Consider the following 288,358-nt stretch of genomic DNA (forward strand, 5'->3'; position numbering starts at 1 on the left):
AAAGAGGAGGTGGTACATGTGTACAATGGAATATTGTTCAGCCAGGGAAGGGAATGGGTTCTTACCATCTGCGGTGGTCTGGATGGACCTGGAGGGTGTTGTGTTGAGTAGAGTATGTCGGACAGAGAAAGACAGATGTAATGTGATTTCACTTATATGTGGAACCTAAGAACAAAATAAACAAATAAAACAGAAACACATTCAGAGAACATTTTGATGGTTGCCAGATGCCAGGGGAGTTTAGAGTGTGTGGGTGAAAAACGGGAAAGAATTAAAAAGTACAGATTGGTTGTTACACAGTAGTCATGGGATTAGGGCATACAGCACAGGAATATAGTCAATAATATCATAATAACTATGTATGCTGTTAGATGGATACTAGATTTATTGGGGTGATGGATGGGAGGGGTTGGGGGCAGGGTGAAAAAGGTGAAGGGATTAAGAAATACAAATTGATAGTTAACAAAATAGTCATGGGGATGTAAAGCATAGAGAATATAGTCAATAACATGGTAAAAACTGTGTAGTGACAGGTTGTATTGTCAATAATATTGTGATAGCATGGTACAGTGTCAGATGATTGCTGGACTTACTGTGGTGATCACTTCTTTAGGTGTACAGACATTAAATAACTATGGTGTAAACCTGAAACTGATGTAATGTATGTTAGCTGTATTTTTTAATAAAAATCTTTTTAGAAAAGACACAGTTGTATTCACTGTTAATGACTTAACTTGATTAGCGTAAAATTATATTCATTATACTCTGTTTTAAGAGATAGAAAATAATATGCTTAAGAAAGCCTATCATCAAAAATACTGAACAGACAATTTTGGCCATTTAAAGACAGAAGTTACATGTTATTTCATATGCAACTTTGATTCTCCTGAGAACTCATGTAAATAAGATGAGATGATGTGGTTGTAAATAGATATTTCTAGTCCTAGCAAACAGATTCTTTTAACCTAGTAGTAATTTCCAATCTTACTTTTTAAAAAAAAAATAAGACTGTGTTCCTATTGACAATATTATGGCAAACTTGCCAGTCCTTGTCTACTGATTACAAATATGATTGTTTTATATGCAAGTGACAGGAGACCAGTTCAAATTGCTTTAAGGAAAGAAGAGGGAGGGCGAGGGAGGGAACATATGTTTAACGTAGCTTTTGTGGGTCGGCCTATGACCCACTGGTAACTGAACTTTGGAGCTATAACCTGGTCTGTTAGGATTTGCCTGCATTAAAAAAATGAATCATTGACAAGACTTTGTAAATTCTGCATACCGTACAATTCTTCTAACTTCTTTCCACCAGAAGGCAATGAGCAGGACTGTAGTTGTAAGCCACTTGTACTATAGCTTAGATCTGAACCCTACTTCCCAAACATCAGGTGCCTGCATTTGAGGGCGGGAGACATGCAGTATAAAGAACTTCTTTTTCTAACCACTCATAGAAAAGGTACAATAATGTGAACATAGAAAACATAAATTACTGTTTCAATTCAGGAATATTTTAATGGCAATAGTTTCCTTAACCAGGACTTTATATTTTCACAGGAAATGAAAACCTAAGCTAATTTATTAAATAATTTTTAATGCAATGGTTTCTACCTACAGAATAAACAAGTATAAGCATATTTACCTTAGGAAGATAGAAGAACTGGTTATCAACTCTATATAAATTTCTGTGTACTTCAGAATTTCCCAAACTATGTTCTTTGGAACCATTAACAGATGTTTTACACACACAATAAGATTGGGGAACATTATAGACTATTCCCAGTCCTAAAAAGTCTCATTCACAGTCGCATCTTTCCGAATGTATGTCTTACAGTAGGGATACCTGTTCAAATTTATTTAACCCAGCATTTCCCAAAGTTAACTTCCTCAGGATTAACTGCAGCATTTCCCCTCCTAGCTCTACTTCCAGTCCCCCCTTCCCCAAAGCAACGTTTGGTGGAACTAGTCCCATAAAGCGAAGTTTGAGAAACACTATTTGGTGGTTTCTATCTACACAGATTTGCTGTCTGAACAACATGTAAGGAATTCTGAGTGACAATCACACCCATTTGAATATAACATCAATTGACTCCATAATGAGAAATTTAAAATGCAAATTGTTCAAAAGCAAACTGCCATTACCATTTAGATGTGTTGCTGAGATTTACTTGGACTTGGGTACTGTCACATTACTTTCCAGAGTATCTGGTACAGTTAATAGGCTTCAAAGGTCTCTCAGTATTGGGCACACACCTGAGTGGCCGTCTAAATTTTATACATGAATAAGACTGATGATTTTAATATGACAAAGGCACTCTGAACTCTTTTTTGGCACATGCCTCTCGGAAACACTGGGAATGGAGTAGAAGTGTCTTCATTTGTATTCTGCACAAGGTGATCTTACGGATGGGAGTCATGCCAGGGGCAGTGTGGGCATGACGCCGTGGTGTTGGGCTTCAAACGTGGCAGCACAGAACGGAGAGATGATCACCACCTCTCTCCAAAGCTAATGAAAGTCTAACTCACAACAGTTCTCTTAAATGCTCTTTTCTCCTGCTACTTGCCGATGCATTAAATGTCGACATACACAGAAACATAAAAACTGGAGTTCCTTTCTGTGGGCTGGATTATGGAGAGTAACTCCTCAGTTATCGGTTCTAAAGACGTCATCGAATTACGTGTAACTGAAAATAAAAACCTGAAAACACTTCAATATTGATAGGAAAGTGCACACATAGGGTATAGTCAAGACACCAGTCTTTAGATATGTAATATCAGTGTATGTCATAAAGGAATAATAGGTTTAATTCTCCAGGGAATATAATAGAGATTTCATATCTGGCAAGGCTTATTTACTGGAAATAATATAGCACAGTAATTCTCATGGCACAGGCATACATGCAGAGTACACAAGTTTAACACAATTTAAATATCTATTAGGTCACTTGCACTGAAGATTTTTAAAATGTGATAAATTTAGTTTATTATTAATTCTCTAAAATATTCTAATGCTGGGTCCTAGAGACAGCCATGTTCTCTCCTCTAAAGTAGCCTGTGGCTTCTGTCACCTTGCTCATTCACACAAATATTAGTGCTATGCTAACAGGCAGTGCTGCTCAGAACATGCACTGTTGATGCTTGCAAAGATTTTAGGGGCTCCAGGCAGTGTGGTCTATTTTAATAATGAAGATGATCATGATAATAATCTAAAAACACTTACCATGTACTGAGTGCTGCCAAGCAAAAATCTATTGTTTAAATTGAATGGTCTGCACAAGACCACCATGTGGTGGTAGCTTTTATTACTATCTCCAACGAACAGAAAGGAAATTGAGGCACAGAGAGGCTAAGTAACCTGCTCAAAATCACACAGCTGAAAGGGGGAGAGAGAAGATTCAAACACAGGAAGTCTAGCTGAGGATCCATGCTGATGCTCAGGTAATAATGCCATAACATAGAATTACATGGAGGAGTCACTAGGGATTCAGGATCCTTAGTTAAGACACATGCCAGGACAGAAATCTGGGCTAAGGTCCTACTCCCCACCTCCTGAGATGAACAGCTCCAACTTTCAACTTACCTGCTTTCAACGTCCCCAGAAAATTCTCTCATTCAGATAGAATATCTTTCTACTTTTACATGTTTTTAAGATATCACATAATCACATTTCTATGGGAAATATAAATAATTCAAATGACTCTGAAAAAGGGTTCGATTATTGTATACTACACTTTAAGAAAAAAAAAATCAAACTTAAGAAAAAGCTGGCAATCAGATCAGAGCATTATAGGGAGTTTCTTGCTCATTTTCTCCAGAGGTTAAACTAGAATATTTTTTTAAGGGGGCAGAAGTTTAAGGTCTAGCTAGGGAATAAAGACATGTTTTGTCTGACACTTCCAAAGTCAAATCCAGCATTTATCAAATGATTCTTAAGTGCTGTATTTAAAATAAAAAAATAAAAAAGCCAGGAACCGGCAGCCTGGGTATATTAAGATTAAGCTTTCATTATTATAAATTTGTATTTTAAAAACCCAATATCTTTTTTGTAAATATGCACGGGTTTCTCTGATAATTTCTCTTCTTGTAAAACCACTTCACTGAAACATTTTAAATAAAACTTCTATATCTAAAATGAATTCTTGGCATTTGGGAGTTTAAAATCTCCCCCAAATTCAGAAGGGAAAAGAAGCTGCATAATTATAGTTCATCTGAATGCAATTCATAGAGTAATCAAAAATGTTTAAAACCAAAAAGTAGTATCTTAGAATGGCATTTAAAACAAACACAAAAAAAGTACTTACCGACATTTTAAAATTTTTCACGCAATTTGTTATTCACTAAATCTGAAAAAAATGAGCACTACCATTTTTGAAAAGGCGAACAATATTCAAAATTGGCATTAACTAATTAAACACAATTGGCCACCGCTACGTGAAAAACCAAATGCTTTAATGAGGCTATCAAGAACAGTTCAATTATATATTTGGATACATTAATATTGATCCATAATATACAGTGCTATGGACCATACAGAAGTTAACTGGGGCATCCAACAGCAGATGACTACATTACAGTACCAAGCGTCCGCAAGAGACAGTCATTTGTAGTTTTTTCTTCAAGAAATAGGGTTTTTTAATACACTGCTGTCAACATCAACTTTCCCCCAGTGCATTTAAAAAATATTGATAAGTGCATTCCTTTGTGCTTTATTGTGTATCTTTTAACTTCCTCTGTGTTTTATTTGTTCTTATTGCTTTATTATTTAAAAACAACCTGAAAGAACTCTGTCATTCTGTGCATGACGAAGTTGGTTGTATGGTTTTTGGCAAAGTCAGAAGGTTTGGGATTTCCATGACCTGACCCAGAGGCAGGTGGACGAGTTTGGCATGCTAGTCACCCCCGATGGAGGTCCGCCCCTGAGTCACAATTCCACACCCAGAGACGGGGAAGTGGTGTGGATCATTCATCATAAACGGAGAGCCGGAACCACTGCCTTGTGGCTTAACTCGTCCCTAAAACGAATCCACACTCTATTTGGCAGAAAAGAAATAAATAAAACCACCCCGGAAGTTGCAGCATTCTCCTGGGCTTATTCACCTGCCACTCCCAGAAATTGTCTCTTAAGAAGAAGGGGAAAGGGAAGCAGTGAATGGTGAGCTCAGGAGATGTGAGATCCAGGGCAGTGGAACAAGATGCCATGCTTTCTCTCAACAAACCTTCCTGTCAGGGTGCTTAGCCCTGGCTGTGGGTTAGTCAACCTTGCTGTTTTTAAGAACCCTCCAAATCAGCTAAAGGAAACTAGCATCATACCATTGCAATCTTTGACTTTTGCGCCCAGTTCCCCTCCCCCCATATAAATATGAAGAGAAAAATAGACAATGCTATGATTGTATCAGTGAACACTATGGTACAATTAGCTGTTCATGCAGATTTGCATCACTATTCTAGGAAAAGAGCTATACAATTAAGGAGGTTGAAAGAATGGGAACCAATTTCCCTACCCCCTTAAGTAATAAAGCTATAAAACTGATAGCATCATCAATGTTTCCAAGGATTCTCATTGCCCAGCGTGCATGGGAACTACGCAGCTGATTATTGTCACGTAAGCCATCCACACATACACTTGTATCCTCTCTGAACCCTCCAACACCCACCACCAATTCACATTTGACACTTAAACTTATTTTCTTTTTTTTAAAAAACCCTCCTGAATAAGGTTTCCTGATGAAAGAAGTTGGCACTCTGTCACTAAAATATATTGAATATTAAAAATAGCTGAAGGAAAATTGGAAGCTCTTCTATTGTCTACATAGGCACCATGCTACGGTACATGTCCCCTTGACTACAGACCCCATCTTGAAACGTCCTCCCATGTTACAGTTCAGTGAGTGCTCGCCCCAAAAGAGACTACTGCTGTATTTAAGGCACTTCATTCTGAATGGATAGGCGTCATATCACTTGCTATTCAATTGTGGGCTGCTACTGCGAAATTCCATTCAACAGTCTGGCTCTTGACACCGCATATTATTTGTATAAAACATCTAGGCCTGATAGAATACATGTCACACTACTGTTATTGCATAGGACTACACAAGTAGATAACGCACGGAAACTAACTTTACAACATTGCTGCTTTTTAAAACATTGTTATCAAGTAACAGTAATTTGCCAATACAGTATTTCTCTCTTTAAAAAAATTCAGCAAGTTTGCTGAAATAAACCTCAATTTAAATGACCATAATGGGCGTATTAATGCTATGGTTATCAGTCTCCAAGAATATTGCTATTTTTATATCACTAAAAATAAATATGTAAGTTTATTCTCCCTAGAAAGCAGGTTTTAACCTATTAATACTACACCTTAAATGTGTGGAAAAACAGTTCTGAGTGAGGCTGTAATATACAAAATATTTGCAAAGCTCTCTTTAAACACAAGACCTTGCATAAAAGTTTTCTTTCATGTGTGTACAAAGAATGCAGAAAACCACCAGTGAGTTGTAAAAATATTGAAAACTTGCCACTTTAAGATGCATATTCTTACAAATTAATACAAACATACTGAAAAGAAGATGATAATAAAGAATCTGTACAAATCAAATGAACAGTAAAACATAATTTAAAAATAAAAATAGTGAAGCCAATTAGAAATGTGCCCAGTTCGGTTTTCTTATCAAAAAGCAAAACTGAAGGAAAAAAAAGTAAAACTTTCAGTACTCCTCAATGTTTTACTTTGAGAGGACATTAGTTTTCGTTTCAAAATAAAATAGATCTTATGAAAAACTGAATCATACTCATTGATGAGGAAAATAATAACAGCACAGAGTGAACCATTAGACCCCGTGTTTCAGAGTCCTGGCCTGTCTCCCTTCAGTTTCAGTTGCACCCAAGTAAAATATCAGTTATGTTTACTAATAAGACAATTGTCATGAAAATGGTTATATATTTTTTTCTTTTACGGAATACAGTATTTCTTTAAACAGTTTGCAGTATAAAGACTGAATACTGCTAGAAGGGTATTGTATCTTTAAGACAGTACCAATGAACACATTTACAAAATGGAAAAAATTTTGTGTGGATTTTCTTTTCTTTCCTCTCTCTGCCTTTCTGTGTCTTTCTTTTCTTTCTTCCTTTCATTTTTTTTGGTTGCTTTACATTCTTTTGATTAAACTTTACATTTAGTTTCCCAGGAAGTCACAGGGGGTGACTCAAACCATGTTTCCCCTGAATAAGAATGGACAGAAATTTCTCTGATGCAAAATCCTCTTGCTCAGAAAGCTAACGTCCGGGGTGAATTCAGTTCACAGATACTGTACACTTATTGTACAATACTTTGGAGGCATTTGTAGTTGTAAAATAGAATATACAAGTCTGTTTCACAAAATTCTAAAAATAAAATATATCCTGGGCTATTGATAAATCATGAAAAAAATTTCATATTAAAGGAAAATTATCAAGAAAACCCCTTCAGGTCAATTATGAAATCTACTAGTCGGGGAAGAAGCAGTCTGTGAGAATGCAGAGCAGGGGCTGTGCTAACAAGTGTGCTCAGTCTCCTCCATGCTCATACTGCTCCTTCGGCTGCTTGTTTTGGAAGCTCCAGGGGACACTGACGACAGAAGGGGATCAGTGACGCCAACAGGAGAAAGAGTATCATCCATCAGGATGTCTTCCAGTTTTGATCCCATTTTCGTGGGGACGCGGTAGGCTTGGCCGCTCTCGGTGCCGGGTCCGAGGTTGTTGCTGAAGGTGATGGTGCCATCTGTGAGATCCAGGGTTGTTGTACAAGTCAGGTCTGCGTGATGCGGAAGGAGGTCTTGATTGCAGTTCTCAAGAGATGGTTCTTGCTTAATGATCCGATTTACCAAATCTGGAGAGCAGAGGCCCGTGGATGGAATAAGGGAAAGTCCGTGCGCTCGAGCCTGCATTTCAAGTTCCTAAAAGAAAAGTCAAATTCAGCAAACAGATGGAGCACAGAGGATTTCAGGGCAGTGAAAATACTGTACATGACACTAAAAGGATGGGTACACATCATTATGCACTTGTCCAAACTCGTGGGATGTTCACCACTAAGATTGAACCCTGACGGAAGCAGCGTCTTTGGATGAGAATGCTATATCAAAGCATGTTCATTAATCGTAACAAAGGTGCAGTCAGGAGGGGGATGGAGATAGCGGGCTGTGTGGGGCGGGGCTGGGAAGTACATGGGAGAGCTCAGTACCTTCTGCTCAAGGTTGCTGTAAACCTAAAATTGTTCTGAAAAAAAATAAAGTCTATTAAAAATCACACACTTAGAGGGAAAACAATAAACATTAAAATAAAATTGTTTGCTCTTTTAAATGATAAATGCCATATTTCTTAGAGTGTAAGTACCACTGGTAGTAAATGAGATGATTTTTGGGTGGTATATGGATTTTACTATGTATTAAATATAGAGACAATCTCTCATAGATGTTAGCGTTCACAATGAGGATAAGTTAGAAAATATAAAATAAAATTTCAAAAAGTGAGGTGATTAAAGGAAAATATTTGGTAAATAATGTCATTCCATGGTCCCCAAACTGTGCACTGAGGTTTCCACGGGGGCTGCATGAACTCACAGGGCACTGGGATATTTTAAAATTTCAAGAGAAATGGCGATACTACTGTGAGAACTGTCAAACTCAAGAGAGTGGACGGTTTCAGCCTTATATTCATTTCCATCGCACTGTATCATCACAAAGCTGGATTTGGACTTGTTGTGAGAAAAAGAAGTCCTGCATGAAAATTAACGTGGAAAACGGGATGGTAGTCCAACGTGATTCCAACACAGTCCCATTAGTAAGTACTGTGGTTATTTACAAATACTATACAAATGCTATTTCTTTTTCAATTTATGTGTTTTGCATTTTCAAATGGTTCCTCAGTTGTTGGGACCTAACAGAAATGGTCTAAGGGAGCAGTGAAAAAATAACTAAGACACTAAGGGCACCACGAACTAAGAAAGTTTAGGTAGTCACGGCAAAAGTTGTGAAGGTCCTATACAAGTAACTGAAGTTTGAGAAGCAGCATTTAGCCCATCTCACCACGAGAAATGAAATTTTTTTTTAAATTCCACCAAAACGTTTTACACTTTCTTTACATTTCATATGTTGAAATCCTAAGCTCCAGGACCTCAGAATGTGACTGTATTTGGAGAGACTGTCTTTAAAGAGGTAATTAAGTTAGGGTGGGCCCTAATCCAATATCCAACAGGACTGCTGTCCTTAGAAGCAGAGGCGATTAGAACGCAGAGGTGCATAAGACCATGTGAAAAGCCAGGGAGAAGGTGGTCATCCACAAGCCAAGAAGAGTGGTTGCAGGAGAAACCAACCCTGTCTATACCTTGATGTTGGATTTCCAGCCTTCAGAGAACTGTGAGGAAATAATTTCTGTGGTTCAAGCCTCTTGGTCTGTGATGTTTGTTATGGCAGCTCATGCTGCCTCATTCAATTTCTGTGTCAGAGACTTGGTCACCTCACAAGGTCTTTCCTTCCCTTCCTGAATATCCCGGGCCCCTCGAAAAATGAACCAGAGACTCTAACTGACTCTCCAATAAGCATCCTACCTCCACGCCAATGTCGTCCTTTCTATGTTTGTGATACAATAATATGCTAACAACAGAACATAAATTTGAAACAAGTCACCTTCGCTCATCAGAGAGGGAAAAGTGCTCTGCAACATGAGATGGCCTCTCAAACCTTGCCCATGAGCCCAGAGACATATGTTCCAGAAAAGTCACGTTCAGCCTACATTAAAGATTGTTTGACCCGCAAGATCTTTCTCTGGATGCAATACAATAAGAGACGGGAGCCTGAGGGTCACCCAAGTCTCTGCGCATTCCTTTGTGCATCTCCAGAAACCCAGGTCTCTCCAGGCATCATTTTAAAGCCCTGGGCAGTTTCATTAAACAGTAATTCCAATGATATTAAGGCTTCACGCTCGCTCTTCTGTGAAAATTTTTGCATGCATCACTTAGAATGGAAATGAAAGCAAGCCCTTACGTCCAAGCTGAAAGCATGCTCTCTTGTAAATCTGCACCAACATGCTAATAAGAACAGCACTCCACACGTGTAGTTTGTCTTTAAAAAAAAAAGTTAGACAAAGAGAGGTAAACATCTTACTCTAATCTTTTGTTATATAATTAAAAATATTTATCAGCTGACTAAAGCATCACTTAGATTCTAAATAATGTGGTGCATCTCATCCGGAGAGCCCAGGTTCTCGGCACTGCAGAGCCTTCGTAATCAACAATGTTTTCCATGATATGCAAAAGTTCTAAAGGCTGTCACTGCAAGAAACCCAAGACATTGTCACTCTGGAATTTCCAATTCACACATTTCACACTATTCCTATTTCACAGAAATAGACATATTTGGAAACTTAAAACAAAAGCTAGCCTCTCTTTCAAAACAATTAATATCTTAATATTTGTATAAGGAAATAATACATTAGTACAAGCTTGTTTTATGACTGTGTACACTAAGTTCAATAGACTGAAGCCCTGTGTCTGCTTCCTGGAGATGGAACATGGAACAAACAACAAAAGCCAAACAAGGGGGAAAGAAGGGAAGGAGGATTTTCAACTTACAGTTTCCCCTACTTCACCACTGAGATTCTAAAATGCACACCCGAGAGGAGAACGATCTTCGCCTCCCTGCCCCATGGCAGAAAATCGCAGCAGTGCAATGAGAGCTGTGACATCTGTAAGTGTCAACTGTGTTGTGGGGCATGAAAAAGATCGGACACCATTATTACCACAGGATTACTCTGTTAAGTAAGTTCAGTGTCCGGGGCTGACACCACTAGATGAAACATGCTGGTCTCTAAAGCATCATGCTTTGCACTGCCTTCCATAAACAGATGCACTGGAAATCTGAAACACAACCAGGGCTCTATGGCAAAATCTGGTAAGAGGTGTGTCCATCTAGTGCAGAAGAAGGTACAGCGCCACTGACTCTTACTGGTAGGCTACATTCAAAGTCAGCGAGTCAATTAAAATTACTCTTGCAAACTCCTTTGGTCATTAGCAGAGTCAGGATTTCCTTTCTCTTCAGGACAGTTTCAGAGGCAGTTGTCTTTACATCAGCATAAGAGCCTGAGTGCCTAAGAAAAGCACCAGGAGCTGACACTAAAGAGGGATTCCCCCATGCCATGCTTACACTGGTATGTACACCCCCAGATGAAATGACAGATGAATTCTACATATTATTAAATTAGTATTTCTCCCTGTAAGAATATATAAATTAAAGCTACAGATGGCCATAACTCCACTCTCTGTACTATTTCTTACATTTATATCTTGATGATAAGATCCTTTGGGTGTCCCCAGTTCCCTATAAACAAGGGCTTTGACCATGGACTGCACCGGATACCCCAATATTAAGGCATCTACAGTCAATTCTCATTATTCACAGTAATTATTGCTATGAACTCAATGTTTGTGTCTCTCAAAATTCACATGCTGAAACTTAATTCCCCAGTGTGATGGTGTTTGGAGATTGGGCTTTGGGAGGTGATGAGGTCACGAGGGTCGTGCCCTCATGATGGGAGGAGTGCCCTAAAGCACCCCAGAGAGCTCCCCCGCCCCTCCCGCCATGCGAGGCTACAGCAAGAACATGGCTGTTTCTCAACTCAGAAGCAGGCCCTGACCACCCACTGAACGTACCAGTGCATTGGTCTTGGACTTCCCAGCCTCCAGAACTAGGATGAATAATGCTTGGCGCGTAAGCCAGCAGTCTGTGGTGTTTTTGTAGTAGCAGCACAAATGGAATAAGATGGTTATGCTCTCCCAAGTGCCTGAATCCTGAGTGAGGGAAGCTGAAGCACTGCTCCTAGGGGACATACAGGGGTAGGCTTCTGCAGCCTTTGGTCACATTTTCATACATAACCTTGTTTCATGTGTGTTTCTGTTTAAAGACACCTTATTTAATACATAATGCTGATTTATAAACGTAGAAGTCACAGCCAATAGCACCACCATTCAGGTCTGAACGACACTTATCTCCATAAGACACATCACAGCCTTCTCCTGCTTCAACACGTGGGCACTCTGCTTAGAGGCCGCTTTAAACAGCAACATCCCCACAAAAAACACAAAAGTGTGAGAAACATGGCACTAACCTGACTGCAGAAAGGACACTCATCCTTTTTATAGCGTGAACTGAAACAAGAAGGCAGAGCCTCACTAGTTCCGCCTTACCTGAGAAAAGTGTCAGGCTCGCCCAGTGTGCCGCTCTGCACGTGACGACAGGGGCCATGAAAGGGCCACACAGTGACCTGGGGTGACAAGCAGATGCTTGCGAGCAGGCGAATCCGACAGGGAACTCACGGATAGTGAGTACTGACTGCATCAGGGTCCCGTCGGCCTACTCCCTCGAGGCTCATTATACCCTTTCTTGTCCCCCTCGAGTCAGTAACGTGTAGTACATTTCACACAGCGTGTACCTGTATTCTGAGCAACAAGTGCCGGTTGGCGTGTTCCAGCTTCTTCTGCCGGTTTTCAAGCTCCTTTGCACGCTGCTGCTCTCGCTGTAGCTTCCGGATGTAGTCCACAGATGCTTTCAAAATGGTGCCCTTGTTCCAGCGCATGTCTCTGAAAAGAAAATGGAAGGAAACAGACTTTTGTATGGTTTGAGGCTCAATGAAAGTTCCACATTCAGAGCATTCGGCTTCTAAAGACGTGATAACAATTATTAGTTGATAAGAGCCATCACTAACTGAATTCTTGCCACATGCTGGACGCTGTCCCCATGTGTCTTATGTACGATCTTACTTAACCCAGACAAGGCCCCCAGAAAGGAGGATGTAGCGCACGAGTTGAAATAGAGACTGTTGACTGAAATTGCCCCATGTCACAGAGCTTAGTCTAAGTCTCTGATCGCAAAGTCAATAGTCCTAACACTATATTAAATAGTTATAGCTTTCTACGAGTATAAAAATGCACCCCGACAGACAGACAGAAAAAGCTGTGGTAAAAAACTTCCGTGAGATCGCCTTACTTGATAGTATGTGGTCTAGAACTGGCATCCTTTGATTTTAGCATGACTTGTCATGGGCAGGTTATCTAACTTCTCTCTGTCTTCATTTCCTCATTTATAAAATGATGGTAAGTACACTTAGAGGAGCAGCCTCATAGATATGTTATTGGAATCAAAGGAGGTACGTTATATAAATATGCTGTGAAAAGTTTAAAATGCAATTCAAATGGAACAAACACTGTGTTAAAGGGCTGAATATAATTACAATTGCTATCTTTAAGTAACATTTACTATGTGCCAGGTACTTTTACAAGTATTTTATAGCTCATTTAATCATATCAACCTCAGTGGATAGGCATTAATATTATCCTCATTTTACAGATTTGAAAACTAAGGCACAGAGAGGGTAAGTAATTTGCCCAAAGTAACACAGCTGGGAAGTGGCAGCTCCAGGAAGCCTCAATTATCTGGCTCCGGACTCCATGCCCTAAACCACTATACAAGTTTTCCTCTTATGTGACTGAGTCCTCAAAACAACTAAACTCGGCAGGAATATGAATATGCTAAAACACCCCCCCCCCCCCCCCCCGTTTTTAACAGATGAGAAAAGTGAAGCATAAGAACCAAAGTATCTTCCACAAGGTCCGACATCTAGTAAGGGACTGTTCTGGAATTCAAAACCAAGCAGCCTGAGCTCAGTGCCTCTCAATTTTGAATCACTATAGCTTTAATGTATTTATACGTGAGAAAATTAAAAATGCCATTAAAATGTAGGTAAAAGTGAGTTGAAATATTTAGAGCACTCCAGAAAAATAATTAATGTAATTATAATTACATAAGTGATACATAAGTGATACATAAGTTATAGCCTTTAAATTAATCTGAGCCCTTTTACAGACAATATTCACGATGACAATGACCATGATAATGATGAGAAGAAAAACAATTTAATGTATGGAAAACCTCCTAACCCATCACCTATAGTTGCTAAAAGCAGAGGCAAGTATCAGGAGGGACCTGTGAATGGAGGGCCATTAAAAAAAAGCCACCAAGTAATTGATCCTCATATGGGTTAGATGAAGAATAAAAGAGAAGTTCTCCCACGAGAGGCAGAGTTACAGCCCCAGGAGAATTCCTGGGGGTTGATCGCTGGGGTCTGAGGCCAAAGAAGGCAACCCAGGAGGTGTCCTGAGACACTCAGACTGAGCACAGAGTCAACCTGCTTAATGTCCAGGGCAGAGAGCAAAGAAACAGAAAGGTCAGCAGCCATAGAGAAAGTAGCTATAATGAAAGACGCCTTAGGGAAACCAGGAAGGTGAGACACCAGTTACTGAAACGTGCATACAGCTACTCAGTTTTTAAGAAGTGACTATTTCAACCAATTATCTTGGGTTTTGTTTCCTTGGGAGACCCAACCAATTAGTTACGCTGCTGGGCTTAAAAGAAGGGTTTTTAAACATTTTTTTTTTTTTTGTAATGAGAAGTGAATACAGATCTCTAATATATACATCAACAAAAGCAGATCTGCTCTAGGGAAGGAGAAAGTATGAGGCTGAGACCTTGATTAGCTAGTCTGTGTCTCTATAGCAGCCCCAGAGTCTGTTCCAGAAACCTGGTATGGGAAAACCCCCATAATAGATTATAGTCCATTTTACCTTAAAACAATGCCCACAATTAAAGATCACTATCAGTTCAGATTATAAACACATCAGTATTCTAATACAATGGAGAAAGAAGATATGCAAATACAGGCTTTCACTTCAGCCCCGTAATTTCATAATATGTTGCTAAAGATATTCACATGCTACAGTTTAAAAGAATATGCTAAAAAGTGAGAGCTGATAAAGAACAGGAAAATGGGAATTCAATTTCAACTATCATGCAAGACTGACTATAGGAAATGAAGGTCACAGCCCCTAAGTAGGATAAATTTGTGCTGCAGAACTGAGAATTTGAATGTTTTGAGTTTCAAAATGGCTTTCCTTGAAAAACCTGGGAAAGCAAAATGTTGATGATGGAAATTGTGCTTGAACATTAATCAGAACCACTTTACAATGGGCAATGGTTTTATTTTATTTTGTCACAAATTCCCTGACAATAATGTGAAGAGCAAATTTAATAAGCCTTGCATGAATAATGCTTGATTTCATCTTTACATTTTATTAGGTAGCTAAAAGGTCATATTCACAGGCTAATTTCATAGAATGCCTGTGGGAGCCATTAAAGTGTATAGATCCTCTAGCCCCTTAACTTCAAATGGGCCAATTTCTAATGGATAAAAATTATGTATTTGTTGTCCTATTTGCTGATGTTGCTAGCAGGAAAATTATCTTTACAGCTGTTATCTCTGAAAAGGGATGAGGGAAGGGACTGAAGCTGAAATCCCAAATTGTCTGACCTGTACTTAGAAGAGGATTAAAAATTACTTGTTTTCTAGATGGGTAAAACATACAAAGAGTATGCAAAAAACAATTGACCGATATCGTTAAACGTGAAGTCTCCAGTATCAGCTCTCAGAGCCTAGAAATGTTGTACAAGTTGAAGAATAGTCAACGAACCTTGCTTTAACAGCTACTGAAATCTCTGTCCTGCATAAACTGTTAAAATAGTTTTCCTTTAGCAGCTCGGTATTTATTTGCCAAGGATTCTCAGATTTCAGAAAGCTACTTCCTCACACCCAAAGCTAAGTATCTCACGTCTAATCGTCCTTTTATACAATTCAGTCTACTTCTCTCAAAATTTTAGTTTGATGAGACTAACCAAACGAAAGGTGTAAGTATTTAGGAATGAAACCAAAGGGAGAAGGGGGACTTCTTTATGCTAGTTTTTATAACTGTGCACTTTTGCAACATATGAAAAAACATTAAGGTACAAAAAATATACGATGCACACGCAATTGTACTCACGGATCATTTGACTTGGGAATCAAAGTACCTAGTTCTTTAATGCGGTCATTTATGTTAAATCTTCGTCTTCGTTCAACTTCAAGAAAAGAGCACAGAAAGGACTATTAGTAAGAGTGCCATGTTCGCAGTAACGTGTCTCATTAAAGGCATGCATGTATCAACTTCACCGACAGAACCATGTACACCTGAACCTGTATTTCCGTTTTCACCATGGTTTTGGTACTGAGATTAAATCACTTTTAAAAATGAGCTACCTTCTATCATTTACAAAGCTCTGACATATACAGTTTCTCACTCGATCCTGTAACAACCCTGAAGTTAGAATTATTATCGTCAGTTACAAATGACAAAATCACTTTGGAGATATTAAGGACCTGAACAGGACACGTGGCAATAAGTGGAGAACGCCCGAACTGAACACTGACCCTGCGACCGGGGTGGCCGACTTCCTGCAAAGGGCCAGGTAGTGAATACTTCCGGCTCTGCGGGCTACATTGAGGCAAAAACTGAGGCTATCGTGTAAGTACTTACATAACAAGAAAGAAAACAGATTTCCACAAATTATTTATTGACAAAAGTAAAAATGTGATAATACTAACCAGGTACAATTTTTTTTTTGCCGAGCAAGTCTACTAACAAGAAGCACTGGATGCCAGAATTTGGATTTTATATAATTTCCACATATTCCAAAATACTATTCCTGTTTTGATTTTTCTAACCTTTTAAAAATGTAAAAAACATCCTTAGTCCACAGGCCATACAAAAATGCCTGCGCTAGCCCAGCGCTGCACAATAGAATCATAATGCAAGTTACATATGTAATTAAAAATTTTCTAGGAGCCATGTTAAAAAAGTAAGAAGGGAGGTGAAATTAACTTTAGTATTTTACTAAACCCAATGTATCCAAAATATTATCATTTCAACATATAATCAATATAAAACTTTATAAATTTGATATTTCCATTCTTTTCTTTGCACTAAATGTTTGAAATCCAGTGTGCACTTAACACGTACAGCACGTCACAGTTTGGACAAGCCACGTTCCAAGTGCCCAACAGGCAGATGTGACCAGTGGCTACAGGGCTAGAAAACACACCCAAGAAATCAAGTGCAGCGTCTTTAGCTACACCACGCATCCTAACAGCATTCCCCTCTTATAAATTCAGTTGCGTGTTCAACTAAGTTATCATCTTTTTGGAGGGTAGGGAGATAGTAAAGCATATGAGTTAATAAATGTTTCTAATTTGCCTGTAGCCTGGCAAATAAATTCTAAATAATGTAAGGTCTAGTAAACTGAATTAAAAATGTTAACATTTTACTTTAAACATATTATATCCTATACATATTTTTTATTATTATTAGGTTATTTTGTATAAACTAACACATACTTCTATTTGACCCACTTAGATAAATAATATTATTCACTATTTTTCCAATTTATATTGCATTTTTAAGCTGAGTGATTATTTCTATGATGAAATCATTTATATATATTACTGTCTTATTACACTTCTATAAAACAGAAATAGTACGTGATACTCAATGGTTCTGAAGAAGGAATCGTTGGACCTCTGATTTTCTATCTAAACTCCTCTAAACCTCTGAACATGACATGTTTTCTTTCTTTTTCCAAGCATATAATAAAATCTGTTGGTTCTACCTTCAAATATTTCCAGAATCTGTCCACGTCCAACTCCACTGCTACCTGACATAAGCCACCATGACTTCTTGCCTGGATTATTGCAACCCTATTAACTGGTATCTGTATTTCACCCTTGTCCACCACTCCCTACCCACTTTGGGCTATCTAGAACACAGCAGGCACAGGGATCCTGCTAAAACATCACTCAGAGCATGCCAATCCTTTGCTGAAAATCCAGCAATCACTTCCCATTTCACCCGGACAAAGTCAAGTCCTCAGGGCATTCTTCAAGCATCCCTCTGACCTCCTTTTCCACTCCTCTGCCACTCTGACCACATCTTCATGACTCACCTGGTTCCCCCTTCACCCCATAACTTCTTGCTATTCCTCAAACAAATCTGACACATTCCCCACTTTGAGACTTCATACTGCTGTTACCCAGTGTCCAGACACTCTCCCCAAAATACCCAAATGGCTCTGCCGTCACCTCCCTGAGGTAGGGATTCAAACTGACCTATGAGCCTCCCCTGCCCATCCTGTTTAAATCTGAACCAGCCCCTCCCATGCCTATCCCGGCACTCTATCCCCTGGGCTACACTTTGTCTCCTCATAGAGCTTTCTACCATCTAATATCTGCATACTTCATGCATGTATATATGCATATGTGTTTGTTTATCGATGCATTCCAAGCATCCATGTGAGCCTAGCACATAGTAGGCCCTCAGTAACTACGTATTAAATAAAGAATGATAGTTACAGTAGAATACTATTAAAAATGATTCTGCATCTCTATTTTCTTACTTAACAGCATATTGTTGACAATGCTCACTGTCAACATTTAGATGTACATTTTATTTTTAATTCAGTGCCTTCCCTCCCCAATTATTTTTACTATACAAATGATATAAGCTTGCAAAAAATTTCAGAGCATATAAAAGTGTAAAGGAAAAGGTAAAAGCCACCTCTTTGCACCACTGAATACCTATATGCCAAGGAAATTGATAATGATAAAGGTGATTCCTGGGTCTTCTCCACCCCCTACACACACACACACACACACACACACACACACACACACACACACGCATCCCTATACAGTATGTGCATTTTACGTAATGGGATAGTATACATGTTATTCTGTCACTTGCTCTTGTCACTCCGTACTATATTGTAGATATCATCTAAGTCAGGGGAAACAGACCAACCCTCTTCTTAAGAGCCACTGAGTATCCCTTAATGGAGGTACCATAATTTATTTATAAATCCTCTACTAATGAATAGACTATTTCCAAGTTCTTGCTCTTTTTCAATGGTATAAGAAATATTTTTGCCAAGGCTTGCACATACATTTTATTCCTAACATGACACTTATCCTATGCTAAAACACCAACTTAATGTATTTGTTTGCTCATCTATTCCGTCTACCCAACTTAAATGTAAGCTTACAGGGATGGGAAACTGGTCTGTCTGATTCACTTCTATTGAAAAATGCCTTGCATGTAATGGGGGCACCATGAATAGTTATGAGTGAATAAATGAATGTGCTCTTTTGCACATTTTGGCAAGTACTCTTACAAGATAAATTCCTAGAAGAAGAAGAGCTATGCCAACGGGCAATCTAACTTTGAGTATTGATATCTAATGGTTAGATGAGGTTTTAGGATTGTTTCGCAGCCTTCAGAGTTTGAGCTAATCATGTTTGCACTTTACTGGCAACCATGAACTTGAGAGGTTCGGTGCATAAGTAAAGGGGAATACTGTTTTTGACAAGATTTAGATAACATCTAATTATCTCATTTCTAAGTTATTTTAAAAAGATAAAATATCGAAGAGTAAAATTACTTGGAAGCTAGAGGAAACCTTAGAAATATGAATTCAAACCTTTTGGTTAAGAAATGAGGAAAGCTTCTCACAACTGATATGGGAACTGGGAAGGGCAGTATCTATTCAAAGAAAAAATTCACCCCTTCTGGGACCCAGCAACTCCATTTCTTAGTACATAACCTGGAGAAATGAATTTGCCTACACACAGAGGCATATACACAAATGTTCACTGTGGCACTATTTATAATGGAAGAACTGGAACCAAAATAAATACTTAGCAGTAGGTGGATTACTAAACATCACACAGTCACATTGTGGAATATTATGCAACAGTTTTTAAAAAGTAGATAGATATAGATTCATAACAGCAAAAGGTCTTCAGCATATACTGTTGAGCAAAAAAGCAAGCAGCAACAAATATGGACAATATGACACTGTTCGTGTTAAATCATACACAAAACAATGCTTTTCATTCTCTGTGTGCTTGTATATGTGTGTGTATTCTTAAATACATGAAAAGAGGTTGGGAAGACCAACAGCAAATTGAAAAAAAAAAAAGATCATTCCTATGGTTGGGGAGAACTTTTGCCTTATTCTATCATTTTTATAAGGACAAAATATTTATACATAAATTATATTCTTAAAAATCAATTTAGGAAAAAGAGGACAGGAGGCCATGAGATGAGAAATTCATACACACACGTAAACTATTTCCTACTTTCAAGCCCATCCTTTTATTTTAACTGTGCAGCCTTTGTTACTTCTTTATAAAACAAAAATCTTAACTTTTTATAGGAATAGCTTAAAGATTTGATCAAGATTAAATTAAATACATAAAAAATAATCGTAAATGTTAAAAGATCGTTTTCTTTTTAAGTCACAGGTAAAGTCAGAAATTTGGGAAGCTACCTCACCCACTGACTGACGCCCTCTAGATGTTTCATTACTTTTTCTTTCAAATCTCACTGGAGAAGGTGGCCCCATAATTTCCTTTTGTTAATAAGTTTCAGTGTGAGCAACATTTATAATTGGGTAGTTGGGGGATCAAGTCCCTCACACACACACATACACACATGTACACAAAACCACTACTATAAACAAGGAAAATAAAGAGTCTTCAGGATACTGAAAACAAATTCAATTTGATCTGAGATAAAACATGGGAAATATACCTTGATTTCTGTGAAAAACAATTTTCTTCCACAAAATGTACCTTTAACAGCTATATAAATCAATGTCCCTCTAGAATTTCTGGAAAATTTTTGATTTACGGGGAAGCATCAACTCTGATATCAAATCCCACTAACATAAAGCGAACTTACTCAGGTTGTGATTGTCCTTTTTTTGCCTCTCTTTAGCCAATGCTCTTGCTTCAGACTCTGTGGGGAAAATACACGCTGTGCACGTGAATGAAGTAATTAGAAACTGGAACTGTTCAAGGCACACAATAATGTAAACCACAAAACATCTCATTTGCTAAACATATGGAAGCTTATCTGACTTGACTCTAAATAAAATGAGGGTTTTTTAACTTATGGCTTTTAAAAAGTTTGCATTTTTTTCAATAGCAATACATATCAAATAAATGCAAAAACTTGGCTTCTACAAAATGGTAAAAGAAGAGTAACAAGTATGACTGACACACTGTAAACATACAGATATTAACAAGAAAAAATAACTAGGAAATTATAGAAATTTGCTGTTGATAATCTATTATCAAGAGTCATATTTTTTTTTCAGGCAATAGAACTTTTCAATCTTTCTTTGATGCCTTTGTAACACACTGACATGGAAACTTATGGCCAGTGAAACAAATAACATGTGTATATATACTTATTATATGTGTACTAATACCTATATTTATACATACACATAATTCGGAAGCTAAATTATTTCAGTTGGGAAGGTCAACCCAAATCATTTTCTGTTTCCTCCCTCCCATAGAAGCATGGCAGGTAGCTTTTGTTTACACACCCTCCAATCCAGTATCTTCATTTTTGTGTTTGTTTCCTTTTGTTTTTCGTGTTCAGCTTGCCAGTCCCACCCCATGGTGCTCTGCCTGTCAGCCTCAACTCACCAATGTGGACCAGCTCTGGCCAGGCTACCCAGTAAGCCTGGCCGTCTAGGGGGCTGTCACCACACCCTCTCCACTGAGGCAGGACCCTCGGCCCAAGAAAGAGGGTTCTTGTGGAGGTTGGTACTCCCCTTCAGCCTCAGGGCACCCTTTAGTATTGTCTTCTCTTAGTAGCTAATTGCCTGTACATGCTTAAGGAATACTTGTTCTAAATCTTCTCCGTTTGGATCACTGTGTGGTTTCTGCTTCTTGACCAGACCCTAAGGCAGGTGGGAAAACCGGACTAAAAAAGACAGTTCACCACCCCGCCCTGCAGGTCAGATATGCTGACTCCGAGGCCTCTCCTCTTCTGGCTGTGTCACGCTGCCAGTGGGCAGAGCCTCAATTCCTGTCCATTTTCTCCTTTCCTGGCGTTTCACCCGTGTTCTACCTTGATGGGTCACTTCCTAAGATACCAGTGACTCTAGAAGTATATTGTCCATTAGATCTGCCACTTTTTTTTAATTTAATAAACTTGTATCCCCTTCACCTATTTCTTCTACTCTCAATCCCTGCCTCTGTTGTTTTCTTTGTTTCTGAAGAAAAAAAAATCAGGCACATAATTCAAACCTCTACTTTGCACTCAAGTAGGTAAGAATTGTATTCCTGTCACTCTAGCCATATTTTGTTATGATTTAATGTAGATCTCATTTAGCAGTATTTTCTAAGACTTTCTAAGACTTCTTATTTGTTGGCTTTTGATGGTTTCTATGTATTCATTAATTATGTTTTTTAACTCAAATCAATGATTTATTACAATGTCTTTCTCCTGACACAATTTTCTGAGGAATATTTTTAAGACACCCTTGAACAGGACACAAATGGTTTTGCACTAAATGTATATTCGATATCTCAGTCTGTTCACCCACTCCTGCAGGTTGCAATGACCAAATGATCAAAGGGGATGATGTGAGGACCGTAACATTCAGCATGGTAGGATGCCAGTTCTAACATAGCTTCAGCATGTTTTAATGGCCAAATGCCTTCCTTAAAGCACTCAACAAAATTGTGAAATAGGTCATTTCACACTTGCCTCAAGAAAAAAAACAATACCCATTGCTCCATTTTATAATTTATTTTTTACTCTGTGTAATAAATCTTTTGTACCTGAGATTGCAAAAATACAAGAGGTGTCTGAAGATGCAAGAAATATTATATTCTTACCCTGTCACAACTGTGGGCTTGAATATTTGTCAAAGAAAAATTCAGACCAGTACTCTCAGACTCAAATGCCTCTAGGGGCTTGGCCAGTAACATGAACACCAGACTGGGGGGAGACATTTCACAACTGAAAGTGTTGCCTGCTGCCCTCACTCCAAAGGGGACAACAGTCTAGACACCATGATGGGCATCTTGAGGAATGGTGTCAGAGTAATGGCGGCCTGATTCCCGGTATCTCAAGAAATACTGGAAAGCGGCATGTTCAAGTATAAATCCTCCATCTTAAAATACTGCTCAGTGTTTTAACCACTGCAGAGCCCTATGTCTGTGAGTTGGAAATAGCCTGGAGGTCACTGTTTTGGAAACTTTGCTTATTAGAAAATTAACAGAAAATCCTCATTAAGCGGCACATTTTGCTAGGTATTTACCTGTGAGCTCCCTTTTGATGTTGGGAAGGTTGGCTGGACAGGAGTTGCTGATTGTGAGGCCTGGGGGTGGCAGTCCTTGATTGCCATAAAGGTCAATCAAGTTTCCAGAGACAGGTAACTGGAGAGACAAAAACAATAATGGAAATGAGTTGTTGAGCAATTCCTAAGTGATTCAGCTAAAACCCATATCCTATTCCAGACTTTATTTAAAGGAAATGGTTTGATGTAAAAAGTCATTTGTTAAAATCAGAAAACATGAGACGTTTACCTTTTCATTCATTCAGACACGTTCTTCTTCGCTAGTTTCTTTTGCAAGAGGACAGGATGTGAAATCTCACACCCACACATAGTTATTAGTATAGCTACAGGTTTATTCTGAGTGTGGACACGATGGATAACATGGTAAACTCATTACCTAGCACATCTAGTAGCATATAATGTTCAGTAAATGTTGGTTATTACTGTAAAGTAGGGTTTTATATAGCATGACGTTTCCACCAAATCAGGTGTTTCATCAAAGGCAATTTTCTTCTTCCCTCTCTTCCTCTCTCTTCCTTTTATAAAGAAAAGCAATGAAAGGTGTTTTCTCATTGGAAAAGAAGTGGTTTCCTATTGCTAAAGGAAAGCTATTTTCCTTGAAACTGAAATCTTTCACAAAGCCACAAGAGGGAGCCCACTGACTTTAATAAAAGAATAAAAATGTACACACACAAACAAGGAAAAAGAAGTATTTAACTTTCTCAAACTAGCTTAGGAGTTGTTCTCTCTAGTTCTGAATTGAATATTTTAAAGTAGTGAAATTATTTTTATCGTATATGTTTTCCTGTAACTAGTTCATGGCAGGAGTTTGTAGACCTAAGAGGTCCAAGACATTTTTTCTTCCCACTCCTTGAAATAAAGTCCTAAATATTAACTACGGGGACACAGTTAAGTGGCCATACTACTTCTGCCATAGAAACTTCCCATTTTTAGCTTAATTCAATTCCTATAACTATTATTAGGTTGGTACAAAAGTCATAGCGGTTTTTACAATCATTAACCTTTTAAACCGCAATGACTTTTGCACCAATCTAATATTACCAGGTATGACTTTGCATCATTTAGCCCTTCCCTTTCTCGACTCACACTCTGAATTGTCTACATCTGAGAAATGTAATTTAGATAGTATTTAAATGTGATAAAAATGTTGAATGACCAAGAGGAGTAAAGACTGTACTTCAATTCTACGTTTCATTCTCTCAAGTAGCCACCAACATGCAGATGAAAATACCCCACAAAATAAAGATAGAATCAAATGTGTTTCCTGTCATCGGTAGCCTATCTACTCCTATCATGGCTTCTAAATAACTACTCTGAACCCCTAGCTGAAGAGATGGGAAGGGCTGTACACAGAATGGGATTCTTCCTGACAGGTTAACATGACACTTGCTCTGCCACGACTGGGTTGGGGGCAGGGAGGACGGATGGATCAGCAGGCACATCTGTCTCTTTTCCACTCAGTCTTCTTCTCCTTTTTGCAGGTGGGATTAATAGTATGTAAAATGAAATACACGTATCCTGCGGCACAAACGCAGATAGACAATGAATGCATTGTGCTATAACTTAAACTGTATTTCCAGGCCCTCTAGCAAAGAAACTGACAGTAAAGTGACTTTGATTAGTGGCTGTCATTTCATTAAGCTGTTTTATTTGAAACAGGTTCACCCTCTTAGGGTCAACTCTGCCTTGTGTGTGTTCAGTTTTATTCTTGTCCCACTTAACACAGCAGAGTGAAAGGTGCCGAAATGTCTCAAAACAGCACTGTAAGGAGAGAGTTGAAATTATCAAGGTGCTGTGACATGTCATAACCCCTCTAGAGTCCAAAGATTTATTCTCCTATTTTTCTGAACTTTCAGATTTTGGGAGAACTACTGGGTATTAATAAACCAAGAATGTGACTTCAAAGTTCAATACAAGCTAAAAAGATTATTCCCATAGATCTAGAAATACAAAGCCTATCGTGTTTTAAAATGCAAATTGTGGGCAAAACATGCAATTGTATTATTATGATTTGTTAAGGAAACATAACAGGCAAGTGACATGCACAGCTAGCTTTAAGAGAAACATCCTGTAAGTCATCAGTGGGTCTGCATTGGACAGACATCTACTGGTAGGTTCCTCCAGGGTGAGAACGTATTTTCTAACCATGTTCTAAAGGAAGATGATATGTGTACATATACTTAATAAATGTAGACTCAGAGAGAGAGAGAGAGAGAGAGAGAGAGAGAGAGAGAGAGAGAGAGAGAGAGAGAGAGAGAGAGAGAGAGAGAGAGAGAGAGAGAGAGAGAGAGAGGGAGGGAGAGGATATCAAAAACTGGGAATGAGACAGAGACAGACACAGGGTGGGGTAGAAACAGGAAGAGAGAGCCACACGTAGGCAGAGAGTACAAGAGGTGGAAAGATAGATGGACAAGCAGGTGGGGTAGGGTGGGTGAGACAGAGAGGAAGACTGGCGGAGACCCAGAGAGAAATGGATTGGGGGAAGGCTGAAAACTTAAGAGAAGATGGCTGTGACTGGAATGAACTGACAGTGCCCACCAAGAAGGGAGAGGACTTCATCTCTGTCACAAGATGCTTTACCCACTGAGGTCAGACATCATAACTTCCAGTCAAAAACGCGTCTTAAACATATAACCCTTTATCTACTTCTCTAAAAAAATGTCCAGCTTTGGCTGCTTTTCCAATCGTCGCCCGTCACGAATTGGCAGCATAAAGCCTGCCGTAATATTTTTCTGAAGAAAACTGAATTTTGTGGGTCTTACTCTGGGCCAGGCATAAAACTAGAAGGCACTTTGTGTATTCTATGTCACTGATTTTACAGAAAGAAAAGCCATGATTCTAGCTGTCGGAACAGAAATTATTGGTAGGAGGTTCATGTCTCGTGTTCAAAGCAGTATTTGGGGGCAGTATCAACCTGCTGATGTTAACCAATTAAAAACTGTACGTTTCAATCAATTTCCAACTGGATCAGAGCAATTAAAAACCCAGTGCTCACTAACCAAGTATGGACACTCACATTTACAAAATGACAGTGCAGTGATTTAGACCCTGGGCTTAAGAGTCAGAGACCTGCGTTAAAACCTGGCTGTCACTGACCTGCTGTGTGGCACGAACCTCTCTGGGATGTGGTGTCCCCCTTTGAAAAGTGGCAATCATATCACTCTCTCACTCACGGTTTTTGTTAGAACCAAATGAAATACTATAAGTGAAACAGTGCCTCCTACTTATGCAGCAGGAAGCTGTGTGCTTAGTAATATTATAATTGTCTATGAAGTACTCTATTCCCTCCCAAGTCCACAGTTTGGACAGCCCAGCTCATTTTCACTTTGATCCCCAAAACCACCTGCCATGTTACCAAGTGTCCCGCAAACTATGACCCCAATTTTACTAGACTGCCACGCAAACCGGAATACAGAAATCAGGGGATCTGCAGGGCCAAAGTGATCACACAGTATCCTAAATTCTCCACAGGGGGATTCTGTCCCTCCAGAAGACATTCGTCAATGTCTAGAGACATTTTTGGTTATCACAACTGGTAGGCAAGAGGGGGCTGCTCTTGGCACCCAGGGGGTAGAGGCCAGGGATCCTACAGTGGAAAGGACGCCCCCCACAGCACAGAGTTATCTATCTCAAATGTTAATAGCACCAAGGCCAAGAGACCCTGCCCTAAATGGTGGCTCACGTTCTTTCTATTAGTGGCCATTGTTTGTTGAGGCCACTAAAAGGAAGGTTGGTTAAAATAATATGCTTTCTAATTAAAAGTTCATCTCTTAGCCATGCATATTTAAGAATTCTTTGGTTCCCCTGCTGGGTTAGAAAATTCCCCCATAAACAAGTTTACATCATGATTAGATCAAAATAACACCTTTGGAGCTAAAGAAGAAGAAGAGGCATCTTCTGTGAACAGATACGTTGCATCTTTGCTGGGTTTTTATCCAGCACATTAACCTGATGGACAAGATTTCACCCCAGAATACAAGCTACACTGTGGACAGATGGAAGCCACAGTCTAGTCAGGACAAATAAAGAAAAGGCAGACACATGTGGGTGTGCACCCCAAACTTGGTCTGAATTGAGTTTTTCAGCATTATGCTCCACCAAAATGAATATTTTTCCAAGTAAACGATCATTGTAAAGTGTTATTATTTTTTTTTCCTTTGGATGATCCCCTTCTCTGAATATCAATTGGGTACTGTTAGCACAAGGAAACTAGGACTTTTATTCTTTGTTTGTGATGCTACAAGAGGGCCCTTGTACTCCCAGAATAGTTATTTCTAGACTCTAATTCCCTTAGGATAGTTTCCTCTCAAAGTGTTCCTTCCACTTTTTTTTTAAAGTTAATGTGAAACAAAGCATTTCAAAGAATCAAATAAAAATGAAAAATGCCTAACATGAAAAACATTGTTTAAATTTTACTGTGGAAAAAATTTTAAATGTTAGTAAGTTGTAATAGCTTTGTTATATAACTTTGACAACCAAAACCCAAATTTATCAGAATGAGAGCTAGCAACTAACATTTAGTGAGAGCTTATCAGGGATAGGGCTGTTCTAAATGCTTTTTTATAGATTAACTCTTAAAATCCTCACATGGATTCTATTGTTTAGGTGCTATTATCGGCCCATTTTCCAGACTAGAAAAGTGAGGCAGAAAGGTCAAATAATTCACTCAAGAGGTTGTGTTGAATTCAGATGTGTGGCTCAGAGTCTGTGTTCTAACCCCTATGTTATGCTATCTTTCCTCTAATGGCAACATGCTGAAATCGTTTTGTCGCAGGAAGGCTCCAAGGGGGCAGCGTTTAGCCTTTTTCAGGTGGGAATACAGAAGAGAGATTAACACCGGAACAGTCAGTGAATTCTGGGGGCGGCTACCGGTTACTCCTCCTCTCCTGGCGGGGAATTAATTCACCTGTGCACAGAGGATCTTTCCTGTCCGGGAACTTGCCAGAGATGGCCTCCCTGCTCCTGAATTTCCCTTCTCCATTCACGATCCCCAGTGGTCTCCTCTTCCCAGACTGAGGAGCCGCCTGAGAACAGGAAGCACACCTCACTCAACAGCACCCACAGCTCCTTGCCCAGTGCTGGTCACAGACTAGGCATTTAAGAAATGCTACATCAATCTTAAATGTAGTTCAGGAGCCATCAGATAATGGAGAAATACGAAGTCCACGCTCATGCAGACTGACTGAGGAGACACAGGTATTGGTCTCAAGGAGAGAAGCACACGGGGTCATGACAACTCTCTCCAGATGGGCTGTCATGGGGAAAAGTTCTCCATGAGGCAAACTGGACGCAGGTCTGGAATTCGGAGACTCATTGTGAGGAGTATCTGGGTTATTAAGTATGATGTTATTCTAACACAGATCTGGACACATTACAGGCGCTCAATGAATACCACCTGAATAAGATACTATCACAATTATTTGATTATTTGATATTAAATTACACTTAATAATTTAGATACTGTTGATACAACTTACATTTCCAGTGCTAAATGCTACAGGTACTTTATGGGATGATCATGTGAGTTAGGTCCTACCATCAGTCCCATTTCACAGACAGGGAAAAAACTAAGTAACATGCAAGGTCACACCATAAATAGCCAACTTAGGATTTGAACCCAGGTCTGATCATAAATCTCCACTTCCTAACCACTGTGCTTTACAGTTTCTCTTCTGAGTTAGTGCATATCATTGGAGGCTTTCAAGATGCTAGATGTCTGATTTTTTTGTGGAGAATACAGAGGATATATACAAAAGGAGCTTAATGCAACTAGTAGTAGTTGGCTCAGATGACTTCAAAGGTCTTCACCATTGGAGAAAAACAAAACCAATGATTTAAAAACAAAACAAAACAAAACAAAACAAAACAAACAAACAAAAGTATCAACTCTATAGTGCTCCTGAGCGTGTGCAGGCATCCACTAGACATCACTGGAAAAATGACCACCCTCATCAGCGAAGTTCTTTCGGGATGCCTGGGCCATCGCTCCTTAACGCTGCTAGGGCCCTGAAAACATTGTAAATATACCCATGTCTTTGGTACGTTTATAAATTCCCTGAGGCATGCTCCCCTAAGCGTTTTGCTCACGTTTGTCCTAGGATTCTGACTGCCGACAAGAGCAGTCTGCCTCGGGGAGGCACAAAGTTGGAAGCAGAAGTGTTCCACGGACGCCAACCAAGAGCTCAAAGAGGGTGGGAGAGTTTGGCATGGAAACATTTGTCAGGATGGCAGAACATTTAGTTCTTTCAAAACCAGGGGATGAATTTAAATGGGTAGAAAGTTGACAAAAACTAAAGATCCTAGAAGAGGAGGTTTTGGGGTTTCAAGAGGAGTTCTTAAGTAAGTGAAGTTAAAGAACTGGATCAAGATGGAAAAGAAAAGAAAATGCTAACTATAAAAATTTAATTTAAATAATTAAGGATTATCATGTTCCCTGGCTGAGAGAATTTATTATAGGAATTTAGGCTTTAAAAATTTTTTATTGTGGTTAAGAAAAACATATAAAATTTACCATCTTAACCAAGTTTGTGTTAAGTATATTCACACTGTTGTGAGACAGATCTCCAACTCTTCCATCTTGCAAATCTGAAACTCCGTACCCATTAAACAACTACTTCCCTTCACCCTGTGGAGGTTAGTCTTTTAAATACTAGTTATTAAAGAATATGATCATCTCAGGGCATTGCTCTCATAGAAAACAAAAGATTGGCTAGACTTTCAAAGACCTCCCGAGGAGTCCTGACTCTGACACATCCAAACCATGTAATCTTGGGAAAGATGACCTAACCTTTCCTAATCCTAAAACTGAGGGCAATATACCACCCAATGTGAGTCACAAAATTACTGCAAAGACTAAAGAAAATCTGCAATAAGACTTCAGCAAAAACGGTAACATAAGACACAAATGTAAGGAGTGAAATAAATAAACAATCCAAGCAAGGCCCAAATTATAGAGAAGTAACATATAAGAGCAAATGTTTCTACTGGTTTGTTAACTAAAATTGGAATAAAATTTGCTGTTGAAGAAGTGTTACCTTGATTGTCCCCCTATCGCCTGTGAATAGTAAGGTAATGTCTTCAAAAATTGCAGTGAGTTTTCAGGGTAACTAGAACATTACCTACCACTACACAGTATGACCTATAGTATTTCCTCTGGCAGCAGTGTACTAAGTGGGCATTAGTTGTCAGAGGGAATTGGAAGGCCTAATATCCTATTGAAAGTAGACTGAATTCCCAGGAATGTAGGACTATAAACTCATGAGAAATTCTTAATGTCTGATGTCCAAGTCACTCATTTGTGATCCTGAGATAATTACCTATTTGATTATTAATAAATTTCTCAATGAGTTGCTTGCAAAGAGAAACTAAAAGTTCAGGAAAAGGGAGAGAATACTGGAAATAGCTCAAGATTTTCTTTAAAAAAAAAAGAAAGTCGTCAATACCGTATTTGCCATTTGCAAGGCAGGGTCCATCAAGCTCAGGATTTCTTCATTATAACTTGATTCTAGGCTAATGATGTCATCAATAACATCATCCATCTGCAGGGAAAAGGTCAATGGAAGAGAGACAGATATAAGCAAAAACTGTGCAAAGCAACCCAAAAAGAGATCCAGGGTCTTTTCTTACCATAGCAATAGTGCTCCTTAGTTAGTCTAAGAAGTAACTGTCCTGTTACTCCCCAAATATGAACGTCATTGAAGACTGTTAACACTAACAGGTGATAAAATGACATTTACAACCAGTGCTTAGTGAGTGGTCCGCAAGCGCCAGGCACTGTGCTCAGGGCTTCTCATGGGCTAAGTCATTCACCTTGGACAATAACCCCAACAGGGCAGTTACTGTTATTGTACCTATTTTCCAGGTGAGATAAGGAGAAGGAACTAGCCCAAAGTCACATATCGAAGAAGATTGAGAGCCACAATTTGAACCCAGGTTCTCAACTGCTGTGGTAAACTGCCTGCCCTTGACAGGAAAGATAAACCAGGAAACCACTTCTTGAACGACAGCTGTCACTTCCTTTTATCTGAAGACTGTATCTCGTACCCTTCCTGGACTCTCCTGAAAGCAGGAAAACACAGGTGGTAACGCAGCCCTTTGCTCCCCTGGAGGTGTGTTCGGCACAGCAGCTCTTAGGCCACCGACAGCGCTGCACTGATCTTACAGTGACCTGCAAAGTAAGCTTCTCCTCCAGACGCCCGTGGGCTTGGTACTTGCCAAGCCTTACACTAGGAGCTGACGATCCCACTAGATCAATTTTATTCCTAAAGTACCAAAACATTAGTTTTGATAATGAACAACGGTGCCTACGTGTGCATTGCAGCAGCTGCAAAGACAAGTATGTGAAAACATTTCTTTGTAAACATCTCATGTACTAGAGCTAGTTGTGTGTGTGTGTGTGTGTGTGTGTGCGCGCGCATGTGTGTGTGTCACACACGCATGAATCTTAGAGTGCTTCATAAGCACACAATGGAATCTCAAAACTCAAGAGGCATGCTCCTTTGTGTCTTTTTTTTTGCCACTTCCAATTAACGAGGACAGGCCCTAACTTCACAGGGCTTGTTGGAACCCTCATTCTCCCACTTCCTGTATTAGAGGCAAAGCCCCCAAACTTTAAGAGCTTCAGTGGGCCAACCTGCAAAATGGGCTTAATAATACTCATTGCCTTATTGGATTCTTGTGAGATTTTAGGAGAACCATAAAGTGCTTACCATGCCAGGAATATAATAAACATTAAAAAACTGAGCATTATTATGTGGCCCTTGAGAAGAATAACTGGAGGTCAGTTTTGAATAACCGTTGGCACGTTGTTTATTAAGTTCCACTTCTAGGCTTACCAGTTTTGTTTTGTATTTAAAAGATAATTTTCTAATAGAGCTGGTGAACAGGCAAATGGGCCAAGGGACAATTTATGAACAATCTTTCTCTGTAATTTGGGTGTTTTTTTTAGTGAAGTAAGGTTAGTGGCCTTGGTGTGATAGGATTTTAAAATAACTTTTTTTATGAAAAAAGTAATGCAAGTTGATATTGGAAAATATAGGGGAAAATTGTGTGGCTTATTATTCTCTTATACATCTACACACATATTTTAAATATATAAATATGTTAATAAATTAATGCAGCATAATTTATATATCCATTAAATAGGATGTCATAGAACTACATTTAATTAGTTGGGAAAACATCTATGAAATATGATTAAATTAATCAAATTTCAGAATGCATGTTTCATGAGACCCCATTTTATAAGACAATATATAGGTTATACATGTACCTTGGGTTTACTAATTGCCTATCAAAGCTGCTACCCTATACATTTGCATAACATACATGATGATGGCATCTAAATGAAGTACACCGTTTTAATTTTGTTAAAATTTACGTATTTTAAGCACTATCTAATGACTTAAAGCAACTTAAGGAAAAACGCCATTTTAAGTGAATTTCCCTAGTAATTATTTAATCGTGAGACACTATGGAGACAATGACTTTCTATCTTTAAAAAACAATTGTCGATGGGGGGAGGACCCTTAGTCCTCAGGAAGGTGTGATGAGCACAAACACAGCTTCTCATTACATGTAGTACGTCCTTGGCCAGCGACTCTCTGTACCTGCATGCACGACGCTCGGGAGTGTGTGTTCATGGCTGGGCATTCGCTCTCCGCCCTGTTTTGTTCTTCAAACTTATAAAATCCCTGCAAAAACACAAGCAAAATCAGCCCAGGACTTGGATTTGCAAATAATTTTTCAGTGACATGTTCACACGAGGCTGACGGTGCAGCAACAAGATGAACTGAGTTTTCAAACAAAGTGGAATCTGACCGAAAAGTGAAATAATGAAGGAAGGACTTCCACCAAGTCAGCCTGATAGATGACAAATAGGGACAAATAAGACAGTTAGTTTGGGCACAGGGGGAAGGAAGACTTCATCCCTTTAGAAATGAAAGTCAACCAAACTTCAGAAAAGTCACCTCTGAAATCGCCTACACAATTTAGAGTACAGTAAAACTCCATTAAAATAGGCTCATCATCTCAGATTTGGAAATCACAGGCATTAAATCACAACTCTCCTCTCAGATATTTTTATGCATCAATATTTGATGCTTGAGGTGCTTTTTGTCTTGTCTCCAATCCAGCCTTAACAAAAATTTCAAGCTAATTAGCAGTACATCTCTTTTAAACCTTGTGCCTTTCTTCTCATGTCTAATAACTAAAAATTAGTTTATAAATTAAAGATTTATTGGGCAGCAGCAATTTTATTATAAAACTGAATGTATCCAGCAAGTAAACCTTTGCTTTTCTATTAAATTCTCATGTACTTTATTTTTCAAATCCATCCATGCACATTCTGTATTTTGTTTTAACTCTGAGAGAAGTAACAATATTCCAGACAGTCACAACAAGTGGAACTTCTAAACTGCCTGTCCCACACCTTTTCTATTTTTGTTTTTCCTTTCCCACCTTCCCTCCTCCTCTCTCTGCATTTTCACTGCTTTGTAAATGGGAAGGTATTGAAGAGAACACTCAGCTGACACAGAGGAACAGATCGGGAGGGAACGTGTGCTCGCCTCCACATTCCACTCAGAGCGGGCTAGGTCTTCCGTCGTGCGCATAACCCAATCACCCAGTGACACCGAGGAGAGGGAGGCTGAAGGGGGCCCGCCATGCTGGAGCATCTGGGACACAGGCCGGTGGATGTGGTGGCGCGGACAGACCCGAGTCCACAACAAGTGCAGGAATAACACCCGACAGACAGTCATCTCGTGTAAGAAAACAGGAGGGGAGGAGACATGAATTACCTCTTTGTCACAGTTGGAGTTAAGTGTGAGCATGGCCATGGGGCTGTTGGGTGCGCTGCTCCCCGGCACTGGAGGCATGACATGATCGCCAGGCTGGTTTGGACATGGCAAGCTCAGGACTTGGTTGGCATGTTTATTGGCTAAAGTGGTAGAAAGGTACTGCTTTACCTGCTGCCTCTGGGCTTGTTGTATGTGGTACTTGGTGGGGTTTTCGAGGTGGGTCTGCACCTGAACATAGCCACGGAGGGAAGAGAAGACAGCGCTGTTATTTGTGAGTTTCGGACGCTCATCTCCAGGCACAAGCATGAGACTCACCAGCCCAACAGAACAGACGACGAAGCCCCTGTCACGTACCAGGCACCGTGCTGATGGGTTTTGATACTACTGAAGTTTAAAGTCTCTTAGGATTGGCCTAATCCTTTGCCCCATTTTATTTCCCTGCTAATTAGCAGTACATCTCTTTTAAACCTTGTGCCCTTCTTCTCATGTCTAATAACTAAAAATTTTGTAAAAGTTTCCCCAACACACCTGAAAGGGTTTATTAAGATCCAAACCATAATCTAGAAGAAGAAGCATAACTCAATTTATTTCACTTTCTTTGGCAAACAGAACAGCTTTCTGTTTGAAAAACAAAACTCCTTAAGAAATAACTGTAAAATGGTTGTAGAAAATAAACAGAAACATTTTGATGATTAAATCCACTAGTTATGGATTAATTCCTCCCAACTTTCGTTTGGACATGATTATTCAACATTTTAATTATGATCTTGAACTCAACCTAAAAAGCAATACTACATTAAAGAGTTTCTTTCAAAAGCAGAAGACTTATATGTATGTGTTTTTAAACATAAGAACGTTAAGCTACTAGGATATTTTTTCCTCCTTCCTTATTCCTTATAAACATTAATACAGAATTAGAAATGCTTTTTAAAAAAATCAATGATACTCAACTTAAAGTCAATTCTCCTTGATAATCACAATTTAACCTTATGAGCTATGCACAGGAGCTGATGAGAGCACAGCCACACACTAGGGGAAAAAATCCTCCTAATATTTACTTTGTTCAAAACTACATTGAATTACTTCTTATGGTATCAAACAATAAACAGCAATAAACTAGTAGAATTGTATTTACTGAAAACAGTGTGTCTATTACAATAGCATGAAAAGGTGAATGACTCGATTCATTGCATTGTATTTCAGAGACTAAGTAGGAATAAGAATAAAGCTCACCTGATAGTGATTATATTCTAGCATTTCCAGCATAACAACGTTTTAGGTGGCCCCAATCCAAGGAGAAACGGTAGACTATTCAGTCCCTCTACTTTCTGTAATTCCGACTCGAAGACTGGCATAGAGAAGGCACTATAAACAAAGTATCCCGAGACACCACCGGAAACTTTATCACAGCAGCCCTGCTTATAATAACCTAAGCTAATTAGCTATGCATGTAAAAAACCCATTCACACAAGGGGCTTTTTTTTTCTCTTTCTGGAAGCCCTATGAGTTTGGACTTAAATATTGATACCAATTTCCCCCCTGGCTTGACGTCACGCTTTTTTTCAGAAATATAAAAGAACCTTTTTAAGTGATGAGCTATCAAAGTCAAACTCACTGTCAGATCAAGGCCAATTCACTATTCATCTTTAGTTCCAGTAGTATTAATAGACAATGCTATTTCTCTTTCAGCAATAGGCTACGAGCTAATGCCCCCTTTAGAGAAGACGCTGCCTAAAAACTGCTGTTACGCATGAGACTTGTCTAAGGGACAACTTGGCCACTTCTGACTGCAGGGACTGTCTTTTTCATGGAGGAGTCTCTGTGCGGCACTGGGCACGTGCAGCGGCTCCATCTTGCAGCCTGGCCTCAGTGCGCAGCTCATCCTTAGCTGGACAGACACGTTTAACTTTCCTGCCGACCATGCAGCAGGAAGAGGGCAGCTATCCTAGATAACATGGGGGAAAGGTGCACGTGCATGCAGCCACGCAACTGGATGCCTATTCACGTGGAGGTACATTTAAGTGGAGTAAAGGTCTCCCCTACATAACCCGCAAATTAGAAAGAAAATTTACACTGAAGATCTTAATTCTTGGGGCTAAAGAATGAGAGTTATCGGATACACAACTGATGCATTTATATATTTACTCATCTATTCATTCTATTATTTACTGTTATTATGTGCTAAACACTGTGCAAGGCATAGGCATTATGAAGAAACTGATATCATTTCCACCTTTATGAAGCTTATAGTCTTGGGCGCGGCAAAGGAAGAAAAACAGCAAACAAAGACACATCTATTAGGTTGGTGCAAAAGTAATTGTGGTTTAGAAGGTTAAAAATAATGGCAAAAACCGCAATTACTTTTGCACCCACCTAATAAAATTAGGATAATGGTTAACATTCACTGCTGAAATGGGAGCTATTTTAAGCATAAAAATCTGAAATTCAATAATTCTGTCCCAATGCCCAGGATAATGAAGTACGTTAGGCTGACAGTCTCAAATTGTTCGAAATGACTGATCTAACATACATGCAGAGGTTCACAGAGACATTTTAAGTTTCATAAAGGGTCCAGACACAGTAAGAACGAGGACAACAGACATTACTAAAATAAACATAAAACCAGGGCAGTGAGTGTAAAGTGCTTATTTCACTATTACACTTTAAAAAGAAAAGGCTGCACATTTAAAAATAAATGTTAATTCACTGGCAGATCCTTCTTCTTTAATGAATCAGAATTTTATGCTTTAGTAAGGAAAGAAGCCACTTTACTACACCCATCTGGGGGTCATCAGAGAGGGATGTATTTTGCCCTCAGACTGCCAGTGTCCTCTCAGTTTTCAATTAACTTGAGAAGACATTCGCCATAAATACTGTGCAGTAGACAGAACATTCCAGCTGTTTCCCAACCAAACACCTGAATCACGTAACATAAATGAGGTTCACAAATACGGGGATAATAAGGAATGGTGAGATCTCTGGCAAACAAGAGAGCGCATTTCTCATCTAAAAGCAACAGCTGGCAAAAGCTATAGCTGACTGCGGTGATGTGGAATATCAGGCCAATATAGCTAGGTCTCCATTTTGCCAATTTTTAGCTGGCAATCTGACCCTCTTTTTTAAGTAAAATCTCCCAGATTAAAAAAAAAGAAAACGACACAGATTGTTTGATTTTTCACACTGTACAAGACAAATCAAACCCATCTGTGGGCTGGATTCAGCCCACAAGCCACTAGAATATGACCTCTGCTTTACACTGTTCATGAGGAGAATCTTCATATCTACATTCCCTGGGGGGTGGCCACGGTACTGAGAAGAAGTCAGTTCCTCTTCTGAGAAACAAGTGTCAAAATCCAGGCATTTCCTGAGGCATCTCCGAGAGATGGCGTGTCTGACAGCACAGTGAGCAGAAGAGTTAAGAATGCGAAAACTGGGTTTGAATTCTGGTTTTGCCACTTACTCTGCATGTGGCTTTCTGCACGTCCTTTGCTTTTTCAGGTTTCGTTTCCTCATGTGCTCAGTGGGGGTAAGAATAGAAGCTGCCTCACAGAGATGCTTTCAGCACCAAATGAAGTCACACCTCTGAGTCACTGACTTAGCGATGTATCTGAAACAGCAGTTCTCAAACATTTTTGTCTTAGCACCCTTTTTAACTCTTCAAATTGATTGTGTTTATGTGGGTTATACCTATCAATGTTTAGCATATTAGGCATTAAAACTGAGAAATTTTTAAAACACAAGGTTACACACTAACAGGTATTCCACTGGCCATCAGAACCATGACATTTTAACACATCCTGCAGCATTGGTCAAACTCTTCTGTATAATCGTAAGATGAGCATGGAAAAGGAACCAGCTGTCTTGGTATTATTATGAAAACAGTTTTGACGTGGTAGAACCGCTGCAAGGACCCTGAAGCCCCAGGGCCCTCTGACCACACTCTGAGAACACGGACTGTGACCTAGAACAGAGAGTACTCTTCTCACCACTCCATCCAGCCCAGTCATTCGCCACTTGGATGAGGGAAGCAGGACCACAGAGCTCATCCATCACTCACAGCCTCTGTGCACCCTGTTTCCTTCATCTGGAGATGCTGGAGGAAGACGCTACCCTACCCTAACGTCCTCACAGTGTTGCTAGGATGCTCTCTAGTCCCTTAACTGTTTTAAAAGCCATATAAATAAAAACTTCCATCTTCAACAATTCTAGACCATAGCTTTTTAGTGACTTCCTTTCATTAATTTTTAAATAGCCAGCAAATAAGGATGCAAATAAAAACATGGTGGCATTAAATATCTGTATGACTTCCTGATAATTTTTGCATGGTTCCAAATTAAGAAATTCAGACAGCAAAAGCTGGGTGTCGCTCAGCACTTGAAGCACAGACCACAAAATAAACTTAGAATACTTCATCCAAATTTTGTATTTCATTGACCAAATTTGTATGTCACATAAAGAATGATTGCTATCTGGTTAAAGAGCAAAAAACCAAAGGCTTTGAAACTTCTCTTCCCAGTTGCTGTGTTGTTACGCGCCCTTGACTCGGCCACGACTCCTAGCCGCTCTGTGGATGAGCCACGTCCACCGCGTCTGGTCCTCACAGCCTGCACGGCTCCCGCAGACTCAGCCCATAGCTTCCTTCATGGAGTCTGTCCATCTCACATTTGGTCTTCCTCTTTTACTCTGTGCCTTCTTTTTCCCCAGCATTATTGTCTTTTCCAAAGAACCCCACCTTCTCAGGATGTGCCCCAATTAGGACAGCTGCAGTTTTATCATTTTTGCCTCCAGCGATGTTTCAGGCTACTATCTTTTTCTCTTTTTCCTTTCCTCATTCAGATCTTGAATTGATAGCAAGAGAATTGGAATGGATCACCTTCTAACTGTCACACTTTCGCTTTGCCACTTCCCCTGTGACACGGACAGGTTATTTTCCATCAGTTTCATTCTGAAGAGGTCCCAGAGCACATTTGCAGGGGGCCTGCAAATACCACCATCTTGGCTGACAAATAATTCACTGCAGGGAAAAAAATCGCCATCTGATGTCCACTGTTCTTCTATTCACTCTATTAATTGTAAACCAGAATATAAAGAAAACTGAAAATTGTCATAATTTATTTTATTTTTTAACAAATCAACAAAGCGTTCATATTTCTCATTTTATGTTTACACAGAATGTGATTTTTTGCGCAATAAATTTAAGAAAAATTAAAGGAATTATAATTCAGTCAATTGCTACCCACTACCACCCACCCATCACCATTATTTTCATACTTTCATACTGTTTTTTAAGTGACAGTTCATAGAGAAGGTCAATGTGATCCACATTCCCTAAAAAGAAATAATAAAACAGAGAAAGCTAGCTTCCTTAAATAACTTGGACAAAGTCTTGTCCAGGTCACATCTGCTAGTTGCCAAGGCCGTTTATAGTCCCCCAATTCTAATGAACCCCAAAAGAAAACTCAAGCTCAGAACACAGTATTCTCAGACACTCAGTGATGGTTTCTGTACAGTCTATACAAAGGAATCCTTAACAAACAATACAGACAACAACAAGGATGTGAATCCTGACCTGAGAGAGAGGAACCAAATCAGGTACAAATCAAAAGCAAAAAGAAAGAGTACTTAAATAAAGGAAAGTTGGACGTGACTGCGGCTGATCAATCTTTTCCCCATCACATGGGGTCTGTGACCCACCAAGGTCCCCTCCTGATTTTTGTAAGGCCTGTAAAGTAAGAATAGATTTTACATCTTTAAATGGTTGGAAAAGATCAAAAGAAGAATGACATTTCATGATACTTGAAAATTACATGAAATCTAGGTTTCAGTGTCCATAAATAAAGTCATCTTGGAACATAGCCACAGACACTCATTTGCATATTGTCCTGGCTGCACATTTCGCAGGCCCTGCACTCTGAGGATCCCATCAGTCACCATGCACAGGTATGTCATAGTAGACAGAAAACGTTTTAAGTGATAGAAAAACAGAATTGGCATTCATTCATTCATTCATTCAAAACTGTCCACCGTGTACCAGATGCTTAGCATTTTGTATTCACTCCTAGCTTAGGTCAATTCAAAATAAAACTAAGAAATCACTTGGGTGACCATATAAAATATTCTTGAAAACCTCTTCACACAGTTTTTCAGGCTACAAAGGCAGAGGTAAATATTATAGTTGCAACAGAGCCCACAAGGCCATGAAAGCCTAAAACATCCACTCTCGGGATTTTTTCAGAAACTACAGATCCCTGCTCTGTTAGAATTCAGCTTTTCTATTACAGAGAAGTTTTAGCAAGGTTTAAAGGAAAGAATGAGGTGATTCTTCTAAAAAGGAAATAGTATATGTGTGTATAACTTTGTGTAGCTGTTTTTCCAAATATCATCTAAATTGGACAAGCAGCCACGTAAGAACCCAGGGTACGCTTAAATATTCCCTATTTTAAAGACAAAGAAACAGAAACTTTGAAAAGAAAGTTAAGACTTGCCAGCATTAGTAATCAAACCGAGGTCTCCATCATTCTGTCCCCGGCAGCAAATGAGGCCAACACCTGCATGGCTGATGAATATTAACGTAGCGCTTTAACTGAGTCAAGAGGGAAAGATGAAACTGTATAAATCCAGAGGTGTATTCACATACCCTGTGTGTGCACACGGAAACATATATGAAGCATGTCCCATTTGTACTGGTCTGTATACTTTTATACCACTTCCTGTCACATTACTTTGTAGGATCCTGAGGCTTCTGAATTCAGAGAATTGAGTTGTAAATGTGTATGAAAAGAAAGGATAGCAAATATATTTTTTGAAATTTTGATGTGGTAGTAGAATAAACTAGACCAAAACTACCTAGACAGTCTTTTATCCTTAGCTAATAACCTAGAAAACTGTGTGCTTACCACAAACCACAAGGACGGATGGCTTGGGATCGATACTTACTGGAGCGATACTTACTGTAGGAGCCTCAGGACAAAGGTATTATCGTAAGGAAACTCCTCCTATATGTATTCTTCTCTCTCTCAGACCAAAATACGCCAAAGGTCTGAGTATTAAAAAAAATCAAGTTTTTACCTTAGCCAAAGAGAACTACGAGAAATTTAAGAGTTGTCGCCATCTGCCTGCAGAGCATTTATAATCCAGGGAGCGGCGGGCAACACGCCACTTTCAGAATAAAATTCCTAGGAGAGAAACCACAAGACCTAATAAACTTAATCCATTACTCACTTTTGGGGGAAAAGAACACACATTTTATAGATCCTGCACTCTGAGGATCCCATCAGTCACATGCCCAAGTATGTCATAGTAGACAGCAAGATTTTGTAAATGACAGAAAAACAGAATTAGCATTCATTCATTCATTCATTCAAAACTGTCTACCGTGTACCAGATGCTTTGCATTTTGTATTCACTCCTAGCTTAGGTCAATTCAAAATAAAACTAAGAAATCACTTGGGTGACCATATAAAATATTCTTGAAAACCTCTTCACGCAGTTTTTAAAAAATCATATGATAACTGAATACAGAAGCAACATAAAAGACATCTGATTTTGATAGTTTCAACCTCTTATTTTGAGTCATTGACTGAGAGTATACCCAGAGCTCTCTTTCCGTATACACAAAGAACTAGATACAGGATTGGACACAAAGAGTAACGTGTGGATAAATCAGCTGGGAGCTTGTTAAATGCAGTGGGACTCCACAGGTCTGGTGTGGGGCCCAAGATCCTGCATTTCTAATAAGCAGCCTAGGGGAGCCCCAGGGACCACACCACACCTCGACGGCAAGGCTTGAACGTTCTCACCTGGACTTCTGCTGCCATGAAAAGAGTGACATGTGTACCACTCTTTCAACAAATACTGCTTGAGTACCCACAAGATGCCAGGCAACTCTCCTGGTATTTATTCCACAGGCTGTAAAGCGAAGGCTTCACTGAGAAGGCGACATTTAAGCATAGATGTGGATTTGGGGAGGAGACGAGCCAGGCACATTAGTGGGACGAGCATCCCAGCAAGTGCAAAAGTCCCCAGGTGTGAACAAGCCTTGCATGCTCAGGGAATAGCAAGGAGTCTCTTAACAAACGTTCTTTACTTGGCTTCTAATTTACCTCACTGGCCTGGTTTTCCTCTAAACCTCTTTCGTCATTTCTTCTCTATCTCTTTTGCTAGTTTCCCCCTCTTCACCCCTCTCAAATGTCAGATGTCTCAACGCTCAGAGCTTGCTCTTCTCTATCTGCGCACTCAGCCCTGGTGACCTACACTTGTCTCAGGGAGTCATGCCCCGTCCAGGTGTCTCTGAACTCCACATTCATCGTACTGCCTGCTCCATAGCACCATTTGCAGGACTGCGGACATCTCACACTTAACATGTTCAGCATCGGCTCCAAATTGGCTCCTCCCACGGTCTTCTCCAGCTTAGTAGATTAGGGTGAAACATGAAATTGCCCTTCTTTTTGTTGGTCCTAAAAATGATCTCCATATGGTTCAACCAAGTTGCTCATTTCAGGAAGCCTGGTCATCTCTAACACCTTTCTTTCCTACACACCCTATATCTGATCCATCAAGAAGTATTGGCTCCCTCTTTGGAATATATCCAGAATTTAACAAATTTTCACCATCTCTATTGTCACCATCTGATGCAAGACACCATTTCTCACTTGGATTACTGAAAGTCCCTTGACTCTTCCTTCTGTGTCTCTCTTTGCCCTCCTGCATTCTATTTTCCATACACTGACAAGAGTAATCCTCGTAAAACATGGCAGGGCATGTCACTCCTCTACCAAAAGATGCTCTGTATGGTTCCCTATATGTCTCTGAGATAAAACAAAGTAGTCATAATGGCCTCCAAGTCTATGAACCACGCTACCCATGGTGCTTGGTAGAAATGCACATTCTCAGGCCCCACCCCAGAGCTACCAACTCAGAAGCTCTGGGTGTGGGGACCAGCAATCTGTTTTAACAAGCTTGCCAATGTTTGCAGACCCCCTGCCTGCTTTGCCTCCTTCCCTCGGATCATGACCTCTGTGACCTCATCTTCCACAACTACCTGAAGAATTTATTGGAAATCCCGCCCCATGCCCTCCCATACCCTGCTCTGCTTTGTCCAGACCATGACCTGGCACATAATAGGCACTCAGCAATATTTGTGGATCAATGAATGAATGGAACCAGTGTGGTTGAAGCGCACGGAGATGGGAGAGCAGAAGCCAGGAACAAGGGGTCCGATCGTGAGGGCCCTTGCAGGGGTTGGAGGCTAGGGCTCTGACAGCCTCTGGAAATGTCTCGAGTTAGTGGAAATGGGACAGTCCCTCACTCTTCTGACTAATTCAAAACGTTCTGGCAGAACTATGTCTCCAGGCCAAGCAGTGATCCACAGTCTGACTCCCTCCTCCGAGACACAAAACTTGCTTTTCTCTTAGCGTTTGCACAAAGATGGTCAGTTCTTACAGCGCTCACCTATGAGGCTTTGGGGATACAGGGCCTGAGGATCTGGGATACAGGGCCGGGGCCTGTGGATGTCCCTCCTCCTCTCAGCTGCAGACCCTTTGATAGGTCACAGTTAAAGCAGAGGTCCCCAAGCAGGTAGATACTGGGGACAGACTACAGGTATGGCTTATTGGCCTACCCAGTGTTTAGTTAAAAATTGGAAGTTTTCACACCCAATTTGGATTTCTGATTTCTCTGGATAAATCAGAAGATGTAGGAGCACTGACCTGCATTCCCAGGGGCTGTGTGGATAGAGGCAGGCAGCTTCCCTCTTTTGAGGGGCCACTCGCTCTCCACTGGCCAGTGCCCACCACTCCTTAGTCTGACACTGACCATCAGTCAGCCTCATCCTTATCTGCCTGACTCTCAAAGGCATTTGAATGAGAAACCCTACTTTATCCTTTCACATCCCACATTCCTGGAGGCCGCTCCAAGTCTGATGGGAAGGTATGGTCTATGTGATTTAGAAAGAGCCTCATTAAATGGACAATCTCATATGATGTGGGTGAGAAAATAAATAAGCTGATGTAAACTTTTAAAAGACACATCCCCGGGCCCTCAGCAATCACATGTCTAAGAACTTCTCTAAGGAAACCATCACATATTGGTGTGAAGGTTTAAGTACCAGGATGTCATCAGAGCACATCTATAATGGGAATGGTGAAATTACTACCCTTGGGCCCTCTGCCTGGTTTGGTAAATAAAGCTTTCAGGGGATAGGGCCATGCCCATTCATTGAAAGGAGCCTGTGACTGCTTTCAAGCTGTAACAGTGCTAGCGTAGGGTTGAGTAATAGACCGTATGTTCCCCAGAGCCTAAAATATTTACTATCTGGCCCTTTACAGAAAGCATACCAACCATTATCTCGACTGATCTTGGTGCCAGGTACTTGTGCGTGTGTGTGTGCGTGTGCGTGTGTGTGTGGTCTGCCCTGTGTACTGTAGGATGTTTAGTGTCATCCTTAGCCTCTGCCCAGTAGATGCCAGTGACACTTTCCCCCCAACCCCAGTTGTGACAACAAAAAATGTCTCCAGACCTTCCAAATGGCCTGTGGGGGACAAAATTCTCAGTTGAGAAACACTGCATATAGACGGATACAATGCAGTCATTAAAATCCATATTTTATAAAATGGCTCCATGAGGGGAAAGTCCACAATTAAGTAAGAGCACAAAGCAGGTTAGAAACACTGCCTACACAATGATCTCAAACTGGCTTAAAACGTGTATGCATAGACAGAAAAAAAACAATTACAAATCATTCAGCAAAGTCTTAATAGTGATGAAATTATAAGTGATTGTTACTTTATTGGTTCTTTTCAATATTTTCTATAATATACATGAGAGAAATTTGGTAGTTTTAAAAAAAATCTATAAATTCCACAAAAATTAAATTCTGTGGATCTGGACACATAAAAATATATTCAGGCAGAATTCTTCTAATGAAAATTTAGCAAACAAACCCATGAAGTTGTTATATAGTGATGAAATTTGCCTTGCTTCAATTTTTTCTTTAAATACTTGATCAGATTAAGAGGACCCTATTATTTGACATTTTTAGTCTAACATTCAAGCCCAGACAGTTTGCGTTTGTATAATATTTGACAAATTTTTATGGTTTTGTAAAGGGCTGTGATTACGTGGTTCAATGGTGCCCTTATAATAGCCCATTGTAAGGACTGTCCAGTTCCCCCTCACCACCCCTCCTAATGGGAGTAGTGAGTATAGCATTCCCCGTGCTAGAACTTTTCCATGTGCCCTAGTTTAGCACTGCCTCAGAATTGCAGACGCCTTGTTTTAGCATTTCCCCCCGAAAATGCCTCCATTGTTTGCAGTTTATCAGGTATTAGAGATGATTATGGCACAGCCAGCAGAACTCCTTTTCATAAGGACTGACACTGCGAAAACACTGGCAGTGGTCAAGTTTGTCGGAGATGAAAACATTGCCCTGGGCCTAAGCAAAAGGTCAGTCAGAAATGAGAGCTGAATACTGCTGGCTTGAAGGTCAAGTCCACAGGAGCTGAAAACTGGCAGGAAGCAGCCGCTTCAGAATAACACAGACTTCAGGATCCAAATCACGAGACTGAGGGGGTCTCCTGGCTTTTGAGGAAGCGCATTGTCTTGGGCAATTCCTAAGACTTGTACAGCGTGTGTGAGGACAAAATTCCAGTTTCGAATTAACTCCCTGACAATAAGAGCAGCAGCTCGAGAGCGCTTTCTGACTGCTAGGTGCTGTGCTGAGAGCTTCACAGTTAGGCAGACAGTACGTACGTACGCCATTGAACAATCCATTCGTTCATGCAGCTGCCACTGACAGAGCCACTGTGGACAGGCAGCAGCTAAAGCAAAGTTCCCGATCCCACGAAAACCGTATTTCAGTTGGGGAAGTAGAGACAGACGTGATGGAAACAAATCAACAAAAGAAAGAAGAATTGCATAAGTAACACCAGTGCAGTGCAGAAAATAAGGCAAAATAAACCACTGGGAGAGAGGAAGGCTATGCGTGGTGGTGACATTGCAGTGGAACCTAAATGATACGAACAAAGAGACCAGCTGTGCTGAGAGCCAGAGGAGCTTAAATCCTGAGGTGGGAGCAGCTTGGCGCGTTGGAGGAACAGGAGGACGGCAGAACCATCATGCCAGCAGGGCCGCAGCAGTGACCAGGTCAGAGCATAATCGAGAGAGGCAGTCGGCGCAGATGGGATTAGGGAGCTTGGTAGGCTCTGCAAGGAATCTGGTTTTTCTTCTCTGATACAAGAAGCCTGTGGGAGGTTTCAAGCAGAAGAGTGACGTGATCTGGTGAACGTTTGTAAAACATCAGTCTTGGGCCACTGTGGATGGGAGGTGAGGTGAACACAGGAAACACACTCGGGAGGCTCCCGTCGGCACCTATATGAGCTGATGAGGCCCTGCACGCAAACAGGAAGAAGCGGCGGGCCTGACATAGATACATGCCACTCGGCGCTGTCTCCGCCTTCTTCTTGGCTTGCATCAAGTCTAATAACATACGCGTGCAAGGAATTACTGAAACAACGCTCTGAACTGTCTCATACCACCATCAACCAGTTATTATAAATCATGCCCATGGTTATAAAGATCCCATGTATACCTGCTTGGGGCGTACAAGCCAAGTACATGCCCACTGTCAGAGGGTAGTGGGGTGGGTGGTCTAAGTTATTGTTAATGGGCATTGTTATGGGTATTGTTAATATCTGGAATTTCAGAGAGATCCAAGGTCAAATCCTAAGCAAGTTCTTTGAATGCTTTGAAAAACTTCAGGTTTTTTTTTTTTTTTTAATTTGCAAAACGGAATCACGGATTCTACCTACCTGGTAGTTGCACAGCTTGTTGGTTAGTTTAAGTGATCAAAATGCATAAAAAGTTCTCAGTACATCGCACTTGCTCAATAAGTACATAAATAATGTTACCTATAATTGTTGGTCCTTGAAATTTTGCTTTCAACTAGATCAGTGTTAGACCATTTAGCTCATCCATCTCAATAAAACATAAAGCCACCTTGCAGGTGTGAAGAGTGCAAAGGGGAGGGGGGAACATTAGGCCTCTTTCAGTCATCTTTTTCTTTTTTTCTTTTTAGTTGACTCAAATATCACGGACAGATGGTAAGGGTAAGAGTAAGGGGGAAGAAACAAGAATCTCAGAGCACGGAGCATATGCTGGCTGGAGTATCACACAGAAAGCTTTTGTGAAATCTTTTCTCTCTCCCACTTCAAAACGATCCAGCTCCATCACTGATTCTTAAACTGGGGTTTAAGGCAACTATAACTTCTGAAAATTGTATGCAAACTTTTGACTATATTTTTCTAGGAAGAGTTCTAATTACTAAAATATTTACAGATGAAATTATGTCTAGGATTTGCAAATGAGAGGAAGGTACATACGTGAAACAAGATGAGCCATGGATTGATAATTCCTGGAGTTGATGGGAGTCCATGAGGGACTCTGCTTTTATGCAACTTTGAAACAACCTATACACATTCATACAGAGCACAAACATTTATATATTAATGAACACAAGTATTCATCATATACATCCATTTTCTATCTTCTTTTTTCTATAAAAAGAAAAGTCTTACAGTAGCATACTTACTAAGCAAGCACTTGGTCGATCTATCAACCCAACACAAGTATGAAATGGCTGCTTTTCTGCTTGCTATTCTGGACCTTTGCCTGAACCTTTCTTCCAAAAGAGCTGACTTTATGTTCCATGAACTGATCATGGCTTCACTGTGCTGCACCCTTCCTCTGCGCAATTCTCAGAGAAACATTTTATTAACAAAGGAAGTTGGATCTGCCTATGGGGTGTTCCCACTAATCAAATCAGGAGTGTGTATTTTATCCAAAAGGAAACATCCTTTTACTTGTGCAGAGGGTCTAAAACTAAATCCATACTGACCTTTTCAGATCAAAGTCAGAACTACCTCTTTCAAACCAAAATGGCCAATGATCTACATATATGTCATATAAAAAATAATTAACTGAAGCTTATGCTTATAAAGATATTTAGGAGTTTTGGTTTTCCTCATTAAAAAACATATCTCATTTGCAAAAAAATGATTCATCAGACTCTACAAAGAAAATTCTCAGAGGGATTCAAAATTTACTGCAAATTTATAAAAATTTATGATGGCAAAATAAATAAATAAATAAATAAAAATAAAAATAAATAAATTTATGATGGTAAGACACACCTATACAAAACCAATATATGTAGTTAGGATAGTCCCATTTGGATTTCTCTGTGTGACAAAAATAATGGATAAAAGATGTGGAGAGGAAAAGGAAAAAAACACTTCTTTTGAAAACAGAGGTGGGAATTTTGAAATAGGTAAGAAAATGGGAATATATTAGGATTTCTCATAATGAGAAAGAATTTAAAAAGTAAAAATGAAGTAATTACTAAGCACTTACTATGTGCTAGGTAGTTTTTCTAAAAGTTTTCAATGAGTTCGCTCATTTACTCTACAACCCTTTGAGGTAGGAGCTATTGCTATTCCCATTTTAGAGATGAGAAAACTGAGACTCATTCCCAACTACCATAATAAACACTGCCATGTTATGAGTTATCTGTAGAATTCATATTTCATCATATTATTTCTGGTTTTGAAATTGTACAGAGAGCTTTTGTAATAACTGTTTCCTCCGGGTACTTTTTTTCACACTTGCATTATAAATAAGCCTCTCTTTAATATATAATCCTCACCTGGGAAACACGGGGCTTACAGCAAAGCTCTACCTGATTCCTAAGTGAACAGAAGTAGGCACTCCGACCAGCAATGAGGCCATGAAGACAGGAGTTGCAACAGAGAAAGTCAAGGTGAACATTTGTTATGGGAAAACGCCTCAGGAGTGAGTAATTGAAGGGCCGATGCTTTTTCATTCTTTAGTTTGGTGGTGGTGGGGGGGTAATGTACGGGAGGAGGGATCAGCAGGCATTTTGTATATGACATGCAGAATTCCACACTCAAAAGGAATTTCTGTTAACCAAAAGCATCTAAATATCATGGGATTTTTAAAGGAAAGGTTAAACAATCGTACGATACAGTAATGTCTTTTGTAAGAAAGAAAATGGGCCACTACATCACTGAAATGCCAGTCACGGTATGTCTAATTGTAAAAAAATATCAAAATAGTTAGAAAAGTATCTAGACTACTCTTGTTAAAAGGCCCATTGCACTATATGGTTTGGATAAAAACAAAACTAAAGGCAATAGTTTAGTCAGTTCACAAAAGTCTATATATTATGTGTAGGACGTAGGAAGAGGGACCCTACCATGAAAGAAATACCACATTCCTCTCCTCACAGAGCTTACAATTGGAGGGTTAGTGTGGGGGGACTGAGGGAAGGGAAACCCACACACAAATTTACATTTAAGGTGCTCCCACCATTTAAGACAGTGGTTCTCAACCATAGGCGATTTTGCCCTTTGAAGAACATTTGGGAATGTCTGGAGACACTTCTGGTTGTCATGACTAGGGGTACTCAGGGGCGGTGGTGGCTGCTGCTGGCATGTAGAGGGCAGACACCAGTGATGATACTAAACATCCTCCAGTGCACAGGACAGAGATGGCCCCAGAGTCAACAGCGGAGAAGCCCTATACTGAGAGATGTGTGCCGATTCGTCACCCCACACCTCTTAGGGGAGATTTCAGAAAGGGGCACAAAAACAATGAAGCCACAGGAATGGCACAGATGCTTCATCAACTATTAACGTGCTTTCCCTTGTCTCTGAGCTTCATAGTTGGTCAACAGTTACTTCATGTCTTGTCCTGACATGCAAAGCATAGCTTTTCAGAAAAAGGAGGAAATGTTATCATCACTGTGACTAGCTTAATTCAAAACCCAAGACTTCACATCACCTTGAGTTCTGGACAGCAATTGGGCAGGACAAAGTATGCTGCTAAATTGAGAATTATTAATTCAACACAATAATGATAAACTGTGCTCCGAACTACACAGAATGAAAGCAAACAATTGTAATGATTTACAAATCACACTGGGAACCCACTTTGATGTTCCTGAACATCAACTCTGAGTGCACTGGCCATATCAGGGAGTGTCACTTAGAAGTCCCTTCTGTCTGATGAAATACTAAATAAAGGAATATTACTGCACTTGCAAACAAAGCCTGAGTTTCTAAGTCTTAGTTCTACAATGTTTCACATAAATCCTCTTCCCTCTCCCAGACTATTAATAAGAAGGCAACAAACAGTTTTTCATCTATTAATTTCCTATATTTTAAAAAAGGAATTATTTTTTTGATATGTTTAAAGAACTTTGCAAACTCATTAGTTTATAATTTTGTATATGACACGCAGACGTTTATTTTCTAACAGCTTTTAAAAGTATAAACAGAAGTATAGCAAATGCTGATAATTATTAAAACTGAATGATGGGGAGAAGGAAACTCACTGTGTTATCCTTCCTACTTTAGTATCTATTAGAAATTTTTCATAACAAAGAGTTTTTAAAAAAGAAAAAAGTGCAAATAGTTCCTAAACACACACACACACACACACACACACACACACACACAGGAATACTACTCAGACATAAAAAATGAAATTTTGCCATTTGTGACAGTATGGATGGAACTTGAGGATATTATGCTAAGTGAAATAAGTCAAATGGACAAAGACAAACACAATATGATTTCACCCAGGTGAAATCTAAAACAAAGACGCAAACACAACAAACTCATATATTGGTGATTACCAGAGAAGGGGGTTTAGGAGTGGGCAAAATGTTTGAAGGGGGTTGACTATATGGTGAAGATGGTAATTTAGACTTCTGGTGGTAATCAATTTGTATTGTATACAGATGACAAATTATAATGTACACCTGAAGCTTATATAATGCTATATACCAACTTTACCTCAATAAAAAAAAAGAGGAGCCAGGAGTACGTTTAAATCAATTAAAGAAAGGTATAATTAAGTATACCGATTTTTCTTATTAGAGAATAGAGAGTTTAATAATATTTCTCTCTGGATTCTTAATTGCCAAATCCAATGTCCAGGTGCCAAAGCTTTAAATATGAACGTGTTCATCACATTATTTTTTATAATTATAAAACTAAATCCACCATCTCCAACATTGGAATAATGGCAAAGTATATTCATTCAAATATTATGCCCCTATTAGAAATGACATATGTAGGGAGTATATAGCAGCATAGAAAGAGACATGAAAATTGAAAGTGAGATACAGATGTAAGAGTATAAAAGCTATGAATTCAGGGGCACAAAAACATATTAATTGAAAAAAGACTAAGAAAATTGTATTTTAAAAGTTTTGTATCAAAACAATGGAATATGATAATATTCATCTTTCCACCTTCTAAATTTTCTGATATGATTATTATAATAAGAATTTACCAATTTTTTTGACTGATGAGTTAGCCTCCTACTAGAGGAGAAAGAAAATGTAGGCATTTCTTTACCAGCCTCCCTTGCAGCTCAGCAGTAAATGAGCACATGACTTAGGAGCCACCAATCAGATGTGCTCCTTCTGGACTCAAGTGCTGGAGATAAGCAGCAGGTGGCACTGGGGATGATTACCTTACAGGAAGATTGAGTTCCTGGTGTTGCCGGGGCAACAGAGCAGGTTTCAGAGGTTAGAGTTCTCTGGTTTGAGTACTGCTCCTGACTGTATTGCTCCAACTAAGCCTGCTTTTTTTCACCTACTTAGCAACTCTGCAGGTAACCCAATATTCTGGCAATAAATATCCTTTCTTCTAAAATCAACCAGAGTTGCTTACTGTTGCTAGCTATTAAAAACTCCGATATAAGCCTACAGTTTGATTACTTTTATAAATACATATATTGGTGTGTTATACTTAAATATATATGAATATATGTTTAAATATATATGAATACTTAAATATATATGAATATATGTTTACATACTTAAATATATATGAATATATGTTTACATACTTAAATATATATGAATATGTGTTTACATATCAATATATTTATTTACATACACATATAAAGGGTGATTACCATTAAGTTTTATGTATTAGGAATGTTTAACACAAACAAAAGCTATATGGTATGATTCATCGTTATTATGCCTGATTATGATGTACACTTCTTATGTTTAAAGGAAATGAATTCTATGAAATGGAAAAACCTCAACTGAATGGATTCTCTTAGATTTCTTCCCATTGGAAGCAACTGAAATGAATTGCTAGCATTTTTCTCTGGACTATATTAAATGTAATCATGTGGAAGCAGGTAGTATGTCTATTTAACTTTGGAGAAAAAAGTGACTGATGATGTTTAACATCTATGTTTATATCTATATATTTCACAGTGACTGACCCACAGGACACAAGAGTTGTTTGTTATATACTTGTAAAGATGAATGCTAACTTGAAGATATTTACATTTCATTAGAACCTACTAAACAAGGATTTATATCTCCTCGTACGCTTAGTAAAATATACTACTCATAGCAGGCGTTCAATAAATATCTGTTCAAATACTGAATTTATATAAACTGCCTGAACTGCTCATTATTTTTGCAGGTTAACCCCACTAGAGGAAGTCAAGCCCAGAGTTCCTCTTCTTAGTCTCCTGTTTTAATAACGAGCAAACTATTACAACGCACCTCTGGGCAGAACTACCCAGCCCTTAGGAATCGCCCTTCTTCATGTACTTAGCCGACACTGAGCAGTGATGGCATCTACCCACTGCTACAGGGGCAGGTGACTGCCACTACTGCCACCTCAGAAGTGGATGGAGTATCCCTAAGTCAGAGAAAGTAACAATTTGTGCAAAAACAGACAATAAATACACAAGTTCATTTGATGGAGAGTTTTCACTGCATGACCCAATTCAATATTTTCTTCTGAAATACAAAATTATTCTTTGAAAACAAAACTGTTCTATTCTAGTAGCAAGCATTGATGAGTATGAATTGTATGTGTGTGTGTGTGTGTGTGTAATAAAGGAGGAGAGGAGAGCAATCTTAACAGAAACAATGGAGAAGGCCATGAAAACAACTTTTCCCAAGGATAGGCATTTTGTTAATTCACATTTTAAAAAGAGACAGAATTCCCCTTCTCATTTAAAGTGCCATAATATATTGTGTCACACTTAATAAAAAGTGCAATATCAAATCCATACTGCGTTCACGAAAGCCAGTTACAGCTTTATGTTGTCCTGAATATGGAAAGGTTGAGTAGGCACCAGCACCAAAACAATTCAAGGGCCTTTGTTTTATTATGCTCTTAACACGTTTGTTAGGATGATATAAAATCACTGGCTTAGTTTACACACTGATGACACCCGTGGAACTGCCCGGCTCTAGCCTCCTATTCAATGAGCTGTGCTATTATTTACATCTAAAAAGAGTCGACTGCCTTATCATAAATGAGATGCAGTCCATCACTGCACATGATGATCAAGTATCTCAAGGGCTTAAATCTGAGTCACCTTCATGCAAACTCAACTATGCACTATTGTCACTGCTCCATTACCCTAGCCTTTTCTTTGGAACCATAGAAAAACCTTACATTACAAATGCAGGGCAAATGAAAGCGCTCAAGGAAGAATTCAACCCTAAAGAAAATAATGGCACACAACATGAAATGTAACACATGACACGGTCCCTTCACATACACAGACAGAAGTGTCATTCAATCAGCAGTACCACGATGGTGTCCATTAAACAAGGATAAAGCTCATTAAAAAAAAATCTTAAAATAAAGACAAATATAAATGTAGACCACAAAGCCCCATTTCATGCTTCTATGTCTACTCTCTGGAATTAATCAGTTTTAGAGTTTATGTGCATTTTCTGCATTTCTATATTGCTAGGCTAATTCAAATAGAATTAAAAAATTATAATCAGATATCCACAATACATGCATTTAAAACAAACATCTGGTGATGTGATGCACATTTCTGCAGTTTGCTTTAATAATAATATAAACTTTCCAGGTCACAATACGTAGATCTCTCTATTTTAAAAAGCAGCCACGTTGTGTTCCATTCTATTAATAGAAAATTAAAACCATTCGAAGACTGAAGGCCTAAGTGGTGATCCCACTAAGGTGATCCCACTTTTCACTATAAGACATGCAGAATTACATAGCCTTGCATTCGTGCACATATTGCACTGTTACGTGAGCTTTTTGAGGGGTGGAGTCTTTACAGTAGAAGACAGTTGGGCAAAGACAGTGCCTGATAGGTGCTGCCCAATTCCCTGCAAAAGGTTATTCCTCTTCTATTCCCAACAACAGGAGACCCCATGTACCCTCACCGTCTCCAATACTGACTCCAACAGGAATGAGAAACTTTTTAACAATTTTTGTGGGCAGCTAAAAGAATTAGCGTCACACGTTCTTTGGGAAATAGTATGAAGCTTGACTTCAAAGAAATCATAAGTGACATTCCTGCCCTAGAGATAATTTCAGTGGAAAGGAAAATGGCAACGCAGAAGACAACTAAAACATATCTAAGCCAGTACTCGAGGAAGACAGCCAAGCAGAGGCAGTGAGGACAAGCTTCTGTGACACACACTTTGGCAGTCTCTTAGGTTGGGACGTGCCTCACTCCTTTTTTTTCCCTCTTAAAATAAAGTCCTCCCACCTTTGAAATTAAAAAAAAAAATTATTGAGATAAAATTGACACTAGTTTCAGGTTCACAAGGTAATGATTCGATATCTATATATGCTGTGGAATGATCACCACAGTAAGCGTAGTTAACACCCAGCTCCACACATAGCTACAAGTTATTTTTTATTTAAAATTCGTGCCCCCTGGAATGAAACAAGTTACAATGTTACCTTTTGCTTTGGGTTAAATACTGGAAATCACAGTAAGTCCCTGAGGTGCCCCGTCCTGTCCTGTCCCCTGTCCCCTCGCTCCCTCACCAGCACTTGCTGTGTGTCTGTCCAGTCCGTGTCTTCATGCATCTGCAACACAGCACCCAGAAAGTCCCCGTGCTATTTTGTGTCATTTTCTTCAGAAAACTAAACTTCGATCATATGTATATATGTCCGAGCCAAGCTGCTTTGGTTCTATATTACATTTCTGAATCTGTCCACAATGATACATACACATCTAATTCATTTATTTTTTTGATGTTATGATGTTACATGCAATCCATTGGCTTATTGACATTTAGGTTGACTGCAATTTGTTATAAATACAGTTAATGCTGCAGTGCATGTCTCTTTTGGGGTTTCTTTAGAACATAAGGCTTGAAATGGAATTGCTAGATGGTAGGTTCCACATATTGAAAACTTCATTAAATACTGTTGCCAAATTGTTCCCAACGTGTTGATATGCTTGAGGGTTCTCATTTTCCTGTTCTGTCCAAACATAGCATTATCAGACTTCTAACTTTTGTCTCTCTGTATGTACAATAACATCTGATTATTGCTTTGATTTGCAGTTCCTCTGCTTAGAAATCAGACTGAGCTTTTGTGAAATCTGTCTATATTCTTTACTCTTCCTCTTATAGCATTGTTTTCTTAATGGTTTTCAGTTGTTCTTCCATTTTTATTTGTCCCATTTGCACTTGTGCATTAATCGATTTTCCAAAGTAAAATTTAAAAAGTTTTAAAAAACAAAGGACACATAGAATGTTTAATAAATGATTTTAAACAAAATTATGTTTAATCATCTCATTAGTGAACTAATCCATAAACATTATAATAAAATTGTGACTCTATAAAATCTCGCTTTTGAACATTGGAAAATCAGCTTTTTCTTTTTTTAATGAGACCTTTTGTATATAAATAGATTCAGTATTTAAACACAGTCACTAACTATGATATTCAAATTTAATACAGAAGATTAAAACCTTATATGCTGACTAAGAATTACTTCTGTGGTACTCAATTTACCTTTCACGTTAAAAGTCATACACTCATAATATTAATGTCCCAACATTTATAATACCATTTCCTGAAAGTGTGGTTATAAACTTAACAGAATTTAGCAGCTGGTAAAGGAAATCACCATATCCTATAACACTAAGCATCAATGATATATTTTCTAAGGATTCATTCCAGATTAAACAAATTTTATCACATAAATAATCTACTCACACTGACGATATAAGTATCAAGTGCGACAATTCATGTAAAGCACTTGGTACTGTGTCCAGCATATGTTAGGTAGCTAATAATTAAAACCTGCTGCTTTTACTGTGTACATGTGTCACAGAGGTAGAAAGGGAGTGTACTGACAGCTGCTATTATAAATCATACCCAACAGTCTACTGGTTGACAGCCTCCACTCCAGACCCACTCTCTACTTGGGTATCATATAAAATAAGTAAACAAAAAGCTGCCAACTGTCCTTCTGGACAGACATGCAATCCATTGCAGAATCTATCAGGGCAAACTCAGTCTTGTGACAAGCACTCTGAAGTCACTGCCTAAATGCCAACTAATTATATTATTAAAGACCATGTATAAACTAAGACAGAAAACAGTAAAGACTAAATAAATGAACTTGTACATAACTCATTCCTCTGCTATTTAGGAAAATTCTGAAATGCCTCACCTGAATTATTTTCAGACAGACACCTAGTAGACTGCCAAATCATGGCATTTATTAACCAGAGTGATAAAACAAAGTTTCAGTTTTACCTCTCTAAAGACTGACGTCACATACATAACTATTAACCGTTAAATTTCACTAAAAAAAAAAAATAAAACAAATTGGAGGGCAAACATCACCTGACTTGAAGACTTACTAGAATGCTCCAATCATTAAGATTGTTTGGAATCGGTGTCAAAATAGATCAGTGCAACGGAACAGAGAATACAGAAATAGACCTCCATAGACATGATCAACTGATTTTTGATGAAGGTGCAAAGGCAATGTAATGGAGAAAGGACAGTCTTTTTAACAAATGATGTTGGAACAACTGAATATCCATATATAAAAGGATGAACTTCAACCCTTATCTTACAACATATACAAAAATTAACTCAATGTGAATCATGAAACCTAAAACTATAAAACTTCTAGAATAAAACATAGGAGGAATCTTTATAATCTTCGATTAGGCAGAGTTCTTAGATATGATATCAAAAGCCTGGTTAATAAAGGAATAAATTGGGCTTTACCAAAATTGAAAACTTCTCTTCAACAGACACTATTAATAGAATGAAAAGACAAACCACAAACTGGGAGAAAATATTTGCAAAGCATATATCTGATAAAGGACTTCTAGATCCAGAACAAATAAAGAATTTTCAAACTACAGTAAAACAAATAGTCCCATCAAAAAATGGGCAAGCAACTTGCACAGACAGTTCACTAAGAGAAAGTCTATAGATAGCAAATAGGTACATGATCAGATGCCCTATCTCATGAGATATTAGGGCGATGTAAATTAAAACCAAATGAGATAGCATCATACACCTATCAGTATACATACCTATTGGAAAATTTTAAAAGACTAACCATTCCACATATTGGAGAGGATGTAAGAAAATGTGGTTCTCATACATTGCTGCTGATAATATAAAATGGTACAACCACTTTGGGAAAAAGTTTGGTAGTTTCTTAAAAAGTTAAAGTATGCCTACTATATGAGTCAGCTGGACCACTCCCAGGTATTCACGCAAAAGAACGAATTTACTTATACAAAGACCTGTACACAAATGTGTACAGCGGCTTTATTTGTCATATGCCAAGACTGGAAACCCCAGATGTACAACAATAGGTGACTGGATAAGCAAACTGTGCTAAACCCACGGAAAGGAATACCACTTAGCAATACAAGGGAATGAGCTGTTCATCCATGCCACAACACTACTGAATCTCAAGTTAATTATGCTTGAGTTAAAGAAGCCAGACCCCTCCCCCCAAATACTACATACTGTATAAGTCCTCCTTATTACACCCTAGAGAATGTACACTAACATCTAATGACAGAAATCAAATCAGTGTTTGCCTAGGATGAGAGGAGAAGGGCTGAGCTGGGTGGGAAGGAGGGATGACAAAGAAACACAGGAAACTTTGGGAGGTGAAGGATATGTCCATTCTCTTGATTGTGGTGGGCATTTCACAGGTGTATAACATACCAAGTTTTATCAAATTATACACTTTCACAGAATGTGCAGTTTATCATACACCAATTATGCCTCAATAAAGCTGTTTTAAAAATTAACAATTAGCCATTATTGAAACTACCATTAATGTTCTGCACACACACACACACACACACACACACACACACACACACACGTATTCTTACCAGTCTGCGAGGCAGGTATTATTTACTCCTGTTTTACAAAAGAGTGAAGAGAGGAAAATATCACTTGTAGACTGAGATTTCTTTCTGTCTCAATTAACTCTGCATCATACTGACTACTTAATACAGCTAGGGACTGTCCTAAAAGCCAGGATGTGGTCCTTGTGTCATGTTCCTTACAGCACATAAGGGTAAATGTAAATAATGGCAGTAGAAAGGATAAACTGGCATATGCAGTTAGTGGAATACAAGCAAAATTCTAGGACGGAGGTGGGTGGAGAGTGGAGCAGAGGGAGGGAGAGGGGAGAAGAGGAAACCTCAAGGAACATCTCACGTGGGAGGCAGTGTCTAAGCTGGACCTTACAGGTTGGACCAAGTTTGGCCAAAGATGGATGGACATACAAGGAGACTAGGATAAGACATAATGAGCAAATTCTCTGCATTTGTGTTGCTATTTTTTCATGCTGGTCAGTGCCTGATCTGGGCAAACACGCAAAATCTAAAAACGATCAAGCATCTTATTTCTTCTCTCAGACTTCGGTATGCTTACACGGTGGGGCTGCTAAAGGGCCACGCAGCGTCGTTTTGTAACTGTCACTGATGTTTTGTCTCTTGTTCACTACAGTTTCCCCAGGACCTAGTACCCAATTAGGCACACAGTACTGAATAAATATTTGTGAAATGCATGAATGAATAAAAATTTCATAGAGGACAAATGGAGACAATAGTTAATGAACAATCACGGGCAACACTGCTTCATCCCAATCATGGCAAGCTGTCTAGAGTTTTTATTAAAAATTTATAGTAATAACAGCAGCCCTTAACGTTAACGTGCCACTAACTTCCTTCTTTGCATGCATAGGCATTAGCTCATGTCTCCAACAACCTTACGTCATTATTACTGCCTTTCTGCCAATCGGAAATAAGGCTCTCAAAGTTAAGTAACTTTGCTGCCAAGATCACACATGTAGCACGTAGGAGTGGCAGAATCAGAACCGGGCAATGTCATTCCAGCACCTCTTGCTCACTCAGTCCTGAAGCACCTCCCACACCACGGTAGAGTTAGGAGCTATGACTTCCAGAAGGGAGGTGAGTTTCTGAAATCCAGCTCCAGTGGAAATGAGAAAGGGTCATTGAGCTTCAATTAGGGAAAACTCAATAGCAACCCCGCAGTGACCAGTGACTGAAAGAAGAAGAAAGCCCCTCAATGATAAGGCTGCGGCTTGACACAGTTAATAAAATAAGCTGCCTTTAGAGAAGATGAGCCCAGCTGCCTCACCATCCAGGAGTTGGTCAGGGTCAGAAGCAAGTCTCAGGTCACAGATTAGAGTTCAATCAATAAGCAACAGACAAATCACACCCATGACTTGAAATCACTGATCTATGTTCTAAACCAGACTTTGCATCAGAAACCACTAGGGAGGTTTTCTGTTTGTTTGTTTTTTGTTTTAAATAAAGATTGACAGGGCACTTTCACACTCTAAGTCAGGGTCCAGCTATCTTTATTTTTAAAAGCTTGCCAGGGTATCCCAATGATCAGCTAGTTTGCAAATCACTATTCTCAACTACAAACTAGATCCACATCATAGAGAACAACTGTTTTTATGATACACACTGAATTTTCAACTCTATGGTTTCATAATAATTGAAACTAAAACCCATAAATTGTGGTCAACTTAAAAGGGAAATCTAGTTCCTAGAGTCTTTGAAGACTCAAGAGACCACAGCTTATAAACTCCAAAAACAAAATTGGAAATGATGAAACATGATAGAAAATATCATTACTGCATTATTTTAATTATTCTGTATTTTTGCAAAACAGAGTAACTTGTTTTAAAATTCAAAAACAAATTATTTGATGGGGGGGGCGTGGCTTTAAAAAAATAAAGTATATATTAAAATGTTCCAGAGTCAATTCCAACTAAATATCATGTACTGCCAGTAACCACGTCAAAAGGCATCATCTCTAATAACAAAGAACTGAATGTGTTACCATTTCAGTATTCCAAAGTTTATGAGTGTAACTAAAGATTGCACAATAATTAAAAGTAGTATTTTGGTCAGAAGATCAAACTAGCGTCATATATTTAAAAAAAAAAAAAAGGAAGCCTCGAGCTGGTTTTCAAAGGGTCTATTTTATAGCAGAATAACCTATCTGTTTAATCTTTCAATTGGAGGAAAATATAAATCATCCACACAAGCCCACTGGACAGCTCGGTCACTCAAAATAAGAATCAAGGGGTGAATAGTGAGTCGTGAATTAAACTTCAATGGCATTGAGTATTTATTAAGCCCATACTATGTCCCTGCACTCTTCTAAGTGCTAAGGCCCCAGCAGATCCATGTTCTCATGAAGTTAAAACTGAGCCTTAAAATAAATATGTTAAGTGTGGGATAGTTATGAATTTATATAAATGGAAAGAAGAGAAGGAAGCACGAGACACGATTCATCACTGCAGAAACACAAGAAAAACTAAAGAAAAAAACAACCACACAACACGAATGTATTTCTTCCTGGTAAGTATCATGACTGACGTAAAGAGCTCTCCGTTCCACTGACGGCCACCACTGCATTTTCATCTTCACCGAACACGGGGGACACGATCTAGAAGGATGGTTCCACTCCACTTCCAGCTGGAGTGGGGCTACATCTCAATTTCCAATGCACAGCCAATTATACTATTACCAGACTGGGCCAGGGCTCCACCTGCGTCTACTCTCCCCATGCAGGCACAGAGTGGAGAGCTCTGAGTTTCTAACGCATGAACTTGCCAGGCTGACGAAACATGCTGAGAAACATGGGTCAGTTAACTGCCTATACTCCATGAGCTCTTACTGACACAAGGATGGGAGGCTCCACTCAGCATACACCATACCTTGTAAGCTCCAAGTACTGCCCGAGATTTTCTGCAGATCTCTGGATTAGATAGGTGGTGACATGTTAAATGCCTGTTTTCAGAATTTACTATAAAATTAATTGGCTTCTTATTCCAGTTACACTGTGTGCCAAGTGTGGAGCTACTCAGGATAGGACCAGCTGCCTGCCCTGTCTCAAACTGGCCATGGGCTATTGAGAGAAAATAATTAAGCAATAATTAGCCTCCATGGGTTCGCACACTTCATTCTAAATGTACTCTGAAAAAGACATTCTTAAAGAAATATGAAGTATGGGGGTCTGGAGAGGAGTGGAGGACGAGCAAAATCCTAGAGTCAGCGGCATACTGGAAAAAAACTGGGGTTCTTAAATTGAAAAGACTGTACTCAAACCCATGAAATCTATCTAAACATTGGCAAAATGGAAACAGTAGAAGTTGTTATAAAAACAACATAATTTTTTTTAAAAAAGAGCCAAACCAGTTGCATTATTAATAACATACTACTCATATTAAGAAGAATCCAAATGAAGCTAAATACTACTAATGCTAACATAGATAGAGGTAAAGTCTTACTAAAGATATACTGGATTTTTAAAAATCACATTGGTCTGTATCACTGCTAATGTGGTCAGAGAGAAATGCCTTTTATCTAGCCGGTCTAGGAGCACACTGCTTGCAATTACAGCCCGAACCCCGAGTCACAGGTATATAAAGGAGCAACTTTCATGCAAAGAGCTCAGTGTACTTCACACATATCTCATTCAATCCTCACGTTTGTTTTTTGTTTTGTTTTCCTTTTTTAATTGAAACAATTTTTCTGGGGAGATTTAAAAAGGGGGGCTTCTGGTTCTTAACATTTTAAGTCCACTTTTCCTCTCTAGTTACTACTTTTCCAGACAAATTCTTCTAATTGTAGTAGGTAACAGATTCAGGCCTTTCACAAAGTACTGTCTCTATAGTAGGCATCGTAAATCACTTTTTACTCCACCCATCTAGCACATTTTCCCTTATCGAGCCCTTCCCCATCCTCATTTGTCTTCATTATGTTCAACTTTTGTTCCTGACGAAATTATCCTGTCAAATACATAACTTCTTTGTATATTCACCTAAACTGCTGTTTCCTGATCGACGCATGCTCCCATCTATCCTTGTCTTATCCTCTTCCATAAGCTTTTGTCAACTCTAGCTGGAAAAGAAGGTCACTGGTTTGCCCAGCGTTACCAGTGTCATCTCCTGAGTCAATCAGCATGAGCACAGACAACAAAGATGTAGGAAGTGTTTGGGAAAATAGCACCAGGAAGGATGAGAAGAAATTCAGGTAATCCCACCACACATTTTATGCAGCACTAAGTAAGGAGACACTCCTATAAAAAGGAGGAGGGGTTAGAAAGGAGACCACAGGCAAGAACAAGATGGGAAGTATCATCACCACTTTTTAATTCTGTAGATAAAGGTTATCATTGATGCAAAACCAAACCAGCTGCAATAGGGCTGGTGAGGTGAGCGTTCCCTGGGAGCAGAGGGGCCAGCCACCAGCTGAGATAACAAGGGTGGCACAGAAAGCCACAGTTCCTGCCTCAGGAAGCACTAGGGTCTGCTACCACTTTCTCTGAAAATCCACCACTGTCCTTCCCTCCCTCCATGGAGCAATAATCAGTCCCCCTAATATACCCAGACTTTGGGGGAATCACACAGCTTGGTCACTCTTAGGCCTTCTTGACTCATCAAATCCAAGAACAGGAGAGTGCAAAAGTAGGGGGTTTGTACAAATGGCTTTTAAAGAGGAAGATGTCTGAAAACACATGTCGCTTTGCAATCATGTCCCCAGGTGGACCCCAAGGACAGACACCATCCAGAGGGAACCCAAGCTGAAAGCCAGCGACCCTGAAAATCATTCCTGTCAGAAGGTGCCTGTGTTTGTTTCTCTTCTGCCTGAAGTTGGCTGATCCAGAAATTCAGGTCTCCTAAGATAAACAGCACATAGAGTTAAGGAGGACGTTGTTCTCCTGAGGAGAATTTTGTCCAGGTGACTTCAAGAGAAATTTCCACGCGGTCTGCCAGGCAGGCGCAGCTTGTGTGTCACCAGTGATTCCCTGAGAGCTTTGGGCACCCACGCTCCATGATGGAATGACATTCCCGAGTTGAGACTCCTTCTCAGGACCGTCTGCCTGCGTGGGTCCAGAGAGGTCTAACAGGGTCACACTCTCCACACAGAGCAGATTCACTTCATACCACTTACGTCTGGTTTCTGGTCAGTCCTTCTGTGACTTTCCCCGGCTCTAGGGATAAAGATTTATCTAGGGATAAATCCTTAATAGGCTCCTGGCCCTGGCCTTGCCCACTTTTCCACTTGTGCTGCACAATCCTCACCCTCCCTCTCTGCACTGTCCACCCAGATTTCATGTTTTGTTTCCTGGAGCTGCGGAGCCCTCTGGCACCACAGGGCCTGGCCTCATGCTGCTCTTCATACTCTGGATTGTTCTCTCACCACTGACAGCTCCACAGTCACTGAGAGAATCCTTCTCTGCCCACTCTTCCCTCTCCCTTGCTGTACATTCCCACAGAACTTTCTTTCTTTCCTTCACAGTATTACCTTAGTTTTTAGTTGTCCATTCACCTTTTGGGGTGGTGCTGGGGAGACGGACTAGGTGTCCACCTCTCCCACTTAACAGCAGCCCCTGGAGTCTGGTTGTGCTCAACACTGGTTTCCGAATACACAGATGCCCAATAACTGTCTGTTGAATAAATGAATATATACTTGTTTCCATTTTCTCTCTGCTCATTCATTCACCAAGTTGGCAGCTCCACGTTTCCCCCTCCACTCTCCCAAATCTACTCTTTCAAAGGTCACAGTGACCTCCCAATAGAAAAATCCAATGACACTTCTCAGCCCTTCACATACATATGTGTCATATCTAACACTGATCAGCTGTTCTTCCACCTCAAAACTTTTCTGCCACACCAGGTTCTTCAAGTTCTGTTCCCAGTTTTTATATCTCTTGATAGGTTCTCCATACTCTGCCCTTCCCTCTACTGGTGTGTTTCAGAGTTCTTCTCAAGATCCATATCTTTTCTCACAACACTCTGTCTGGTGACCTCATACTTTCCCAGGATTAAAACACTAGACTACTAAGTCCCAAACGTGTAGCTCAAGCTCAGACTTGGATCTAGAAGCCGATGAATTCCCCTATCCTGATCGCAAGAGCCCTGCCCATTTCTCCAGCACAGCCAGCATTCTCTTCGTTCTTTTCCTGCTCTTTGCTGCCACAGGACCTTTGCACATGCGGTTCCCTCAACCTGAAATACTCTTCCCATGTCCCTTTGCCAAATTAAAGTCTTTCACTCTTCAGACCTCAGAACAAATACAGGAAAGCCTTCTCTGACTCTTTCCATCAAATCCACCCATCACCAGCTCTCATAAACCCTGTGCCCCTCTCTTTTCTGGTACCTGTCAACATTGCAACCACACATTCATTCCTGTGATTATCTGATTAACATCTGTCTTCACAAGGGCACATAAAAATTCTCAAACCAAGAGCAATATCTTGCATTTTGTTGATACTCAATAAATATTTGTTTTATATATTAACTCCTACTCGACATCTTTATAATAAATACAGAATAACTGTGAATAGCACAGGCTGTGAATCAAGTAGATTTGACTTTGCTAGTTTGTTCATTCATTCACATTCAATAAGAGTTTATTTATGAAGGCTTACTATATATTGGACACAATGTAAAATGCTCAGGATCAGAGGCAAAGAAAAGAGATATGATCCCAGCTCTTAAAGATTTGAAGCCTAGGTGTACCAATTATTAACCCTGTGCATAGGCCTGTGATCAGCAAACGTTTTCTGTGAAGATCCAGAGAGTGACAATTTTCTGCTTTGCAGGCAGAGCGGGCTCTGTTGCACAGCTCCACCCTGCACCCGTAGTGGGAAGGCAGCCACAGGGAAATGAATGAGCATGGCTGTATTCCAATACAACTTTACAGAAACAGATAGCGGGGAGGATTTGGCCTGCAGACACTGTTTGCCAAACCCTGGCCCAGAGCAATTTCTCAATCCCTGATATATTCAGTTTTCTTTATGTAAAATATGTAATATTATGTTTTCTTCCTTCTCCTTTCTCTCCAGCAAGGTTCCATTTACTTTACCCCTTAACTTTTTTTGACCAGTTCTTTCTTTGTATGCCTCTTAAGACTCCTGGAATCAATGCTTTCATCATTTATTCCCCAAATGATTTTGAGAGCCTCCCAGTCTCCAATCACATTCCTCTATAACCCATCCCTCCATCTCCACCAGTCCAGCAGCGTGGACCTGACGATGTCACTCCTTTTCTAAAATAAAAATAAATGATCAAACACATAGAAACAAACACATGTCGTCCGCGGCTCCCCAACACTCACTTCATCAGACCCGAGCTCCTCAGCAGCGCATACAAGCCCCTTAACCCCTGGCTCTGCCCACCCACCTAGCCTCACCTCCCAACACTCTCAACCCCGTCCTCTACCATCTTGCATCTCACTGCTTCCCACCACAACCAAGAATGTGTAGTGTGGATCGGCTCCTCTCCTCGCCATGCCCTGTCATCCCTGTGCTCCTGCCCGGATCTTGTTCTTCGAGATCCCACGCAGCACTAACCACTCCAGGACAACTTCTCTCACCTGCTAAGGCTGCACTGGCAGTGCCCTGTGTGCCCTCCACGCTAGCCCACAAGGTGGGACGGCTGCCTGCATTGCCGGAGAGGTGAGTGTCCTGTTAAGTGTTTATGGAGTGTTCTTCTTCTCGTCCTTCCAGACCCCACTCACAGGCGCCCCTCGGAGCTGCACTGCATCCTTTAGACCAAGGCTGTCCAAACTTCTTTGAACCTTTTTTCTCCAAGGGCCATATGCGGTAAAATACACAAACAGCCGGGCCACTCCCTCGAGATGAAGTACGTATTGCCTCACCTGGTTTATTTAAGTAAACTAAATATATTTTTGGAATTTGCTGCGGGCCAATTAACAATGGATTGCGGGCCGCAGTTGGCTCGCCGGCCGCAGTTTTGACACCCCTGGCTTAGAGAATTAATTCATCAATCACCACAACTCTGAAGTTGGTTCACGTGTTTCTGCTCTTATTTTATCCATATAGTCCTGATGGTATGTTCTGCAAACTCATGCACTCTATGTAACACCAGGACATATAGGACAAGGGAAGATTAAGGGCAGAGCCCTCAAAACCTATGGACCTTTGTAACTAGAGCATAAAAAAAACCATCAGTAAAGCCTAATTCAACACCAGCTGGCGCAATTTCTACTGCTATTTGCAGCTGGCTTCACACACACTTTTAAACCGAGACTCCTGCTTCTTCCCTTCAAAATGTAAACTGTGGGTGGTACTTCTAATGTAGATCGTTTCTTTAAAAATTAAAATCTGAGCCTGGATCTGGCTTCCGTTATGGGGGCACTGTGTCAGTACAGAGAGCAATGTGTGTGCTGCTTCCTCTGTATTCCCAGCTCTCCAGGGAGGGGGCATGGTGGAAAAGCTAGTAGTTCTTCAAGCTCGGATTCCACTAAACCTGAAGGAGGAGCGATGCTTTGTAGACATTCGGCTTATATTAGTTAAAGTCTCTCTATGGCTAAGGCTTTCTCTTCAAACACAATATAAATATGAGATAAAGCTTGCCTCTGACTGTTTCAACCATTACCATGAGACGGAAAATGAACCAAAAGGAATCCCATGTTACTGTAGCATGAGTTCTTTACCAATAACATCTAAGGTATCCACATTAAACAAACACTGCAACAGAACAGGGCATACTGACACTGTGCCCATTTTACAGATAAAGAAAATAAGGTTTAGACTAGAGACTAAGTCACCTGCCCAAATTACCTAGAGAGCTAGGATTCAAAGCAGCTGTGTAATTCCAGATTTGTGCATTTCAGGAAGAAAGAAAGGAAGGAGAGAGGTTAATTAACATCTGTAAAGGTGACCTCCAAGAGGGAAAAAAGGAAAAACTGAAAGATGACTAAACAGGAAAGATTTTGAGAGAAGACTAGTAAACACACACACACACACACACACACACACACACTTTTAAGAAGAGAATTAAACTCTGTATTAATATGTAAACCAAAGGAAAATGAACAAAATACATATAGGAGTGAATCGCATTTTGAAATTCCCCTTTTCCTGTCCCCTTATTAACTGATCAATCATAAACATTTGTATTCTCGACTGGTTTTCTGCTTAACAAAGGAAAGAAAATAAAAGCTGCAAAGTATTCTGAGGCCACAAATCATATCAGAAATTTCATGCTAGAGATTTAGTCAACCTGAGAATTAAATATTTAATATGGATTTTAAGACGTTTGTGTAAATAAACTCGTGGCAGTTTTGTCAACTCCACTGTCATCTATTACTAAAAGTCTGCTTGGTCTCTGCTTAAAAGACCTTCAGGAAAGTATTAGAAATGCAGTAAGTGACAGCCAGTATTAATATTACTGGCTGTCACTTACTGCATTTATAATATACTAATAATATTATATTAATATTATTAATAATAGTATTAATATTTGTAATATTACTGATATAATAAGATAACTAGGGTATATGATATAATATATAAAATAATATATAAACAAAACATTTAGACAAAATAAAAGAATATCTAAATAATAATAAAAGAGGTTTTCCAGCTCACCTTTTGCCACCTTGAAGGAGAACCTGTTCACTTAAACTACAGGAGAACCATATGCATTATACACACCAAGGTTCTTTATCATGACATCTGTTCTGTGTATTTAAAACAAAACTAATGTTATTTCAAGGGCTTTTAAAGTCCTTTGTTGTCTTCATCTTATCACGAATAAAACTTCAGTGATCTGTAACTAAGAACATCTCCAGGAAAAAGGAGACAGTTCACTGAATGTTCGAGTTAGGGGGTGATGGGGAGGCTTACGCCCAGACAAGCGACTCCTCAAGGTCGTGCTGCAGGTCCAGGCACAGACACTACACCTGGCCGGTACTGACTTAATGTAGCGAACATTTCAAGATCTAATGAAGGGAGTAGCCTCTGGTCTTATCTCAAGGACATACATATCACAAAACTAAGGCGAATGGTTTAAGAGCAAAATGAAGGGCAGCGAGCTGTTAGTACTGACTACAGAACACTCATGGTGACATGTTCCTAAAAGGAAAGGTGAAAATTTTATTTCAGTTACAAGATAGGGAAGAGGGAACAGCAGGATCTTAGACTAGAAAAAAGGAGGACATATATATAAGGAAGAAGTCGGGCAATTGCAGCACATGTGAGTCTAAACACTTAAAGACTAGATAAAAATAATTATGCAATTTGATCAGAGACAAAAACTCTAAACACAGATATTGGTTTCCATCAGTTGACTGGCTCTATAAAGTGGGCCCTGGGGCTCAGGGATGAGAGGCTATGATTAATGCATTTTGAATCTCTACTTGCCTAAAAATAATAATGTTTTCAAAAGTGAACAGCTAATAAAATCATATATTGTCACTTGGGTTTAACCAGAGTTCCAGAAACAAAATTGTTGATTTCTCAGCTTATAAGTAAAAATTTAATTGCAGAATCAGGGAGAATTTTGACAGCCTGACACCTATTAATTTTTCTTGAAAATGTAACCCCAATTTTTAACACTTTCCCCAGAATTTTCTATAAGAAAGATTTAACAGTTGCCTAATTTGGCTTTCAATCATCAAAACAACTTCTAAGAATTTTAAGTAATGGGTATAATTTAGGGGGAAGTTAAAAACTGTGGCCAAGCATCCCACTCATTCTGCCACAAAAAACATCACTGTTAAGGGAACCTACATTTTTATTAAATCTTACTTTATTTACTCTTTATTAAATTTATTGGGGTAGCAATGGTTAGTAAAATTATATAGGGTTCAAGTATACCCGTCTACAATACATCATCTATAAATCGCATTGTGTGTTCACCACCCAGTCAGTTCTCCTTCCATCACCATCTTCTATCCTCTTCTACCACGCCCCTCCCCCCTTACCCTCTGGTAACTAAACTATTGTCTGTGTATGCGAGTTTTGTTTCTTTATCTGTTTGTCTTGTTCCTTTGTTGCTTTCAGTTTTATAACCCACATAATCAGTGAAATCATATGGTTCTTGACTTTTTCTGTCTGACTTATTTTGCTTAGCATAATAGTCTCAAGATCCATGTTGTCATATATGTGGTACATATATATATACAATGGAATATTACTCGGCCATAAGAAACGATGAAATACTGCCATTTGCGACAACATAGCCAGGTGATTTTTAAGAATAAAATTCCTTGCTGCTAAAATGTAACTCAAAAGTTATCAGTTAAAAAATCCTGACACTACATCCCATATACCTCCAGGAAAATTAAAGCCAGATCGTATGTAGAATCAATGTTTCTGTCCTTTTGCCACAGTATTCATGGTTTGGTCATTTCTCAAGAACCTGTTATGGGGCTCAATCACTGTAGACTTGGTGTGTGGCTCTGGTGGAAACACTGGTGACAGTGAGCAGCATTAGTAAGCACCATGCCAGTGCTAAGTACTTTGCCAGCACCTTGTCACCATTTCTCAGAGTGACCCTCTGAGCTAGGGGCTTTTATCATCCCTGCTATGCAGACAAGGGAACTGAAGTGGAAGGATTTGCACATCTAACTCCAGAGCCATGTCCTTATACATGTATGCTGCAACCAGAGAGCAGGGGTAGCCAAAATCAGACGCCTTTGATAGAATGAATTGTAATCAAAAAATGGAAACCCAAACAGAAAAGCAAAGCAGACCTAGGAAAAAAAGTTCATGATCCGTGCCGAAGTTTACAAGGGGCATCTTAGAGTTATTTCTGATTTTTTCCTCTCACTGGGAGGGAGGTAAGAAGATAACCTGTGTCTTCTGGTGGAAGAAAAGTACACTTCACGCCTCCTATGTGAGCCATGCTTCTTCTAACGCTGGACTGAGGCCTGCACGCTGGGTGCAGATTAAGTACTCTAGCATCAGACAGAGCTGGTCTTTCCATGAAGCTTCCAAAAAGGAGCGTTTGTTTTAATTCAACCAGGAGGCAAGCTGGTCACTAGATATACTGCCTTAGGGCAGAAAAGTATAATACTGAAAAAGAAAACAGAAAGAAAAACACTTTCTGTTGATATCAATGCTGCAGTGAAAGAGGCAAAGCCAAGGCCATGGCCACGTCTGAAAAGACCTTTAGTGCCAGAGACCGACCTTCCAGGGCCTGTGCCTGTGAAATCACAGATGTCAGCATCCTTCCTGCTCTGCTAGGCCATTTGGGGTGACCATTTAACTACATCCAAGGGGACAAAAAAGAGAGTAGATTCTGAATCTACAATTTAAATAATATCTGATAGTTAAAAATGTTTCCTAAACAGAAGTAGCTCTTAACCTTTTTTAAATGTCAAATATTTGAAGGCCTTACTCGTTATGCTCTCCTAAGTGTTATGCTCTCAGTTCTCGTAAAGAAAATGTCTAAAAATAATTTTTAAAAATAAATCTATGGCTTAGGTGTCAATTTGTACTATCTTCATCACAGAAGCATCTACATTTATTTGAAAAGAGAGGTACATATACAAGGTCGGACGATTAGTTCGTGGACTCATCCTAGAAAAAGTGCTACATACCCCATTGCTGAATATCACTGCAGTCACCTTTGAAGTCCTCCCCTTGGGAAGCTGTGCACCGACTCCAGCACCTAGTCCACCCTTCAAAGCAATTTTGGAACTCTTTTTCTGGAATGGCCATCAGAGCTGTCGTCATATTACCCTTGATGTCCTGAATGTCATCAAAATGTCTTCCTTTCAATATTTCCTTTCTCTTTGGGTAAAGAAAGAAGTCATTGGGGCCAGATCAGGTGAGTAGGGAGGGTGTTCCAATACAGTCATTTGCTTATTGGCTAAAAACTCCCTCACAGACAGTGCCCTGTGAGCTGGTGCATTGTCGTGACATAAGAGACGTAAATTGTTGGCGAAAAGTTCAGGTCGTCTAACTTTTTCACACAGCCTTTCAGCACTTCCAAATAGTAAACTTGCTTAACTGTTTGTCTAGTTGGTACAAATTCATAATGAATAATCCCTCTGATATCAAAAAAGGTTAGCGACATTGTAGTATCAAGTTCGTGAACTTAATTGTCACACCTCTTGTGGTATATATGTAAGAGAGGTATATATTCAATTTACAAATATATTTGTGGACAAATGGATTCACTGACCTCTTAGAGCTCCTCCAAAGAAACAATGGTTTCTGCAGCTGAGAGTGGGAACCACTGTGTAATTTTAGAGTTTCTTGTGATTTACTTGCAACTCATCTCCCCAAGATTTGACAGGATTAATCTATTTTTATGAACTTTGCATAAGTATATGCATATAATGGAACGTACGCCATGAACAAAAGACTCTAAAGAGGTAGTGGATGTTCTGCAACTTCCACTGATCGATTTTACATGAAGGCACAATTTCCTTTCCTCCTCCCCTTTCTCAGAATGCTCACCTGTTGTACCACTGTTGGAGATGTACCTTAACTCTTTCCATGTTTACTGTAGGACTAAGAAGCCCTAAAGTAAAGAATCGTGGGTTACTTTATATGCACTAACATTTCCCAATTTTTCTTATGCTTCTTACAAATTAACTTCCAGGTCTCTATGGCAGTGATTCTCAAACACAAGCATGCATTAGAATCAATCCAGATGCCGCCTATAATACAGATTAATGGGCACCTTCCCCAGAGTTTTGGCTCCGTAGGCTTGGGACGGATGCAGGAAACTGGCATTTCTAAACGACCACACTTTGAGAGGAACTAAGCACAGAATACTTTTCCAAGAAAACATCATGTAGGGGGTAGTTCCTCGTACCTTAGCTTCATCTCAAACTGAATGAGGATTACACATCAAAATTCACTGTCTTTTCTGAATGTTCTTGTTTTGTTCCTATCTATGAAATATTGGTGGTCCCCTAATGTCAATAAAAATGGGTACAATGATACATACTCTTAACATTGTATTATGAATTCTATCAAGATTATGCCAAGTAATGAGTTGAAAAAAATTCCTGCTCTTATGTGATTTGAAGATAAACCTGGACAGCTACTAGGAAAATTGAAATCAACTTTACAATGGCCTATATGTTGATTAACCTAATTATTTTAAGATGATAAAATCATAAATATTGAGAAAATATGTAATTCCAAACTAAGGAAACAGTGAAATCTGACAATATAGTGATTTATCGTTCAGGAAGTCATGGAATGGTTAATATTTTTGCTTAGTTTTCTTGCTTGTTGTAACTGAACAGAACACAGTTTTATCGGTTCTTAGTATTATATGAAGGTCACATTAAATCTCTCCAACACAGTTTACTAATTCCAATATAATAAACTCATTGTTTGCACTAGGAAATGACAAGCTACCTAAAAAATATAAATTATAATTTAAGTACATTATTTCTCGTTTAATAAATGGTCAAAAACTAGTATCAAGACAGAAAATTTGGGTGCCTGGTGACTACGAAGAGGAGGAATACCGGTTTCATTATCAACTGTGTTGCAAATTCCTAAACATACTCTTCAGGTTAACTGAGAAAAAAACTGCCTTTGAGACATTAGCGCGGACAAAGATAAACCTATCTAAACGCCACTAAAAAACTAGTTTTCAATACCTAACATGTAAATTCCGCCGCTACTGAATGTACGAGTATAGTTAAACAACAACGTAGGATTAGCTAATCTCCTTTTCCTTGAATGTCCTTTTTGCATCAAGAACAATGATTATATATTCCCAGCTATTAGACACGTTCCACACGCTGGACTGAAAAGAAACCGCACTGACAGTATGAGTAAGACGTGTGACTAACAAGTGAAGTACTGTTACCAGGCTCAGGCCTCAAAGGAAGGCTGCTGGCAGAGATGGGTCCAGATGCCACATCATCAAGGATGGCTCTTCACTGTGCTCTCCTGCCTGAGACTATTTCTGATAGGAAATATCAACCACACATGCATGAGTCATGTCAGTGAACCTAGGTTCCAAAGGACTGTGAGAAAGAAAATAACGACTAAATGTGGGGGGTTTTTGTTGTTGTTGTTGTTGTTTGGTGGGAAGAAGGCAGCAAGAAAACAACAGTGTTGAGTAGGTATAATGGGAGCAAATAAAGACAGCAATTTGCAGATGATAATTACTATGTACAGGTGATGAATAATTAGAAATTATTATATTATTATCAATACCAATAAAGAGAATCACTTAGTGAGCACTGTCCACCCAGCACTGTGCCAAACACTTTTGATCTGTGCTAACACAGACACCACGGGTCACGTACAGCCTACTTGATTAAGTCTGATGGAAATGGGGCCAATGGGACTGAGGAACTGAATTTTTTATTTCACTTAAATCTAAATTTAAAGACATACGTGATGTAATTATTGGAAATCTTTTAAATATATTTGAAACAACTTGAATATATAAAGCTACTTTTTCTACTGTAAATTCCATAAATCTAAACATGGAGTAATTCTGATGAAAATTTAGCATCTGAATTGAGATACGCTTGTAGGTGTAAAATACACACCCAATTTTGAAGACTTATTATGAAAAACTAATATAAAAACTTACTATGAAAAGTGAAAAAGAAATTAAAAAACCTTGTTAATTTTTATATTGATTACATGTTGAAATGATATATTGGATATGCTGAGTTAAAAGAAATATATTTTTAATTGATTTGCCTTGCTTCTTTTTGCTGTTTTAATGGGACTACTAGAAAATTTAAATCTACTTATGTGTCTCACATTCTATCTCTATTGGGTGGGGCTGTGGTAGGTGAATTATCTCATTTAACCCTCACAAATCCTCTCCAGAGTACTCTTATGTCCACTTCATAAATGAGGACACCTGAGGCCCAGAGAGAACAGGAAACGTGCCCAAGGTCACCCAGTTAAGTACTGGAGCCAGCCTAATACTAGATTTTCAGCAGGGACACTGATTATGGTGGTACCTCAAAGCATAATGAAGCACATCAGTTGGCATTAATGGCAATTTGGCATCCAAACAAATTTACTACAGTGTTTGGATACCAAGGCTACAAGGCTGAAGTCATAAGGTTCTCATAAATTCAATCTGTTAAGATTAACCTGGCTGTCATAAAGATCACCAAACACTTAACAATGCAGGAGGACCAAAGGCCATTACTACAGCCTGTCTGACCAGATGAAGGACTCAAATTAAATTCCATCAAACCACACTGAACCAACACACTTCGACAAGCACCTCACATCCAAGAGGCTGGAACTTTTTTTTCTAATTTGCTCCTCCTTTCTCTTCACCAAGATAAAAAAAAAAAAAACCCAGAATATGCTGAATGGGGTAAAAGAAAACAAGACAAAGTTAATTGAGGACTATAGATGGCCTTGCAGAATTTGTAAAAACAGAAAAACAAGTGGGTACGTTTCCATCGCTGCACAATATTGCTTTGTTTAAGAGCCAAGTCTCAGTCTTGAAACGTGTTGGTAATAAATCAGCAGGCATTATTTTAAATCAACTGGCTTTATGAAATAAGCCAAGAGTTGAAAGAGGCAGCACTAATTACCAGCATTCCTTGATGAATTACTTAGCGGCGTGTGCTAAGTCCCCGTGGGTCTGCGTCCTGATCCCCAATTTTATCCCATACTTATTTCCCAGGAGGTAGAAAGAACATGTGGCTAATTAAGGCACCGATCTCCACAGATAGAAGTACTCAAGGTAACATTTCCTTCAAAAAAAAAAAAAAAAAGGTTCTTTGCCTGGTACTTATTAATCTAATTTTTACTACTTCACTAGAAAAACAGAGCTAATCTTGTCACCTTTATGCAGTCTGAACTACCTCGCAGTGTTCAGAAAAAATGTTACATATTTGTAATTTAGCCAATAAGAATTTCTTAAGCCTTTTCCTAACCAGCAGGAATGTCTCTGGTTTGTCGCTTCTAATTAAGTCTCAACAAAATTTCTCGCTTCTAAATTTTAATTATATAAAACACAGGGCCAACAGGGGAGATTACGACAAAGCGATGCCTGGTGGTAAGGTAATAGAAATCTCAATTTTGCTTTCATGTTAGGCCTCTTAACTAGTTTTAAAAATGATTCACAACCTGGTGATTCAAATCTTTTTATTCATTTTTAATTTTCAGGACTCTTACACCTTGCTGTCTTTCCTGTAGGAAACATCATAAGAGTTACACAATGTGTATAAATAAGTCTAGCAAACTCGGCTAGCAAGAGTTGTGGTGAAGAGAACTTTGCTAAGACTCCTCAATAAAATTCATTAAAGACACTCACTTTAATTACACTAAGCATATGCTCTCCTAGTAAAATAATAATAATAACAATAATAATAATGCCTTTCACTACCACTACCTCTAATGCCAAAACTCATTCCAGAGGTAACTAGTAGAAACACTTTGGTATAGATTCATCTAGGCTCTTTGCTAGGACATTCTCTATGTGTTAAAAGAGTGATCAAAACACTATTTCCTTAGGACCATTCTCTACTTTAATAGCCTCTTACTTCATCTGCTTCATATGATCCAATTTTGTTTGATTCACCTCATTTTCACAAAGTTATAAATCAATACGCAAAAACACTTAACTATAAACAAGGTCTGGAAGACTTGAGTATTGTCAGGAGCTAAATTTTCCTTAAAGTTCAGGCTAATACTCAAAGAAATCAATAAAAAGAGACATATTCAGGGCAAAAGCCAATATTCTGGTACTGATTGCAGCTATAACCTTGCACAAAGCCACTGTACTAATTTACATATTTTTCAACACAGATCCCACCCACTTATTTTAGCAGGGCAATGTTAAAATTAGATTTTGCTTGCGCATGCCCCAAATCTCTATTCAAGATCACACCAATGAGGAAATCCATCAGTGGTCTTTCAAATCTAAGTCCTTCCTTTAATTGTTGATGTTAAGTAAGCAGTATCAGTGAGGAAGATCTAAAACCTATTCATACAGTAACATAGGACTTATTAAGCTGATATTATTTACTTAAAGCAAATAGAAAAACAACCAGAACTGATGTTCCAGTTTTAAGTACTAAAATGTAGCAGAAGCTCTAATAGTACAGGGGGACAGGAAAAGAGAAACTATAAATGCAACCATAATTTCAGGAGAAAGTTCATATTAAAAGACATGCATGAGTCTATCAAATTGAATATTTCAAAAAAATCACTTAATACAAATGTACTATCAATATATAGAGAACTATAAAGCATATGAATTGTGATACCCTGGGCCAACAGGGTCTTTACAACATAAGTGATCTTGAGTTAGTCTTTGGATGCTGTTTCAGAACTTTCACTGTAGTGCTTTTTGACCGATAAAGATGACTATAACTAAACCATAAATTACCACTGTGGTCTATGTGGCCGGGTGGAGTTTTTTATAGTGTAAGAACACATTTAGATCTTTCATCAGACATATGGAGACTCGTAGAAACACATTAATTATTCAATATGGAGAGCCCTTACTCATTCCAAATGCTTAAACGCCATTTATCCTTCTGTTAAACCTGTGAGATGCCTCTGCGGTTTCTCTTGTCTTCCCACTTTGCTCTAACATTCTATTACTGGTGATTCTTTAGAAGTGTTTAGAGTCCATCCTTGAACTCAGTAGAAAACATAGAGGCAGCAGGGTTTATGGTTCTAAGCAGATAGGGTAGGATGTGGAGCCTGTGAGAACAGGAGCTGGGGGACACTCGATGCCTGTTTCCCCATCGGAAGATGGGGCTTATCCTACCTATCTCATAGAGTTAGCTAGAGGGGTGACGAGATAAAGGATACGACGTGTTCAGCCTACCGCCCAACACATCCACTAATTAATGTGATGCAGCCATCGCCTTTCCCCCTCCACGTTGCTTTAGTTAGTACCATATTTTTGCCAGTAATTCCTAGAAAAGTTTTAAGATATGGCCTGTAATAAACATTTGCGACAGGCCCAGGCTACGATGTCAGATGAGAGACTGAACATTACTACTCCCTTCTAGAGTTTCTCAGGTCATCCACTCTAGGAGCGGTACAACCACCCATATTAAGAAATCTGGACTATGGAGTGCAGTTGAGTGGGTTCCAATCCTGACGGCACGCCTTGTTTGGGCGACCTCTGGTGAGCTTTATAACCTCTCCACCTCAGCTCCCACAGCTGTGACATGGGGATGGTAATGACGACTGCCAGTGCTAGACATAGCAACGAGGACTGCTGCTCTCACAGTTCTCCGAGGGACACACACCACCCGGAATGTGGTACTCACAGCCGTAAGGGCCTTCTTAAGTGTTCTCTGAACACAACACAGACACAAGCTGAGAAGTTGCCGAGGATTCTACAGGAATGTTTCTCAACATTTTCGTAGTCTCCCCCAAGGAGCCTTTTTAGACATTTTTTTCCTCATTTCCTCTCCCTCATCCCCATCCCCATGAAGTTTTAACAGGCACATATACAGTGTATCTATTCATGTACTACGGCCCATTAGAGAACCACAGACCATTGCATCATCTAAGACTTCTGTGCTTCAAGAACCACTTTTCCCCCCTTGGGGGACAGTATCACTCTGCAAATGCATGCTCGACACGTCTCAGCACATTAAAAAGAAGAGCCAGATTTTTAAAAAGGCCCACTCTAATTTTCAGTCCTCACTCCTAGGCCCCAGACCTTAGTAGTCTCCGTTAGATGCTATCCTAACCCCCAGGAGTATGGAATTATGGGAACTGTGTGAATGAAAGGTGAGCATACAGATCAGAATGGCTCCTTTTAACAGCAGAAAAAGACCTGAGCTGAGCGGATGGCTCCTCAGTGACTGCTAAATGCTTCACTGAAAAGATGATGAAGACCCTCACGCCTACAGAGAAGGGGTGCCCCCTAGACCTGCATGCTGCAGATGCCCCCAGGCCACAGCTGGCCTTATCCGCAAACTGAGGAAATCAAGCCGCCCAGATTTGCCTGTACCCTTTGGCTACACACAAATGTCCCCATGGTCATCATGGAGGAAATCATTTCCATTTTGTGCCAATATCACCAAGTGAACATGTGATTAGAGCTGATGTTTCAGTGTTTTCAGAAAAGTGAAATTAATTCATAGGCTCAGCTGTGTCAAGGTTGAATATTTTGTTTTAGATAGTTGCTCTCCGTGGACCAGGCCTGACAATCTAAGCAAAGATGGATTTCTTCAGCCAGCAGCTCATTACTAGTTTCTAGTCACTAAAAGCAGTGTAGACAGAAAACTACATCTTACAATGAATCAACACACATTCCTGAGATTTCGGCACTACTTGGCCTGGGTGAAGTTTGGTTTTCCTGATGTAAGGCAACTCTACAGAGCACCATTCGCGCCAGCCCTGACATTACTAAACCTTTCTCCCCCCAGGGGTTCACAAAGCAGCACGGGATGCAAATGGGCCCACGCAAACCGGTGCCCACTTGGAACACCGGATGATCCAACTGCTTTCAAAACACAGAGGAAGAAGCCCCCATTGTGCAGGGTGAAGCAATATTCTCAAAAGTAGAGACAACTCAGAAAGAGAAGAAACTCTATTTCTTTTGCTCTATTTGCATATGTGAACAAAGAGAAAGATAGGGTTTATGTCTACCTGACCAAAACTGCCTAACATCTTTATTTCTTCAGAGCTCGCTCCCACAAAAGGCAATCATAAGGTTGGAAAGCAGCCAAGGTTAGTAAGGCTGCACCCTAAACTGTTAACAGCAGCTCCCTCCAGGGAGCCCCATGGAGGGAAGAGAAGAAAGAGAGGAGAGAGTTTTCTGTTGCACTTTTCTTCTGCACTATTAAAATCTGTTCCAAGTTAACAAGTAGTGTCTGTCTGTAAATGTTTTAAAAAATCAATAAAAATGAGTTTAGAAAAGGAAGAAAATTAGCTTATGTTTGACATTGAACACATCAAAGTGACACTACTAGGAGACTGAACAACGCTGAAAGGAAATGAGGTCTGTCTCAGGGAGAATAAAGAGCTGTTTGTGAAACCTGGAAAGTGAGTCCCTTTCCCCCCTGGAGAAGGATGTGGCCTTCCATACACAGAGTTTGAGCCAAAAACAAAAGGACACCAAAGTTTACAAACAGTCCTGAAATGGAGGCTCACAGAATGTTTGTGTAAGTCATACTAACTGGTAACAAAAACATATGATGCCCACAGGTGAACGTGAATAAATATATGACGGCCCGTGGACTATGGTATTAGAAGAATTCTCAGAGGTCCCTTCTTACGGGGTCATCACCTCTGGCGAAAGCTTCCTCTAACTAAGAGCACAGAGGCACGGCGATCTGAGACTGCTGCGTCTGCCCCCTCTCCTTGCAGCCACCATGACGCTGATCAGGCCGTGTATTCCTGGCTAAATAAATCAAGAGCAGAATCTAAACGCACTGTTGGGGGTGGGAGTAGTTCCTTTTACTGATCTACAACCCACTGACCCATCTGTAACTCCACACACACTTTCACAAGTTTATTGATTATACCTAAAGAATAAGCAACACCTTCAAAATTCTACACCAGGAAGACATGACAACTTATAGAGAAAGGCCAGCAATTCAGTCATCCAAGCTTGGCACACCAGCCAAATCTCAAGGAATGTTAGGTGTAGGACAGGGTGACAAGAAGAATGTCCATCCTGACTCCCCAGAATAACTATCCATATGGAACACCACATTAGGAGATAACCACCAAATAAATGCCCAAGTAAATTCAGTTTACAATGTAGAGACCCTGACAAAATGCTTTTCCGTGTTTGATGAACACCAAGCATCATTTCTAATTCGGCAGCAATCTGCTCAACTCCTTGGATTGTCTGAGATGATTTGGAAAAAAGGAAAAATTCAAAAATAAATTCTTTCAAAGTACTGAAAATATCCTAAAGTTTAAAAATCTTTTTTTTTTTTTAACTCATACAACCTTCCTTTTCAGCAGACCAGAAAATTTCAGTGTACAATCTATTCCAGAGTGACCCCTTGGCTTTCAATTTTTAAATCCTAAGGTGAAGGAAGGGAGGGCAATAGAGAAGGAAAGCCTTGACAATTCCCGACAAATTTCTAAACAGAGAAACGTTTGCAAACTATAAACTAGTATTTCAAGCTATAAACTATCGAAGTCTATGTTGTGGGAAGGAGCGGGGAGAGAAGTTTTGATGAACTTGCAAGTCCAAGGTTTGAGTGACCAGGTGCTCCTATAATCCACCAGTGTCAGAGGGGACAACACAAAGACATGCCTGGTAAGGGTGTGGCGACGACACAGTGGCTGGGAAAAGCTGCTTCTTTAGCTGTGAGACCTGACATGTATCTACAAGGTCCATCCCTGATTCCCCCGCTTTTGTTTGAAAGAAGGTAGATCAGATTTCAAACCTCAGGTTTATAGGACTCCGATGTCAACAAACCCACCTGTACAATAAACTGCTTCCACTAATGGTTCTTCACTTTTTTTGTTAATTCATAATTTGAAACACAAGGTGTGTTCACTATTGCAAAAGAATTGCATTATGCACCCCAAGTACTGGTTAATTTATGATAAAGAAGCGTCCTTAAATTATAACACCCAATTGAGTGTTATATAATTATAACACCCAAAAGAGTGCTCTTCTTAATCCCAGAGGAGCTCTCTAATACCTAAATATATAGCCATAAGAGTAACCATCCCTGGTCACCCAACATGGAAATCCATAATAGGAATAAAGCCATGAATTAATTAAATCAGTATAGAAACCAGAGGCTGATCTTGAAAACGTTCACAAATTTACAGACTGAACGATGACAATGGCGGAATAAGTAATGCACATCTCCAACCTCTAATACTAATTCCAAAGACTAGACTTAAGTTTCCCTGAAGCTGTGAACAATTTTTTAAACATGCTTTATAAAGCTTCATATTTTTTAAGCACAACTGTGCTGAAAAAAAAAACCACAAAAAGGAATTAACCTACAAATACTAATTTAGCTTTTCAAATCAGTCATTCAACCCACGGATAAGCATAATGTCGGTGTGCCGAGCTCATGTGTGTGATTTTCTATCCAGCTCTTGCAGACCAGGAGGCGATGATGAGACTTAAGCAGGGTGCTCTACCCCCGGCCAGTATGTCTGACTGTACACACCCACCTCCACTGAGAAGCAGGGGTGCTCCGCTCTGGCTACTTAAATCTTTGAACATTAAATGAAGAATTTACTCAGGCTATACTATGAGGAAATATTTACTCAACGCAATCTGTATCATAATGTACTCAATTAGTATACTCGATAGTACTCATTCTTTAAACATGTAAATTCATGTCCAAGATTAACTGTTTTTTTGCTATTAACCATTTGCTTTATAAAATTATGCTTATGATTTAAAAACGATTAAAGGGAAAAGAAAAGAAGACATTTCTCTTACTTACCTTTCTATAATAATAATATAAGAGGTAAACTATTTTTATAAAGTACCCAATCTTTAAGTCTCTGAAGCAATCACTTATATGACACTCTCCTTAAATGTGTTATTTGAATTTCTTAGAATGTCATATGAAATCATATATTTTCATTTATAAGGTCTTTCACTTAAGGATACTAAAATTTGTCTAAATAGCTATCAAACCCATCCTCATTGCTATGCCAATAATTCTTTTTCTTTATTTATATGACACATTTCACTATTTTATATAGCTAAAGTATAAATGCACACCTTAGAGATAAACTATATTCAACATGAAATATAAATTTATCAATTGCTCATTTGTAGTTGGATTAAGTCCCCCAGTTCTAAATTTGTGTGTGTGTGTGTGTGTGCGCGCGCGCACGCGCGCGCGCTTTAATTTCGGACATTTTTCTGGCATATCTAAAATGAGAATTGCAGCTCAAGCCAGTATTACCAGGACACAGTAACACATGTGGAAAAATGGGAACATTATTCAAGCCATTTAGTACAGATTTTTATTTTAATCATTTTCAAAATAACATTTTAAGTGCTAAAAACATTTAGAAATGATGTCCATTTTTAAGATGATATGGCAATATTTCAATACATTTGCATTTGGGTAATTGTCCCACCATGAGATGGCTATAACTGCCTTAATAGAATGCTGATTTCAATTAATATACTTTAACACAGCATCAAATATTACCTTTGAATTGGACATAAACCATTACTAGCACAAACCCATGTCTTTACTCCTAAAATCTGTCCTTCAGAATTAAAAAGTTGACTATTACAGTGAATAAAACAGACATTTCTCCACATTTTATTATTTAATTCACATAACTTTAAATAATCTAAAGTATAGACAAAACAATTATGATTCCTGTGAATAGCAGACAATTTGTCTTAAATCTTAAATCTATAAAAACTTAGTGATTGTCAGTCTTCACCCAAGCAGAACAGAAAGATTTAATATATAATCTCTGGAAACTTGCCTTTACTTGGGGGTGTGGGGAAGAATGGGAATAAAATATCAATTAACTGTGGCAATATCCAGAACTTCAATCACATCAGAGTAAAATTTTATGCTACACTATTCAAATCCTTTTTACCCTAACAGAATGCCAATGGGTTTTTCCTTGAAAGCGGTTCATTATTTCATCACTACATTTAAAATAGTCTTTGCAAATGAAAAACAACTTATTTTAAATTTGTTTTTAAAAACTCTCTTTCCTACTTCTGGTAAGGATCATACATGGCTACCAATTATAAAATATCATCCCCTCTATTTGCTTTCATAGTAACCACTTGAAATAGTGGGAGATGTTGTTTTAAACTCATGAATGAATGCAAAGATCGACAACTAATCACCGGTGTGTAAAGTTCACATTGTTTAATGAAAAGTAACACTCGGGACTCTTCAGAATGAATCAATTAGGTGAATGGGTTTAAAAAAAATTTTTTTAAGTATGGAAAGTTCCCTTCCTTTCCTTTTAACTTTCCTTGAATCAGTCATATTTAAGAATTGGAATGTTTATCTTTAAATAAGAAATGCACCCCAATGTGATGTGAAGGACACATGTGAGATGGAATTCTATTCTGAGACTTGTTACAATTTTCCCTCTAATTAGGAAGCTATATGTCCCTGAGAGAATGACGCTAACAAGCTCCTGCAGTTTCTTCTATTCCAGCAAGAAATCAGAAACCCAAAGCAGACAACTCTTCAGTTAAAGACAACTCTCTCCAGTTATTAAAGCGTAGAAAACTCTTCTACAGTTTTATATCTGAAGAGACTTTCTAACAATCAGATTCTACAGGCAAGATTACTTAATAAAGAGGAAAACTAAAGAATGGCCATGGAGTGTATTGGGGGACAACGTGTATAGGTTATTAGAAGAGGCTCATTTTAGATACTAACTTGTACATTTTGAAAGTTTCCCAAAGAAAGAGGGAAAGATATGTTACCATACAACAGACACCTGTTTCTAGTTGTGACTCTCCTGGCACCCCAGCGTTCTTCCCCATTTAGTTACGGTCACTGTTAAATTTACTGAGAGTTTGCATCTGTCTTAAAACCCAAAGCGTGGAGGAACCCACGGTATTGGCACTGCCAGGTCGCTAAAACCAAATACACATTCAGAGAAATAAAACACCTAGAACATGGAACAGGTTCTGGAAGAGGGCTTGGCCCAACCAGCAAGAGTGACACTCACTTACCTTAAGGACTTCCATGGGCACCTGCGTGGCAGAGGGAAGGGTGCTGGGCACACTGACGTTTATGGCCGGCGTCTGACTCACGGGCACTCTCTGTTGCATAAACTGGGCCGCCTGCAGCTTCTGCTGCTGCTCCCTGCGCTCCTGCTCCTGCATCTGTTCACGCATGAGTTGCTGGCGTAGCAAGATGCGTGATGTCATACTGGAGGAGCTTATCGGAGGCTTGGAGGCCCCAGGACGCTCCTCGGAACTGCTGTGGGAAAACCACAAAAACGCACATTCAGTCCTAACAAGACCCTTCACTTGCATTTTGGGATATCCTAAACTGCAGCGAACTATGAAATGAGCCTGTGCAAATATAATCAAGTTGCAGAATAGTATTCCACGTAATTGAAAATCAAGAGGTGACAGGATTGAAGTCATTACTAGTTGAATTAGAATAAATCAGCTTGATTACATCTAAGCATTTTTATCACACGGCTTTTTTGTGTGTGACATTTTATAATACATCTTACTCATCACCACCAAATATGGCGCTTCCACACAAAGTACCAAGAAGCAATGCATCGTAATGGCACCCATATTTCCACACTGAAAAATGACTGCTTGATTTGCTTTTTGATAACTGAGTTTAACCCAATGCCTACTTCTATGTTATCCAAATTCCTTGTCTAAAGATGTCTAAAATGTTTACTAACACAGAAGGACACTTTAGAGAAAAGGTGAATTTTGTCACGCGAAATTTTTCTAAGATCTGGGAAGTAAAAATTATTAATGAAAGAAACAGTTGGACCAGAATGTTACCACTGAACTAGACCTTAGACTTTGGAAAGTGGGCAGAAGACAAGAGGATCTGACAACCCAGTTCTTCTCCACCGGGTTTTCTTTGTACCATCGTTTCTTCCGATTCGTGTTGCTATGCCCTCTCCCACATGCACACTGCACGTTCCCCATAAAGCCTACTTCTAATGATTCAGGGACTTACTCTCCCCTAAATTATTTAAAATGCTTAAACACTAGTCATAAGTTAAGAAAAAGAGACCTCGTTTTCCTAACTACAGTTTTGGTTGCTAATCTTGCCAGCTCTACATCAACAAGTTGCTACGCTTCTCTTTACCTTGGTTACCAGATCCAGACAGAGGGATAACAATAGTTTTTTGCCCAATTACCCATTTACCAAAGTGGGAGGTGTTTTTAAAATTTCTGCTGCATCACTATATTTTAAAGCCCTAGCTCACAGGGATTTTGTGAGGATTAAATAAAATAATAAAAGAATTCACATAAATCCCTAGTACAGTGAGCACCGGGTATAACTACTGCCACACTAAACAGGTACTGTTGCTATTATTATTTGGAAAATAATTGTTTTTTTCTTATGTCTAGCAATAATATTTTCTAAAAAATATTTTTAGAGCACACAGTACAAAACATTAGCACCTGTAAACAGAAAGAAAGAAAAGTGCCATTTGAAAACATATTCACGCCCATTTAAGTGACTCTTAAAGGGAGGTACCTTTAGCTTCCTTTTCTGAGTATAAATCCCAGCATTTTTACCTTCTAACAAAAGGCAAAATAAAGCCTTTAAATCATTGACCATCCTCACGATCTCCTTTAATATAGAAACTGTCAAAGTCTGCAGGTAAGAAAACATACTAAAGAATGAAAAAATGTTTATGTTTCACCCTCACACAGTTGCAGAAAATTACATAATAAAACCTATGCTAGCAGTTTACATATTACTCACCACAGGAAACTGTTTCAGTAAATTATGATAGGTTCGTAAAATTTAATACTATGCAGCCATTAGAAATGGTACAGAAATATATTTATTGTTCTGAATAAAGACTATATAATGCAATAAGCTTAGAAAACCCAGCGCAAAATAGTATTCAAGGTATGATCCAATTTAAAAAAATGTTCACTACATGAAAAAGTATAATAGAATGTTACTCTGAGCCATTGCTAGTATATATTATTACAATCCTTTAACAAAACAACTTAACAATATCATCAACTGTGAAACTATTCATACAATTTGATCCAAAAATTTCACTGGTGGACAACTTTCCTAGGAAAAGAATTCAAAATGTAGAAAACCTGACATCATTAAAAAGCTATTTTCAAATTGCAAAATATTCTGAACTACCTAAATTTGCTCCCTACTATGAGAATGGTTAAGGCAATTATGAGGGGAGATGTTGGTTAAAGGGTACAAACTTTTTGTTACAAGATGAATACGTTCTGGGGATCTAACGGACAGCATGTGACTACACAACTAACACTGCATTATATGCTTGAAATGCGCTAAGAGACATCTTCAGTTGTTCTCACTACAAGAAGGAAAAGAAACGGAACTATGAGGTGATGGACATGTTATTTAGCTTGATTGTAATCATTTCACAATATTTACGTGTATCAAATCATTAGGTTATATACCTTAAATATATACAATTTTTGCCAATTACACCTCAACAAAGCTTTACGCCTCAATAAATAATTTTTTATTTATTAAAAATAAAACTATTTAAAAGATTTAAGCATAAAATGGGTTAAAAAGTAAATCATAATCTATGAATAATATGTGAATGTGATAATATACATTTTTTAATTTCACAACTACAGAGCAAAGTGAGAAATGCATGTAATGAGTAAATTTTAAAAGTAGTATTTAAAAACGCATTTACATTCTAATTTAAAGTAAGTAAAGTGTGTGAGTGCTTACAAACACACACACGACTAGCAGGGAATGTATAAAGATGATTATAGTGCCAGGGTGGGAGTGGAATTATAGGTAAATTTCTTTTTTAGTTTTTTTCCCCGTAAACTAAATAAAGCCATAATGATTCCCACCCCCACCCCCCCAAGAATACATGCCACTAATTTAAGAATATGAAGAAATGACCTGAGTGATCAAAGTCACCCTTTGGCTAGAAGAAAGGAGACTGGACTCCATCACAGGCGTATTCTGACATAGGATGGGAAAGTAGTGACAATACCCAGCACATGGATTCTCTTGGAAGTGTTCAGCATCCCTGAAGAATTAAACCCTCTTTCCTTTATAATTGCTTACAGACACACACAGATTGAACAATATTGATACCCTGTTATGATTTTAGTATCTTGTACTCATCCACACCATAAAAATATCTGGCCATTACTCAAAATAATCTATTCACATGGTAAAGCTCTAAAACAGCATCAAAAGAAAATGTACTTTCCTACTTTGAGTATGTGTTCAAAACTAAAACGTCCTTTCCAAAACCAGAAAAAAAGGGTGGGGGCAGAGGGATCATTTAAAAATAAATAAATAAATAAATAAAAGGTCCAAGTATTCAAAGCCTGTCAGGTTAAAACATTCCCAGAGAGGCTGATCCTTTTGATAAAAACAGGAGCAAACCTTTGTGCTGTAGCAAATGCAGCTGTGGAATAATCGCACTAATTAGCTGCTCAAGACAAGCCATTGGCTGTGATACTTGGGGAAAAATCCTTTCAATTAACAGTAAAACATTCTCCAGACATCTTACAATTAAAATGACTAGTTATCAACCACATTAAGGCATGAGACTTTAAAGTCAACAACAATATCATTTAAAGCATTTACTGAAATATCCCATCAGGAAAAAAATACATATTTATACAGTAGACCCATACAAACAAATGGAAATCCCACTAAAGAAAACCTAGCAGTGCTCACTAATTGACATTATTAATAAATCCCCCCCCCAAAAAAAAAAGTGCAAAGGAAGACTGCAGTCACTTCATTACACATACTCCGTGGGGGATATTTCTATGGCATTATAACTCCCAGTTCTCAGGTTTACTTTCAATCTTTTAAACATTCCTTTCTCTTAGAAATAATTGAATCTGCAATTATTACCTTATAGACAAACATGAAGATATATACACTTACAACTGTTATCAAGATAAATGAGCATAACGTTTTAAACTCAAAATTGAGGTTTATGTGAACATTACAGGTGGCCATAAAGCTTATTTTTAAAATGGGGACCTGATCCTGAAGTCACTAATGGTAAGCGAGGAGGCTGTCCAAATGTATTTAATTTTAAAAGCTAACTGAACTCATCCAGGATCCAGGAAACTCGATCTGCATTAGATAATCCTAATTCCATGAGTCTGATTCCTTTTAATCAGATATTGTAAAGGTCATTTATTCAACAAATAGTTATTGAGTGTTTCCTCTCAGCCAGGTGCTGGGAATACCTGGATTCTAATGTCATAGAGTTTAAAGCCACGGTCATATAATTTTTATGAGATGTCTTAAAATTAAGTCAATTATCTAGATTATATGATTTATCTAGTTCCATGTAGGAAGATATACAGCTCGCAGTAAGAAATCACCCTTCGAAAGCCAACCTCAGAAGAGGCAGATGCCTTTACTGGGACACCAGACACAACTGCCTGAGAAATGGGAATCACTCAACAGTGCCTCCAGAAGAATGGCTATTAATTGGGCTCAAATTCCCGCTCAGTCACTGCTGAGCACAGTGACCTGAAACAAGCCACGCTACCTCCCTGAGCCTCTCCAGAAGCTGCCCGAAAGGTACTGCGTTGACTGAGTTAATGTTAGAAGTTAAAGGGCTCAATCCAGCTGCTGGACTGTGGACACCATGTAGCCACCACACGTGACCTGAGTTCCTACCTCGATGGCTGAATTGATATTTTTAACCTTCAAAGCTTCTCCCTTTTCTGTGATGGTATAGGTAAGTGGACGTGTGCTCCAAATTATCTGGTATGTTCCTCAATTCAAATAGTTAATCCCACCGCCCTCGCTCACCACTTAAGTGTATCAGAAACTCCACTAAACCCACTGCCCCAGCACCCAGACAATGTTGGCCGGAGCACGGCTCACCTTTGACAGTGATGCCAAACTTCTGCACTGCCCTCACGGAGCAGTCGCTCGCTGGTCTCCACATCAGGGTCACACAGGATCGGAAACCGGGTATAGGGTGAAACTTAGTCTCTAGGCTGAAGGAGCTAGTAAACTTTTTCTTGCATTTCCTCTCTTCATTTCCTCAGGCAGAACCCAGCTCTGCCATTTACTCACCTGTAACTATGACCATCACCTCTGACCTTGAATTTTCCTTATTTATAAAGTGTTTACTATAACACATCTGACTGTCCAGTATTGTGATAAGGACTAAAATTTGTAATAGATGTAAAAAGCTAAGCACGATAAGTGGAACATAGTCCAATAAACTGGAACAGAGTTAAAAAATGAGTAGTTAAAAAATAATATTAAACTATGAATATGCTACTTCTTTCCTGAGCAAGGAAGCAGTTTTGTGTTGTCTATATGCAAGTTTGGACCATAGCCGAGCCACCTTTTAAGGTTTCGGCAACCCCTCTATAATTCAGAAAACTTGACAAAGTTTTTCAGGAGTGGAAAGAGATCATTTATCCTGCAATTATTTCATGAGCCATAAAGTAAAAATCCTAGCATTTTTTTCTCCAGGAAAAATTACTCTTCATTATAATCATTCAGTTGATAGAGCTCAAAGCCTACCATTTGCTGACAGAGGGTACAATGTAATTCTATCCAGGAAGGCACAATGGTTGATGTCCACTGTGTCCCCAGTGGAGACACAGAAAGACACAATGTTATTCACTAAGTACAGGTGTGAGAGCGATGTCATGGTTAGGTTAAGCTACAGGGGATTCCAGATACAAAAGGCTGGCTGCCACAAAATCAGTGGAGTCCGCTATCTAAACTCAAAATGCCTAGTCTCCACCCCTGGAAATTGATTTCAGTTGAGGTAAGTCCCAGGAATTAATATGTCTACAAGAATTCTGCAGTTGATTCTCATGCCTGGCCAAATTTGGAAACTAACAGGCAAACACCCAAGATCACCCACTTGTTTAGTAGGAGCTGGTACATGAGCCCACATCTCTGATTCTTAGACCAGAACACTTTCTTCCATGTCTGAGGAAATTCACATTCCCTTCCTTGCCTCTAGTGAGCTTGCCAAGAATTCTGAAGAGTCTTTCCAAAAGGGAAACCAACGTGTGGAATGGAATGGAATGGAGAGGACTACTCAGCTCTGCCCAATGGGCTATGAACTCAGAGACAAAAATGTCAGTGCAGAAATTGTCGATGGATCTTTATGGTACATCACAACTGCTTCACCATGAGTAAAAGAGACATGTAGGCTGAATTTATAGAAATGTATGTTCTGTCAGCTGTCTTTTAAAAGTGGCTCCAAGTGCCCAAATCACTGAAGAGTTGGTAAATGGATACACGAGATCTGCCAATTAAGTTTGCAAGCTCATCTTAGAAAACGTGCTATAACACATACCTCATTGCTGAATACCATTATGGTCACCTTCAAAGTACTCCCCTTGGGAAACTATGCACTGACACCAGCACCTAGTCCTTCAAAGCAATTTTGGAACTCTTTTTCTGGAATGGCCATCATAGCTGTGGTCCTATTACCCTGGATGTCCTAAATGTCATCAAAATGTCTTCCTTTCAATATTTCCTTTATCTTTGGGTAAAGAAAGAAATCATTGGGGGCCAGATCAATTCCAATACAGTTATTTGCTTACTGGCTAAAAACTCCCTCACAGACAGTGCCATGTATTGTCGTGATGCAAGATCCATGGATTGTTGGTAAAAAGTTCAGGTCATCTAACTTTTTCACGCAGCCTTTTCAGCACTTCCAAATAGTAAACTTGGTTAATGTTTGTCTAGTTGGTACAAATTCATAATGAATAATCCCTCTGACATCAAAAAAGGTCAGCTCATCATTTTGACTCTTGATTTGGACTGACGGAACTTTTTGGTCGTGGAGAATTGGCTGACTTCCATTGTGCACTTTGATGCTTCGTTTCAGGGTCATATTCGTACACCCTTGTTTCATCACCAGTGATAACATGGCCCGAAACATCGTCTTTTCTCTCCAAAAGGTCTTGGCAAACTTTGACTCTACTTTGCTTTTGTTCATCGCTGAGCTCCTTTGTGACCATTTTTGCACACACCTTTCTCATGCCAAGGTTTCCAGCTGAGATTTTCCTGTTTCTCTATTGATGTTTATTTGGTCTGGTATGCTTCTCATAGTCAGCCAACGATTTTGACACACAAATCAATGAATTTTTGCAATGTTTTCATCAGTTCTGCTTGTTACTGGCTGCCCTGACCTCCCCTCATCAGTGACTCATTTTCTCCCTTCAGAAAAACGTTTAATCCATTTGTACACTGACGTTTTCTTCATGGCATTAGCCCCATAAACTTGGACTAACATGTCCCTGATTTCAGTTCCACTCTTGCCAAGTTTAACAAGAAATTTAATGTTTGTTTGTTGCTCCAACTCAAGCTCAAGCATTCTCGTGACAGCACACAAAAACAACAGTATTGAATGCCACTCAGCTAGACACCGCCACACATCAACACGAACACAGCTGTGAGACACTGATAGACCAAGGTTTTGAAACCTTGCTGAGCTGTTTGTACAGTGCTGCCAATGTAAGCGTATGGTGGCAAGTTCGCGGACTTAATTGTCAGACGTAGTGTTTTTTTTAAATGATACTAACATTTCTGAGTGATCAGCACTTCCATTATCTTAATCTTCCAGTTCTTCCAAAGTATTCACTTTGTAAATGTAATGATGACAATATATACTTTATCCATCATTTTTGTTTTTTATTTTTGTACATGTTGTATAATGTAATATAATATCAGTACAGTGGCACATTTATACAATTTATAAATAAAATAAAAATATGTTGAGAATTTGCTTGAAAAAAAATTCTTTACCAAAAATATTTAAGAGATCTTTGTAATATATGAACAGTGTTCTTCTAGGCAATTCTCCACATCAGATACTTTTTTAAGTTGGTTATTATCAGCACTCCCAGAGAGTTTCACACATTTGTACATTCCAACTATGGGGAATGCCCATCTCTCACTAAAAGATATTTTCAACCAAGGGCACGAGAATGTCGTTTCCTCATTTTATGACCATAACTGATCTCCATTTTCCACAGATGCAACTCTACGTAGGTACATGCCTAACACTCAATTCCCTTCAAGAAATTGTCTCTCAGACTCAGACCATCAAAAGGTTATAAAGCAGATGAAGCGGGGGTGCTCCACACTCAAGCTTTCTGTCTTTCATATCAAGCTTCCTTTCACTAGGCCACACTCTAGAATTCTTGTTTACTATGGAATCCCATTCACACCCAGCAGCCGTGTTTTTAACAGCTTGGAAAAATTCTTCCCCGATAAGGTGTACATAATTGATACGGCATGGTATGATACCCCATATAGAATATTTTAAAAGGAAGAATTTTTTTATCCAAAACTCTGACAATCTAATGACAGAATTCAGACATCAGCGAGAAAGTAACTGGAAAGGTCTTTTTAAAGACAGAAAGTCCTACTATCCTTACTCAAATAACTGCCCCAGGCATAAGGTATACTCTGTCTACTTGTCTAGGCATCCTAACAGGTCAGACGATTCAAAGACTGCCATCACTTAATAATTACTGCATATCTAGAAATATCTACCAAATGTGCAATACTGTGTGGAAATGAAGACAAAAGTATGAACGATGGCCTCAGGAGCAGTGAGTGGACGCACTCGTCATGGAGTAGGAGGCGTAGTGATGATTTATGGCGGTCACGTTATTTACACTTGCCCAGGACCCTGCCCCACTTCTTTGGTCAAGCACCCTGATTTTACATTGAACAACCAGCACCCTCACTTGCAGTTCATGAGGTTATGTTGGTGCTACCACCGCATTTCCCTGAAAATCAGACCCAGAATGACCGTCAGCTCTAACGCGTCTTTGGGAGCAAAAGTCATTTAAGACTGGGTCTTATATAAGACCCGGATTATACTACATTATATTGTGTTGTGTTGTGTTGTATTATATTATATATTACACCCGGTCTCACACTAAAATAAGACTGGGTCTTACATTAAATTTTGCTCCAAAAGACACATTAGAGCTGATGGTCCAGCTAGGTCTTATTTTTGGGGAAACACGGTAACTCCAGACACAGAAACACACCCAGGCTTACCAATCAGCACGTGCATGAAATGGGCTTGGCTCCAAGGTGGACCAATAAGTCAGTCCTATGCCTTTAACAAGAACTACTGGGGTAAAATAACTCTCTTTATACTAAGATTTGGAAAGTTGGTAAAATGTAAAATATAAATCTGGAACTTCCTGGGTCTGTTGGAAAAAATATATATAAAAAGCCAAACTAGATGCAACAGTAATGTGAGTTAAAAGAGAGAACAGAGAACTGAAAAGAAGGAAGAACAAAGAGCCAATGATTGGAGACAGTGAGCATCTGAATAAAACCAACCCTGAACCGTTTATAACACTGGATATGGATTTGCAAGGGCCCATCAATCTCCATTTTTGCTTAAGCCAGTTTGATGTGCTCTGGTATACCACAGCTGGTTTTGTGACATTTTAGAAACTATCAGCTATTCTGGAAAAAAAAAAATTATCAAAGTTTCAGCCTAAGAGCTTCAACTCAACCAATCTAGTATCCATTCCCCCGTTTTCTTCTTGTTTTGGCTGGTACACTGCCACCTACAACATTCCCAGCTTTCCAGGAGTTAGACTGACTTCATGCCTAAGTTTTGCCAATGAGATTTAAGCAGATATGTCATGTGGTTCTTCCAGGAATTCTCCTTAAAGATATATACCATTGTTTGAACCATCTGCCATCATGTCCCCTGAATTTGGCTGTAATGGCTGGAGCTCCAGCAGCCATTTTGGGCCATGAGGATGGTATCCGAAACATAAGGATGAAGCTGGAATACACCGGGTCCTTCATGACCTGGTGGAACCAGGTTCATGAGGACAGGGGTTTTTATGTTTTATTCACATATAGATTACCCAGCACCTACAAGAATATAGTAGGATGAGATAAATATCTCTTCAATGGGTAAATTTGGTACGTTTATCCTAATAAATATCCCTCCTCAGAAAATCAAATAACACGAGAACCTCAGTGTTGAAAGAACTTTAATCAAGCCATTTGCTTAAATCATCCAGTGACACAGAACACATTTTTCCAAGGAGAGCAGAACTCTAGAGACTTACTATATTTTCTTAATTCTAAACGAACTTTCCCTCCACATTTTAAGACTTTCCACATCAGAACAGATCTTATAATCAATGTATATATTTCATAGAGTTTTCCAAAAAGTGGCCTTAATCAATAGTGAATTAGACACACGGAAATACATTTCATAGATAAATACTGTAGTATTGAAGCATACGTGGCCCCTCAAAAGCTGAAAGTAGTTATAGTCTGGATAATTCAGAAATCTAGGCATTGGAGAAACCCATCAATAAAAAGGCAGGTGAAGAAACATCAGTTCTTCAGCATCTTAAATGAAAATGCACAGAACATAACAGAGAGATGTTTAAGCCCTAGAGCCAGAATACCTAGGGTGAAATCCTGGCTCCATCGTTTTTCAGCTATATGACTTGAGCAGGATTTTCAACCTACCCAAACCTCCATTTTCTCATCTGCAAAATGGAGGTAGCAAAAAATGCGTTTGTCACAGAGCAATTATGAGAATTAAATGTATTAATACAGGTAAGATACTTAGAATGGTGGCCATGTAGACAATAAGTTAAAAAGTTAGGCAATGAATGTTTCTCGACTGTGTTTTAAATCCTGCACTGGCGCGTTAGCACCTCAAAATTGGTGAACACTGGTAAGTTATTTTCTAGGAAGCCAAAACTTTTAGAATGGTGCCTTCGACTGCAGTGTTTCTTTGCTTTCCTAGAGGACAGTACAAAAGAGACAATTAATTCACAGTGTGTGCCTTCCTTAAAAGAACAGGCACAAAGAAGTTCATAGGCAATGACAGCTCAGTGAACAAGTTTTGTCACAGATATGTGCTACGAATTTCATTCTGAGTTTTTAAAAGAAGCACATTCCTATGGCAAGTAGTTTAGTCATCCAGAACATAGAATTCAAAATAATGAAGCAAAAGTAGTGGAAATTAAGAATTAATTTGTCCTTATTAATTAATTGTCACCACTGTCCTTATACTGCATCAGAATGGTATGCTTTAGCTATGCATGACATCCATCAATTAGTTTAAAATTAATTATTTTAAAAATGATTAAGTTATAGAGGACATTCTTGTAGGGTATGAATCCTAAGGAGCAACTATCATCTCCCTATTATCTGATTTGCAAAGCAGAAATTTATAACATTTCTACCACAATAACATTTTAAATACATAATTATATATATTTTGTCCATAAAAATGCTCTATCATTTTAGAGAGATAATTATACTGTTTTAATGAAATACAGATTTAAAAAATCTATAAAAGCAAACTCAGTACTGCAAAAATAGCACAGGAAATTAGAAATCATTTTAAAAGCATCTCTAAGACCTTTTAAAGATGTATCTACTGAACATTAAGAATTTTAACTACACTTAAATTCGTGGGAATTTTTTTTTTTTTTTTTTTTTAAGAATCACATTCTCAAAATAGTTCTGCTACATTTAGTATTTTTCCATTATTCTTGTCGTCTTTAAACACACCTTCACAAGCTGCTGAACATAATGCTTTTCTGGCTTAATCAGAACCTCTCTCATGACCCAGGAACATTCAGTAAATAATTATTAAGCTCCAGAGGTGGCTTTTGCATAAGTTGATTTGCTTGAATGCCTATTCACTTAGGGACACAGCTTTTAGCATTGTTTTCAAATCTTATCATCTAACATTGAAAGTAAATGTTAAAGGAAGTGGGGTGAGCTGTCATCCATTTAGTATTTCTCCATTTTAGTATTTCTTTGAAACTGACAATTTCAAACTTGTTCTATGTTTATATGCTGGGCAGATGATTCTGATGTTTGGACATTTTGTTTTCCTCTCAAAGAGAAAAAAATCAATATACAGAAATGCCAAAGAGACACTTATTAATGTTACTGCCACTACTCCACAGTCAGAAAAAACCAGGAGAAAGCCACCATCCACAGTGTCTGGAATGGGACAGTTCTGACAAACGTTACGACTAAGCACACTCTTTCTCCTGAAGAAAATCCTTTTCTAATTCATAACAAAGCTGGACTGCAGTCTACCTTGTAATCATAAATCAAGCTCTGTTCTCAGATTTTTCAAGCAGTCATTTTTTTGGCATTATTAATTTAAGACCAACATTCAATTTTCAACTAAAAGGTAAAGCTAAGGGGCTAGCATTTCAATTCCCTCCACACATTAGTTGTTCTCCTGTCATCTCCACCTCCGAGAGGTTACAGCTCAGACTGATTAAAGCCACAGTCATAGAGGAACAGTTCCAATATTTTTAACTCCCAATAAAACCTCCCTTTCGCTGTCCTCCCCCTTAAAAGAAATTTAAAAAAAAAAAAATCCCTCCTGTTAAGTGGTCCCGGGCTTATTTCCAGAAGAAAACTTCACTTACAGATACAAGCTTTCAAAGGCACAGGGCATGAACATCTGAACTCTCAGCGCCTCCATCTTTTTTCCTTTAAGGTGTCTGCAAGCCCTTGGCGAAGACTGAAAGTCAAAGTTAGTTCTGGCACTGGCCGTGTCGCCAGGGGTGGCTCCTGATAAGGCCCTGGAAACTCCAATCCAAACACAGCTCCTGCTAGAAAGGTGCCTGGTGTCTGTCTGCAACAGCAGACCTGTTTAATCCAGTACCTACTGTACCTGCAGGACAAAAATGCTGCCTCACACTGCAAAGGGGGCTCCACAAGGACCCGGCAGGGCCAGAAACCAACCAGCAGCAGGCGGGCCCCTCCGGATGCTTCCTTAGCCCTCCCAAGTGCAGGTGCGGGAGGCTTAGCAGCCTCGCATTCCTAGAACTTGCAAGGAGAGGTAATTTCACATACCGGTGAATTTTTAACACCTAATAGAGTCCCAGAATCAAGGAGGGTGGTGGGGTTGCTCGTGCCCCTTCTTGGTTGGGGAGATCTCGGGCATCAGTTCATCACACACGTCTAGCTGCTCTGCATCCGTTTATAGGCATTTTTGGAACTGGAGCTTGATAAAGGAACATGCTGTCCTGCTGACAGGCTAGAGATCCGGCAGCATCCCTCACCCCAGACCTCCAGAATCTAAGGAGTGCTGCCCTTGCCTAGTCCCGGGGGGAGCCAGGCAGGCTGCTTCTATTTGAGGGTACCACCTTTTAGGACACACACATCATTAGGCCATAAATCAGTGCGTTCTTAGACTGCCATCCAATTAAATTCTGAACGCACTGGTATACAAGCAGAAAAAACAACAACAAAAATACGTGTTTTTAAAAGGCTCTTTAACTTACAACATGACAACATCAATATTATCAAATATTGATGCACTTCCTATATTCTCAGCCCACTGAAGAGGTCCTGCAGTTATGAAAATATGTCTTTCTCTCTGCATACAATTCAAAGCTCAGAACAAAGACATCTGACACTGACCAGCTGTGTACCCTGGGGAAGTTACTTTACCTCCCTGTGCCCAAGAGTTTGTCTCCCAATAAACAGTTGGAAAACAATGTGACCTCTATAAGCTACAGTCAGACTCAAATTCCAGAATATAATGAGATAATCTTTTTTCAGCTTCCCTTTAATAATAGGAAACATTCAGCCAGGAGTCTCATACAAGCTATTTCTGTCTCTTTTTATTCTTTGTTCATTTTTCATTCATTCATTCTTTCGTTTAATATGTATTTAGGGAACACCCAAGCACTGCGTCAATTCTTGGAGTTTACAGCTTAGTGTAAGAAATATGTTAAATAATCACACAAATACGTGACAATACATGTGACACCTACTACAGGAAGCTGGGACAGCTTCAAATGTAAGGGTCAGGAAAGGCTTCCTGTAAGGCAGCGTGCTCTGGGCTGAGAGCTGAGTGGGGATAGCAGTTAGGAGGCTCGAAGGGGGGGCATGGAAGAAGTCTTCTGAGCAGTGGCAACAGCGTTTGCAAAATTGTTGGGTGGGAAGTTAGAAGAAAGAGCCACTGTGGCTGGAGGACAGAGAGAGCAGGAAAAGCGTGGTGCCCATGAGATCAAGGCAGCAACCAGGGCCAGACCAGGCAGGATCTGGGAAAAGCAGTTGATTTTGATTCAACATAAGCAGGAACTATGGAGAGGTTCTAAGCAGGGGTGATTTGAGTTTTGAGAAGGGTCCCTCTCACTGCCACCTTAAGAACCAACTGGAGAATGGGCAAGATTGGCTACTGCAAAGTCTTGGTGGGAGGCACTGATAGCTCTTGGGTGGAGGCAGGGAGGAGAGAAGGGATGAGAGAAACGTGGGCCAATGACTGGTTAAAGTAAAGACCGTAGTGAAAAGAGTGGAGGTGGAGTGGGGAATCCAGGTCCCTGATACAACAATTGCATTTACTAACAGTTACGGGCACTTCCTACACGCCAGGTATCGTGCTGGGCATTGCGGTCAAAAGATGACAAGGCTACACTATCGGCCGTACCAACCTACCCCAGCTCTCCTTCCTGCCTCTAGCGCAGTATGACATAAAAATTAACCCAATACTTTAATAATAATAAAAAATTAACAACACAGTTTCTGGTGTCAACTTATCCAGGCTGAAATCCCATCACTTACTAATTCTATGACTTTGTGCAAATTACTAAACTTTCTATTCCCTAGTTTCTTCACTCGAAAAAGGGTAAATGCTAAGTAGCTACCCCACAGTTCATTGTCAGAAATGAAGGCGATGTATATGTATTGTGTTTGGCACACTCTCCGACACATAGTAAAGCTCTCAATTAAAAAACAGCTCTTATGATTAAGGTTGTGGTTGGGCCGGTTATCCTGGATTCACACTGACCAGAAATAGAGAAAGTGGAAGCTCAAGGAAAATAGAAAGGGCAAGAAATGATCGTATCAGGACCTTTACAGGATTATTTTTAAAAAGCCAGAGCAGGACTCTCTCCACCTTGGGCACTATTTATAACTGCATTACATTACAAGGTACCCAGCTATGTTTCAGAAATGAAACCCTGATTTATTAAATGCTCACACACAGGAAAAATCTGTGCTCTCCATGGGCTCTCAAGTGTTGAGCATGAAACCAATGGTATCAATTCCAGCCACTACAGGGAGAGACACAACATGGTCCCAAATTCTCCTGTGGCAAGTTCAGACAGTGACGTTGCCCGGCTTTTTTTATGCTAAACAATCCACCACCCCAAGAAAGCTATCTACTGACCATAAATGTGTAAACAAAATTATGTTTCAGGGGCATGTGTTCAACTTCTGAATGGTATTTTAGACCGTTCTGTACTACCCAGTGCTCTTCAAGAATCTTCTCGGACACAGCACTGGGATACCCACCAGCAAATGGGCCAAAGCTTGACTTAAATGTGTACTTCTGCCACCATTTAGAAAATTCATGAACTATTACATCCTTTTCCCCAATACTGAAATACCGGTCCTCAAGTAGTCACCCAATTATTCAACAAATGTCTTCTGAGCAGCAGGAACCATATCTGTCTGGTTTAGCACCGCATGCCTAGAACCTCATGGAATAAACAGTCCACTGTTGACGTTCAATAAATGTCTTTAAAATGAATTCATCTACAATGTGTGAGCAACTCTTTCGTGCACATTTGTTCTATCCAGATGAATATCCTAAGTGCATATACAAATATATGTGCACATGTATATACACATACACACCCCCCTATATAAATACACAAACCCTAAATTTAAACACAAACTAAGACATGACAGTGGAGGAAAAGGAAAAATCATGTTTTATAAAATGAAACACTGAATGCAAAGTACAAATATTACTTGTACTCTAATGAATTTCAAATCTGAATTACTCCTCTGTGCCCCAAATTCCAGCAAATCAGCTAGAATCACCAGAATTCTCACTGACCTTGTCTATGACCTTGACTAAAATGGAACTTAAAACTGTCAACCATCCAAGAGAGAGCCAACTTGTTCTTTGGATACTAAATTTGGGCCTTGGGATCTTTTTGGAAGGAAAACTTCAATCTCTATGTTGAATGGGTTAGAGGAGAGATAAGAGGTGTTACTTGTTATCAACCTGTCCAAAACTCAGCTGAAGAAAAGTAGAACCACTGCTTTATCACAGTCAGAATTCGACGTAGTTTATTTGAGTCTCAAATGTTTTATTGCCCCCAAAGCACACAATTTTCTTATATCTTTTCTTTCGATAGTCACTGCTCTTTTCAGTAAGCTCACACTTTCGCTCACCAGCCTGATGACAGTTAACATCTGAGGGCTTATGAGGTGCCCAGTGCTACACGGACCCAGGAACTGGCTCCTATACCATCGAGGAAGCTTCTACCCAGTCTTCACACGTTTGTTGTGATCCCAGCCAATGACTCCCAAACCTGTACTGCTATCAGAAGCACCTGGGGACACACCACCTACTCAAAATCATCTCAGGAGATTTAAAAGCATAAATGTCATGGATCTTTCCCAAAACAACAACTGCGTGAAACTCTCCAGGGATATGGTTTGGAAATCTGTTTTTTTAACTATTCTCATAAAAGTCTAATGCAAAGGCAGGCTGGGAACTAGTAATATATATTACAATGTGTATAATTACATATTATATATCTTAAATTAAAATTATCTCCCTAAGAGTGCCAGGAAAACACCCAAGAATGTAAGTTCCCGTTATCTGTTGAATGAAGAAATCTTTACTTATACAATTTACAATTTAATTATTTAAAGCAGTCACTTGCAATTTCTATAGATATGTTTTTAATGTTCATTGAAAGACTTATTATGAGGTAATTAAAAGAGTTCCATGAAAATGGTTATAAAATTCAGGGTACTCTTTAGAGTAACAAACGCATCCCCTTTTCTCCCCACATGCCATTAAGCTGACGTTCTGGGGGAAAAAAGAGTAAGATGCCACCGAAAGGCCCTGCAACACAAACACTTATTGATTCACCCACCATGTAAGACACACTGTTTTCAGTGCTGTGCTAAAGACAAAAGTGAAGATGCAAGAAGGTCAGCTTTTCAGGGGCTAACACCAGAAAACCCCCAAACTCACACACACGCCCACCACCTGTGGTCACTGGGAGGACAGAATGCCTGCTCCAAGGGGCCCTTACCACAGCCAGCTCCTCTCACCTTCACGTGAGGGCTTACAGATTTTACATTTCTTTCCCAGGGACATCTTCCCTGCCCATCATACCTCAGGTAGAAAGACCCACTTCTGTTTTTTGTTCTCTCAGCAAATGTTTGTTCCTTTCTTTTATAGGACTAAATCCAATTTGTAATCATTTTATTTGCTCAAGAGTCTTTTATCCTTGAGAACGGGATCCTTTGTATTTATTTTATTCTCAGTGCCTGGCATATAGCAAGTGTTCAATAAATATTTACTTGATGGATGGAAGGAAGGAAGGAAGGAAGGAAGGAAGGAAGGAAGGAAGGAAGGAAGGAAGGAAAGAAAGAAAGAAGGAAAGAAGGAAGGAAGACAAAATGACAAGAGCTCAGGTAAGGAAATATAATTTGAGGGTGGAATTTAATTAATTAAAAAGTCATCATTAACTAGGAAGGAAGGCAAAAATAGACAAACAGCTGTGTATTCCTTGTTTGGAAGGTTTTAGTTGCTAAACACTACTCACTTTCCATAAAGTATTGGGATGCAAAGTTACAAGGATTTCGTCCACCAGTTCTAATTTGAAACCCTCACGGCTTGACTGAAGTAAAGTTTTAATGACTACTTATCTGCAGAAATAACTGTTCAGTACCACTCAATCACCTTTATCTCTTCCATCCTGTTTCTATTTTTTTTCTGCTACCAAGAACAGATCTCCCAGTAACAATGATGGTACAGCATCTTCTGACAGACTGCTTACTGTACCTGGTGCACAAAGACATGAAGGCTGAAAAAGAAAGTGCACAGGAGACCAAGACAACCCCAGGTAAACTTAGGCTCATGATGGGATTACTAAAAAACTGTTCAGATACTTATACAAACAACCAGAGGGGAAAAAACAATGCTTTTTTAAACTGTTTAGAAAAATCTATCCTGAGAAAATATAACCTACAAAGAGGCATTTAAAATTCCATCTAAAGTAAATTTTTAAGCAATTGAAGGGAGAAATGTATGAAATACTAGCTTGGCCTTTTGTTTAATATAATAATCAATACAACAGATTAATTTCTATCTTGAGCTCTCTGATATTCCTCTCTTATGGTTCACTTCAAAAACACTTGTTACATCATTAAAATCAAAGGAGATTCAGATGCTGTTTCTTTATTATCCATAAATGGCACCTAGGTATTTGCAATAAGCAGACCACAATCTCCAATATAAACCAAGTTCGTGACACAACACAAAGCTGGGTAGGGAAACACTGAGAAGCTTATGCCTCTTCGAAGGCATTTCTTCAGATGACAAATATAGTAAAAATGCAATTTTGTTTCCTTATCTAGGTAAACAAACAGGAAAAGATAATGCTGCCAACATTGTGTGGGGGCTTCAGAGTTACAATAAGACTTCCCAATAAAGAAAATCTTCCACCTCAGGACTTTAAAATTGTGGTGTTTTTCTCTCAATTTAGTGGTTATCTCCTAATTGATTTAAAAAGACAAATGCAATCTTCTCTTTCACTGTAGCTCTTTTTAAAATGTAATTAAAGATGAAAGAGCCAGTAAGCACACAGGATGTCTCTGCCCTCCTCTTAAGCGCGCTGAGGACTAAAGACTGAAGCAAGCGACTGCAGCACTACCACCGCCATCTAAGACATCGGTTTCTTTCTTCTTCCAAGTAAGAGTCAAGATATTAAAGTATGTTAAAGCCACAAGATATCCGGCGATTAGAAGTGGCCTCCACAGACCACCTTACTTAGGTCCTGGCTCTCAGGACGGTGAATCCAGCTTTCCCAAGCTTCCACCCCTGAATGATACCAGGGCATCAACAGCTCAGAGAACCACCCACATCCTTTACGGTCCTGGGGGGATGCGGGAAAAGGCGGTGGAGATAAAGAAGAAAGGGATACTTTGTCAGTTAGACTTTCTGGTCTATTCATGTAAATTAAACATTTGTATTAAAAAATTCAGCTGAAGATAGAGATAGACTGTTTCTTGTGGAAAATCCTGCCATGGTGGAAGGTGGGATGGAAACTCCAATTTGTACAAGAGGTGGTAAGGATACAAGGCAGTGCTTTCAACCTGCAGGCAGCAAACTTCTGAAAGCTCCTCTGTTTTATAAATAAATGAATAGTTGATATGTCTTTCCTATGAATATAAACTTAGCCCCATCTTTAAACTGGAGACAGCACAGAGTGGTGACGCAATGTACACACACACAGTGTGTTCATCTTGTAGCTTTACCTTGGGCACGTCATTTCATTCCTCAATCTAAAGACTTGCATCTATAAAGTGGAGATATTAATATCATCTATTTAATAGGTTAATGTGATGATTAAATGAGGTAAAGTGTGAAAAATATTTAGCACAGGTGCATGAGAGAAAAATAGTAGTCAATCCATGTTATGCAAGGAACAAGGGTTCTTTTTCAGAATACTGTAGGGAATGAAAAGTCAGTCCTTAGAGCTTTAAAGAAGATCCAGTTGTAGGGCAAATAAAAGTTATTATTTGGAAGCAACAGCAAAGATGCTTTTGAAATATGATACAAGGTGTGATCAAACAATACAAATGAATGTTTAAATAAAAAATATTTATTATAGTAAAAGACACATTGCCATTAATCTCCCTCAAAGTACTCCCCTTCACTTCGAACACACTTATTCCATCCTTGCCACTTTCTGAAGCAGTTCTGGAAGTTCTCTTTTGTGAGTGTTGTTAATAGTGCTGACGTAGCTGTTTCGATGTACTAAACTGATTTAAAACGTTTACCTTTCATGGTCATTTTGACTTTGGGGCAGAGCCAGAAGTCACACGGTGCCAGATCCAGTGAATAAGGTGGATGAGGACACACCATAATGTTTTTATTTGACAGAAATTGCCATATACCAGAAGCAATATGTGACACAGAGTGTTGTCATGATGGAGGATGATTTACAGCACACTTTAAAACACATCTTCTTTCAACCGTAGCTCATACCCGACTGACTGTACTGAATAAGAAACTTGTCACACAGTGTTACTAAGGTTCGACGTCCCGCTTTGTATTGAAGATCCCTGCCTTTCCATTGGATGGCACTCATCAGCAGCATTCACCATATTTTGTGATCACATGTTGTATTTAAAGAGGAGGTATGGATTCAAAATATATACATACAGGCTCAGAAAAGATTTAGAGAAATTTGTGAATAATAAATATATTCATAATAAATAACCAAAAACTAAGATGTTGGTGGCGATCTGTAACACCTCATAGTGGACAACTAACCTTTTCAATGGTGGTCAGCTACGGACAAAAAATTCTAGCCCAGGGAACCTTCCACTCTCACTCAATCAATTATTTGTTTAATTTGTAATTTTATTATATAAACATATCCCTAAGTCATGCAGGAAATCATGTATTTAAATAAGCAAACTACAATAATCTATTGTGTTCAATACATCACCTTATGTTACGTTTGTGTTAATAATCAAATTTCCCAAACTGCTAAATCATCTCAATACTCAGTCTTATACTAATGACATCCTGTTTCGGTTATGCTGAGCAGACAGGATTTAAAATTAGAAAAATAATCTTTGCACAGAAATCCTTCCTGTCTGTTGATTAAATCCAATCAATCATAATAAACTCAATACACATTAGCATTCTGTATCTCATTTACACTCTAAGGAGTCTTGTCTATAATTTAAGTGTATATTTATGTTGATAATAAAATATTAAAATAAAATAATCAATACTTTAAATTAATACACTGTGTAATTTCAAGTTATACTGTCATGAAGTGACAAAAAGGAAAAATTAAATCTTTGCTTAAAAATATTAAGTCATGTGTCCATTATAAAAAAAAGAAAGTGCCTAACAAAGCTACCTAATTCTCTCTTTAACATTTACTAAGTGTTAATTACCTGCCAGGTATCACAGGCAAGGATGATAATGTAGATGTGGAGAATAACCACTCCCATTCAAGTTTACTCCTTATATCAAATAACATTGGTTTATTTTTAAGAGATATGAACAAAATGATGAATAAAAGATTTTTGAAAGAACCCAACATATTCTTATTAATTCTACGAGTATTAATTGAACACTTACTATGTCCCAGGCACTGTCCTATATCGTTGAACTACATCAGCAATACATCATGGATCTTACATGCTAAAGAGAAATGTTTTTGGGTAACTCTGAATGCTCAAATCATTCATGAATTTAAACAGACAATTTGGAAATTGCATGGATTTGCAATTCTTAAGCACCATCCACAGTGACATTGCCATTCACAAGGATGTTTGGTTTCCGATACTGGTTCCAGGATCAATGTATTTTCATTTCCTAATGTGCCTCATTGAAAATTTGAAAAAGTGAGATCATGCTTCTGTCTCACTAAAAAGGAGGTTAGAGAAGACAGAGAATTCATCATATCATCACACTGATAACTGTACATCATACTGGCATATCACACCTCCTGTTTATTTAGTCTGTTTTTATTTAAATGAAACTGAGGAACAGAAAGTGAGGTGAGTAATTTGTCCAAAGTCAAGATGTTAATGAGCTGCATGCAGATCTGGGGTTTGAAACTCTGGAGCCACACACACATCTCTCACTGTGGGTCTCTGTTCCAAGTTCAGGTGCGCCACCCAACAATCACAAAAGCAAACCAGTTCTAAAATTAGAACCTTGCACTCGAGTTGCCTCTTTAGTTGTCTGTACCCAACACCCCACACGGATTCTAAATTCCATGAAGGCATAAACCATGTCTGTTTAGTTCACCTTTCCATTCTTGAATCAGGCACAATTCTGGAGAAGGTGCCTAATGGAATGGGTTAAAAGATTAATTAATTGATCATGGTACTTGATCAATGGGTTAAAAGATTAATTTAACTTGCCAATGGGTTAACTTGTCAATGGGTTAAAAGATTAATTAATTGATCATGGTACTTTTTCCGGCCATTTTTGACTATGATCTTACCTTTAAAACAAAACAAAATAGGGAAAGAAGCAGTCTTCCCTGAATATTTATACCAAGCAAGAGTTAAATTAATGATACTCACTAGAAATATAAAGAAACATACAATGTTTCTCATCAAATAACTTAAACTAGTTGGAAAAGACAGTGAGAAAATGTGGCTACAAAGAAAAAAAAAGTAACAACAATCAACACAATTTGCATTTGCTAATGGGAGAAGAAGTAAGAAAGTGCTCAGAAAAGAAAGGAATTATTTGGAAAGACTCTAGAAACAAGGCCTTTGGAAATTTGGGGTAGAATGACGAACTTCCTTTGGCAAAGATGGTCAATCTTGAGCAAAGTTTCCCAAAGTGTGGGATAAAAGATGATCTCAAATCCAGACACATAGACTCCACATTAAATAACCGTGGACTTACACAGTGAGAAAGGCCCTTTCAAATTTCTTTCATCCCAGGAAAAGTCTTCAATCTCTCAACACTTGCCCTTTGTAACAAAAAAAAGGTCAGACATCAGGCTCAGGTCCTTCCAGATAATACACCTAGTAAGAATCTAATAATTTTCTTCCAATTTCATTACATTTATTTTACACGTACTTCTATTTGTGTAATTTATTTGTATATTTAAATATAAGTATTTGTGTGTTTATTGTAATATCTCCTTTAAATACATATTTTTAATTTTTTTAGGGGGCAAAAGTCATGAAGTTAGTATGAGAATGGCTGAAATTTGGGAAACAAATGAGTGACTGAGAGAAAAGCGATTGACAGACATGAAGAATATGCCAGAATCCCTCAGTGGAAACAAGATTACACACAACCCAGAAATAGTGGCCTCTGCTATTGCAGTGAGAAGCTAACAGCTACAAGGAATTTCAGTCTGATAAAGCAAATCATGTAGGGCTCTGAAATCATAGTAAGCGGGCCGGGCCCTAATCGCTCCCTAACTGGCAAATGAGCATGGCTGCCAGATAGGATTCCATGCAGGAAGAGCGGGGATCTTGCCAAGTAGGGCTGAGAATATCACAATGGAAGTGACACGCTGTGTTTGTTGATAGTGCCTGTAAATACGACCGGGTCCAGGAAAAAAAAGGCATGGCTGTTAGAACAAAATGTCAGGTGTGCTTGACGTTGATGTTTCAGCATATAACGACCTCTCCTGCAATGCTATGAAGGTCACTTCTGCTGGTGTTCTCTCCTGGGGCACAAATACAGCTTTTAGTCCAGTTGTGTTTTGACTTTTTTTTCTAATTTCATAATGAAGTACCAAAGAGTGTCCTAGTACAGATTTCCCATAGCTGTAAAATACTTTCATACACTAGATGGAGCTAATAATGCTTTGGGATTCATGTATAGGTTTGTTGCCTTGCACTTGAAAAAAATCCACACACAAAGTTATGGGAGAGCTGTGTGTGCGTATATACACATACACACACACACATATATATATACATACATACCCACATATATAAAATTTATTGGGGTGACAATTGTTAGTAAAGTTGCATAGGTTTCAAGTGTACAATTCTGTAATACATCATCTGTATATCACATTGTGTGTTCACCACCCAGAGTGAGTTCTTCCATCACCATATTCTAAATATATTTTAATTTTTAAAAAATTAAATTAAATTTATTGGGCTGACAACGGTTAGTAAAGTTACATAGGTTTCAAGCATACAATTCTGTAATACATCACCTATATATCACATTGTGTGCTCAGCACCCAGAGTCAGTTCTCCTTCCATCACCATGTATTTGACCCCCTTTACCCTCTCCTACCCATCCCCTCTCCCTTCTTATCCTCTAGTAACCACTGAACTATTGTCTGTGTCTATGAGTTTCGTTCCTTTATCTGTTTGTCTTGTTCCTTTGTTGCTTTTAGTTTTATATCCCACATATGAGTGAAGTGATGTGGTTCTCTACTTTTTCTGTCCAACCAAATGGGAGAAGATATTTGCAAACAAAGCCTCCATAAGGGGCTAATATCCAAAATATATAAAGAACTCGTACAACTCAACAACAACAAAAAAAAAACAAAAAATTTAATTAAAAAATGGGCAGAGGAGCTGAACAGACACAATTCTCCCAACAAGACATACATATAAAAATGGCCAACATACATATGAAAAAATGCTCAACATCACTAATCATCAGAGAAATGCAAATGAAAACCACAATGAGATATCACCTCACCCCAGTCAGAATGGCTATCATCAACAAGACAAATAGCAACAAGTGTTGGAGAGGCTGTGGAGAAAAAGGAACCCTCATACACTGTTGGTGGGAATGCAGACTGGTGCAGCCGCTATGGAGGCAGTGTGGAGCGTCCTCAAAAAATTACGAATAGAATTACCATATGACCCAGCCATCTCTCTCGTGGGTATCTACCCAAAGAATTTGAAAATTTATCCATAAAGAGATATGTACCCCTTTGTTCACTATAGCATTATTCACAGTGGCCAAGACATGGAAACAACAAAGTGCCCTTCAACAGACGACTAGATAAAAATGATGTGATATATATACACAATGGAATTTAAATTTCTTAAATGTTAAAGATCAAAAATCCCATCATTTTACCATTGCACATTATTTTCTATAAACCTTAAGCCCAAATTAATATCCAACTATCAATCATGCTATAAAAATGTATGTTTAAAACATGTACATCTTATAATTCACTGACATTTTTAACTTTGGTTTATTAAGTATGGATTTATTACACAGTTTTTAAAATGATAATTTTAAAAAATATATGGTGTTTTTACTTTGGGGGGAATGCCAGCAATTTACAAACGCAATAAGCATGACTGTCCTATCACACACATAAAGTAAAGACTGTCTCTGGGATAGGAGGGGTCATGGAAAAGAGAGTCAGAGGTAGACAGAATGCAGACTTGCTGTTTATGAAAATGTAGAAAATAGTCGCCAGCACGAAATGAAACCACTAATGCACTTGCAAGATGATGAAACCACTAATGCACTTGCAAGAGGAAAGAACTGGTCTCCTGGACCAGGGAAGGCCCACCACCGAAAGATAAGAATATCTTATCTTATCTTATCTTATCTCCAGTGGGGCTGGAATGGGCAGCAGGGATGTAAGAGGAAGGCTACAGTGATGATCCAGGCAGTCGTGGTAAGTCAGTGCCTTTTCACTGAATCCTACTATTTTAAAGCAGTGGTTCTCAACTGGGATGAGTTTGTTCCCAGGGGACATTTGACAAAGTGTGGAGACACTTTGGGTTGTGACAAATGAGGAAGCAGGTGCTACTGGCATCTAGGAAGCAGAGACCACAGATGCTGCTAAATGTCCTACCGTGCCCAGGACGGTCCCTACAACAGAGACTATGTGGCTCCAAATTTCAGGGGGGCCAAGCAAGTTTTAGAAACTCTATTTTAGAGGAAGCACCTCATCCACACAAGAGACAAAGTAATTCCAACTCATTGTAAGCATTAATTAAGCAAAATTTCAATGTGTTTATAAGACATACTTTAAATCTGTGGGACATAGACATCGATGTACTTGGGTCTTTCACATATGCCCCAGTATTTGTCAATGCGTAAAAATTATTTTGAGTGATTAAAGCCATCACAGAGAGATTAAAGATTAAGGGGGAGTAGATTGATAGAGGACTATGGATACGATGGGCTACTACACAACTGTGAAAAGGAATGAACTGCAACTGCAGGTCTCTACATGGATAAGATAAACAACGTTGCATGAAAACAGTCAAGTCACATAGAATCCTGCCATATGATTCCATTTGTTTAAAGTTCAAAGTATATTTTAGAGATGTATTAATAGGTAGTAAAACTATAATGAAAGGAAAGGAGTGATTACCTAAAATTCAGGTGGCGGTTAAGTCGGAGGGGGATAGAGAGGAGGATGGAACCAACGGTGACGCTTCCAGTCTTGTACATCTCAAGAGACAGTAGGTACATGGCTATTCACTGTATTGGTCTTTATTAAACCACTAGGTTCTGGACAGTCTTCTACATGTGTGATATATTAATATTTAACAATTTTTTTAAAAAAATTAGAAAGTAAGGAGTGTACGAGAAGAGAAGAAATTGAGCTAGCAGGTATATGTCAGGCATTAAGAAGGACAATACTGAATTTTGACCTAACTGGCTAAGGTGCCACCAGGTCAGAGGTATCTCTTACTCTTTTTTATGCTTAACACTCTACTGTCCACTTATCACATATTATCTATTAACTACCAAACTGTATCCCCTCTGTCCTCACAGTTATTCTGCCATGATTCAGCTCCAGCCCAGACTGCTAAATTGTTCTCCCCACTCCTCTCCATATAAACTACACCTCTTCGTAAAGCATACCTTTGCTATTTTCACGCAAACTACTTTAAAAAAATAATGGTTCATCGACACAGAATGAATGAATTTCAAATGTCTTATTTAGACTGACAGTCAAGGCCAACTTACCTTAGCAGCCTAACTGTTGTAATAATCCCAACCCAACGTACTCATTCTCTAACCCAGCTGTACACTGTTGCTTGGGCCGTTCCTCTTGCTTGGATGACCCTTCCTGCACCTATAACCCCTTTCTAATCCAAATCCTGCACATTCTACAGTGAAAATGAAATAGAGGTACGTTACGAAATGTTAGCAACAACAAAGCAGCTGGAATACTCAGATGCCGCTGCCACGGGTGTGACGTGTCCAAAGGCTGCACAGTCTGTGGGTGTTGCCAAAGCTGAACACTCACTAATCCCACTCCGTGGAATATACCAAACAGAAATGCGTATGTACGTGCCCCAAACCACACGGCAGTAACGTTCACAGCAGCAGTGCTCATCACAGTACAGAACTGTAGGCAACACAAACGTCCAGCAGCAGCAGAAGCGATACATGGTGATGGAGTCATGCAACGGAATGTGCCAAGGGCATGAACTACTGCCACCGACAACAACAGGATGGATCTGCCACGCGTAATGTGGAGCAAAAGAATCCAGGTGGGAGTACATGCTGTATGACCCCATTTGTACAGAGTGAAATAACATCCAGACACTATTAATGTACGGTGTTAGAAGTCAGAACAGTGATTGATTGTACTGGGGAAGGGGCTGACGAGTGCAGGCACAGGCTGCTAATAATGATCTGTCTCATAGACGGGGTGCTGATTGCTTGGTGAAAATACATCAAGCAGTACATGTGAAATGTGCACACTTTTCTGTAGGAATGGTACAGTTTGATTAACAGTTTACTAAAGAACTTTAAATCTTTTTAAATTTTAAATCTATCCATTCTTCAAGACTATTCCTTGATAAACCTTCCTCATGTTCTTTAAAAAAATATCCATGATCCCATCTAAATGTCTCTTCCTCCTCTGTATAAATTCCCATAATATAATTAAAACCTTACAATCACCTTGTAGTTTTTTTGTACACGTTTATCAAAGTCGATTTCTACAGCACTGAGCACAAGGACTAGTATTCCCTTTATGATTTCCCATAAAGCACAACATTACGGTAGCTAATCAATAAACATTTATGGAATTTAAATGCCAAAAAAAACGTATACACATTTTAAGAGATGTAACACTTTGGTCAGCGTTGCTCAAGCAGTAGTTTGCCATAATCGGAAGTGTCTGGACGCCGATGGGAACCACTCTGAGCACCTCATGTACTCGCAGAAGTCAAACGTGACTTGTCTTCTTCATCTTTTGTTATCAGTATATATTAATACAGTTTTTTCCTTTCTTAAAATGTGTATACATGTTTTTGCCACCCTCTGTATACTGCCCCTTTCAAAGCCAGTCCACGTCTCTCAGTGTGGTGGGTAAATGCTGCCATTCCTTTTTATTCTCATTTTAATTTGTATACATCACGTCACTTTCTTTGGTGTGCAGCTCTGTAAGTTTTGAAATACACAGATTCACGTAACCACCACCATAGTCAGGACAGTTCTGTCACCTCCTCCTATGCCCCTGAGCTGCGCCTCAGATTCCAAATGTCACCCATTCTCACCCCGAGAAACCATCCATGCAGGGACACCTGCATTGGAACGATAAGTTCCCACAGTATCGTCCTCTCCAGAATGTCGTATAAATGGACTCGTGGAATTCACAGGCTTTTGAGTCAGGTTCAAGTGCACTTGAGGTTCGTTCCTATTGCTGCAGGTGTCAGTGACTCCCTTTTCGTTGTTTTTTTTTTTTTTTTTTTTAAAGATTTTGTTGGGGAAGGGGAACAGGACTTTATTGGGGAACAGTGTGTACTTCCAGGCCTTTTTTCCAAGTCAAGTTGTTGTCCTTTCAGTCTTAGTTGTGGAGGGCGCAGCTCAGCTCCAGGTCCAGTTGCCGTTACTAGTTGCAGGGGGCACAGCCCACCATCCCTTGCGGGAGTCAAACTGGCAACCTTGTGGTTAATTAGCGTCCATTGTACGGAGGAGCCAGGGCTTGTTTATTCTTTTACCAGTGAAAGGACATTTGGGTTGTTTCCACTTTTGGGTGATTGTGAAAAAAGCTGCTATCCACATTTAAAATGGTTTTTTAAAAAGGCTACTTGGAAGCAACCCATCCAAGTTACTTCTTTTTTTTATTTTTATCAGTGATAAAAAGAAATGGTATACACTTAAAAAAACAAACAAACAAAAAAACCTACAAGGACGAGTCAACAATTTTTCCCCTTATGTCAATGAATCCAGCTCACCATATACTTTTGTGAAGAGATTTCAAGCTCCCTTTTCTATATTTAGTGCATCTTAAAGGGCCAGTGTTTGTAAGTACACAACAAAAGCACTTTTCTGAAGGCTGCTTCTTGCCAATGTGACCCCATGGCTGCACTATCGTAAGCAATGAGTACGTCCTGATCTTCATACAGCTATTCCTCAGTGCTACGGAAATGTGTGACTATGCCCTGCCAGCCTCTGCCTTTCATCTGACCTACTGGACTCACCTGCAATGCACAGAAGGGACAGTAAGTGACGAGCCTGGCACTCAGGGGCTCCAAGAACACGTAAGGAAAAGGGCTTCTTCAACGATTATGCAGAGGGGTGGCTACAGCTGCACTTTTTTCTGTTGATTTAAACACAAAAAACATATGTCCAAATCCTCAGGGGCAGAGTGCCCACATCACAGTGTTTCCATTAGCTGGCATTTCGGGGTGTCCGTCTGTGGAGCCTGAGCTACTGTGTGGCCGGGGTCGAGGTCACGGGAAAGAAAATGCCCAAGAGCAACATTTCAGGGAGGCATCTGAGCTGCACCTGCCATTGCGTTAGAGATATCATGTTGGTTCTAGGCCTTCAAAACTGACAGTGGCATGACAGCTCTTTTTATAATATCTCCATGACAGTCACTAGAAAAATCATGAGAACTTCATCCTCCAGCCCCATTCAAAAGTTCTTAATTAATAATAATAACAGCAGCTACTTATGGAGGGTATGCTGCGCACTCCCATACTAGGCATTTTACATGCCGTCCCTTGTTTTAATCCCCAATAACCACCCCAACTTAAATACTTTTATGATGTCTCACCACTAATGAGCAGAGCCAGGCTTTGAGGGGTGACCTCACTGGTTGAACGGTTTGCAGAGTAGGAACTCAGCTCACGGCACAGTCTGAATCCCATCCTATGTTCTTAACCAGGAGGCTATACCACAGCCCTACTAGTAAATACATTCATCTATCCAGATACTCAAACAATTATGTTATCATATCTATCCAAGGAAATAAACTGAGGAAGATAGTGCTCCTCCCCCCCAGGTGCTCCTTGCCTGGGGGAGGTGGGGAGCCCTATGAATAGTATCTGCATCTTGTCGGTCACATACTGTTCGGAGACTCATATGGAAACTACATAGGAGTATCTCCTGGAAAAAAATTCACACAGGCATGGACACAGAACTCAGCTGAGTACTTGGGCCACAGTCTAGGAATGCCCGGGTAACTCAAGTGTCTGATGGTTAGCTGCACAGGGCTTTGATAGGAGAGAAGCAAAGTATTGTGAGAACTCAAAGGAGAAAGCCCAGGGGAGGAAATCCCGAAGACTGAGAGGAATCAGCAGGAAAAGGAGGAAGAAGGAGGACTTCACTGGGGAGGCACCTGCTTCAGAAAGCTGGTGTCAGGAAAAAGAGCTAAAGAGCAAAGAGAAGGAAGCAGGGAAACGGGTACCATGTCCCTGAAATATTTCGGACAAGTTTTCCTACTTCTAGACAGGATATGGTGACAATGAGGTATGAGCCCAGGCTCTGAGGTCAGAAAGAAACGGGTTCAAGTGCACGCAGGGGAAGGTTTTTCATCCCCTTTAAGCTTTCCTCATCTATAAAATGGGGAAGAGAAGAGCCCCAAGGGCACAGGCTGTTGGGAGAACCCGTGGAATAATGCTGGCATGCACTTGGCCCAGAACCTAAATGGCGGGAGCATTCGATACATTGTACCATTATTATTAATAACATTGTCACCACCACCATTATCACCAGGACCATGGTCTGATGCCAACATGGCCTCACAAAAGGAACTCCTCTGTAACAACTACAGAACTGAACTCTTTGATCTATGTTTCAGCCCACATGCTACTTACATCCCTAGACACATGAGGTCTTGTAGAAGGATCTTTGTCCAAATAAAGCCCCAGTGCAAAAATCCACCTCTCAAAATAGTCCCTGTAAACGCATACCTTATTACTTTTCTCAGTAATCACATAAAAACGTGAGAGACATATTCTAGAGAAGGTGAAAAACCATGATGATGATTGTTGGAATATCTATGGTGGGTTTGTTTTGTTTCTTAACACCATCCATGTCTGCTCTTTTCTTAAGTGAGCACAGAGATCATTACGAAGAACCCACGAGATGTTACATATTATCATCATCACTATCATATCCATAACAAGAGTCTGAAAACATAAATTCTTGCAAAGACTTTCTGTACCCCCTTCGTCTGTCACCATTCCTGGCACGGCATTACTATGCAGAAAAGGGGAAATAGTACAATATCGTCTACCCAGTTCTTTTTAATTACTGTATTTCCAGTAATATTTTATTTTAAATTCGTTGTGTGGTCTAGGAGCTAACATAAAAGTAATAGACTGGAACCCATCCATGAATGCTCAAGGAAATGTATGAGAATATTTTGTTTCGATTTCTCAGCGATGGTAACAGACAGAACATTCATGAAACCCTTGCTCTTAAAAATGTTCCATGGCCAGCCAACATTTGCCAGAGTGATACCGCCACATAGTCAGCACTGGAAAAAGAAAGTCATGAGACACACAACCGTTCTGATCTTCCCCAGAAAGCTGCCCAGGATAGCTGATTCTCTCTGCCATTGAGGCTGACACCATCTATAAAAATCACAATGTTCCCCTCACTTTAAAGCACAAAAATAAAAGGAAAACGTAGGGATTGCAATGATGCTCCCTGAAATCAACAGACTGTTACAAATTCACCAAACTTCCTTTCAGGTTTCAAGTTGTTCTCCTGCAAAAGTGTAGTAGTAAATGAGTTCATTCCATTGAAAATGAAAATAAGAGTAGAACACCCAATTGTCCTAAAACAAAACGTAGCAGAATGTTCATGTGTTGGGGACAGAAGGAAGGAATCAGGCTGACCAGAGATAATGTTCCTAGCACATCATTAACGGTGAATGAGATGGGAAGAACTGATAGGCTGTGAAGCATGTGGAATGTGATGATGGCAGTTAGAACACAGCCCCTTCTAACCAGAATCAAAACAAGGACTCACAGTCAGGATGGTGTTTTCAAACGCCTTTCAGAAAACCTGATAAATTCTCAAGACACTGAACCAAAGCAGCCTCTGAGGTACACACAAGGAAACGAAAGAAGTGTGAGTTACGAAGTAGAGCTTTCCATCTGAAACTTGTCACATGTATGTGAAAGAAACTTATATCAACAGAAAGGTTCATCAGTTACTAATGCCACTAACACAGCCCATTGAACCTAAGGGAATGCTTTTCATATTTCTGTTTCTATTATTGCTAGTTACTCTTTCTTGTAAGCAATACACTGCAGGGGTTACGCACACACCTCTGGACTCACACTACCTGGCTGTGCCACTTACTAACTCTAAGCCTCCATTTCCCCATCTGTAAATGATGGTAATACTAAATGAGTTCAAGCAAATAAGACGTTAACACTATTTGAAAACATTTATACCTAAAAATATATGCACCCCTATGTTCACTGCAGCATTATTCACGGTGGCCAAGACATGGAAACAATCGAAGTGTCCTTTGACAGATGACTGGACAAAGAAGATGTGGTATATATACACAATGGAATATTACTGGGCCATTAGTAAAGATGACATACTGCCATTTGCAACAACATGGACGGATCTTGAGATTCTCATGCTAACTGACGTAAGTCAAATGGAAAACAATAAGAACCATATGACCTCGCTCATATGTGGCATATAAAACAGAAAGCAACAAAAGGACAAACGAAATATACAAACCAAGAAAACCCATAGCCACAGACAACAGTATGGTGGTTACCAGAGGGAAAGGGGGCCGGGGGAGGGTGAAGAGGGTAAAGGGGGTCAAATAAATGGTGATGGAAGGAGAACTGACTCTGGGTGGTGAACACACAATGCAATATACCAGATGATGTATTACAGAATTGTACACCTGAAACCTATATAAATTTACTAACCAATGTCACCCCAATAAATTTAATAATTTTTTTTTAAAAACGGACCTCAGAAGCATGATCTAACCTATCAGCCACAAATTAAACAGAAAACACTGCTGGCTTTCTTCTTCTTCGTAGCACTTACCACCACCCACCAGAATGTAAACTCCAGTAGGACATACCTTTTTGCCTGTTTTATTTACTGCTCTACCCCCAGACCAGGAAAAGAATAGGTGCTCAACAAGTATTTGTTGAATGAATGAGCCCAGTGTTCTTTTTACCAACACACACACACAAACACACACACACACACACACACACACACACACACACACACGACACTCCTGTTGAAGAAGATTACTACTCTATGGTTGTGGAGAAGAGGGACAATGAAGAAAACTTGTCCCTGATAAGTGTGGGATACACTTACCCAGCACGATGAGCTGGTATGAAGCACCAACATGGCATTAAATAACAAAGGTTACATATCGAGAAAATGCAGGGATACAGGACAAGTGGCATTCAGCCTCAGGGTCGTGGAGACAACAGCGGGTGGGAAGGGGTGGTAAACTAGGCACAGACCCACCAAAAGTTGGGTGTTGGCCCATGCTTGTTGGATCTTCAGATTTCTCAAAGGAATACAGAAATCCTGAATAGTATGTGAAAATTAATGATTCGACATTTTGATCAAAATAGAGTAATGTTTTCAACATTACCCGGACTCCACTAAAATCTAACAGCGGGATTCGAACAGCAGGCGCCCAAAGCAGCAGTAGCGTTGTCTTCTCTGATCATTTCCCAGACGCACAGCAGTGCCCCACGCAGGGCCTGGACGGTGCCTTCCCGTGATCTCTGCAGGTGGCAAATACCTGTGAGGAGGTTTGTGGTGTCCTGATCTCCCGGTTAGACCTGACTGAACAACTATTCCGACTTAGCTTTTCAGTTCTTATTGCAAGAACATGGAAAGTTAACCAATCTTAAGTACAAACAACATTTTCTCAGTCTCTATGAAAAATTACACCAAAAGAACCAAAATGAAGAACTGCAGAGCTCTTAATGGTACTAGAATCAAGTAGACTCTAAAATAGGTCAGAGAAAGAGCTGCAATCATTTTAAACTCTTGCCAGGCAAAAAGTAAAAATAAAATGATCTTGGGGGGTGGGGGGTGGGGAGAATCACTATCCTATTTTTATTTATTCATATTTTGTTTCTTCCCAGAAGGACTTAAAGCCGCTTATATAACAGTACACAACATCTCAAGATGAAACAACAGAACATTAATGTGTGTGGGTAAAGAAAATAGGATGAAGAAAAGAGAATTCAAGAACAACATAAAATTACCCTGGAAATAAGATTAGTACACAAAACGCAAACAAGAGTGCACCATACATCCTAGAGGTGAGTCGCAAATTGCTTTCTAAGCCAGGGCCACAGAGTCCAATGTCCGTCGCCAAGGGCCAGGCAGTTAAAGGAGTAAAACAAACTGAAAAGTGCCTATTCTTTTTTAAGGAGAATGGCATTACTTTATTGGATCCCATGGTTACCATGGAGACATGCGAGCCCAATATTGCCAGATCTGATTTTTCAAGAGATGTTAGAAATTCAAATTCACTTGTGTATAGTCGTCTCATTTTTCCAATGTTGGCAAACTAGTTTTTTTTTTGGTTAAAAAAAAAAATGTGTGCATTAAAAAACACATGCCTGTGGCCATAAAGAGGAAGAAGACATGATGAGTTACATGACTAACTATATCCATAAAATAAAAACCCAAAGTTATGTAGAAGTACAGTCATTCATTGTATAGAAACCAGAGAAACACTTCTCCTGAATCTTCATATCCTATAAAGAATGCTGTATACCATCTATGAGCTAGGCCTCATACAATCAAGATTCATAGGACTCCATCTTCTAATGACCTTCAACAGGGGCTAAGGTCATAATACTAAGCATCAATTAGTAAAAATGCCAGTCGGGGGCGGGGGTGCAAATTCTCAGGTCTAGAGATTTCTGCTGGTCTAGATTATTTCAGGTGTTGCCTTTACAGATTTCTCTTAACTATTTTTTAACCAAGGTCCCCTTTTGGTAAATGTAAAACCTTATACATTTCTGTAACATTAGTTTACAAACCAAAGCAAAAGCCACCTGGGAAAATGATTTTTCACATGACATTCCCTTCCTCCCTCATGGTTTAAATAAGAGTATTCAGAGAAATGAATGAATTTCTATGCTTCAGATTGTAATCCATGAATACTGGTTTTTCACAGCAGCATTTGATAAGAGCTGAGGAACACCAGATTCCCCAGAAGGAACCTGGACTGATGTATTCTGGGGGCCATGAAGTTCAAGGTCGCTAGCTTTACGGAGCACTCCGTCTGGCAGTGGGACTGAACCTTGTGAATGCTGAAGAACCTGGCATGCCTCCAGTCACCGGCCAAAGAAAGATACACAGGTAGGACGACCAACGTACTCACAAAAGGAACATTGTTCTCTATCTGTTCAAGGTCACGAATAAATGGACGATCGAGTCCTATGGCACAGTGCTGCTCTGTGGAATTCCTAGGATGCCCATAGAAAGGTTGGATTCCGAACTGGGCTCTTGACATACCTAGAACTACTATCGCTTTATTTCATTTATCTTACATACACTTAGTTCTGCTATAATGCTTGCTTTGAAAATGCAGATTTGTTCAAACAGGATTGATACATTAGGGAACAATTTGAGCATAACCTAAATAAATTCTGGTTTGCTTACGCATGATTTTATCTGCAAGACACACGAGGTGAACAGAGAAAACCGCATCCAGCTGAATTGAGCAATGAAGAAATAACACATACTGCGAATACCTCAAACATCTGCCAACTACCTCAGTTTCCCACGTGTGTTATGTACCACACGCACCCACATCTGCTACATCATTCCATCGATTTCAGATGAGCCATTTCACCATAATTTACAACTTGCAATCCTTCCTACACCCACTTCCCCAAGCAAACACCAGGTCTTATCAAAGCAAGGCACAAAGTAGATTGTATTTATATATTGCTTAACCATTTAACAGGTTGTAAAATGTGTACTGTTTTTATTACATTCGTTTTTTCATACGTTATTGATAAAGTTTCTTAATATTGTGCCCCTAACTCTACTTTTCCTGTAGACTCTATGGTATCTGCTGCATGGTTTGGCATAGCTTGGTGATTTTCTAGAAATGTACATGTTGTGTTATAGCAGAACTGCCTGTACTGGAATTCAATATAGAACATTATTTGCAAAAATTAGTTTCACTCGACTAGAAGCTCTACTCAAAGCTGCCACACTGCTCAACTTCAGGAGACACTATTCACTTCATATCTGATGTGTGTCACTTTCATTACGTTTATTAACTCAGCATTTTAACAAATAGTTATGTGAAACCTAATTTGTGTCACAAATGTACTATGTCCCAAAGGATGTACAAGGTGTGATTAAACAATACAGTAAATGTTTAAATTTTAAAAATTTATTACAGTAAAAGACACACTGCCATTAATCCCCCTCAAAATACATCCCCTCACTTCGAACACACTTACCCATCGTTCTGGCCGCTTCCTGAAGCAGTTCTGGAAGTCCTCTTTTGTGAGTGTCTTTAGTTGTGCCGTCGTAGCTGCCTCGATGTCCTGAATCATTTTGAATCTGGAGAAGAGACAGAAGTCGCACAGCGCCAGCTCCAGTGAACAAGGTGGATGAGGACACACTGTAATGTTTTTATTTCACAGAAATTGCTGTACCAGAAGCGACGTGTGACACGGAGCGTTGTCATGATGGAGAATGATTTATAGCACACTTTAAAACACACCTTATTTCAACCATAGTTCACATCCCGTCTGACTGCACTGAACAAGTCACACAGTTACTTAGGTTCCAAGTGCTGCTTCCCATATTGAAGATCCCTGCCTTTCCATTGGATGGCACTCGGCAGCAGCATTCACCATATTTTGTGACCAGAAAGGAAAGGCTCCGTGTCATACATCACTTCTAGTATGGCAATTTCTGTCAAATAAAAACATTACAGTGTGTCCTCATCCACCTTATTCACTGGATCTGGCACTGTGTGACTTCTGGCTCTTCCCCAAAGTCAAAATGGCCATGGAAGGAAAACGTTTTGAATTGATTCAGGACATAGAGGCAGCCATGACAGCGCAACTAAAGACACTCACGAAAGAGGACTTCCAGAACTGCTTCAGAGAGTGGCCAGAATGATGGGATTCGAAGAGAGGGGGAGTATTTTGAGGGGGAGTATTTTGAGGGGGATTAATAGCAATGTGTCTTTTACAGTAATACACTTTTTAAATTTAAACATTCACAGTATTTTTTTATCATACCTCACTTTGAGAAATTAAAGAAAAAACTGTGTAAAAAATAAAAACCACTCAACATTTTAACATGAAAGTGTTTTGATGTTTTTCCTTTCAGTCTTTTTACTTTGCACATGTAAAACACTACAATCCCTGGTACATGCACTGCTTTGCCTGACTCATCAATCTTAACTTGGCTTTAAAATCAACCTGCCACTTCTAAATCAAATATGCTTACTTTTCTTTAACAAGGGGGGAAAAGTGTTGCCAAATTGACTCAATCTCTTTTAATATTAAGTGAGCACACAATATCTGCCCAGCACTATGCTCCATGACATACAAATTAGAACACTTAACAGCTGGGCTTAACCACCAAGAAAATTACTTAAAGCTTCCAAATTTGGCATAGTTGCAACATTTCTTGCCTTTAAGAATAATTACTATTTTTATTCTAGTTCTAAGTTTGTTAAAAATATAAATTATATAAATAGCACATTTGGAAAAGAAAATGGATGTGTATTATTAGGCTCCTGTAAATTACAGCTTCAAAAACTGCATTCTGCCCTTTTATCTGTCAATTTATCTGTCACCTTCTCAAATATTGTACCACCAAAATTAAGTACACAAAACAAAGCTGTATTTGAATATTTCTAAGTAGTAAATACACACATTAAAGTGTCACGTAGACTGCCTCCCAGTTTCCCTCTGTATTTCTTCTAACATAGTTATTTTAAGATTTTATTTTTTGTATGAACATGGATTTAAGACTTTAGTAAATTATGTGGAAGATATCGCTATAGATACAGACACACATATATATGTATATACATATACGTATGTACGCATCAAAGACTATGCTCAAATATAGGTATTCTTGAATTTTCTCTCCCATAAAGTATGAAATATATCTGTCATTAGATCTATTTAAGTTAAACTTCCTAACTAGCAATAAGCAACTAGGAGTAAAAAGCTGTTTGGGGTTACACTATCTCTCGCCTTTCGAGGAGATGCTGAGAGACACTAAGAAAAGGAGGCAATGGGACAAAATCAAGAGGCCAGTTATCCACACACATAACAGTGTGCACTGAAATCGCTGGGCAGTTACTTTCACACACCTCACAGCTATTCACCTGTTTTACCCATCGCATTCCGGGAAGGCTATTTTTGAGAACGGGTGAAAGTGAACTCTGTAACTTTTCCACCAAAGCACATCTCACAGCAGAGGAGAGTCACATCCTCGCAGGAGGACTGAGCAAGGCCAGGAGCACGGTCTGAGTTCACTGGCAGCAAAGACGCCATCTCTTTGCAGCCTCCCTCACACTTTCTCCATATTCAACTCCATAATATGCCCTGGCTTATATCAGCAGCAGAAAGTTCCTAAATTACTGACCTAAATTACTGGATTATTGAAACTTTTGCACCCTCTCCCCACATCTTCAAGAACTACTGATGCTCCAGAAAGATGGGCCACATTAACCTCCAACTTCATGCGCAGCCCTTAGCACAGAGCTGCAGATTCACGCTGTGATGGGAGACAAATATTTCTAGGTGAAACACACAGCACTAAGGACAGAAATGCTTTCATTTTAATTTTTAAAGTCCTAATATGAATGTTTACATTTTTTTTTAAATCAAGTGAAACTCCCTTACTCATTTCTTGAGATAAGACTGCATTTAGGACAATCAATTTTCTCCTCCGTGAGTACTGAACATTAATGAACAGAAGTCTTGAGACAAGTTCCCTTCTGAGCCCGCAGAGATGTCACAGCCACTTGGAAAAGGTCTCAGCCACTGATATGCCCAACCCTTGTATCACAATGACCTCCTTCAGCCTGTCTGAGAGCTGGGGGGAGGGGCAGGAGCAGGACATGCCCCCAAGAGCTGGCAGTGGCTGCCAGCAGGCTCTTCCAGACCCTGGGCCCAAGATCCTCTGCAGACTTCTCCAGTTAGAGAGCTACGCAGATCTCATTATTCATCAGTGTCTTAAAAAGATACAAGATAGAGTCGCGCACTGTGCTAGACACCAGAAGGAGAAAAGCAGCCATAAAATTAAAACTGCCTTTAAAAGTAGCTATGGTTAAACATTAAAAAAAAGAAAAAATCACATGATTTTGCTCCCCATACCATAGTAATGAAAAGAGGCATTTAACACCCAGTGGGAAAAGCAATGTTTTCATAGTTTCTTCAGCAATTACTACAAAGCTCATTTGTAAGAGCTTGACGAATCCTTACTGTCTCTGACCTCAAGAACCAACCTTCTCTGAAGTCAGAAGCCAGGGACTTATCCTAATGTCAAATGTCCTCCCACGTCTCTTTAAAAGGAACAAAAAAAAAAAAGTAGTAACTTCACATTGACTAATGTATGACAATGTTTTAATTCTATAAAAAAAATGTGCAGATTGAAATCATTATAACATGTCATAAAGCATCAGTAATGGCCACTCAGCAAAATCTAAACCATTTTTAAGGTCATAAACAAGCACACAGAGTGCACCACACTGATTTATTAGAAACATCCTCTTTGAAAGAAAGGGTCACAAAGGGCTACGGCTCCTTATATTGCTTTGCACACACCAGCCACAGACGTTACAGATGACCTTTGCAATTCCCCTGGCAAATCCTTTCAGCACTTGGGCATTTGACTTTAAAACTTAGGGGGAGGTGAGGCAAAGCTATAAAAATCAGAAGCAGGAACACCAGAATATGCTGGAATATGATAAATGTCTTTCTCACAGAAGAAACGCAGGCACCATTAATTTACAGAATCCAATGCAAAGGGCAACCAGTCAGATCTCCTTTACCACTTACCTTTTAAACCAGAAAAGCAAAGTCAGACTTACCCTGGGAAGCCATCCTATAGGTTGACTCACAAAAGAGCCTGTTGACAAGCCACACACAGCTACGAACCAATGTGCCAAAAATTCACTGGATTGAATCCTCTCACCCACCTACTAACCCCTGCTACTTCAATGCATCTGGCTTTTGTTAAAGAACTTCTGCAAATGTACAGTGAATGAGTAATCATTCAGACTTCACAAAACATGCCAAACCCAACACTAATAACAGTTTCATTTACTCATCACATTTTTGAGTGGCTTTATTTTACTTTTTTAAGCAAAATGAGTGTTTTTGCTGATACAAATTCAAAAGGCAGTGCGTTGCCGGGTGTGTGTGTCTAATATTTTCTGGGTCCTCATCAGCAGTCAGTCATGTTGAACTAATATGCAAAGGCACAGCCTGCTTGATAAACTATCTTTCAAATTTAATACTACCTCTGTTTCATAAATAAAACTTCTACCCAATTCTACATTTTCCTCTTTCATTGACAAAGGCAATCATTTTATTACAATTTTTAGAAATGTTGAAGAATATGAAGCATAAATTCACCATACACTGTCTCCCCATCCAATTCTTTCTCTTAGAGATGATCATTGTGGACAGTTTTTAATGCATCATTACAGAAAGTTCTATATACGTATATACATGTGTACACACACACACACACACACACACACACACACACACATGCTTTTAAAAAAAACTCCTGGGGACTGATGGGCTTTGGATTAGAATTTTCTGTATTTTATAAAGATATTAGAGACATACCCAGTATAATATCCCCATTGAGATCATGGCAACAGCTTGTAATCAAATGCATTAATGTTTCTGGCAGGAAAACATGACTATTCAACTAATTGGATAATATAAAGATTATAATAGCTTTGTGTCACTTTAGATCAGATAATTCTGGCAAATGAGATAAAGAAAATAATAAAAACCTGCAACATTCAGAGAATTTTGAATTTTGGAATTATGGATAAGGTATTTCAGACCTATAGTTTTTCTCTCAGTTACTTACCAAGTTTTGAAAACTTTATTTTTATTACAAATGTTTATAATAGGAAATTTAGAAGACATACATGAATGAAATTAAACTAACCTGTAAAATCCCACCATACAGAGACTGCAGTTTTTATTCAGTCATATGTTGAGTGTTTCCTGGGAGTACAGACTCAGTACTCAGTAGGCGCCTTAAAAAAGTAATACAAACATAATTCCTATTTTCATAAAAGGTAGAAAACATGTCAGTCCTATAATTAGAAGGCACTGTGCTACAGAGTTCAAAGGTGATGTTAGGTGGACACATAGTATGATCTTTTAGGCTACCGAGAACCTTTTAAGACATTTCCTGTGTTTGTAGAATTCCCCTTATGAGTTGAGAGAGCGAGAGAGAGAGAGAGAGAGAGAGAGGGGGAGAGGGAGAGAGAGAGAGATAGCTTAGACTTTGGAAGCTAAAGGTTCACTTCCCAGACTCCCTTGCAGCTAGGATTAAGACATGCACCTTCAGTTCTTCCAGATAGACATATACAGGCCAGACTATGTGGAATTGTACACTGGCAAGAAAAGAACCAGCTGCATCTGGAAGGCCTTGGGGCAGGGGTTAGGCTTTGTGGTTTAATAGTCTGTGCTGGTGGGGTCTGTGGTGCAAACTACAGTGCCTGTGCCCGGCAGCAGCACCATCAGGCTCTCCATTGACCAGTTCTACAGTGAGCGAGGGCAGGGCTCAGGTCAGTGTCTTTGGCCTACCATGGATCCTGGGCTCCTAAAAATCCCTTAATAAACTACCTTTCTGCTTAAACTAAACAGAGTTTAGTTTTCTGTTGATACAACTAAGAAATTTGATTGCTACGAGGAGGAAAAATTTTTAACAATGTGAGGCAGCATGATGCAGTAAAAAGAATACAAAGATAACTGAAAGCCAAAGCAAGCAGCTTTCAGAAGTTTACTCTTATCCCCACACTGCACCAACTATGTCTGGATGTATGCAAATGTTAAAGCTTATTAGATTATTTAAACATCGCTGTCCACGAGGAAGAAATGAGATCTTTTATTTATTCACTGATTCATTCATTCAAACATTTACTGAGTTTCTGTTATGTGTTGCACACACTGTGCTAAATATTAGTACTAGAGTGGCCAGATGTAGCAAATAGAGTTACCAGACATCAAATGACATTTGAGTTTCAAATAAACCACAAATAATATTTCAGTATAAGCATGTCCCACATTTGAGATACACATTTTTTGAGATACACATTTTTTAAAGATACAGTTTTTAAGTATTTGCAATACAGTTATGCTTTTAAAATGCCCCATATTTGGGACATACTTCAATAATCATTTTGATCTGAAATTCAAATTTCACTGGATGTCCTATATTTCATCTGGCAACCCTAGGTAAATTAGGTAAACAATAAGGCACCAAAGAGATGGGATCCTTGTTGTCACAGACCCTCAGTCCAGTGCGAGGGGTGGAGGGAAGGTGAGTGGACAGGTAATAAATAGGCAAAACACTACATACGTGTAACTACAAAAAAAGAGCTACAAATGTAATGAATTGAGCAATAAGATAAATTTTAAAAGGAAAGTGTATTTAAATATACTATTGTTAAGGAAAGGCTTGTCTAGGAATTTAACTCTGAAGGAAAATCAGGCTGAAGGAAACAAAAGCAACAGCAGATCATCTCACACGAGGCCCGGCACACAGCACATGCTCAGTAAGGGCTCATTCCATTCTCTGGCAGGACCAGCACTTCCACTCTCTTGGCGCACCCTAGTCCAGCCCTGTCCCTTGCGGTGCAGAAAGAGGATAAGAAGGGGTATACACTGACCACCGAAGGCTTGCTCCTTCAGCAGGTCTGGGGATACCATCTGTCTACACCTTCGTGAGAGGCCCAGAACCAGAACTGGCCAGCCCAGCCCTCCTGAATGCCTGACCCACAGAAGCCATGACAGCTACTGTTTTCACTCACTCTGTTTTAGCATGACTTGCTTTGCAGTAAAGTACTGGCAAGAATAGGGAAAACCCAAAGCACTCACGCACTGCTGGTGGAAGCGTAAAGGGGACAACTGCTTTGGGAGGCTAGTGGCAGGACCAAGGAAAGCTGGGCACACACATACCCAGTGTACCACCTCAGTTTACAATCCCACTGGCCCTACTGCATTTCTGCTTCCTTCCAGTTTCCACAATATATCCCCTCCCTCCCTTCTCTGGTTTGTAACACCAATTATGCACACAGCCCCCAAATCAATCTTTCTAAAGCTCACTTTTCGCCATGCCATTTTGTTACTCAAAAAGTCCTCCACATACTTAAAAAAACATTTGCTGATTGATTACTTGTAAGATCCAAGTCCAAGAAGTTTTACTAACCTGGCACTGAGGGGAAAAAGACAGAAAGCAAATAACCCAGGCATTCACAGATTTGTAAGGCATCTCCTTGAATGCCCTCCAAAAATGAAACCTTTGCCAAAAATCGTGATTGTTGTAAAATACTACTGTGGAAATACGTCTCAAAGACCCAGACAAGTTACCTATTGCTGTCTATTCAAGCAAAATGTTGCAAAAAGACTAAGTCCTGCAATGATGGTATCACATGGGACAGCAAAGAATGAATTTCAAGCCTGATAGCTCTTCCGTTGCCCACCACAGAAAAGGAAGAGGAAGGAAAGAGAATAAAAAGGAAAAGAAGAGAACACAACCCAGAAATTATTCTCCCGAATTTTCTGCTAATGCCCTACTCTCCGATGATTGACTCGGCCTGTCATTAGTGAGGGGAGTAAAAAGCATTATAATTCTAACTCGTGCGTGCCACATGCCAGACGTCGTGCGGAGCTACAAGACCCTTCCATGTTCATCAGCATCATGGCCGCCAACACTTCTCTGCTAGGCACTGTGCTAACCACTCACAAGCATCACCTCCTTTCACCCTCACGGCAACCTTGTAAGGTTATATGTCATTATTCCCATTTTACAGATGACAAAACGGGAGGGTGGAAGGTCAGCTAACTTGCCTAAGGTTTTATCTGTGAACCCATTGAGGATCTAGGGTAAAGTAAGATTAAACAAACAACAAAAATCAATAAGAAAAAGATGAAAATGACTCATGGGAATATTTTAAAAATGAAAAGGAAAATGAATGAATTTGAAAGCTTCTTTATGGCAACACAAGAACTGAAGATTTATGAAACCATAACCAGTGGGATGTAATATATAATGTGAGGAATCTCAGTTAAACTGGCCGAATTTAAGCTCCATGTTGTATATTCTGAAATGGAAAGTAAGATCCCACATTTATTCATCCATTCATTCATTCATTCATCAAACATTTACTGGGCATCTACTACATGCCAGACACTGTTTGAGGTGTTGGGGATACAGCAGTGAACAAAGACAAGAATCCCCACTTCTACAGAGCATCAGAATGGGGAGGGAGATATGGACAAAAACCTCAATAAATAACTCAGCCGTATAAGATGTTAAAGGTAATACATGCTAGGGGCAAAAATAAAGCACCAGGATTAAGACGGGCCGAAGAGGGATGCAGTTTTCATACAGCAGTCAGGGTAACCCACAGGGTGACAGTGAGCAAAGGCCTCCAAGGAGGTGGAGGCGAGCTCTGTGCCTGGTTAGAGGTGGAGTGCTCCAAGTGGGACCATGGTAGGCACGCTGGGGCAACAGCCAGGAGGCCGTCCGGCTACTGCAGGGAAGCCCAAGAGAGAAAAGAGGAGAAGATAAAAGTCAGATGAAACATCAGGGGCCAAACTGCAACAGGCTCGCTCTTCAGGCCACCGTACACCAATGATGCTTCAGTTTGCAGTCATGAATTACTTGGAGAAGCTGGTGGAGGCCTGGGACTCTCAGCGCAGGGAGCGCACATACACAGAACACCGCCCTAACTTCAGAGGTTAACACTTCCCCACACTCTAGTCTAGACCCCTAGGATCGGAACATCTGCCTGCAGGAGACCACGTCCTTCAGGCTGAATCGAAGAAACACACTGGCTCTAACTCTGGATTTAATGGCATCGCGCAAGGGCTCAGCAACTCAGGACAGTGAACACCAAGGTTCCCCCAGTCTCTGAGGCTTCACTGTTCCGTGTCCTCACAAACCTGGCAGGCCTGGCTCAAGCACCAGTGGCCCTAACGGAAGCACGTACACTCATCACCAGGACACTTACCTTGTCAGTCACAGGCTAAGACACAAAACCACATCAACAGTCACCTCAGCATCCACAGGGCAAAGGAATGCATGCAGCAGCAGCCCGAGGAACACGTGGAACCAATCCCCACATGGCAGTTCACACGTGTGTGCCAACACGTGTGTATGCAAATATATTTTAATTCTTTTCATATAAGCTAGAAGAGAGGGGATTATTTTTTATTTTTTTACTGCTGAAGCCCCAGTGCATAGAAGTCCCAGTGCATAGAACCAAATCTGGCATACAGAAGACGCTCAATAATATTGGTTAAATAAATGAAAACATAAATCCAAAGAATTACTTCTCTGTAAACCCTCCTACTAGGAAGTAAGCAAATCAAAATGTCACAATTAAAAAGGCAGAAGTGGTATGTTGGAAAGGTTAGGGGGTGCAGCTTACCTAGGGCTTACAAAAGCTCAATTCAACAGAAGCCACAAGTATTCCGTGTCATAAATTGTACCTTTAGAATACCAGAAATTACACCACCTTTCTGCCTCAGTGAGGTAGGTTTCTCACCAGCGCTATTTGTGTTGTATACCAGTTTGCCTGTTTTTGTTTTCAATTTCAAATCCATCACAGACCAATACTTTTGTGAACTATAATAAAAATTAATTCTTAGACACATGAAACCAAAAAAATAATAACACACACAAATATGCAAACCCAAATTTGTATTAGATTCAACAGACCTAAATTTACTGTGCAATTGCTATAAAAGTTTCTAAATACTCTCAATTTCTGTTCTTATGTCACTGCAGACCAGCAACACACAGTTCATGAACCAGTCTAGTCTGTGGGTTACACTTTGAATAACATGACTCTTATCTCACACACACACACACACACACACACACACACACACACACACACGAGGTTTCTGTATTCAATTCAGATGCCAATGCTTTCGCTTTCCAGCTATTAATGAGAAAAATAATTTTCTGCCTCCTATTAAACTTCTGTCCAATACTTATTTCAATTACCAAGGAATAAAATTAGCAAATCCATGATACTCATATCAGTCACCAAGAATATGTTAATAGATTCATTATGCCTCACTTCAAATCATCCTAAGATTTAAACACAGAAATTAAGATAAGATGGTTCATTTTATAACAGATCCTACATTGAGTAGAGTAATTATGAGATTAATTTTCTGTACCTAAATATGATGGTGATTTTATATGAATGCATTTACAAGATGTAATCATTATATATTTATCTTATATATTTATGTATCTGCACCTGGACAAAAATATAGCTACTGTGTAAACTAGTAAGATGAGATTTTCAGAAATTCTACTAAAATTATGTGCACTTGGACCACAAGTGTTTTTCTTTATCTATTCTAAGTTTATGTTACTTATTTGAAAATTATCCTAAACAAACCTAAAAAGATTAGATTAAATATAATTTATAAATAATTGTCACCCCAATAAATTAAAAAAAAAGAAAAGAACCACAAGATTTCAAAAGCAATATATATATATGTATATATATATGTATAATTTATAAACAGAACTGACATGACTCTTCTAGAAAGAAAACACGCTGTCCTTTTTTGTTCATGAAAATAGCTGCAGATTAATGAGAGATGCTAGCTAATCTTGTTAAATTATCCTTCATTTTAAAATACAACCTTGGATACTATATAAACATAATCCTGAAACCTCTAGACATTCACAAAGCTTTCTTAAGTCAGGATGAGTTAATGATTTTCCTCCTCAAAATCCAATTAATTGTACATTCCAGAGGACAGCCTGCTAGAGGCTGCGCATGGAGTCAATACTGGCCCATTTCCTTATTAGCTGTCACCCGGGCATGTAATCCTAGCTTTGGGCCAACTGTAAATAAGGCAAGGATGTTTTTGATCATATTTAGAACATAAATTTTCTAGAGGCAGGACTCCAGATTGTTGCCTTCAAGCTCCACAGAGCTTCTATCATATTACCTAGCAGACGGGAAAACAACAGTGCCAAAAAAACGTATACACAGTTTAAGAAAGGAAATAACTGTATTAAAATTGTAATGCAATGAATGACGCTAGCACTCATTTGATTAACTCCGTCTTTTGAGCAAATGTCACACTACGCATTGCTATGTAATTCAACTTCGAAAAGTAATATATAGATAACATCTCTTGAAATGTGTATATATTTTTTTGGCACCCATGGTATTTATTGAGTTACGGAAGGTAACTTGGTTTCTCATTCTTCCAGATGGCTGAGATCACTGGTGCCCAGGCATACTTGTGTGAGAAGCAGGAAGTCATCAGGGCGACCTCGCCACTGACCTATTATTAGCTTGGTTTTCTGTCCATCGCATGCATTGCCTGTTTAGTGGTTTGGAGTAAACTTACGTGTAGGTCCAAAAACAAAATGAAGAAGCTGTTGAATAAAACTGACAGTGAAAAACAAATTGGGGATTATATCTTAGAGAATGCATCTACTGATTCAATGAAAACATTTGAAACATGACCACGTTACCCCTCCTTGCCAAGTCCCTTCCCACTGAGTATTCCCTCTGGGAGGTTTACATTTCCATCCCACTCAGAGAAGCCCTGGCCACTGACACGTTGTGGCCAATGAAATGTGTATGCAAGTAACAATTCCCAGGAAAAGTGCCAAGAGCCAGTGTGTGGTTCCACCATTTCCCTTTACTTTCTGTTCAAGACAAGTATATCCCAGACAGGTGCTGCGCCGTAAGCCTTAGTTTCAGATGGAAAGAGACACAGAGCAGAGCAACTACCTATATGAGATTTCTGTAAGTCTAAAATGTTAGTCCTTTGTTAACGCAGCAAAACTTGACCTCTGCAGACTGATACAAAGGCCTTCTCTCACGGTGTATCATGTCTCTAACAGAAAACTCCATGCGACAGGGTGGACTTGAGGGCAAAGCTGAGTTTTCTTAAGTTCTTTCTATAGAAATCAACTGGGAGCGGCAGTCCTGAAGAAAAGCTATCCCGTCAACCCCAGGAGCTTGGCTTATCCCAGTGAAAGGCTGAAAAGCAGCAATTTCGCACTCAGAGGCTGGTGTGAGGTGGAGGCTGAGCTAAGACAGTGGCAATAAGGACAGACAACCAGCAATGTTATAAGACGTGGTGCTATCTGCTCAATTCTGCACGTCTATCAATAGAATGAGTTCCAATAAGCTGGACCCAGGTTTCCAAAAGTGCGATATGGTAGTGTAGAAAATGGGTTTTTGTTTTGTTTGTTTTTTATTCTGCTTTACTGAAGTATAATTGACAAAGTGTAATGTATTTAGAGTATACAATGTGATTTGACATATGTCTACATTGTGAAATGATTCCCACCGTTGAGTTAACACATCCAGCACCTCACATATTTACCTTTTTATGTTGTTGCTAAGAACACGTAATTAAGCTCTACTATCTTAGCAAATTTCAATTTTATAATACAGTATCACCAACTATAGTCACCACATTATACATTTGAACCTTAGACCTTATTCATCTTATATCTGAACGTTTGTAACTTTTTAAATTTAATTTAATTTTTTATTACTTTCAGGTGCACAAAACAACATAATGATTAGACATTTACACCCCTCACGAAGTGGTAAACCCCCCAAGACTACTCCTCCGCTGACACCATACACAGCTATTCCAGAGCCATCGACTGTATTCTCTATGCTGTACTTTACATCCTGTGATGACACACATGCACACACACACACACACACACACACACGAGTATATACACAAACACAGATACATATGTATGAAATGTTTTTCACAGCAAATAGAAAAAACTTTAAAATATTGCTGCAAACCTCTTTTTTTTAAAAAAAATTGCATCTTTGGGCAAAGCAAAGAAAAACAAAGTGAATGGATTAAGGAAGAATAAAAAAAAATAAGTAAATTATTATTACAATGATAATCCTACATGGCAAAATGAGATGCTAACTGCGGAACAAATGAACCCTGGTAAAAACTCCCTTCTTCGATCCCTGCACCTACGTCTGCAGTATAACAGGCAGGTAATGAATATAGCACTAGGGAAGGGAGAGGGAAGACAAAAGAGATTCTAACAAAGACGTATGAGCCCTGAAAAAGCGAAAATACTATATACAAGCAAGAGAATGCAAACAGCAAATTATGTTGATGCTTTGCTACAATTTATAAAAGTTTAATTTAAAAAAATAATAGCAACTTCTATTCTTTGAATACTTATTAGATTGTGTCAAGCACTGTGCAGAATATGCACTCAGTTTTTATCAAAGCCCTGCGAGGAGGGAGTTAGTATGCTCATTCCAAATAAGAAGATGGGTTCAAGAATGCCAACAACTTGGCTAAGATCACACAGTTAATGTGTGAGCCCAACTCCAAGCTTCTGCCCTTAACCTCACACTTCACAGTCTTTCAACGTCCAAACACTGAAAACATATTTAATAATAAAAATGGCAACTGTTTATAGCTGCACTCTTGGTAAATGATCCAAACTAGAAAACTTCCTAGGAACAGAAAAATGGACAAATGAATCCCAGTAGATTCATACAGTGAAATACCATACAGCAATGAAAATAAGTTTCTCAAACATGATAATGATGAACAGAGGCCAGGCGCAGGCAGGCCCTTACTGTATCTGCACACCTGATTCCAGTTCCATACAGTAGAAAACAGGCAAAATTACCCTGTGCTATAGGAGCAGAATAGCGCCTACCCTTGGACATGGGACGGGAGCATCTGGGATGCGGGTCATGTTCAATTAATTGATTTGAGTATCAGTTAACAGGAGTCCAATTTGAGAAATTCATCCTGCTATACACCGGCAGTAAGAGCACTTTTGTCTACATTTATTACACTTCAGGAACTATTCTTAAAATTAAAAATGATGCACCTACTCAAGGCATTTTCTGCTTTATCCTTTTAATGTATTTAGATTCAAATATTCTTTAAGAAATCACAAACTATATTTTCCCAAGCTTTATAGATTGTAAGTACAAATGTACGAAAATAAATCATTAAAGATCTAAAAGTTAATAGATTGGAGTCGGGTGAAAAACAACCGACGAGCAATATGAAACTATTTTTGGTGTATTATTTTCTTCTCTAGGGGTGTACTTTTGAGAGCGAGGCATGTAACCTCACCTGTGGTCAGTTTCCCCATCCCAAAATTAAAGGGATCAGACCAGATAATCCTCAAGGCGCCTCGTTCTGGTCTTTTTTTCCGCTGAGTCCTACCCTTGCCGGATCACATTGCTGCAGCATTCACACAGAAAAGGGGAACAAAAGAGCAACTGCTTGCAGCCCTATCACATGATACAAGGGTAGAAGGAAACAAACTTGACATGTACATTTAATCAGCTTTTGATTATCAGTGTAGATGTTACAGCTCTGCAGACGGTTCCCACTCACCAATGGGGTCCCACCAGCATGTTCACATACTCAGAAGCCCAACACAAAGCAGAATGGCTCATTTGTCAGATTAACTTGTCATTTGTGGATTTTTTTAGTCTAGGATCATGAGAACTACTAACCTCCTCCACTGGTAGAAATAACTGCAAATTTCTAGATTTTCTTAAGATTTGTTCATTTAATCAGATGGACGAGAAATATGGAATCGCATATAAATTCGTGTTCCATGCACCTTCGTACACATCCTTTGGACACTCTTACCTACCTGCTTCTTGCAGTGTCAGGACAGAGCCTAACTCTAGTGATGGGGCTCTGTATTAGTCAGGGTCCAATCAGGAGAGCGAAAGCACACAGTAACTTGAAGGAGGAAAGTTTGATGTAAGAAATAATTAACTGGAACAGGGGATCAGCTAGTAAGAGACAAACAGAACCCTAGAGGAGAGAAGAATGGCACCTGTACGGAGCAGCCTCTACCACTACTGCTGAGACACAGCCCTGGGAGGACCCTTCTTCCCAGCGCCACGCTCCAAATCCCCAGGGCTCACTGCATAGCAGAGACTGTGCTGTGGTGCTGCACCTGTGCCACTCACTGGAACCCATCTTCTAGGAAACCAGGGTACCAAGGAAAGCTGCTCACAGCGAGGTGGCCCCCAGACACACTGCTCCAGCATCGCCCATGTCGGCATGCCGGGGGGAGCTGCAGGCTCCCAGATGTAGCTCCGGCCAGCACTGTGCTCCAGCGCCCGGGCACTGCAGGAGCAAGCATGGTGCCGGAGCAAGCATGGTGCCGGAGCATGCATGGTGCAAGAGCATGCATGGTGCCGGAGCATGCATGGTGCCGGAGCAAGCATAGTGCAGGAGCATGCATGGTGCCGGAGCATGCATGGTGCAGGAGCATGCATGGTGCCGGAGCAAGCATGGTGCCGGAGCATGCATGGTGCCGGAGCATGCATGGTGCAGGAGCATGCATGGTGCCGGAGCATGCATGGTGCAGGAGCATGCATGGTGCAGGAGCATGCATGGTGCAGGAGCATGCACGGTGCAGGAGCATGCATGGTGCAGGAGCAAGCATGGTGCAGGAGCATGCATGGTGCAGGAGCATGCACGGTGAGTACACACACCAGCTCCAGGGAGGAAAACCCCTTCCACCTGCAGTGTCTCTCCGGCGCCCTCTCCTGCCAAAGCTTCACATCACGCCAGCTGACGAAGAACATTCAGAGTCCATGTCCATTTTCACAGAGCAGGCAATGGAGGGTGAATTTGGACTTGACCCTTTAGCAGGCAATCGCAGTAAGTTCTAATAGCCCAACACCCTGCATGCAGGCCACAGATATTAACTTGACCGTCTGAGTACTCCCTGGGTACAGACGACAAAACTGATTTAGAAAGAGGAAAATCCACTTGTAAGAAGGCAAACAAGTCTTATAGTAGCAGAAATCACAACGACTGAGTCAGGTGCAGGTCCTTGTTTCCTGGGATACATCTAAATTGTCTTCTTTATACTGTATTCTGAGTTTGTCCCCAAACACTTTTTACATGGCCCTTAGCCTGGCACAGATATTGATAAACCAAATGATGGCAGACTTTGAATATCACATCTCTCCCTCAGCCGTAAATACTGTTGCTCATGTTTTGACCTTTGCTTATCCATTTACATGAATGTGGTAACTGTTTCGCAATAGGATAATTTCAGGACTGTGCATGTGTCAGTCATCCTGCTACCCAAAAGACAAGCTAAAGGGCATATTCTGAACCAGAAAGGGAGTCCTACTCGACTACACATGTGCTCAGGAGAGCAGGAGGAAATGATCGGGTCATGTCACAAAGGATTCAACAACAGGAATGACACAAAACAAACAGACACACGTTTGTCAATAACTGACTTCAGTGCTGATCACATAATGCAGGATCTTTAGAGAACATCAGATCTGGAGAAAGACCCTGATGCCTTTAAAAGAAATAATCACAATCCGTATTGAGAGCGGGGGAAAGCATAAAAGACTAAGGTTAAAAACCCGATTACATATATGTGAACACCAACCTACCGGACTCAATAAGCCTGGGTTGAATAATGAATTCCACGTCAAACAAAGAGAGACTTGGAAAGAAAGAAAACAGAAAATAAGGAAATCATAGAGAAACGTAAACAAGTGTTTTGTGTGTGTGTGTGTGGATGGGGAAGGTGGTGAATTCAAAATCTGGGCAATAACTTAGTCATCGTTCAACAGCGCAGTCCACGGAGGGAAGAATGGAGAGCGAGACACACAGACCTCCCTGTGATTCTCGGTCACACACTCAGCGGCTTTGTCTTCCCAGGGCTTCATTTTTCAGTTTCGTATTTCCATTTAATCTGGCTAGGGCTGGACTCTTCTCCAAAGGAGCGTAAGCTCTGTGAAGGTACAGAGATGTGTCTCTTTTTTTAACTTTACTTCCCCAGTATTTAGGACAGTGCTAGAAACAAACTCTCAAGAAACCTCTGCTGGGAGAATTAACAAAATCCAAGAAAGAACCTTTCTATTTAATTATATATCTAATGCCAAGTGTTACACGGCGAGCACCCTGCACCTAGGGTCAGCGAACTGCTTAGGTAAAGGGCCAGTAAGTATTTTTGGCTTGGTACACCACAGATCTCTACCACATGTTTCTTCTTTTGTTTATATCTTAAATGGGTGAAAACAAGTATTAATTGTGAAAACCATTCTTAGTTCTATGGCTATACATGAACAGGTAGGGAGAAATCTGGATGCACATAATGGTGCGTGAATTCCTACCGTAAGCTATCATATATAAACCCAGAGCATGAGAGCAAAGTATTTTTAAATATATATATATATATATATATATATATATATACATATAAAATAAACATATATATTATATATATAACACTATGAAGAAAATCTGGCTTGTGCTTTTGCTTTCATGGATAGACTTTTTTTTTTTTTTTGTATCCTAAGTGGAGAATTCAGGATCTAATATTAGCTTTGATGGCTATCTACTTAAGTTCTATTTTAATTTTTTTCAATCTAAGTTTAATTGGATCCTATTGAAGGGGAAAAAAAACCAATTCCAATCCAAGGTCTGAAACACTAAAATGCCAAATGAGCAAGTTGCAGGACTGCGGCAGACAAGCCGTGACTCCAGCTATGGCTTCTGCTGTCATGGTCTCCGTACGTCCGACCAATTAGATTTGAGGTTTCAGCAACCTCATTAGTTTTTCAGGCTTTATGACTCAGGCTTAGAGGGTGGGGGAGAGGGCAGCGACCCACAAAACAAAGGCGTCAATGTCTCCAGAAGCTGAGAAAATTCCAGTATTGTTAGGGCAGATACTATTTATAACCCATTTAATGTGTGTGCTTCTGAATGCATTTGCTAAGGAGAATATCCGACCTACTCTTCGGAATCCCTGGCTTTGGCCATGGTGAAGAAGTCAAGCAACTGAAACGGGAAAAAAATGAACTCATTGCTATTATTATTTTATAACATCCAGCATCATGTGACAGAATTAAAAGGTTCCTGTTTTTGACTCACCTTTGACAAGAACGTGTTTCATTGCTATGAGTTTTGAGCGTAAGTTACTGGAAAAACGTGGGATAGGAAAATATCCTACAATTAGGCTGAAAGAAAAAAAAAGCAGTGGAAAACCCCACTTAACTTTTTTCCAGAAACACAAACACACACACACACACACACACAAATAAATGCCAAACAAGTTGACTGAATGTGTGTACATGTGGCCTATAATTACACACGTATTCTATTTCCATGTTTACGCTTTTCCCTCATTGCACAAGAGTGCAGGTCTCCAGGAAGGAACCTGGACATGCTGCTGCCTGAAGCGCAGGGCTGGGTAGCCCAGCGTCACTTCTGCAATGATTGATGACAATGGACTCTGCAAGCCTGCACATTACCTCCACTCCATTCACGGATCCCAACCAAATTAATTTTCTCCTGTGCCAATTCTATCACATCCCCTGGGTTTACAAAGAAGTTTTACCAGACCATCAGAACCCAACAGGGAATGAACATTTTTGTCCTGGCAGAAACCTAAAATAGAGCTTAAAAAGAAAACAATGAGAATGAATTTTTAGCTCTGCAAAGCTCTTAGTTTCTAGAAATTTCTTTTACAACTGAAAAGAAAAATCCTACTCTTGCTTTTATTGTTACATTTAAACTGCAAATTATTAAGAAACTAACTTAGAAATTCCAAGGTTTTCATTCCATATCTGACCTGACATATTTCACAATAAACAGTCATGCCAAAGTGTAAGTTGGACAAAGACCCCTGTGCATTCCTGGTAAAGATTCTACCTAAAACAGCACTGTCCAATAAACTGAGCCACAGACATAAACTTAAATTTTCTAGGAGCCATATTAAAAAGAAAACCAAAACAAAACAGGTAAAATTAATTTTATTATGCTATTTAGCCCAGTGTGCCCCAAATATTATTCCAACATTAATCAATTAATTAAAATTGTTAATGAGACATTTTACATTTTTATACTAAATCTATGAAAGCTGGTGTGCACGTTCCACTTGCAGCACATCTCAGTGTGGACTAGTCACATTTCAAGTGCTGGACAGCCACATATGGCCAGCGCTACCATATGGACAACACAGCTCTAAAGCCTTCTCCTGTGCTTCTCTGACTTTGCTCTTCCTATCAGAAGGTTACAGTTGTACTGACACAGCTATCATCAGGAGACGATGTTCTGAGAAGTGTTTCGACTTCTTGGACAAGTTCACACTTGGGCTTCACTCTCTGGCACATCCACACCTCAAGCCATCTGTTATGATGGAACAATGCCCACCCAAAAGAAGGCACAGCTTCTAGAATCCGACATGCAACCACAGCAAGCAGATTATCCTAGCTTAAGCAGTTCCAAGTTCTGAACTTCTGAACTTCGTTTTTCCCAGGTGCTGCATCTGGACATTTAGCAGGGCTTAAATTAGTACCATTTTTGAGATACTGTCTTGAAAGAGGGAAAAAGCAAGGCTAAACCTTTTATAGGATGGGCCTTTGAGGAAGAAAGTTACAGGAAATACCGCTAACATTGGAAGAGACACTGCCCCCTTTGTATGGCATTTTTTAAAAAAAAGCAAATCATGACTTAAAACATCTCTTTAGTGGGAATCTTTATTGCCATCCAACCCACAAATGAACAACTGTAGCAGCTTTTCTTAAATGATTATAGTGTTCTGATGTACACGTGGATATAGTTTTTTCTTCTTGAAGGTGAATCTTACTGAAATTTTAAACTATTTAATCACATAGCACTAAAAAACAGTGGGGCTGACGACTGCTGCTTTCATTATAAACACTCACTCTGATTTTTTTTCTACAGGTGCTATACTTGTAAGAAAAAAATTAAATTCTCTTAGTTAAAGAAATTAGTTAAATTAACTAAATAAAAATGAAGTTAAGGCTATGGACTCTAACATAGCTTTCCTTGTGAGTAAACACTTTACTTCTCTGAGTTTAAAATATACCTCTGACCCCAATCCTATTAATGTTTTATGAAAATATTCATAAAAACACTCAGAAATGTTTCGTTTAAATCCAGTATTTCCAATTAAAATTTAAACTATCTAATGAGAACATGTAAGGTGAAGCCCAAACTGTACTTCATCCATGTATTCATTCACCACAATTTAATGCCTGTGTTATACAAGACAATATACAGGTGCTGGAGAAATGCGGACCCACATGGTTGGTGCTTAGTGGAGATTCCACTGGAAAGATAGGTAAGTAAGTAGTAACAGTAGGATATGAGCTTTAATATTGGGGAATTGTGGACAATTATATATAAGGATACAGATACTCAATACAGATACTGAAGCTCAAGACAATAGATATGTAAGAGTCACCTGGAAAACTGAGGGAAGAGGGGAGGGAGTTACAGATTGGGGGGAGTCAAATGCAAAGGCCTGAACAAAAGCAGGGGAACGAACAGGAAACCAGACAGGAAACAAAAGAAAAGACTAAAAAAACTGAGTATGGCTGGCTGACAAAACTAAAGAGCAGATGATGTGGGAGGCACAATGGGGAGAAAATAAGAGCTTTGTAGGTCCTCTTAAGTTGTATGGACTTTGTTCCAGCAATGAGAAGCCATCACGGGGTTTCAAGATTTGAAAGGCTGAGGAGAGACTAGACTTAGAGCACAGACTGGCCCAGGAGAAAGTCCCTGCACTCTGATTCCCAAAATGCAAACTTAAGTAGACCAGCCACCAGATTTTACCCTAACAATAACTATTGCAAATATACTATATACAGACGGGAAAGTGCTCTTGACCCCTAAGCATAACTTTATATTCTGGAATTGTCTCAGGGTAAAACACAAGCAGAATACTGTGAGCACATCATTGGAAACATCCCCAAAGGGCTGGGGAGAACATGAACAAAACCAGTAAAATAGCTTTCGTTCCAACTAGAACATTATTATATTTGTTTTTAAGATATATATCAAATATACAGAAACTATAACAAATACCTGTATAAACACCATCCAGATATTAAGATGTTATGGTGAATATGATTCAATTTTTTTCAGAAATAAAATGTAATGAATTCAATTTAACACCTTCTTGTATTCTTACCTGTTCTCCCTCCCATCCATTTCTCCTCAGAAAAGAATTGCTTTCCTGAAGTTGGTGTTTCTTTCCCAATCAAGTTTTCCATGCACATGTGTATGCATGTGCACACACGATGTTGAGTATTTATAGTAATGTTCTATATGTATTTTAAAACTTCCCCTAAGTGGGAAACATCCTACCTGTCATACTGAAACTTACACATTTAATTCATATTATTTTAATCAGGACCAATTGAGGGGGTAAGACAGGTTTTCAACATCATGGAATATTTTAGGTGTACCAAAAGAATGAAGACAAAGACAATAAACATAGCTTACGAAATATAACACCCAAATATAATCAGGTTGATTTTTAAGGGCATTTTGCACAGTCTTCAGGAGTTGTGTACCTGTAAAGGTTATGTGAGTAGTTTCAGAACAAACAGCAACTCTTTTGGCTACCATGCCTAGAAGTCATCAATGAAGCTTTCTGAATTTTTGACAGTTGCAAGCAGAGAAGAAAAAAGTATCTATTATATATTCTCATTGATCCTATTACAGTTAGGTGATAATTAACTGCCATAAGACTTCCAACACCTTAACTTTCAAACGTAAGATAGCCTGTTTCTTTCCCTGTAACATTATTACTTAAGGGTGAAAATACAGCCAAATACCACCACTACCATCACTATCATCATCACCATCATCATCAAAGAACCAGACTTAATATTTGTCAAGAGCTACACTGAGCATTTTACTTGCACTAGCACAAATAACGCTCATAAAAATCCTATGAATTAGGTAACATTATGCCCATTTTACAGATAAAGGAACTAAGATGTTAACAAACTGCCAAGTAGCAAACATCATGCGCCTGATTCTCAAGCCCTGATCTTAACCATTACACAAAAATTATGTTAGGAAAAAGTTCTACTTCCAACCATGCATAGTACTTGGTGCCAGATTATCTCTTCTACTGTAATTAACTAGAAAATTAGACAAAATAGATGAAACAACAATTTTCAGTCACTAAACAATAGGCATTTCAGGACTGTGATCCCTGAAGGAAGAGAAACAAATGAAATGATTATGACCACTTAAGTTTCTGCCTAGAAGTATTTTCTGGAGTGCGAAGCAGAGCGGGAGAATCTGTGCAGAGCAGGAGAATCTGTGCAGAGCAGAGCAATCTCGATGAGTTGAGAAGAAAAGGTTGGAATTCAGGGAGGTGGTTGGAATATGAAGCTCAGAGTACTAGCAAGGAAGCAGCTATGCAAAAAAAGAGAGCTAGGAATCTTCATAGGGGTCTCCTTCAGTCTTGAGCCTAACAGCAATGTCCATTTGCAGAGGGTGAGGCCCTACAAGACTGGGCGGAGAAGAAGCATCACAGAAAAACTGACCAGCAGGGAAAGAACACCTACTGGGAAGCGAGCTGTGAGCTGAACAACTGTGAGAACACAAGGGGCTGGGGCACATTCAAGGTCCAACGCGCCAAAAGAGAGAAAGTTCATTGAACACCTAAGGGATTCAGTAGAGACTCCAGAAAGATCAAACCTTGGAAGAAGGGATAAACTAGGCCTATAGTTAGGCTACACTACATTCACTCTCACAAAGATTAAAAAGAACCTCAAAAGAAACAAGTTGATCCCCAAGTTAGTTAACTGCCTGCCAGAACAAAACTCAACTTTTTTTAAAGGAAGACAACAAAATCCTGAGACTCATTCACTAAAATATTACTGGACATGTGGGAAGGAAATACTTAGGCCTGCACTACTCAAACCCTGCACATCTTCAGGACTGGTTTTGGTTGGTTCCTAGGAGATAACCTCTGAACCCTTGGAATATTCTGCTTGATAAGAGTGTTTTTGTATGCCTGAGGGCGTAGGCCATGCTATACCAGTTTACCAGAAAAGTTTATCCTGCAAGTTTTCCAACAGGGTGTTTTAAGGTAAACACATGTTTTTGCCGGGGGAGGAGAGGGGTGGGGTAGAGTCTGACAGCTGAGGTCAATCACAAGGACACTACACTACGACAAAAAAAAAAAAAAAAAACGCTGGACACCAAGGCTCTTGAACTTTCTGGATTGGCAACACTTTGCACGTGTCACTACATATTGCTGCTGGGAGAATTCAGTGAATCCCCACTGGGAAGGACCACCTGGAAGTTTGCAGTTTGCTTCTACATAAACCAATAGATTACCCACTGGCACATCCCTTTGGTACACAGAGAGCAAAATTTCAGACTACACATGCACGCACACACAAATGGAACTGACAGGTTAAAAATACAGAATGGGAAAAAACTTACTGAATCAATCAATTAATCAATCAATGACTCAATACTTAAGTTATCTCTAAGAAAACATCAGACACTGTGAACATATCACATTGGGAAGATGATCAAAATCTACAGAAAATTGCTGCTTTGAGAAGGAAATCAAAAAGCTGAAGGGTCACAACACATGTAACTCTTTTCCCAGTTTCCATGAGCCAATCAAATACCATTTGCCCCAGGCACAGAAGGTCATGAAACAATGATGAACCATAGTGTTGATAAGCATCTAATATCTTTGAGAAACTTTTAAATTAAATATATAGAGGCCCCATTAAGTTTCTGTAGTTCTTAATATGTCCCTAGAAAATAATGGATTACCAATCCTCTTTCAATGCCCAATTACAGAATTTTATCTATGATCTTTAACTATTTTCTTTTTGTTCATAACACCAATCGAAACAAAGCTGCCCTCTGAGAATTACTGATTTTCCACTGAATTTAATTCTATAAACTGTCATCAACTTGTCAGTAAGTTATAAAAAAAGAACAGTATTGCATATTCCATTCATACATCACTGGAAATAATACATTTCACACCTTTAAAGAAATCTTAAATATCTGGCAGCTAGGTAACTCTAATGATTCAAGAAATTGTGGTCCAAGTCAGATCTATGAGAGTAGCATTTGATGATCTTCCTTTCCCACTAAAGCAACAGAAAACAATTTGGAATGCAAGGGGGAAAGTGGCCTAGGTCTTTCCAGCAGAATTTCTTAAAAATCCTTATACATTTGCCTCTAACATCAACTGAATTTGTAAATGGCCCTGAGAAAGGGAATAACATTAATGTTCAAACAGTGTTGGAAATGTAACAGAACTTCCAGGAGGGAGAATTATTCCACTTGATGTAAACAAATGCATAAATATTAGGAAAGATTTTATATACATTCTTCCTACTGAATGACCCACCTTCCTTTTATTTTACCTTCTCTTTCTCAGTTACCTGACTGAGTCAATGAAAAGTTATCAGCAAGAGAAACGTAGGATGAGAAGCTCTTGTCAAGAATCAGGCTTAATGCTGCCCCCATGCTACACACGCACCGCAGGACGAGGGCCCTCAGTCCTGAACTCAACATCCTTACTATTCCAATCACAAACCTTCGCATTATCTGCCCAACCCACTGACCGGAAGACAACAAATAATTTTAGGATGTTCCAACTGAGGACAAGAAAGAAGCCAACCTACTAAATTGTTGCATGCATGATCTAATTCTTGCTCTTCACTGAACCCAAAGAAAGGAAAATAATAACTTTATCATTAACTCATAACACACAGAACTCTGTTACCCATACTTTCAGCAGAACTTCATTAAAAAATTGAGCTACATCTAAAAATATATATTAGAAGTACTCTGAGATAATTTAGGCAACGAATAATTAGAAACTGAGAATAAAACAGTAATCATTGGGAAGCTAATCAAAATGAAGCTATGAAAATTAATGAAAATTAAAAACTCACAGAAGTAAAAAAGTATTCCATTTAGAGTTAAATCAACACTTAAAAACACAGTCTTTTCAGTGTATTTTATAGCTCCGCCTCGCTTCTCTACTGTCTGTCTCTGAGGGCAAACATCTCAAACCTTGCATTCTCCAAAGATCTCTTAACAAGGCGATCCCCTCATTGACATGCCCTTTTTCCTTTTCAAAGCATTTCTCCAACCGTAATCTAATGTTTCATTACACCGTCCCGATGAGATAGCACCATTCCCATTTTAGACAAACCTGGTAGTCAAGCTCCTTGGATAAGGTCACTGAGCTATTTTGGGACAAGGCTATGACTATAACTTACTATCCTCATTCTTTCCATAACATTGCACTATTTTGCTTATTCTCCTTACCCCATTTATAGTTTTATTATTGCCCCATTTGTTTCTCAAAAATTTCTACTAACCTAATGTTCTACTCAAAGCACCGGGGTTGCAAAGGATAGAAACCTACTGAAGGGAGTACCAGGAAAGAGAAATGATAAGGAAACAGGAAGCCATATCACAGTTGCCCAAGCGCAGGAATTAAATGGAACTGGGGTTCCATTTAATGGGGACTAGCAGAGGGGTGAGGTCCAACACGAAGCTGTCCTCACCGCCTCCCACGGTCACCTCGCCCCTCCCTGCGGATCCTGAGCCTGACATCATACACCTACCCCCGTGAGTCTCAGTATAGTCGGCCTTGGTTCACACATGGGGCAAGGTGTCACCAAGCCCTCCGCCCTGCCCCCCCCATCCTATTGTTTCACAGACTATAATAATATTTGCATCTTTCCTCAAACTCTCCCAAGATTGAGTTGCTGTCTGTGGGCCAGCTGATGGTCTGGCAGGCTGCAGCTGGATGTTCGCCACCGGTTTGATTAGCAACAGGGCACCATCCTGGTAACAGGTAAGTCACATACTGGGACGGTAAATCAATACATGAGAGAAAAATGCTAGTACTGGCCACCACTGCTCTGCATTTAACCAGACCCCTCGTTTTAAAGGTGAGAAGATGGAGGTCTGCACAGGAAAGCGACATAACCAAGGTGACACGGAGCAGTGTGGCAGTCACGTCTACGGTCCACAAATCTTGGGTCTGTGAAGCCACATATTTTACTCTGAAACCAATCATAAAAACTGTTCCATTCATAGCTAATGGCATAGCTCCTCTCTCACATCAACTTATATATATCTTCACATAAAAATAGCAAATCTATCACTAATCGTAATGTGTAAATACTCTTAAAATATCCGTACCTTAAAGCAGTAAGGCTCAACCACAGCTGCCCACTGGAATCACCTTAGGAGCTTTTCAAAAAATACCAAAGCCTAGGTGCTGTGTGGGGGACCCTACTCACTCCGCCATTTGTCTTGCGAGGTTGCCTGAGGGGTGTCTGGTCCCGCTCCCCACATAAGAACGCAGGATATGGTGAGGCCAAAAAGGAACACCCACGGAGCCATAGGTAGGGGAGTCACACCACTATGGTCTCACTGGAGGCTGGAGCCACACGACCTGCAAGCTGCCGTCCACTTCTCTGCCTGCCAACCAACCGACTGACTCACCAATCAATGCAGCAGCGGCAGTTATATCAGGGGTTAATTGGCTCACTGGTTACAGCTGATGGTCAATTAGCCACAGCAGATGGCCGTCTACTACCCAAGCCAGCACCTTTCCACGTGAAGCCGAGAGCCTGGAAACTGCTCTCTGGGATTCTGTCCCCACACCGGGTCCCACCCTGGACTAATTATCAAGATATTAGAATCTCTGAGGGCAGCCTCCTGACACTGGTATTTCAGTTGTTTAAAAGCTCTCCAGCTTCTCATGTGCAGTCAGAGCTGAGAATCACTGTTTTAGAACTTCATTTTTTTAAGATTTTTACTAAAATATAGCTGACATACAATATGATCTCAGTTTCAGGGGTACACGATAGTCATTCAATATTTATGTACCTAAAGAAGTGATCACCATGATAAGTCCAGCAACCTAACACTGTACCATGATATCACAATATTATTGACCATATTCCCCATGCTGTACATTACATCCCCATGACATATTTGTGTTATACCTGTAAATTTGGAACACTTATTCCCCTTATTCACCTTTCCCCCCTTTTATAAATCTTTCAATTGCAGTTAACATTCAGTGTTATTTTATACTAATTTCAGGTGTACAGCACAGTGGTTAGACATTTGTATTATTTAAGAAGTGCTCTGCCTGTAGAACTTTAAAATTAACGTGCAGATATATCTACAGAAATTCTTCAACACCTCTACTTTAATTCAAATTCAAAATAAGGAAAGTTCTCAACAATATAGTTTAGATCACAAGTTTTAGACAAATATTGGATAGTGACAATTAGTTATCACGTACTAATCACCTGTAATGTGCTGCACAAATATTAGGTAGTATGTAAGCCCCATGAGGGCAAGGACTCAGCTTAGCTCTCTGTCGTACCCCCAACGTCTAGCACAGTGCCTTGGGCATCTAGATGCTCACTAAGCATCTGTCACATGAATGAATGAGCCTATTTACCCCTCACAGTGGCTCTTGAAGGTACTCATCATTATGTCCTTGTCACTAACGAGGATGTTTATGCTAAGAAAGAAGTAAAGCAACATCTGTGCTCCATTTATCGCACAGATAATGTTGAAATTTCACGTCTTCCCAGGGAGTTAATCAAACCTGATCTTTTGATCAAAGATCAAAACTAGTATGTTACAAAAGTTACTTTGAATACTAACTCTGTTATTTAATTTCAAAAGCTAAGCACACTGCCATCCAACACCTCTGTGGACTGTGTAAATTCGTGCTGGACAACAATCCAGGAACCCTGCTACCGCAAACATAGTTTCAACTCAGCCACATATCAAACTCCGTGTGGAAGGTTTTAAGAACTGAATGGAAAACATTAACCACATTTAATTTAAAATATGATTCAGTGCTTAGTAAAGTAATGAGTTGGCAAGCAATAGTCAAAGCCACCTGAATTATCCCTGAACACTGGCCTCGGTCATCCTGCAACAAGATATCGAAATCTGCACTAAGCTTTTGAAAAATAATGTCGAATTTTTTTGGCCAGCCCATGCCAAGCTCAGAATGAAGCATGAGCCTGCTTAAAGTACTTAACTTACAACAAATAAAAAAAAAAATCAAAAAGGGAAGAGACAGTAGATCTCTTTCAAAGAGAAATGAAAACTTCTAACAACATGCTTCCTCCCCTCCAATCAAGCAAAAACGACTGTTAGTGGAAATTGAATGTCTATGTAAAAACTGGGGTAGAAACTTCATAATTTGCCAAGGTTAATGAGCTAAGCAAAACAAGTGAAGAAAAACCTGTGCAAGAACCTCTGCTTCTTATTTAATTGAAACAGTATTTTTGGAAGAACATTCACAATACCATCTTAAGAATTTTAGAATGCCATCACATTGGTATTTAATAGCTAAGGAGTAAACAGAACTTTGCTTATAAATTTTGATGTTCTGAGTACAGTATCTGAACTAAGATTGCAAGAGGACCCCAAATGGTTCGACTATTGCTACAAAGTGTGCACACCACATCAGCAACGAAGGCAGTATGAGCGAAACAAGAATCCAGAGCTTAGGAAAGCAGCAAATCACACTAGGTCATCATTTGGCAAATACTGAAATAGCAATGTCAGCCTGATGCCGTGCCATGTACAACAGCAAGTCGTCTGCTACTCACAACATTATGTTCTACAAAGAAAGACACACGTAGTTCGCTGGTGTTTATACACACTCGCGTGACCCTGTGGGCTTTTGTTTTTAATGCATAGCACCATTACATCACAGTTTAATATGAGCAGCAGCCTTATAAAAGAAACATGCGATAAACCAGTTGGGCCCAGTGTCTAAGGTGCACGCTCGTCACAGATGACACACCTGGGAATGCTTACCTTAACCCCGTCCGTGCACCTTCAACCCCTGTTATTTAGAAAATTATTATTCCGGCTTCCTAAATGACAGCCTACACACGATGCCCGCTGGGCTAACTGAGGAGAGAGATCAGGTCAAGAAATCAATGACACAGCAATACTAGTCAGGATCATGCGCTAGCTCAACTCTTGCATGAGAATTAAAGGCTGCCCTCTCCCTCATACCCCGATCATTCCTCATGCCACACACTACATGACTCTGGTGATACCAAGTACTTAACGATATTTTCTGAGTTTCTAACTTCTCTGAAACTAACTCCAGTCATTTAGGACCTATCTCAGAAGTCAGTGAAGCAAGCCTTATCTGTTCTGTGGTTTCTGCTTAGCGCTCCCATTTTTAATTTACAAAACAGGCTGACCAGACACAACCCAACTGTATATCATTGTAAGTGGATATAAAAGAATTTTAAACACCCTTCATTCCCCTAACAGTCTGTTTCCAAGTCCCTTTGAGTTCTGCTCAGAAATACCTCTCAAATCCAGCCATTTGCTCCAATTCCACCATCACCTGAAGTCATCACAGCCTCTCGGTGGTTCCAATACAAGAGCTACCTAACCACTCTCCCCAGATTTACTCCTGGCCCCCAGCTTGCTTCAGCCCACCCATCCCTACTCAATCTGTTCTTCATACAGCAGCCCAAGTGACGGTAAAATCTAAACCCTTTCCGGGGCATCAAGGCCGTGCGCTGGAGGCCTGACTGCACTTCCTGGCCTCAGCCCCGCCATGCTCTGCACTGAGGTCCGAGCCTGCACCACTCTGGTCTCCCCGCAGTTGTCTGGACGTGCCACACCCCCTTCCCACCCCAAAAATTTCGTTCTGAAATACTCTCCCCATACTCTACGAGGACCCTTCCACATCTCAGCATAAAATCTGCCTCCTCAGCGAAGCCTTCCCTAACCCCATGACCAGGGCAAATCCCCTATTACTATACGCTCTTTCATAATGTTTGACGGCTGTAAATTGGTATTTATTATCTGATTATTGGATTAATCTCCATCTCCTCCGTTGACTGCAAGCTTCATGAAGACAGAGACCAGGCCTGTTTTCACTAGGGTGACCATTCACCCCAGCTCTCCTGAAACAGTCCCAGCTTACACCTGTTTTCCTAGTAATTACTAAGTGTGGTACCTGTGCGTCCCAGAGGTAGCCAATAAAACTTATATGGTTCTCCTAGTTTGGGGTCATCACTGAATCCCCAGTAACTACTGCTCTAGCAACTGTATAAAGCAGTCAGTAAACACTGATTGAATTATTAATGAGCATAAAATCTAACTATATACATAGTCATATCAAGAAAAAAAAGAGATTTACCAAGTAGCTTTCCAACATACCAAATTGTTAAATAGAGAGAACAATCAAATATATAGCCAACTCAACAATCTCTGGCTTTTTAAATAACTAAGCTTAGTTACTAAATACACAAGACTTTGGATCAACTCTCGAGAAGCACCTTTGTGTCCATATCATTCCAAAATGGGTCACTGGAAAATTAACTTGTTTAGATGAGGTCAGTATGTCAAAGGCTGTACAAAGAACACTTTGACCCAAATAAAGGTATCAGTGGTTTATCCACCACAAAGTGCAGTAAAAAGCATTCTGCCGTAATTACTGCAATTCTTAAACAAAGGTGTTGCTGTATATATGTCACTCTTCGTCAAATTGAACCACAGGTATACAAGAAATTAAATTACATTCCCATTTATTAATTGGCTTTAATCAATACAAAAAGCCTTTGTTGAACCACCACCTTTGAGACGGGAAATGTAAAATTAAACATAGGCCGCGTGTGTGCTCTGGGCACTAGTTGCCAATATTTGATCATTCATTCCATCAAAGCAATAATAGTTCAGGTAAACTGTCTCCTAACTATAGTTCTGAATTCCCCATTAATCAGACTGAAGAAGTAAGAGACCCAGACTGCCAAAGGTAATAAAATCACATCCAAGCATTCCTCAGGTCTGAGGTGTGCTCTGCCATCCCTGAGAGCTCCAGAGGGCTAGAATGGGCCACAGGAATTTTAAAGAAAAGAGAAGTCAGGCAATAAGACCACCAACCAACATGCTGGGGTAAATCATAGAAGTTAAGAGAAAATGGTCCAGCCAGCAGTAGTTTCTGGGGAGGCTTCCCCGAGAAAAGGCAGATCACTTTGTTTCCCTTCATGCTGAAAATTCTGAACACTCTGTGCAGCCAAGATAAGAATCTTCACCAGAGAACCAGACAGGGATGAGCGTGCGAAACCCTCTTCAAAAGGAAGCTCTGCATCAGAATTTCCTTGCATTACTCATTTTACTGGCTTGTATTTTTTCCTGTCTTAATTACACATGGAACCAATCTAACAATAATTGTGGTTTTGATTACAAGTCCATAGGCTCACCGAGTTTTAAGGAAAAGAGCTCCATCTTTTACCTATCAGCGTTTTGTTCTTTACACAAAGCTTCAAAGAGAACAGACAGTTCTTAGCATATGAGTTCAAGGACATACCAATAAAGTTCCATAAATCTTATTGTTATATGCACGAATTTATATTGAGCTAAATATATTTTTCTGGGGAAAGGATACTTAGCGTCAAATTATATATCGGCTCTTGATCTCAAAGTGAAGAACGTTGTTATTGTTAAATTCATTCATTTTAAAATCTTTCCGTTAAAAGAATAGTAAAATGAATCTCTCAGTTTTAAAAAACTAAATTTAGTATTGCAAATAGAGTGCACCCAAAATTTGCTTTGTGACGTAGATTTTCACATATCCATTTACACTAAATGGACTAAATTATAACAACACTATATGCCACTCTTTTCAAAATGTATTTATTCACTCACCAAATATTTATTGAATGTCTGTTATAGATCATGAGTGTTTTCAGTGTTGAGGTGTAGTGAACAAGATGAGCATTCTCTGTGTCCATGTGGCAGGGATTGTCTGGCAGAAGAGATGACAACAAACAAGCAAGCAAGTAAATGACTAAAATACATGATCGCAGATGTTCTTAGTCTTAGGCACTGTGAAAGAAACCAACAGGTAGCTGTGACTTAGTGTAACCAACGTCAGATGGTCAGGAAAGGCCTCCCTCGTTTTTCCTCCCCTAAGAAAAAGAAAACAGATCTTTACATAACCAGGGAACTGTGCAGAGCTGCTTGCTTGCAGCTAAGAGTGCCACTAAAATATAAAGTTACCATTCAATTCTCAGTTAAAATAGTGAATGGCTGTTAAAATATTAGTTACTTTAAAATTCTAGTTTCTACCTAATCAAGAACAAAAAGATTACAAATGGGAAAGAAATGGAGAGGAGATTAAGAAACATGTGACAATAGCCAAATTATTTTCCGCATTTGAACTGGTTAACTAAGAAGGCAAAAGGAAATTATAAGGTCATAAAAGTTACCAGACGAATTATGTCATATTACAGACCCAGTGCCTTGTTAGTTTCAATAGAACAATCATGAAAAGTGAGAGAATGATTCCTGTAACATCTGTCTCTACAACATATCCAGAAAATGAGACGCTTCATTCCAAAACTAGATTTAGAATCATTAGCGGTATGCATGTACTAAAGATGTGTGACCTCCATATATACCCTAATGTGGTTTCATAGTTCTAATAAGCAGAACCAAATTGTTTCACAGTGTTTCAAATTCAAGGAACAAGGTTCCACATGGTGAGGTCTTAAGACTACTCCACCAGAGCCAGCACCCCGTATCTTCTTTGCACTCTCTCTGAGCATGGTCTCTGCCCTTTGGGCCCCTCTGAGAGCCTGCAGAGGCTCTTGAAAAGCAGAACACAAAAAAGTTGGAAAGTATACATGTTAGAGTCAAATAATAAAATCTTGTCCTCATGTATCACAAAAGCAAATCACAATTTAAAACCATCAACTCTTAATTATACTTTTGTACAAAAACTTATCAAAATGCCAGTAAGAAGAGCAAACGCAAAAATAATACGAAGTGCTAGTGTATATTTTTGAAAGAGATTTAACCATAGAAAATATTAAATGTTGGGCATGGAAGAATCATGGGGGGAGGGGGGAAGATAAGTGGTAAAGAACAGAAAAAGGGAGGGAGAAGCCAGAATGAAAAAGGAGGCCTGGACGCCAAAAGTGTGCAGAGGCTTCAAAGAGATTGTTGGCAGAAATGAGGAGAGAGTAGGGACGGGAAGGGAGGGGAAAGAACCAAACTGGCAAAATGGATCGAGAAAAAAAATATTATAGGATGTGTCATAACAAACGGTTATGTATTTTTAGAACTTCAGAGAGATCGTCGAGTTGGTTGGGCCACAGTGGAAGAATTAAACTGCCCAGCGCACGTTCGGACTACATACTAGGAGTGACCAGCGAAACTGCAGTGCTGATTCAGTGCTTCCTTCTGGGGACATCTGCCTCAGATTCTTCTGTTTATGTATGAACAGAAACAAAACACTCAGCCTAGCTCATCCATGATGAATATACGCTTCTACGACGGAGGCTTCCCAGCATCAAGGACTGTTCACCTCTCTTCCTCACTATGGGAAAATTTGTGGTTAATAAACAAAACAGAACAAAACAAACCTGAGCTATCGGTCAATGGAGTTCATAATCATCATAATAATATAACAGTAGCAATTCTTGCTTTTCCACAGGATAAAAGTACAACCTGTTGAGAACCAAGGCCTTCCATTTATTTTAAAGTGTGTGTGTACACACTTGCTTTTTGTCATTATGCAATTTCTATCAACACATTTAAAAGAAAACAGAATTGCTTTATTCCAATTTTTTTATAAGACAAGCATTTTTTAGAGAAATTAGATATTTTATGATATTTGCCATAAAACCCAGCAAGTTATCTCATACTAAAATAATTATTAGAATAAACCACAGGGCTCAGTAAATATCCAAGGAAAGTTCTTCCTTCCCCAAGCATTAACCTCAATTCCAAGTCATCTGAAACCAGTACAGACCAACACAGCTCCTATTTCTGCAAAGATTTCCAATGGTAATGAGAATGATAAAACTGCAAATTCTTTCTGAGGGATATACTATAAGGGTTTACAGAAAAACAAACAGAAGACAGATTCCCTTATGTACACAGTACCAAGACCTGCTACACTTCCCAGCAAGGAGATGGCAGGGCATAAATATATGAGAGTAGTCAATGAATAAAGAAACAAAGATTAAAGTGAGGGCTACAATTACACAACTTCATAAACAATTTTCATTTGTTAAACCTTTCTTTTTCTCTTCCATATTACATTTCAGAAATGTTCTCTTGTATTTCTGTGATGCTTGGCTACCAAACTAAAAATTGCGTGAGAATATGGACCATCAAGTAGCACAGAGTTGGTGCTCACTAAGTTTTAGAGAATTAATGACCAACACATGAATCGATACATGATGAGAATCAAATCAACACATGAATGAATGGTGAAAAAATAAATGGATGGTGGTTCCCTTCAACATCACCTCAGTTTCTCTGGACTTGGCTTGTCATCCTCCCCATAAAGCCATATTTGAGTCTCAAGCTATGAGACTATCTTAAAAGGGACTTGTCAAAAACTAATTTTATTTCACTCCTTGGATTCTCATGAAGAAACAGAATGGTTTCAAGGGGAAAGTAAAAGCGTATGATTCAGAAAAGTTGGTTCAAATCCTGCCCCTCCACTAGGAGGTCCATGACTCGGCCAGGGTTTTTCAACCTTGGCAGTACCGACATTTTGGGCAGGATAATTCTTTATTGTAGGGGCCATCCTGTGCATTGTAGAATGTTCAGTAGCCTCCCTGGCCTCTACTTACTAGATGCCAATATCACCCTGCAAACCCTGTTTTAACAACCAGAAACATTTCTCCAGACATTGCCAAATGTCTCCTGGGAGTCAAAATCGTTCCCAGGTAAGAATCACTGCTGTAGGAAAATCTCTGGATTATTTAAGCCTCATTTTCTTATATGAAAAAATGCGTGTAATACCACTTTCCTCAAGTAATAATTAAACTATAAAATAACAATAACTACAAACAATTCTGACAACAAGGCTAATATTTATTGAGTGCCCATTACAGACCAGGTACCAAATAGAGAAGTTACTTAAACTGATTTCCTCCAGTCCTCACCATAACCAAATGGATAGTGGGTACTCTCAATTTCACCATAATCACACAAATAGAAGTTGTCACAGGCAAGATTCAAATTGAAGCCATCTGACTACAAGACCCCTAGCGCTCAACCACCATACGTGTAGTCTACAATCAGTCTTTAAACATAGCTTGTCACCTAGTAGGCCTTTAACAAATAATTTGTCTCCTTCCAACATTTTTTCCTAATTTTCTTTTCCCAGAATAATCAGAGATCAATGTTTCCACACTACCTGAAATATGGGTTGATGTCTTAAAATCCCCATGTCAAATGTACCAGTTACCTGTTCTCTCCGTATAATTGGGGTCTTCCTCCTGCCTGCTATGTGCGGCAAACACTTGGCATCCATGAGAGCTACGGGCCTCAGTGCCGTCTGCATTCAACTGTAAGTCCCTGAAGATTAAAGCCCAGTTTCCCCATATAACTGAAGTGCTCATTACATGTTTATAGGTGATGGTGGTGATCTTACATTAGAGTAACAAAAATATACTTTATTGATTTGACATTGTCAACATGTACAATGGAAAAGTCATACACAGAATTTTAGAAGGGGTTAAGACAGCTGAAGTCAACTGAAGTTGAGTAATTTATCTTTTTAGTACTAAATTACATCTAATGAATGAGGGAGATAAATGTATAATTGTTTAAGCTTCTTAAATGCTGGGCCCTTAGCCATGATGTTTTATCCACTTCAAACAACGGGACAGAAAAATGGAGCTGGCTAATGTTAGCAGAGCTTTTTCTAGAAGATTTTAAAAATCTTAGAAGATTAGTCTACACATGAATAATCATGGCAACAGCATATGAAGAATAAGCATTTAATGTTAAAAAAGTTACACAAGGAAAAAATCCAAACCACAGAGAGACACAAATTTTTATTACCCAAATTTTTTTGACATTTTTCCTATAATGATAGGTTTTTATAATTCATACATGAGAATATTTACTTGAGGCTTGATTTGGTAAGAGAAATCCTAATTTATTGGACATTTTCTGATTCAGTTACTTTCTCTAAGCATGGTGTTTCCCAATCACAAAGTAGTATTCTAAATACTATTCAGGATTCCATCTGTCCTAGAAAAGGCCCATTTCAAAATGCAGTTCTAATAAAAATGACAAGAAAAATACCTCTTTTTTTTTCAATGAAAGGAGTGGGGGGAGAAGGGGAGAAGAACTAACAAGTAAGGCCCACCAGAAACCAATAACCACTTCAAATGCTCTAGAATGACTATCACAGAAAAAAACTGAAAATAACAAACGTTGGCAAGTATACGGAGAAACTGGGAATTGGAACCCTAGTCCCTTGCTGATGGGAATATAAAATGGGATGGCTGCTGTGGAAAACAGCCTCAAAGTTCCACAAAAGGCTGAACAGAGTCACCCTATGACCCACCAATTCTACAACATCTATACGCACAAGAGAACTGAAAACATGGTCACACAAAAACTTGTACAAGAATATTCATAGCAGCATTAGTCATAATAACCAAAAAGTAGAAGCAACTCAAATGTCCAACAACTGAAGAACGAATAAACAAAATGTTGTCTGCCCATACAAGGGAGTATTACTTGGCTGTAAAAAGGAATGGGGTACTGACACATGCTACAACAAGGATGAACCTTGAAATCATGCTAAATGAAAAAAGCCAGTCCTAAAAGACTACATGCTGCATATGCCATTTACATGAAATCTCTAGTAAGCAAATCCACAGAGACAGAAAGTAGGTTGATGGTCGCCCGGGAACAGAGGGAAAGGGGAATTAGGACTAACTGCTAAGAGCTACAGGGCTTCCTTTGGAGATGATAGGAATGTTCTGAAATTAGATAATGGCGATGGCTGCACAAGATAGTGAATATATTAAAAACTACTGAAGTGTACACTTTAAAACAGTGAATTTTATGTTACATGAATTAGGTCTTTAACATAATGTTAAAAGAAAAGGTTAGAGACTAAAAAAGAAAAACACTAAACTTATAGATATACGGTTGGTTCCTTACCCCTGGCAACCAGAGCACCTGACAGTGGTCTCAGTAGAGGTTTCTTCCCTGAAAAATCTCCCCATTCATTTAAGTGACATGAATGACAGAAGTGAGAAGCCAATGCTGAAGCTTTAAACAATGAGAAATGGTAAGGGGAGTATGGTAAAGGGATTTAAATCTGTTTCAGAGTAGAGAATCACAAGAAAGTAAGTATATTTTTGACATAAGAAATAAGATTTTGAAAGAAACTGATAAAGGGGAGGGAGGGTTTGTTCTAGGAAGGGAAGACAAAATAAAGGTGAAATTGCCATTGTTTCTTTGCTCATTTTTGATATATAAGTTTATCTGTGTAAATAAATGGACGTGGCATTGGCGGGGGAGGGGGGGGTAGAAAAATTGTAAATAGAAAAAAAAAAGGTCCAAGGTAACAAATGTGTAAATGAGAAAAATAAGAACTATAGCAGAGGAAACGCATGCACAATTTTCTATCAAGTCACTTCTCAGTTATTTCCTCTTTCCAACACTCCACCAGTATTTCCTGTAAGCCTCTTCCTTCCTCCCTGCATTTCTTCGTTTGCACAGTGTTTCCTCCTGCATAAACACACCGCTCCTTGTCTGTGGAGTGCCAGACCATGAGCTAATCTGTCTTCTTCCTATGCTTTCTCCCAGGGATGACCCTCACACCCTACAACCTCCTCTACTTCCTCAGGTGTTGCCTAGATATTGTCTAGTACCATCTCAGTCATTTGCCCACCTTTTCACTCCATTCCACAACAAACCGGTGTGGTAGGAAACTAAATGAAGATACAATGGAAACCCAAATCGGACATTATCTCTGCTCTATCAGAACCCACAGGCGAAAGTGAGGCTTACAATTCATTGAATGAGGCTTACAATTCATTGAATGAGGCCCACAAAAAAATGTAAAATGACAAGTGGGTCAAATAATTAAGTACAAGGCAAAGCTAAGGTGACGTAGTACAAGGATTCTATGAGGATATTTAATAAGGGGATAAGTAGGGAAATGAGACGGTAGAAGGAAAGGTGAAGAGGTTGTGACTATTCCAAGGATAAAAAGCAGCATATGCAAAGGCCCTGTACAAGGAAGTAGCATAACACATTCGAAGCAATAAATGAAGTCCACAGTGGGTGAATCACAGAAAGAACTGTAGGGAGCAATGTGGGAAAAAGGGGAGGTAGGCAAAGGCCAGATCATGCAGTGTCATTATACCAGAACAGATTAAGGCCACTACACAAATCCAGGGAAAGAGAAGAGTAGCTGGGTCTGGAAACGGCAGCAAAAATTCTGTGATGTAAATATACGGTCAAAAAATAATAAAAATGATCATAACAATCACCATAAGAACAGGAGTAGCTATCATTGGCTGAATATTTATTATTACATGCCAAGAACCATGCGATGTACTTTAAATGTATTATCTTTTTTCCTCACAACTCCGAATGGTAAGTACTGGGGTTCCCATTTTGTAAGCGAGTTAAATCAGCGGGCTGCGAGCCCCTGCAGCCGGTATGTCACACAGCAGGAAGGGAACAAGGTCTACTGCCCGGCTTCCATTAACACAGCATCGTTTCCTTACCATAAAAATAACAAAAATATCAACTACTGTGGAACCAGGAACTGTGCTAGCAAGTTCAAAATCAGTGGGGTTTTTTATCCTCCCAACAACTGTGGCATATAGGCAGCAGCCCCCTCACTTCACAGATGGGGAAACTGAGGCAGAACCCGGTCAGTTGCAGGTGTAAGCTGAGTACATAAACGTTCTCACCTTGGAGAAGTCACAGAACTGGGATCTGCATGCACTGAAGACGCCGAGTCCTGCAGGTGTTTCCCTTTTTGGTTAGGACACTGATTAATTAAAAACTAAACCTTTGAATCACCACTTTATCTAGAACCTGTTTAAAGTCCTCTGTAAGATCTAAAAGGCACGATGCTTCTGAAATCGGCGTTCGTATTTTTACTGTAATCTCTGACCCACAGCACTGGGAGTCCCAGATTTGTATCACTACCTGTGTTGCCACACCACTGACAGCTCACAAAGATAACTTCGGTTACAGACGAGAAATACCGAGTAGTTCCATCATAATGGGCAGAAGAAATGGCTTTGGCAATCAAGTCATCTCTAAAGAATCGTCTTATTTTTCATTAAATGTATAGTGAAAGTATTAGCATTTCAAAATCAAGACTGAAAATAAATGTCACTTAAAACCAAAGAGGACAATATTAGAGTATGAGAACTCAAGAAAACAGGAAAGAGTAAAAGGGGCTCCCTGAATTCCGAATTACTCAACTATCATAACCTATCCCCCTTTAAATATCTAACGCTGCAACAGGATCTTTTCTTTTTAATTTCTGCCACTGAGTCCAACAAAACAGAAGCCTTTTTGCCTATAATCTATTCACTTCCCAAAATTATTTAATGATTACTACTATATAGTAGATGCTGTAATAAACATCCATTTATATGATTTGTAGCTATCGCCCCCCCACCAGCTACAAATACCTCTGTAAATGTGTACAATGTGAGAACATAGGTTAAAAAAAAAAGAACACGTAGCACAAATATTGGTATTTTATGTTTCTCTGTATCACCCTAACCTTCAGCTACTGTGACAGGTGTGATCCAGTTTTCCATTCACATATGGCATTAAACTGGTTTGAGAAAAGCAAATAACGAGCAAACTGCCACATACTGCTATTAAAAAATATTTTGTAAACTTACTGCAAAGACTTTCTCACTGCTAATGCATTAGCTTATAGCAGAGTCAGAAATCTACAACAAAAATCTCCTCTTAAATGGACGTTTCCGCTACCTTTATCATCTAAACTCGGTTTTGGTGCTTTAAGGACATACCCCCCAGGCATCACTTGTTTTTGGCATTTGCCCAAATATTTTGAAATGTTTAGTGTGTTGTCAAGGCAACCAATGTAGACTAAGGAACAAGTCCGTCCTCCCAAGTTTTGTGTTACAAGTCTCCCAAAGAGAGGCTGTCAGCCTCACCAACTACAAGATACCCGAGAGCTCTAAAGGTTGCACTACCTATTTCAAAAGATTCCTCAGAGGCACTCACAGGTCATCTCAGAAAAAATGCTGTCAGATCATATTCCCTTCTTCCACCAAAAAGGAATAACAACTGAACCCAATCTTCAAAAGTCAAAGAAAATTCAAATTTTGTTTCGTACCAACAGATTTTATGTGATTTATGACAGAAGGGGTATCCCTGCTCTCTATAACTTGGTACGGCATGCACATGAGCAAAAATAAGGAGAAATCACAGAGGATCTAAAAATGTGTTTTTATATATTTATAATTTTATGTGCATGTGAGATGTGTAAGATTCATTTACTAAACTAGCAATGTACATACATTTAAATTTTATGAACAGATCGATTTTTAAGTGAGGCGAGAAAACACTACTTTTTAAAACCAAAGGCGATGTCTTAGTCATACGAAAAGTGATTACATAATTTTCTATATTTTTTTTAATTGAAAGTGTTCTACATCAGGCTTTCTTAAAAAGAGGCAAAGGAATAAATTACTGGTGAATTCCATTTATACGAAGTTCACGAATAGGTAAAGCTAAGAGTGACAGAGGTCTAATACTTTCTTTTGTCGGGGAGGCGGGTACTGGCTGAGAGGGAATCATTCTATTTCTTGATCTGGGCAGCAGCTACGTGCGTGCGTGCGTGCGTGCAAACGAATAAATCACAAACACACAGCAACCCGGATGCTATTTTCTACATAAATACGTGTAAATTTTAATGTTTACCTATTGCCGACATCAAAGCTATTAAACTGAAATGCCAAGCAAGGACATGACAACGGAGCCTCAATTATCTCAGCTCACAATCAAAGCAAAAGAGACCCGTGGGCTTATTCCCCAACCCCTAGAAACATCAAGAATCTTTATAGTCACCCATCTGCGAAGGGCACTAAGCCACGCCAACAAGGCCATCTGACTTTTTGTACCAAAAAAAATACATTGATAAAGGGCCACATTTCTAATTAAGGGCCCGATGCCCAGCTTTGTTCAAACATGATAACACACACCCCATTAATTAAATAAATCAACCATAGTCACTTGTCAAATGTGAAGCTACTTAAATCAGTATTCAATACATGTATTTGCAGCAAAAACGACACTGCCATGGACAGGAGTGTGTACCACAGGAAGTGCTCGAATCCCACTGGAATCAAAGGATATGACAAATGGCATTCCTGTGTCATTTTCACGCTTCTCTAACTGAGTAGGTGTTGCCCCAACCACAACCAAGACATACTCAGCTGTGATTAAGACAGCATAGCTTATAACTGAGGGAACTGTGTCCATACACCAGTATGTCACCAAAACGGCATGATCCTAAAGGTGACCCCAAGGTTGTCCCATCCACGTGAGCCAACTGAGGCTTATTATTTGGAGCCTAATATGGAAAATCATTTCCAATCATGTGACATTAGACTCATGTTGTCAAGTATAGATGAACATACAAGAAACATAATTTTCTGCCACATAACTAGATTTTTAAATATATATTTTATATACACTATACATTATAGCAGTGGTTCTCAAGCAGGTGACTTTGCCCCCCAGGGAACATCTGACAGTGTCTGGAGACATTTTTGGTTGTCACAACTTGAGGAAGGTTGACATGCTAAAGGGTGGAGGCCAGGGACACTGTTAAGTACTCCATACTGCACAGGGCAACCCACAACAAAGAACTACCCGGCCCAAAATGTCGACAGTGCCAACACTGAGAAATTCTGCACTACAGCTTAGATGTCCAAAAAGCAGATCAAAAAGCAGAGGAAAATTAGTAAATGAGAAAGGGTAGACAAGCACATAAAACTAAATGAAATCGTTGGCTGCCAGTTGGCTCAGTTGGTTAGTATGTGGTGCTGTTAACAACAAAGTTGCCAGTTCGAGCCCCACATGGGCCAGTGAGCTGCACCCTCCACAACTACATTGAAACAACTACCTGACTTGGAGCTGATGGGTCCTGGAAAAACACACTTAAATAAATAAAAGTTTTTTAAAAAAATGAAATTGTAAAGTAATAAATAAAAGTAAAATGAAAAATAAGAAGTCCTTCAACCTTCAACTATCACACAGGCTTTTCAAAAAAATGTAATTAAAATAAGCAGCACTGTTTGGTTTTTCTTTGGGGGGGAGATATGTAAACAATCTGAATGAATTAATGGGGATTATGTGAATTATGAGATCATACTATGAAATATTCTGCAGCCATTAAAAAATAATGATTTTTAGCTAAATGTAGTGATTTGGAGAGATGTCCATGAAATGCTGTCAGGAAAACAAAGAACGTTCAGGACACTGTACATAGCAGAAGTCTACTTTTGTAAAAGTTTAAACTAATTTTTCTGTATACATATATGATTTGCATGAGCAGGAGAAGAATTGTTCATACAAACCAAATAGTTAATATTGATTTATTTAGAAGGGCAGGATTGGGGATGGTGAGGAAGAAAATTAACAAGTTTTTCTCTATGTTATTATTCTTTTGGAATTAGAAAAATATATTTTTTCAATTGAGCTTAGGAAGGGAGGGAAAGAGCAAATGAAGGCAAGTGGAGAAGGGAGGGAAAGAAAAAAGAGAGAATATCACTGTAATAGCTGGGAGGAAAACTTGAGTCTGCTGTTCCTGTTGTTACCAGTGAGTGCTGCTGTTGACTAATCTAATGGATAAAAAGCAGTAAAATTAAATTTGGGAAAGCAACTGCAAACATCTGTCACTTTGCTCCTTCTCAGGCCTCTTCAACTAGGAACGCAGTTTGGTTCAACTGGCTCGTTTGATTTGGTTTCCCTGATGCACTGCTCATCTTCAAAAACTCTGTACCAGATAGTGATGGGATCAACGACAATCATATCTCTTTCAAAAACAGTAATGTCAACTGTGCTAGATGACAGCCTCGTGTCTGGCCAGTGTAGATAAGGACTTGCACATCAGCTGCCTCTTTGAGGAGTAATGCTCAGGGCACAGGACCTTAACTACCCGAGTCTCATTACCAGAAAGTTCTCAGAATACCTCCAGTCTCTCTGAATACCTCTAGTCTGCCAGTACTGGAAACTAAGGCCTTCCACTGCTGGTCACTATTATCTTTTCCAACGTCTACTACACAAATGAAGTAGACCCAGCATGAAACACACAGGCATTTCTAACACTGTTTCATGTATGTACAGTGAAAACGCACACAGAAATGCCATGCACCACACAGCTTGAAAAATGCACGACTGCTGCTTTTCCCACATTTTGCCCCCACTTGCAACAAAAACCACTAACCCTATCTTGAGAAACTACAGAATGATTAAGATTTAAAAGATGCAAGATAACATATTGGGCCAATGTGAACTTTCAAATAGCCAAGATTGGTATATTTTGAACAAGTAACTATTCTTAACTTCCCGTGAAGAGGCAGGCTCTTAAGTCGGAATTCCTTTCTATGCACAGACATTTGTTTACAGATGGCACACTACAAACATCAGGAAACATCATTTGTTTTGCTTGCAAAAGTGCTATTAATCCAGTGCTAGTAAAAGGAACCAAGGAACTTGAATTTATCTTTCCTAAATTAGGACAATCAAGAACCACCACACTGTTAAGGAAAACCACTTGGAGAAGAGCTGCTTCCAGCTTCAGAGCTGAAGCACAGTGGAGAGGCCAGATTTCACAATCCCCCCCAGTCTGTAAAGACTGGCCCCAATCACAGCATTTCCTCTGATTAGCAAACTGGCTTTAGACCCATCAGAAACTCTCACATTTGAAATTTAACACATCTATATTTAGAACATGACTCGCAGGACAACATTTGCTGCAAGTGAAATAGCAAAAGAAAAAAACAGCACTGAGGCTGTATTTGTTCCTATAGAAAGACAGATCATAACGGTCAGACCTAAAACAGAAGAGGCTACATAGAGATTCGGGACCCTAAAGTGGTTAGTGGGGGACCAGCAGAGCACCCACAGTGCACTATTTACAGAACATATTTGAAATTAAGGAGTTTAACATGTTAAACCTACAAATAATGTGAGGGGCTGAGCAGCAGAGGGAGCCGGAGGGGGGAGGGGGGAGAGGGAGAAACAGAATATGAATGTGTGTGCGCGCGTGCACAGCCATAGGCCTGATATAAGAATAAAAAGGTTGGCTACTCCTCAGGTCCAGTCATTTGTTGATTGAACAAAATGTAGGCCCAGAGTTTCCAGTTTTCCAAGAGAAGCTAGAAACAGAGATTATTTTATGTGAAATTTCTTAATCTCCTAAAATGTTGACTACTAATTCACACTTTGTCAAAAACAGATTATGGGTCCATGTGAATATGTCTGTGGGCCACATTCAGCCTGTAGGCTCAGGTTTGGCAACCTCAAGGCGGAAGTTAAATAACTCAATTAAGTCGTTAAATTAGTACCAGGAGGCAAATGCAATTTTTGAAAATTCTGGTAAACAGATCATAAAATGTACCACCTTTTAAGTATACAGTTCAGTGGTATTAAGTACATTCGTATTGCTGTGTAACAGACCTCCAGAACTTTTTCATCTCAGAAAACTTAAACTCCATACCACAAACAAACTCTTCCTCCCCTCCCCATCCCAGCCCCTGGCAATCCCCATGCTACCTTCTGTTTCTATGAATCTGACTACCCTAGGTACCTTATGTAAGTGGAATCATACAGTATTTGTCTTTTTGTGACTGGCTCATGTCACTTATGATAATGTCCTCAAGGTTCATTGTGCTGTAGCCTGTAACTGATTTCCGTCCCTTTTCAAGGCTAAATAACATTGCAGTGCAAGCACATAGCACACTTTGTTTATCCATTTGGCTATTGTGATCAGTGCTGGTATGGGTGTGAAGATACCTCTTTGAGACGCTGCTTTCAATTCTTTTAGTATATACCCAGACGTGAGATTGCTGGGTCATAGAGAAGGCTCTATTTTTGAATTTTTGAAAACCCTCCACATTGATTTCCATAGTATTTGCATCATTTTGTAAGCCCTCCAACTGGGCACAAGGTTTCCAATTTTTCCACATCGTCACCAACACCTGTTATGTTCTATTTTCTTATAATAGCCATTCTAATAAGTATAGGGTAATAGTTCCTTATGGTTTTCATGCACATTTGTCTTATGGTTAGTGATGTTTAGCATATGCTCATATTTTTGTTGGCAATTTGTATGTCATCTTAGGAGAAAAGTCTATTCAAGTTCTTTGACCATTTTTTAATCGGGTTGATTTTTTTGTTGTTGAGCTGTAGGAGTTCTTTATATATTCTGTATATATCTGAAGCCCTTATCAGATATGATTTACAAATATTTTCTATTATTCCATAGGTTGCCTTTTCAGTCCGTTGATTACATCCTTTAATATAAAAAAGTTTTTAAATTTCATGAAGTCCCACTTGTCTCTTTCCTGTTGTTGCCTATGTTTTTGTTGTTATATCCAAGAAATCATTGCCAAGTCCAATGTCATGAAGCTTCTCCTCTTTGTTTCCCTTTAAGAATTTCATTTGAAATCCTACGTTTAGATCTTTAATGCATTTTTAGTTAGTTTTTGTGTATGGTGTATGATAATAGTCCAACTTCATTCTTTTGTTTGTGAATATCCAGTTTTCCCAACCCCACTGGTTGGAGAGACTATAATTCCCCTGTCATTTTGTGAACTTAGCACCCCTGTCAAAGATCATTTGACCATATATGTGAAGGTTTATTTGTGAGCTCTCTGATCTAGTCCACTGGTCTATTCGAGTGTCTTTATGTCAGTCACACACTGTTTTGATTACCATAGCTTTGTAATATGCTTTGAAATCAGGTAGTGTGATTTCAACATAAGAACTTTGTTCTTTTTCAAAATTGTTTTGGCTACTAGGACAAACACAAATATTTTGTGAAAGGCTCTTGGATCAGGTTTTCCCAAGGCACAGCTGGCAAATGCTCTCTTTCAATCTTCTGTGGCTGCTAGTATATAGAAACACTAACTTCAGAAAGATTAAAGACATAATGCAACTTTCCAGGAATTCCAAACTTAATAGATGGAGCTGACTCGAAGTATCCTGGCTTTGCTGGTGGAGGAAATCCTGGTTAAGAATACAGGGCCCAGCATTAAAGAGTTCTGAGTTTCGGCTCCACCATTTCCTGTCTATTCAACCTTGTGCATATTGTTTAGCCCGTTTCCCCACCTGTACCATGGTGGTAATGACAGCACCCAGGGCTGTTGTGATGAACAAACAGAACAACGCAGATCAAGCACTTAGCACAGTGCTTTCCGGGCACACAGAGAGCACTCAGTTCACCTCTGGTTAGTACCATCATTTGTGGTATTTATATCTCTCAACATTAACTATATTATTTTTCTCAGTGGATAATTTTTGTAGAATATTATGTAATGTCAGCACCTAGAAGACCCATGTGGAAACAGAGGAAACAGATATCTTTTATTTATTAAAGCATGAAGTTCAATGTCAGAAGCAAGGAGTGCCATGCTGAAATCAATATGAAGGAAAAAGAAATAAAGTTAGGGTGATTTATACTATTTTCATGAAGCCTCAGATTCATTCATCCAAAAGGCATTTATTTGGTATACAAAAACACTGGCCACATAGGGACTCAATTTGATGCTTTATAAATTCAAAACCAAAACACCAAGACTTTTCAACAAGTTAAAAGGAAGGGAATCCCACAATTTGGCCTGGTGTACTCTATACTACTAAGAAAGAGTAGAGCTTGAAACTAAATCCTTTAGAAATTAAACCCTTATCTATATATTTTATTCACGTAAAATACCTGTTTCACATGTAACTGCTAAAATGATTGTAGAAGAGAAAACTATCAGGTAAATTGTGTCTCAACTGTTCAAATCTGCATCCATTCTCACTTACTTTGTAAACTATCCTAATTTTCCTCTAGGATCCATACCTCCTTTGGGGACACTCACTCCTTAGAATCTAGGAGTGGACACGGAGCCATTGTCTATACTAATCAGCCTAAACGCATTCCCATGTCAGAGGCACTGGCTCATGAACGGTAACATGACCTAAGTGTGGTCAACAAAACAGGTCTGATCTGCCTCCTTGCTATTCTGAAAGAACTTCCAGAAATATGCCTCTCTCTCTCTCTCTCTCTCTCTCCCTCCCTCCCTCCCTCCCTCCCTCCCTCTCCCCCACCCCCACCCCAATGTGGAAGAGAGAATAAGTAGCCCCTGAAGTACTTGGTAGACATCTTGACATGAAGTAGAATCAACAACAGATGAAAGGTGACATGACACCATGAAGGCAAGAGTGACTTGAATCAGAAACCAGATCCATGACACAGCGTTTCCCCGGACAATCAGCTCTAATGCATCTTTTGGAGCAAAAATTAATATAAGACCCAGTATTATATTATATAAGACATTATATTATATTATACTATATTATACTATATTATATTACATCACATCATACTATATCATAGTACATCATATTATATTATATTATAATTTACATTATGTTATAGTATAGTATACTATAAGACCCGGTATATTATATTATATTATATTATATTATATTATATTATATCATATTATATTATACCCCATCTTATATTACATTAAAATAAGACCAGGTCTTTTGTTAATTTTTGCTCCAAAAGACGCATTAGAGCTGATGGTCCAGCTAGGTCTTATTTTCGGGGAAACATGGTAGTAACACTAGGCCTCTGAATCAAACCAACCCTGAAGTTCAAACCAATTCTGGAAGGACCTGGACGCTTCACCTAAATGAAGCAATAAATCTTTTTTGCTTGAGTTGGATTTTATGTCATTTATAACTGAATAGATTTTCACCTGATATACTCATCAAATTCTAATGCTGAAACAAAATGTTTCAAATAACACACACTTCCAAGGATATGTGCCCAAGATGTATGTATTTGGGTCTCTGGCCTCAAATATTTGGACCCCAAAATGATAAACCCTACAAACAACCATATGGCTTCCACAGTCTTATAGGAGAGTCAGTGTTACTCAAGTGATTGTCACCAATCATGACGTCTCAATGCCACCTATAAGAACTCAAAGATTTGACTCCTGGGAAGAGTGAACATTTTCTAGATATATTTTATTTCTTCCCCTGAATAAGCTAAAGCTATTTAATCTATCCTGCTAGGATATACATTCATTTTTCAATGTTAACATAAATGAAGGAACTCTGGATATTTGACAGGACATCACAAAGAACTTGGGCTTCAATAGCTTCTTTCTTCTAAGGATCCCAAAGAGCTTTCCAATTGTTTACTGTCAACATTCCTATACAGTAGACAGAAGCAGGTATTCGTGTCCCTGGGGCCAGCAGGATGGTGCCCTGACGAGGTCACCAGGCCCAGGTAGTTACAGAACGAAGCCAGACTCTCAGGGAGTCCCTGCTTTGTTTTGAAAATAAATCGTGTCTCAAATCATGTCTGAAGGGAAGCAAAGTGAGAATAAAATGATTCTGTTGTTCATAATTTCCCAAAGTGCACACTGGCAGAAATTTTCCCTTCAGCTCTCCTCTCTCTTCAAGGAAGGCAGAAAAATTCTGTAGTCAAGTAAATATGAGAAACACTGGACAAAGATAAACAAGTTTGCTGATTGCTGGACATTTCAGAACCTTTAATATGCTGATGCACATTATGATACCTGAGAGGATTAAATGAGTCACTAGAAATACACGTAAGTCCTTAGAATGGGGCCTGGAGCGTACCTGTGTGCTCAGCAGATGTCGCCAGAAGAGTCAATAGTAGATGGGAGTTCCGATGTGTGGAGCCAGACTCCCTGGGTTAGGATCCTGCTCTACCACATGAGAGCAGGAAGGCCTTTCCTCACCTGTGAAACTGGGATTACAGTAATACCCACCCTCCAGGGCTGGTGCCTTTAACTGCACACAGGAGCACTGGGTGTTAGGTACTGTGGGCGCTCTTGGTGTTGCTCCACAAATGGATGTCAGAATGTGCAGTTTCCCAAATTTATCTGACCACAGAAGTTTCTTTTCCCCTCATAAAGCCCCCTACGGCATTATTACCTAGTTGATCTCTGAACTCTAGTTCTTAAATTATATTTACTATCCCTCCTTCTCCTCTAAGAAGGTAGCAATCACCCTGGATGTACCCACCTGTCTATCTCTTTCTCTCTTACCTTCCCAACACTTCACACCCCACCCCAAGACTCCTCTTTTCTCTTGACCGTTCAGTAGATGGACATGCTCACAAGCTGAAGGTCATTCTCAGTTTCCCAAGGTTAAACTTTCTCATGTTGTATTTTCCCTCTCACTTAAAACTACACTCATGAAAAACAAGAGACAAGAGTCTTCAGGTCCCTGGATTACTACGTAAAACCTGATTATGATGTGATACATGGGGGGACAAACGCCAGTAACAATGCGCACTTCGGTCAAAGACACTGTAGTGCTATTGTTAAATGCATGAAACTGGGCGTCCAAGAGATCAGAGTTCAAGTCCCACGTCTACTTCTTACTAGTCATATGACTTTGAGAAGATTATCTATAAAATGGAGATGAAAGATGGCACTTAGCTAATGGGTCTGGTACCACTTTAAATGAGACCATGCATGGAAGACACTGAGCAGAGTGCATGGCCCGCTGGCAGCATCACTAAAGCCGGGCTAGCTGCTGCTATTAAATGGTTGTCGCTGCTGGTGCTGTTATTCCAGGACACAGGTGCCCCACAAGCCATGACTCACTGCTCGGCTCGGCTTGGCCCGCCTCAGCCCTCATGAACCACGCTCAAGCCCTTTGCAGGAGAACCTAAATGACACTCAGTGCCACGTCCATCGCCCAGCTCCATGGCCAAGGGTTCTCTGCCAGTACAAAGCTTCCATGGAAGAGACACAGCGGGAAGATAATAGATTTGTATCACTAAAAAAAAAAATCCAACCGCAGCACTTTGACAAAGATAACAGGCTCTCACTTGTATTAACTTGCCCAAACAAACAAAAGCCAAACAGTTAAGTGCTGAAGCCCACAATCCAGGCCAATTTCTCCAGACTGGTACATGGGACCACTGAGATGGACCTTTCTCCAGTGGAAAACAGACCTTGGATCTGACACTTCAGAAAAAAAAAATCACAATAATGTCTTAACTTTACAACAGTTAAATTATGAGTGCCCTATGTTACGAAGTCCTTTGTAAAGAAGAATCTGCCTCTAAAATCATTAAGATTTATATGCCTTTAGAAGTATCCATCCAAGTCACATGGAAAATTCCTAACCTCTAGTTATTTACCATGGGATTAAAGAGAAGACGAGTTTGCTAGTTCAGCTTCTCAACAAAGGAATTTCTCTAACATAGGGAGGCAGAGGGAACTCACCTGTCAGAAACACTTTTAAGAAGTTAATATTTTAAAAAATCCATTAGAACCTCTAGCTTTGTGACTGTTGTGTGAGTGTGTTTGTGTGTGTATGTGTGTGTATTTTCAGTCAACTAAGTATACTGTAGTGAAATAAAGCACCTTAACTTTCTTTTCTACTTGTTCAATGTAAACTATTAGTCAAGAATAATCAGAATTTTTAGAAAGATGGCTCTATCATATTCTTTGCAATTTAATATTATACAGATAGGCAAGTGAGACAAAAAGTATCCAAGTAAAATGTCATTTTTGGTATCTGAACTTCCCCATAATCTGTCAGAGAATACAAATTCTCTGCTTCCAAACCAACATTGTTCTCACACTTGGAAAATAACCTATCTAGTCACATGCATGAATTTAATTGGACTATTACTCTGATAAAGAAAGAGAATTCTTGTTGCTATTTGGGAAAGAATGAACAAAATAAAAAGGTGCTTATCAAGGGACTTGGTCCCCCGTCTCACCATGCAGCACATTATACTGAATACAGTATAAATTAGTTGAGAATAATTTTCCTTATCAGTAATAAGATATTCTCTGGTGATATTTAGGGCTCTATTTTCACCTGTAAACTAAAGAAGTAAGTTAATTTTTATGTTCTCCTAAGGATCTGTAAAACACGCAGCTTGAATATATAAACCCACTTACCATTTCCCATTTGCAAGTTAAATTACTTCAGATTGAACATTCCTAGATTTACTGAAGTAGATAACAATAAAATCTATAGGACTGGTGGTTACTCTGAAAAGGGTTAAGGTCCTGAAAGAAAGAAACGTAGGTGGAGAATATTTAATCAGGGAATGATCTAGAAAAAAGAAAAGGCCTATAATAAAACAAGCTTTGAATGGTGAATTGTATGCATGCATTCCTTTAAAAATAGAGTGCACACCCTACGTAATGCTGCTTGGGTTTGGAAACCAGACAGAACTGAGTTCAAATCATAGTTTGTCACTTAATTAGCTATGTGACTGTGGGTAAGTCACACCACCACACTTAATCTCAGTGCCCTCATCTGTTAAATGGAAGAATAACAGTAACTATCTCATGAAGTTGTTGTGAAGATAGAATTAGGTAATGCGTGCAGAGTTCTTAATACATAATAAGCACTCAATAAATGTTCTCTATTATTATTCTATTATAAGGATCAGGCATGTGGGTGTGAGGATAATTTGGCCTTGGCATCCAGTGACTGACAGGGATGATAAAAAAAAAAAAAATTAAGAGCTATGATGCTACAATCAGGGGCCCAAACTAGTATTTCAAAGTGGCTTATGTACTACAAAAATCAGCCCCACAAACACTTCCATAATTATTGGAGCAGACTGCAAATCGCACAGGGCAGGACTCCCATGTAGAGACACTCAGGCTATGTGCTATGCGATGCCAGGGGCTGCCATTCCCACGGCATGACCTGAACATGCCTGTTATGGCTTAAATTGTGTGCCCCCAAAATTCATATGTATACTCGTATGTTGAAGTCCCAATCCCCAGTACCTCAAAACATGACCTTATCTGAAAATAAGATTGTTGCAGATATAATTTGTTAAGATGAAGTCATATTGGAACAGAGTGAGCCCCTCATCCAGGGTGACGGGTGTCCTTATAAAAAGGGGAAAACTGAACACAGACACACACCAGGAAAGCCATGTGAAGACGTCAAGCTATGTTACCACAAGCTAAGAAACTACCAAAAGAGAGGAGAAAGGCCTAGAACTGACGCCCACTAGCTCTTTCAGAGGAAGCACGGGGCCCACTAGCTCTTTCAGAGGAAGCACGGGCTTGCTGACATCTAGATCTTGAACATGCAGCCTCCAGAACTGTGGGACAATGAATTTCTATTGTTTAAGCCACTCAGTTTGCGGTCCTTTGTTATGGCAGCCCGAGCAAACTAATACACCCCCCGAAGTTGTGCAACATGGCAAGCCTGTCTAGAGTCTACCACCCACCTTCCAGAAATATTGACCCCAAATTCCTAGCATAATGAACTATGCTAGTGTCTGCTCCAACTGAACTTAAGTGCCCATCAATTAGACAGGCAATCTCTTCTGTATGCTTCAGAAACAGAGCTCAGGGGAAACGGGAAACGTCCATTGAGTGGCCAGCCTATCAATTACTCAACAGAATATGCTGTCCCTACTGCGATGGTGCCACTGGAATTCAGCAAGGTTCAGTGGCAGGAAACTCAGCCTAACGCCTGCCAACACCAACTGTCTCAGCCAAAAGGTGTGCTGCTTGCCTGGGAGCAGAAACGTTTCAAATACAAAGCTTCTACCTTTTCTGATTTGTCTAGGCAGTACTTCTAAAGCGTTTTGGGGTGTCAAAATTAAATGGGAATTTGATTAGAGCCAATGGCCCTCTGCTGGAAACATTTCCTTTACTCCAACATTGGCACACGTTTTCAAGGGCCCAGGCAGGGCAGGCCTGACGGGTGAGTGCCCAGCACAGCTGCATAGAGCCTGGACTTGGGTTAATGCTCTCCTGTCACCATCTTGAAATTCTTAATTTTTTAAACATTTTCATTTTGGATGGGGCCACGCAAATTACGTTGCTGGTTCTCGGTCTTAGGAAAAAAAGTGCCATGACACTGGACATTGTAGTTACACCTATTTGGGATTCTCATTTAACACTTTATTTGAGAGCCCCATGGATACATGATTTAGGGACCCAATATTAATTAACAATCCTGGTCACGTATTTTAAAAACACACACCAAAACCAGAATAGATTGGTCTTACCACTTCATGGTGTTATTTTTTAAATGACTAAAAAACAAATAACTAAAAAGGAGTTATATTTCCAAAGGAAATTATTGTATTAAAAATCAAATTTTCTCTAGAATGACAGTTACCATAAAAACATTTAAGTATTAAGCACTTCTCCAAAACCTTCAGAGTAACATGCACTGGTAAGCAGAAGAATTTGTCGTGTCTTCCCAACTTATCTTGATAAATGGTACCACCAATATTGGAGATCTGCACGTCAATTGTAGGTGGTCGCCAAAGACTGCTGTTAATAAACCAGGTTTCCAGTATGCATGTCCTTGTGTCCCTTCCCACAATGAGTGTGGGATGGCCTCAAATTTGTGTTAACTAACAGAAGGTGGCAAGGGTGATACTTTGGCCATTCTGGACCTGGCCTTAAGGACACTGGTTTTTTTCACTTATTCCCTCTTGGACCATTCACTGTGAGAAATTCTGAGCCACCATGTAAGAAATCCAGTTACCCTTGTAGAGAGACCAAAAGGACAGGCCATGAGACGAGAGGCCCTGAAACTATATGGAAGAAGAGAAAGTTCCAGTGGTCTCAGGGCCCAAGACAGACCTTCAGATTTCTCCAGCCGTGGCCATCATCTACCTATTAACAATGCAAGGAACCCCAAGTCAACACCAGCAGGAGAACTGCACCGGTGACCCAGTCAGCCCTCAAAACTGTGAGAGATAATAAAACGGTTAGTATTTTAAGCCACTAAGTTCTGGGTGACTTGTCATACAACAGTGAATAACTTAAATGAGCTCTAAACATTCCATCAAGAAAATAGAGGCTAATCGATGAGGTGAATCTAGCCCATAGATGCAAGCTATTTTTTATGCATGCATTGTTTTAAGTTGTATTAGGTAACATTTAAAAATTAGAAGACCACACATAAAAATCTAAATTTCTGGCTTCTGGAAAATCAGAATATCGACCACACTGGACTTACATCCCACATGGTAGAAACGAGCAGCAGCAGAATAGTCATTACCCCTGTACACAGGGTAGTCTTGTCCTGTCGTGTCCAGGCTAAGATGGTTTCTCTCTGGCCTGCCTCCCTACAGTCACCCTGCCCAGCCTCTTGTGAGTTCATCTTCAGCCGCTACAGTGCTTAGCAGAGTACATGACACACAACTGGGCCTCAGTACCTCCTGTGGAGCAACTGCACAAAGCATCCACCGCTCTATTCCCCCACATCCTGTTGCTTCTACCTCGAATACTCCCTCTTTCCAATCCTATCATCACTCTGTTCATGCCTTCTCGTCAATATTTCCAAGAGCCTCCCAAGGGTCTCCTGGCCTCCGTGTTGTAACTCTAATCCATCCCTACTACGATCACCCACTTAAAATACAGATTCAGGCATATCATGGACTCCCCTCAAAAGTCTTCGGTTGATTTTCTGGTTGCGATATTGTACTGAATGTTACCATTGGGGAAACTAAGCAAGTACATAGGCTCTCTCAGTACCATTTCTTACAACCGTTTGTGAATCTACGATTATCTCCAATAAAAAGTTTCATTTTTAAAATCTATAGAAAATTTTTTTAAGATTTTTTTTTTATTGGGGAAGGGGAACAGGACTTTATTGGGGAACAGTGTGTACTTCCAGGACTTTTTTTTCCCCCAAGTCAAGTTGTTGTCCTTTCAGTCTTAGTTGTGGAGGGCGCAGCTCAGCTCGAGGTCCAGTTGCCATTGCTAGTTGCAGGGAGCGCTGTCCACCATCCCTTGCGGGAGTCGAGGAATCGAACTGGCAACCTTGTGGTTGAGAGCCCACTGGCCCATGTGGGAATCGAACCAGAAGCCTTCAGTGTTAGGAGCACGGAGCTCTAACCACCTGAGCCACCAGGCCGGCCCAGAAATTTTAAATGTACATATTCTTTGACCCATAAATTCCACTTCCACTAAAATTAAATTTCTATTATTTTTTTTAAATGTATTTCAACCACCTTGTGGGCTGCTTTTTTTTTTTTTTTTTTTTACACTGGGGAATATTGGGGAACAGTGTGTTTCTCCAGGGCCCATCAGCTCCAAGTCATTGTCCTTCAATCTAGTTGTGGAGGGCGCAGCTCGGCTCCAAGTCCAGTTGCCGTTTTCAATCTTAGTTGCAGGGGGCGCAGCCCACCACCCCATGCGGGAATTGAACTGGCAGCCTTGTTGTTGAGAGCTTGAGCTCTAACCAACTAAGCCATCCAGCTGCCCCTATTAATTATTTTAATGTCCCCATCACCTAGAGAACAAAGTCCAAATCCACTTCGCCATACTTTCAAGGCTCTCCTCATGTTGTCCTTTATTGAAAGCAATTACTAATCCCTGAAATTCTCAAACACACACTGTGCGCATTTGCTCAGCCTGGGGCATCCACCATCATCCTGTGAACCGTCTACGTTCTCCAACATGCAATTCAAACCTCGTCTTCCATAAAGCCTGTTTAAAATCTCCCAGCAGAAATTAACCTCTCCTCAGCCTACACCCCACCATATTTTCCTTAACCTTCAGTGCGCCGCAGCCACCCTTGTTTCAGAGTATTTTGCATATGCACATGATAGGGACTATAAAACTATCTCCTGCTTTCCTCCCAATTTCATAGAATAAACCAGTTCAGAGAGGTTAAACAGTGTTCCCACAATCACCCAGCACAGTGAAGGCCTAAGAGCCTCTTTCCAAAATCTCGTCTCCTGCTTCTCCTTGGAGACTGGACATCATTTACCTTCAGAGCCACTATTGGCTAAAACACTCACTAACAGAAGTCTGCATGTATTAGCTGGTGAGTCTGCCTTGAATCAAACTGGAGTAAAAGACAAAGATTTGCATCTCATGATACCCTGAATAATGCTACCTGCAAAAAGAGTGAACAAACATTTCCCCTCTCCAGTTTTAAACACAGAATCATTACATCCTTCAGATACAAAAGTCCCCGTGAAAGGGTATGACATTGTCCAGCATGGATTCCCTGCTTTTACTTGCACATCATTAAGTGAACACCAAATGGAATTTCCCACATTTGCTCTAAACCCAAAGAGGTCCACTGAGAATTTAGGGATAAGGAGATTTGGAATAAATTTGAGAAAAAGGTCTTTGTTAAGATGGCTGAGGCAAACCAGGCAACTGGATACAGTTTCCCCTCCTCTCTTTCCTACTCACGGAATCATAACTGCATAGTAGCTCATGGCAGCACGGTGCCCAGCAGGGAATTGCCATTTGATAAAGATCTAGCCAATGAGATGCAAGGAGACATCTACAGAAGGTTTCTAGGAAAGCCTGTGTTCTCCTGCTGTCACAGGGCTTACTCCTTTGTCCTTTCCCTTCTTTGTCTTAGAGCAGATGTGATCCCTACAGGAACAGCAGCCATCTTGTCACCACAAGGTAAAAACATTAGGAAAAGGCCAAGACAAATCACTTTGAGGTTCATTCTGACACCATGGAGCCACTAAAAGAACGGCAGTGGTCATGGATCTCTGAGCTTCTTGTATAGGAGGAAATAAGCCCCTATTTGTTTAGGCAACTGTTAATTGCCTATTGACTTTCAAGCATGAAAATATAAACCTGACTGAAACACAAACTCTCCCCCTACAACAATGTCTACCCTAAAGCTCTCTCAAGTGACAGCCATTTCATCTCTTACACCCACATACGAGAAAAAACTAATATCTACCCTCCCCAACCTGCTTCTCTCCCAAGAGCTCCATCTCTGTAAACGGAACAACGTTCTACCCACTTACCCGTGTGAGAAATCTAAAATCCATCCTTCCCTCCTCACTCTCCCTCACCACTTAAGTCCAAGCAATCACCTAGGTCTATGTTTCTTCATGCCCCAGCACCTCTCAATTCCATTCCAGTCTCTCCATGTCAACAACCACTATGCAAGACCAGGATGTCGTCATCTCCTGTCTGCACTTCTCCTCACCAGTCTTCTTCGTCACCACGCTCTGAGATGCATTGTGTGCCACTGCTACAGTGATCTTGCAGAAACACAAATAGGACCCTATAGGTCCTACTTAAAACTCTTCCAGGCCACCCTATTGGCCTTTGAATAAAACCCATCTTCCTAATCATGGCTTCAAAGGTCCTCCATTCTATGGCCCCAATGGCACTGAACTTGAATTAACTTTTTTTCCAAGATCTGGCCTTCAAAGCATCCCATACTTTCAGCAGATATCTTCACACACCCAGAGGAAGTTCTCCCATATATTTTCTGAATGAATAACTTTACTCATCCTGCCAGAACACATAATCTAGGAATTTCATCAACACTTCCATATTTTGACTTGGAGTACCTGACAACTTGGGCCTGAGGCAACCACTTAAACTTTTCTGCACACCACGCCTTCCATTCAAACACTGCTTTTCTCAAACGCCATTTAAAGCTCTGTATTATAACTGCTGCTTTTTTCTACCCTTCTTTAAAAAAAAAAAAAGGAAGTTGAACTTAAAGATATATTGCAAAACAACACAAAGGTTTAAATATGGATAATGCAGGCACAATAACCCAAATGACTAAAGTGGAAAATGTTACCAACACTTGAATCAGTGCTTATCCATTTCTGGTGACACGCAGTTATGATGCATGGTTCTCAGTCATAAATGAGATTTAACATCAGAAGTTTAAACAAAGTCAAAACTTTACTCCATGAACATGAGCCCAGTTAAGATATGAAAGCAATACAGACTTGACTTAAATACAGTTTATGTGATGGTTTTTATTTATTTTGGAAATTTTAGTTCCTGGCGTTTCCTATGAGTCATTTTCCATGAATATAAAACTGTCCACCTAACACTGACCCTGACTAACTTCGATCTTTTGTGACCTATAAAATTGTAAACGCATGATTTTAAGACTTTTACTGAATATTTTCAATTTGCTGAAATAGCTCCATTTATATAAATGTACCAACAGTAACAGAAGACCTCAACATTATTTTCCACATATTAATCATGTTGATTTCCATAGAGGGTTTGTGTAATCCACCTTAGAATATAAACTTTACTTAAGCCAGAGACACATTAGCAATAGAATTAATAATAGTGACGGCAGTAACAATTATACGAACAGTATTCACTGTAACTAGGACTTGAGTATTCCCATGCTGCAGGCCCCTTGCTAAGCACTTTACAGAGGCATTATCTCATGGATTTCTCACAAAATCTGGCACAACTAGAAACATCTCCATATTACAAAAAGAGGAAACTGAGGATCAAAGAAGTAAGCAACTTCTTCATTATCATTTATCTGGTACATGATGGAACCTGACGTGTGACCCCATACCGGCTAACTGCAGGATTCAGGGTTCTTAGTCACAACTGCAAACATTTACATAGCACTCCTCATGTACCAGGAGTTGACATATACTCAGTCTTCAGAACAACCTTATGTAGCACGTATTATTATATCCTTATTTTACATATGAGGAAACTCAAACACGGAAAGGTCAAGTTACCAGCCAGGATTCAAGCCCAGGCCAGGGCCTCCAGAGTCTGTGCCTTTAACTAGCCACTGCACTATCCCTCAAGTAATAATAATATCTCTAGGGCATTGACAATGTGCTGGGTATTGTGACACTCATGAAATTCTCACAATAACTCTGAGGTAGGTGGTATTTTTATCTCCACTTTACAGATGAGGGTTCTGGAGCTCAGAGAAGTTAATTCAGTTTTCCAGAGTCACACAGCCAAGTGTCACACTGGGGAATATAAAGTAGCAACTTTGGGTTTCATTCCCCCACCTCCCCACTTTTTTCCCTGAGGGATGACTGGCTGGGAAACAGTCAGCATCAGATTTTCCACCTCTTTAAAACTGCTCAGTTTGTGTAATTTAGGGTGTGACTATTCAGAGACACCTTTGAGCTAATCTTCCAGGAGCCAGTGGAACCGCAATGCACAGCGCAGAACAATACAGTGCTTTCTCTGTAAATTACACACGCCATCCCAGCTTGGGGAAAGCCCATCTTTGGGATATGAACACTTAGGAACAGACAGTTTAATTTTAGAAATAAATAGGGTCCACTCTTGTTGTTTTTTCTTTTGTACACACATAGGAAACTTTGCTCTTTCTACTAAAGCAAGTACCACTCGTTTTCTACTCCTTCCCACTTAAAAGTTCCATCATGTAAGCCCAAACAAATCCCTCCAAAAAAGTATTATGAACACTATTAAGAAAAAGCAATCGGTCCTGTAATCATTTTTAACAAATAGAATGGGGGAGAATCTAAATAGAATTAAAACTCATTTCTGACAATAGAATTAAGGACTGAAAATGCAACCACAGCGAAATAAATTGATAAACCATAGCCCAACATGTCAAACTCACGCCAATTAAAGAATTCTGATTTGTGTGTCATTGAGTTTTGGTTTTTGCAGAGACAACTTGAATAAAACTCTACAAGGCCACAGAATTACCCTGGAGACAAAAGTCACATCTTCGGCATCTTCAATAACATACAAAGTCAGTAACAGTTGTTACCCTAAGCCAAGACAGGAACAGATATTTAATATGAATAGACAAGAGAAAAATGCAGCGTCTGTCTTTTAATCATTCATTCTTTCATTTATGGACTCATTTAATCAACAAATATTTATATACTGCCTCGCTATCAGATCTTGTGCTAACTTCTGGGAGTAAACGGTGAACAAAATAGCTGTGCTCTCTGGCCTCACAGAGTTGGGAAACAAACACTGAACGCGCAGATAAACACCGGATAATTATGTAAGTAAGTAAGTAGGTAGGTAAGTAGTATAAAGGAAAAGATCAGGAAGCCATAAAAGAAAAGTATAGCAAACTCAGATGAGGGGATAAGGAAGTGGGTCAGGAGGCAACCATTAAATTTAGACTGAAAGATGGAGTAAAAAGTAGACAGAAGAATGGTGGAAAGTGTTCAGACAGTAGGAAGAATGTGTGTAAAGGCGTGAGGTAGAAAAGAATTAAAAGGAGGCAGTGTGACAAGGGACTCAAGAACTCTTGGCTCTGTTTCCCACTTAGGTGCTGAAGAGCTGGCCTCATCCTCCTGAGAGTCATGGTGCAGGTGATCATGGTAACTCTCCTTGGCAGCACGGCGTCAAGCGCCCCAACACATGCCAAGAGACTCAGCTGACTGAAGGGCCAGCCTGGGCTAGTGTCGGCCTCCTATCTCCCGGGAAGTTGTTTCCAGAATCCTCAACCTGGAAACATACATTTCTAGGCTGCCCAAGATGAGGCCAGTTAATAGAACAGGAAGGAGGGATTATGTCAATGGGTCAAAAGACTGGGGCGCCTCTTGACAGAGTTCACACTGGAGGCTTGAAGGTGAGGTGAGGCTCGGGCAATACTTCTCCGCAGGGGAGATACATGAACTGACCAGCTGTGTGTCTACCCGGGGCACCAGCCTAGAAGGGGCACTAAAACATCACAGGAAGTGGAACCAATATTCTGATGGAAGGGAGAGGTTGTGATGCCCAAAAAACATTCTTAAGCAATAAAAGATGGTCGCTACACTACCTTTCAAAGAGGGTTAATTGCAGGACCTTGAGGTGCTAAACAATGTGATGCAAGTTTGGGGCAGAATCAAATTGCTTGAGGCTACAGAAGGGAGGCTTTGGGCTTCCGGCGCCTCTACCCTGCACAGCACTGGGTTTAAGTGGATGGTGGGAACATACTTCCAGAATATTGGTGAAGGTGCAACTGAGTATTAGTCTGCCTGGGACTCCCACAGGTCTCAGGCTGGCCGTGGCTCCCTGCCCTATTTCCTGTCACTAAGATTGCTTTGTGGGGTACCCTCCTGACCAGGCCCATCTCCACCTACTCAGCTCCTTGAGGGCAGAAGCTGTGTCTTGTTTACCACTCCATCCCAACTGCTAGCTCACTGTAACACTCAATGAATTTGTACTATGTTCTATAATAACAACAACAAAAAAACCAGTATTAAAGCTATATAATAAAGCCATATTATATATGTTTACCCATACCACTCAGTCTGCAAGCAATCCCTAATGTCAATATATAAAATTACTTCACAGTTTGCAAGGTTTTCAATGTGAGATGTCTATGGAAATTTTCAAGAGATTAAATAAAGTGCAGTAAGATAATTCATACATCTGAGGTCCAGCTCTGCATACTCAAAAAGACAAGTAATCAGTCACAAATATGAAATACTCAAACACATTGATATGGGAGGGATCAAAGAATACAGACAGACAGTATCAAAACCCAGAAGGTCAATAAAAATGACCTAGGCCACCAACTTTGTTTTATAAGGAGGAAAACACTGAAGCTCAGAATGTTGCACTACTTGCCCACTACCTAATGACAAAACCATGACTTAAACAATCTCTACATTCTCAGACCACCATTTTCCCCACCACACTGGGCTGCCACATGAGTTAATCAGAGCATGTTACTTGTCTGGCTGGAAATCTGCAATGGCTCCCGATTTTTGGTGAGTAAAAGGCAGTCTTTACAAATCCCTGTGGGGTCTGCCTCACTCGTGTCCCATTCCTTCCCCGAGCTTGCCCTCTCCCCTTCCTACTACTTGTCCCTTTGCTCAGCCTGTCCCAGCCACTGCAGCCAGCGTGCTGTTGCTGAATGGGGCACACTTCTGTCCGGGCCTCTGTACTTATCCTTCCTTCTGTCTGCTCCGCCTTTCTCCCAAATACTGGTAAGACCCACTCTCATCTCCTCAGGTCTTTCCTCAAATGTCATTTTCTCAGTGAAGCCTTCCTTGCCATCTCAATTTTAAATTACAAATCACCCCAAACCCATCCACTCTTTATATTCTCTCTAGCGCTTATCACCATTTAACATGTTATACATTTTACTTAAATATTGACTTCTGCAACCCTTCCTTCACCCACATGTAAACTCCATGATTAAAGAAATTTTCAATAGTTTGATTCACTGCTGTGTTCCTCATACCTATGAGTGACTAGCACATAGAAAAACCTTAGAAAATATTCATTAAATAACTGGTTACATGGATTGATGGATGGAGTTCAAAAGTGGCCCAAATCCAGAGAATGTAAGAGCTGTGAAATGTCTGATAATGTCTGACAGCCTCTGAGAAGCAGCCTGTGGCCTGGGTGTCATCTACCATCACTATGTACCCACTCTAGAACTGGCATTCACTGATACCCTGTGTGAAAGTCAGCAAAGCAAGGAATGAAGTGACAAAGACTTGTCAGAGTCGATCCCCTTTGAGGTAGGGTGAGTCTGGGTTGAAGAGTGAACATGCAAGCCGATAATTTATCAGAAACAAGATGCTCTTACATGTGCAGATGCAGAAATCACTTCTGAATTGCTTCCCTGTACCCTTCAGCTTAGGAGTACGAGTGGATGGTTTGCTTAGATTGGATATCCCCAAAATAAGATCAGATTTCAAAAACTTTCTGGCATGAACCAACATTTGCCATTAAGTCTAAATGGCTGGCACGGCTGAACCTCCATGCATCATTCTAAATATAAAACCACCAAAACCAGGCTTCAATTATTACTTAATGACAGCTACATAAGGAAGATACCAAGAGTGGCCAAAAACAAGGCAGTAGGAGCCAAGGGTGGGTAATTAAAACTATATAATAGTTGATCCAGCCACAAAGGAAAACAAAAATAACATTCAGACAGACTCCAACTAACAAACATTTTCTGCTCTTTCATGTTTAAAACCCAATAAAGGTTTGCGTCCACACCATATTGCATCCCACCAGTACCTGAAACAGTAAAAATATCCGCAAACAACTACCTGCCCGAACGTGAAAGACACAGGCTAATCCTAATTTACAAAAATGAACTACCTGGGATCACTAAATACCTGGGATCACTAAATACCTGGGATCACTACATTTCCCACCCAATTCAGAGCTTTATAGCCCAACACATAACGGGGTACCAAAAAAAAATGTATACACATGACTTGTACTCATCTCTTATTATCGGTATATATTGACTATTACAATTTCAATAGTTTTTTCCTTTCTTAAAATGTGTACATAGTTTTTGGCAGCCTCTGTATAAAATGAAAACTGGAGTCCTCCATTCCCAGCCTCAGCAGTCCCTCCCATGCCTGGGCATCTGCTCAAACCAATGCTTTCCACCAGGACACGCCTTATTATCTCTTTACCAACATGAACCCATGTCCCATTTTAATTCATTTGCTGGAAGTTGGTGTGATCTCAACAAGTTCTGAATCCTGGAGTCATTTTTAAATGGCATTAATTTCATATGAAATCATTTCAAAAACAAAAAAAGCAAAAGTAGTAGAAAAGAACTGTTGAAAACTATGTCAGCATTTACTGCAACGGTAACTCTTCCTTTCCAAGATCGCCAGTTTCCACAGCTACAGCTAAGATGGGTAAAGCTCTCCTCTTACCTAGGACAGCTAGAGCAGGTATGTGTGTGTCCTGTGCCATCTGCAGGCATTTCCCCATCGCTAATGGCATGCTGCTGGAGAATCATTTGGGACCATTCAAAGCCATTAAGGCTATTAACTCTAACTTAGGCCAAGTCTAATAAACAAGTGTCATCCCAAAAGGAAATGAGTTAAGCTGGCCTTCAAAGTCATTTAAGCAAATACTCAGAGTCAGAGTGCCTCACAGGAAGCTTCTCATGAAATCCTTCTGCTTTGATTTTGAACAATTTAAACCAGAGATCACTGGAAATGTTCATTCCAGGAAAAAAAAAAACATCCATATTTAAATGGAGTGACTTTCATTGGGTTTTAAGTGACCAACTGAAAACGTTTCTAAGCGTTGCCCAAATCTCTGGCCACCTCATACATACAACAGCAGGTGCACCGTAAACATTTAGGAAACCAACATGGAATGAATCCAGCTCCACCAACGTCAAGTTGAGATTCTGATCTGGAAATTCTAGACCATAAACAGTCACACTGAAGAGAAGCGGTGGCGGCCAGTGACAGTGCTATCAATATCCTGGTCATGTCTACATAACACGTGACTACCTCCAGATCCTCGTTAATGCTAAGCCGACACCTAGGACATCTCATTTCCCAAATGAAATCATTCTCATTTTTCAAGAGTTCTCTCAAAGATGACCCTCCAAGAAGCCATTCCTAATCTAATTCATTCCTACTTCACTTGTTCTTCCAATTTAATCACTTCCTACATTCAAATATCTGGGACTGAGCTTTCCTTACCTTACACCCTGACATTATTTATTCTGTCTTTTGTCATAATTGTTTCTTGCCTTGCTGCTCCATTTAACACTAAGGTTTTTGAGAGCCGGAACTATACTTTAAATTCCTCTCTACTGCTTTGCAGTTGCTTTATGCCCAGTAGATACTCAGCAAATATGGTTTGAATTGAAAAGATCTCAGCCTTGGATTTAATTCTCTCAAAATCTCCAACTAGTCTAATAGCTTAAGGGCCAAACCTACTTAAAAATTAACTTAAATTGTAAGTACAGTGAAATCACTCTAAATTATTAACCTAACCACTCTATGTGTTTATTTTCCTACTTGGAAAATCAGGCCAGCCATAAGAACAACCTTCCCTAGACAGGCGACTCTAAGAGTAATGAGGTAATTTCCTTCAAAGATGATGAGGTTTTCAGGATTCTCTGGAATGCATACCTACACATCCACGTGTCATTATTAATAGTTCCCTCCAGGTAGAAGCAACACTAGAACATTTCAGAATTTTCGAGCAACTCTGCATTATGTACTCAGGTGTCAACATAATCTCAATTTGATGGTCCCATTGCTTACCAAGGAGTAATGAATTAGGAGACAGATTTACTAGCAATGCTAGGAAATATTCCATTGACTTTGTAGACTATTTCTATACTCGTGATCCAAGGGTGTCATTCACTGTGTTTGTATAGGCATCCATATACATCTATCTGAGTAAAGAAATGAATGCGGGGGCGAAGGGCTAAGTTTTACCCGTAAACTAGGGTTGCCAGATTTACCAAATAACAATACAGGATGCCCAGTTAAATTCAAATTCAGATGAACAAAGAATAACATTTTAGTATAAGTAGCCCATGAAATATTTGGGCCACACTTATACTAAAATATTACTCTTTGTTTATGTGAAACTCAGATTTAACTGGACATCCAGTATTTTATCTGTCATCCCTACCCCAAATCCAGAAATTATATTATTGAGTCTTCAATTAATAAAAAAAGACAAAGGAAACTTTCAGCAAGAATACAGTAAGTTATAAAATGGTGTTACAGAACATTTTAGAAAGCTCAGTGTAATGAAGGGAGGGAAAATAGCTGAGTAAGGTGTTCTACGTGCCAGGTTTTATGCCAAACCCTTCATGAACGTTATCTCCTTTAATTCTTACCACATCCTTAAAAGGTAGGTATTATTATTATTATTATTATTATTATTTATTGTTATTATTTTACCAATAAGGAAAGCAGGATACAAAGAGAACAAGTTGCCCAATGTCACGGAGCAGGACAGCAGAGAGTGAAACTCAGGCAGGTTTAACAGAAGGTCCTACGTGCTTAAACACTACTTCATTTACGGGTGAACAAAAAGAGAATACTTGTAATCTGCCCCAATCTCACACCACCGCTAATCAGTGTGGTTGGGATTCAAACCCAGGAAAGACCCCCGAGTTTTAGCCCTACGATATACCACCTCCCCAAGCCATGCAAAAATCGGAAATGTGCAAGACCCACCTAAATCAGCTGCGATCACCACTGTCATAAATTAGAATGCTTTATCTTCAAAGAACGGTGCTGGAACTCAGAATGGCTTCCTCGGAATTTTTATCACATCCATCTGGCTGAATTCTGACTCCCTTATGATCTAAAGGTTTTCCTGAGTTGGAGGGAGAATGTGGAGATTTCTATTTGGGGGAAGAGGTTGTTCTTACTGCCCTTTCTGTACCAAAACATCTCTTTTAAAATAAGCCACTCATCTAATGTCTACCATTTCTTGCTGTCTTCAGGCAAATTCTTGCTCCTGCACTGGAACCCCCAAACACTGGCAATAACCCAGCACACAGCCCTGAAGGCCAATCTGAAGAAGCCACCAAAGCCAATGTCAAGGTCCAATTATGTGAGAAAGAAACACGAGAGCCAAGATTTTCCTTCTTGGATCTGGAATGAAGAGCCAGGATTATTCCATGTCAAGTATCTGAGTTCAGAAAATATCAGAAGATATCCAGAACTTTTTCCCTGGAGTAGCTCTACCTATGGGAACCCTCATATGCCTTCTTCTATATTCTTGTCTACCTCTGGAACGAAGACAGATGTCTGTAAGCTGTGTGCATGTGAATACAACACAATACAGTGCTTACCTAACTTTACCCTCAAAACCTACTACGGGAGGCAGAGCTTATTGGTCAGGGAGAATTAGCTGCAGTAAAAGGTGGGGGAGGTCTGTGAACAGGATGGACACATAATTTACAGTAACACACAGTAATTAATCTATAATCATCTGTTTACTTGGCTGTGTCTCCCATTAGAATACAGGCTTCCTGAAGGCAAGGACCATGTCTATCTTATTCACCATTGTGTTGCCCAGGTGCATGGTACAGAATAGACACCCAACTACATGATGAATGAGTGAATAAAGAATCACTACTGTTACCAGTAAGCAGTGTGTACACAACAGTCTTTCTTTTGCCCTCAGTGCCCTTGAAAGCTGTGACCAAGGTCTGTGTCCATTTGCAATCACAATGTTTCTTCAGGGATGGACAATGCATGTGTCTCATCATTTCTCAAAAGGACTGTAATGCTAAACCATCCTAACTGGCCTCCGTGACATTAGACCTGGCCACACGCCAACCCATTCTTCCCTTGGGAGCCAGAGTGCTATTCCTCTGCTTAAATGCAGCCACGCTCCCTGGTGCCCCAACCACACTCAAAAGCTTACACTGTCCCAAAGGCACCACACTGAGCTACATGTCCACGTCTCCGGTCTACCCGGAATGCCCTCCTCTCATTTGCTTGGCAATCATCTTTAATGAATTCAATATATCAATAATGAATTCAAACTTCATTTCTTCTGTGAGATTTTACTCTTCCCTTCTCCCCTCAGAATTGACCCCTCCATCTTTTGTCCCCAAAGTTACAATTACAGACCTAGCACCATATTCATGTCACTGTGAATAAGAAGGCAGAGCTCATGTCTTATGGGCTGCCATTTTCTCACTAGTATAGTGTCTGGTATGTAGTAGGTTTGGAACGATCATTTCCTAGATGAGTAAAGGAACTTCGGAAAGTAAAAGTGAAAACTTTGTTAATCTAATTGTTTCTTGATATCTTACTCCAACAGGAGTATTATCTGGATGCCTTCATTAAGTTCCACCTAACCTATATCTGCTAAATCTACCAAACTATTGAAAGGAGAGACAATGATGTGTGCTGTTGTCACTGCTTTTGTCTAAGCGAACACCTGCTGACAAGAAACTTCATAGAATGTTGCCTATGTGTAATCGGGCCTGAGATAACTAAAACAAAATGACCCCAAATCAAGGACCTCAGAGAGAAGGTACTTCTGGGATAGCAAATAAGTTTCACTTCTGATATCCACAGTGAGAGGTGAAAGCCAGGTGCTCTGAATTCAGAAGGGCCCTGGCCTCCTCCTGGGTTCCCAGGACAGTGATGGTTGGCCACACCTAGCATGGTGGAGCAGCACAGTGCCACCCAGACACCCGATCTAGTCCCCACCCTTCACTTTCCCTAAGCGGAGACAGAGTCCTCATAAATGGTTAGCGCAGAGTCACACAATCACCGTGTTTCCCCGAAAATAGGACCTAACCGGAAAATAAGCCCTAGCATGATTTGTCAGGATGACATCCCCGGAACATAAGCCCTAATGCATCTTTTGGAGCAAAAATTAATATCAGACCCGGTCTTATTTTCGGGGATACACGGTAGTTAGTGGCACAGCTGGGCCTGGAACCAGGCCTCCCAACACATTCACTCATTCAACATTTATTAACTGTTAGGTCCTGCATGGTGTCATTTGCTGGAATAAAATGATGAACAAAAACATTCACGGCTGTCAACCTAGTGAAATTTAGTTTATTTGATACCTCATTCATAGCTCCTATTACCCCCTCATAATATGTTCTAATGCCCAACTCCCCTCAGCTCCCACTTTCTTATATTTAGTGACATTTCCTAGATATATATAAAAACTCATTTTTAAAAAATACTTCACTCAAAACAATTCAACCAATTCATAGCTATTCTTTCTTTCCCTCCTTTATTCTATTTATGCAAACTTTTTAAACCTCACATTTAACCCAAACTTCCACAATGATATTTGAAATATTTTTCAGACAGCTATACCGTTCCCAAATCTCAATTAAGAGAACTTACTACAGTATTAGAAGTGTTCGCTAAGTGTCTACAGGTCCTATAATGCACATTTTCTAGAGGCCAAACAATCATAACTTGTACTCAGGAACTCAAACCAGGGCATAATAGTTCTTACAGTAAGGAAATTCTATTTTTATGCCTGATCCAAATCTTCCCACTAAAAGTTAAACTAAATCTAGTCTATCATCAAAGACAATGGGGAAAAAAAAAAAAACAGTCACCATCTCACATCAAATAGAGTAGTGCATATAACTTGGGGCTGCAATTCTGTTTAATCTGTTTTTCTCTTTAAAAGTTAGAAAAATTAATTAGTATGAAAATTAACCAGGAAAAGGGACTGCTCTGAAATCTTAAATAATTTAGCCTAAAAAAAAGGTTTTTCAAAGAAAGTAACTGACCCCCAAATGGAAATTTTTATGTAACTATAATTTTCACTAAAGAGTTTCCATTTTGACTCTGGAGTAAACACATGATTTTTTCAAATTCATTGTTTGCAACATCCCAAGACACCAAGTAGCACATATTTCCATAAAGTAAAAAGACACATTATAGTCTTATTTTAACAGGACACCAGAAAACAAAACTAACACTGTGAACAAACAACTCTTAGCTAAAACTCATTGAAATAATCCAAATGGTTTCCATTCCAGGGAAAATAGTAAGTCAGCAGTTTGCATACGGCTGCCTTTTCCAAATACACAAAATAAGCAAAAAACGCCACCAGAGGAAAGTGCAAATGCTGAACCCTTTCTATTTCTGTTTCCACAGGCCTGCAATTCAATCAATAGCACCGCCGTGCCACAATTTATGCACACTTCCAGGTGGTCTCCAATGTCCTGCCCAGAAGCCCAGAGATCTCCAGAGAAAAGGTTCAAGGAGCCACCTCTCGAACCACAAAAAAAGCCTGAAGTGACAAGAAAGCCTGGGCTCCAGACTCCAACTGCTAGAACAAGGACTAGAAAGCCAGATAAATAAATGCTTGAGGGTGTCGAGCAATCTGAACCGTCACAAAGAACACTCAGGTTCTAAACAAGAAAACTGCTCGCTTGGGCAGCACACATACTAAACAAGAAAACAGTGGGGACAGAGCCAGGTACTTCTTAAAGAACCAAAAGCTCCGGGGGGAGGGGGGAATAAATGAATCACAACCCTTCACCTAATACCAGTAACGGCCTGGAGCTGGTGAAAGACTATTGAGTAAAAATATTCTATATAAGGAAACCTACTTAAAGGAAGTATTCATAACCCTTCACCCAGGATGGAAGGCAACCCGATGTACAAAACCAGGAGTGGGAAAAGTCTGTCCAGGGTTACTAAAGGGCACTTTAGAGTAACATCCTAAACATGCAATTTTTTTGAAGAATAACATGAACAGAAAATGGAATATGAATATTGCTGTTTTAACTTGAAGACAGAGAAATTACTTCCAAATCCCCATCCTCCTACAGGACTTGAAAGGACAATAATCCGTCCAGAAAACAGCAAAATGAGGAAGTGGTATTCTCTTACAATTTCTGTTAATCCCCACCAGCTGTAATTTAAGAAATTCGGTGACATCAGCACTTATTTTTGATCCAGCAAGAATGACAGAACTACAACTGCAGATCATATGAGACGGGGGGAAAGAAATCTGGGGGTGCCTGAAAGACTCATGTGAAAACATGGAAATTAATTCACTTTGCAGTGAATCACTTCAACAGCTTCAAACTGCCAAAAACAACATAAAAAGTGGCAAGGGAAGCCTAAGCACCCCAAGCCTAATCAAATGATCTAGTGGGACTTCTGAGAAAGTGTCACTGAAACAAGTGAACTGAATATTTCTGGAGACAAACAGAAGCAATCTAGCCATTTATGAACAAGAACCAAAGATTTCATATGATATAAAGACAGTCACTGTAAAAAAGAAACATCTGCTACACAATAAGCTATAAACTGAGTTACTATGGTTATCATTTGCATTACCTTCTTGAAGACAGGCATAGAGGCGATTCCATGGTCTCTTTTTCCCAGGAAAAGAAAACAGTTGTGGGAAAAGCCACGGAAGTAGTCTGAAGGTGTCCCATTTGAGTTCAGAGATGGACCCCACGGGGTAGGTCTGAATTCCCAACATAAATGCCAGCCATTAGCTTCTACTCAGTCGGAGTCAAAGGAAGAAGAAAAGCACACCAAAGGTGACTGAGCAAAGAACCCCCAGAAGAGAGCTGAAGACACTCACCAGGGCCACGCTGGCCCCTTGGCTGAACATGGAGCCCACTGAGCCGTCTCAGGGAGGAGGTCACCATGAAGACCTGCTGGCGGCTGCTCTGCCACACGCTTCCATGCAGCTTCTCTCAACACCAGTAAGGCCGAATTAGAGATGGAGTGATAATTAATAGGCTCCTTGGCAGCAGGAGCCAGCTTCCTTAACAAACCAGTAATTGCTGCCTACTTAAAATGACAGGCGATTCAGCCAGAGAGGAGGGAGCTGTTAACGATGGGCATCATAAAAGGTGAAACAGACTACATCAACAGGTTACCTGGCTACCATTCAAAAGTACCTCTCTATCTACACATTCAGCTTTAATGAGAGCAAATAAGTTCAAAATCATACATAGAACTAGAGATCAGGGATTCTTCCAGAAATATCACCACAGATACAAGGAAATCTGGGGAAGTAGATCTTCCCTCCACATACCCTCCAACCCCCAAAATGTCATAAATTTCCTAACTTGATCGAGAAAATAATTACATTTTGTACAAGATGTCATATTGGAAAGAAAAGTTTTCCCACAACTGATATATTTCAACTTGGACAGCCTTTGAAAATATCCAGTCTGCTGGGAAATTTGTAACAGCAACCAAAGATGCAGTCTCTGCCCTCTATTCTGAGATTAAAGCACTTTTTTTGTTTGTAACCTCTCCAGGAAAGAGATTTAGCTCAGAAGTTGTTTACTGGAACAACTAAAGATTACTGGCAGGGTAAGGAGAGGTAGCACATGGTATCTCCACTTTAAACCTCCAATCCAGGCAACAAGACAACCCACCAACCTGTTAAACTGATTACCGAACACTCATCCAGACAATATTGCATCAGAGAAGACCAGTATCTACCACACACTCCCCAGCAAGAAGCATACTAATGTACCTCTAACATGCTTGGATGCCCAGAGACAGGGAGAGATGAGGATTCACTCTTTTGCCATGGGGAGATGTCTACAGAGATAAACCAGGGCAGAAGGCACATAGTTTCACAATGACTGATGCTGACCAAAACTCTTCATAAAATCAACTCCACAGGTAAAGATCCGTCTCATTTGCTCGGGAAATCCCTGCTTTCTGACGGTGTCGGAAAGGATGCCCTGATGGCTTGCCAAAAGAGAGACCATTACAAGGCTAAGGGCTTTCTGACAAGATGCAGCCCAAGAGTTCCTGTAAATAATAATATCTCATGGAAATCTCCAACATTTCTGACGTAGTTAAAGATGAAACAAGGCAATAAATCAGTACCAGAAGCACAGGAAACTCAGATGGTTTACACTTTTCTTAGTATGTATAAGAATTAAGTGTTGTTGTTTTTTAATTGTTGATTTTTCTCCTCTCCCACTAATAAAGAGTTGGAATGCTTTCACAATCATTCTGTGAATCTCTAACCCATCACTGATAGAATCCCCTAAGTATATGGCTCATCATTAAAGCCATCAACTAAGTATTTTTATAACTTCTCCCTCTCTGTTAGGTCATTATATCCTTTTATTGAGCATATTTAACTCAATGCTTTGCAATGACTAATGTTCTTAACACACACATGTCAAGGCAGAAGCTATGTTCATTACACAACATAGATGTTTCAAGACCTTTGGCATTCAAAGATAAACAGTCCAGCATGAAACAGATTGGCTACAACTTTATGAAGACACAGGAAAAACAATGAACCAGTCAGCTTTTGGGGGGAAAGCGAGCGAGAAAGAGAGAGAGGAGTGAAAAACATCGAGACATTAGGAGCTACATGTTCAGTGGTAGACCACAAGGATGGTTTGTGGATAAGACTTCTCAATCTCATCAACTAGGAACATTCAAAGATCTTTAATGAGGAATGAGGAAAATCTACAAGTTACACACCACACCCTCTGAATGATTTATCTACCATCCCATCTTTTGCTATCTTCCTTGGAGCCTTTATAGCCTATCTCCTTTCCTTCTTCAGAAACAGCTTTGAAAACAAAGGACTATAGCCAAGCATGCAGCGAGCACCTTTAACAGACAGATCTATTTTTCTTGGATTCAGCTGTTCAACCACACCCAGAGTCTCTTGTCTTTACTTCATCAGAAAACTAGTTCTCTTTCTATTCCAAAATCAACATGAGTTGTCACCCCTAATCACTTCCTATCTTGACTCTCCTAGGTACCCCAACATACATAGTAACCACCACAGCAGGGTGGATAAGAGGGAGCTTTGAAGTCAGACAGTCCTCAATTTAAGTCTTGGTTCTTCCTTATTTGAATGGTTTTAAGCAAGTGACTTAAGATGGCCAAGCCTCAGTTTCTTCATCTATAAAATGGGATCCTACCTACCTCATATGAAAATTAAATTATACAAAGCATTTGAAATGTTTAACACAGTACCTGGTAGATAGTCAGTACCTTAATGTTTATAATTCAACTAGATCTGAATTATTCATTCCTGCTATTTCAGCTTCTTTAATAAAACAGGAAAAATCTGAAAACTAAAATTACATTGGTACCGTAATTTGCCATGTACCACGTTTCCCCAAAAATAAGACCTAGCCAGACAATCGACTCTTATGCGTCTTTTGGAGTGAAAATTAATGTAATGACTGGGTCTTATATTAATTTTTGCTTCAAAAGACGCATTAGAGCTGATTGTCCGGCTAGGTCTTATTTTCAGGGAAACACAGTATAATGCGCACCCATGTTTTTGACCCAAACTTTCAGGAGGAAAAAATCTTTCATTTTAATTCAAATTTTTACTTGTTTACATTTAGATACTTGTTTTTGTATTACAAAGAACTTTAGCATTTATTTTTTAACATATCATGGTACACTAAATTTTATGTAACAAATAATTACAAAACACAAGAACAGATACAAAGTACAAGAAATTTTATGCACCGGTAACAAATTTACGATATTTACGATACGACCCATCATAGAAGGCCAAGAACTCTTCGATGTTGCAAGATGTTGCAAGTTCGTCATAAAATCAACAAAACCGATGATCGTATTCCAGGGTATTATTTTGCATACGGATATATCATTATTGATTTCTAGAGTTACATTTTTAACTCATAAGCAGATAAAAGAATTAAAAACATTCATATAGATAAGGAATTAGTACTACCCATGTATAACGCACATCCTTATTTTTCCCCTCACAAATTTGGGCAAAAAAGTGCACATTATACATGGCAAAATATGGTACCTTTCCTATCCCAGGACCAAAACATAGACACACACACGTACACACACACGGACACATAGAAACTAAAGAAGGCATTCTTTTTGTAACGCACAAGGATGCAGAACATAAATGGAAATGGTAAGCTATAGGCGCAGGCAGAAAAAGACACACCTTTCATTCCTTTACCCCCAGTGAGTTTCAGTTTCCTAAAGCAGAGGAGACAAAAACACTACCACAAGACACAGCCGGTACTAACGGCTGTAAAGATGCTAGATGCTGCTGTTATTATTATTATTGCCATTTGTGTTTCTTTGTTGCTATTAAATTGTGTGACCTATCTGTTATACCACTCAAAATTACTGGACTTACTAAAAATAATCCTTTTGTTCCCTCCTTCCTAAAAGAATTCCAAGCACTCCCAATAAGTACTCGATTATTGTTTATAATAATGACTATGCTGATCATTATAATATAATAATAATTTCCAATATGCTAATTTTGACTGAAAAGCCAAAATCATCATCTTTAGCTTCTAGGCCATGATTACCCTAAGCCTGGGAACTTCCAAAACTTCCTACACTAGAATTTCTAAGCCATCCTATTGCTTTCTCTGGGTTCTTCAGCAATGGCCCCCATAATTTCTCTGTGCTCTTTTCCCAGGACCCCATTCTTACACTCCACCTTCCTAAAGAACAGTGGAAATTATATCAAAATAAAGAGTAACATATCAGAATAGTTCCACTCAACTTTAAAGATCTGGAAGTGATGGGCCATTTTTACTGGCAAATAAAAATGGAAGATAAGGTGCCTGGAAAAGCTTTATTAATGTGGCTTCAAGTATAACCCACAACAGGGCAGCTGGATGGCTCAGTTGGTTAGAGCACAAGCTCTCAACAACAAGGTTGCCGGTTTGATTGAAAATGGTGACTGGACTTGGAGCTGAGCTGCGCCCTCCACAACTAGATTGAAGGACAACGACTTGGAGCTGATGGGCCCTGGAGAAACACACTGTTCCCCAATATTCCCCAACAGAAATTTTTTTTTAAAAAATGAAAGAAAAGTATAATCCACAACAGTGTTGGGGCAGACAGTTTTTAAATGGTTTCCCCAGTGAGCATATTTTTTAGCTCGGAGAAAGAATTGCTAGAGAAAGACAGATAGATGGGAAAAAACAACTTTTAATAGTCAACCCTCATTATTCATGGATCCCCTATTTGTGAATTCACCTACACACTAAAATTTGTTTTGTAACCCCAAAATCGATATTTGCAGCATTTCTGCAGTCGAAACAATTGAAAACTTTGCGTCACTCAACGCATGCATTCTGAACTAAGGTCACACAAAGTGACGCTCTGCCTTCCTGTTTCAGCTCTCAGATGGTAAACAGGTTTCCTTTTTGAGGACTTTTTATTGCTACGCTTTTTGCATTATTGAGCTTTTTGTTGGCGACTTTACGGTTTAAGACAGCCCCCAGGCCTAGTGCTTAAGTGCTGTCTGATATTGGCACACACAAGAAGGGTACGATGTGTCTGGCGAAGAAAATACAGATGTCAGGTAAGCTTTGTTCAGACGACTTACAGGGCTGCTGGCCATGAGTTGATTGTAATAAATCAATAATATATGTTAAATAAAGTGTCTTTCAACAGGAACACACATAAAACAAGCTTATGTGTCAATCAGCTGACAAAATGTTGTGACCACAGGCTTGCAGGAAACTAACGTGTATTTCCCCTGGGGCGATGGTTCAGTATTCCCAAATAAATGTTCAGGGTGACTATAGAACAAAACTACCACAAATGAGAACCAACTGTATTTTTATTTCATCTCTACGCACCAATAATTTTAACAATAATCATTGTCCCCACTAACCTAATGTCATGTTACATACATATTATCTTCTATAACCCTCACAGCTATTCCAAGAAGCAAATACTATTAACTCCATATTTTAGGTGAGAAAACTAACGTTCAGAAACCTTAACAAGGGTCTACAGCTAAAAACAAGAAAAGTCAAGATGGTTTCTCACACATTATCGTGATAGAGTTTAACAGTTCCCAAAAGTTACTGATCCCTTCAAACACACCAGAAACACTTCATCCATTTTGGTCATTCTTTATTCAAGAAATATTTATTGGACACTCCGTATCCTGAATCGGAGCTACCCAGTGAACTAACATATTCCCTGTTCCGATGGAGCCTCTTTCAAGTGAGACCTGAGACAACAAAGTATTACCTAGCAGCCAATTTATAGGAAGAAGATACTCAGTTTCTTAAAATACACATTATTTTTTTAAATAAGGACTTCAAATGAAGTGACAGCTAAAGGTTGTCTTTAGTTAATATCAGTTTAAAAATATGTTTCTCACGTATATATAAGCTCTTACATTACATAGCACAAGGTCTGACGATTCAGTTTAGGAACTCATCCTAGAAAAAGTGCTACAAAGCTCATTGCTGCATATCACTAGGATCACCATCGAAGTACTCCCCTTGGGAAGCTATGCACTGACGCCAGCACCTAGTCCACCCTTCAAAGCAATTTTGGAACTCTTTTTCTGGAATGGCCATCAGAGCTGTCATCCTATTACCCTTGATGTCCTGATGTCATCAAAATGTCTTCTTTTCAATATTTTCTTTCTCTTCAGGTAAAGAAAGAAGTCACTGGGGGCCAGATCAGGTGAGTAGGAAGAGTGTTCCAATACAGTTATTCGTTTACTGGCTAAAAACTCCCTCACAGACAGTGCCGTGTGAGCTGGTGCATTGTCGTGATGCAAGAGCCATGATTGTTGGCGAAAAGTTCAGGTCATCTAACGTTTTCATGCAACCTTTTCAGCACTTCCAAATAGTACACTTGGTTAACTGTTTGTCCAGTTGGTACAAATTCATAATGAATAATCCCTCTGATATCAAAAAAGGTTAGCAACATCGTTGCAGCAAATTCACGAACTTAATTGTCACACCTCACTTGTATGTGGACTCGGGGGGGAAAAAAAATACCAACAAACACAGATACAGAGAACAGACTGACTGGTGGTTGCCAGTCAGGCTGGGGTTGGGGGATGGCTGAAATGGGTTACAGGGGTGAAAAGGTACCGAACTTCCAGTTGCAAAATAAATAAGTCCTGGGGATGAAATGTATAGCATGGTGACTAGAGTTAATAATACTGTATTGCATATTTGAAAATTGCTAAGAGAGTAAATCTTAGTTCTCAACATAAGAAAAAATAAATTCTGTAGCTATGTGTGGTGATGGATGTTAAATAGACTTATTGTGGTGATCATTTCACAACATATACAAATATTGAATCATTATGTTGTACACCTGAAACTAATATGATATGTCAATTATACCTCAATAAAAAAAATTATATAGATTACATGTTGACCTGGTAATATGTTGGCTGTATTGGATTAAATAACATAATACTATCAGTAAATAAACAAATAATATTTCTTTCCTAGGGTAAGTGCTGTGACCATCAAGTTGTCTCTTTTCCTCCTGCCGAAAGAGTTCCTCTGGCCCTCGGTGATCTGCTCTTCCATGTCATGCCTCATTTGCCAAAAGTTACAGTGGAATAGAGTTGACCCTTCTTACTCAACATTAGTTTTGAACCAAAACAGTGCTGCTCTAAACACTGAGCTATAGTAGACTCAGTACATATTTTCTGAATATCATTTTACCTCATGGGCAAGGAAATTTTGCCTAAAGATCTTGCAAATAATTCCCAAACCATAAGTCTGAAAATAAGAGCCAGAGCTCTCAAGGTCCACCTATTTAGACACCCAAGAAATAAATCTACTCTTTAAACTTCCAAAACACCCTGTTCCACTTCCCCTTCTTGTAGCTGTGGGAGTCCTAATTCTCAGCTCCAGCCTACACAGCTGAGGCATCCTGTTCTCGCACCGAGATGCAGGGCACAGAAGCCCATCAGACTGGTCCACGCCTGACACTCCTTCCCAGGGTTCACTCTCTCCTACGCTCAGTCTTCTCCAAGCATACGGCTCTCTCTCCAAAGCACCTACCTCTATACGTCTTTTGCTTAAGTGTGTGTCTACATCTGTGTGTAGGTTTCAATCACATGTAAAGAGGAAAACTGTCATTTTCCCTGTTTCTTTGTAAAACTCAGGACAGGAACTGTTCAACTAAGAATCAAGTTTCAATGAGTCATGATAATATGAGAGAAAGGCAGCAAATACTCTGAAAAGCGCAGCCTTAGGAATCCCCTATGTGCCTGTGTGAATGTGCGTATGGATTCTGGTAGATGTCTTCCACCGACTGGTAATCAGATTTGTCACCATTTGTCTGCACTCCACAGCTGACAGTGGGGGAAGTGGCCAAGAAGATTCCTGGGCGACGAGCTGGACATATGCCAAGGATATAGGCCAAGCATATATCCGAAAACATACTGGATATATGCCAAGCATCCGAAAACGGACCATATGGTTGGGTGTTTGGCAGCTCTGGAGAATCAAATTGTTATCTATTTACTTAAGAGTGACAAAACAATGGTAGGGTTACCTTGCACAGATTAAGCACTTTGATTGTTATGTACCGCCCTCAATTCTAACAGCACCGATTCCAGTGGCAGCAGGTGGGCATGTCAGCAGGTGACAGGGGCACTAATGGCCGCAGGGCAGCAGGAGTAGCAGTAATCAGCACGTCCCGAGCCCGGACTGCGGGCAGGGCGCTCAGGGCCTCACTGAATCTTCCCAGTAATCCCAGGAGGCAGGGGCCCTCCTTCTCCATGGAACACGACTCAGCTGTAAGTGATGAAGGCATCTACTTACGCGTACAATACAGTGGCCACTTTCCTCCTGAGAAAGATGGTTACTATGCGGTCTAATCCCCTCTGCTTTCTAGTGACCCGTTTGACCTCAGTTTTGGGGAGAAACTTTGTGAGGATCAAGAAAAGCATGTCATCAGACTGTGGTGATCAATCATTTCACAATTGTGCACCTATACACACAATTCATATCTGTCAGTTCTATCTCAGCAAAGTTGGAAAAAAGCTATTGTATTGGTGTGGATGAACATGTTTTAAATTAGGTCTAGTCTTTAAAATAACTATACAGTGTTACTGGGAGGGAAAACTCCTACAAGAGTGATAGATATAAAGATTTTGAGATTCAAGAACATAGTGCATGATGACCTATGGTTCATAAAGATAACTGTATAAAGAGGCTGCCGTGTTAAATGAGAAAAGCTAACGCAGGAACTGACGACAGGCCAAGTTGAAACATGACGGCTAAGAATGACAGGTACCCACGTGGAGGCAGCAGCGTGGTGCTGTAACACCCCGGGTACCGCACCTTAGTATTCATCCCCACCCAGCTACAGCCTGTAATTATGATGAAAGGAAACATGTTAATAAAGACAAAGAGTGCTCTGGCAACTGAAGTAACACTTTACCTGTAAACAGCACGTGCCATCTTAAAAACCTCCCTATTGGGCACCCCACCGTTCCCCACTACTTGACCTATATCAGCTCCCAAAGATTTCAATGCTGACTGTCCAATTTGGGGATTATTTAGCCCCCACCCCATTTCCTGTCCACGGAGCCTCTTCTTTTCTTGCTGGTTGCCTTTGAGCTGTTTTCTCTTTAGTCAAGTGTCTAAAACTAAAGCTGCATTTTAAATCAAAAGTCTTGCTGACGCTGTAGATAGAGGAAATGAGAATGAGGGGAGCAGTTACTGAGCAGTAAGAGCCAGGCTTGGGTCTGAGCACTTGACCCCCATATTTCTATTAATCCACACAATCATCCTACAACACAAATCATTGTTATCCATGAGCCCCACTTAGCCCTCTGTTGAAACAGAGGCTGCAAGAATAACTTGCCCAAAGATAAAACAGCTATGAGGTTGTTCTTACTCAGAAGGTTAAACCCAAACTTTAGACGGATCAGACCAGTTAGAACTCTTAACCAGTTTATAAGAACAGATTCTTTGCCAAAAAGCATCAGGGCTTTTACTCTGGAAAAGGTTAGCATGCAGAAAAAAAAAAGAAACTGCTTGGGTACTTGGGTCTGAGTGGATTAAACATAAGGATAGGTTGGAGTTCCTGGTAGGAAGAAGTCAGAACTTTTCTGTAGGCTCTCTTTGTCTGACACGGCTGGCCTGGCCCTCCCCCTCACAGTCTATGCCTCTCCATCAGAGGCAAACAGCCTGGTTCAGAAGGAGGGGAACAACCCTGTTATGTCAGGACACCCTTACTTGTGACAAACAGATACTGGCTGGTTGTAGTCATTCCACCCCTCTGTTTTGGAAGCTCCCACACTGTACAAACTGTCTGGAATTCATTAAGATGGAAAAACAGGCTGACAGTCGTATTTCAAGTTTTATTCAGCAGAAATTTTGTGAAAAACAATTTGGTCATGTGGCCATGCTCAAAACCGCCGTCACCCTGTTTCTCAACCAAACCTTTCAGTCAAGTGACTACAGTATGCTTCAAGTGTCACACTTTTGAGTCCAGATTAAACTCTAAGCCTCTCGTGCTATTTGAGCCATGGATCCTTATGGATAAAGCTAGGTTAACTCCTGATCACTCAGAGCTCACATCTGAACAACCAGGAACTCTAGTACCTGGTCTCACTCCCGCAGACCTGAGAGCTGACATTTTTTTTTTTTTTTTACCACTAAGGAATTATCATCAATGATTATCTCTGGCTAGACCATAACAAGCAACACCCCCTTTTTTTTTACTAAGTGTACTCTAATCCAGGGAGTTTTTCACTCTGACACGGTAACACAAGGATAAGTCGATATGGAGACACAGGATTTACGGCAGAGCATTAGGACAGTGGGACGCAAACCGAAGCCTGCATCAGCATCTCCGGGGGGGCTTGTTAAAACACAGACTGCTGGGACCCAACACCAACAGTTTCTGATTCAGTAGGTCTGGGGTAGGGCCTAAGAATGTACATTTCCAACAAGTTCTGAGTGCTGTTGACACTGTTGGCCTGAGGGCCCGTTTTCAAAACCACTGTACTAAGGTGGTCGTGACAGCAGTGGCTGTGCTGTTGGGAAGTGGGTGGTGATTTTAATCAACGAACTGGGAATAGGAGGCATCGTACAGAGGTGGGACTCAGACAGTGTGTAACCTCGGGCAGTCCCCATTTGGTTGGCAGAAAATCCAAAGTAACCATGTTTGCTTACTCAGGAAAGGAATTTACTGGTGAAATAACAGAAAAGTGCAAGGAGAGGCCTCCCAAGAATAGGCATGCCTTGATCCTGAGGTGAAAACACCACATAGGACCATGGCAATGACATAGCTATCCACCAGAAAGTGTTCCTTTTCTGGGGCAGAGGTGTCGCTGCCCAGCTGGAGTCTCCCACGCCTGCATCCAGAGATAGCCAACAGAATTGGAGCAAAAGTGATGGCTGTCACTTTGGGACCTTAGTGATACCTTCTCCTCTTCTTTTCTTTCCCACACTGGACACAAAGGGCTCCAGGGTTCTACGCACTGGCAGATGGAAGGAGCCTGTGTTCTTGATTTGGCATATGAAGAAAAGCTGCCTGCCAACCAGGAACTACTTATTACAAATGTGACTACCGCATGCCACATAGTTTCAGAAACTAACATTAACCTAATTTAAGGACGTAGTATTTCCTATCTCCAAGTATGTGACCATACTCCAAGGTATGGTCGCAGCTTATTCTCAAGCTTCCAAGTTCAAGATCGATGGAAATAAAGGGGAAATCTCTTTCTGTTAGCACCCAAGCAAAATCCTGAGATTTGTTTTCATTAGTCAACATGCACCTCCCTGAAACTAATCCCTGGAATAAAGAAATGCGGCCGGGCCTGGGTCAAATCCTCCATTCCTGAAGTCATGAAACTGAAGCACATGGGCTGACCATGTGGGAAGGGGTTGTTACAAGAATGTGGAAAAGAGACGATGTGGAAGCAAAGTACGTGTCCACTAGAGCAAATATGTAAGGAAAGAGAAGTTGGCTGCCAGTGAGAACTGAGTAGGAAGATATCAGGTATATGAGCCCAAGAGTGAGAAAGAGGGGTACACCAGGCTAGCACGGTGACGTGCAGTACAATGGACTCCAGAAGTAAACCCCACTGAATTGCCCTTGCCACTCGGCCCGCCCTGATCATGCATTGTAGTGGCTGTGAGCTATGACCATCAAACCTCTCATTCCTTTCTGCATCCCCAAAGATTTAAAGCTTCCATATGTAATCGTATGATTAGAAGTGCATTCCAAGATCCCATCAGATAGCATTTACACATCGAGCATTTACCCAGTTAAAACATTATTGTTTATCTACCAAGGCCAGCGGACAAATGACCGTGCTAAAATAACGCAAGGTGTGGTTCCAAAAAGTCTACACAGCGACTGCCCAGCACACCACACGCGAGTGGCCAACATCTCACAAGTTACTCCCCAGGCACACTTCCTTGCAGGAAGTGGGCAAACTTTTATGTGGAATGTAACCAGGAATCATGCCAGTTTCTTACATTTGCAGGGACTATTTTACATGAGCTACTGTAAACTCTTCCTTTAAAAATAAATAGAATTTTTTCAAGAATGCATACTTGGTGCCATCCTCTTCCCTTAAAAGTAAATGACCCTAACTGGCCCATACTGTGTTAATGTTTATTCATCTTCATTCTCTGCCAAACACATTATAATTTCACTGCAAAGGGTTCCACTGGCTGAAGTGCCAATGTTCTAAATTTAGATGGTGCTGTTCTGGAGGCTCAGTAATACAATTGAACAAAGCCACCTTTCCATCTTTCTCTGAAAAACTCCAGATGCTAAAAACTAAAACAAAAATATGCCGCGTCCTTCTGATGGACACGGAATGTTACAGCATCGCTGCGTCTGTCCATGGACTCAGTTTTACCGTACTGTCTCCAGCGGTCTGGGACTGATAAATACAAGGGAACAGCAGCACGGCCACCTCTCTGAGTCCCCTGCTAGGCTGCATGAGGACTGTGCTGGGTTCCAACTGAAACACAAAAATCATCTTTAGGATTTCAACGTGCATTTTCTTTCACCAAGTTGCAAATTCCCAGTTATAAAAACAAAATGTTTATTCTGAAAAACATGTTTTTTAGAACCACTTAGTATTTAAGAATATATTACGGTAAAGATAGCATTCCTGTCTGTCTGTCATTTCGTAATTCCATATGTACCCTCTGCCATCAGGCTAAATGAATCTTCTCTGCCTCAAATCTTCCCATGGAAGCAAGTTAAACTTCCCAGGAGGAAAACCTGTTGTACAAATACAAGCTGTACACGCTCCCATCGGTGGGAGGACCACTGTTCCCACCTGCCCTTGACCACATGGATACACAGCAGAACGCGTGTGAATGACTCAGCAAGTTATCCCACTTTGGGGAAGGGGTGGGAGGGAGGGAAAGGCCAAAAATTGCTCAATAACCTACAACTTTCTTATAGAAGAACAGGATTCTACCAGTGCCTTCCGTAGATCTGAAACTCAGTCCATTTCAATGTCAAGTTACTTGCTCCCACACGACCCAGGGTTTATCTTTTTGAAAGTTATCATTCCATAGGTACTTGTATCAAAGACCCCAGCTACTGAAATTAGAATGCTTTGAAGATTTTTTTTTTCTTTGTAAATGGTTGAACAAAAAACACACAATTGCTGTGGATGTCAACACTGATGAAAGCTTGAAGGGGTGTGTGGGACGAGAGGCTTCTTCTTTTTCATTTCTGCACCAACACTGACATTTTCACGTCAGTGTACACAGGAAGCATGTGTAGGAGCTGAACACAGGACTGGCAGTCAGGAGTTCTACGTGAGTTATCTGTGGTGTGCGTGTGTATTTTGTTACATCCATCTTAGGCTTTACTTTTTAATCCTACATTGCTTGGACCTCTCTTTTACACCAACAAGTAATCAAACTCCAGCTGAAAACCATTCTTGGGCTAAACATAAAAAAATCACAGTCAGACATGAATGATCTCAATGCATCAACTATGAGAAGAGCAAGGAGACAACACGAGTGAGATGATCCGAGAGGACAGAAAGGATAATACAAATAACAAGACCCATCTCCACTTTTAATCCAGACAAGCATAAATCTCTGACTCACTCAACATTAGGAAAACACTTAGACCGAGTTATAAACCTGGGGAGATCTTTCTCCCCTATTCATACACAGTGGACCCTTGAACAACACTGAGGTTAGGGATGCTGACCCTCCTCATCTCACACAGACAAAAGTACAAGTATAACTAGAGCTGGCCCTTCCCAACCATGGATCAAAAAGAGTATGACCTCAAACCAGTACTATGTGTCTTCTCAGCACCTATAAGGTTGGCTGCTTTCCATGCATTACCTTTATCTTCACAGCAACCTTGCAAGGTAGCTATTGCCCCATTTTACAGAAGAGGGAACCAAGGTTTAGAGAGGTGAGGTGATTTGTCTAAAGTCGTTCAGCAAGTGGTAGTGCAAAGATCTGCACATTTATTTCAGAACTTTAGGCTTGCCTCAAAATCACTACCTCCATGAAATCATTTCTAATGATCCAGTCTAATAAAGCCCCCTTTTTTGTTTGCAGTCATACTCTATCAATAACCTTCTATTTCATTTTCATAGCACCAAAAATTATCTTGTTCATCTATCTGGTCAATTATTAACTGCATCCCCACTTCCAAGATCGAAGCAGCACGCTAGCAGGAGCTGTGCCTGCTTGGTTCTACATTTGATTCCCTATGGGCAGTACAGAATCTAACACACTCTAGACACTTAATAAATAACTGTTGTCAGGAGGGAGAGAAAGGAGGAAGGAAAGGGAAAGAAGAAAAATAAATCCAGGTCCTTCTGACCCCAAAGTTATACTCCCTCTGCTTAAACTGATTGAGTGATGTTTTAGAAGTGCCCTGGGGAGGCATAAGAGGGTCTTCATGATTTTGAGTACCATGTACTTCCCTGTGGGTCTTTCTCTCACCGTGATCTCAGCACTCCCCAAAGCACTGCATCCCTTTCAGCCTGCACTGGTTCAACGTCTGGCTCAGGTGGAGAACAGCCACTGAGCTACCGTCTATAATATACTCAGCACAGTGCCCAGAGCTGGAAAAAACCCCAGAAATTCTGGCCATTGAAAATAAAAGCCTCATCATTCTGAATCTCAGGACAGATGTCTCTGTGAACACTCCAAAGATGTACTTTACTCTTCATGGCATTTATGAAAGGCCACAGAAGGGAGAGATATAGCAAAGAAATAAGGAAGCCATGTTTAAGAACCATGTAGAGAAATGAGGTTGGTCCTCCTCCCCAAATCCCCAGGCACAGAAGGCGAGTGAGGGATTTTCAACAGAAACCCCAGATCTGCTTGTAGGTCTTCTCCTCTGCCCTCATTTTTCTCCATAAAGACTCCGGCTTCATGGGTTGGTGTGAGTCCTTGCCCTGGAGCACATGGTGTTCACCAGACTCACAAAAACCTTCTCAGAAACTGCAAACTTGTCTTCACGATATCAAAAGCCTGTGGTGACTGCATTTAATATCTTTGACCTGTCTTCTTGATTATTTTCTCCAAATAATGCGCACTTGGACTTGAGTCAAACATATTTTTATAATTTACTTTGATGAGACAAAACTAACAGCAAAGTATATTTTATACTTAAAACACACGCACACAAAAACAAATGAAATTCTTGCTTACTATCCTTGAAAAATGATTTAAAAAAAAACTTAACCAAGGATTTTTTTTTCCTATTATTTATCCTAATACTGCCAGTTCTGAAGCAAAGCAGTTTGAGGGAGAAATTTAGTAACTTTGATTTGTCCCAAGATACATTTTTCTACACTGAGGTCCTATTCCTGACAGTAAGCACATGTGACCTGTTCTAAAAAAAGGATATTTTCCACTTCTTGCACAACTGGAGCAGATATAAACATCAGACTGTGCAAACTGCATTGCAGAACTCAAAGGGAATTAAAAACACACACACATACATACACTTAAATAAATTCTATAAATAGCAGTACTCGGGAAAAGGAAATCTCCAATAACACATAAAACCAACACTTAGAATCCTACTTTAATCAAGTTTTCCATCTAATCATCTCACAAAACTAATTTGCATAATAAAATTTGAACATCTGCCAGGTAGAGGCACTTCAGTCTTGCCTATTTTGTTTCAGATACTGTTCAGATATTGTTATGCAGAGGGGAAAAATTGCAATCATGATAAAATAGAAAAGAAGAAATTGTTATTACTTACTAACATGGGCTAAGCACTCTGCAAAGCACTTACACATTTTAACTGTTTTCAATCCTCCACCACCCTAAAAGGAGGCGTCTATTGATCCTAATTTACAGGTAACGACATTGAGACTCCAAGAGGCTAAGTGTCTTGGACACAGCGTGGCGATGAGGTGGCAGAGCCCAGCCACAGCCCTCAGGACAGCTCCCCCTGAACTTGTGTGCGTATATCCAGCCTCTGCCATCACCAGGAAGAGCTGGGATCTGACTGGAAGTTTAAAAGGCAACCAAACACCCTAAAAGTCTATTTTAAGAGTATGCCCTCCAAGGCATCTAACACTATTTAATGCTGTAGAGAAATATGTTTGAGTAGTGCTTGACCTTCAAGGCCAAACTCGAACACCCCATTCATTCACAACTGCCCCCCAATTTCCTTTCCTCTATAAGTTCCCACTGCTGATGGCCACCTCCCTGGTGACCACACCGTCTTGTAGTTTCAGTTTGATGCGTTTGTTCTCTTTCACTTGCCCCGCTGAGGTGAGCTGTGATGAAGGCATAGAATGATGCACGTTTCCCAGTGGTTCACAGTGCCTGTTACACATGGTACAGACTCATGGATGAGGGCCTGGGCAAGAGCCAGCCAGTCGCCGATGAAATCAGGCCCACTGCCTTGCAATAGCTCAGTTTCCCTCTATGTAAAATGAAAATGATAAAAATACAGACGCTCAAGGTGGAAGAGAGGATTAACTGTGTTAATACAAGTAAATATTCAGAATCATTCCCGGCAGGTAGCTAATTAAACACAGTATAAGACACAGTGTAAGTGGTACCTGTTTCTAACATTATGATTAACATCATACTATATTATTAGTACCTCCTGCAGGTTTTACAAGATTAAGTTAATACATGTAAAAACACTTAGAACAGGGGCTGGTACATGCTCAATAACGTTTAGGTATCAATACTGGTATTAATTTGCACATACTAAAATTCCATAGATATCTGTTGAAAATGAATTTTTACCTATGCACTGATGCCACAATAGCGTTTTTCAACCAGCATAAAGAAATCGTTACGGGTTGGAACAAAAATACAAAGTGCAAAAAGATTGTCTGAATACCTCATTAGGAGGAAAGCACAAAAAAAAAATTTACTAAAACTGGAGTATTTTCTTACATCACAACACTAGCCTTAGAGAAGAAAGCCAAAGTCAACAAACGCAAACACTTTCCAGAATGTCAGGACTCACTGCTAAGTAATAAAGAAAATAGGAAGAACAACATCTGCCAAAATTTACTGAGCACTTACTGTGTACCAGGCACCGTGCTAATACTTTTCCACAGTCAATGTCACAGTTAATTTTCTGAAGACCCCCTACGAGGCAGTACCCCATTTGCAATATGAGGAAATTGAGGCTGTAGGTCACCAGCCTGGCAAAGGTCACTCAGTTAGTTAGGAACAGACAGCAATGCCAGACAATGCTCTTCATCTGCATGCTAGGAGATCCCTAGCTTGGACAGACGAGAAAAATCAAGAAAACTGTCAGAAACCAATAATATGTTGACAGTTTTGTTTTGCCAAGAATGGATCATCATTTCCTAAAAAGAAAGGGCATTTTTAGTAGGAAGACGAGAGGGAAAACCTCAGAATAAATCCATGAAATTGCAGAGGCCTTATACCTCGAAATATGTGCATGTGACTGTAACACAACAGTCTTTTTGTCTTTCTCATTTCACCAAATCCTGCGAAAACTTCACACACCTCTCTCTGAATCAGCACTGGAGAATTATCGCTATGTCCTGTCCCACCATTATAAACCAAAAACTCCTTTTAATTCCCATTTCTTATTTGCAGTAAGTTAAATAACAGTTGTCTAAAACATTACTAAAATTTTGAGAAGAAAAGAAACAAAATTAGAGTAAGCCAATTCTAAGTCTGTCCAGGAAAAGGAATTAGTAACTACAAAGCCCACAGAAATGGTATACCAAACAAAAGGACCATGAACCTGAAAGAAGCTACCTTATTTTCAAATGTTTACTTTGATCACAAAGACCTACAGAGAGTTCCTTCACTGCTGGGAGCTCATTCAACAGTTCCACATTTGTTTCACAGACCTGACTGTGCCAACGTGTGAATTCTGGGTTCACCCTTGATATTCAGCACTTTTCCTCTAACACCCACCATTTCCACCACAAAGAATTCAAAAACCTTGCTAGAGGAACCCAACTGCAAGTAATTCTATATTAGAACCTTGTCTCGTAGCATGTGTCCTCCTGTGACACAGCTTTGCCCGTCAATAGGACCAAAATGGGGTTCAGGTCTTCTCAGTCCCGCAACCTCATATTTCAAAGACCAGGAGGTCAGCCCAGGAGGGTTAGGAATGAAACCATCCTTCCTCACAAAACGCTTCAGATCTCAGCTTACTCCAGATGAAGAATATGTCAATTCCTCTTTGGAGAGACCCTGGCGGTTGGTTACCTGCTTTCAGAGGAATGCAATGATGACGGCAAAGACAAAAACCAAACACTCATCCGGAATGAGGTGCTACGGGAGAAAGCAACACATATTCAAACAACAAATCATTTTTGTGCCAGGCATTGTTCTAGGGCCATGGTTCTGAAACAGGGGTGATTCTGCCCCCATGGACCTTTGGCAATGTCTGCAGACATTCTGGATGTCACACTTGGGGAAGGACGCACCTCTAGCAGGCAGAGGCCAGAGATGCTGCTGAGCATCCTGCCATGCCCGGGACGGCCCCACACCAAGAATTACCCAGGCCATCATGGCAACAGCGCAAGGCTGAGAAACTCTGTTTAGGACCCAACAGTCAACAAGGAAGAGACAGAAATCCCCGGTCCCTCAGAGCCTGCAGTCTAGTGTGGAGAAACATGTAATGAACATATTAGAAAATTATAGAATGGTCACAACACAAGCACTATGGAAAAAAAGGGCAGGGCGAGGCAGATGAGAGTTTGGAGATTAGCAATTATACATAGCGTGGACAAGGTGGGCTTGGCAGGAAGGACATTTAAAGGAGGACTTGAGGCTGGTGGGGGGAAGGAGGAGTGAGCACTGTGACTGTCCAGGCAGCGGGACCAGCACACACAACCTGAGAGGGCCTGAGGGGGGAGGGTCTGGAGCATTCCAGGAACAGCGAGGAGACCAGTGGGCTGCAGCAGGCCAGCCAGGAGGGTGACAGCAAGAGATCCACTCGGAGCTGACAGGGACCTTGGCTGCCTTCTGCCATTTTAAGGATCTCAAGTTTTACTGAAACTAGGAGCCACTGCAGGTTTTTGAGTAGAGAATGACGTGACGCGATAGGTTTTAACACAAGGTTTCTCAACCTCGGTGGTGACAATTTGGGGCCAGATAATTCTTCCTTGTAGGGGCTGTCCTGCGCACCGTAGGATGTTTAACAGCATCTCAGGCCTCTACTTATCAGAGGCCAGTAGCGAGCCCCTTCTGTTGTGACAACAAAAAAATGTCTCCAGACATTGCCAAATGAACCCTGGGAGGCAAAATCAGCCCCAGGTTGAGAACCGGTTTTAACAGGAACATTGTGGCTACGTGTTGAAAACCCACTAAAGCGCGTTAGGGTAGAAGACAGGAGACCAGTGAAGAGACAACTGCAATGACCCAGGCAAGGGCGATGGTGGCCTGGACCAAAGTGGTAGCAGAGGAGTTGGTGAGAAGTGGGCAGACTCGACATATTTCCAACCCCAAGAGACAATCCTGAAAATACAACTGGTGAATGAAATAGCTACAGCGTCTTAAACTTCCAATTTCAACTTTTTCCAACGAAGATTTATAAGAAGGGAGGTGCCCCATCAAAGACTTAAGACAAAAAGCCATAGAAGGTTCTGAACAATGTGTAGCCCTTTTAAAGACACACAACACATGTCGATGACAATACATTAGACAACTATGGAAGAAACTCTATGGAGAAATTCTGTCAACCCCATATATTTATTCCCAGATTTTGTTTAACTGCTTTATTGCAAAGAGCATGTGTCTGCTCCAGTTTTCCAACCTTTTTAATTTAGCCTTCCTCTTCATCCTGGTTTTGTCCCACACCTGTTTGTAGCTTCAGCGTGTGTGAAGCCATTTCTTCCCAGGTACCACACTTTTCCTTACACGTGCCAGCTAGCTACAGAGGACGTTCACCCTTGCAAGTAATTTTTTGCCAACTCTGAAAACGAACAGGCCCAAATCCTTCAACATGAGTTTCATGGCACTCATGAGGGTTCTTCCAGATGGTATTTTCCTCACTTTCAAAACTCATTTAATGTTATGTATCAGCTACCATCAAAAATGTCCCCCACAATCCAGTGAATTCATTTCTTTCAGGACTACACACACACACAACACACACACACTCCCTCAATCCCTCATTCTGGCCATGTAAGCATTTGCTTATAGAAGCAAAAGCAGAGGTTGCTCAGTAAAACACTAGTCCCTTCAGCTGAGTGCAGATAAAGCCCCAGTGAGCATAACCAACAATACCCTTTGCACAATATTACTCAAAACCCCCAACCCCCAACACACACAATGTATGCTCACACACAAAACAGCCATTATGAAGCGAACGAACTAAAGGCGGGTTTTATTCGTCTAACTGCAGAGGAGGTTTCCTTCCCATCTCCCTGAGCATCTGCAGAGGCTGCTTCAGCAACCGGGCAGTCAGTGAGGGTGCCGTTCAGACTGTCTTCCTCAACTTGGGCTCGGAGTTTTGACACAGCCCCAAAGGACACAGCCCTAAAAGACGGAGCTCTGCTTTCTACCAGAGCCAAGTACCAGCCTCCTCACCCCGAAGCAAAGGTTACAGCCCCTCCTCCTGATTTGGTTCCCCTTCTCCACTCACCCTGACTTCTGCTCCTTCTGCCCCTCTGTCCGCCAGGCCCACGCACCCGAGCCCTGCCCACAGTGAGGGGCAGGCAGAGGGGTCTGAGGTGGGTGCAGAACCACTTCTGAACCTTCCAGTTCAATAGCCTTATCTCACAATCGAGACGGATGGAAATAAACCCTCTCTACTCTCACGGCTTGAAACGGCCATCTCCCTCTTAGTAAACACTGGAAACGTCCGGAGTGGCCAGAGGACCGAGAAGGGAAGGTACCCAACCCATTCGGACAGAGAAGTGGTAGTGGAGAACAGGGAGTGGGCAGCTGAGGTGGTAGGACGCCAGGGCAGCGGGTGTCTCCACTCCTCTCCTAGAAAGTTTACGTCCCTTGCTAATTAAGTCGCTGCCGTGGAGGGGACACTCCCAGGACCGTCCAGTCCCAAAGCTTCTTCCCCGCCAGCGTGGGCTCGCGTTTGAATGGGACTCGACCGCCCGGAGCTGAACCCGGACGCGGGGCCACGCCCACCCGCGGCCGCGGCCCCGCCCCCACGGCCCCGCCGCCGCGAAGGTGAGCGGCAGAGCTCAGCGGAGCCTCACCTGGAGGCGGCCAGGGGCGGGTTCTCCCAGAGGGGCCAGATTCCCGAGAGGCGACAAGAGCCGAGCGCATCGCTTCCCTCCGGCGTCGCGCCCCGCCCTGTCCCAAGCTCGCCCTCTCGGACCAGCCCGCGCAGCTCTTCAGTACGAGGGTTCCCCAGAAGCGGTCGTCCCCCTTCGCGGCCGGCCAGCCGCCGGGCCCCGCGCCTCCTCCCCCACCTCCACGCCGGGTCGCTCCCCAGCCCCCAGCCGAGGGTGCGCACGCCGGCGCCGGCCACCCGACTGCCGCCGAGCCCCCGCAGCGCACCCGGGCGGAGGCCCCCGCGGCGCCCGGCCCGACGCGCGCAGACCCCAGCTGCGGGGGGCACTTCGCCCTCTGCCCCGGGGCAAGGGCACGAGGTCCTTGTGCCGGAGCCGGGCGACGGGCTCCTCGCGGCCCAGCGCGGGGGCGCGGGCACCCCCCGCCTCCAGCCGCGCCCTCCTCCAGCTGTCACCACTCACCTGCTCTTCAGGGGTTGACTTTTGAGTTCGTAATAGGTTTTGGGCTCTTCGTGAAACTCCTCCCCGACTTCGAAATCCGGCACGATCCCCGATTCTGACTGCATGGCTCCCGCTTCCCGTCCTTCCACCGCTCGAAAGTGAGACGTGAGCCCGCGAGCGGACAGAGGCGGCGGGCCCGGGTCCTGCGAGCGCGCGCCCCCACGCAGTGCCCAGCTCAGCCCGCCGGCCCGCGCGCGGCCGCCCTCCCGGCGCGGGGAGTTTACACTCGCCCCCGGCGGGAGGGGCCGGCGGCCGGGCGCCGCCTGGGATCTGTAGTTCGGCGCGGACGGGGCATTCCCGGCGCGCTGGGGCAGCCCTTCCCGCGGAGACTACAACTCCCAGAAGGCCAGGCGGGGACCGAGGCAGCGCGGTGGACACCGCTGCTGCAACTCCTGTTTGGATTCGTGGTCAATGTCAGCAGCTCCTCTGCCTCCTATCTCCCCACTTGCCTCAAGGGTACACACTTGGCTCTTTCATAGTAATAAGAACGGGCTCAGCCTCGCTCTCCTCCCGTCACCCCTCCTCCCAGCTCAGACATTTGAGAGGAGACGCCGAGTCCTTATTATTAAAAAAAAAAAAAAAAAGTGGATGGTTTTGGCTTTAGAAAGTTTTAGCCTTTATGCCTGCCTCAAAATAAAAGGACTTCGTCTCAGCCCGCTTGCTTCCCAGCACTGCGGCGACACATCACCGTGTCCTCTGATTGGAACAGAGTGGAGGAACTTGCCTTCACTTTGTGATTGAAATATTATTGTAGAAAGTGTTCTTGGGCGTCCCTTTTCTACAATTCCGTCTGAGCTTTCACAGTACCATTCATCCAGCGGAATGGCTCTTTCCCCGTTATCCAATTAGCCGCTTCTAATCTAAAGCGGCTCCGTTCATTTAAAAAGGCATCAAGTCACAAAACAGCGTGGTCACTGTCTGTTTTCAATTTCTCAGTGGGCTGGGAGTTCCAACGAGATTGTCCTAACATTTCAGGAGTGAAGCTGTGGAGCAAAAACCTGTACAAGTGTCAGCCCGCAGCCTGGGCACGCTGAGCGCAGGGCTCTGGACGCGCTGGTGTTGCTGTCAGTCCTCCGTCCGGTTAGTTCCAGGGGGATGGACTCCTTTTCAAGGTGTCTTGAGGCATCAGGGAGGCAGCAGTGAGTGAGAGGGTGGTGTACAAAGTGTTAAGAGCCAGAGTTGAAATCCTGAGTCCTTCTCTAAAGTGCTGTGCAATTTGGGGCATGTCGCTGGATTCTGAGAAGCCTCAATTTCTTCATCCGTGAAAGAAGTGATTGACGAGCTTGTTTTCGAAGATGTTGCACGGTCAAATGCAAGAGAAAGTGATTTGTGATCTATAAACATTGCTGCTCAGTGGTCATCCTTTTATTTAGATCTTGACGGTGCTCCTCCTTTCAGACTAACATTTCCTCTGTGAGTTTGTCCTTCAGACTTCATGAATGAAGTGATCATCCTGGGAGAAAACTAAGGAGGCTACTGGGTAGGCGTCTGCCAGCAGCTGGCCCTTTTGTCTCAATATGAAACATTGTAATTCCACATAGAAAAGATCTAAAGTAGGATGGGTCGATTTTAGAGTTCAGGATCTCCACAAAGAGATTTGGGGAAATATGCAGGAGGTAAACCATGTTCAGTAGCAACTGCCAAAATCCCACAATAAAATTACTCCCCAAAATATTACCTTTAGGTCCTTCACTATTCCGTTAAAATATGGCAAAATATCTGAACAGTCCTGAGGAAAGTGGGCTTTTTGTGCTCATGAATGTGGGATCCCAGATCCCTTGATAGATGGAATGCTAGAAATTAGATGTTAAAAGTTTAAAGAAGTGTTATTCTCTGCCAGAAGTAAGAGAAAGGTAAAATACAAAGAGAACTTTCGACCTAGACTCCTACTCTCATCTTGATTTCTCAGCTTTTGGTTCTTAAAATGTGGTTAATTTTCATAATGAGTTGGGAATATTACGGGAATTTTAAAGGGTGTGGACCAGAGATGCTATACATTTTGTAAAACAACAAACTTTCTTGTCCAGAAATCAATGGCACCTGTTGAGAAATACTGGAGTCTTCTTAATCTTTTGGTTCACCAGAAGCTTTTTAATCAAAGAAAAGCTATGGACCCTCTCCCCAGAAAATATAAATGTAAATAAGAGTCTATTTATAATTTTGGTCTGTTCATCCTTTGAAGGCCTTCATCTTAGAAACGCAGTTTATAACCTCTTTAGAACTGTAGTGAAACAATCTAGTAGGTCATTCATTATATCAAACAGTGAAGACCAAAGAGACCAAACTTAAAGGGAAAAAACTGTCAAAAAGCTAAGATCCCTGAACTTGCCTCCAACCAAGTGCACCGTCCAGAGAGATCCCTAAGGTGCAGAGGTCTGGGCCGACGTTGCTCTAAGGTACGCATGGATAACTGCTATTTTTTCTCCCTGCACCTTTTCTTCTGGTCTCACTCTACTCTTGGTTCAGAAAAACTTCTCTTTCATTACATATGGCCAGGTTATTGATTACAGTGCCGTCTGCTACCCAATGGAAGTTGGTATATGACCTAATCCTGACCAATCAGTGGTCCATTTTCTTAGCCACAGTGATTTCGTTTGAGACGGACAGCGTCCTAACATGACTAGAAGTCCTCCTTTGAACTTTTCTGCTAGGGCAACTGGAGAAGACCGTCTGATTTGGGAAGCATGGGGCTGGAGGGAAGAAAACTTAGAGCTAATTACTTATGGCATCTTAGGAAGCTGATAAAAAAAAAGTGAGAGAATGAGATCAGATCAACAATCAGAGAAGCAGATATCCTTAGATTTTCCAAATATATAAACCAAATTTTTTTTCTTTTTGCTGCAACTATTAATATTTTGGTTTAGGCTTTTGTCACTTGCAACCAGAAGAGCATTGAGTAACCATTCTAAAAACTTTTCATTCCTTTAGGTGGAACATTTTCTGTGGACTGCCATAACACTAATCCAGATAATAACGAGTGGTTCCCTGTAATTTCTCTTCATTAATGAATTAAACAGTAGGAGTAGTTACCTCTTCTTTAAAAAGGTGATTTAAAGTCCACAGCCCCATATATTTGAAACAAGGACTGTGCCTATTGAAAGTACAAAAGCAATGGCTAGAGATTGTAATTACTGTCACTAATAATCTGACCTATATTTTTCCAATTCTTTACTTTTTTGCAAATGCTTGTCACATGTACCTCTTATTTGAGCTCATAGAAATCCAGCAAGAATAGAGAGCAAGGATTTCCATTCTAATATGTATAGAACATGCACTAGTTATGGATATGGCATTGAGTTAAGTTGCCCAACTACAGGAATGAATTTTACTTTCTTCCTGCTCTCAAGAGACTCACAGTGCAGGAGTTGAGTTAAAGCTTGTACCACAATGAAAAACCACACATAAGTGCTAAGAAGCAGATCATTTGTGTAGGATTTGTACTGTCTTATTCATTTAGCTCAACAACTATTTATGAAACATCTAGTCGGTGCCAGCCACACTAAGTGCTAGATATGGGGAAATAGAAGGGATGAGCCATATATGGTCCTGGCACTCAGGGCGTAGTCCCAGCCCTTTTAGAAATAGGAATGAAAATGATTTAATGAATGAATAGAGTGATAGACAGGTAGGTACAACAAGTGTCTGAGAAAGCAGCAACCCCTGAGGGCAGGGATGGAGATGAAGTGAAGAATTCTCAGAGGAGATGTGACTAAGCTGGATCTAAAAAACAAAAAGAAAAAAAACAAAGAAAAAATCTAGGGTATAAAATATAAAAATTGAATCTAATCAAGCTGCTAGATCTAACCACCAATTTACAGGAAAAAAATGAGAGAAGAACATGTTAATAATACCACAAGGATGCAATCAGACAAACCCAGAAATTGAGAAATTCTACAAGACATTGAGAAATTCTTCAAAAAATAAATAGCATGAAATAAAGAGGAAAGAGGAACTGCTATAGATTTTTAAAGATTTAAGAGACATATTAGACATGTAAATTATATCACTATTAAGAAAATGAACTGGGAAAAAGGGATATCACTCAAATGCATTATGTAGACTTTGTCTAGAGCTTAATTTGAACAAATCAATTGTCAAAACTCATTTTGGAGAAAACTGGGAGTGTGTGAACATGAACTGGAATTGGATGATATTAAAGAATTATTGTTTATTTTATTAAGTGTGATACTGATATTGTGCTCATCTTTTTTTTTTAAGGCTCTTATCTGTTAGAGTAAAATGTTGAAACTGGGTAATGTGTTATGGAAGTTTACTTCTCTCTCTATTTTTGTGTATATTTGAAAATTTCCGTGATAAAAAAATTAAACTTAAAAAAGTGAGAGAGTAAACTGTCATAACGTTTTTTTAAAATGGGGTATACTTTATGATACAATTAGATAAAAAGGCATGTGATTCAAAAAGAGAAAATGGATATGAGGAAGTTATGGACGCAGGATTGCATGTGGTGTATTTGAGGAAAGAGGCAACAGAAACTGACCATAGTTGATTTAAGCAGAAAGGAATTCATTGAAAGTGTATTGAGTAGCTCACAACGCTTCAGGAACAGCAGCAGAATCTGGCACAGACGCTGTGCAACTAGGAACCACTCCAAAATCTATGCCATGGGCCTGGGCTAGTGAAGGCCCCCACCAGGGCCACCACTGTGTCACTAAACATCACAGATTACCCCCTTAACCTGACAGGATATGGGATGTTGTCGAAATGCTGGGAACTGGATGTAGTTCAACCACCTGCCACCAGAACGGATCAGACAGAGTTCCAATTACTTCACCTATTTATTCCAATCACTTCCAATTACTTCATCTGTTTATCATTCAGTCCGAGGTCAAGGCTGGACTTGATCGGCAGATCTAGGTTTTGTGTCCAAATTCTAGCTACCCAAAACCATCTCTACTTTAGAGACTTAGCGTTTTTCAAATATAAAATGAACCTATTTTGCAGTCTCCCTGACAGCAATAAATTCAGTTCTGTGTACAAAAACGCATAAAGCTTCCCCACCCCACCTCCTTTTCAAACATAATCTAATTCAACTTTTGTTTCTCTTATTTGAAGTGTATTTTAATAAGCACAGGATTGAATGGCAATGAAACTATTTTGTTACTTTAAAAAGATGAGACAAGCCCAGGTGGAGAACAATGTCAATAACAGAAAACTGTTAAGGGAAGGAGGTTGTCATCAGGCCAGCTTTCTGCACTGTCCTCCCAACGCACGTTTCCTGCATGTGCCAAGGTGGTCCCCAGACATGACCCACCCCAAGAAACCCATCTAAGCCACACAAAGTTCAGACATGGAATATGTCAAGTGGGAAAGTAGTTAATTTTCAAGGCATACATCTGCTTATGGCTTTGTAGATTTTTTACCTTTTTGGGTAGTGGATTTTCTTGAGAATCTGATGAAAGTTGTGGACTTTCTTACTAGAAAAAAGAGCATACTCAAAACATTATTCACACCTTCAGAGGTGCCACGGACCACTCGGATTATCCATGTTTCCTCCAGGAGTCTGTGCATCCTGGTCTTCCAAATATATTGTTCTTACAATGCTGTACCATGCAGCTGTCTAGAGCCACTGACGGGAGGGGAGGGGAGAGGGAGGAGTGCTGTGCTGTGTGGACCAGGAGACGAAAGTGGAGCCCCCTTCTCAAAGTATCATCCATTAACCATGTGTATCATAATTATTTGAGGTGCCGATTTCTAAGCACTGAACAAGAACGACTAAATCAGAATCTCAAAGGGGTGACAGCTGACAATCTGCATTCTAAGCAATTCCCCAGGGAGTTCTTAGGCATGTGGAAATTTTAGAATCACTACTTTAAGGGATGATCAAGCCAGGCAGAAAAAAGCACAACAAAAGACGGGTATCAAAACGAGGCTAGAAGAAAGCTAAAAGGAGGATGATTAATAAATAATCCAATGCAAAATTTGTGAGGCATGGATCTGGACATGAATGGATTAGGAAAGGCTGGATGACATCTGGAGTGTGATTTCCATGACTTTGGGAATGAAGGTCTGACAGGTCTCAGAAAGAGCTAATTGCAATGGGGCAATTGAAGAGTCACCAGGGCAAAGAACTGAACAGTGGTTTGGGAGATGGTTTCACCTGGTTAAAAGCTGTTAAAGAAAAAAATTATCCTGACACTTTTTAAAGAACAGTTAGGCCAACTTTATTCAGGAAGACTATTGCAGTAAGTCAGGAACGACTGCTGGGGGGCTTTGAAGTCAAGGAGAAAGATTGGCTCAACCCCAAATACAAGGAACAGTGGAGGATTTATAGCCAGAAGTAGAATGGGGCAGGGCTGGAAGGTGGTCAGTGCGTAGAAATTTACTGAAAGTGTAGTAGAATTCTTTTCTAAACTGAACGAACAGGATTCTCACTGGAGACAAAGGAGGGAAATCAGATGGGGATGTGAGGCTGCTGGGTGATGAGGAAGGTGATCAGCTGTGGAGAGTGAGAGGCGTTGGCTAACACGACTTGACAGGGTTTTTGTTCAAAGTTGGTCAATGCAAATGGAAGTCCAAACGTCAAGGCCTAATTGGGAAGAGAATTCAGAGTAGACCGACAAAAGTTTGGTCAAGGAAAGACTCAAAGCAAAAGTAGTGCCTTTGTAGCTCAGGAACCCCCAGGCCAATGGCAGCAGGTGGTTGTCAGCTCACAGCCACCAAAGCAGTGGAGGAAGAGTGGTCTGACCTTGGAGGAAGAGTGGTCTGACCTTGGTGTGGACTCTGACTCCAATCCCAATGCGGAGCCATCGATGAAGGTCATACTTTACATTCTTGTTCCAGGATGTCTGAGGCCACAGGAATTGGAATGAGAAGGAGAACACAAGACATTCCAGGAGATAATAAAGAAAAGAGAAGGAATACACACTCCAAAGTGGGCATTTCTCCTCTCTGCCTTCCTCTAACAGCCACAAAAGTGAGGTTGCTGGCTTTTATACAAAATATTTAAAATAGATTTATCTTCTTATTGGAAAAGTAATAATATTTATTATTTAGAAAATGCAGATAAGTAAATGCAGATAAGTAAAAGAAAAAACCCATAATACCACTACAGAGATATTCATACCTCGGTATATGTCATTATACATTATATATTATATATATATAGTGTTGTATATAATTAATATAATATATAGGACTCTATCATATATATATATATATACATATATATATATATATATATATATAATATACATTTTATAGAGAGAGAGGGGAGGGGGAGAGAAAGGTTCAAAAAGAGGCCATACTAAATATACAAGTGTCTTCTACTTTTCCCTTTCATGTATCAAGAGTTGCTTTCCTTGTCTACCACATTATTTTAATGTTCCTAAAATATTTCCATTATATAAATTTATTAAAATTTATTTTTCTAGGGGCCGGCACGGTGGCTCAGGCGGTTAGAGCTCCATGCTGCTAACTCCGAGGGCTGCCAGTTCAATTCCCACATGGGCCAGTGAGCTCTAAACCACAAGGTTGCCGGTTCAACTCCGAATCCCACAAGGGATGGTGGGCTCTGCCCCCTGCAACTAAGATTGAACTCGGCACCTTGAGCTGAGCTGCCACTGAGCTCCCTGATGGCTCAGTTGGTTGGAGCACGTCCTCTTAACCACAAGGTTGCTGGTTTGACTCCCGCAAGGGATGGTGGGCTGCGCCCCCTGCAACTAGCAATGGCGATTGGACCTGGAGCTGAGCTGTGCCCTCCACAACTAAGATTGAAAGGACAACAACTTGACTTGGAAAAAAAAAAAGTCCTGGAAGTACACAATGTACCCCAATAAAGTCCTGTTCCCCTTCCCCAATAAAATCTTTTAAAAAAAATATTTTTCTAATCTCTGTATTGTTGGGCCTTTAGATTGTTTTCAATTTTTCACTATTATAGGTAAAAATAATTTCACTACTATCCTGACAACTAAATCTTTGCTCCCACCCATAATAATTGCCTGGAAATTGAATTGTTAGACCAAACCATAAATATTTTGCCAAGAGGGATCTTTCTGGAACACAAGTCTCATCTTCTCTTTTCCCTATTTTAAACCCTTTTAGGATCCCCCTTGTTACAGAATAAAGACCAGGCTCTCTAACAGTGAAATCTCAGCTCTCCATCCTGGGTCCTCCTACCCACTCATCCTCCTTTCAGATCGAGGCCTAACTTCCATATTCAGTATCTCCAGTAACCTCAAGCTGCTTGAAGGTCCAGTAACTCCAACATGCCAGGCTGGAATGCCTTTCTCTTCCCCTTTCGTCCATCACACTTCTTTATCCTTTAAGTTTCAGTTCAAGTGTTACCTTCTCCAGGAAGCTTTGCTCTACATTACCAACTTTCGCCAGCTCCATGATTGGCTTGGGGACCCCATCCTTAAGTTCCCCAAATACAATATCTACAATACACTGAGTTATAGTTGTCTGCTTAACTTTGTATACACATGTCCCACCACAGCCACCATCACCACTATGCACACACCCCCAACACACTCCTATCGGTATCCAGAGCATGAATCACTGGGGGCTGGGACCAGGCCCATGATAGATATTCAATAGCTGTCTGTTGAATAAATGAATGGATTAATCGTCTAGTAAAAGAAAACATGTGTTATAGCAAACTCACTTTGTTCCTTTTTGTAATGATAGCAATAATAATACAAATGAAAATGGGATCTTTACTAGGTTTTCTAGGGTCATTTTGTATGTAAGGCAAATGTTGATTGAATAATATAACTTCTCCATCACGAGGACTCTATCCTAGTGTGAATTGATTTATCAGAGTGAAATTTAGCCTGTGTCCCAATGGCATTGCTGATAAGGAGGTTGAGATCTCTTTATTGGAACAAGCAGGCACGTTCAGACTTGCTAGTGGATGATTTAGAGAACTATCATGCTGGAAAATAACTGAATGAATCACATTTCACACCTATTAAAGGAACTAAAATCAGAAACCAAAATAAGCCAAGACACATGCATAATTCCTGTCGTGAAGGCTGCAGGGTAAACCTCAAGGGACTTGATATTGCCATCCATGTTAGCACAAAAAGTTGTCAGGAAGTTTTAAAAGACAAGGACTTATTTGTCAGGTTCTCCATAAAAATATATTCATCTTTGTAGGGGCTCAGTGTACTGCTGTTGAATTGATTTCCCAAAGTAATATGCGAAAATGTCAAGCCCCAGGGGTCAATGGTCAAGCAGTTAGAAAAACAGAAACATTCAGTTTGCTTCAGGACAAGTGAAAATGGGGAGGTCCTCAGGGACTGACCTCGCAGGGACAAATGAGAATGGGCATCAGTGTGGTCAGAGGACTGCAAAGGGCTTAACGCTTGTATACCACAGAGAACAGTGCTTGGCACATGACATGCTCCATACCAGAGTTTTGTGAATAAATAAATCGCTGTTTCTTTATTCGTTTAAAAAATATCTGTTTAGTACTTACTTTGTGCGAGTCAACTTGATTGAGTAAAACCAGTTGACTTATCCAGCTGAGGGTTTCCAAAGATTGTTCAATTTAGGCAAAACAAGAGTTAAAATCTATTCCAATAGTCTGAGCCCCTCAGAAGGACACACTGACTGGCTTCAAACCCTGGCTCTTCCATTTATTGGCCCTGTGGCCTTGAGCAAAATACCTAACTCACCCTAATTCTCAAATTCCTTATTCGTAAAAGGGCAATAATAGACCAAATTGGTTCTTCTGAGGATTGAATAAGGAAATCAGTATAAAGCACTTTGCCTTCTGTTGTCTAGAACTCGTAGAACTGTTGACTAATTTTATATTATTATTCTTGTTTATTGTTGCTGTTATTATTCTTTTCACCATACTTTAAATTAGCCTTTAAGATTCTATTGATCTATGTTTGAGGCATAAAAGAGAGAATAACACTTTCTGTTTCTCATGTCAATTCTCTTTTGGCTTAATTTTTTTTAAAAAAAACTTATTTTACAATTATGAAATATATTACACTTTGGAAAGTGCATAAAACATAAATGTATTCTTTAAAAAATAAAGATCCTTGTCTACTCGCAACTTCTTCCCTCCAAAAGGTAAACACTTTTGTAGTAATCACTGCCTTCTTTTCTTCCATAATTGTGGCACATACGTTTGCCCCCTTAAGCAATATAGTTTATTTTTGCTTATTTTTGGATTTTAGATCAATGAAATTATGGTAATTATAGTAGCCAGCTTCCAAAATGACTCTTAGTGACTCTGGTCTCCTGGTCTTCTCTTCCTACATTGAATCAGGGCTGGTCTGTGTGACCAACTTGTAAAGCTGTCACAAAAGATGATTGCAGCTCCGGCCTAGTTCTCTCCGATTGTTCACTCTGGAGGGAGCATCAGGAAAATCAAGCAGTCCTGTGAAGGGGCCCATGTGAACAAGAGGCAAGGCCTCCCACGAGCAGCCAGCACCGAGTTGTCAGCCTGTGATTAAGCCACTTTAGAAGAGGTCCCCCAGTCCAAGTCAACCCTTCAGATGGCTGTACCCCGCAAGACATTGGTCTGTAACCTCATGAGCAACCCTGAGCCAGGATTGTTCCAAGCCCCTCCCAAATATCGAACCCACAGAAACACGAGCAATAATAAATGATTTCTGTCTCATTAAGCCAAGAAGCTCTGGAAGTAATTAGTTATGCAGCAATAGATAAATAACCAGGAATTGTACTGTATGAAATGTTTTGTATCTCAACACTTTAAAAGATTCATTTATGATACTGTGTATAGCTTAATTTAGTTATTTGTATCATTATATACCATACTATTATATGGATACATTTTGGTTTGATTTTTATAAACATTTGTGCCTGTAGGGGAAATTCTTGACTTGTAGGGCTTGAGAAGAGGTCCTTTTTGATTTGGGGGCAGGTCTCTGAAGAAATGGGAGGGAAAGATAAGTAGCACTTGACACCATTAAGACCAAATTTACCATTAGTATTTCAATAATGCAAATATCTTGAATAACAAAAAAAAAATAAGCAGGCTTTGGAAAGATCCGTATTTCTTTTCACTGTCAGCAGAGTTATCCTGAGTGACAATCTTGCTCATCCTTCATATTGCATCAACTAGTCACTGGACTTCTCGTCTCTGACTCTCAGAAAGAGACTAGAAGAGAAGATGGACTGGAGACATATACTCTCTCCTGGGATATACAATTACGTGCCACATAACAAAGTTAAGCAGACAAGGGAACACATATCTGACACAGTCCCATAAGCTTATAACTGAGCTGAAAAATTCCTGCTGCCTACTGATGTCATACTGTGGTGAAGTCATAGTGCAACCCATTCCTCACGTGTTTGCGGTGATGCGTTGTATAAAAGCAGCACATGGGGCGGACGGGTGGCTCAGTTGGTTACAGCGTGAGCTCTGGACAACGGGGCTGCCGGTTCGATTCCCACATGGGCCAGCAGAGCTGCGCCCTCCACAACTTGAATTAAGTAAATGAGCGGCCTCTGAGCTCCCAGATGGCTCAGTTGGTTGGAGTGCATCCTCTCAACCACAAGGTTGCCAGTTCGATTCCTCGACTCCTGCAAAGGATGGTGGGCTGTGCCCCCTGCAACTAAGACTGAAAGGACAACAACTTGACTTGGATGGAGCTGATGAGTCCTGGGAAAAACACACCACTGTTCCCCAATCAAAAGTCCTGGATAAAACACACTGTTCCTCAATAAAGTCCTGTTCCGCTTCCCCAATAAAAATCTTTAAAAAAGAAAAAAAAATGTACAGCACATATGGTTACAGTAGTAAGAGAGCTACACCATCTAGATGTGTAAGCACACTCTATGATGTTCGAACATCACGGGGGGACATATTTCTCAGAATGAAGCCATGTAGCTATGCTGTTTTGTACAGTATTTTACTCTTACTGATAATTAAACCAAAGCAAACATGTTAGCTGCTGCAGACGCAGAAAGTCCTGTTTCCTTAATGTTTAAGCTATTCAGTCAAGTGGGAATCTTGAGCACCTTCATCAATCCTCAGTCTACCAGACAGACTTCTCAGCTCTGTGTGCTCTGCCTCTGTTTCAGTAGGACACAGAGATTAACTAAGAAATCAGGACTGCAAACCAGTTCTCTGGTGAAAACTTAAGAATGCAAATATTATATAAAAGTGGTTATGAACCACTCTTGGGTTTATAGGTAAACTTTCACGGGGTTTGCAAATATCCAAAACATTTATGAGGTATTGTGTGCAAAATGTATGTACATTTTTCTAGAAAGTGAGCCCCTATCTCTCAGGTTCTCCAAAGTTTAAATAATAATTAAGGAAAAAGAATCACTGGATGATATGGCTGTGGAAGAGATGGTATGACTCATCGAACCAATCCATTCTTGATTGTCTAGTTTGTTTCCAGTTTTTACTATTATAAACTGCCACAAGTAAATTTAGGAGTTTTCATTTTTGCTGTTCAGAAAAACGTGAAAAGCACGAAGTACTGTGATATCGAGTCTCAGTGTGTTGAAAACTAGGGGACTGTGTGCAGTTCAACCCCTTATCCAGAAAGCATTCTTATAGAGGTGTGAAAGAGGGGATTAGACCCTTCAGACATTGAAACTCCACCAGCTTAAATAAAGCCTGCCATTGGTTGCCAAACCTAGGACATTCATAGGCAGAAGAAAAGCAGAAAGTTGAGAAATCCATAATAGAAAATAAGAGAGAGATAAGGACAGGGACAGGATGAGGAAATCAGTGCAGTAAATATCCGGTTTCTGACTAAGTCTGCCTTGCTTCCTTCTTTCCTTCCTCTCCGAAAAGCAGCTCTCTTTGCCTTCAGAGAACTGCCCGACCTCCGTCCCAGGTGGTGTTGGTATGGTTGTCATTCAGCGGTACTTGCTCCCTCTGGTCAGAGGAGTACACTACTGAGCCAACTACACCAATAAGCTTCCCTCTCTCAGAAAGCCAAATCTCCTCCAGACAGACTCCAGGAGGGAAGGCTGTTGGAGCTGAGTCACCCAGTAGCAGCACCCTACAAAATCAACCCTTGAGTTCCTGCTCAGAGATCCCCCGGGGACCCCTGGTTCCTGCACTTCCCCAGACGAGATTGTGCAACTCTTCTTTCTGGTCTCTCAGCCACACAATATTCCTCCAATTCATTCCTTCTTCTTGCTTTAGTTAGTGAGAATCAGTGTCCGTTTGCAACAAAAACACGAGTCCTAGTACAGTTAGAATTGGACCCAGTACAGTTAGAATTGGTACAGTGAGAACATATGGCTTACCCCTTGATTTTTGTTGTTGTTGAGATAATAACAGAAACACACACAGGCCCAATTATGCCAAGATATCTGGGTAAGGTCTCACAACTGCTCGTGATAGAGGCAGGTCCACACCCAGTTCTCTCCTCAGTAGAATATAAAATTCTTGAAGACAGAGACACTGTCCTGTTTAGCGGTCAGTACTTTATCCCTAGAACAATGAGAGGCACACCTGAGGTGTTCAATAAATGACTATTGTTTATGTTTTGTAGTTGCTGTTGATTCTTGGTTTAAAAAGAAGGGAAAGTGTCCTAGATAGAATGTTGAATAAAAAAGCAAGTTGCAAAATACTATGTATTGTGCAATTCTATTTTTGTAATTTTAAAATGTGTTGTAATATTTATAATTACATTGTATAAAAATAACCTGGAATTATGTTCCCCACCCACCTATTAAGAGCATTATGTCTGGCAGGAGAAATGACTTGGGCTAAATTTTTGATGTTTCAGTGTTCTTTGAATTTTTTGCAGCTTAAATATATCATTGTTGAAATTAGAAAATAATTGTTTAAGGAAAGGGAATGAGGGAAAAGGAAGAGAGAAAAAACTAACAGACATCTAAAGATAAGAAGGAAGTGAAAAGAAGGGAACAGAAAGGAATGAGGAGGCAGAAGGGCAGCGACACTTCCTGGTGGTGCTCTGCCGTGGATGGCTTCTTACAGTGATCATCAGGACTGCACTGATATCTCACTGTCCTTCTTCCAGGCACGTGATAAGGCGGAACTAGCCACACCCCTGAAGGTGGACCTGGTCACATAGCTTGCTTTGGCCAATGAAATGCGAATGGATGCCATGGTTGTCATCTCCAGGCAGGAGCCTTTAAGGGTCAAGGTGTGTGATTTGTCACACTTTCTTCCTTTGTCTACAGCAGTCACTGATGGCACAGTCTCCTGAGTGACGATGACAGAAACATAGCCTCCCACCAACCCATGATGCACGTAGAACATCTGTGAGAAACAAACCTTTATTTCAGCCACTGAGATTTAGGGCTATCTATGCCTATAACCTCAGCATACCAAGTCTGTCATGGGTATGTCTACTCCAGGGCTATACATTGTTTCATAAGATATCTGTTATGGAGTGAATGTCTGTGTCCGCCCTAAATTGATAAGTTGATTCCTGACCCCTGTGGGATGTATATTTGGAGATGAGACCTTTGGGTTTAGATGATGTCATGAGGGTGGGAAACATAGGATGGGATTTGTGCCCTTTGAGGAGAGACAGCAAAGAGCTCTCGCTCCATGTCTCTCCACAATGTGAGGACCCAGGAGAAGGAGGCCCTCTGCAAGCCAGGAGGAGAATCCTCATCAGAACCCAGCCATGCTGACAGCCTAATCTTGCACTTCTGAGTCTCCAGAACTATGATAAATAAATTCCTATTGTTTAAGCCACCCAGTCGGTGGTGTTTTGTTATGACAGCTCTAACAGATGGCGACAGTCTCTGACATGAAGTCCATACTGTGTCAGTGACATCCAAAGAGCCCAGGACTGTCTCTCTAACATTGTTCATGCTACTCTCTCACCCCATAAACCACTACCACCCCCATTTCATTTTGTTGAGCCTGTACAATTTTATTAGAAGTTGTCTAACTATTTCATAATGCTACAGCTGTATGTTCCACTCTGTCTTGCATGCAGCTGGCCCTTACTCTCTGAGAAGCCCTCTTGCACTATCCCAGCCACTCACAGACAAGTCTAACCTAGACACCTTCCTAAGGGGTGTGGTCCCACCCAGGGCTTATCACTTGGCACATTGTGTTTGGCTTTGTTAGCTTGGTTGGTTTTGGTGGAATTTGTTTTACAGTTTAAATTTTTTTTTTTCACTTTAGGATAATAATAGAATTACAGAAAAGTTGCTAAGATAGTACAGAGGGTTTCCATATCTCGTTCACCCAGCTTCCTTTTATGTAAACACAGCCATGGTGCATTTGTCAAAACTAAGCAACTAACACTGGTACAGTACTACTAATCAAACCATGGATTATTCAGATTTCGCCAGCTTTCTCTGTCCCAGGGTCTAGTCCAGGATACCACATTGTATAGTATTTATTCATCGAGCCTCCGTATCTCCTAAAGTACGGGACAGCATCTCAATCTTTTTTCCTGTTTAAGACCTTCAGACTTTTAAAGAATACTGATCAGGTAAAACATCCCTAAATTTTGGGTTGTCTACAGTTTTCTCAGAACCAGTCTGGGATTGTGGACTCGGGGGAAGAATACTACAAAAGGCGAGATAACCTCATCACATCCTATCAGTGTGTGCACCGTCACGTGACTTATCACTGGTAATGTCAACCTTGGTTGCTTGGTTAAATTGGTTCTTAGCATATTTCTCTGCTGCATAATTACTATTTTTCCCTTTCCATACTTTTTCTTTGGAATAGTTACTAACTTCAGCATACATCTTAGGTTCTCTCTCTCTCTCTCTCTCTTTCTCTCTCTCTCTCTCTCTCTCTTTCTCTCCCTCCTTCCTTCAGCTCTGAGGGAAATCTGCCACCATATCACGTAAGTAACCCAATGGAGAGGATCATATGGCAAGGTACACAACTCTCCTGTCAACAGCCCCCGGAGTGAGTATAGAAGTACATTCTCCAGCCCTCGCCAACATCTTGACTGCACACTCATGAGAGACCCTCAGCCACAAATACCCAGCTAAGCTGGTCCCAGACTCCTGATCCTGGGAAACTGTGAGCTAATAAATATCGGTTGTTTTAAGCTGCTATGTTTTGGGCACTTTGTTGTACAGAAGTAAATAATTAGTTCATCAGGCAATACTTCACTTCTTTTACTTTGGCTTTTCTCTCCATGTCTGCTATGTTCTTTCCTCTCTTTGCATATATCCCTCTTGAACTTCCTGCCTTGGGCCGAAATAGTTACTTATTTTCCCAAGTAACATCTCCTTGGTTCAAGGCACCAAATCACCATGAAGAGCAGTCTCTCAATTGCACATTCTAGGGAAAGAGAAACTGAGTGGCTCTGACAGGTCATGTGACTCAACACTCTGATTCAATTAATGTAGATGGACTCAAGTTGTATAAACAGGGCTGGCTGGGATCCAATCCTCTGTGTGTATGAAGAGGGGCAATTATCAGAGGAAGAGGGTTAACATGGGCCTGGCAGACACCTCCCCCTCCTCAGTATCCAACTCTACACGCCTGACACACTCAAAGGAGTGAAAGACAAAACATGAGTTTCCTGCTGGACCCCATATCAGAAACTGATGGTAAAATGGGAGGTGTGGAGAGTTGCAAAACCTCTTCAGGGTCTTCCAAAACAGGCTACGCCTACATCCATATAGCTGGATTGATTCCACCTATAAATGGCAGGAAGGATAATATTTTTTACAAACAAAGGGTGACCTCAGAGACAAATGTGTGAACTGCAGCAAGTTATGTTACAAACAACAGAGTTCACAGCTGTATAATCCCAGTGACCATGGACATCCAGGGATATTTTCAGCCCAAGATCCCGTAAGTCTTTGATTTATCTGTTAGTAAAGTGATAGCCCTTGCGAGGATTGGTTTAAAAATACACCTTGAGTAAACTCCTTGAGGCGAAGCTTGAACAAAGGAGCCAGTATTAGAATGAGTTGATACTAAACTTGGAAGGAGTTCCCTTAGGGCTTCCAGGTGTTGATGAAGTCTGCACACTTTACTAGTGGGTGTCCAGTAAAAGCAGGACGCTATGGCCAGTCTTATTGAGATGTACCTCTGCCACGAGGCAATGGAAATGGCAAAACCTGTGCAACACAGTGACACTCTCTTTATAAGTGGATACAGTTTCTGACACTACGTGGGTGAACTAAAATGACCTTTTGCAATGCAAGAACTGCCTTGGGTTTTTAAAAGCTTTGATATGTTAATTGAGATGCAATTAAAACTTGTATACACACACCTCAGAGTGACAGGGGAAGCAGTAAAACAATATATAATATATTATCCAAAAGTCAGAATCCATCACCAACATTGGTCATTTGCAAACATTTATTTCAATGCTATTTAAAATATCCTCTAGATTAAGAATGCAAAATGCATCCCTTTCAAATGCAAAATTATCTAGTTCACTTCATAGCTGGCCTCCTGCTAATCATTCCTTCCAGATCTGGCAGAGAGGGCTGATCACATTGATAATCAAGATTTGCTTAAAAAAAAAAAAATCTGAGTCATCAGGTTGTGGCTGGAAAACGTTAGACATGAGCTACAGAGTTCAATGAGTTTTAAAATATCCTTGTTACTTTTAAGCCTATTCTCTTGAATTTGACCATGGAATTTCAGTGCTGCTCTTCTCATACTTTTTACCTTTAAAGAGAGAATTACAACCCAGACAGAGGCACTAATCTGAATCTATTGCAAGAATAATGATTTTAGCATCTACAGAGAAGAAAAATCCTGGAGATGCCATTGATGACACTGAGCAGCTTATGTGTTTGGGCCCTTGCCAATCATGTGCCTTTTTGCTCTCTGCGCCATTGCTTAGGGACCAGCACGCCTCAGGCTCTGTTGTCCTCTGGCTTTCAGGCTGTTTGGCCAATGGGAGGCACTGGTGCAAGACTGAAGGATGAGAGGAGGGCAGAAGCAGAACTCCTCCCCTCTGCTTTCTGGTAACTGATAACTGACGGCTGCATCTCCTATGTAGCTCCCTTTCTGCAGAACAGCCCTTCTCCTCCTGACCTCTGTTCCTGCCTGTCAGCCTATCATGATTCCAACTTCTAGCAGATGGTTCCAAATCCTAGGCTTTGGGTCCTTATATCCTTGCTGTCTCCATTCCTAGGGCTGGTACTAGCTTCTCCCTATTGCTCATCTCATGTCCCATTTCATTTTCCAGCTCTTTCATTTCCTGTATAACGATTCCATACATTAAATCCTCTCTGAGACACTAGGAGTAACTGCAGTTTTCTTGTCTGGACCCTGTGTGATACAGGGACACAAAAGCAACACACATGTATTTGAAAGTCAAAAGTAACAAAATTATGTGATTAAATGAGTAAATTGGATAGTCCAATAAGTAAGTACCTTCTGACGAAAGGAGATGTCAGAGAGCTCTAGAAATTAAACTTTCCTGTGGCTCATCATGGATCCCAGTGTGATCTTTCTTCTACATCTTGACCTTTTAGCCTCAGTTTCTATAAGTCATACCCTTTGCCTGTTAGTATTAGCCAGTCAAATGTATGAGGACTTACTAAGTTATGCCATTCATGGCATATGCTGCTGGTTAGCCTATTCCTAGGTGCTTTGTCTATTCACTGGTTTCCCTCACTTCCGATCTAGTTGGCCTCAGCCCCGAAAGGACAGAATACAACAATAATGATAGCTGACATGAATTGAGCATTAACTCTGTGGTAAAGAACCTTTATCAGTTACCTCATTTAATTTACAAAACAGGCTCAAAGATAGATGCTATCATTATGTCCATTTTTAAGAAGGGGAATTTAAGGCTTAGAAATGCATGGCTGTCTGGTGCTGTGTCTCAGTGAGGACTGCCTCTTCAGTGGTCCTGTTACTCTTGGAAGGCCCAGGGATTGAAGCTTCTAGTCGATACAGAGGACAGTGGAAGAGCCATAGGAGGGAGCCAGGCTATGGAAAGTATTGTAAACCAAGGCCAGGAGGTAGGTACATGTAAACATTCATCAGGTTATCCATTGAATGAATGACATTCATATAAAACAAAACCTTTGTATTTAGCAGCAATCGATTCTGTTTTGATTTTTTATAAGAATGGCCCTGGCCTGCTTCTAGAAGGATCTGAAGATCTTCTCTTGTTTAAAATGAACAGTAATAATACTGTGTTTATGGTCTCCACATGAGCACTCTTATTTGAAACCTATATATAAATCCTAGCCTTTAAAACATAGCAGAGTTTCTAGATTTAGAAACTGTGCAATCACACCCACCCAAAGAAAACATCATTACCATTTACCTTCACCTCCACATAAAATGTATAAAGAAACAGTTTGGGTTTACTGGATGCTCAGTACACGGCATGACCTTTCCTGCATATTATGTGGAAAAGAATAAACATCCAATTCTCACACAGAGTGATGCATAAGGTTGTCTTCCTATACAAATACCTGCTAAGGGTTGTTTTTGTTTGTTTGTTTGTTTTGTTTTAATTGCACCTGTTCAAAGTAAGGATATCTAGAGTTTTGAATGAGTTAGCAAAACTGAGCCTACCATCCACAATCACAACCACACCTACCTACCTACCACGACACAAACACAAACACACAATCCATTTACAGAGGTACCTGTCTTGGCTTGACTCCCTTTACCTTGTTGGAAGGCAGAAAATGCAAACCTGGATCTCTACCCAGGCATGAGGATCTGTTCTGGAGAAGGAACAACGACATAATTTAACAGTACTGCCTGATGAGAACAGCAGCCTCTGATCAACCCCAGCTGTGCAGAACTGTAGGAGGTCCAGTGAGGCAGATAAAGGGGGAGGAAGCCACGTGGCCACCGCTGACATAAAACATTTCTGCAGAAGGATGGAAGCTAAGGCAAGAAAACGGAAAAGCACAATTTCATACTTGATATATATGAAAAAACACAAGAAAAACTGTCTTTTCTCCTCCTATAAACAGAAAGTCTTATCAAAGTGTCAGCGGGTAAATTTGAGCATCCAGGGTTTAGAATTTGAATGTAATAATGTGCCATTACATGTGATGAGAAAGAATTCCGAGAAAAGGTAGAAGGTGCATCTGAATCTGGTTTAGTTTCAAAATTCAAATTCATTTCCTCAATTTTCCAAATTCATGGTGTGGTCAGAACACTACTGGAAAATCTAGGCTTATCTCCAGCTCTGCAGCCTTGGGCACATTATTTGATCTCGATTTATAAAGTGAGCATATTAATCCTTGCTTTACAAACAGGAAAATTATCAGTCAGTATGTGCTGGTATGCACCAATGTGGCTGTACTAAGTGTTAAAATATTTAGATATTTATGCAGTAATGTGTCTCAGAATCACAGGGAATGCTTGTTCAAAGTGCTTCACTCCAGGAGAGTCCATTCAGTAGGTCTGAGGGGGTGGCCAGGAATCTAATCAAGCATGGTGTTGTTACTCGTTGGTTTTATCACAATGTTTTGAAGGCTATAATGAGACTCACTGATCTATCCTCTGGGTCTTGTGCAGAGCCTGGCACATAGTAGGATCTCAGGAAAATACTTTAAACATGACATTTATTCTCAGTCCCACCAGGGCCCCGAGGTGAATGCAAAACAACCTTCACTTTTGATGCCAAGGTTGCCTAGTGAGCCTCGAATTCTGAGATTATACCATTTACCATATACCATTTACCATTAAGATGGTCTCCCCTCCATCTTAAAGGTAAATGGTATAATCTCAGAATTCGAGGCTCACTAGGCTGAGTCGGTAAGATATTATACAAAAAATAATTCTCGTGGTCAAATAAGTTGGGAAAATGCTCTGTATTAGCATGGCCCAAGAATGTAATGCAAGCCACATATGTAATTTTAAGGTTTCTGGTAGTAACACTTAAAAAGGTAAAAAGAAACAGGTGAAACTAATTTTAATAACGTATTTAATCCAATATATCTAAAATGTTATCGTTTCAAGATGTAATCAATGTAAAACATTTACTAGTGAGATGTTTTACCTTTCTTTTCTGTCCTACGTTGTGTGTTTTACACATTCTGCATGTCTCAACTCTGGTCACCTGTCAAGGATCAATGGCCACATGCGGCAAGTGGGAACAATTGGGCAGCACAGAATTCAAGGTTCTATATGCAGTATATCTTCTCTATTAGGGCCGCATAGAACACATTAGTTCATTAAAGTCTCTGAGAAATTCTATCCGAAGATCTTATCCTAAGAAGATTTGCTTAACTTTTTGTTTTTTAATTGGGGAATATCGGGGAACAGTATATTTCTCCAGGGCCCATCATCTCCAACTAGTCAGCTTCAAGTTGTTGTCCTTGAATCTAGTTGTGGAGGGCGCAGCTCAGCTCCAAGTCCAGTCGCCGTTTTCAGTCTTAGTTGTGGAGGGGTGGGGGTGGGGGGACAGCCCACCATCCCATGTAGGAATTGAACCGGCAACCTTGTTGTTGAGAGCTTGCACTCTAACCAACAGAGCCATCTGGCCGCCTTTGCTTAACTTTCAAGATTTCTCAAACTAAATTTGCCCATGGAACACACACACACACACACACACACACACACACACACACACACACACTGATTTTGGAACATGTATTGAAATCCCACAGAATTAGTCCTCCTGAAAAATTTGTTTAAAAAGCACATTTTTTGGACCAATACAAAAGAAAATCAGTACTTAGATATCAACATATGCAGGAGATTCTAGACAACATGGCAGTGGTGTGCAGATGAGGATGTGTGTGGTGTCTGAGAGTATGGGTGAGGGTGTGTGGGTGTGAGGGCAGGTGTGATGCTGGAAATTGTCGTTAGATTCTTTTGTTGTTGTTGCTTGGAGCACCCAACTTTATTTTATTAACTCACATTTTTTGGATTGATTATTTTTTTGACATTCAATATTATTTTATATTAATTTCAGGTATACTGCACAGTGGTTAGACATTTATATAATTTAAGAGATGGTCCCCCTGACTAGTCTAGTACCCACCTGGCACTGTACATAGATATTACAATATTATTGACTATATTCCCTATGCTTTACTTTACATCCCCATGCCTATTTTGTAATTACCAATTTGTACTTTTTAATCCCTTTTTCACCCTGCCCCCAAGCCTCTCCCTTCTATCACTCCAACAAATCTAGTACCCATCTGACACCACAGTTATTACAAAATTATTGATTATATTCCTTATGCTATACCCTGCATCCCCATGACTACTGTATAACAATCAATTTGTACTTCTCTTAATCTCTTCCCCTTCTTTCACCCACACACCCAACCCCCCTTCCATCTGGCAACCATCAAAATGTTCTCTGTATCTATGAGTTTGTTTCTGTTTTGTTTGTTAATTTTGTTCTTAGATCCCACGTATAAGCAAAATCACATTGCATCTGTCTTTCTCTGTCTGACATACTCCACTTAGCAGAATACTCCCCAGGTCCATCCATGCTACTACAGATGGCGAGAACCCATTGCCTTCCCTGGCCAAGCAATATTCCTCTGTATATATGTACCACCTCCTCTTTATTCATTCTTCCATTGACGGACACCCAGGCTCCCTCCACATCTTGGCCATGGTAAACACTGCTGCAGTGAACATATGGAGGCACATGTCTCCTCAAAGTAGTGTTTGGGTTTCTTTAGATAAATACCCTGAAGTGGGATGACTGAGTTCTCCTTTGTCTCTTGTAATAGCCTTTGTTTTAAAGTCTATTTTGTCTGGTTTAAGTATTGCTACCCCAGCTTTTTTTGTTTTTTCATTTCCATCTTCATGAAATATCTTTTTCCATACCTTTACTTTCTGGCTCTGTGTGTGTGTGTGTGTGTGTGTGTGTGTGTGTGTGTCTTTCAATCTGAAGTGAGGCTCTTGTAGGCAACATACGTAAGGGTTTTGTTTTCTTATCCATTAAGCCCTCCTATGTCTTTTGACTGGAGCATTTAATTCATTTACACTGAAAGTAATTATTGATAGATGTGTAGCTATTGCCATTTTATTATTCATAATTTTGATTTTTTTGGTTTTCTTCCTTTCTTCCTTCCTTCCTTCCTTCCTTCCTTCCTTCCTTCCTTCCTTCCTTCCTTCCTTCCTTTCTTGCTTTGTCTTTGGTCTTAAAGAAGTCCTTCTATTATTCCTTGTAATAGTGGCTTAGTGGTGATAAACTCCTTTAGCTTTTTCTTGTCTGGGAAGCTCTTTATCTGTCCTTCGATTCTAAATGATAGCTTTGCTGGGTAGAGTAATTTTTGTTGTAGGTCCTTGCTTTTCATTACATTGAATATTTCCTGCCACTCCCTTCTGACCTGCAACATTTCTGTTAAGAAATGATCTGATAATATTATGGGGCTCCCTTGTATATAGTAAATTACTAGTTGCCTTTCTCTTGCTGCTTTTAGGGTTCTCTCTTTGCCTTTAACTTTTCCCACTCTAATTATGATGTGTCTTGGTGTGGGCCTGTTTGAGTTCATGCTGTTTGGGACTCTCTGCACTTCCTGGGCTTGTATGTCTATTTCCTTCACCAAGTTATGAAAGCTTTCTGTCGTTATTCCTTCAAATAAATTCTCAATCCCTTGTTCTCTCTCTTCTTCTCATATCATTATGATACAAATTCATTATGCTTTATGTTGCCCTATAGGTCTCTTAAACTGCTGTCATTTTTTTTGGATTCTTTTTTCTCTTTGCTGTTCCAATTGGATGTTTTCTCCTCCTATTTCAAATAGCTAATTCAATCCTCTGCTTCATCTAGTCTTCTGGTGATTCCTTCTAGTGCATTCTTCATTTCAGTTATTGTATACTTCACTTCTGACTGGTTCTTTTTTGTGATTTCGATGTTCTTTATTATGGCTGCAATCTCTTTGTTGAAGTTCTTACTAAGTTCCTTGAGCATCCTTATAACCATTGTTTTGAACTCTGTCTCCCGTAAGGTGCTTGCCTCCATTTTGTTTAGTTCTTTTTCTGGACTTTTCTCCTGCTCTTTCATTTGGGATGCATTTCTTTATTTCCTCATTTTGCCTGCCTCTCTGTGTTTGTTTCTAACATGTTTCCCTGAAAATAAGCCCTAGCATGATTTTTCAGGATGACATTGCCTGAACATAATGCGTCTTTTGGAGTACAACTTAATATAAGACTCGGTCTTATTTTGGGGGAAACAGTATGTGTTAAGTAGATCTGCTATGTCTCCCAATCTTGCCACATGGTCTTATATAATAAGTGCCCTGTTGGGCCCAGTGACACAATCTGTCTGGTCACCTGTGGTACCAGAGAAGTACCACCGTGCCAAGTACTTCACGGGTGTCCCTTGTGTAAGCTGTGTGTGCCCTCCTGTTGTAGTTGAGCCTTGATTGCTATTGGCATGTCAGTGGGTGGGACTGACCCTCAGGCTGACTGGCTGTGGGGTTTGGCCACATCCACAGCTTATGGGCTGCTGTCTGGGAGGTTTACTCCACTGAGTAGGATTTGCCCCTGCAGACTCTGGTGCCTGTTGAGACCACTCTTTGTCTGTGCTGCTTGTGGGGCTAATTGGGTGGTGATCAGCTATGGTCTGAAGTCAACCTCCAAGTATGTTGGTTCTGGGGTTTTTTGGAAGGGGATTTGGTGCAGGCCCAGGTTAGCCACTACCTATGATGGACCATGTGCTAACTGGTAGGAGCTACAAAGTGACCTGCTATTGTCTGCTGCCTGTGCTAAAGCTGGAGGTGCATGGGAGAGGACACACTGTGAACCAAAAATAGCTGTCACCAGTACCTGGCCTGAGGAAACTCTGCAAAAAACCAGGACACTCCGAGGCCTGCTTCCACCTGTCAGTTCCTTTAAGGTTCAGCCATTGATGAAGTCTTGTGTAGTGTGCGAATTGGGTGAGTGAGGGTCTCATGGAGTCACTAGAGTGGGAAGAATTGTGACCACGAGGTTAGTGTAAATTCTGATTTGGTGTCAGTGCTGAGCCTGGAGCGATTCAGCAAAAGTCTCAGAGCACACTGAGGCCGGTTGCCACCTGCCTGGGACCCGTGGACTCTGATAGTTTTCCAAGAAAGAATGCGATTCAGGAGTGGCTGGCTGCTCCCAGAGAAAGTGCCTCTATTGGCTCGAGACTTGAAGGGGTGGGGTCCCGGCTGAGTCAGCAGGGTGTAGCTGCAGAGCTCACCAGACCAATCAGATTCAGATTTGGCCATGTGGAGGTGGGCTCAACACAGGAAAGATGGTGCTGGCCTGCTGACTACACAGGAGGAAGACCCCTCAGTGGGAAAATGCTGACTGTCCTCCAGACCTCCCCCTGAAGCCGCACACCTCACTCTGCCCCTTGTATGTCTCTGAGGTCCCCAGAGACACCATCCCTCTCTGGAGCCCAAGGTGAGTGTCTGTGAATGAGCTAGTCGGTGTGCGGGCCGTTTAAGAGGACATCTGAGTTTTCTGCAGCCTTGTGTCCCACCCAAACAGTCAGAACTCTATTGTTTCTCACAGCTAGATTTTGTGGTGGCTCCTCTTCCTAGCACCAGTGTTCTGGGCTGGGTAGTCTGGTGTGGGGGCTGGGGTCCCTCGCTCCTTTGGAGGAATCTCTACAGGCATGGTATTGGAAATAGAGGTTTTTAAAGCCAAACTAAAAGGTGTTTTTTTCTCTCATGATAACCTCTAAGGTAAAATGTTATTTGTTTTCTTGATTTCTCCATGAAAATTACGTTCTTCAGAAGAATACTTTATCTTATATACTTTTTCTTAACTGTAAAGATGAGCCATAGAACAACTGCCTGGGGAAAGTGAGAATTGTAGCATGATTTTCTTTCTATTTTTGTAGCTGTGGTAAAATTAATATAGTTGAGGCTGATGGGGGAAATGTCAGAAGTTACACATTTGACAAAAATAATAAGAAGAAGCATACATGGGATTTTTTTATATTGGTTAGAATGACACAGTATCTTTAGGAGTTGGGTTTCTGCCAAATGTTCCTTTTTATTTTCAGTACTTAAGCAAAAAAAACACTCCCCCCAAAAAAACAAATAAAAACAACAACAAAAAAAAACACCCCAAAGCACTACCACTTCTCAGACAAATTCTGGATCATCTTCCCAAATGCTGAATATTATTAACTCAATTTTTCTGTTGTTACAATAGAGTTAGGAATATATTCCAAACAGAACATTATGAATCAACTTGCAGGGGAGGGAAAGACTTTGAGTTTCCAACGTGGTGTATGTCCTTAGCTCAGTATAAATGATGAGAATGTGGCCAAGCAGGTCCCCGAGATATCTATTAGCCCTAATGGGAGGGATGTGGTCAAAGCACGTATGTAATAAGTGTGCAGCTTTTGAAGTGTTACATTATTCCTGGAGGCCAATTAGCATCTGAGTGATCAACAGTTTTGGTATTTGCCGTCCAGGGATCTCTCCTTTTTCAGAGTGTCTTCCTGTCATTTTTAGTTGGTTTTCATGCCTTCTTTTTGAAAGCAGAATAATTTCCTACAGATGGATAAAACACAGATTATTTTACTATAATTACCAGGCTGAAAGGTCCTCAGGTCCTTCCGTTATTCCTTTTAGATTCAGAAGATGGGTTTAAAAGCATCTGATGTCATCAAATAATGAATGGTCGAGTTGTTTGGACTTTGCTTTAGAAAATCCATGACAAAGATGACCCCTCTGCCATGTACTCTGATTGATTACTAGGATCCAGATATGGTGGAGAACAATTCTAGCAACATGAGGTTGGACTAGATAAAACATGTGATGGGACACAAAAGTACAGACTAAGCCCAGTGTTTATGTTCTGATCTGACCTCATGAGTCATGGTGCAATGTGAATAACTTCTCTAACAGCTTTCCTATCGGTTCAATGGGTAACAAATTCATGCTTTGCAGAGTATTGAAGCTTAATTAGTTAGTACATAAACCAAACTTGGAATCTTGCTGGTGCTGTTTGTTACTCAGACATTCAGGTTTGGAAGCAGGGCAGACAGAGCTCGCCACACACCGAGTTAGAGGACAGAGACTCTTAAGCATTTTGTAAGTACCTCAAACCAACACGGAGGTTTGTAGTCTTATGGATTTTGACAATTGTGTCATTACTGCTAGCCTCTAATGGGAATAATGGGAATCAACTGCAACACATATGTTTAAATGACCAATGTTTGCTCTAAATGGAACAAATGATACTTTTCAATAATCTTAGTGATTAGGCCTGTGTAGTTCTATAGACATGATGACAAAAATGAGTTCAAAATAGGAAGCTTTTTATGTTATGAATTTGGGGAGAACAGTAACTTCAATCTATAAATATATTATCTAACATTGGAAACAAATCTCTATTTCTATGATAGCATAGCAGATGAAGTAACTGACTTTTAGGAGCGATTTTGTATAAATGTCTGTTTGAAGTAAAAGGGGCTGCTAATATGTGTGCGTATGTGTGTGTGTGTGTGTGTGTGTGTGTGTGTGTGTGTGTGTTTTCAGCACACACTGGTTGAATTTGCTTATGCAACAACTCTGTAGTAGAAACCAGGAGGTCATAAACTGTGTTTTCAATATCCATTGCAAAAGAATACATACTTAGTGGATGCTTATTAATGGTTTTTGTTGTTAGTGCAGTAACTAATTAGTTAATGTCTAATTACATTTGACACTAAATTACAGTGTCGAATGTAATTACTGATTAAAACAGCTTTGTCGAGCCATTGTGAAGAGAAATATGTTGGGTCATTGTTCTGGAGTCCTGAACAAATACATAGGAGGGTTCCTATCAGGGTCTCCTAGCTTTGATTCTGATTCTTTGCCGTCAACTCATTACCCACATTTAAACTAAAAATATACTTATCTTACTCTCTCTTTCCAGAGCTGGCCAATGGCCATTATGAGCCTGTAGGGAGGTACATACCAACAACCCAGTCTCTCTGCTGTTGCCTAGAGTCGGGCCTAGCCCACACTCCAGTTCCCCAATCTTCCCTTGTGACTGTATGGTCACACCTGTGATTTCAGGTATCTGGTTCCATAGGCCAGTCTGAAACCAGCTCTCTTCATTTGCCAAGGGGGGATGTGGAGACAATGGGAACGTAAACTACAGACCTCCAACTGTAGGGAGAATTACTAAGGCCCAGCTGCTATGCTCTGAAATGCATCCCTGTGCTTGGGCTGACGCCACACTTCCCACGGCCAGTGTTGAGCACAGCCCGGGTACTGAGGCAGGCCTATTCCTGAAAGGCACAGGATCCTATGATAGCTGACTTTGACTCGAGGACTCCCCAATGGCCTTGCAAAGTTTCTTTAGGACTGCACTTAGAACTTTCCTCTCTCCTTCACTGGGGACAGAGTTGCAGTGAGGGCTGATGGCTCTCTCAGCCATTTCCTCTCCCAGCCATTTCCCCTAAGAATTTTTGTACATTTAATCTTGTCTTATCATCTGCTTCTGAAAGGACCCAAATGAATGGAAGGTAGGCTTCTATATTAGGGACAGCAAATTGTGTACAGGGATGCCAATCCTATAAGGAAGTCTGGAATTGGGAGAGCCCTTCAGAGTTGTCCCACTGACCGAAAGGTATGGCTCTCACAGTCTTGTATTGGGAAAGTTTCCAGAGCCACAGGGTTTTGGGCAAATGTGCTGCCACTCCCCTTTTCTGTGCCAATGATGAATATTGCTAATTGATCAGACCTAAGTGTGAAACAGAGCAGTGCTGAGTTAGCAATATCCGCCAGGGGTATAAGTGCTTACGAAGGAATGGATGCCAGGCATTTGTCATTCTGTTTCAAACCTGTCAGCAGAACCTAGGTGTGAAAGTGGTATATCATGATGTTTTGATTTTATAAGTTTAGTCCTTTGCCAGAATTTCTTTGTCAAGATTTCTAGCAGCTTTCAGAAAATGCTTTCATGTTTCATGAGTCTGTGCTGGTTGGCGCATGCCATCCCCATCAGGCACCCCTTTTGCACTCCCCATTTAGCACTATCACTACATAGCAGACCATTTTCTGCCATTTCTAACTTGTGTTAAATAAGTTTTAAAAATTTGGTATTCAATAAATGTATGCTCAGGTTTTTAAATGTCTTTAAATATCTAACATACGCAGTACTTAAAGGTTTTTACAAAAAAGTCATTCCTTATACCATCTTTCATTTCTATCTCCCAGAAGCAACTCTCCCTTAACTCTTCCAGTTATCTCTCCCAGGATTTACTTCCATATTTCTAAAATTTTGCATATACTGCTGTTTCTTGGTTCATCAATTTAAGAAGGTGTCCACTGACTTCACTATGTGCTGCATGTAGACTCAGTGTGTCAGCATGTCCCACCATCTTCCTTTTTCTCCATACTCCATCACAGTCATGTGATGTCACTAAATCAACAGCAGATGTTTACATTGTTATGATTACGCAAATATCATTCAGCGCATTAGAATTATGCCTCCTTTTGTGTTCAACATGTATTTCTACTGGAGTTAATAGCTATTTATTATTATTGTTGTTATTATTATTTTAAAATTATTATTGTTGATTTTCTTGGTTCCTAGATCCCTCCTTCCTGGAGCCCTCTGTTCTGATTGTATCTGGGCTGATTTTTCTTTCAGCTTGCTGTGAGGCTGCACTCATAGTGCTGTCTCTTTGCTAACCTTCTAGATAACATCCCATATTTTCTTACATCTCATGTCTCCCTCTTTCTTGTTTTACCCTTTCATTTTGGTAGAATGTTTGTACTCAGTCTGCTTCTTTTCCTCCTTGTATCACTTCACTTCAGTATTTTCCAAAGAAAGTTTAAGAAAGTATAGATTTATTGGTTACTTATCCATAGGAAAACGTCTTTACGCCATCCTTGTACTTATTTAGTTATATATTTCTAGGATGAAATTGACAGGCTAGGAGTGAATTTAAATCTAGTATGAAAATGTTTTCCCCCATTATTTACAAGGCTCTTTTCCAGTTTCCAATGTTGCTGTTAAGAAATCTAATGCCATTTTGTTTCCAGTTCCATTACAGTTGAGCTATTGTTTTTCTCCCCTGGAAGCTTTTAGGATCTTCTTTTTATCCTTGAATTCTGAAATTTTACCACAGTCTGTCTTGGTATGGTCTTAGCTTGGGTTCAAAGACAGAGGCTATTGTGCAGGAAGTTTATTAGGGACTGCTCTTAAAAACCACTTGTGAGGGATAAGGAAAGCAGGACTGGGCAGAGGGAGAAACTGAACTGTAATGCAGTTGCAACAGACACTTCGGCCAATCTTATGGAGAGTTCTGGAACTGTAACAGCATTTCAGAGTTATCACACATTAGGCAGATAGGCGAGGCCTTCATGCGCCCTTCCTCTCTTAGCTAGTCATGGATGCAGGCCATTCCTAAGAAGGGACAGACCGTGGATTAGGCAGTGCCCTTGAGTCTATGTTAATTTCTCAAGAGGGAATCATGTGAGAACCATCAGCCACCAGCATACTTGGCGCATGGGGGAATGAGTGCCTTGGTCTTGTAGGGAAATCTGGTGGCACACAACACTCTCCACTACAATCAGTCTTATTTTAATAATTGTGCTGAGCTCTTGCTGGACTTATTCAGTCTGAACAGCTATGTCCTTCAATTTTGGGGAAACTGTCTTGTTTTTTTCTTTGATAATTTCTTCTCTTCCTTTTTCTTGTTATCTTTTTTCTTTCTCTATGAGTCATAATTTGTTTCTGCAGGATTAATCTTCTAATCTTATCTTTCTTCCTCTGTTGACCATCTCTTGATCTTTTCAATTTACATCCCAAGATGTTTTTTCAGTGTTTTTCCCCAATATGCTTGCTGTGGTCATTTAATGCCACGATGAGTCTGAGAGATGAGTGGAGCACTGACAGCATCCATGATGTAAATTAATAACTTACTTATCCCTTTGGTGTCATTTTGTGGAACTTTGGGAGGAAGAACATATAAATGAAGTAGTCTATCTGAAATTTTGAACCAGGAAACATCAGTTACAGACTGTCTTTACTCAGTTTGCTACTGTTTCTCTTTGAATCACTTCCCACCAAGTGTAATCAAAGAGAATCTAGTGAAAGCTGAGACCAGGCCATAATGTTCAGCAAGACTGTACCAAAGACCTCCAAGTAATGGAAATGGCTTACCAACCAGAGAAAATGTAAATTATATGTTAAATGTGGCTTCCCTCAGAGCCGTAGGTCCAATTCATTTCAAGAGACACGCATCAGCTGGGTGTTTAATTAATCCATACCTTGCCCCTTGTTTCAGGAAAAAACTCGTATGTCCTCTTTGCAGCTCTTGGGTATATCTCTTCTGCTCGAGTCTACAAAAACCAAAGAGATAAAGAAGGTCATCTTTTACTTCTAAAGACTTAAGCTCTCTAACATTGTCCTTGTTTTTAACCCAGGACTAGCTTTTAGGCAAGGCTGGAGGAATGAGTCATAGGAGACCAAAATTGGTCTATTAGAATTTATTTGGCATGTTTGAGCTGTGGGAGGTCAGGCTAGAAAAGACTGTAACCTCCCTGAGCAAAAAGGGGTGTGGAGTTTTATAGGAGGGGCTAAATGAGGTTGTTCCCCTTCAGCACTTCAAGGGGTTTTCGTTGCCTTGTCTCTAGTAACCAAGGATTTGGGGGCATGACCAAGCCCTCCGGCTTCACACCTGGCCCCCAGGCCTCCATCTGGATTGCCCAGGCCTGCTGATCACAAGCCCCTAGGAGACAAACAAAATACAAAGCAAGACAGGGTAAGATGGTTTCTACATTCCAGGCGGCTTCTCCAGGTCTAAGGTAAACACAAGCTGGCAGATACAAGGTACAAAGCAAGACAAAATGGCTTTTAAGATACGAAGGTTCTTGTTCCTGGCCTAAATGTGGCCTAACACTAGCTTCTTTCCAGGACTTTCTATTCTCTCCATAGTGCTAAGGCCTTCAACAGGGCCATGTTTTTCCCAAGATGGCTCTCAGGAAGTTTCCTTAGAAGTACTGTCAGACCTCAACAGTTTAGTGCAGGGAAAGTGTAGATGACCCAGGATTCCCCTGGTTCATTTTGACAATCAGATATACATATCCCTCCAGCCATTTCATGTTCTTGGTTTTTTTCTCTAGCTGACAACTGTTCAAATGACAAAGCACATGTGTGTGTGCATACCCACCCCCCCACACACACACACATACTCATACACACTCCCTTCCAAAACCAAGCAATGATACATAGACATCATAGAATCCTAGCCAGCAGAGGTGAAGATTTTCATGCAATAAAATAGTCTTATATGTTCTCTTATAGACCAGTTCAACTCCTCAAACAACAGTTTCTCTAGTAAATGGTCTGTTACATTTGTATAATCAATTATTTTCCCTAACCAAAGGACATAAGCCCCAAAGTAATGTCAAGTGTCCACCTACTGCAAACAGAAAACTGCTCCATTTGCGAGATTTGTAATTACAGGATTTGTTTTTCCATGTCCTAGAGCTTAATGTCTACAGCCAGTGACTGTGAAGTCAGTCAGTAATGGGTTCAAATCCCAGCTCTGTCACTTCCTAACAGTGTATCTTTGGGACAGCTATTTCATTTTCTGTGCTTCAGCTTTCTCCTCTGTAAAATGGCAATAGTACCCTGTTTTCCTGAAAAATAAGACCTAGCCGGACAATCAGCTCTAATGCGTCTTTTGGAGCAAAAATTAATATAAGATCGTCCGGTTAGGTCTTATTTTCAGAGAAACATGGTAAGAGAACTTACCTCAGAAACTTGTTGCTAAAGTTAAGTGACAAAATCCATGTGAAAGATCTTCACATAGTGGTTAATGAAAAAATGTTCAATAAATATTAACTATAATAACTAATTAACTAATAACTTAATTATTAATTAAGAGTGTGGGTGCCTTTTCTGCTTCACACTTACAGTATTTTGAGTAATTTGTTATGTATTAAGACAGGACACAAGTCATGTAAACTGGAAAATCTAGACTGTTATATGGAGACTACCAATTAAAAATCCATGGATGTCAGAGGTCAGAGTAGATTTTTAGCCTCAGCTAGTAAGGTGACCCCCTAATTTGGCTTGAATCCCCTGTTTCAATTCATTCAAGATTCAAATTCTGCAGCTTTTGTCTCTTCTCCTCCTGACCTGAGGGAGAGGCTTCAGGGATCCTTGGCCATTTTAAAGCTGACAATTGCTTGCTAGTCTGAGCTGTTCAAAAGATGAGTGATAATGAGGAGTTTCCTAACTACCAGGGTTTCAAGCTTGTCAGATTATAAATCTCTTCATGAGATGTAGCTAATTGGTACTGTCAAGGAGAGAAATTTAGAAAGACCTAGATAATAAGCAGATACCGAATTCAGTTACGATGACTATTTTCTATTGTTTCTGTTCATAGCCCTCTTACATAATAAATCTACCACCTTTCTGTTCACATGTTGGAATAAAGCAAGTTTTTGTTCTTTTTCCTTCTATTTCAATGGTGCATTGCTAAGAAGAGAAGTTTGTGGAATATTATTCCTACTCCTAACTGGAGGGTTTTAAAAATCTAAAACTGAAGTCTTGTAGATAACATCTCTCAGATTAGTTTTGAAGGCCCAAGTACCATATCTTGTGAAATGAACTTGCGTTTTTAAAATGAAAGACAAGGTTTCAAATCGTATCCTGCTGCTTATAACACATGGGAAGCTGAGTGGGTTATATCACTACTCAGAGAATCGGTTTCCTCATCTGTAAAACAGAGAAAAGAACATGCACTTCACAGAAGATTAAATAATGTAAATTAGATAAAACCATGAGCAGAGTGGCTGCCCATAGTAGGTAGCCAGTAATTTTTTTTAATTGAAAAAGTAGAACTCTTCTTATTAAGTAGATACTTTTAAAATAAAATTTTCAGGCACTTCATTTATGTTACTCCAAACCTAACCTAGTAAACTTGGAAAAAGCAAAATGTCTGAAGAGAATACTTAACTCAAGTTCCCAACACTATCATAAGAAATTAATTTTAAGCTCTCTGAAATGCATCCTTCAGATATATTTGCATACGCAAGCAACTATTTAAGTCCAAGTGTGTGTATGTGTGAAACACACACGTACATACACATCACATTATAGATTAGTAACCTAACCATCCTTCAGAAGGAATAATACTGTAAAGGAATATTGTACAGGAATAATACCGTGCAGACAATAGAACTAATTAGATAATTCTGTATATTCAGATGTTGTGTGGTATGATCTCAAAGATAATATTGTTAAGTAAAAAATAGCTAGTATGTATGGTTTTCTAGTTTTGCTATAAAAATGAAAAGGATAGATGGACACGAAGACTTGTACATGCTATCTCTGAGAGGATGTACCAAAAATTTGCAACTCTGAACACCCTGGGGAGGCAATTGGAGGAATTTGGGTCACAAGCCATAGGGACACTTCCTTTTGTAGAGTTTGAATTTTTAGAGATTTCATGAATATTTTATTTAAAAGTAAAAAAAGAGAAAAGGACTTCTGAGATGATTTGTAGAATTTCTATGTCTCTCTTCAGGAAGCTCTTTTGAAGGTGCTATGAGTTGAGGAATTTCAGAATTGGCAAGACACTTGAGATTACCCCTAACAGGAACTCTAATCCTGTAAAGTGACACTGTAAAATGTAAAATGACACTTAGCAGAATCATCTAAAGAGCTTGTTAAACGTGCAGATTCCAGGGTCCTACCCCAGAGCTGCTGATGCAGAATTGAGGTGTGTGGTAGAAGCGGCGCAGAGAGGGATTCAAATGTGACATCCTTTCTGTCTGACCGCACACAGGTTTGGAAACCGTTGGCCTGCTGGAAACATTTCTCACTGCTCTCCAAACTAAGCTACCCAAACTATCTTCAGGTATCACATCCGTTTCTAGGGCCCATGGATGGAACTGGGAGGGTGGCAATGGCTGGAGAAAAGTGCCAGTGAGGCCAAGGGCAGCAATTAGTAGACCAGGGGGGAGAAATATACAAATGGGCACTGCTTCCAACTATGACACATTTTGGGAGATTACTGGAAATTTCTTTCTTTCTTTCTTTCTTTCTTTCTTTCTTTCTTTCTTTCTTTCTTTCTTTCTTTCTTTCTTTCTTTCTTTCTTTCTTTTTTTTTTTTTTTAAAGATTTTATTGGGGAAGGGGAAAAGGACTTTATTGGGGAACAGTGTGTACTTCCAGGGCTTTTTCCAAGTCAAGTTGTTGTCCTTACAGTCTTAGTTGTGGAGGGCGCAGCTCAGCTCCAGGTCCAGTTGCCATTGTTAATTGCAGTGCGCAGCCCACCATCCCTTGCTGGAGTCAAACTGGCAACCTTGTGGTTAAGAGGACGCTCTCCAACCAAATGAGCCATCTGAGATCTCAGCCGCAGCTCAGCTCAAGGTGCTGTGTTCAATCTTATTTGCAGGGGGCGGAGCCCACCATCCTTGCAGGAGTCAAGGAATAGAACTGGCAACCTTGTGGTTGAGAGCCCACTGGCCCATGTGGGAATCGAACCAGCAGCCTTTGGCATTAGGAGCATGGAGCTCTAACCGCCTGAGCTACTGGGCCGGCCCCTGGGAATTTCTTTCTTTTTAAAATATTTTTTATTAAAGTATAATTGGCATACAATAGAATATTAGTTTCAAGAGTAAAACATGTTGACTGACATTTATTTACCTTGTGATGTCATCACTACACTGAGTCTAGTATCCATCTGTCACCATGCTAAGTTTTTACAATATTATTATTGTGTAATATTATTGTACAATATTATTCCCTGTGTTGTACACTACATCTCTGTGGCTTATTTATTTTGTAACTGATAGTTTGTATCAGTTACAAACTCTTATTCCCCTTCACTTTTTTCACCAATCTCCCAACTTCTCTTCCTTCTGGAAACCATCAATTTGTTCTCCATTTCTATGAGTCTGTTTGGGTTTTTTTTGTTTGGTTTTCTCAGATTCTACATATAAGTGAAATTGTATGGTATTTCCATCAATAGATAGATGGATAAAGAAGATGTGGTCTAAATACAATTGAATGTTTAACTCAGCAATAAAAAAAGAATAAAATCTTGCTGTTTGCAACAACATGGATAGACCAAGAGGGTATTATGCTAAGTGGAAATTTCTTTTGCTGAAGAGATTCAGCAGCTAAAAATATTTGAAAATTACTGTCCCATTTGAAGGGAAGTATTCCTATGGCATTGCTTCCAAATGATGGCCCATCCCCAGATAGACAAAAGCCAATTTTTTTTTGAAATTTCTACCCTAATTCTCTCAAACAAATGTACGCATAAATGTATGTACATATGTATACACAATCAGGTGATACGTGCACGTGTAGATATCCTGCTATAGAAACCGAGATTTCTTCATGTATATATTTTCTACTACAAAGAATAGCCAACTTTTTCCAGAAAGGGCAAGAGAGTAAATAATTTAAGCTTTGCAGATCATACAGTCTCTGTGTCACCTACTCAGCTCTGTCAGCATAGTGTAAAAAACGGTCATAGACAATATGTAAATGAATGGGCATGGCTGTGTACCAATACAACTTGATTTACGGACACTGAAATTTTAACTTCACATAATCTTTCAAAAGACTTTATTTTTCACAGAAGTTTGAGGTTTACAGAAAAATTGAAAGGCAGGTACAGAGATGTCTCATGTCCCCCTTGCCCTCCACGCACATAGCCTCCTCCCTTACCAACAATTCCCACCAGATGGTACGTTTTGTCACCAAGGGTGAGTCTACATTGCCACATTATAATCACTCAAAGTCCATAGTTTACCTTAGGGTTTATTCTTGCTTTTGTACATTTTGTGGGTTTGCCTTGAAAATCCTCTGTGCTCTGCCTTTTCATCTCATACCTCCCCACCCCTTGCAACCACTGATTTTTTTACAGTGTCCATAATTTTGCTCTTTCCAGAATGCCATAGAGTTGGAATCATACAGTATATAGCCTTTTCAGATTGGCTTCTTTCACTTAGCAGTATGCATTTAAGGTTTCCCCATGTCTGTTCACAGTTGACGGCTCACTTCTCTTTCGTGATAAGAATTATTTTCTTGTCCGGATGGACCGCAGTTAGTCCTTTCACCTACTGAAGGACACCTTGGTTGCTTTCAAGTTTTGGCAGCTATGAATAAAGCTTCCATAAACAATTTTGTGCAGGTTTTTGTGTGGATGTAAATTTTCAACTCCTTTGAATAAATACCAAGAAGCATGATTGCCCGATTGTATGGTAAAAGAACATTCAGTTTTGTTACAAAAAACACCAAACTGTCTTCCAAAGTGGCAACTATAAATAATTTTCTTGTGTCGTGAGATCATATTCATTGACATAATTTTAACGTGTCATGAAATCACATTCATTTTTAATTTGTTTCTACCATTTAAAAAAGTAAAAACCAGGGGTGGCTGGTTAGCTCACTTGGTTAGAACATGGTGCTGATAACACCAAGGTAGCTGGTTCCATCCCCACATGGGCCACTGTGAGCTGCGCCCTCCTTAATATAAATAAATAAATAAATAAATAAATAAATAAATAAATAAATAAATGAATAAATAAAATGTGAAAACCATTCTTAACTTGTGTGACATACAAGACAAGTAGTGGCTGAATTTGGCCATTCTGCTGTAACTTGTCAACTGCTCCTCTGTCATCTAGTTTAAGTGACCCTTTCCCCTTCTTTGGCATTTGACAAATCTATTCATCTTTCTCAGCATCAGAATTCTCATCTTTAAAACGAAGTGGTAAGTGAGACCAATTAAAATAACTGAGAATTATGCTGAAAGGTATATGTCTGGTACTCTTCCCTCTCCATACACTAATACATTTACATTGTCTTGGGGTTTTATCAGTCAGGATTCTTTCAATTGCAAGTAATAAAAAAAGAAAATTTGCACCAGCTTCAACAATAAAGAATACTTGTTGGCTGATACAGCCTCAAAGCTCAGGCACAGCTGCATGCAAAGGTTTAGGCAATGCCATCGGGGTGTCTCTCCATTCCATCATGCGGTTTTCCACCTTGTTGACTAAGTCGTCAGACAACTTCTCTTCCAGTGACGGCATGTGGCAGCTCCAGGCTTGCATCATCCGAATTTTATGTGCAATAGAAAAGGATATGTCTCTTTTTCAGGTACTCAAACAGAATGTCAGAATTAGCTCTGATTGGACTGGAGTGGGTTGGCTTAAGGTAAATATCCATCTCTGAACCAATCACTGCGGTTGCATTGATGTGCTGACCAGGCCTTTATCACACATCTGCTTCTGCAGCAGAGGGGGGAGGAGTCGTAAAATCAACTCCATCCAAAGATATAAACTGAATGGAAGAAAGATGGTCCCCTAAAATAAAATCAGGATGTTGTCATCTAATACAGAAAGAATAGACAGTGGGTAGCAACACTCACAAATGAGTTCAGAGTTCTTACCAACAAAATCTTCTATCGTTAAGAGCCTGGTCTAATTTCTTTCCAATGTCAGGGCAATGGAATGAGAGATATCTACATAACTGATGAGTCTGTTTTTGTAGCTGTTGGTTTTATTGGATGTTTTACAATGTTTCAAAGACCTGTGTCTTTTCAGTCTTTATGTTATTTGTCTCCTAGAGAGGAATGACTTGAGACAATTAGATCTCTGAAGTTTAATCTCTCCCAAGAGGTCTAATATGAACAGTGCTCCCCTTTCCTGTACCATTTATTTCCCACAAATCCCTTCCTTCCCGTGATTCTACTGGACACTGAAAGCCCAACCACATAAAGCTTAAACTTTCTTATCATCCACCAGGCACTCAGTCAACATTAAAAAGAGTAAAGAGACGTCAGAATGCTGTCTTATCTACTCTCTTTAGTAAAGTTGCAGTTAGATTATTCAAGACAGCCTAATATTTTTCTTCTAGGATTTTTCTACTGACAGTCCTGGGTCAATGTCTGAGATTTAATAAATACAAAGAAGTATACCCCATAAACTATACGCATTCATTATATCAGTATTGACTTGAGTTTTCCTTAAATCTCTGCCCTTTTTTGGCCAGTAAAATGCACCCTATCTTTGTTCTTTTTCTGATCTGGTTCTTCCTTTCTCATGCTCTCACTCTTGCTTTCTCTCTCTCTGAATCATTTTGTTTCTTCTTCTTTCTGCTTGTCATTCCCAGGCTCAGAGCTCTTCTCTTTCTACACTTTCCCCTTTATTGATTTCATGTGTTCTCACATTTCAATGATCATGTTATCCATCTTTAATAAAAAAAAAAGCTGCAGTTTACTGAGTATCTATTGTATATTGGCTCCTCTTGATGGCTCTGAGAAGTAGTTGACATTACCTTCATTTTACAGTAAGAATTAGTGACTGTCTACAGGTCACAAAGCTGACAATTGGGGGGATTGGAGTTCAAGCCTGATCTGTCTGATTCCACGATCTATCTCCTTTCCACTGCCCTTCACTATATTCATTCTCTTGTGTTATCATTCAGCACGCATTTCTCGAGCATCTGTTCTGAGCCAGGCATAATGCACTAGGAATGGGAAAACCCAGTACCTGTCTTCAGAAAGCTCACAGACTAGTTGGGAAACAAGCAGTCAGTGGAATTATACTGTAACTGTGAAGGTGACGCATATGTTCCAAAATTCCACATAAGGCCCAGATCTCTGGGCTGAGCATCATGCTCACGTCGCCAGGACCTAGTGAACATTTTCATCCGGATGTTGTTTCTATTATCTGCTGCTGTCTAACAAAACCCCCAGAGCTACGTGGCTTACTACAACAATTTATCATTTCTCATCAATTTTGGGGTTGAAAGAGGTCAGCTGAGTTGTTCTTCTGCTGAAGTCATGCCCATGCCTCTACTCAGCTAGGAGTCAGGCTGTGGCTGGAACATGCAAGATGCACTCTCAGAGTCCCGCATCTCTCTGCCCATCACCTCTCGTTCAGTGATAGAGCCTCTGGCATGGTGGCTGGTTCCAACAGGACAGGCCTCAATGCACAAACACTCCTAAGCTTCTGCCTGTGTCATGTTAATGTCTTATTGGTCAAATAAGTCACATGGCCAAACTCAGAGTCAATATGGAAGGAGACTACGCATGAATATGACTACTGGAGCCATGGCTCACTGAGGGCCACCAATGAGACAATCTATCTTAGGGGGTCCAGTTTTCACCTCCACATTTTAAACTCAAATAACAATGTGCTTTCAAAACAATCTTACATTAGTATTTTTATTTCTGGTATCACCATTCTCAAACTATAGAACTTATTGTCACTCCAAAATCTATCCTAACTACATCCACTTAGTTTCCACATCCACAATTCTTTTCAATTCCTTCTGGGAAGCATCTCATGTTCTTGCCTTTCTTTGTCATGCATGCCACTCCTATTTAGCTCAGGGCAGTCTGCTAACTTAGAGGATCCCAGCTCCGAGCTGCTGCTCACTATCGTGCTGTGAAAAGGTTAGAGGTGTGAGGAGAGAGTGATCCTCATTGACCATCTTGAGATGAATGCCTAGGGCAACTGGAGTCTCTGGGCCCATTAGTCCTGACCAGCAATTGTCTAGTCCATTTGCCCAGGGAGCAATACATACATCAACTTTCATATGTGCCACAACATGAAAAAGCTGGAAAACACTGTTGTAACTGGATCTCATCCCTTCTATCCATCTTTCTTACCATCACCAGGTTAATCTTTCTTACCATGACCAGGTTAATGATTTCCTACTTAAGAAACCACTTCATATTTTACTCTTTTCCCAACAACATACATTGCCTACTGCACACAATCCAAGCTGGCATCCCAAAATTTCTGCTATATGCTTAGAACCTGCTTTTGAGCCTTTTGCCCACTCCTCCACAAAAAAATTACTTGTGCCAAACTGATCTACTTAGCTTCACATAAGAATGCCTTATTATTTTCTGCTTCCCTGCTTTAGGGTAAGTCTACACTCTTAGAAAGCTTATGAACCCCAACTACCCTTCAAATCCATTCTAAGATCCTCATCCCCCATAAAGGTTACCAAATTATTCTGACCCATAGTAATGTCTGTTTTGCGTCTGAAATCCAGGAAGATAATTTTTTTATAATTCTATGATGTCGGAAATGATATTTACAAGCATTGTATGCCTATTTAAATTCAAATACAATTAAAATTCAGTTTATCAGTCATACCAGCAACATTTCTAGTGCTCAGTAGCTACAGTGACTAATGGCTGCTATGTTGACAGCACAGATATAGAACATTTCCATCACCACAGAGAATTCTATTGGAAAGCTAAGTCTATGCCACTTATTTGGCAGTTAGTAATTGTTTCTGACTTTGGGTTTGCTTTTGAATAGCCAGTTCCCTACTCTCTTACTTCTTTGTTGCCTCCTATTGTAGAGCTTAAAAACCCAGATACTTCTACTTTCAGGCCCTTTGCAGCTAGGTTTGTCCTTGTGGCCCATCACTTGCCACTGCAATATAAGGGTACGCTTGTTGGAAGCATTTCTGGGCAAATGTCCTTTTATATGATAAAAGTGAGAAGTATGCAAGGAGAGCTCTCTAAATACCCTCTCACCTTTGAACATAATCATGTGAGAATGTCTTGTCTGAATGTACAGCAGCCGTCTTGTGACCATGAGGGACGTACTAAGACTATTTCAGGGACACTTAGCCAGAGCTTGAAATGGTTAAAGCACACAATCAACCCTATGACTGCTAATCTCCTGACATCTTTGTATGTGGTTAATTTCATTACTTTATTATTAGTTATGAGTCCTAATTCTTAAGCACTAAATGCACCATTGGTAAAATTGCCTATGTTTATGCCCTGACTCTTCAGCCACATTGTAAATACAATAAGACAAGAGTATCTTTATAATGTCCCTTTGACTCACCCACAACACTTAGTAGGTGCTCATTAAACTCAGTTGAGCTGATTGATTTCTTATTGCTTTGGAAAGTCAATAATGAGGGGGCTCCTGGGCTGTACTACATGCTTGTGAATTTCTTTTCTGAAACTCTCTAATCTTAGCTTATGTGAAAAAGTGTGTCATTTTTAACAACAGCAACACTTCAATCTATATTCGTACTTGCAAGTTACACTAGAAAGGTGAGAAAGGAAGAACTATCATTCTTCTTCATTTTTACCTCCACGATATACCCAAGACAGATCAATTAAAAAAAAAATTAATCTGGTAACGTGATGTCAGTGACAATTTGAAAGGAAGCCTTTCAATGACATTGAAAGTTTTACTAGGCAATCTACTCACACCTAGCTTTGACAATCATTTGCAGTGTATGGTGTGGTGTGGTATGGTGTGGCGTGAGTGTGTGTGTATGTGTGTGTGTGTGTGGTGTGTTCTCCTTAATGGCTTATTATTATTAAAGACACATGAACTAAAATAGGATATTACTGAGTTCACTTCATCTTTTTCAGTTTTGTTTTCCAACTCATGCCAAAGTTCTAGGTTTCAACCCAATAGAAATTTCCATTTCATTCGTTCATTTAACATTGAGTACACAGCAGACACGAAATATCCAAAAATGAAGAAGACACAACCTTACGTTAACATTTTAATAATGCTACCATTTAGGAAATAAGTCCTTTAATTCATTCCGTCACCCTGGCACGTGGGACTTGTCCACTTCCCCATCTACGGGGCTCGCTGTAAGACCAGCTCTAAGGCTGGAAGTGGTTTTCTCACAAGTGTACTCGGAAGGCTGGCAGAGCACATCTTGCTTTCCCCTCTCTGCCATGCTGGAAGGCAATGTGGCAAAGGTTTCGGAACATTGGTTCTGGTATCAGAGTCAGACCCCCATGTCTACTGTGAGCTAGGTGTGACAATGGGGAACACACCACCTCTCTAGGCCTCCATCCTCTCTCTACAAAAGGGAGGTAATAGTAGTACCTACCCCCAACCCCGAGTTAGTAGGATTACACACGACATAATCTTCTAATAAGCAAGTAGTAAGTGCTACATGGTGGACTACATAGTGAACCATTTTAAATCATCAGTTAATGTGAACCTAGATGTGTGTTGTAAGAGCAAAAATGGAGATGATCCTATGTTCACTAAAGATTTAGTGGACAGCATGCTAGCTTTGATCAGATCAATAGTACCCCTTTCTGCTACAAGGAGAGGCTCTACTCAAGCTCAGCTTCTCATGGGACCAGGGCCTCCCTTGCCCTTACGGCAAAGGTGGCAACATCCCATAGACTCCAAGGTCTCCAGATTGCCAGAAAACTCTTTCTGAATAGTTGATCCCCCAGTCTAGACCGCCTGGTGCCAAGCAGCCTATGACTTCCGCCACAACACAGAATTCAGTCGTGATCTAGCATGGGCTTCTGTGGAATAATGAGAGGATGTGGGACTCGTGTCTCCTCTTTTCTCGCTGACCTTGGCCTATGTAAGTTTCCTTTTTCTCAACAAAGGCTACTCCTTAAACCACAGAGTTTATCTTAACTCTGGTGCACGACAGATGGAAGCCCAGAGGGGACCCACCTTCTTTAATAAGTAGGTACAAAGAGATGCTGACAGGATTGTAATTGGTCTACAGACCTAATATATCTGCAGGAGAAGAACCAAACAAGTTTTGAGAGAAAGAACATCTAGAGAAGCCCTGCATACCCCCAAAGAAATAATCTGAGCCCCAAGTGCCCCTTTTCTCATTCCATGTATATAATTCACTGTCATCCAGAATTTTCGTATTTGTGACTTTATACTCTTTTTATGAAGGAGTCCTCCAAACTGCACAAGTTTCAGGCCTCACAAACCTCAGCTACAACTGATCTTCAATGTTGTTTTGTGGCAGGAAGAGAGAGCAGCTGCATACGTGTCACAAATGTAGCCCCATTATGTCCAACCCCTTTGTTTTACAAATGAGGCAAGTGAGAATGGGAGAGAAGTGTCTAGATCTTCTTGGCCCTACAATCAATCAGTGATGATCAGGGGAACTTCAATCTCTCTTCTTTGTGTTTATTAGTGACAGCTATTGAAGTAGCACATCCAGCCCTTCCTCCCTTCTCCCCAAGAAACAAGAAACATTTCTGAAGCAGTTTTGGGCAATGATTAAATGTGAGGATTCTGAAGCCAGACTGGATTCCAAGTTTAAGTCTGCCACTTGCCAGAAAAGTATGTAATCTCCCTATGCCTTAGTTTCCTCAGCTGCAAGAATGGAAATGGTGATACCCATACCTGTCTCACTCAGCCTTTACAAGGATTAAATGAATTGATTCATGTAAGCATTTAGAAAGTTGGCTGGCACACAGAAAGCACTTGGTAAGAGTTGTGGGAGGGAGGGGGTGGAAATGAAGCAGCATGTTGCTCAATCCCCTTTTTATTTCTGGTTTTGGATTTCATGCACTGGGGTGAAGTGGGCGATTTGTGCTTTGTTCCAACTTCCAAATACTAAGGCTATAGAAGTTGAGCCCAGGACTTCCTTTAAGATGTAGGTTTAGAAGTTTATCTTCCTTCCTGTGTCCCAGGCAGAGGGTTAAGCAGTGATTTCATGAACATGAATTCTTGTTTAGGTGAGATGCACCAAGGTCTAGACTTGGGTAAAATACTTAGGAGGTCCAGAAGTGGCTACAGATCAGGACACTTTCTTCAATTGAGTTTGCCAAAAAAAAAAATCTGTATTTTTATCTTTTTTTGTCTCATGTGAGTCCATCTTTCCTTTGGTTATGAATGGAAGAGGAGAGGAATGAAGATAGCACCCATTGGTCTCCTTCAAATACCAATAAAAGTCAAATCAACACTAAAATTTAGTAGAACAACCAACTCGAAATGTAGTGCTCTTTTAATTCACTATTATAGTTGTTATTATTCAGTTCCCAGCTACATGACCTGAACAAGTTAAAGAGAAACTTAATAATAGCCAGCTCCATATTCTTTTAAAAGTTATGTGAATTTATTTAAAAAGGGGAAGATGGAGGAAGAGGAGAAAGAAATGGAGAAGGAGATAAAGGAGAAAGAGGACAAGGAGGAGGAAGAAGAGGGAAATGAAGTCCATCTGTCACCAGACCACTATAAATAATTGTAACACCTTCAGTCCAAAGCCCAAGGAACTTTCCTTGCCTCACAGAAGTTTGCAAGAAGTAGAGTGCTCATTGACCAAATGCAAATGCTCCTCCGGAAGCAGAGAGGTTGTCAAACATCTAATGCCTGGGCTTCCAGGGCCTTTCAGGAAGAGAACATCCATGTGAGGTCTCCTGAAACCACCTCTCTCTTCCTCCCTCCATCTATATGGCATGGAGGAATATTTGATGGGTTCCATATTTCTGTGGAAGAGGAAAAACGGAAGAGTAAAGTGAGAAGGAATTTGTTATACTTCTGTTTTTCGAAAGCTCTGTTTAAGGATAAAACCTCTTAAGACTCAGAGAAAAGAAAAGAATGTTAAAATAAAGGAAGCCATCCTGTGGGGACAGAGCCCCAGAGAGCAGTTTCCAGGTTCTCGGCCTCACATAGAAAGGTGCTGGCTCAGGTAGTAAATGGCCATCAACTGTGATTGGATGACCATCAGCTGTGGCTAGTTGGCCGTCAGCTGTAACCAGTGAGCCACTGGCCACTAATATAACTGCCGCGGCTATGGAAGGAAGCTGAGGAGAGGGAAGGAGAGTGGAGGAGAGTGGGCCGGTTGGCAGCAAAGCGACAGCAGGCCGCACGTCGTGTAAACCCAGCCTCCAGTGAGACTATAGTGGTGTGACTCCCCTATCTATGGCTCTGTGGGTGTTCCTTTTTGGCCTCACCATGTCCTGCGTTCTTGTGTGGGGAGCGGGGCCAGAGACCCCGCAGGCCGCCCTGCACGACACATCCACTATGCTCATTTTCAAATACACACACACACACACACACACACACACACACACACACACACCTCCTCTTATTATATTTGTCAAAAGCTATGAATAGGTTTCAAATTCAAACACTAGATACTATTTGCTCTGATAATCAAAGGGACTCTGATAGTGACAAGGTCCTTTCTTGCTCCATCATTACATTCGGAAGTATGAGGAAACCACTGGTGTAAATGTTATGTCATGAATGGAACTGGCTGCCAGATCCCCAGTGACTTCCAGGTCAGTAACCTATCACTGGTGTGGTTCCTTTAAACAGGACCGTTCCGTTCTTTTTCTGTCTCTGGACAAACAGGGTTTGGCTTTGAAGAGTGTGTCTTTAAGTAAATGAAGTAATTTTGACAAAAAGAACCACAAAATGGATGTTCATTTAAATATATTAGCATTCAAGTATTTCTTTTTTTTTTTACTTTTTTTTTTTAATTGGGGAACAGTGTATTTTTCCAGGACCCATCAGCTCCAAGTCAAGTTGTTGTTTTTTTCAATCTAGTTGTGGAGGATGCAGCTCACTGGCCCATGTGGGAATCGAACCGGTGACCTTGGTGTTATGAGCACTGTGCTCTAACCACTGAGCAAACCGACCGCCTCCCCACTTTTTTTTAACTTTTATTTATTTAAGTGTGTTTTTCCAGGACTCATCAGCTCCAAGTCAAGTACCGTGTTTCCCTGAAAATAAGACCGGTTCTTATATTAATTTCTGCTCCAAAAGACACATTAGGGCTTATGTTCAGGGGATATCATCCTGAAAAAATCATGCTAGGGCTTATTTTCTGGTTAGGTCTTATTTTCTGGGAAACACAGTAGTTATTTCAATTTATTTGTGGAGGGCACGGCTCACAATGGCCAATGTGGGGATCGAACCGGCAACTTTGTTGTTAAGAGCACCGCACTAACCAACTGAGCTAAATGGCCACCCCCTCAACTATTTCTTAAGAAATTATACATGGCGACTGAGGCCAGCTACTCAAGAACGTCTCAAGGGCCCATGATGACTCCCACAGCTCCCAAAGCCCCCAGGGAGAAGCTTTAGAAAGCAACTCTGTGGCTTAGCTTTTCTAGAGACTTGGTTTCTGGTTCTCTCTTGTTTTCCATAGGGACTTGGGAAAATCACAGACTCTCTCTTCCAATATGGACTTTTTATCTTGAACATCAGGGATAATAACATCTGTTTTTCACATGCCACAGGTGAGTTGTGAAAATCAGTGAGGATGAGGTATGTTAGAGCCCTAAAAAGTGCTAATGCAAATGTTAGTTATTGAAGGCCAGCAAAAGAGGGCAGACTCACTTTGCAGAGACGTTTTTAGCTTGAGTGTGTTCAAAGATACTTAACTGAGTATGTGTCTCTATCTCTCAACACCAAACATAAAAGACTCTTAGATTATAGATTCCTACTAGTTTTGGTTTATCTGTGAGTAGCAGGTAGGAATGTATAGCCACAATCTCGAGTATGCAATAAATAATACATATATTCTTTGTAATCCCTTTATTATGGATAATTTAAAACTGAAGCAAAAGTACAAGATGAAATGGTGTAAGAAACCTCCATGTACCTCTTACCCATCTTCTAAAATTACCACTGGCAGCCAATCATGTTTCATTTAGATTCCCATCTGAAATGGTACATTTCTTCCTTCTAAAAATTAGTTAAATCTATTAGATGAGACAGTCAAAATTCAGTTCCTCTTCTTGGGTTTCCGTAGTCCTAGGGGTTGTGCAGAGTGAAATATTTGAGGAGGCACTGTGCGTGTCTGTTCCACACTGGTTACTGCAGAGCTTCCCGTGGACAAAGCTGAATGGTTGAAATTGAAGGCTCTCTGCTGTATTGCCATGTCGCAGGCCCAGGAATCATTGCTGCGGCCAAAGCTGCACAGCCAAGTGTCTGGGTGCAGCCTTCCTGTGCCCCATAAAGACATCCTCTTCTGAGGCCTTGCCATTCCCACACTCCTCACCCAGGACTCAGCCAGCGAGTGGCTGTGGGTTCCCAGGGTACTGGTGGGGCTCACAGACCTCCAGTCCTTACCTAGTGTTCAAGACCTGCCTCCTTCTCACTTTATACTTACTTTCTAAAGACTCCCAGCACATAGCATCGTCCATGAGCCAAGGCTTAACTCTTCCCTCCTCCAGCCAGCTGCTTTTGCCTCACATTGGGTTTTATCACACACCATCTACACCAGTCCAACCTCCTTCTTGTTCTCCCAGGGCATGAGCTCTGTGGTCACACATTCTGAGTTAAAACTCCAGAGCTATTCCTCACTGGCTGTGTGCCTCAGGCAAGTTACTTAACCTCTCTGTGCCTCAGTATCGCCACCTATAATGACACTAGTACCCACCTCATAGGGCTGCTGCAAGGGTAATGAGTTAATATGTCGAAAGCACTTGAACAACTGGTGTGTAGCCAGTTGCTGATTATCATGACTCAGCCTTCCCCACAACCCCAAGAGGTAAGCATTATAACACTGACTTATAGACTGGGGCAAGGACACATCACTGCCCTGGGGATTGTGTCCACGCTGATTTCATTGATATTAGTAGCATGTTCCCACAGGGGTTTTCAAAAGGAGACTTAGGCGACATCCAAGTTTATTTTTAAAGCTGGAGCAAATTATTCTCTGAGTATAATTAAGCACTTTTGAGAGTCCAGTAGGAAACAGTTATTCACTACTAATCTTAGTAATTCAAAGTAATTTAAAAAATCTTCCTGATCCTCAGAGACAGACAGCTTTTTCAAACGGCGAGGAGATATTCTGTAAATCTCAGGTAATGTTATTCCTGTAATTCATTATGTATTTACACGCAGGAAGATGCTGACTCACCTGGCAGGGGTTAGGCCATTACTTCATTAATGTCTCATTTTTAATCTCATTACTTCCAATATCTCCATTCTGGTGACAGGTCCCCAGATTTTCTGGGACAGCTCCAATTTGAAAGATCTTATTGTGTTCTCCCTCAAATCATCAAAATCTCTCTCACAGAAGTGCCAATATCAGAACAACTCAGGTCCTCTCCCAGATCAACACTGGCACACACAAGTAGCCAAGTCATCTTTTCATTGTGTGTGTGTGTGTGTGTGTGTGTGTACTTCAATTTGTAGTGTCCTCACCAAGACTCATAGATAGTGGAGGCAGTAAATTTTGAGAGTATAACCATGAAAGATGTCCCAGTGTTGGAAGAGTCTGGGTTCTGAAAGCTGGAGACCTGGGGTGAGATCCTCCCTCTGCCATTTAGCCATGGGACCATAGGCAGGTTGCTTATTCAAGTTTTCTATTTGGAAAATGAAGGTCTGTAGGCCCTGCCCCTTGCCCTTCTTTTACTCTAAAGCAAAAGGTACAGGTTCATCTATAGAAAGGCAGTGAAAAAACAAAAACAAAATGCTACCCTTCTATCTTAGGTTGAGTTGGGAGTTCTTAAGTAAGAGAGAGCTGCTGTTTATCTGGTAGGAACCAGTTAATAACAATTGTCTCCCTTTCTGGTTAGCCTAGTGTCTGTTCTGTCTGCTCAGTCTCACACTGCACGGAATTGTAAATGTTTTGGCAATGCCCCCCTCCCTCCTCCCTATCCCTAGTTAAGAGGGTTAAGGTGTCTGTGAGCTCTGGGGTCAGAAAGACCTGGCTCTGAATCCTGGCTCTGCCCCCACCAGCTCTGTGATCTTAGGCAAGTGATGTGAGCTCTGTTGCCTTAACTCGATGCAGGGCAATAGCAAGTGGGGGCAATAGTAAGCACCCCGAAGCATTAAATGAACATGAAGCTCAGTGTTTGACAGAATGTACACACCCAATAAATGTTTGTTCTCATTATTGTGAAAAAAGGGCCTCAAAAACGTAAGCTATAAAGTGGAAATTAAAAACCTGCCCAATAGGAGGATTAAAGGAAAACCTCACAATTGTGGAGAAAACCCACACTTATAAAAGGAAAATTATACTGAAAAAGGAACAGGAGGAAGACGAGAATGAGGAAGAGAAATAGGAAAAATAGAAGAAATATAAGCAAAACTAACAGTTTGCCTCATTAGTGAATAATATTCACTTAATCATATCTATGTAATTATAGAATATCCATTTAACTAAATAAATTACAACAGATCAATATTAGAAGGGTGGGGAAGAAGGAAGAAAAGAGTTAAGAGAGTAAAATCCACATCTACCATAAAAGGTAGTCCATAAACATTACCAAAATTGATTAATCGAGAAACAGTAGCAAAAGCATATCATTTAGAAATGTGGATGCAAATACGGGAAGAAATAGCAAAAAGTGTTGCACGTGGCCGGGAGCGGGACACGAGCCAGGCAATTGCTATTTTTAAATTGTAAGCCTTTTAGCACCGTATTAGTTAGGAGTATATTAGGCTGCAAGTAACAAAATGTAGCAACAAAATGTACACAAATAACAATCACTTAAATATGAGAAAGTTTATTCCTTGCTCAGGTTGGGAGTTCACAGGATGTAGCCCAGTTCTGGTATGGCAGTTCCATTCCATGAATAAAACTCAGGAGAGCAAAATTCCTCCCAGCTCACCACTCCTAGGAAGCATCATCCTCACAGTCCAAATGCACTCTCTTTTCAACAAAATGGGGAAGGGGTCTGAGAGGAAAGCACGTCAGGTGGAGCCAGCAGTCTCTTTGGGGAGGCTCCTTGAAGCAGACATATGACACACCTCTCTGCGTGAGTCCTATTGGCCAGAACTCGTCACATGACCACATTTTTCTGCAAGGGAAGCTTGGAAGCATAGTGGCTACTTAAGGCAGCCATATGCCCCGCTAACTGATTTCCTGCTGTGGAAGAACAGGAGAATGGAAATGCAATCAACTAGCAGTTGTTCCCACAAACTTTATGTGACTTGGATTACTTTAAAGTTTTCACACTGCAGTCAATGTAAAATCTAAATGCAAACCAGGTATAACCATGTGTTATGTGGAGGTGAGGAACTCAGGCTCTACAGTCAGAGGGCTGGGGTTTGAATCGTGTATTATCCACTTAGCAACTCCATTTCCTATGTGATGCAGCAGTTAAAGGAGGTGATACTAAAAAGGCTTACAGTAGTTCCTGACATGTGTTTGTTTTGTTGTTGTTGTCACAAACATTCTATGCTTATTAAAATAAAAGACACATAAACCTCAGTTACCTGAGGAAAACTAATAAATGAGAGGGTCAAATTAAACAGGACTGTTGACTCTCCAGGCGACATTTAGAGAATCATTCAGGAAATAGAGGAGATTAACAAATGTTAATAAATAACCTTAATAATACTTAAGAAAATACTGTATACATAAAACAAGAAACTAAAGCATAAAAAAGGGGCAACGAGACAGTGTTAGATACTACTAACAGAACAAACGTTCAGCCTCAGATGCTCAGAGCCTCACCACTTTCAGACACACAGCGTGCTGGGCCTCAGCCCACCTAAGGACACCACAGCGAAGGCCAGCCAGGTACAGCAGCCAGGTACAGCCCGCGACTTCTGGCTTCCCCAACACCTCTGGGAATGGTGTGCGTAGGGTTTCTCCCAGGAGGAAACAGATGATGTAACTAGCTCTGGGGTGAACTAACTCCCGTGGGGCAAACTTTGACCAGTGAGTGGTAACAGACAGAGCATATAAGTGCACCAATTTTCTCTTTGACTTGAGTATAAAAAAGTTAACGGATAGGGTTTAAATTTTATATATTAAAAATGAAAACTTACATATATTATTCAAAGCCCCAAAATTAATCAGTAAAAAACCCTGAAAAATTAGAGGTAACAAAAACTGGGAGTTTGAGGGATAATAACGAGCTAGCAAGGAGATAATAGCTATACTCTGAATTTGTTAAATCAAGAACTAACAACATAAATAAAGTATTTAAAGTTATAATGGTAACTGCCAGGAAAAAAACAAATCAAGTATGTTATTGGAAATTCTTCCTAGGTCATAGGAAGAATTCTTCCTAGGACATAATTTTATTTTATACTATTCTACATTGCTTAATAAAGATTTACAGTGTTCAGACATTATGTTTGTATAGCTTCAGATATAATTAATTTTCTAATTATGGAAGAGTACATACCAGCTCTCACATAGGTTGATAATGGAGGAAGAGATTTTGTCTTGTTTTTGTGTCATATTGTATAACTTTGGGTTGTTTGAATATTTATGTCAATCATATATGACATTTACAAATGACCCTGTTTGGGGGGAAACTGATATAATAACACACAATGCCTGGCATGGCGTGAGCACACAGTAGCTTCCTCCACTTATCTAAAGCAGCTCAGCATGGTGGTTAAGGATTAAATTACATGGTGGATGTGAAGTGTTCGGCGCGGCTCAGTAACCGCTGGTTATTACTATTAATACCATCTTGCTATTGCTCATTTTCAAGTTTCTAGCTTTCAGTTCACTGAATTGCACCCCGTCCCCCCGCCCCTGGAAACACATGGGTTTCACAAACTAGTCTAAAGCTTTCTTCTATCAACTCAGGGTCCAAAGATTTTCCAAAGACTTTATGGCAAATGCTGGTTCCCGGCTTCACTTGCAATGAGATTCTTAGCCTCATCATTGTCATCTGAGAAATGGGGACAAAACCCAAATCTAGCTCAGAGATTTTAAATGTGATAATGCATCTAGTGCAGGGCACGTGGGACAGTCTCACTAAAGCTATTATCGTCGCTGCTGTTAAATGGAGCCATGAAGCCAAATCCAGCCAACATCTTGAATAAGGAAAGTGAGAGATGCCTTGACAAGCACTCAGGCCCAGAACAGATTTCTTTAGATTCTCCTCTGCTGCAGGGAAGGCAAGGCTTTCTCATCTGCATTCCCCAGGCTGCAGTTACCAGTAGGATCTGCTGCCTCCCTGTGGAATTTCACAGACACGGTCATGAGACAGGCAAATCTTCAAGGCCAAGATGGCTTTGCCAAGACAATCTCAGAAAGATTCCCCAGGCTTCGTAACTGTTTTGTTTGTGGACTGTTAACATTCAAGTCTTTACACAATTGTCCTTTCTCAATGAGTTGCTTAAAAGAGCAACTCACAACCCACCTGCTCTCCGTCCCTTTCCCACTGTCTAGTGTTTCCCTTTTTCATTGTATTGCTCACCCTCTAACAGACTATATAACTTACGTATTTATATTTACACTTACCACTTATTTTCTGTCTTTCACCTTTACTTCACAAGGGCAGAGCCTTTCTTTTTCTCTCTCTCTCTTTTGTATTTTAGGGTTTGTTTGTTTGTTTGTTTATTGTTCTAATTTGATCCCAGGTGCCTAAAACAATGCCTGGTGCATAGAAGGAACTTACCTTTCATGAAGGAAGGAAGGAAAGAAGAAAGGAAGGAAAGAAGGAAGGAAAGAAGGAAAGAAGGCTTTCTCCTGTAACATGATGTGAAATGCTTGGGAACCTGGAAGACACTGGGTTCTTCGTTGCACTGAATGTACGCATGGAAGCCACAGTCATGGTGCCAGATGCTATTCTTTCCTAATACAATTCCGACTCTGTAACAGGAATCATTTCAGCACTTGATCTCTGGAGCCTGTACAGACAGCCTGAGCAAACATCTCCAATACTTGCTTAGCAATAAAAATACAACTTCAGTCTGCACTTTTACAAGTAGGCTGTGGTGAGAGTGTGTGTGTGTGTGTGTGTGTGTGTGTGTGCATATATATGTGTACATTCACATGTGTGTGACCCACACAGGATTTTGAAGATGAATCAAATGTGGAAGAACTAATTTCTCCTCTGACGATTAGGGGGTAAAGCGGGAAGACGGAATTCAATGAATCTTCAAGACCTTTTTCTCATACGTACTCTTAGCCAATGTGAACCCTGTTTAAAACCAAGCTTTTGAAAAGCACAGTCCAAAGTGGGATGGGCAGATGTGCATGAGACTGAGCCCCTGCTAGTCTCCCATAAGCCAATGCAGGATGTGTGTAATGGAAGGTTCCAAAGTCAGGGCTGGGCTCGGACGCCGCCGAAGCCTCAGACGATTCACTTTAACCTCCTGAGGGTCAACAGCCTCATGCATCAAATGGTCCCACCACTTAACTACTGGGAACTAAGTGAGGTCATGAACTTAGAATTCAACAATTCATGTCCCTAAACCCCCAATTCAGCTCTTTGAGTCACTTATATAAAAACACCATGGCTCACGTCTGTCTTCCCATCTGCACTGGGAAATACCGGGGTCCCCTGAGTGTGTCCAGGTGGAAGTCACTTTTCTCCTACTAGTTTCCTACTCTAGTTTCCCACTTGCCTCTGACTTGTGACTTGTTTCTTGTTGCTGCTCTCCTTTCTCTGCCTTGTGCCGAAGGAAAAGTCGACTATGTCATTACCATCCGCAGCGAGAGTCTTTGAACACAGGCAATTGTGTGGCCATGCCTAATATGAGCTGGGGACAGCAGAGGGGCCTTATCTCCCAGAGTAAATCGGCAGTCAAGTAAAGTAACCTGTTCTTAAAATGTCTCTAAACAGCCTTATGTGGAAATCTGTCACTGCTGGCGACCTCCCCTTGCCACACTCCCAGGCCTCGCCCACTTTTTCTTTCTCGTGGTTGTCTATTAACCTCTTCATACATTTCTGAATTTTTGGTCTTCAGCTCCCACCTTAAATGAACACTATGCCTACTTCTGCATTTCCGAAAGCCCATAAAAGCACTCTGTTCTAGAAACATTTCACAGAGGAACTTCACCCCCGGGCAGGGCAATGCAGCTGTAGCCCCTGACATACATCCATTGTTTAACATGATCAGAAAAAAATCTCAGGTCTTGCTCACTATTCCCTTTACTCTCTGTATGTGGAAAGAGGAGGTAGACATATTTGTCCCCACACTTATATAATTTATACTAGTGCCATTAGAGGAAAGTGTTTACTATTCTTGTTACATCAGACTTGTTATACTTTTTCCTCCTGTGCACGTTGCCTGACACATAATATATGCTCAGTAAATGAAAGACCGTGTTATGATGCTCTTTTTAGGGTGAGATATTGACCGTTCTGAAAGCAGAAGGCAGGAAGGAAAGCCATGTAGGATCCATACCTAAGGCAGAAAACAAATGGTGTCTTAGCTGGGTTTCTCCAAAGCTGAAACAAGGACTTGGGTGCAGGTGGGTTATTTGGGAGCCAGGAAGCAGGGGAGGGTGTGGGGAAGTGAGACAGGGAAAGGAAGACAAGCTAATAACGGGTGTAGAATCCGCGGGTCATCGCTGCAGGCGAAGGGGCTGACCATCCTGGGGAACCTTGGAGAAACCAGGCTGGGAGGCTGGGTGGGGGCCACGTTCTCATTGATTCCTGACCTTCATGTGTTGTGGTTTGCCTCTGGGCTTATTAATGCCCGCCCACCTTGCACTTCCAGGTTCGTCTTGCTGGAAGTGGTGTCACTTCGCGCAGGTGGAGAAAGTCCTAAGGCAGAGAGCGGAACCATTTCAGCACTTAAATCAAGAGCTGTCGCACTCAGGAGACCATCTACCCAGCTGCAGGTGGACCCAGGGTGGGCTACGGGAGGTGGAGCAGGCTGAGAACAGCGCTGACTTGGAGGGAGAATCTAAGTGTCCCATGCCTTTAGCCATTTCCTGTCTATCACGGGAAAGGGATTTGGAGTGCTGTTCATGGTGCGCATATCCTATGGGCCAGGCAAAGCCCTTGGAAGCTCCCGAGGACCATCTCCATTTCACAGGTACCAAGAGAAGTGATATTTTTCTCAATCTACAGACAGGAACACTCAGACAGGAAAGCAAAAGGTAGATGCTCAAGGTAACTCAGCTACTCATGAAAAAATTAAGCTTTGCGTCGAGGACCCTAAAAATTCCTAATTCGTGCTCCTCCATCACACAGGACGAAATGGGGAAACATCACAATCCAGTCACAGAGGGCCACACTGCCTGCAGAGCCCTGCAGCCACAGCAAGCCAAGTCTCCTCTACAAACCGGTCAAGGCTTGTTGCTGTGCTAAGTAAATCCTGACTGCCCTTGCCTTCTCTCTTTCCTTCATTCCTTATTAAACACCCCGCTCAGAGCCTTGGTCCATCATTGCTACTTGCAACACCTGCAGCCAAGAAGTGAGTGATATTTACTCTAAGCCCACCAAGGCCTGGACCCCTGCTTGCTGTGGGGCCTAGGAAGGGCCCACAGATAGAAAGCCTGAGAGGTGGGAGGCTGGATGTTTATGTTGCTCGGACACACACACGTGCACACATGCATGTGCAATACCACACACACATGCATGCACATGCACACACACACATGTGCTTACGCACACATGCCATCTGCTTAACCGCTGTGCTAGAAGCAGGATTTGTGACTCTTTTCCATGCCTGTGACTTGAGGCCACGAGAAACCTTTTGCTGGACCAAACTCTAAACTAGTAGAATTCATTTTATGTGAATGTTTCCCTGTTTTTCTGTTAATTTTCCTTTGCAAGGGATATTTTTATGAGTCATTTGCTGGCTTTTCTTCTCCTAAGTCATCTGATTTCCATTTAGTTTCTGCGCCAGCTTCAAGATGCATTTTCGTTTACAGTCATTTTCATTGGACTTAATTGGTCTGATATAGGCTCTCCCTGAAGTTTTATGTTTCTGCTTGTTTTATAGGTGCTGGGTTTTTGAGATTCACTTGGCTTGCCCAGGTCCTTATTTTCTTGCAAGCTTACTTTTTACTACTTTCTCTCCTATTGTTTTGCAATCAACTAACTTTAAATCTTCCTGGATATTTCACTTGGCTTGATTTTCCTAGTTGAGTTTTACTGCGTTCTGATTGTTTATTCCTCATTTATTTCTCAATGGGCTTTGTTTGCTTCTCTTGTTTTCAGATGTTCCTGAGGAGTGATGGCTTTTCAGCCTCCTGGTAAGAACTTCTACAAGTTGGGTGACCATATGTCCTCATTTGTCTACATTGCACCAATTGCGCTTGTTGTTTTGGTGTCCAGTCCAAGTATTTTTGGAAATGTCCCAGTTGGGTGATAAATGGTGGTCATCCTATCTATTATAGAAGTGTGTTTGTTCCACTGTTGTCAGCAGACAAGGCTTGAGTGTGCTTGGGTCATATGGGTCCTGGAACAGAAGACACATCCTATTATATGTTATTCTCCATGATTTACCTACAGCCTGGGAAAGTTCCTTTTTTCCCCCTGAGGAGATATATATAAATATATCCCCCATTGTCACAGGGCCAGGTTTGCCTTCCTCAGGACAGGTCCAGCTGTGGCTGCTTGTATTGCCAAACAAGTGAACGGCACCCCTGTTATTGTGCAGCATCCTGGCTCTCAGTTCCTGAGTTTGGATGGTTTGCATCAGAATTCCCTGGGTGGACTCATTAAAATGACAAAGGCACAATTTCCAATCCTGGAGAATCTAATTCAATAATTCAGCAGTGGGACTCCTGATTTTCATTTCCTAACAACTTCCCTGGGCGAATCTACCCCCTCCCCCCAGGTAAGGATATAACTTTATTTTTCCTAAATGGATAGATGTTTTCCCTGGGTAACTCTTATACATGTGAGAATTACCAACTTAGACTCTTACATCACTCCATGATGTTTTCCTTTGAACCACACACTTCAATGACCATAGCAAGACCTGCCAGGCAGTTCTTTAACTAGGATACTGATAACAATGTCTAATAATTCATCAAAATGCTTTACATTCAGTCCTCACAGGCGTTCTCTCCAGTTAGCTGAGCAGGACTATTCCATTTTACAGATGTGGAAACTGTGGTAGAGAATTTCTTTCTTTTTTTAAAGATTTTTATTAAAAATATAGCTAACATACAATATTATATTAGTTTCAGCGGTACACAATAGGTATTCAACATTTATATACTTAGAGAAGTGATCACCATGATAAGTCCAGCATTTATCTGATACCGTACCACGCTATCACAATATTATTCACTATATTTCCTATGCTGCACGTTACATCCTCATGTCTTACTTATTTTAGAACTGGAGATTTGAATCTCTTATTTCTCTTCACCTTTTCCCCCTTTTTAAATTTTTCAATTACAGTTGACTTTCAATATTATTTTATGTTAATTTCAGGTATACTGCACAGTGGTTAGATATTTATATAATTTAAGAAATGATTCCCCTGACTAGTCTAGTATCCATCTGGCACTGCACATAGCTATTACCATGTTAACTATATTCCCAATGCCTTACTTTACATCCCCATGACTATTTCATAACTACCAATTTGTACTTTTTAATCCCTTCACCTTTTTCATCCTGCACCTCAAGCCCCTCCCATCTATCACCCCAACAATCCTAGTAGCCACAGGGCCACACACATAGCTATTACAATATTATTGACTGTATCCCTTATGCTATACCCTAGGTCCCCAAGACTACTGTGTAAAAACCAATTTATACTTCTTACTCCCTTCCCCATTCTATCACTCATACCCCAACCCTCTGACAACCATCAAAATGTTCTCTGAATCAATGAGTTTGTTTCTGTTTTGTTTGTTAATTTTGTTTTTTGATTCCACATATAAGTGAAATCACATTGCATCTGTCTTTCTCTGTCTGACATACTCCACTCAGCACAATACCCTCCAGGTCCATCCATGCCGCCACAGATGGTGAGAACCCATTCCTTTCACTGATATTCACATATATTCACATATATTTCACATATATTCCACTATATATATGTATTACCTCCTCTTTATCTATTCTTCCATCGATGGACACCAAGGCTGCCTGCACATGTTGGCCATTGTAAACAATGCTACAATGAACATATGGAGGCAAATATCCACTTGAAGTAGTGTTTTGGGTTTCTTAGGATAAATACCCAGAAATGGAATTACTGGGTCCTTCTTTGTCTCCTCTTATAACCTTTGTTTTAAACTCTGTCTTGTCTGGTTTAAGTATTGCTACTATCAGCTTTTTGTTTTTTTCATTTTCATGAACTATCTTTTTCCATCCCTTTACTCTCTGTGTGTGTGTGTCTTTCAATCTGAAGTGAGACTCTTGTAGGCAGCATATGTAAGGGTTTTGTTTTCTTATCCATTCAGCCCTCTTATTTCCTTTGATTGCAACATTTAATCATTTACATTTAAAGTGATTGTTGATAGATATGTAGCTATTGCCATTTTATTATAATTTTGATTTTTAAAAATTATTTACTTATTTAGTTAGTTATTTATTTTTGTCTCAAAGAAGTCCCTCTAACATTTCCTGTAATACTGGTTTGGTGGTGATGAACTCCTTTAGCTTTTTCTTGTTTGGGAAGCTCTTTATCTGTCCTTCAATTCTAAATGATAGTTTTGCTGGGTACAGTACTCTTTGTTGTAGGGCCTTGTTTTTCATCACATTGAATAATTTCCTGCCTATCCTTTCCTGCCTGCAAAATTTCTGTTGAGAAATCATCTGACAGTCTTACAGAAACCTCTTATAAGTTACTAGTTGTCTTTCTTTTACTGGTTTTAGGATTCTTTCTTTGTCTTTCATCTTTGCCATCACTTCCTGGACTTGTATGTCTATTTCCTTCACCAGGTTAGGAAAGTTTTCTGTCATTATTTCTTCAAATAGGTTCTCAGTCCCTTGCTTTCTCTCTTCTCCTTCTGGGACCTCTATGATGCATATGTTGGTACGTTTGATGTTGTCCCAGAGGTCTCTTAAACTGTCCTCATTTTGGGGGGATTCTTTTTTCTTTTTGCTGTTTTGATCGGATGTTTTCTGCTACCTTGTCTTCCAAACAGCTAATTCAATACTCTGCTTCATCTAGTCTGCTGGTGATTCCTTCTAGTGCATTCTTCATTTCAGTTATTGTATCCTTCACTTCTGACTGGCTCTTTTTTTGTAGTTTCTATGTCCTTTTTTATGCGTGCTGTCTCTTTGTTGAAGTTCTCACTAAGTTCCTTGAGCATGCTTACTGGTGTTTTGAACTCTATCTCTGGTAGATTGCTTGCCTCCATTTTGTTTAGTTCTTTTCTGGATTTTTCTCCTGTTCTTTCTTTTGGGATGAATTTCTTAGTTTTCTTATTTTGGCTGCCTTTCTGTGTTTGTTTTTATGTATTGGGTAGAGCTGCTTTGTTTCCCAGTCTTAGCAGAATGGCCTCATGTAGTAGGTTTCCTGTGGGGTGCAGTGGCACAGTCTCCCTGGTCACCTGAGCTAAGAGCTCCAGGAGTGTCCCTTGTGTGTGTCTTCCTGTTATAGTTGAGCCTTGGTTGCTATTGGCACATCAGTGGGTGGGTTTCACCCTCAGACTGACTGGCTGTGGGGTTTGGCCATTTCTTCAGCTTATAGGATGCTGTTCAGGTGGCTTACTCCACTGAGTGCAATTCACCCCAGTGGGTTCTGGTGCCTATTGAGACCACCCTTTGCTTGTGCCACCTGTGGGGCTAATTGGGTCTAAAGCCATCCTCCAAGTATGTTCTTTCTGGGTCCTCTTGCAAGGGGCTCTGGTGCAGGCCCAGGTCAGCCACTGCCTGTGACTAGCCAGGGGCTCCCTGGTAAGAGCTACAAATGATCCGTGGTTGTTCACTGCCTGTGCTGGACCTGAAGGCCTGTGGGAGAGGCCACACTGCGAACCAAGGAGGCCACCAGTACCAGACCTTGGGGTAGCTCTACAAAAAGCCAGAACACCCTGAGGCCTGCTGAACCTGCCAGCTCTCTTAAGGTTCAGCCACTGATAAAGCTTCGTGTGGTACAGGAGTTGGGTCAGGTAGGGTCTCAGGGAGTCATTAGAGTGGGAAGAGTTAAAGTCACCAGCTTAATGTTTGGTGTCAGTGCTGAGCTTGGAGCAACTCAGCAAAAGTCTCAGAGCCCACTGAGGCCAGTTGCTGCCTGCCTAGGGCCCATGGACTCTGATAGTTTTCCTGGAAAGAGTGCAATGCAGGTGGGAGGCACTGGCTGCTCTTGGTGGGGCTCACTGCTCCAGTGGCGCAGTGAGCTGGGTGGGGCAGGGTCCCAACTGAGTCAGCAGAGCAGAACTTCAGTGCTCACCCATCCAATCAGATTCAGATTTGGTTGGGTAGGGGCCGCTCAACATAGGAAATATGGTGCCTGCCTGCCTGCTGGCTGCATGGGAGGACATCACACAGGGAAAATGCCGACTGTCCTCCAGTCCTCTCTCCATACACCTCAGTCTGCCCCTGTATGTCTCTGAGGCCCCCAGAATCACCATCCTTCCTCTGGAACCCAAGGTGAGTGCCTAAGAGCAAATCTGTTCACGGGCAGTTTAAAAGAATGTCTGGGTTTCCTGCAGCCTTCCGTCCTATCCAAATAGACAGAATCCCCACTGTTTTTCACAGCCAGATGTTTTTGGGGCTCTTCTTCCTGGCACCAGTACTCCGGGCTGGGGAGCCTGGTCTGGGGCTAGGGTCTCTTGCTTCTCCCGGGGAATCCTCTAGAGCCAAGATATCCCTCCTGATTCTCAACTACCACAGGGAGGTTTCAGGCCTGTTCCACGTCTCTGCCCCTTCTACCAATCTCGATGTGGCTTCTTCTTTATATGTTTAGTTATAGGACTTCTGTTTGGTTGGACTTTAGATGGTTCTCCACGTTGATTGTTCTATAATTTAGTTTTAATTTCAATGTATTCACAGGAGGACACAGGCACAATGTTTATGTACTTCACGATCTTGGATCCGTGAGGTGGAGAGTTCCATTCACTTTCCCATAGGTCTTCATGGGCAGAACCAGAGTTGGGTTCCTGGTTTCCTAACATTCATTTACTGAGACTTTCCTTCCTCTCAAAATAAAAGTATTCTTGTTATTTTTCTGACACACCATTTCTTATTTGTTTCTGCTTGTTGGAGATCTTTCCCTTCATTCTTTCTATCCTTCCGTTTTTTTCTTTCTTTGGTCCTTAAAGTGTTGGCTTCTTGCTCAAATATCACCACTATTCCATTTCATTTATAATACTTTTTTTCTCATTTTAACAGAGCATCCAGGAGGATGGTTATATGAGCAACTGTACAACTTTACAATGATAAGATATACACTCATTAAAAAGAGGAAAGGAAAGGGCTGCTTTATACATTGAGACACAAGAAAAGCAGGTCACAGAGGAGCGTGTTTGTGTGCATGCCAAATTATGAAAATATATTTATATATTGATGAAAAAGATACAAAACAAACTGTTATGTGTGATGTGCCCTCTGGGTAGGGTGAGCAGCCATCCCGATTTGCTGGTTTCTGGGAAACAAGATGCGTGATCTTCAAATTGGGAAAGTCTCAGGCAAATAGAGATGAGTTTGTCACCTTACCTCTGAGCAGTGGAGGTGGGTGACTTAGGAGCACGTGGGTTTAGAATTGTTGTCTTCTACTTTTCCCCTTAAACATCCTCTACAAACTTCAGGGGGTCCCAGTAGTTGTGCACATAGCTTTGAATCCAATTGCCTGAGTCTATCTTACATGCTGGGTGATCCCAACTCTGGGTATCAGTTTTTCTGTCTGCTAAAAGTGGGTTAGCAATAATAACCACCTCCGTGGAATTCAGAGAACTGAATTAATTTAAATGTTTAGAATATTACTTGGCACATAGCAGGTACTCAAAAGTGATAGGTGTTACCATGTTTCTGTGCTGTTTGAATCCTTTCTAGATGGCATTTATTAACTGCATCATTAAAATCACAAAGCTGTTGTGTTTTTTAAATTTCAGGAAAATCAGACTTAAAAAAAAAATTCCTGATATACTGGCACCATTCCTTTGTCTGAGCTGCAACTCTATCTGTGTGTGTCATTCTCTATGTATCATCTTCTAAATATTTTCCACAGCTGTTCTTTTTTACTCTGCTATTAAATAAGTATGTTTGACTTCGATCTATCTCAGTTCTCAAAATACAAAGCAGAGCCTCTCATTTGTCACATGCAGGAATGGGTCCAGACCTCCATATTCTTATTTGCTTATTTAAATAGTTTTTTACCTTCTTTATCCAATAGAATGGGATGTTTGGACAAAACGAGAAAATTTCACTTTATTTAACTGCCAGCTGTGGCACTTTCTTTGTCCTGAAACCTATTTCTCACCTAGAGGTGCTTGGAGACTCACAATAGAAGACAATAAACTCATTCATACCACAGGGCTGTGTTTGTCCTCCCATTGTCAGGGGACCTGTTTGCTTAACCAGAGGTCTCTGCGTTAAGCCTCTTAGTAAGAGACGCTGACGTGGAGATCACAAATATGTGAGCATTGTTAATCTTGGGTTTCCTCAAAGATTCCCACTTCCAAATCTCTCAAAGTTTTCAGTGGGTTGGAGGGATTTATAGGAAAGTGTAGCTATTTATTCAAGCTAACAAACATTTATTTTTCACATCGGACTGCAAACAGAACTTTATTTCATGAGTTTGCTAGTCTTTCACATGTTGGCTTTAAGGCAGAACCTGTTACATATTTGTACTCTTAAAAAAATAAGCCCCCTCCCCTTTTTTTGCCAATACAAATGCCACCTGTGCAAATTGCCCGAGTTTTTTTCTTTTCATTAACTTGTTTTTAACTGCTGTTAAGCAGAAGTCAGTAGAGCTGCTGAATGGCTGAGAATCAGGCTTTGGAGACAGACTGCCTGAAACCATCATACCTGGGCCTGGCGATATTAGGCAAGTTCTTTCACTTCCCTGGACTGTGGTTGCCTCGTTTGTAATGATAGTGATATTCTATCATACAGGGTGTTTGGAGAAACAAATGACCTCGTTAAGTGAAAACTTTCACAACAAAAAGTTATTCTAAAAGAAAGGGTTTAGCGAGCCATGTGCTAGCCAGAAAAAGGATCAGGTCCTGTGCCATGCAGTGCTCGATGGGGAAGTCAACATGTCCCCTGACCTAGGACTAACGGGGCTCTTTTATGCAAACAGTTTTAGGGGAAAGGATGTAAATTGTTTTGAAAGAGTTTACATTGGCTATAGATAAAGGAGGTGGGAGACGGTGAAGTGGGGTTAGTCCTGGGTCCCTAAGGAAGAAGTGTTTGCTCTTTTGTATTAGTTGTGGGCAGCAGTCTGGAAAGTTCATGTGTAAGCAAGATGTGTTGGCACCTGGTCTAAGGCTATTCTCTCTAGATAATCTCGGAAATAGCCACCTGGAGGTTATTTCAAAGTTTCCACACACACTCAGCAATGTAAGAAGTCTTTTGTTGGTTTTAGCCTGCAGTTGTTAACTGATTAACCTTTTCTTGTCTCTTCCTTCCACTCTCGGGCCTGCTGTAGTTTAATTCAGGACATCTCAGAATTTTCTCCTTGTTAACATAATAAACACAAAGGACTTAAAACTGAGCTGATAGTGAGCACACAAGCGCTAACTTCCACTCTACGTGTGTATTTGTTTAGACTAGAGGCAGCCCCTGGGTGTTTACACCCATTTAGTGACTAAAAAAGGGAAACAGGCTAAAATGTTAAGTGTCTATCTCTAGGTTATTGGACTATGGTTCATTTTTATCATTCTCTTTAATCTCTCATAGTTTCTAAGATTTTCTGAAACGAAGTCGCATTGCTTTAAGTGTTAGAAAGATAAACTTTTATAAATATCTTCTCCTTGGCAAGATATAGAGACTGAAAAAAATCCAATCATTTGTAGTATAGCTAAATGGACATTTTTTAATATTATGATCTTTTAAAAGTAAGGGTGAACATTTTGAATGATTTTTGTTTTATTTTGTTTAGCCTAAACTTAGTTGCTAAGTTATTTTATTTTAATATTTAAAGCTCTTTTAAAGTATCTTCCCGCTATGGCATTGATATGTCTTAATTTCACATATTTGTTTTTATTATTCTCATATATTCATATTTTGACCTCTTCTAATTCTGATTGTAATGAGATTATTGCTGTGAAGAATGTGGTTACTTCAAGTAAAATACTTAATTGTGTCGACCAAGGTCTTGTTAAAATGAACACCATTAATGAAAAATTAGTCCTGGGAAATGTGTGCTTTTTGTAGTTTCCCAGATTTCTATTTCTTGATGAGGAAAAGCAATTAAGAACTTCAGGGCCGGCCTGGTGGCTCAGGCAGTTAGAGCTCCGTGCTCCTAATTCTGAAGACTGCCGGTTTGATTCCCACATGGGCCAGTGGGCTCCCCATCACAAATTTGCCAGTTCAACTCCTCAAGTCCCACAAGGGATGGTGGGCTCTGCCCCCTGCAACTAAGATTGAACACGGCACCTTGAGCTGAGCTGCCGCTTAGCTCCCGGATGACTCAGTTGGTTGGAGCGCGTCCTCTCAACCACAAGGTTGCCGGTTAGACTCCCGCAAGGGATGGTGGGCTGTGCCCCCTGCAACTAGTAACAGCAACTGGACCTGGAGCTGAGCTGCGCCCTCCACAACTAAGACTGAAAGAACAACTTGGAGCTGAACGGCACCCTCCACAACTAAGATTGAAAGGACAACAACTTGACTTGGAAAAAAGTCCTGGAAGTACACACTGTTCCCCAATAAAGTCCTGTTCCCCTTCCCCAATTAAAAAAAAAAAAAAAAAAAGAACTCCAAGAGTATTTTTTTTGGCATCGTCTATTGTAGCATAAATGCATTTGAATGCATATCCTATCTTTATATATCCAGCTGCTATTTACTGAGGGATTCCTGTGTGCCAGGCACTGCCTATTGGTTAATTCATGCAGCCCCCATAACAATGCAACAAACAAAGATTCAATTCCCCCATTTCACTGATGAGCAATTGAAGTCTTCAGCAACTGTTAATTCCCTAAGATCATACAGCTGGTATGAGGACAAAGTGAGATGTAACATCAAATCTTTTGAATTCTAAAGCTGATGTGTTTTCTACTGTATTATACTTTCTTTCATAGAGTAATAGATTTAAAAATATATGTATTTTAAACAAGATCAGGACTTCTTGATTGATGCTGCTGACGTATTGGGCCGGATAATTCCTTGCTGTGGGTATTGCCCTGTGCATTGAGAATGTTTTGCAGTTTGCCTGGCCTCACCCACCCTATGCTGTGTCATCCCCTAGTTATGATAACCAAAAATGTTCCCAAACATTGCCAAGGTCCCCTGGGGGAAAAGTGGGGATGAAGGGGGGGGCAAATCATCCCTGGTTAAGAACCATGTACTAAATCAGATTCCCATTATTCAGAGAGAAATGATTGGTTTTGGGTTTTCATAAAGACAGAGTAAAGGACTTTCCCGAACAAAGCCTGCTAAAGGAGTCCATAAGTAGGTTGACCTGAAACAAACAGAAGCAGATATTGGAGATCTGACAATAATCTGTCTAGTGCAGCAGCTCAGTGAGGTAATTCAGACACCAGAGCAGCCTCCTGCCAACTTTCCGCTTTATTCACCTCTCTGTCTCTAGGAAAATAGTACCGAAGGGTGAGGGCTCTGTCATATTTACACAAGGAAAGAAGACTTCCCATTATAACATAAAAGATAGAACAGTCCTTCAGAAACATTAAATCAAGTAAGATGAAAACCCAGAAAAGCAATCAGGTAGTTACCAACTTTTGAGAAATGCTAGCTCCATGGCAGTCATTGTTCTAGACTGTGGGGATACCTCAGGGAGAAAATAGACAATAGACTCCTTCATGGGGTGTGAAGTTTGGTAAGGAAGACAGACATTAGGGAAAAAATTACATGCATTATTAATTAAATAATTACACATATGCCTGGGTTGCAAAGGATTAATTCCTGTTATGTTTTTTGATGCTAGTCCAAAAGAACATGGTCATCGTTAGTCCTAGTTATCAAGCTATTATCCCCGAACTCCAAATCGATTTTTTAATATTCTATGCTCTGGTTATGCACAAACTACATTTCCCACATGCTTTTGCCAAGAATTCCTATGGAATTCTGTGAATAGGAAGCACAGAGGGAGCTTGGAAGGCAGAAAGAAGAGAGAAGGAAATAAGAGATCCTGGAAAAGGGCCTTCCTTCTCCCTATTTGCTTACTGTTCCTGTCAAAGTTGCCCCAACAGTGGCCCCTCCAGCCCAGAGCAGCAACTGGTTTCAGCCCCCAACTCCTGCTGGCATTGCCAGGATCAGACTCATGCCCTCCGGGGAAGCCAGCAGCAGCCAGGGTGTGCCCTTTCTCGGAGCACTTCAGGGCTCCTCCCAGCTCCCAAATTCTGCTAACCTCAGATTCTTCCCTTTTGTTTCACACGTTCCACATGTAAAAACTAAATTATCACAGGGCATGCATTTTCCTTTTTTGCTCTTTAGGCTCTCTACCATCTGTGTGCAAATACCCTACACTAAATCTCCACTGTTAAAATACTTAGTGTTTTCCTGATCCAACCCTGCCGGACATATGATTTCATGTTGAGTCAAGCTTCATCCACAAAGTAGAAGCACAGATTTTCTTCCTGCCAGCCAAGGCAAGGAGAAGACAGCGGCTCTGAATATTCACTAGTTAGGAAGGCCACTTCAGAAGGTAAAGTCAGTGGGAAGAAGCAACACATGTTTGGGGACAGACAGTGACCAAGACAAAGCTCCTGCTCCATGGAGCTCAGGACTCAGTGGGAGGAGCCAGACAGTAAGGAAGTCACAAACAAGTTACACAGTTTAGCAGTACATTAGTTTCCTAGGGCTTCTATAACAAAGTACTACAAGCCGTGTGGCTTACAACAATAGAAATGTATTCTCCCAGTTCTGCAGGCCAAAAGTCCCGAATCGGGATGTGGGCAGGGCCATGCTCCCCGCAAAGGCTCGAGGGGAGGGTCCTTCCTGCCTCTTCCACCTTTGGTGGCTCCAGCATTCCTTGGCTTGTGGCCACATTACTCCAATGTCTGCCTGCATCTTCACGTTGCTGTCTCCTGTCTGGGTCTCTTGTAAGAACACTTATTGAAGTCTGGGCCCACCTGGATAATCCAGAATGATCTCATCTCGAGATCCCTACCTTAATTACATCTGCAAAAACTTATTTTTCTAAAATAAGTTAGATTCACAGGTTTTAGAAGTTAAAATGTGGACATATTTTGGGGAGGGCACCATTCAACCCACCACAGAGGGTAAGGAAGTAGAGAGCAGTGGTGGCGAGTGGAAGGTGGTGAGGAGAAGACCTCAGTGAGAATAAGCAGCAGATGTGATCTGAGGGAAGAGCTTTCCAGACAGAGGGCAGAGCAGGTGTGAAGTTCCTGACCTTCTACCACTCTCCTCCTCTCCAACTGCACCCAAAATACAAAATTTGTTTCTGCCTCATGACCTTTGGATGTTTCCTCAGCATGCACTTCTGTCCCCCAGATCTCACCTAAGTAGTCCCTTCTGATCCTCTTTGCACATCTCCTCCAGGAGACCATTTCTGACCACTATAAAAACCTCCACCCCACTGGAGCAGAAACCTATCACACCTTGCTTTCCACCCCTCGGCCCACCTCTGCCTTCAGTCTCTGTTGTAGTGGACACTTCTGTGAGCTCAGATTCACTTGGTGCTTGCAGCACCCTGCCGCCAGCTCCCAGTCTTTTGTTCTTCTTTCTACTTCAGGGATGTGTCTGACTCTGTGGGAGACTCTTCAGCCAGTGTCCAAGCACAGAGACCCAAAGTGTGAGGTGTCAATACCCCTGGAATATGGAGCCATTGACAAATGGTCCATCTCCCTCCCATGGACATTCTAGCGGGTTTTTATGTACCGTATTTGCCGGTGTATAAGACGACTGGGCGTATAAGACGACCCCCTAACATTTCCACTCAAAATACAGAGTTTGTTATATACTCGCTGTATAAGACTACCCCCTCTTCCGCACACCTTCCACACACCAAATAACTTTCAGTTTAAAATTTGCATCATACTTCTTTCTTTTGGCTGGTGCCATGATAGGGATGATAGGGGTTTGACTGGTCGACATTTTCTATGCTGTACTGTACAATGGTGCAGTATTGTGGTTGGCTGTTGGCTGTATACAAAGCCTGATTTGATTGGTCCCTGCTCCCTGTTTGCCCGCCCTGTCACTATAGCAGTCTGGTCCACCCTTGCATCAGCATCTCCCTGAGACCTCACTAGTGCGCAAGTGCGAGCTCTTCAACATTCTAACAGGCACCATGATAGCGCAAAATCGCGAATCTTCAATGCATATGTAAAGAAATATACGGTAACCCAAATTTACCACACTCGCAAAATCGCACACAGCCGACCATACACCCAGTATGGTATCGCGATTCACGATTTTGCGCTATCATACTGGGTGTATGCTCGGCTGTGTGCGATTTTGCGAGTGTGGTAAAATCGCATAACAGCAAAATCGCATAACAGCCGAGCGTACACCCAGCAGCGCTGCTGATGCCTGAACGGTATGTGGAATGAAGTGGGCGGGCATCGGGAGGCCACTATGGCACGGGGCAAGCACTGTGGGCAGTCTATCTGAAGTGTACCTGGCGTATAAGATGACCCCCCCACTTGGAGGCATATTTTTCGGGGCCAAAAAATCGTCTTATACGCCGGCAAATACGGTACCTCTGTTTCCTCGCACAGGAATGTAAGCATTGGAAGAGCAGGGACTATTTCTTACTTCAAATACCCAGTTACCATCTATTGAGTGACTCTTGTGGGCATTGTTTCTTTCACTGACTCTACCTCAGGGATTAAATACCCATTTTATGAGAAATCATCTTTTTTTTTTTTTGTCATTCTTGTCATTTATTTTTATTTATTTATTTATTTTTTTAAAATTTATTAGTTTCAGGTGTACAAGACAAGGTAATACTTAGACGTTCATCATTTATATCCCTCACACTGTGAACCCCCCTCCCCCCATCCACTATCCCTCCGACCTCACACCGAGCCATCACATTATATATATAAAATTATAGTTGGCATTCATTAATGTTTAGCTTCTGGTGTACAATGCCATGATCAGGCATCCGCAGTATCCCTGAGGTGGTCTCCCAAATAGGACACATGTCCATCGGATACCCAACAAAATCTTTACAACATTATTGAATATGTTCCCCAAATTAATTTTCAAAAAACCCTGAGGCCATCTTGTGGTTACCAGCTGCTTCCTAATCCCTTCACCTTTCCCCTTATCCCCAACCCCCCCCTCCCCCCCGCCCATCTAACAACTCTCGGTTTTTTCTTTGTGTCCCCAAAACTGTTTCTGATTAGTTCATTCACATATTCTTTTCTTTAGATTCCGCATATAAGTGAGATCATATGGTACTTGTCTTTCTCTTTCTGACTTATTTCACTTAACATAATGTTCTCTAGATCCATCCATGTTGTTGCAAATGATAAGAGAGAAATCATCTTAATACTATTTAACTTTTGCTATTCTGAAGTACCATAAAGGTGCTGTCTACTACACTTTATTCTGGAAAGATAAATTATTGTTTCAAGGTAAGTTGTCATTCTAGTCTTTATGAAAATAATATAGAGAAAAGTGGAAGAAAAACTATTGCTATTTCCATTCATTTCTTTTTAAATAAAATCCAAAGATTAATTTTTAAAATCTTCATTTTATGGATGAAGAATTGGAATCCTAAGCAGTTTTTTAATTCCACAAGACCATCTCAAGAAGTGAAATTTAAAATCAACTTCTTTAGATTCCCAAGTCAGTGCCTTTTTCAGTCGATTACACTCGCTTTTACTGAGTAATGACAGAATGTTGGGCAGTACTGGCCATCAAGTAAAGCCTGATTAATTCATGGGGGCTGAATTCCTTTTATTAAACGGTGTTTTTCCTAGATTAAGTAGAGGATGGGAAGTAATGTCTAGTAAGCATCTACCTCAGCGTTATTTGAATTCCTCACTAATCACATAATGAAAGATGCAGTCTATAAACCCTTAGAGTAATCTGGAAGCCCTGTTTGGATGTAGAAGCACTTTCTTTGGCTGGCAATCTAGGATTGCTGTTAAAAAACAAAACAAAACCTCATCAAAGGTCACAGTTCACATCTCTTCAGTCAGATCAGGCTGTTATGATAATGGCAATAACATCATCAGGGCAATTACAGAAGGCTCCCTGTGGCTGGACCAGGATAATGCTGCTAGTGATCTAGTGACTCAAAATAAGTCCATTTATCCAAATTGCATTTACTTTGGCTCTTATTTTTAGCAATAGTTTTGATCCCTATTCTGATCTCTTCATCCAAACCAGGTACTGAACCAGGTACTCTGCCTGTGATTTTTACCTACCTTCATCTATCCCCACAACCGCTGTAAAAATCCTCATTTAATGGTCCAATCACAGAAAGTCTTAACTGTCTGTAAGGGGTAGGAAGAAGTTATAGGCTAGTCTGAAAATTTCATGGGACACTTTGGGAACAAACTGTGTATAAACACATGACACACACTCACACATACACAACACATATACTTTCAGGGGGAGTTCACAAAACCCCGTAAATCCAAATATGAAATTACATATGAATTCGAGGTTAAGAAATCCTGAGTAGGAAACTTGGGCTCAGAGAGCTACCAGCAGCAGCAACTTGTACCTAAAGATGGAGGAGGAGCTAGGCCTGCTAGAACTCAGATCTGTTTAACCCCAGAGATTGCTTCAAAGCCAACACGTGTTGCTGAGAAGTGACAGTCGTTTCAAACCCAAGCACATTTAGATGAAACTAGACAGCATGCTGGTGTGGTGAGTGCAAAATATTAAATCTAAGAAAGGTCATCACAACTGTCCTAAAACTCCATTAATCTTAGGAAAGCGCTTTTGCCTTCCAACTCTAGAAAGATCTGAATGCAGGAGCCCATGGGCTGGGACACATCGCTCAGGGGGGAGGGGAGGGCAGTCCGCTGGGCCAGAGTGCACGTTGTGGCTAAGCCTCGCCAGTCTGCGGACCCCCGCCTCCCCCGGAACAGCCAGTCCCTCTGCTGTTGGTCAACTGAATGGCTTGAGCATCATCAGCAAAGTGCTGAGAGGCTGATGACCATGTCTTAAGTAGATGCAGAATAGAGACACTGAAGACTATAGTTATCAATGGGCTTGGGTCAGGCTGAGAAAAGGCAAGTTTCTTATTTTAGACCTCTCAGTTTGTATTATCTCACATGAAATGAAGAGCGAGTGCTGTGATGGGCACTTGATCAAGAAAATTAAACATATTTAGCTATATAATCTTGTAAACCGCAGAAAGGCTAGTGTTCTGGGCTCTTTTATTTGTTGACTTCGCCCCACGAAGATGCTTAAATGATAATGATGATCTTTTTTTAATGGGCATTTAAAAAAAATCTGACATTGACATTCCTTCAGCGTTATAGGGAAACCATTCAGTTGTTTTAATAGATAGAAATTTTGTTTGTACTACATTAACATTAAAACATAACTATATTTTGGATCCCAGGTTTTATATGAATTTCAGAGGAATTTGGAGCTTTTAATTACACTTTTGAGGAGAAATTAATCTAAGATTGCATTTTGTAAACTGACCAGAAGATGGCAGTATCTGAAAACAGTTTTGATATTTTTGGCCCTGCACACCCCCTCATCATGCCAAAAGTTGTTTTCAAAAGCCTTGACAGATATATGCCAAATTATAGTCAATGCTCCTATCTTACAACTGCACACTGCAGCTGAAACCAATTGTCTTAATCCTTTGGAAAAATAAAATAATTATTTTGAATCCTTTCTCTAAATGGTCCAAATAATGAGTTCACTTTATTTTGATAAATAAATAACATAAATGTGAGATTAATTTATGGTAATATAAATAAATTTACATCAATGAGAATTTTTTTTTCTAAATACTGATTTAATCACTTCTCGGCCCTTTGGCTAAGATCAAGTGTAAAATACTGATTTAATGGAGGTGTTCCATCACTTTTTTTTTTGGCCTCATGAATTTGCAATAACAATACCATTAGATTTGGCTATTATTTCAATTCAATTTATTATTAATGTGTGCCAGGCACTAAATTACAATCACTTTACTAGATATTTCCCTTTCCTGTAAGCACCAGGAAAAATAATAATCAAGGGTTAGGAGGAAGGAATTTGGAGTTTAGAGTCTGCCAGTTCTACTTGGGACCCCAGTTTTACTTAACCTTAAAATGGCATTTTACTATTATCATTTTTTTCATACTACTCTCTGCTTATGTGTGTCTGTCTGTTTTAAACTATATCTCAGGAACTGTGCTTTGCAATAAAAAAGGACAGTGTTTTATTCAACAAATCTGCCTAACTGTGCTAGGAATTGAGGCTCCAGTGGCAAACAAGCCAGAGTCCTACTTGTGTGATGCCTGCACGCGGGAAGCAGAGGCACATGGTAGATGTGCATACAAATAACACATGAGTTTCAGAAGGGGTCACTGATATAAGGAAGTAAAGCAGGGCAAGGCAAAGCATAGGGACAAATGGCGGTGGTCTGGTAGGGCCTCTGAGACTTGTCGGCTTCTGAGTGGAGTTCTGAACGATGAGGAGAAACTGGTGACATGATGGGGGGAAGAACTTTCCAGGCTGAGGAACAAAGGCAAGGGCACTGAGACGCAGGAAGAAACTGGGTGGAATTAAGCAATTGTAATGAGGCTCATGTGACTCAGCTAACTGAGTGGGAGAGAGTGAGGGGAGATGGAGGCTGAGGCCAGATCAGGTAGGGCCTGGAGACCACGGTCAAGACATTTGAATCTAATTCTAAGTGCATGAGGAGTCAGTGAAGGTTTAAAGCAGGTGACTGTTAAAAGGGTCTAAGGTACCCTTTTATAATATTTCTCCATGAAGTATCATTATCCCCATTTTACAGTTGAAGAGATTAATGTTTAGAGTGATTAAAGTTTGCTGAAGATCACCCAGCTCAGAAGAAATATCCTAACATAGGCCCAGAGCTTCACTCATGTATGCAACAAGCACTTTCTAAAAGCCTACTCTGATATCTGCACTAATAGTTATGAAGAATACTAAGAGCTACTACCCTTGCCTTTTAGTTGAAACAATCTAATTGAAGAAAGAAGGGAAATTCAGAGAAAGGGCACAATTTGAATAAAAACTAGCATATATCAGTTGATACAAATGACACAAAGAAATAACTGGATTAACAGGATCAAATAATCAGGTTTGGGCCCCGCCAAAGAAAGCAATGGCTAATCCAGGATTTTAGAAATGAACTCTGCATACCCTCAGACATACCCTCAGGTGACCCCAGTGATGCATGCCTTGTAGAATCGCCTCTCCTTGAGCAAATCCAGGACCTATGACTTGCTTCTAACCAATGGGATATGGAAAGGTGACAGGACGCCACCCGTGTGATTCCATTTCCTTATAGTATAAGATTCTATTTTAGCGGAACGGGCAGAGACTCTCCTCCGGGTCTCAAATAAGCTGCCATGATTTCTACAACTGCAAATAAATCAATTCTGCCAACAATCTGAATAAGTTTGGAAGTAAATTCTATCCCCGTCAAGACTCTGATGAGTCCCAGCCAACCCCTGGACTACACTAAAGCAGAGAACCCAGTTAGGCCACGGCCAAAGTTCCGACACACAGAAATATCCAGATAAAAAAGTGTATTGTTCTAAGCCTCTAAATTTGTGGTAATTTGTTACACAGTGTAGAAAACTAATACAAGTGCCAATGTTCAGGAAATGCCCTAGGGTTCTCGTAGCTTCACCACAGTCTTGGCTGTATGTTTTCTTTTTTGAATATGACCCCTCAGTCCTTCAGTAAGAAAGCCCAGACGTCACCTAACAAATAGAAAATTTACTTATCTTCTAGGGAGGAAAGTAGTACCTTTGGAAAAGATTTCCCAAAAACAAATATGGAAAGAAATGAACCAAAAGATTTTCTGCTTAAGTCTGAGATCACCAGGACTTGGAACAACATGAGCCCTCCATTTTCAAATATTATGCAATTGAAACTGTTCAAAGTGTAGAATAGTGTTTACCAAAGCTTATTGGGTAAAGAATTGTCTCCAAAGTTCTTAGTAAAGAAAAAATGGCACAGACACTTTGTCATGAGGGGCAGCCTGCGGGGTCTCAGCTCCCGCTCCCCACATAAGAACACAGGATATGGTGAGGCCAAAAAGGAACACCCACGGAGCCATAGGTAGGGGAGTCATACCACTATAGTATCACTGGTGGCTGGAGCCACACGACCTGCAACATGCTGTCCGCTTTTCTGCCTGCCAACAAACCGACTGACTCTCTCGACTCTCTCCTGACTCACCAAGCAGCGCAGCTACAGCAGTTATATCAGGGTCTAATTGGCTAACTGGTAACAGCTGATGGTCAATTAGCCACAGCTGACGGCCATCTACTACCTGAGCCAGCACCTTTCCATATGAGGCTGAGAGCCTGGAAACTGCTCTCTGGGACTCTGTCCCCACACTCCACCCCTACAGGGTCTCGCCTCACAATCTACGCGACAAGCGTCTTCTGCGAGGGGCCCTGTGCGAGGAGCCTGGAGGTGAATGCAGTATTCTGGACACAGCCAGGGTTTCTCAGGGCACCACCAGTGCTTCTGGGCACAGCCAGACTTCCTGGGCTTCGTAGGGCTTCTTAGGGTACCACTAGTCTCCTCCTGCCCTCCTGGCAGGCGGTACTGTCTCACTGCAACCACATGCCGGGGCTGTGGCAACCCTTGAGGAGGGTGGTGAGCATGCCCGCGTGTCACCACTTTTACCACCCGGATCCGGAGATGGAACTCTCCTACCGATGTCTGTAAGCTGAGGCCATGTAGCACGTCCACCCCTAGAATATACTCTGGAACAGGGGAGACATAAACCTTGTAGGTACGAGGGGAAGGCTTCCTATACCCAGTGGTAAGGAAACGGCTTTCACAGTCACAGTCTTCCCCCATAGCCATCAATGCAGATTGCTGGTCCAGGGAACAGTTCTGGGTTCCCATAAAGAAGACTGCAGTCTGCGCCAGTGTCAACTAGGGCCAAAACCCTCTGCACATCAGAAGGGGACCAATGTATGGACAGTTCCACATGGGGCCTCCGGTCCCCACTCATCCCCTCTGACTGGGTACCTTGGCCCCGCCCCTAATCAAGCTGAAAGGAGTCGTCCTCAAGCGGCCACATCAAGTCCTGGAGGGACACGGGTCTCGCTTTCCCAGACTTCTCCTTTAGGCTTCTCTGGAATTGCTGTTCTGGACACAACTGTTTCCAAAGTTCCAGCAGGAGTGCACTGGGTTGTCGGTCTATTTTCTCCCGATAGACCCCTGCTGCCACAAGATCACGCCACATCTGTGCGCGTGTTACTCTCTGAGGCCCACGACCTCGCCCCTTTACCTTTGGTTTGGGCTTCCAGGTCTCAACTTCGTGGACCTCCTGGCTTAACTTCCTTTGCCTCCGGCTTTCAACATCCCCTAGGGTCGCCATGGCAGTTGTAACTTCATGGATCCGTCGCCCCACACAGGGCATAAGAATGGCGACCAAGGATCCAAAAGCACTCGCAGGTGCAGTATCCAAAACCAGATCTCTCATGCTGGCTGTAAAAAGCTCGTCATCCGGCCCTTGCGTATTAGGGTTGAAAATAGCACATCTCATGCCCATTTCACGGATGATTTGAGTAAGTTCCTTATATGACTGCCATTGACTCACAGTGTCTGGCAGCTCGCCAGCCTGTCCCCATACTGTGCGTACTGCAGCAGTGAGCCACTCCATTAGAGAGTGGTTGCCCCAGTTTTGGGCCAACCTATGGCAGTTCTGTAACCTTTGTCGCAGGGATGGATGCCCTGTCACAAAGGCTAGCTTTTCCATCTCGCCTGGGGAGCAGAGAATGTTGTCTGCTCCCTCATCCCATAAACGTGATAGCCAAGCCGAGACTGGCTTTCCAGGGCGCTGTGGGTACCGCCTCCCCTGCTCCTGCAGCTCAGTGGGAGTGTAAGGGGTGTACGTCGTGAACTCAGTCACACTTGGGTTGCTGGCAGCAATGCGCCCAGGGCCCAAAGGTTGCTCACGTTTTACCCTTTGCTTCAAGATTGGCCAGGCTCATAGTATTGTGTGTTTGTGTATACACACATATATATGGATATGCACATATATATATATGTGTGTATATATATATATATATATAACAAATAATTCTATCCATTGACCCTGATTTGTTTCAAAAATATTAGATAATAAGAATGTACCTATGTATTAACAATGAAATCTCAACAAAAGAAATTTTTAAAAAATCCCTTTTGCAATTGAAACAAAAAGAATAAAACACCTAGGAATAAACTTAACCAAGGATGTGAAGGACCTATACACTGAAACTGTAAGACATTTGCAAAAGAAATTGAAGAAGACACAAAGAAGTGGAAAGACAGTCCATGTTTATGGATTAGAAGAATTGACATAGTTCAAATAATAGTAATAGGGATATATATTTGTTAATTTTCAAATAGTGCAAGCTTTTTATCTAGTAAGCTTTTTCACAAGGACCTAAAATTCCAATGAGTTCATGAGTTAATTATGTAGGTAGTAATGGACCTAGGAAAAGAGCTGTTTCATGTATGGTGAACATTTCTAGTCATTCACTGAAACCAGACCCAGGTAGGCAGAGCTATTCTTCTCTTGAAGTTATGCTCCCTCACACAGTGATAGGCATGGAAATAAATATTAGGAAGTGTTCTCGGTCTCACAGGATTTCATTCATTTCAGTAAAATAATTACGGTTTTC

At 40.4% G+C, this 288,358-nt stretch overlaps 1 protein-coding gene across 24 annotated transcripts; it reads right to left on the bottom strand.

Moving 5' to 3' along the window:
* Positions 1-4,424: 4,424 nt before the first annotated feature.
* MITF (melanocyte inducing transcription factor) lies at positions 4,425-211,636 on the bottom strand. Of its 24 annotated transcripts, XM_081073256.1 has the most exons (13): positions 211,361-211,630; positions 83,648-83,897; positions 34,070-34,129; positions 33,902-33,994; positions 32,714-32,797; positions 30,548-30,643; positions 23,067-23,184; positions 20,687-20,761; positions 15,899-15,974; positions 12,460-12,607; positions 10,017-10,094; positions 8,216-8,250; positions 6,958-7,931 (listed from the first exon to the last, which is right to left on the bottom strand). In XM_081073256.1, the coding sequence occupies exons 1-13, from the start codon at positions 211,462-211,464 to the stop codon at positions 7,856-7,858; spliced, it is 1,293 nt and encodes a 430-aa protein (XP_080929382.1). In that variant the 5' UTR covers positions 211,465-211,630; the 3' UTR covers positions 6,958-7,855. The 24 variants fall into 24 exon arrangements, with proteins under 24 accessions (XP_080929378.1, XP_080929374.1, XP_080929377.1 ...); XM_081073252.1 differs by lacking the exons at positions 8,216-8,250; positions 10,017-10,094 and adding an exon at positions 112,578-112,696 and having other exon boundaries at positions 4,425-7,931; positions 20,687-20,743; positions 211,361-211,636; XM_081073248.1 differs by lacking the exons at positions 8,216-8,250; positions 10,017-10,094 and adding exons at positions 106,081-106,147; positions 112,578-112,696 and having other exon boundaries at positions 4,425-7,931; positions 20,687-20,743; positions 33,902-34,129; positions 211,361-211,595.
* Between the last annotated feature and the right edge of the window lie 76,722 nt (positions 211,637-288,358).

Source organism: Rhinolophus hipposideros (assembly GCF_964194185.1).
Source record: "Rhinolophus hipposideros genome assembly, chromosome: 14".
In the NCBI taxonomy this organism is placed as follows: Eukaryota; Metazoa; Chordata; class Mammalia; order Chiroptera; family Rhinolophidae; genus Rhinolophus; species Rhinolophus hipposideros.

Bases quoted from the DNA above. Each gene is read 5' to 3' on its own strand.
- MITF (XM_081073242.1), bottom strand. From the start codon at position 211,464: ATGCAGTCAGAATCGGGGATCGTGCCGGATTTCGAAGTCGGGGAGGAG. The intron at 34,130-83,647 runs GTAAGTGAGTGT...GGCTATGTTCAG, and splicing joins TGCCCATGGAAGTCCTTAAG to GTGCAGACCCACCTCGAAAA. The intron at 10,095-12,459 runs GTACACGCTGTG...TTTTTTTTAAAG, and splicing joins ACTTGTTGCTCAGAATACAG to ACAAACTACACGTGTGGAGT.